The sequence below is a fragment of the Oculina patagonica genome, chromosome 7 (genome assembly GCF_052425735.1).
Source record: "Oculina patagonica isolate OP01 chromosome 7, crgOcupat, whole genome shotgun sequence".
Lineage (NCBI taxonomy): Eukaryota > Metazoa > Cnidaria > Anthozoa > Scleractinia > Oculinidae > Oculina > Oculina patagonica.
Genome location: NC_135764.1, coordinates 12,699,940 through 12,988,297, shown reverse-complemented (window position 1 = coordinate 12,988,297; position 288,358 = coordinate 12,699,940). Strand labels below are relative to the sequence as shown.

Sequence of the window (288,358 nt, the reverse complement as noted above, 5' to 3'; positions counted from 1 at the left end):
AGCTCACAGCGAGTCTCACGTAACTCAGTTGGTTAGAGCGCCCTACCGGTATCTGGGAGGCCATGGGTTCGATTCCCGTCGGGGACTCAGATTTTTCCCCCGTCCCACGCTCGTGTCATGTAGAATAATTTCTTCACTATTTATCACCGAGCTTAAAATCTACCATCTTTATTATTTACCAACAAGGCAGTTTTTGTAACTTCTGTGGAGGAATTACACGAGGTATTAAGATGTGCATTTGCGCTGTCGTAACATGACCCGAGAATCAGTAATAAAGGAAAAATAAACCACACGTGCTTGTCCATGTTGTGTTGTTTTTTTTGTGTTTTGATTAAGACTAATCTTCTTTTTGGGAATAGAAGCTAATAGACCTCAGCCGTCCCTTGACTAGCAGCAACTAATTTGGCGTAACAGTATATACTTTGTACAGTAACTGTTTCACGGTCCGAGGAAAATCGCTCTATATGATTTCATATAACACTGGTCTTTCTTTATTATTATAATTATTACTTGGTGGTGATGACGTTAATTCATCTATAGCTACTGAGGTTAAACATGACTTATTCGAGACCTTGAGATTTTCGTTTACTGTTGATCGCAATCTGCGGTTTGAGGTTTGGCTTTTGGCGTTAGTGGTTGTGACCGTTTCTGCTTTTAGACTGAAGCAAATAAAAACAAAAGAACTCTGGAATCGCGAAATTCGCAAAATTAACGTGTCACGAAAATTTCATGTAATAAGGTAACTAGTAATAGTAATTGGACTGAGTGGAGTACAATTCAGGGAGTAATTGGGCGAGTAATTTCGAAATCGTCATTTCGAAATCGGTCGAGCGCGCAACGCGAGGACGATTTGAAATTACGAGCACGAATACTCTCTGAATTGTACGACAGGAAGTCCAATTACTAATTAATCCTATCAATAACAAAATTCGAGGTTAGGAAGTCTTTGGAAGTCGGTTTGGAAGTCTTTTAAGTGTGAAAACGTCAATGGTAAATTCAACTGGTTGTACAAACAGTGGGAAAACAGCAAGAAAGAACCCATTTATATGGGCGTGATTGACGCGGGAATGGCGTAGGTGTCCAATTACAGGTATCCAATTTGACGTGATCTCGCGCCGATTACGCGACAAATAGGCGCGCGCAGAACCAATCAAAATCGAGAATTTTGTTATAGATATGATTAGTAATAGTAATTGGACTGAGTGGAGTACAATTTAGGGAGTATTCGGTCGAGTAATTTTCAAAATTGGATACCTGTAATTGGACACCTACGCCATTTCCGCGTCAATCACGCGCATTTCAATAGGGTTTTTCTTGTTGTTTTCTAATTCTCGATTTTGATTGGTTCTGCACGCGCCTATTTGTCACGTAATCGGCGCGCGATCACGTGGGTGTCCAATTACAGGTATCCAATTTGAGCAACTTCAAATTGGATACCTGTAATTGGACACCTGCGCCATTCGCGCGTCAATCACGCGCATTTCAATAGGGTTTTTCTTGTTGTTTTCTAACTTTTTGAGCAACCAATTGAATTAACCTTTGACTTTTTCTTACAGAAAAGGTTCTCAAAGACTTCCTAATCTCGCATTTTGTTATTGACACGATTAATTAGTAATTGGACCTCGTCTCGTACAATTCAGAGAGTATTCGTGCTCGTAATTTCAAATCGGCCTCGCGTTGCGCGCTCGACCGATTTCGAAATGACGATTTTGAAATTACTCGCCCGATTACTCTCTGAATTGTACTCCACTCAGTCCAATTACTATTACTAATTCCACTTAAAAATAGGGGAAAAATCTCAAATTCGCAACAAACACAAAACTACTAATTTCCGCGTACGGGCGCCAAACAGCAGACGGCAAAAGTTAAATTTTTCCCTTTACGGGAAAAAAACCGTCATGCTTAATTTCTCTATTGACAAATATCCTTAAACATGGTGGCAAGCGCTTGTCACGTGACTGCTAGCGGTTTGCAGTTCTTTGGTCTTCTTGGTAACGGTGGATCTGAAGGTGTCCATTCGTCTCAAAAATGACCCATCCTGGGTTAAAAAAGACTTTTTATTAAATAAAATCACCTTTTAGAATTACTTATAATTATATTAAGTTCAAAATAAAAGCAAAATAAACTGGTGAAATAAATGCTTTCTATAGACTGCTTGCTCGTTCCCTCAGTGGAAGGGCACGTTACAAACTCTTTCATCACTTCTTGTCCAGCTCGATTTTCTTGGGGAAGACACAGTGCCCTTACTGTGCCTCGCTACCCAGGTGTTTTATTGGGTATCGGCGGGTAAGTGACTCAGTTGGCAGAAGGAAAATGACGTGGGGGGGGGGGGGGGGGTGGTGGGAGTACTCATGCTGGATTTGGCCAGCATTTTGTAGTCAGAACTAAGGTTTAAACAGTAACTCAAAAAATGACCCTATAAAATTTTGACAACGATGATACACAATAATAATCAACCAGCAGAGAAAGCAGGGAAGGGTGGGAGGGAAATTTTGGTTCTGTGATTAAGGAAAGCTTAAGAAGTGTGTTGTGCACGGCTGAGCATGTGATTATACAGTGGAAGATTTTACGTGCAAGGTAGATGTTGATTGGCTGAGCGGGATCATCCAACATGATAAACTCAAGTGATCCACGACCGGAAGTGACCTGAATTATTCTCTATTGGGGTGTATGGTTAGACATTATTTATAATTTATATTTTAGTATAAATTGGTTAAACCGCTTCTTTTACAAAATACTCTCGCTTTTCTCGATTAACAGCAATCGGTGTCCTTCGCTAGAACAGTCTGCGGTATATTCGCTACTGTAGACTAACGATCAAAAAGAAAGTGACAGGATTTTTTTTGTTCGTTGTTAAACAAACGAAAACAAAAAATCCGGAATAGTATGATTGAACAGGAATGGTATCATTCAAAGATTGCTAAGCGTAAGTGATCGTAGGTACATGTTGGAAAAGACTTTGGGAAAAAATAAAAAGTGCTTTTCTCTTCATGGAAAGATAGCTACATGTATTGTCATAAATTGAGCAATAAATTAAGCTCCCAAAACATAAGGACATGGCCTCTGTCAGGATCCTGCCTCTGTATACATAAACCTCAAATTACCTGTAAAGATGCTTTTAACTATTAAGAGTTTGAAAACAGGCTTTGTTTATTTACCTGATCTTACACTGTGTGTAGTTTTCAATACGAGGGACAAGTTTATAATCCTGGATAAGGTATCTATCGCAAAAATTGGGTTATTTTTATTCTAGTAACCAAGTTAACCCACTAATTTAAGTAGCTTGGTATGTTCTTTAAGGTATCACGGAGGGAAAATTGGTGTCTTCGTTCCAAGTGAAATTGTGTGAAAACCATCATTGGTAACCCCAATAAAGTATATATTTTCTGAAAGCTTATCGAATGAAGATTGTAGTTTTAAATTTTGCTTTGACCATATAGACCATAATAAGCAACGTCAGCATTTTGTTTGTAATTATGGCATTGCGCAACATTAGGTTTATTTGACAACACATTTACGTGAGAGCCTAAACTTTTAAGTGGAATTTGATCTACATATGATGGTCTAAAAAACTGTGTTTCAGATTTTTCCTTTCTTGCTACCTTATATTTTTACTAAATTTTTAAACTTTAAAATGGCTTTTTTAGGGGTTCTTTAGGATTAAAAATTCATAAAAAATTAATGAAGCAAGAAAAGAAAAATCTGAGACATCGCTTTTTAGACCAACATATGTAGATCAAAATCCTACATAAAAGTTTTGGCTCTAAGTAAATGTATTCTCAAATAAACATCATGATTGCAAACAAAATGCTGACGTTGCTTATTATGGTCTATATGATTAAAACAAAATCAAAAATTAAAATCTCTATCCCATAAGCTTTCAGGAAATATATACTTTATTGGGGTTACCATTGATGGTTTGCACACAATTTCACTTGGAACAAAAACGCCAATTTTCCTTCCGTGATACCTTAATTTATTATTTCGATTTTTCATTTTAATTGTATGAGAGGGGTTTCTGGATAAAGTATCTATCGCAAAAATTGGGTTAGTTTTATTCTAGTAACCGAGTTAACCCCTAATTTAAGTAGCTTGGTATGTTCTTTAATTCATTGTTTCGATTTTTTCATTTTAATTATATGAAAGGGGTTTCTGGCAAGCCTTGGCCCAACAGCCTTTTCTGTCACTTTAAATAAACATGATTTTTTGAGTTCTGTTTGATCAGCGTGTTTATTTCTCACTTCAATGCAAATATCCTCTAAGTGGTTTTCTTTATCTTCTGTTTGTTGTGAATATTGCCTTTCTTGATGTGTTTTAACAAGGAACAGCTAAAATTAAAAACAAATTAAGTAAGGAAAAACAAAAAAATCTGATACCTTCTATTATTTAGTCCACAATTTTGACGGTTTATGATAGATCTTTAATTTTTATGCCAACTGCGTCTAAGCCATTTAATTAGTAGTGCTTGATTTCTGGATGATTCAGGTGCTTCCAATTGTTTGCAGCATCGTCAAAAAACTATCTAAATTGTCTTTCATTTTGTGTTTTTTATTGGCGTTCAAAGAAACCGTTGATATCGGTTTGTTCATTTTTTCGTGTACAAACGTAGCAGTTTTGCGAGGCTTTTTGCCCGCCAGCTGCATTTGATCAAGAATTAATGGTGGTTAATGCGTTTGTCATATCAATGCAAATAAACTCTAAGTGGTCCTTTAACTTAATTTGTTTAATTTTACCACCCTTTATTATTAAATGTTTTAAAATAAAACATAAATAGAAAAAAATGGTCAAATTTTTCGTGCAATTAATGGCGAACCCCCACTCCAACTCACAGTGCGAAAACAAAAGAGACTGGCAATCCAATATACTTTGTCTGAAGTTGTTTTGTAGTGCTAGTTCTTAGGATTGACTTTGGTTTTAGAAGCTTGTTAAACAATTCATTAAATACCCAAACAAATGTGAAAACAAAAAGCTTGTTTAGTTTTCTCGTGATTGTCTTTATGCAACACATCGTGTTAAAAGGGTTTAATACTCTTTGTTCTTTCTCTTGGTTTACTTTAGTTTTGATGTTCTAATTATTATTTTAACTATGTTTAAAAACGTCGACAGTTGTTTTTAGTCAATATTGGACATGCTAATTGACCAATCAGGCTGAAGAATACGTGCACTTTAGCATTAGTGAGGAATATTAACTCAATCAGTCTCTTCAGAGTTCTTGAGCAGTTCAAGCAGGCATATATATATATATATATATATATATATATATAACTTTGAGGTAAAGTTGAATTTTTGCATTCTCGACGTTAAGTGGCTTTTCTTTCTCAAATTGTTTCTTTGTTTCGCAACAAAGCCATTTCTCCGCTTGTCTTTTCTTCGGCTTTTGTTACTCAAATAGGTTTTTTCGTTTCGTTATAAAGCCATGTTTGTGTGTCTTTCTGAGTGTACCGTATTTACTCGAATAAGCGCCGCCCCCGAATAAGCGCCGCCCTCAAATAAGCGCCGCATTTGGGACAAAAAGGTTAATAAGCGCCGCCCCCGAATAAGCGCCGCAGTCCTGATGCGGCGCTTATTCGAGGAATTCCATTTAACTTGAAACAGCACTACAAAGTAACTCTATAACAAACTTGGACATTCCTTTTTCATCAAAAGCTATGTTTTGCAGTTCAAAGTGGTTGTTTTACCGCTTGCCCATTAGTTTTTCTATCCAACATTTTTACAATACGTAGTTCTGGAAATGTTGTGAAGGCCACGAACATTGCCAGGACAGCTAGCGCCACTTCTCTCTTCAGCAAGAGATGAATACTGACAATCAAAAGACACTATTTTCAGTTACTATTAAAGATAAGATTCTTTGTTGTGTCCAAATTTTAAATAAGCGCCGCCCTCAAATAAGCGCCGCCCTCGAATAAGCGCCGCACTTGAGGCGCGAAAAATTTAATAAGCGCCGCGGCGCTTATTCGAGTAAATACGGTAAACTATAACAATTGGTTTTGTTGGGGTAAACTACATTAGTCCACATCAGAGAAACTCGCTCAGATTTAACTCAAAGATGCAATAAAAAATATCAGGGAATACGATGTAAAAACGCAATAAAGGCATTCAATGAAGTCTTTTACTCTTGATCCTATTAAATTTCTTGTGCCGAGAAGTTTACTATTGAACTCATAGCTGATGAAGTGAGACTGTTATTTCACACTGCGGAAATTTCCAAAGGCTTTAAAAACTGTTTTTTAATAGTTATAGCCCAAAACCGGGTAGAATTAAAACGGCCAAAAATTTTCAAAGCTATTTGAGGATATCAAAGTTGAAGTCAGTGAATTGCAAGGGACTTGAAGAACTTTGTCTACACAGGAGACGCGCTAAATACTTGTCGACTGCGAGCGAGCGCAGACATGTTAAGGTGATTCCACGGAATTGCATTGCGCATCCTTGCTGCGCATAAGTTTTCGCGTCATTTAGCGCGTGCACGAGCGCGCGCGCACACAGAACACTACGAGATTCTCTTCAGGCTAAGCTTGGTAGGGAAATAAATGGTCTTTTTCTCTTAAACGAGCACGGTGACCCCCATTTTTTAATGCATTAATTTAAATGTCATACGGTTGTCTACAATATATCGCGATTTAAAGAAAAGTTTAAAATTCTACATTGAGATATTTTAATTTTAATACCGTAAAAACACGTTTTTAGGTAGTGCCGTTAACGTGCGCACAAAGCAAAATCTTTAATTTCTTTCATTATCTTAATTCCTGTACAATAAGATTAGTTTTTAATATAAGATCAAAGTCTATTTTGTTGAACTAGACTAATACTTTAATGCAAAAATGATTTTTTTTCCTAGAAACAATAGTTCCCCATTCGATTATTAGGGTTCCTAATATAAACCTCGCGGGTCGTATATTTACTATAATGCCCATCCATTTTACACAAAAACTAGCGCGGGGACCCCCATTTTTTATTTCATTTTTTTAATGCTCATAACATAGTTGTAACCTGGACCAAGTTTCAGAAAATTTTTAATACTCCTTCTATTTCAGTGGAATCACCTTAAGGAAGCTCGATCTAGAATTTTTAATCTTGAGATGTAAGTTTTGAAAAATAAAATTCCATCGGAGGATTATCTTCCCTATTTTTTCCGGGTAACACCATAATGGTCGACGACCATGCACGCAAATCGGACGTACTCACGCCAAAGAAAATTGTTTTGTCGTCTACCGAAATCATAGCTATTGTTACCGTTGTCGCTAAAGAAAAAAGAAAGGAATTAAAAAATGATCATGCGAACAATATGGTAAAAAAAGCATTTTTTATATTTATCATTGCAGTTTTTCAGACATGGTTCTTCAGAATTGGATTGTGTTTTTCACATTTCTTGTGCTGTTTAATTTCATGGAGGAAACCAAACTCACCATGGCTAGCGCTTGTACAGGTGGGTAGTGTTAAAACACTTTTTGGCCCTATTCAAGCGGAACGCGGCTCTAATTACTTTTTAATCGCAGTTTATGCTATTTTTAATACAGCGTAAAACTAGCTACGCGATATGTGGACAGAAACACTCGCACATAAGTATCGTTTTCTGTTTAAATTTTAGCAAAGTGCACTTTTAAAATTTTTCTCAGGAGAGAGCCTAGTAATTATTACTTTTAATTTCGCTAGAATGAAATAACAAAAATTGCTTGTTGTTTAATTCAATTTCACAAGTAACATATCAAAACATTTTCCCTGGGTTTGGTCTCAAATTGAGAAGAATGCTAATTTTGTTGTCTTGCAGCAAGGAAGAGCTGTGCTGAGCATTACAGCTACGGGGAAAGAATCAGCGGTGTTTATACAATCGACCCTGATGGTGCAGGTGCCATGGCTGTTTACTGTGACTTTACAACCCCCGGTGGGGGGTGGACAGTGATTCAGAAGAGATTTGACGGTTCCGTCGACTTCTACCGCGGTTGCGCCGACTACAAGACTGGTTTTGGTGACCTGAATGGCGAGTTTTGGCTGGGTTTGGACAAAATACACCGCCTGACGAAATATAGGAGGTACATGCTTCGAGTAGATCTGGAAGACACTTCTGGCAATAAGGCTTTTGCGAAGTATGACATGTTTGCAGTTTCGAGCGAGAGGACTAAGTACCAGCTAAGTCTTGGAAGTTACTCGGGTAAATATTTAGTTGCTTCGTTAGATTGCAATGTTTCAACTATTTGGATTGCCCTGTGTTAAAACACTGCTTAACCATGAGACGTACAAGGGCTGGGGGGGGGGGGGGGGTGCTATCCCCATGAGGTTTTTTCGAAATTTTGAAAGGGGATTTGGCCTACAATGCTAAAACTTTAAATACTTTAAAACTGTCCATGGAATTTGACGTTGCCAATAATTACATGCAGGTTTTGCCAAAAGTCGTCATTAAAAATAAATAAATAAAAAAAAATTTCCAAATTTTTTGAAACAAAATTATACGGTTTGTTAATATTACATTTCATAATCATTACTTGATTTTGCAAGAATTTCTGTTATTTTCTGATTTTTAAGGAAACGGTGAAATCCAGGGGGGCGTATCAAAATTTATATGTCATCTTATTAGTATGCCACAGGCTTTCTACACAGTGCAAAATAATTTCGCTATGACTTAATAGAACAAAAACCCTGGGTAAGGGTTCCATTCACCACCACCTCACCCCCCCCACCCCATGTACGACGGATGGGGTATAAATGTGCTTGTACGACCGAGGGTTAATAAAATTGCCTTCCCTTATCTTTGACGGGCCCCTTTTTAAACATGAACATTTATTTACGTGATTTGTCTACAGGCACAGCAGGGGATTCCCTCTCTGGGCATCGTGGTCATCCCTTTACAACCAAGGATCAGGATAATGACAGTTGGGGCAGTAACTGCGCTGTGGCCTTTAAAGGAGCCTGGTGGTACACTGCTTGTCATGCTTCCAACCTGAACGGTAGATATCACCATGGCGCGCACTCATCTTACGCTGATGGTGTCAACTGGTATACCTGGAAAGGATATCACTACTCCGCCAAGAGATCCGAGATGAAAATCAGACCAGCGTAATTTGTTAATTTTATTCACCATGCATTTTTCTTGTTTGCCTGCTTACCAGTGCAAATAAGAGTTTTGGAAAATGAAATGTAAACATGGTATGAATGATTAAAAATGAACCAAAAGTGTTTCACCAAAAGTGTTTCATATGACTATTTTTTTCAAAAAATAGGTGTTTCTAGATGACCTTAATTTCACTCATTCCATCTTTTTGTAACGTTTGACGGCAATTGAAGATATTTTATGACTTGCCGAAGCTTCGTCCTTGCACCTCACGTTATTTCGGGCGTTTGATCGAAAGGAAAACCGCACTTTGACCGCGTTTTCAAATTTTCGTAAATTTCTGAACAATAAAAAAAGCGCTGGAATTGTTTAAAATTATGATTTTTAAAAATATATCACCAAAGGTTATCTTTAGGCAAAATATAAGCGATTTGCCAAATGGGTCCATAACGGTGCGTTCTCGGTCCTTACGGTCAGCCGTTCTCAAATGACATTTTTCTCTTACCCTTTTAATTTTTTCAACCCGTAAAATACCAACGCTTCTATAAACCTTCGGCCTGAAAATGGCTTCCCTTCAGTCACCTTGAGGTCCCCCTTTCTCCGCCCCATAAAAGGCAGCACAATTTTCACGTTCTCCCGGAACATTATACATCTTTAAAGGGACACTGTCACCAGTTTCAGTTCAAAAATTCAAGAGCCTAAAGACATATGAAAACTGCGAAAAGTTGTCCAATTTTGTTAAAAATCACCATGTAAATGTACTAAAGCGATAAACAAGTGATATTATTGTGATGCCATCAGGAACTTTAGATCTCAACCTGAAAATTCAGGCCGAATTTTTCAAGTTTTGTCCTTGTGGACTGGAAAGACGCCTTAAAACTATTTTGACTCGCTTCTTCCTTCAACAACAATTTACTTTATTTTTCCATCCTGATGTACTAGGTGCATTTCATGCATGAAAAGATCTATTCGCCCATTTCAGTACTTTTTACCGAAAAGCATTAAAATCCCCGTTCCGGTTGGAAATAATAATTCAAGCCCGCATGAAAATAATCCCCGACCCTCACTGAATTACCCCGTTTCTCGGCTTTGGCCCTACCCAAAGCCCTTTACGAAGTTGTGTAAGCCCAGCGCGCGTTTCCTTGCCAGTTATTTTGCTCGATTGAGGTTCTTTCCTATTCTTTGTACGATTTTCCTATACAAAATGATTCAAGCATGAATTAAATTTGAGGTTTTCGTTTTATTTCACGGCGGAAAAAAAACGCAAATGACGAATGATGCAGTAGGTTGATTGTAATGAGCAGAAATCACGCCAAAATTCAAAAATTGATACCGGATGCAATGGCTATTAAAACAGTATTATGCTGCACTTACAATTTGATAAGTACCAGAGATAACACTGCCCAATTCGCACGTAAATGCGGCACGCACGTATTTAACTTCTTTCCACAGATAGGCTAAGATAGCTTTTCAATAAGTAAACAGTTACTTGAGTTCTTTCTTTGGACGTTTCACTAAAACCATCAGATTTATAATCAAACTAGCCCTGGATTTTGAAGTTAAGTGGTTTTGTATCTTATATTAAAAGAAAAAGATTACAAGATTATAATTCATCATTTTAACCACGTCATCTCGTTTATGATCAGCTCGCAGATTTCTGCATCTAAATTCTTGTATATCATCACACTTAGACTTAAAGGTTTTTTTCATTTTGCAAGAAATTTGGGTGTGCCCAGACAAACAGCTCACACTGTGAACGAAAATGTTATTTCCCTCACGTTTTAAACACACACACAGTGCAATATCATAGGTTATTTGCACACACGTCCTTTACGATGGAATCTTGTCGTTAATTTCATTGGACGTATCACCAAGTTTTTATATTGACATATGATTGCTAAATGCTGATAAAGATTAAATGGGCCATGATAACAAGCCATTTAATTTACAAAGACAGAACTGAACAATATAGACGATCCGTTATCAAAAGAATGTTTGACGTTGACTTCGCCTTGAATGCTTCGATGCTAAGAGGCCGAAGATAGCTCCACTCTGCCTTATATATAAAGAAGGGTAATGTTGCAAGATCTTATAACTATATACCACCTAACCAGAGGCCCGAACAGATTCATTGTTTATAAGGGATCATTAAACCATATATTTGCTGCATACATTTCCTGTTAAACCACAGGCTTACCGTCCAATGTTTGTGAGGTCACAGCTTACCCATATGAATATTCAAATTTCTTCACTAATTGAAACATTTTCGCATTGTTTAGGTTTGCTTTTATGCCGTTTTCTTGGCGATTTGTAGCGCGCGAGTGCTGTTTTGGGGGTTTAAATTTTCGACTCGTGTACTGAATACAAATATTAATTTTACACAAGGCGTGCAACTTGGACATCGAAGAATCCGGTACCACCTCTGGAATGTAGCCGAAAAATCAAATTTCCTCGACTCGCTTTTATCGGAGATCCCGGTCCTCGGAAGAACAGTCTTCGAACTATAGTCTGGTCTAATTTGAGTGCGATCGGTTCGCCCCGTTGCTCTTTTAAACTAGCTGGAATATCAAATTATGTCGTAAATTTGCCGATTTACAATGATCTGTACCACCTCTTTGGACAATTTATGCAATATTCGCTGAAATTGGTCAAAATTACTACCTATGCTCTCATCAGAAAGCAAAACGTGTTTCACTGCAAAAGTCTTCTGGGGTACCCCAAAGAAATATTGCTCGGAAATCACGTCGGCGAAGCCGAAGACAACGCGAACTGGAAATTTAATTTGCACCTAGATTTCTTATTTTTTGTATTATATAAAATTTTTCTGACAAAATTCACGTTATAGCGAGTACACATAAGTTTCCCAGTTCACGTTGTCTTCAGCTTTGCCGTCGTGATTTCCGAGCAATATTTTTTTCGATAAAAGCGAGTAGGCCTAGACAGATTGTGCTCGCAAAATCATGAAAAGTTGCTCTTTTTTTAAAGTCAAAAAGTTGCTAAAATGTTGCCCAAAAACCCAAAAAGTTGCTACTAAAACTTCAAAAGTTGCTACTTTAATATATCAATATTTCATACAAATATTATTAAATATCATCAATCATTGTTCTTTTTGGATAATTGGAACTTAAGAAAGTTCAATATATTAATCTGAAGTGTATATCTTGGGCACATGTATATTATAAAAGGTTTGCACAGTTGAAGAACACGCTGCCGACGCTGGGTAACCAGGCCAAGAAAGCTTGGGCGACCAGGCAGTGGTAGTGAACCGAAAATAACTGGGGACGAGGTGGCCTCAACACCCGTTCCCTGCTAGTATGCAAAGTATCAATGTTTTTACAGAAATAGATGTTTCCTTTTCAAAATTGTAACCACATGTTAATTTTTGTGATTCTTATTAGGCATATCAATACAAAGTTGCTCAAAAGTTGCTCAGAAAGCCAAAAGTTGCTCAAGGTTGCTAAAATTGGAAAAAGTTGCTCCAAACGCCAAAAGTTGCTCAAAAGTTGCCGAGCACAATCTGTCTGGGCCTAAAAGCGAGTCGAGGAAATTTGATTTTTCGGCTACATTCCAGAAGCGGTACCGGATTCTTCGATGTCCAAGTTGCACGCCTTGTGTAAATATTTGTATTCAGTACACGAGTCGAAAACTTAAACCCCCAAAACAGCACTCGCGCGCTACAAATCGCCAAGAAAATGGCATAAAAACAAACCTTAACAATGCGAAAATGTTTCTACTTAATTTTATTACAAATACGAGTCGTAAAAGCCGATTTTAGAAAGCTTAAGTATTTACAATAGCAATTAGTGAAGAAATTTGAATATTCATATGGGCATGCTGTGACCTCACAAACAGGCCTCACAAGCCTGTGGTTAAACTCATTAGAAGCACACGGAATATAAGTCGATCCTAGATTTAACAACTTTATATTCCATTGAAGGTGTTTTATTTCTTGCTATAAAGAAAGTAATCAGTATTCTTCCTTTAAAACAGATACTAATACAAAGTTAATAGTCCGATACGGAAGTTTTTATTTTGATATTAGTGGAGACAGTTTTTGTTTGTTTTGTGATATGTTTTTTTTTTTTACACGAAGGTACAAATTGCAGTGGTATTTTGAAAGATAAGCATGTGAAGAGACTCGCGATTAGCGGATCCGATCTGACTTCTTGAGAGCAGGGACGTGGCATTCTAGAAGCAGCTTTTTAGTCTAATATTATTCGCATACTCGATCGATGATAAAAATCTTGATAACGTTGATAAAACACTTTAATTTTGCATAGCAATTTCTTGATTTATCGGCAAGTGCCGTAAAACGACTCAATTAATGCTGGTACGTAGAGGACCCATAAAAGAAAAGTTAATTGTTACAAATTACAATTCAATGCGACAAGGTTGAACGACAGATTTTAAGGCCCCACAAGAAATTCGAAATCAAGGTTTTATAAGAATTGAATAATACAAAAAGTCGATTGTAAAGTGCAGAAATCATTCGCAATTCAAAAATTGATATATCAAGTACAATGGTAATCAATACAGTATTATGCGGCACTTATATCTCGATACTTTGGTAAAATACATATTGCATCAATAGCCATACAATTTGATAAGTACCAGAGATAAATATTTCCCATTCCGCAGCGCACATGCGACACGCACTGTTATGTCTTTTTTCCACAGATAGTTTTTCAGTAAGCAAACAGTTAAATCCCGAGTCTTTTTCTTTGAATTTGGGTGTGCCCAAACAAACAGCTCACACTGTGAACGAAAACGTTATTTCCCTCACGTTTTAAACACACACGCAGTGCAATATCATAAGCTATTTGAAGACACTTCCATTACGATGGAATCTTATCGTTAATTTCGTAGGACGTCTCGGCAAGTTTTTATATTGACAAATGATTTCTTAAATGCTGATAACAATAAATGGGCAATAATAACAAGCCGTTATCAAAGACAGAACTGAACGATACAGACGACCCGTTATCAAGAAAATAATGAATCAAACTCATCAGGAGCATAAAAAATACAAGCCAATCCTAGATATTTTCTTTGTTTCCTTCCCCCCGGTGGGGGATAGGGCCGGATCCTAGATATTTACCAAACCTATATTGTATTATTTTAAAGTTTTTTATCCCTTTTTGCTAATAATTAAATTATTTTTTCTTTCAAGAAAGATATTGATTTAGATTGCAGTACAAATTGAAAGTTGGTTATTTGATTAAAGTGGTGACAGTTTTCGTTTGTCTTGTAATATGTTTTTCAAAAAAGACTTTTTAAGGTTCAAATTGCAGTTGTACTTGTCCGATAAACATGTAAAGAGACTTGCGATTAGGTGTACGGATCCGATCTGACTTTTTAAGAGCCGGTACGTGACTGACGTGACGTTTTAGAAGCAGCCTTTTAGGCTTATTTTATTCGCATAGATGATAGAAATCTTGATAACGTTGATAAAACACTTTAATTCTCCAGAGCCATTACCTGACTAGATTTAAGTGCCATAAAATAACTCAATTATGCAGGTATAAAGGAAGAGTCGAAATGTCACAAATTACCATTTCAATGCGACAGTGTTGAACGATAGATTTGAGGCTCCCCAAAGAAGCAAAGTTTCAGAGTAAGTAACCCAGTGTCTCTACACACTAGTTTTTATGTAACGGCGTAATAGTAGATGTCAACTCACATTTTTGCAATCTGCTAAAAAGCAAACGTGTTCAATGTTTCAAAATGACTTATTTTCGAGCGCTTTGAATTCGCGATCCATTCAGAAACACGTTCTTCCACACAAGTTTTAAGTCCGTTAAGTGCTATAAGCTTACTTCTTTTGTGGCTTCCGCGGATGTTGCTTATAATTATCAAACAACAGTCTAAGCCTTTGTCGGTCAGAAATCCCGGGGGGGGGGACTCCTATATGAAAGGGCGGGGATGCTCGTCAGAAGTTTTGAAAAAGAGCCCCTAAAAGAGACCAATCTGGGTGTGGCTCAAGATTTTCTTGACCCCTTAAAGATACCGGTCGCCTGCTGAAAGCGCATTTCGCAATTTAATCTCGTCTCTGTATTTCTAGCGAAAATTCGAGGCTTTGTTGTTGACCGCAAAATACTATTGCTGTTCTTAGACAGTTTGAACATCGTACCTTTTAAAAGACGATATATTTTGTTCGAATCGCTTCGTGTGCAATAGATTTTGGGTATCAACAAACTCGAGTAAAAGATAGACCGCGAAGGGCAGAGTATTTGAGAGTTATTCACTTGAGGAGATCAGTCCAGTAGCAGTGTCGAAACAAAGAAGATGCACTTGGATTCACAATGTAAAGAAAAAACGCTCCCGTTTACGGCAGAATCGATTTATCTTCTTTCGCATTTCTATGGCGCGTTTATACTGACAAAATTCAACATCACAAATCGAGAGTCATCATTCCAAAATGACCACCATAGCTCCAATTCAATCAACAAACCTTTTCTAAATCGAATGGCATTTTCTCGTAACATCGTCACATTAAATCGATTAGGTTAATTCGATCAGATATTTTTCAAATTGATTAGATACCTTCCAAATCGTTCAGTTTCCTTCTAAATCGATCACCATATCCAAGATGCTTTGCTGGTATACTGTATCCGCTGACAAAACACTACCGCGGTATTGAGCTTGTTGCTGCTTGCGACCTCACGACGGGGGGTTCATGATTATTTCAAAATGCTGTAAATCTTTACCAAATGACCACATAAGCAAACCTTTTATACCTGTTAGAAGGCCAAATGCCCCAAATCTTTTTATTTTCAAACGCTTTTCTTTGTCGACAGAATAAAAACAAACCAAACGCTCGCAATGCATACTTTTAGACAGAGAGTCTTTAAGGCGGCTCCATGTACAGTAGATTTTGAAACCTTGAGATGCGAGTTTTGAAAATAAAATTCCATCGGAGTATTATCTTCCCTACTTTTTCCAAGTTACACCACAAATATCATCGACCTTGTACATATATCGACGAACTCACGCTAAAAAACACTTACCGTTTTGTCATTCACAAAAATCATCACTATTGTTACTGTTGTTGCTAAGAAAAAAGAGTTAGAATTAAACTATAGTCATGCGAACATTATGATAAAAAGACCATTTTTACCTTATGGTATCATAAGGTATAGTGAGGGTTGAATGTCACTCCATTAACAATTATTATTATACATTAGTGTCACCAGCTTGATTTTGATTGGCTATAAGCACGCAGCTAATTCTTGCTTGCTGTTTCTCTTACGTCATACCTACAGACATTAGATTTTACATATGTAGAAGTGACGTCATACCTACAGACAATAGTTTTATGCATGCAGAAGGGCGGTTGTGCATAGTTCTGTGTGCCCTCTGTCTTCGTGCTCTCATTCATATATTCGGGCTTCGTTTCCCTCACCCCCCGGCTCGCCCGTCTCCTCTCATCCATTCATGTGTCCTTGTGTGGCTGCGCAGCTATTGCTGCTGTTTCTCTTACGTCATACCTACAGACATTAGATTTTACATATGTAGAAGTGACGTCATACCTACAGACAATAGTTTTATGCATTCAGATTTTGCAGATTTTGTGCAGATTTTGTGCGCGCTCTTGTCTTTACAAGTGCAGCTCAGGAATGTGCATAATAAAACAATTATTGGATTCGGTTTTCGCATGATAGCGATAATTATCAAGGCCTCAGTTTCTGTTATCCGCCTCAGCCTTCGGCTTCGGCAGATAACAGAAACTTTGGCCTTGATAATTATCGCTATCATGCTCAACCTCATCCAATAATTGTTAAAATATATGCATTAAATCCGCATTAAAAGTGAATTAAACACAGTTTCCCCTCTCTCCCGTACTAGGTCTTGTTTTGTCTACATAGTCGTGCCATTGTCTAATGTTCATATATGTGGGTGGAGGGGGTGGAGCAAAAGCGGCAATACAGTGTACATGGTTTTCAAAATGGCGCCTGTTGTGTCGAGCCCGACGGTAAAATTGCCAAAGCGGATTTTTGTTCCTTTCGCTAATCTTTGATCAAAATACACTTTTGAAGACCTCAAGAACCAACAGAAAATGTGCTCAAGAATGCTCGAGTGAAAAAATGCGACTTTCCCAATGCGAACGAAGCATAATGGCAAAGATTGCGGCTGCCGAAGAAGATGGACAAAATGTTACATTAAGCTTATTGATTAGGAAGGATGTGTTGACGACAATCGGAATCCTTGATGGTGGTATTAACTCAATTGGAGAAGGTGAGAGTACTAAGAAACTGCTTATGATTGTAGAACTACTTTAACGAAGATAAGTTTATAATTTCAACTCGTGCCGAAAGAAACTATCATTATCAATTGCATTGTCTGAAGTCGATAGTTTTGTTATGAGGAGTTTGTTACCTAGCTGTTCCAGTTCGAAGTACGATGTGCGATGACAGATTGTTTCTGAACTTATTAAAGTTTTAGCAGAATTTCATGTAGAAGTAATTCAGTCAAGCTAAGTTTGTAGTTTCACCTTGGAACCGAAAGAAACTAACATTGTCAATTAAATTGACTGATGTCGATAGTTTTGTCGTCAGGAGTTGAGTTGCCCAGCTGTTCTAGTTCAATGTGCAATGACAGATTGTTTCTGAAATTAACTTTTAGCAAAATTTCGAGTAGAACTACTTTAACGAAGTTAAGTTTATAGTTTCGCCTCGGGACTGAAAAAAATAACAATGTTAATTCTGTTGACTTCTTAGAAGTTAAGTTGCCTAGCTGTTCCAGTTCGATGATAGATTGTTTCTAAAATTCAGTTTAGCAGAATTCAAGTAAAAAAACTAATTCACTTAAACTTAGTCAGTTAATGAGTTCAACCTTGAGACCGAAAGGCACTAAATAACATTGTCAATTGTATTGAAATCCATTGTTTTGTAATGAGGAGCTGTTCCATTTTTGCTTAAAATGTTACTTTTTGTAATTCATGTTACGTTAATAATTAGTTATCAAATCCTGTAATAGAAGAAATCATGTCAAGTAAAAATAGCAACTGCAACATGTTTGTAATTCACAATAAAGGTTAGAAGAAATTTATTCCTGTCATCTCTCTCAACAACTCAACAACCATACCTTTATTAGTCTACCGGCCCTCTATCATGTTGTTAATGTCACATTGCCATGTAACAACAAAAGCAGTTTCAATCAGGTTTATATTATTTTATAAGTTCACTTTACCCCTTTTGTTTCTGGACCAAATTCTTCTAAAAATAACAGTGATGATAATTTCAAATAATAATGTTGGAAATAGTAGTCTTCTTCAATAGTGTGTTTAGTGTGGTAGAAAGAAAAACCAGTGTGAAAAGAAATGTATTTTTTAGCACTCGCCATTCTGCGCGCTGCACCCCACTCTATGTAAACGCCAAGGACAGGCTATGGACTATGGTACACTTAGGACAGACTTTTGTAGTTTTCATATAGGTGACACTTTGCACAGACTTGTAACTTCGAAAAATGATTAATCTTCTTCCATGATCAAAAAGCTAGACTATGATTAATCCCTCATTTCTCTCCGCGACATGATTCTCTCACACGATGGCTATATACTATAACCTCGTTCCCAAGGTCTCCCCCCCGGGCAAGACCTGGGGGATGGGAACGAGGTGGGCTCTGCTAATCAGTCACAAATGAGCAACTACTTACTGTATATATCTGAACAGAAAGTTAATTAGCGCGGTCCCCAAATCATTGCAGAATAACTAAAACACCTTACAAATGGAACAATTTTTAGTTCGAAAAAAGGGCAAATGTTCATCGAATAATAATTATTACCACATACCATAAGGTGGCTCGAAGGAGACTTTGATTATTTGTTTATCATTGCAGTTATTCAGACATGGTTCTTCAAAAGGGAATTTTGGTTTTCACGTTTCTTGTGCTGTTTAATTTCATGGAGGAAACCAAACTCGCCATGGCTAGCGCTTGTACAGGTGGGTAGTATTTACCCCTTCTCTGGTCTATTCTCTTGGTAACGTACAAAGTCCTCCATGGCCTTGCACCAGGCTATTTAAATGACCTGCTTTTGAACTACACGCCTCATCGTTTACTACGATCAAGTAGCTTAAACCTACTGTCTATTCCTAAGACTAAAACGGTTACCTATGGTGACAGATCGTTCTCAGTGATTGCACCAAAGCTATGGAATGACTTGCCCATTGTAGTCAAACAGTGCCCCACAGTTGACTCTTTTAAATCGAGACTTAAAACTTTTCTTTTTAACAGCGTTTATATTTGATTATATTTGATTAATTGTAAAAAGCATTGAGACTCCGTCAGGCTGTAAAATGCGTTTTTAAGTACCTTTATTATTATTATTATTATTATTGTTATGTTCCTTACGTAATGTTTGCTTAAAGTCCTTAGCGCCGAGACCAAACCATGGTCCTGGGGCACTAAAGGGTAGCCAGTTTTTAGCTTGACAACACCCTCCTCAAAATATGCGCTGTACCCAGCAAGGTTATCTTCTGTAGCTCACTGATGCTTATTTGGCCGGGGATTCTTCCAATATAACTCTCTAGTCCCTTTTTGATAGCTCCAAGTGCTCCAATGATAACTGGTATCGTTTCCGTTCTCATGCCCCACATTCGGCTTGTTTCGATTTCCAAGTCCTTATATTTAGATAGTTTTTCAGTGACTTTCACGGATGTGTATCTGTCTGATGGTACTGCCATGTCAATAAATTCACAGGTTTTCGTTTTGTGGTCTTTAATCACTATATCTGGTCTGTTGGCTGTTATTTTCCTGTCCGTGTGTATGTATGTATGTATGTATTATGTATGTATGTATGTATGTATGTATATATATATATATATATATATGTATATATGTATGTATGTATGTATGTATGTATGTATGTATGTATGTATGTATGTATGTATGTATGTATGTATGTATGTATGTATGTATGTATGTATGTATTATTATTATTATTATTATTATTATTATTCAAGCGAATAAACGAATACGTCGATCGTTTTTTTAATCGACATTTATGCTACTTTTTTGGAGAAGCGCTACACTACGCAATATGTGAGCTGAAAAAATTGAACAAAAAAATCCTTTTTGTTGACATTTTAGCAAAGAAAGTCTCTCACATTTTTTTCACGAGAGAGCCTCCTTATTATTTTTAATTTCGCTAGTAAGTATAAAATTACCTACATTTGTTGTTAATTAATTCAATTAACAAAGGAATGTTTCACCGTTTTTTTCTTGGGTTTGGTCTCAAATTAAAAATACTAATTTCGGCGTTGTTTTAAAGCAAGGAAGAGCTGTGCTGAGCATTACAGCTACGGAGAAAGAATCAGCGGTGTTTATACAATCAACCCTGATGGGGCAGGTGCCATGGCTGTTTACTGCGACTTTACAACACCCGGTGGGGGGTGGACAGTGATTCAGAAGAGATTTGACGGTTCCGTGGACTTCTACCGTGGCTGGGCCGACTACAAGACTGGCTTTGGTGACCTAAATGGCGAGTTTTGGCTTGGTTTGGACAAGATACACCGCCTGACGAAATATAAGAGATACATGCTTCGAGTAGATCTGGAAGACACTTCTGGCAATAAGGCTTATGCGCAGTACAACATGTTTGCAGTTTCGAGCGAGAGGACTAAGTACCAGTTGAGTCTTGGAAGTTACTCGGGTAAATTTTCCAGCTTTTTTCCCCTTAAATCTTAAGTACAGTTATTTAGACTACTATGTTAAAACTGACTTAATAAACAGATAAAGACACTATCCTATGAACATTTTGTTATTGTGATTTTTCTCCAGGTACGGCAGGGGATTCCCTTTCATTGCATCGTGGCCACCCCTTTTCAACCAAGGATCGGGATAGTGACAGCTGGTCCGGTAACTGTGCCGTGACGTATAAAGGAGCCTGGTGGTACGCCGCTTGTCATCGTTCCAACCTGAACGGTAAATATCACCATGGCGCGCACTCATCCTATGCTGATGGTGTCAACTGGTATACCTGGAAAGGATATTACTACTCCGCCAAGAGATCGGAGATGAAAATCAGACCAGCGTAATTTGTTAACTTTATTCACCATGCATTTTCCTTGTTTGCCTGTCTAAAGGCCGATTTACACGGTACGATTTTGTCGCATGCGACCTGCCTGCGACATGCTTACGACAGGATTACGACACGAATTGTTTCGTGTAAATCAAACCTACAACTCCTAAGTCGTGTCGAAGGCCTGTCGTAAGCATGTCGCATGCGACAAAATCTTACCGTGTAAATCGGCCTTAACAGTGCAAATGAGAGTTTTGGAAAATGTAATGTTAACGTGACTTGATTAAAAATGGCAACAAAAATGCTCTGTTATTAGTTGCGTTAGGTTTTGGGCACCAAAAGGCTTGGGCTTTTGGAAAAAAAACATGAAGTATCGTAGATGACCTTTATTTCACTCACTCCACCCTGTACGCCTGGTATCAGATCCTGTTAAACGTTTTGTGAATCCGCTGACCATCCTTGTTGAATTGCAACCAGATTACTTGCGTTACATTTGCTTTTGCGTGACCGACATAGGTTCGTAATCTTAAAGTGTCTTTTCAGAACAATCACTTTTGATTGCTTGTAGACCACAGTAGAGAAAACAATTTTATTCGTCCAGTATTTACAAATGTAGGCGTTTGCAACCATATCACGGCAACATCCCCTACAGGTCATAGCAAGCAGTGAACGGTTAGGGCGGGATTTCGCTTTTGACATTTTATAATAAAGAGACCACGGAGTTATATCATTATCACATAAATTAACGGATGGCTAAATATCATCGTAGCAATCCATGAAAAAAAAAAGATGTTGCAGCAATGACTTATTAGGCAAGTAGCAGATGGGACGCTTGGACTTTCGAAACTAGACACTTTTTTAAGTACAGGCAAGAAAAGCACGGAGTTCTAGCTACCTTTTAGGTAATGTAAACGACCCATTTCTTTTTTTAATGTATATTAAAGAAACATACAGACATTAGACAAGTACTCACTAATATTTCAACTTGCGAAATTTTATTTATGGAAGAGGAATTGTTGAGTGAATCCGAATTAGTGTTTTGTGCGCTCTAGCATAAATATATACTATTCCATGGGGGTATCGAAACGTTTTAAGGTAGTCACTTGTGGGTTTGAAGGTTTATTTTGTGCTACACTGGTTGTATGCTGTATTGAGAGCAAACCATGACTCGAAACCTTCGTTAAAGGTGCTTCGTTGCCGAACACCAAGTAATCAAGAATAATTCTCACCTATAAAACGTCCGATGTAGAGAAAAAGAGTAAACATTCCGAACAGATTTAACTGTAAACAAATCGATAACTGCAAACATTGTGTCCTCTGGTTAATTACTCCCAAGCCTTCTGTTTATTTCGTTTATTAACTGGGATTTACATTTTTTTTCAAAAGTCATCTGCAGCGAGTCAAAATCTGTACTTCATTTGAAAATTAACACAATGTTTCTGGCGAGGTTTTAAGAAAACCAGTCTTCTTCCAATTCAATAGTATTTTTGTTATGGTAATAAACATTGTTATTGCTACGATATGAGTAAAGTTAGTGCAAAACCAAATATGAAACCTTCGAACAAGAAGAAAAAAAATACTTTCAAAAAAAAAATCTTAGAATTTCAAAACAACTGTGTTTTCAATTAAAATGTCACACAGGAATTGAACCTTAGCAAACATTACGCCAATTAATTTTCCCAGATCAATAAGCTCTTTCCGGAGCAACGACGTGAGTGTTTTGATACCACGGTGGAGAACACAATTACATCGCTGCAGTAGACACAAATTAATGTTTTTGCGACCATATCGTTTGCAACATCCCCTGGCTACGCAACAGCAAGCAGTTAGGGATTGTGGCGTAATTTTGGCATTGCTGAATCGTAAAATAAAGAGACCATGCAACGTCATCATTGAAACTAAAACTTACCACATGGCTCAACATTATAATAACCAAACATACAAAAAAGGTTGCAACTAAAACTAATTAAACAACTGGCAGCTGGGATGCTTGAACTTTCAAAACTGAGACTAATTCAACTTCTGGAAAATTCAAAAAAGTTGTAAGCATCCATGTGGTAATTTACACGTCCTTTTTAATTTATTTTTTTTTCTTTATGTATGTAAAAAAACAAAACATATAAAAGGTAGATACTGACACTTGCTAATATACTGCACCTGTTGTTATATAAAGAAGAATCAAATGAATCAGATATATTGAATATGAATTATTGTCTTAAAAATAACTTTATTTATGCTCGAATTTAATATAGCTAAGACAAGCTAGTTTCTTCGAGAAACAAGTGAAATATATATAAAAAAAATAAAAATAAAATACGTAAAATAGAAATAACAATATTATTATATCCGTTAACTATTTACACATTAAAACTATATAAAAATACAAATTTACAAAGTTTGTTCTATTTACCCCCTCCCCAATGATAAAAAATCTTAGCTAAAAGTACATTGTCGGATTGCTGTAATGAAGTCATTTAGTGATGTCGCAGTTTTTATAATTTCTGGTAATGAGTTCCAAGTCTTTGCAGCAAAATAGCTGAATGATTTTAGTCCTTATGTTGTAGAAGACGGCTTCCTTAAATGAAGAATATCACTTCCCCTTAGGGATGTTGTTTATGTTTATGTTCTCCAATGTCATGGCAACCGACTTTATCCGCCATATTGGTGTTCCATGGAAGCAGAGTTTGAGTAGCGTCACACAACAGTTAGAGCATAATTTACAGTTTTTCGACTACTTTAATGCGCGAAACAATTCATTTACATTAAGATTCTTTGTATTCTCGTCGGCTGTGGCAATAATACAGGGAAAAAGAAGGCCCAGTGGTGAAAAACTGAGTTTTTTCCTGTTCTACGTGTTATTGTTAACCAAGGCAAGTACGTGGGATACCTGACTACGGAAAGAGGAAGATGTATTTCTGCCATAAGTAGAGACGATTTAGCTGATGCTATATGTTAGAAATTAAATGACCGAGTTAGCAGCAAGCATTTCGAAGATTGAAGATCTGACATAGTATGTCCCAAGAAAACAAACTGATTGATCTTGATCTTGAAACTATCGTTTTATGTCAGTAACTAGTGGTTTTATGGAAAACAAAACAAAAACACGATTCTTACTAAAAGCTCTAAAACGGCTCTTCTTTGTCAAACACGAGAATCAAGTATTTGTGATAATTTCCATATGAAAAGGTCAAACAAGACCAAAGTAGTGAACCGCGGCATAGGTCTGTTGCTCTATTGACTATGAACGCCTGTTTTTTTTTTTTTTTCAGCCTTATTTTTGTTTTTTCTTCACATAAACTGGTGTTGTGTTAGTCCCATTTTTTCTTTCATTATTCTTTTTACATGCAGAAATAGTGGTTCACAAGTGGAATTCCGTACCGCAATATGAGCCGAAAATTATTGTGCAACATAACAAATATTTTCCTGCTTTTCCTGTTAATGTGGAATAAGGGCAATGCTCTCGGTTCAAATTTACAAGGTGAGTACACATTTATCTTCTAACGTCACATCTACCAGCCGCTACAACTTTTGTACGGGGAGGCTCCGCCCCGAGGTCCAACCCCTTACCCTTTTATATACCATTTTTATAAAAAAGGCACCCCTTTCGTATACCTTTTACTGAAAAAAGGTACCTCTTTCATATACCTAAAGGACCTTGCATTTACCAAAAACTGGAAGTCCTGTTGTCATTTTTATGTAGCGTTTACTAAAGTAAAATGATACAGCAATAATGTGTGTATGTTCGAAATATTTTAGTTGTAGGTTCTTTTAAATACCTAAATTACCGATATCCCTACCCTTTCATATACCTAAACTTGTAAAATCCCTACCCTTTTATATACCCGAAACATAAAAAAAAAATCCCCTTTCGGGCGGATCCTCCCCGTATAGGCCATTATAGGGTGTACCCCCCGGGGTATTGGCACATACACTTGGGTTTCAAACCAAGTCCCCCTTAATGCATTGTACTTGACAGGTGTGACAGTCACTGTACCATCACGGCAACATCCGTGATTGGCAACACAACAATGGAAGGAGCGATGGATACGTCAAAAATCATGAACACATAGTTGAAATGGCAACATTTAGCAAGGGATGAGTAAACAACCACTGAATTTTTTAGCATCATAGAGTAAAGCCTTTTTCAAAATTACGAAAACAACGTCAAGGGGGAAGGGCATTCTTACCCCCACCCCGAGGGTTAATCTGTTTCAACCTGAATATAGTAATATGTCATTGCAAAAGTGCTATTTTGAAGTTGAGGCAGACTAATCTCGTTTGGAAACAGACCAGTTTAACCCACAACATCTTCCTTTCAACATGCTAAAGTAAAGAATCACTAGTATCGACCTGTTTAATCAAGGAAGGAAAGAAAATTTCAAGCCGATGCATTTTTTATAATCGTGTTGTTTTTTGATCTGTTTATGAACAGATTGAGAGGCAGATAGCAGAAAGAAGTAGTTACTATTTCTTTAATGGCACTGTCTTCAATTTTTTATTAAATAGAGTCGCCGAAAGTAAAGTTACCCGCCCCAGCTATGCGAGTGTTACCAGGTTACGTCTTGTCTTGTTCGGCCACTGGAACTCATCCCATATACACATCACTGATAAGGAATTCAACAGTACTTGTAAATACGACATCCATTGCAAAGATAACAGTAAAAGAACAAGGAAACTACACTTGCCTGGCCACTAACAAGTATGGAGCCCATGCGAGCGAAATTTCAGTTGCTTTTACTGGTAAGGAACCTGTCATTGGCATGGCCATGTTTCCTTATGCGATTAACTATTTAAACTATTTTCCGTTTGGAATACGGCCGTATTGGGCTTTCTATAAAAGTATGTCAGCGGAAATAGGTCAAACTTCTACTGATTGAAGACTTTATTTTCTAATCATCTTGGGAGGTCTTTTTATGCTGGACACCTCGGTCTCTGATTAAAGTAAAACATTTACTTAAAAGTATATCTTTACCTCGTGTATACATCCATTTTTTATATCTACCGAATTTCTCCCAGATAGTGGGCGCGCTGTGATTGGCTGGTCAATTTTACGGTTCGTTTGCAACGGTACAGCCTGCGAAGCTTGAAAATATTTCTAACGATTTCTGACTTAATAAACATTTCCCACGTAGAAGATTTTAAAAGTTACTGAAAATGTTTCCAGATTGACAAATATTTTGAGAAACAAAGAGAGTTTAAAGTTTAGAAGATTTCATTCGCATGATTGCGTTTCTCAAATATTTTGTCGTAGTTCCAATTTTTTTCTCTTTGAAACTTCAGCTTCTTCAAGAGACATCCTTAAAACTTAAACCAAACTTAGGGCTTTTAGTACAACACAGGATAGAAAAGTATACTGTTCCGTGAAAACCGGCAGTTTTATGGCCCACGTTAATTACCTGACGAGTTTCGCGAATCATTTACCACCATTTGATTCCAGGGAAGAACAATGAAAAAGATTCTTCAGGCTGTTCTTAATAAAAAAAGACAAGTAAAACTGATCGCAACGTCGTTTTGTAAAGTTTCTTAACCTCGGAAAATCCCCAAAACAGTTAAAGAATAGTTTAAACTAAATATTGTCCAGTGTTAAAATCTGTTTCCAATTTAAGTATAAAACATGAATTAAATACAGAAAAAAAATATTGATTGAAAAGCCAAAGGTGCAAATTTTGTAAAAGGTAGCCGTCAAAATCCGGTTGCCATGAAAACGTCAAAGTTGGTCGTCAAGTGGCACTTGAGCCAAAGTGTTGCTACAACAATTTTAGAAAAATATCGCCAAGTTTGGGTGTTATAGCTTTCATTTTTTTTGAAGTTTTACGTCATCAAAAACGGAATTAGCCTCAACAGCATCCCCCTTCCACGGTCTGAATATGGTTAAATGTCGTGCAACAGTTGTTGAAAATGCCATATTCAAACAATCACCCACCTTACCCGCGTGGGCAAAAACTGGTTCCCATGGCCAGTCCCTTGCGAGTCATCAAATTTAAGATTGTAACTCTGTTAATTTCGTATTTCCTAAATTTCCCTTACTGTAAAGGTAACAATACTTATAGAAGAGCTTTCGACTTCTAGAAAATTTTATTTTCTCTGACAGTGACTCTAAAGCTAAGCTATTATTGATTATTAATATTGATTGAGCTAGATTTGAAACCTTCCGTTGTTGTGGAACTGTTTTTGTTTTTGGCTTTACAATTATAAAATTAACATTTACTCTTTTTCCCGCCTTTCCTGTTTAATTTAGACTGCCTACCTAAGTGTTTTTATGGAGTGCGTCGTCTCTGGCCAGAGGACTGGGAAAATGTTCTAATATGCCGAAATATAACGTTAGTCGGAGTCATTGTTAAATGCGCAACAAGGATGACAGAAAAGTTGTAAGAAGAATTATAATTTGTTAATGTTAGTTTTTAATTGTCGTGTAACAATACCAGATTAGTACTGACGTACATGTTCAAAACACGTCAGACGACATAATGCCTCCGAAATTAACACTCAAAAACACGTCTGATAGGCGCTCAAAATGGCGCAAAATATCCACAAAATTAGCTCGCATACCAACGCTAAATATTAGAGCTCACACCGAAGCCAATTCTCCAAAATAACCCAAGATTGTAGCAAACTTCTTGAACTTACCTTGCTCACGATCGCCAAGCTTTGTTTAGCAGTCAGTGTCAAGTGGCACTGATTGTGGAAAATGAAAAGTTAATAAACAAAAAAAATGGTCATACCTGCATGCAATAATGAAGTTAAAAAACGTAGACACATGGTGAAAAGTAATGCAACGAAACATGAGATCCTTTAACAAACACGCGCGACCGTGTTTCACAGGGACATCCAAACACCGAGAAGAGAGTTGAAAATACGACGCGCAGCGAGTATTTTTTAAAAAAGTTAAGGTGTTTGGATAGCTGATGAAACACTGTCTTGAGTGGTTTGATCATGATGTCTTCTCCATCGAAACAAAAACTACGGAGAAAACGGAGAAATAATTAAAATCGTAAAAACCTACGCTAATTAAAACCGGATATCCAAACCTTCTTCACCGTTATGATTTTCTTTGTTTTATCTTGATGAATTATTAATGAGTTTGAAAAGAATAGCGAAAACTCGTCGAAATGGAAACTTAACTCTAGTGCTTATTCCTGAAAGAGTTCATCACTTAGACGGGAAAGTTCCAACTAAATTACACTAAACTAAAAACTTCCTTACGATACCTGCCGCAAGACCGCACCTTCTACAGATCAAGTAACTAGACATTCATTACAGAAACTGGATGTGTCAGCAAATGTATTCATACATTGTATGAGTGTGAATACATTCAAATTTATCGCGTATGGATGCCACCACCCCCCACCAGAAAAAAAGGATTCGAAATGTCATACGTCAACCATGCGTCCATGATATTTGACGTTGCCATGGCATTGTCATAGTTACAAGCGGGTATAGCAAAAAATCGCCATTTTTACATTTTTCTTTATTTTTCCAGTTCTTGGTCGCCTTAATAGAACAATACTCTGGGGAAGGGTTGCATCCAGAATAAATATCGCGAATATATAAAGCGAATAATTAAAAAAAAGAAAAAAATACTGCATATTAGTCCCCAGCGAGTTATCGAGCGGCTGACTTCAGGTAAATAAAACTATATTTAATGATCTCCAAAAATCTTCCTAACATTACGAAGGTCGGATAAAATATGATGGGCCACAATTCAGGCATAATAAGGAGCATCATTAACGTTCATCATCATCATCGTCGTCATCGTCGTGATCACGATCCTCTTAATTTGTACAATATATCTTTGCAGAGATTTGTCTTCAAACGCTATTAAATATCTACCTGATGGAGTGTTTGCCAATCTGACAAATTTACGATTACTGTAAGTGAAGAAGGACACTTTTTGCTAGCGAAACGTGGTAACTTATCATCGGTTAACTCATTGCATAGTATTTTTTTCACAGAGATTTGTATTCAAACGCCATTACAATTTTACCTGACAGCGTGTTTGCCACTCTCATAAATCTGGAAGAGCTGTAAGTAAAACTAAGAAACCTAGTAAATAATAAAGATGGTAAATTTTGAGACCAAACCGTTATCTGAGAGGCCATGGGTTGATTCCCGTTAGGGAATCAGTATTTTTTTTTGTCCCATGCTCGTGTCATTGTTGAAAAATTTTAAAATCTTCATTATTTATCACCGCGCCCAAAATTTACCATCTTTATTATTTAGTACACAATTGATGATTTCGACATTGCTGATCCAAGCAGTATACAGGACGCGTGTCACATATCAACCTAGTAAATGGCCCAGCTCACCAATAGTCTCTCGTAGCTCAGTTGGTTAGAGGACCCAACCGGTATCTGGGAGGCCGTGGGTTCGATTCCCGTCGTGGACTCAGAATTTTTCTTTGTTCCATACTCGTATCATTGTTGAAAAACTAAGAAACCTGTTTTGCAAATCTTCCATGGGTTGATGCCAACAAAATGTGCAATAATTAAATCCAAAAAGTTGTTTTAATCCTACAATTTATTGCATCAGGTATTTTCTTTCTTTCCCAATTTTTAACACACCTTTTTTTAAACGCTATTAAAATGCTAACCGGAGAAGTGTTCGCGAATCTGACAAATGTGGAACGCCTGTAAGAGAAAGAAATAAAGCCGCGTTTTGTATAATTTCTTTTATTATACTAATGAAAAAATAAATATCATGAAATTATTAGGAATTATATCATTTTACATAATGCGCTACGTTTTTCTTAGAGATGCTTCGTCCAACAGTCAAAATTCCGGAATTACCCGTGAAAACTAGTTTTTGATCGTTTTTTTGCCCCCGCTTATAATTTTCCCCGGGGGGGGGGGTTTTTTTTTTTAATAACTGGGGCCCCAAAAAAAACCCAAGGGGAAACTAAAAAAAACGCCCGAGAGTTCTATATGTGAGCCCGCGATATGGTCATGTGAAACTAGTCAGCGGATACCTTTTTTGACAGCTGTCAGTTGACCATGACATGGAAGTCCAATATCAAAGATGTAAGCTGGCGTTAACCATAACCTTAAACCGATTTCTGGAATATGGCTGCCATGCTGGGGCAACCACGTCGTCGTCGTCGTCGTCGTCGTCGCACGCGCCCGCGAGCCATGCCGCTAGCCATGATGACCATGAAAAACCAAAAGCATGGGTCTGTTAATTTTCTATGGGTATGGGGCTCTGCTCTGCGGCCCTTCGGGCCGCTGGGAGCTCCGCTAAAAAGCAGGTTTCCTCTATGATGCTGGGACTTTAAGTGGCTGTTCATTCATCTTTGGTGGACATTTTGATATGTTCATAATGGGGTCATGATTTGGAACGATGCCATGGTTACGTCATAATTACATGCCGGTGTGGAAAAAAATCTCATTTTTTGACATTCTTTAAATTTTTGTTCTCCATTTCTAAGCAAAATTGTACGATTGGTATTTTTTTAACATTCCATTTGCTTTGAGGCTTTTACTTTCCAATAAAGTGACGAAATCGGAGATGGTGGATACAACATGGCGGGTTTAGTGACGTCATATGAAGTCACAGCCAACAAAAATGATGTTATCTTGTAGAGAAGGCGTGGCTTTCTACTCAGTGCAATATAATTCTTGTTATGCAATAACAGAACGAAAATCTTAGGGCAGGGGGGTGGGGTGGTACATACATACATACATATCTACCTTGATTTGATAAAAGGTGGCTATCGGGCTGTTAAGGAATGTATGGGGTTTCATTTTTTTTTTGAGGATACGGAGCATTGTTCGGCTTTCTTCCAATGAAATGTCGCCCTGTCTAATGTAGTAAATTCAATCTTACTTTTTTTTCTCCCTCACTGTCTCTTCCCCCCCCCCCCTCCCCGTCTCCCTCCCCCTAGATTTACTTGTGGTTAGTCTAGCCCAGTCTCTAACTCCAACCCCTCTCTATCATTTGAATTCTAGTTGCGCGCGCTAAGTAGTAGAACAGTTGTGATCTATAGCTTTCCATTCTGCTGTCTAAAGGAAGTTTGCCGGAGGACATCATTAAGTCCCGTGAAGGTGAAAGTCTTACGATTTGCAAGTTGTGCGTCGGCTGTTATCGTACCTCAAACCGAGCTTTAGGCGGTTAAACACAGATAACCGGTCGGCTCGTTTTGCCAGGTACAGATAATGTTGAGCTTGCTTTAGACAGCAAAGGTCTTTAGCCACATCAATTAGGACTCGGAACTAGGCTATACGGGCTGATTTGAAGGAGGTCGTAACGATATTTGGCTTGAACTTTACCGTGGCTAAAGACTTAGTTTTTTACTGTTGAAGTTTGAGGGTCTCAATGGGGTGGTGGCTTTTACGGTTTACGCTTAAAATTTTGGATTTTTTACGGCTAACGTTTAATTTATTTTCATATTAAAAGTGTAAAATAGCGTTCTCTGGTTTAAAAAGTTAAGAAAAAATATGAGCTTTCCGCTATTTTACTATAGCCTTTGACGAATGTAAAAAATTTTTACATTTTACATTAAATTAATTTTAATTTATTTTCATTATGGTTTACAGAAGTTAAAAATTAATTTCCATTATTGAAAAACATATTTTATGTCTCAGGGCCATTCTGGTACGATGAAGTGAACTATTCTCTATTATTTAAAATTCCTGACCGATTTTTACGGTTGACATATTGTACGGCTAACGGTTAGAATTATCCAATTTTTACGCCTAACGGCTAAATTTTCGGGCGTTTTACGGCTAACGGTTAACCCCATTGAGAACTTCAAGTTTGGGGAGCGGGCGTTACGCGCTCGACGACATTCAAATACATCCGGGACATTGTCGGTTATTTCTAAAAGAAACATGTCGGAGTGGATAGCCAAGGAATCGCTTCAAGCGCTGATGTGAGTACATAGTTTTCTTTTTTCCTCAATTTTAGGCGTTCTCCGCCTAGCTAACACTCATAGTTCATAGTTCTCTGTGATTCGCTAGTGGGAGGCAATGCGATCGTGTGCATTTCCGGCCGCGACAATGGAGTTGACAATTGAGATAACACATGCCCGCTTCCTCAGATATTTCGCCTGATTTGCTTAAAGTTGAATCGAACGTCGATGTAGAATGCTTTAGTTCAGTTTATTTGAGACGTGCATGCTTTAAGAAAGCTACAGTTCAGCTCTCCGCCGAGTGTTTTCTTATGTCTATCTTGGTATTAACTTTGACTCACATTTCAAGTTGTAAACACTCTTAATTAAATTGATAGAATTCTTGATTTAAACAAAATGCCGTATATATATGCAGTCTTTTTGGTTAAAAACACATAAACTAGAGTACCTTACGTTAAACTTGAGCTAAAATTAGCCCTCATTCAGCGTTCGTTACAAAAATAGGGCTTCAGAACTACGGTGTCATGTCAAATTTCGGGAGACACCTTTTATCAAATCAAGTCGGACATATACATACATACATATACTTTATTGACGCTCCCTAAAAAGGGTTTTTCAGCTCAATATAATAAAATTACAAAAACAGATTAAAAATTCAAAAATTTAGATTAATTAAGAATATAGTATAATTATAATTACAATAAATATATCAAAAATATTCTAAATATAAAAAATTAACCTAATAATACATTTGCGAAATGGCGCCTAAAATTCCTCGGACATTTTAAAGACTTGATGTTACTATTTAAAGAATTCCAGAGTTTAGCTCCTCTGTAGGTAAAAGAGCGTTGTCCTGTGGGCAGGCGGCATAAGGGTGTATCCAAGGCACTAGACGATCGAGTTTGTCTATTATGGACATGGGAACGTAGTTTAAACATATCGACAAGATAGTCTGGAACAAGTTTGTTAATGCATTTGTGCATCATGGTTGCATCGTTTAGAATGAGTCTCTCTTTAATAGGAAGCCAGTTCAGTGATCGCAGCCCATCCGAAATATGATCATACTTTCTTAGTCCCAAAATGATTCGTCCAGCGAAATTTTGGACTTTTTGTAACTTGGCAATATTGCTGTTACTGGTATTACTCCAAACAGTTGAACAATACAGTAGTTTACTAAAAACAAAGGAATTCATTACTAACAAAAGCGTTTTTCTGTCCAGCAGATGCTTGATTCTTTTAATTTGTTTCAGTTTAAGAAGACAATTCGAAACGGTTTTAGTGATATGTTCGTTGTAACTGAGGCATGCGTCGAGATGAACACCTAAGTCTTTAACAACAGGCACAGGTGTTAATTCTTTATCAAGCAGTTTTATACTGAATGATGTTGTACCACGTCGCGGTAACGAATTTGCTTGTACGTCCTAGGGTTAACAGATAAAAATAAGCGTCTAGACACAAAATATGATATTCAGCAAGGCACTGATAAGTAAATTTAGAAAATACACATTACTATTCAGGAATTCCAAATAAGTATGCAAGCGGAAATCCAAATTAAGATGCGGAAATTTAAAATTAGTATGAGGAAATCCGGAAAAAGGGCCTAACGGGAACGTGCTGTACTGCTTGTTTACGGCAGAACAGATCCAAATAGCGTAAGTGGCCAAAAATAGACAACTGTCGAAAAACAACTGAAATACGTGGCGTTCGCTTCATTTTCAAGGAATTGGGGGAATAAAATAACTAAACAATTCATGACTCAGCGAGACAATTCGATATGTTTCATGTCAGTTCACGGCCGGAAACCACGCATATCGAATTGCTTCTCGCTGACAAATAACAAAACGCGCTGATCGCTAACTGAGCCTAACGGCAAAATAATCATCAAATGAAGAGAATTCTACTCACATAAGGGTTTCAAGTGATTTCCTTTCGACCATCAGCTGCGCTCTTTGCAACCTTTCCATCTTATTCGCAATGTAATACCCCGGATGTGGAAAAAAAAAATCGTTTAAAAGCGAACCAATACCTCCGGACATTACAACAGAATCTCTCCAGCCAAGGAAGAGTTCAAGCCCAATATCGCCATGACCGCCTTCAAATCAGCCCTAAAGTCTAGTTCCGAGTCCTAGTTGATGTGGCTGAAGACCTTTGCTGTCTAAAGGAAGCACAACGTTATTTGTACCAAGCAAAACGTACCGAGTCAAGAGTTCAACCCGTTAAAGCTTTGTTCTAAGGTACAATAACAGCCGACGCAAAACTTGCAAATCGTTAGACTTCCACCTTCATAGGACTTAATGATGTCCTCCGGCAAACTTCCTTTAGACAGCAGAATGGAAAGCTAGATCACAACTGTTGTTCAGGAATACTAAACAATGCGCTAAAGGCTCCAATGTAGCAAAACATGCCTGGACTCTTGATCACGCCATCGACTTTGAAAACGACTTCGAAGCCTTTAGCTTCGACTTTGAAGATTTGACGACTTTGAAGCCTTTAGCGCATTTTTTAGTATTCCTGATATGTTCAGGAATACTAAACAATGCGCTAAAGGCTCCAATGTAGCAAAACATGCCTGGACTCTTGATCACGCCATCGACTTTGAAAACGCGGAGATAATTGACAAGGGCAACAATCGCATTAGAAAGACACTTGAATCGTGGCACACGGCAAAAATGGTCGAGGCCGACAACAATTCGTGCCCTCTGCCAGGACAATATAACATTCTTTTAAACAAACAGTAATTTATACACTTTTAGCATTCCGTTTAACATTCTTTTACACATACTTTTAACTTTTTAATTTATGCTATTCGCTAGTCATATTCAAATTTTTAGGTCCATTTTATCACTTCATTTTTATCCGTCGAAGACAGCAGTCTGGCTGTCGAGAGCTAATATTTTTTTACAATATTTTACCAGAGAACGCTTTTTTATCTTCTTACATTGTCAAGCAGTTTATTTATATATTAAGCAAAACTATAACAAAATTCTGGAACTTGATTGGCTATCAGCAGCCCGATTTGAGCACTAATAGGACAGTGTACGCACCATGCTTGTAATTGGACAGTGTAGTAGGACAGTTTACGCGCCATGCCTGTGTAATTGGACAGTACGCGTCATCTTGCGCTCGCTGTTGTTATACACTTGTTGAGTTGACTGTTACGTTTTTCAGTATTCATTAAGACTATACAACTGAATGGTAATTTCTTTCTCAAATTTTGTTTTAGTTTAAATTAAGAGTGTGTCCATAAGAGGACCAGGCAACAGGTGATACAGCTCATATCACCGATTTCGCCCAAACTTAGCATAAATGCTGGGTATGGTGAGCTATTTACTGTGACAAAACATCAGCTTAAAATATTTTATTCCCTTCAAGTTATGGCACCTTTTGCAAAAATGGCCATTTTTCACTAATTTATGCATATTTAATTAGCTGACTTTGATTGACCAGTTCCACAAGAAAAAAAGACTTCTGAAAATAAAATTCACTGCATTATATTCTGTGGTTATTAGGCTTTAAGTACAATAATTCACTTCAACCGCCTGATTTGATTTCTTCTCCTCAAACGGTCTTTTGGAAGGTACACATTTCGTACTGTTGGAAATAGCCTTTAACTAGTGCCCAATATCTCCCATGAGCAACAACTTATATACATTATTCTTACATGGGTAATGAAATCCATCTCTAAACTTCACAAAAATGCCACAAAATGTCTGGGGACTTCAATATTTTATTAGTATTGAGGAACTAAACACACGTGACTTAACGATTTCTTGCTATTTCATCAAAATTCACCGAAACACAGAAGCCATTTATTTGCCTCAATTTGGCATAAAATCGGTACGAAATAGCTAATCAAGCATAAATCTATAGATAACAATCAAAATATTGGCGAAGAAAAGGCAGTTAGGACATTTTTCGGAGCGTTTTCAGAGCCGATATAATTCGGCAATGTTGTGATAGCAAATGTAAAAATAGCAGCGAAAGATTTTCTTCAAAAGCTCGCTCAATTCAACATTTAGGCACATCAAAGTTAAGAAACAAGAAAGTAATACTACATACATGCCACTTATCGACACACAGATGCTTTCTTTTGAAGAATTTGTTCTTCCTCGCTGCACTTCGATCCTTCGATCGATCTCAATTGACATGTACTGTTGCTTTGAGGCGCGATGAACTTAGCCAATACATCGTGGTTCATTCTTCGTGAAAGGTGTAAACAGGTTGTCAATAAAGTCATTCAAAGAGCTGTTCAAAGTTTACGGAAGGACACTTCTCTCAGCCAGTTTGAATGAAATAAATTTAACTGGAAAATAAACAGCCGCCATGTTGTATTTCTACCTTTGAGCCTGCCGTTTCAGTCAGCGGTACGGCCGTTCACTGGGGCAAGTACGTAGTGTAGTCATCATATAGTTGTTTGACTAAATCCTATATAGGGATATTCATAGAGGGGATACATAGCCTAGCCCTACACAGCTATACACACCTATACATAGCTTAACACAGCTATACACAGCTATACACACGCGTGTTCATTTGCTTTTCCTCCGCAAATGTTTGTTTTCGTTGGAATAAGTAGCGGATGGCGTTATCTACCCTCTGAACAACCGGGGCTTGATCTTAGCCTTATAAGTAGTGTGCGTTTCTTGTAAAAGTGAGAATTTTTTTCAAATTCTCCATTGAATTTTTTTGATAAATAGTTGATGAGAAATACACTGGATGCAGTGTAATGTATGCGATGCAATCGGTTTTGATGCTCTGAAATTGAGCTCTGAAATGTCGGAAACCATTAAATAATCAGAGCAAGTTTTTTCCATCTTATATCAGGTTAAAACTAGTATGTTTATTGTTTTTTTGTTGTTTCTGTCTTTTTGGGAGGTGGGGGAGGGGGTGAATATGGACATTCGAAGAAATGGCGGTCAGGTTGTCAGCCTGGCCTGTGTACATCTATTCCTTCTGTTCAAATCGTCGTGGCTATGTGAGTTACAAAGACGCGAATGCAGACTTTTGTAAAGAGCTTAAACCCCGCATTAACACTAAACAAATTTATTGCAAGACTAGGACTACGCAAGACGGCAAAACTTATTAGCTAATGTTTCAACCAACACAGGTAGTCTTCTGTCTTCTTCGAGGTCAACGCGAGGGAAACCCGTTTTATTTTTTGCTGTTTTCTTTCTCTACATTCACACCTTTATAGATATATGTATATATTTGCTGCGCCATATAGACTGCGTCGCTAAAGGCATTTCGTACGTGAATACTTTGTTCAGTTCAGCACAGACGCTCCCCCAACTAAAGCACTTGCGCAAGAAAGACCACCTGCTACGATTACAAAACCTACCTCGCTATCCACCGGATAGTGATTTATCCCGTGGTAAACGTTATTCTCCAATTTTGCTGAGTTATTCATTTTTTCCCATTTATGCCCCGGGGGTAGGGGAATTTGGTCAAAACATGTAATCGTTATGCGCGGTATTAATCACTATTTCCGCCAGGGGAGGGGAATTTGAGCAAGCAATAAAAAATACAAATGTCTGGAAAGTAACTGGGAGACGTCGACATTTTGATTTGTTTAACTGTGTAGCGTCTTTTATGCTAAAAATAATTGTTTATGTTCCAAAATGACGCTAAATAGCGGTATAAAACTGCTCCGACGTTTCGGCAATACTGCCTTCTTCAGGGTGCCACCCCAAAAAAGGCAGTATTGCCGAGACGTCGGAGCAGTTTTATACCGCCATTTAGCGTCATTTTGGAACATTAACAATTATTTTGATTTGGTTGCCGTGCATTCCGACCGTTGAACATAAAAATCAAGAACTCTGTTTCGGTGAAAGTCAAATGGAACAGCATTTTTTCTGGAAAATCTCTTCGGAAATTGACGGAACGTCAGAAATTTTCTTACCATTTGTAAGGTTTCCCAGTTTTAGTCTCCCATCCTTCGGAAAGAAATAACAGGAAACTGAGCTACAAATGGTAAGCGACATCTATTTCGGTTAGTTTGCTAATTTTGGAAAGAAGCCTTTCAATTCCAACCCTGTTCTCTCCAACAAATGGTAAGCACCCTAGAGTTTGTTCAGCATCACATTGCGGTAAACACGTCAAGCTGTAGCGGAGGAAATAGTTTTCCCTACGACAATTTGAAAATATTCTCATTTTCATCACAAACGCATCCAACGAACACTCGCAGAGGAAAAGCAAATGATCGCGCGTGTGGTCACGCGTGATGGACGCGTGATGCCCAGTGAACGACCGTACCGCTGACTGAAACCGCAGGCTCAAAGGTAGAAATTCAACATGGCGGCTGTTTATTTTCCAGTTAAATTTATTTCATGCAAACTGGCTGAGAAAAGTGTCCTTCCGTGAACTTTGAACAGCTCTTTGAATGACTTTATTGACAACCTGTTTACACCTTTCACGAAGAATGAACCACGATGTATTGGCTAAGTTCATCGCGCCTCAAAGCAACAGTACATGTCAATTGAGATCGATCGAAGGATCGAAGTGCAGCGAGGAAGAACAAATTCTTCAAAAGAAAGCATCTGTGTGTCGATAAGTGGCATGTATGTAGTATTACTTTCTTGTTTCTTAACTTTGATGTGCCTAAATGTTGAATTGAGCGAGCTTTTGAAGAAAATCTTTCGCTGCTATTTTTACATTTGCTATCACAACATTGCCGAATTATATCGGCTCTGAAAACGCTCCGAAAAATGTCCTAACTGCCTTTTCTTCGCCAATATTTTGATTGTTATCTATAGATTTATGCTTGATTAGCTATTTCGTACCGATTTTATGCCAAATTGAGGCAAATAAATGGCTTCTGTGTTTCGGTGAATTTTGATGAAATAGCAAGAAATCGTTAAGTCACGTGTGTTTAGTTCCTCAATACTAATAAAATATTGAAGTCCCCAGACATTTTGTGGCATTTTTGTGAAGTTTAGAGATGGATTTCATTACCCATGTAAGAATAATGTATATAAGTTGTTGCTCATGGGAGATATTGGGCACTAGTTAAAGGCTATTTCCAACAGTACGAAATGTGTACCTTCCAAAAGACCGTTTGAGGAGAAGAAATCAAATCAGGCGGTTGAAGTGAATTATTGTACTTAAAGCCTAATAACCACAGAATATAATGCAGTGAATTTTATTTTCAGAAGTCTTTTTTTCTTGTGGAACTGGTCAATCAAAGTCAGCTAATTAAATATGCATAAATTAGTGAAAAATGGCCATTTTTGCAAAAGGTGCCATAACTTGAAGGGAATAAAATATTTTAAGCTGATGTTTTGTCACAGTAAATAGCTCACCATACCCAGCATTTATGCTAAGTTTGGGCGAAATCGGTGATATGAGCTGTATCACCTGTTACCTGGTTCTGCCCTGTTCTCTCACGGGCACACTCTTAATTGGTAACAGGACTACGTGTCGTCCAATTCTGTCTGTAACATACTCGTGATTAAACAAATCGGATTTTGTTAATCACTCGTATATATGATTAAAGACCGAATTGGACTCCACTTAGTCCTATTACCATTATATATATTTTTTCTTCTAAGGTTAGTACTTATACGGCAAACCAAGTGGAATAATTTCATTTAAAATGTTGTTTGAAGTAGCTCTTACTACTTCACTGATTGCGTGATGAATATTTCTACAGAGATTTGTCTTCCAACGGTCTTACATTTCTACCTGACACAGTGTTTGCCAATCTGACAAATCTGCGGATTCTGTAAGTCAAAAATCACTTTGACCAACAAACCTTGCTTAGGTAAATACTTATAAAAATAACATGTAAAAGTTTAATGTTCAACTTTATTAGAATTGGCTTTTACTATTTCATGGATGTATGATATATTTCTACAGTCGATTATCTTCAAACGTTATTACTTCTCTACCTGACAGAGTGTTTACCGGTCTGACAAATCTGTGGTACCTGTAAGTAAAAATAGCGCTCAGGTCAACAAACCTTGCTTGAAAAAAACAAATGTAATAATCTAGACATATGTGCCTATTAATGGCGCGGCCCTAGGACTGCGCGGTTTTTCCTCTGCGTGGAATTTATGTATTTATTTTATTTAATTTTTTTTTTCATCTTCTCATTGACAAGACCTATTCCCCCAATCGGCCAACTGGTCGGTTGTTCGACAAGAGAATCTTTGACACACAACACTCTACTCTATATTCAGTTTAAAGAATATCGAAAATTGAATGTTTTAACTTGCATAATTGTTAATTAAATAAAGATCATTAAGACTTTAATGGTATACACGTTGCTACTTCCTCTTTGACAGCATAATGAAAATAAAGATTTCTTATTAAATGTTATTTTGCCAGGAGAGATCTTACTGGAAATGTTCGAGTATTTTTCATATTTTTAGACTAGTAAAATTAATTTATCTTGCTGTTTCATTTAAGCGAGTCTAGAGATCTGAACGAGAATAAAATATTTACAAAAAACAAAACAAAACAAACAAACAAACAAAAGCGTGGCAAAGATTATGACATTGGTAAGGAAATAAATACCGTGAATTAGATATCTGTGGATTACGTAAAGCCCAGATTACGTGAGTACTTTGCTAGTTCTTCACTCATTGTACAAATCAATAAAATTTAATCGTGCCTTCTAAGGAAGAAAGCTGTTATTAATAGCGTTATCCATGGCGTGATCATAGTTTCATTCTCGTATCATTTATGCCCATTCAAATGGAGTCCCAGATTAAGACCATAATGAGGGTCCTGAAGGGGGGGGGGGGGGGGGGGGTACCAAATCCCATTTCCCAGCCCAAATTTTGCCCAAATCCCATTTCCCAGCCTATTTTTTGTCTAAATCCCAGTCCCAGCAGTGAAATTCCCAGTGTGCGGAAAATCTAGTCTCAAGCACATTATATCTTTGTTGTTTTTTATTGTCCTAAATGTGCCCTATATAGGGATTGATCATGAACCCAGGCGCAGGAAAAGCGAGTCCAGAGCAACTTGCACTGAAATCCGTCCTCCTACCCCCCTCCCCCCTTACAAAAAAGGGGGGTAAACCAAAACATATTACACAGCACCTTTGGACACGCACGCGTACAGATGATAAATTCAAAACTTTAGTATTTGTGGATTTAGTACCTATTCTTTTGATTACGGCTTGAGACAAAGGTTACAATACTTTTTCTTGCAGATCGCGCGCTTTAGTCGAATAGTTGAATTTTTCATTTTAGCGAACTATTTTTACCCTAACGCACACGTTACATGTAAAAAACGCTACACGTCTCTGTGCTTTTCATTGGTTTGTTTTTAAAAGCATGTACATGCAAGTTATCCTGGACTTTCTTTTTGCACCTGGGTCGCAGAAGGGAAAGTTCAAGGACTGGACCACCCAAAATCATGTTCTGCTGGTTATTATCATTTGTCTTGTATAGAATAATAGAAATTTTTTGTAGCTTTAACTAAAGCTATCAAGTTTTTATTCCATACCTACCACTACCCTGACTGACACAACTTGCTGTCACTTCTTTTTAATATTCCATTTGTGCCAATCCTCAGTCATAGCTGTTCCGCTAAGTAACTTCATCACTTACACGAAAATTGATCGAGACTTGATGGACACTCGTGCAGTGTGGTCGTTTTGTTTCAGAGTTTTCAGCGTTTTAACTATTCAGTGCCGTACTTTAAGAACATAACATTATAGAGCGCAAAATATGCAGGTTTAGTCATGTACTGACACGCTTCCCATTCCCATTTTTTGTTTCAGAATCCCAGTCCCAGTGACCTAAATCCCATTTTCCCAGTGAAAATATAGGCAAATCCCAGTCGAAATAGGCAAATCCCAGTTCCCATTTTACCCCTTCAGGACCCTCCATAATGTCATCAAAGGTTTCACAAACGGCTTTATGCAATGGTGCAGAACACAGTTCCGGTTGATCGAGTGATTTGGTGTCTTCAAACAAAATTTATTGGAAACAGGACTTACAGGCTCAGCCTGTCGAGGTGCTTCGCGCGTTTTCTAATTGTTTTCTCGCCCAGCTCCATAATTAAGATTTTATCACATGATGCGGCAGTCCATATTGTCGCGTGCATTTTTTAAAAGAGCAAATTTACAAGTGTTTTTATTTGGAAACCACTGAGGTGCGCACAAATGCCTGCTAAAATTGCAGCCAAATCGTCAAGCTTTAACTTACTGTCAAGTAAATATTAATCAAAATTCCTTGTACTTAATAAAACTACTAGAGTTTGAAAATACAAGCTTTTGGTGGATTTGCATGATGTTTGGGCTCGCTCAGCTCTACAAAATTTAATCGTTTGAATGGCACATTTGCACGATGTCGTCATTTGACTACAGATATCAGAATTCATTTCGCCTTTCCTTTGTTATTCAAATTTTGAATTCCCAGTGGGATTTGAAAAACAATTGCTCTAATTAGAATGACAAAAAGACAAAGCGGAGGATTCTGGTAGTTGTAGTCAAGTGACACCATCATGCAAATCGCCTATTGCCGACGCCACCTCGGAGGCAAGATGCATACCTAGTCCGAAGTAGATACTTTGGATGAAAAATATGGATGTTTAAAATAGTTAAAATGGGATCATACAGATAGATTAAGGTTTTTCTTCACTTCGTTTGCCGTCGGCTTTGGGTTGTTTTCCTTGACACTGAGTACTTTAGACGTATGCCTGCTGCTGCTACCTAGCCCTAAAATTCGTTGGTTTCTCGACAATGTTAAACATTGCTGTTGTCGTCCAGACACGCTCTTATAATGTTTCATTATAGTCAGGTTAGCATACTCAAACGTCTCGCCATTTCTGTGAAATTACTGTTTTATTTGTTGTGATATTTAAGTTACGTAACAGAATTATTGAATTAACATGAGAAACTGTCATGGTATTTTTCTTCACAAATGTTCCATTTAAAATGAGATTCGCTTGCGTCCGGGTATGCATTTTTCAGTGGGTTTTCTTAGGTTTTACTTATCAAAACATAATAAAAACTCAAAATGAAGCTTTAACTATTTCACTACACTGATTGTATGATACATTTTTACAGAGATTTGTTTTCAAATGCTATTACACTCTTACCTGACAGAGTGTTTGCCGATCAGACAAATCTCTGGTTTCTGTAAGTCAAAAAATGGATCGACCAAACGTTTTCAGGAACGACCAGCCTTATTAATCTGTATGTGTTATAACCGATGTTTAGTATATACACACTCAGTGATCTTGGTGTTTCAAGCAAACTGATTAGCTCTGATTGGTTCGCTATCTCGGGCTCAGTGTTCGCGTCTCGGTAAATATCCACCACAAGCCACCGCCATTTTGGTGAATAGTTGTTAAGACGTAATCCACTAGGAAGTCGAGTAATATTTATTAAAGTTGGACAAAAATCAAGTACCAGAATAATTTAAATCCTATTGCGTTATTTCCTACCCTTAATAAAAGGTAAAGATGTAAGTAATTATCCGTGATAACACCAACAACAATTTCTTATCAGAGTCTGAGAAAATGAATTTCAAAGTTCACAAGGTATAGGCAAAATCTCACGTGTAGCCATTTTGTAAATTCGTCTCAAGCGATTCAGTGGAATTCAGCGGAACTTCGAAATTTGTTTTCGATGTTTGGTGTTGTTAGAAAAGATTTCTTTCGATAAGATATTTGAAGCAGTAACACAAAAGCTTGCAATCAGGTGTTAATAGTTTTGGTACATAATTTTGTCCAATAACTACTCGAAGTCCTGGCGGATTTTCTCTTAATTATTTCACTACACTGATTGCATGATACCTTTCTACAGAAGTTTGTCTTCAAATGCTATTACACTCTTACCTGACAGAGTGTTTGCCGATCAGGAAAATCTCTGGTTTCTGTAAGTCAAAAAAAGGTCACTGGCCAACAAGCCTTGCTTATAGGTTAATACTAGAAAAACCCTAAAAATCCAATAATCAAACCTCGCGTGCTTAAATAATAAATAAAATAATAAATAAATATGTTTATAGTGGTCATGCACTTAGCTTCATATCTCAACGAGATAGCTAGTTTACAGGCATGCCACTAAAACAGAGGAAACAATAATTTTAACTGTTTCAACTGGTTTGCCTCCTGGCAGGAGGCAAACCAGTTGGCTATATACAAAGCGTGGTCGAGGATTTGAACTCGGGACTACCGAGAAACAAATCCAGCTAGTGGCAGGGGCAGGTCTTGAAACGGGGACCTCCGGATAACAACACCAGCGCCCTAAACCACTCGGCCACGCTTGCCTGACTGAGTGGGACGTACGTTCAAAAGAGAAAATATTTCGCTTGGGTTCAGGGCTTACAGACAACTTTGCGAGGTGGTCCGAGTGTTTTCTAATCGTTTTCGATTCTAGTCCAGCTCTTCAATTGCAGCATTTTATCATATGGCTACTGAGCGTTTCTATGTTTTCTTCCCTGGATGCAGACAACGCGGCAGTTATCCGGTAATTTAAAAAGTGACTTTGAATCGCGAGGTGCGCACAAAGTAATCGAACGTTAAATTGGAACCACATCTTTGAGCTTTATCTAATTGCCAAACAAATCCAGTGCACCCCATAAATCACAAATCATAATGTGATATTTATTGTTATTTTTACCTAACATTGTGTATTTTTTACAGCTATTTGTCTTCAAACGCTATCAAATCCCTTCCTGACAGAGTATTTGCCAATCTGAGAAGTTTAAGGCAAATGTAAGTATAACGAAAGGCATTGTAAAAGAAAAATGGAAAGGGATATGCATGTACGATTGCATCTAACAAAACGTTTTACTAACTAAGCCGAAATAACAACAATATTGCAACTTAACTGTTCCGTTAAGCCACTGTAAAGCTATCGTGAAAGGTGTCTCAAGACAACTCTTTTTTAGACCAAACCTGACATTTTCAGTTGGCCATCTACCAGTCTTTTCAGACTTGGATAGATTTTTAATTGGTCTTGAATTGAGGTTTGTAAAATCGATAATTTTGTGCAGCGATAACAAGAAAACCAGTAAAACGTACTAATATTGAGAGTGTTAGTTTTAACATACGTATTCCAATGAATGCCATAAATTATTTCAAAGCGTACTTTTGCATGATAATGATAAATTGGCCGTGATACGGGTACTGCGTTACTGCGTTCCCTCTTGATGAAATTACTTAGTTTATGTTTTGCGTCATAAAAGTTTTGTTGATTTTTGTTATCATGATTCCAAGAAATGGATCTTTTCACTCCATTAGATTGTTTAGTTAATTTTCTATTTTAAGCCTGTTTGTTAAAAATTCCAATGTTTTATTAAAACTGATTTACTGGAACATTTCCAAGGTTAATGCTAAAAAAGTTGTTTGAACCCACGCAAAAGTTGCTTTAAATTTTGACCCGTTTAAAACATTATGTTTAAATATTAAATGCATTTTTGTACCTACTTTCATGCAAATTTCGCCTTTATTTTCTTGTGTTTTGATAAAGCATTTTTAAAGGAGAAACGCCATGCACATTGATTTTGAATATTTGTTTTACATTCCACTAGCCTTTTGATTTGAATTTGCATCAACATCCGTTTTTTGCCGAAAACCAAGATGGCGGATCCATGATAATGACTTTATATGACATGACAGCCGACAGAAATTATGCGTTTAGTAAATTAGGACAAGGGCTTTCTTCTCGATGCGAAATGATCTGAAAAGGCTTAAGTTTGGGAGACACTACTACGAAGAGGGTTGTGAATTTTCGTGTGTGTTCTAGGGTTTAAAAAAGGTTGTTTCATTTTTCGAAAATAATTGTTACCCTTGTTTTCTACGACTTTCAGGTTTTTGCAAAATAACAGGATAACCTTTATATCAGACCAGACGTTTTCAGGAACGACCAGCCTTTTAAACCTGTATGTGTTATAACCGATGTATATCACATTTTGATATCTTCTTTTTAAACTTGAAAAAAAAAAGAATCTCTTTTTACGATTTTATGATTTGCCAGTGTGATATGATGCCGTGCATTTCTAATATTAGAATAAAAAGAAAGCATTTAATCTAAACACTGTCTGTTGAATTAGTGTTGGATTTTCCACTTGATATACAATACCTCCTTTTTTTTAAACCTGGAGGCTGCAGAGTCTAAAGTCCTGACAGATGTTTTGTTTTCTTTCTGAAAATTGTTGTTTCAGGTATTTGCAAGATAACCAAATAACCTTTATATCAGACCGGGCGTTTGAAAGAATGACCCACCTTATATATTTGTATGTACTACAAATGATGTGTTTGATGTTGATCTTTTCTGCACGGATGTGCATAAAAATAATTATTTTGTAAGATTTTGTGATTTACCAGTATAGTTTAATGACTTACATTTCTAATATCAATAGTACTTTTCCCGTAAAACAAGCGACGACCCAAAACCGTTACTGTATTGAATGTCCACCTTACAGCGATCAGCGAATTTGGGGTCGAGAGTAAGCCTTGCCTTTACTTTTTGAGTAAAAAAAGAGATCCATACAGGACAAAACTGACAGAGTTTCAGGCTAATTTGAGGCAGATCGGAGTTTGGTGCTTTTAAAGGCCGTGCTTCTTCTTCAAGATTGATTACTTTACGGTATTTAACATTCAGCTGCAGAAGAATAGTCTCATGACAGAATACGTAGTAATTTAATGAAAATTACCTTAACAAGCTCAAGGACAACCCACTTTGCGCCCGGCTTTGCGGCAAGTTTTTTCGCTTGACAGAATTACCCAAAGTAGCCGGAAGCTTAAATCTCTAAAGCGGTAGCAGAATTAAACGTAAAATGTACGTACCTCGAACAATGCAAAGGCCTAACCCATTTTGATAGAAAATAACTTGGAAGATGCGGTATCGTTTGTCGTTAGAAGCGAACAGGGGCGGGAGGAGTTGGGGGAAAGTCAGCACTTTTCTTTGACGACATAGCGGTGCCGGGAAACGGTGCAAGTCTGTGTCAATCAAGCCGTTTCTAAGAAAGACGTCACCCAAAGTTTTGGTTTTCTCAGAAATATTTAAATATCAATGATTACATGCGTATGAAAAGGGGATAGTGGCGTTTTTTTCGTTTGATTTTGCACGCTGCTGAGATGTTTTTTACATTTGTTGCAAGATTTCTCACCTGATGTTACATGTCACTGAAAATGTTTTGGCAAGCGGAAAATGTGTCACGGTTGATATTAAACAACCAAAAGATGGAAAATCATTTCAGAATCATTGGAGTTATTTTAAACAATATAAATCCTAAGCCTTACTTTGCCAGAATGGTCACCGTTATTACTGTTTGTTGTTTTGATGTCCGGCAAACTCCAAAAGAGCAAACAAATTGCAAATAGCTTTTGTGTTTTAGCACGGTCAAGACCAAAACATGCAAACTAAACAATGAACTATGCCAAGCTATTCACTATGCCCTAAGCAACCATTCGATAGCTACTGCGCAGTCTCAGTTGCCCGGCCCCGCTATGACCATATTTTGAGTCGTGTAAGAAAGGAACTTTCCCCCCCCCCCCTGCCCCGGAGGCGAACAAGACCTTTCGTCAATACATATATAAAATTGCCTATATGACTGTTCATGCTCAGCACATATGATAGTTTTTATTCCATCAGCGCATAATCGCGTCATGCACGGTAGGAATAACAGCACTTTGTTGTTATTTTCGCCTTTTTTAAGTTTACATTAGCTGAAATCGATGTCGAAAGCAGAGATCCTTGATCTTCTTGTTGACATCCAAATTGTGATTATTTTATACAGAGATCTTTCCTACAACAATATTTCATTTTTGGCAAAAGACGTGTTCTGTTGTTTTCAGCAACTGGAGTTTTTGTAAGTATCTATCCCTAATGGCTTTTAATGGCTTAATTTCATTGCTGGGTGCTTAGCTAATATTTAAATCACGTTGCCTAAAATGGCTTGATTATTTCGTAATAATTGTTTGTTATACTGCTTTTTTAACCTAACAGTTAATGAACGTAAAATATCAAAAAACGGTAGTAACATAAATTACTGCAAAAGACGGGATTATTTTCAAAAGCAGATCCGATTGAACCCCCTTGACATTTAGTAGAGGAATGTTTCAACTATGGAAGGGAAATACTGAAATTATAACGACTGCTTATTTTAGAATGTTTATTTCATTTTCTCTAATAACACATTTAAATATAACTGCTATGCCAAAAAAATAAATGTCCAATAGCGCTTTATAGCAACTACCTTATAACTTTTAAGTTACATAGCTTTATTACAAGCAATCATTTCCAATAAAAGATAAACTTATGTTAAAGTAAAAACATGATATAATAATTGAATCAGTAATTAATTTCCCTGTCCTCTTTTGAACACATAACATTTATGAATTGATTTTACTATTAAAACTGAAGACTGGAGGCGAAAACATTTCCCCCGAGGTATAAACTTCCATAGCAAATGGATAGCATTCGAGAACGGTCTTGAACTATAAATGTTTGTAATAGTTAAGTCGGCTTAGCTTAACTGGCTCTAGCAGTTTTCAGGTCGCAAATTGCGGCTACATAAAAACTAATATTTACATAGATGTCTTAATTCTATTTTTATCTGGAAAATCGCGATTCTTCATATTTTGAGAAGAAAGTAGATCCCATTTAGTAGAACATTGAGCGACGTGTAAAGAAGATCCACCAAAAAAAGAACTGACTTCCATTAACATTCTCAGGTTTTTGCAAAATAACATGATAGCCTCGATATCAAACCTGACGTTTGCAAGAACGACCAGACTAATGCATCTGTATGTATTGAAAATGTATTATGTTAAGTTTTGACCTGTTCTATGGAAATTTAGATGAAATGGATCTTTTTGTACGAATATGATTTGCCAATCTAGTGTGGTGCCGTGAAGTTCTAATCGAATCGATCCAGTGAAACAACGGCCTCAAAACGTTACAAAACTTTGATCGGAAAACATAAGTTCATTTCGACGGATTAAAAGGAGAAGCTCATTCACAAATTGCTTTTTTCCGTTACGCCAACGAAAAAGTAATACAAAGATATGTTAGTCACCAAAATGTTATCTTCTAAAGAGCATTCAACCTTTTAAAAATACTTATTTAAATATGTCCGAAAATCGAGAACCGGCCCCAAGAATGATAAAAAAAACCTAGCCCGTGGTCAGTATGATTTCCTCAGACCAATGTAAGATGCATAAGAAACTCACCAACCAAAAAAGACAGAATAACCCAGCACGAGGTCAATATGATGTTCTCAGATAACATGAGCTCCATAAGAACATCACCAACCAAGAAAGACAGAATAACCAAGCACGAGGTGGATATGATGTTCTCAGATAACGTGAGTTCCATAAGGAACTCACGCCACAACCAACCAAGAAAGACAGAATAGCCTAGCACGAGGTCAATATGATGTCCTCAGAGAACGTGAATTCCATAAGGAACTCACCAAACGAGAAAGACAGAATAACGTAGCACGGGGTCAATATGATTTTCTCAGATAACGTGAGTTCCATAAGGAACTCACCCACCAGGAAAGAAAGAATAACCTAGCACGAGGTCAATATGATTTCTTCAGATAACATGAGATCCATCTGGAATTCACCACACAGGAAAAACTGAATAACCAAGCACGGGCTAAATATGATGTCCTCAGAGAACGTGAATTCCATAAGGAACTCACCAAACGAGAAAGACAGAATAACGTAGCACGAGGTCAATATGATTTCCTCAGATAACGTGAGTTCCATAAGGAGCTTATCAACCAAGAAAGACAGAATAGCCTAGCACGAGGTCAATATGATGTACTCAGAGAACGTGATTCCATAAGGAACTCACCAAACGTGAAAGACAGAATAACGTAGCACGAGGTCAAAATGATTTCCTCAGATAACGTGAGTTCCATAAGGAACTCACCCACCAGGAAAGAAAGAATAACCTAGCACGAGGTCAATATGATTTCTTCAGATAACATGAGATCCATCTGGAATTCACCACACAGGAAAAACTGAATAACCAAGCACGGGCTAAATATGATGTCCTCAGAGAACGTGAATTCCATAAGGAACTCACCAAACGAGAAAGACAGAATAACGTAGCACGAGGTCAATATGATTTCCTCAAATAACGTGAGTTCCATAAGGAACTTACCCACCAGGAAAGAAAGAAAGAATAACCTAGCACGAGGTCAATATGTTTTCCTCAGATAACGTAATTTCTACAAGGAACTTACTAACGAAGAAAGACAGGATATTCCAGCACGAAGTCAATATGATGTCCTCAGATTAACTGACTTCCTTAAGGAACTCACCAACGGAGAAAGTTAGAAAAATCTTGCACGAGGTCAATATGATGCCCTCAGATAAAGTGAGTTCCATTAGAAACTCGCCAACTAAAAAAACAGAATAATTTAGAACGAGGTCAATATGATTTTCTCAGATAACGTGCGTTCCATAAGAAACACACCAATTAAGAAAAGACAGAATTTCTTAGAAACTCACCAACTAAAAAAAAAACGAATAAGCTAGCACGAGGTCAATTTGATGTCCTAAGTTAACGTGACTTCCATAAAGAACTCGCGAACCCAAAAAAGACAGAATAACCTAGCACGAGGTTAATTTGATGACCTCAGGTAACGTGAGTTCCATATCTTAAAATATAAAAATGGTTTAAACAGATCTAAAAATATAAAAGGATACTCTAAATTTTCGATCGCCTTCTGCGGTCTTCTTTAGAGAATGATGGATTTTGCAAGGTTCGCAGAATTCTAATAAGTTTGCATTGACGTTATTGTTCGTCGCCCCCCCCCCCCCCCCCTCCCCTGAAGAGCAAGAGCAACTAGCGGTGCGTAAACCCTTGGGAAGGGCGCTCTTTCGTTTATAGTGTTTTTGTCGAGGAAAGAATGTAAAGACTCCAGAAACAGTCTTTTGTTCTTGCTGCTTACACCTGTTTCAAGAATTTCGGCGTAACTTGGATGTATGTCGTGGCCGATTTCTGCATGATGTTTAATCGCGGAGTTGATATTTCCGTTTATTCCGGGCTTGTGTTCGGCTCCTCGCGATTTCAAGCTTCTTTTGCTTTCCACAACGTATGCAAATGAGCATGTCCTGCAAGTCACTTTGTATACAATTCCTTTCAACCGCTCTTTATTCGGTCGGCCCTTGGGCTTTTTGAAGATATTTCCTAACGTTCGTACTGGTTTAAACGCTGTCTTAATGTTTTCGCGGCTCGAAATCCGTCGAACGCGCTCCGACACTCCTTTCACAAACGGGATGGACGTGTATGCCTTCGGATTCTCCTGGGTTCTTGGTTGCGTGTTTGTTTTGTTTGATTCGCCAGCTGACTTGATGAAGCTCTCGGGATAACCGTTACCTTTTAAGTCATTAATAACGCGTTGTTTCTCGTTTTGTTTTTGCGCGGTTGTTAATGGAATGCACTTAGCTCGGTCCATTAGAGTCTTAACGACAGTTCTTTTGCTTTGCGCTGGGCTGTGTGGATGGAAGTCTAAATACTTGCTCGTATGTGTGGTCTTGCGGTATAAACGCATCTCGATCCTACCATCCTCATTAACGGTGTTGTTGGTGTCCAGGAAGGCTATGCTGTTCTTGCCCATAGTTGTTGTAGGCATCTCCACTGTAAACTGAATGTTGGCGTTTATCGAGTTTAAGTGGCTGTGAAAAGCTTCAACACCGTCCCTCTTTAATGCACGCATTCGAATCATCGACATAGCAGCCACCACTTTGGTTGAACGGGCGAAGTTTCTAACGCTTTCTCCTCAACTTCTTGCATTACAAGCTCTGCGTTCACCGCATTGACTGGTGATCCCATGGCACATCCCGATACCTGGTGGTATTGGGTTCCCTCGAATACAAAATAACTGCTGTGCAGCAAAAAGGAAAGTAGATCCAGGACCTGGGCTTTAGTCAGCTGTGTATGACTTCTCCAATCGTCCGATCCCTCGAGTTTTCGCTGAACGATATCTATAGTCATGTCGATTGGTATGGAGGTGAATAGTGAAACCACGTCAAACGATACGACCAGCTCGTCATCAGCCACTTTCTGGTCACTTTTTAGCACAAGGTCAGTATGACATCCGCAGATAACATGAGTTCCATAGGGAGCTAACCAACCAAGAAAGAATGATGTCCACAGGTAACGTGAGTTCCATAAGGAATTACCAACCAAGAAAGACCAAAAAAAAACTAGCACGAGCTCAATATGATTTCCTCAGATAACGTGACTTCCATAAATAACCCACAAACCAACAAACATAGAAATACCTAACCCGAGGTCGATATGATGTCCTCAGATAACATGAGTTCCATAAGGAAGTCACAAACCAAAAAAAAAACAAAACAGAATAACCATAGCACGAGGTCAATATGATGTCCTCATGTAACTTGACTTCTTTAAGGAACTTACAAAGGATGAAAAACAAAATAGCCTAGCACGAGGTCAATATGATGCCCTAAGAACGTGAGTTCCAAAAGGAACTCACCAACCGAAAAAGACAGAATAAACCAGCACGAGGTCAATATGATTTCCTCAGACGACGTGAGTTTCATAAGGAACTCACCAACCTTGTGAGTTCCCTATAGAAATTATATTGACCTCGTGGTAGGTTTTTTGTTTTTCTTGGTTAGTGAGGTTGTCCAATATTTACATCGCATCGGAATTAGAACGATAATTTCAGATTTACATCTTCTAAGTCACACATTTTCACGTTCTGTTGCTACTACCTGTCTTAGCTTGCATTTTTTGTCTGACTTATTATTCAACTATCTGTGCTTTGTAAACCATTCAACTGAAGATGACAGATGCTCTGTCGAAACATGTCTTTCAAACGTAAAGAAAATTGTCGTTTTTCTTAAAATATTTATGTGTCTGCTGTTCTCAAGACCTTTTCGAACCTAATTGCAATTAAGTTCGGCACGGCAGAAGCACGAAGTATGAACTAGGCCTAAAAAGTTCCAAACCTTGCGTTATTTTGATAACGTGGAAGCGTTTGATTTTCTTACTTTTGCGCTAAGGTAACTCCTCTCTTCATCGAGTTTAAACTTCATTTTCTCAGCTTTTATGGCTGACCGTTTTTCTTCCGTACTTAATTTGTCAGTTACCGTTCACTTCAGGAGTGGTGGCAGAGTTTTATCTGGTCGTCTGAGTTAGACTAGATTAGAGAAGTCGACTATCTTCAGCAACTTATGTTTGCTAATGACTTCTAGGTTTTTGAATGCCAACCAACTCGATAAGATTCCACATCGCACATTCTCTAATATCAATCCAGTTAACTCCATCATGGAGGCGGAACATATACTGTGAGTAAACGCAGTATGAATTTACATTGCGACTACTCGAACCGGGCCAATTGAAGGAAAGTTGACCAATTGAAACGTTAATCGAGAACAAAAAATGGTGACCATTTTCCCAAGCGAACCAATAACGTGGAAGAAACACAAACAATAGTTGAACAGCAAAATTAGAAACCCTCGAAAGGTGAGGAAGATGCGGACCTCTCAGTAAACTTTGTAATTTTTTATTGGTTTATTTCAATGGTAACTTTTGAGCGGTTACGTTTTCAAGGGCTATGGTTTTTCAGTCACAACACGAGGTGTTAAGCAAAATGTTTAGTGACTTTGACTCTTTGCCGCAAAGGATGCGATTTGGTGATTGCAAGCAAAAACAGGTAAAACAGTCTTACGTTTGCTTTCACTTGCACAAAAGTAAAAAAAAGATATTGCAGAGCTGTTGTCTTGATGCTTTAACGTTTTTAGTCTGTTTGAGTAAAAGATATCCATCCTCTGTTCTCAATAACTATTTGATTGGTCAACTTCCTTTCCAGCGGCCTGCCTCAAGTAGGCGCAGTAAAGCTTACCAGAAAAAAGATAAGGCTATCCATGTAACGAGACCAAAAGAGTTAAATCTGAGCCCCTAACTGTTTACCAAACTCCCTTTTGACAACGGACAGAACTCAACCGCTGTGGCATTGAGTTAGGATTACAGGGTCTTTATCGGCTTATGCCTTCTCCAAGATCTTTATCTTTACTAGGAATGTTGAAGTATAACAGGACCTATAATTTTTAGCATTAGCTGTTCAAGAAGCTAATTTACAAGCTTTGTAAAAAGTGTAAATGTTGATGGGGATTAGATTGGAGTCCTTTAAGGGCTGCTGTATTCTCAAAGCATCGAGAACTGGGGCTTCTTTTAGTCCCTGTGATGTGGCAATGATCTTCGAAATGATCTCTTCTGGCAAAAGTTTCATATTCTTTCTTTTAAGCAAGACTCGAGTCTCTGTCCTTCAGTGGACCTCATCTAGCTCATCTGTTGCTAATAACTTAATGCCAGAATCTAGCTTCTGTAACACGATTGCATTCAGCACAATGAATTTTCAAATTTATTCAGCAACCGGCGGAGGTTACGTTTGGCCTGTCACGTATACAGACAAAATGGCCCGAAACCTCCGTTTCCTATCCACTTCTTTTCTACATTTGCTTTTTCAAGTTGAACGTTTTCAAGGCACCTCATAATAACAGCTTTGTTTTCTGTAATCCAAACAACATACCGGGGTACGTATCAGATACGTACAAACATAGATAAATTTTCTTCTAAGGAAGCCCACATTTATTTGTTTACTTTGCAACGCATTTATCCAAAATGTTATCAGCGCTTAGCTCAGGTCGCTTGCGAGTATGAAATTCAGTGGTTTCGAAGAACAACGCACGATAGCGACATATATCTTTCACTATTTTTAAGCCTTCGAAGCCATTTACAAAAAGCAGTTAAATCGTGAGAGCTGTGTGATTTTTTTGGTAAACAAGAGTACAAAATCGAAGATGTCGAGGTGAACGAAATACAGTTTTTTCAATGAGTTCTTTCAGACAGAGGTTAAAAAAGAATCAGAAAACCTAACTCACCGAATATGCCATCTATTCTTAGTAGACAGGGACCAAAAGTTGTAAGATTGATCAAAATAAAATCAGCCGTAACGAGAAAGACGATAATAATGGCATTATACTATCATGAGAACTATGTAGCCTCGGATATTCCTCAACGGCTAAGCGATGTCAAGCAACTCAACACATTGGAGGATACTATAATGCAGATTGAAAGATCAAGTACATCAAGAAAGGCAATATATCAATTAACATCTTCAAAAACAGGAGATATGTCGAGGAACTACTTGCGAGGGAGTAACTTAGCGGACAATGGATTGAATAAACAGCGTAAAACAGTATTTCGCCAATGAATTGGCTCCATTGTTGACAAAAATCTGCCAAAAACGTTTCGTGAAAGTTATCAACAAAACGGAAAAGGTCAGATGAGGAGAGCGAGCGAAATTGTTGGTTATAGACAAGATCATGTCTTAGTCCTGGAATGGTTCTGAGACATAAAATATGATTTTAACTATAATTATTATGTGTTCTTTTTTACATTTAAAAAACAGTAGAAAAACCTTTTTTCAAATAAGCACTTCTTAACTGGAAAATTAAGAGGGGAGCCGGAGAAACACTAAATCAGGACCTAAACCTTTTGTTGCTTAGGTTATACAAAACTTAACCGTCATGGAAAAGAAATAGGAAATTAAAAGCCAAAATTTTAACCGCCATGCCATTAAGAACGTCTATGGTATCGTTTTATAAAGGCACAGCAAAATTTAATTTTATTGACAATAAAACGCCCTGAGTTTGCTCTATGAGATGACACAACTTCGTTTGTTTAAAACGTTTTATGACGCCATTGTATCTGCCATCTTGAATCCACTACGTGGATTTCACTATTTTCTTATGAAGTCTGAGATTGACGGAAATAAATACAAAGTCAAGCTGAAATTGTATTGATAAGTAGCAAATATATTGATTTTGCAAGTTAGCTTAAGAAAACTGAAACAATATAAATGGAGAAATATGTCAAAAAAGACAATAATTGGCCAAATATGAATGTAATTGTGCGGTTATCATGAACACCTTGAACACATTAAATTTTGAATTTCCCTCCATTTTAAATAAAGATAAGATGTTCTACATGACACGAGCATGGGACAAAGAAAAACTGGTCCCCGACGGATCGACCCATGGCCTCCCAGATACCGGTTGGGCGCTCTAACCAACTGAGCTACGAGAGACTCCTTGTGAGCTGGGCCATTTTACTAGGTTGATATGTGACACGCGTCCTGCATACTGCTAGGATCAGCAATGTCGAATTCATCAAGTTTTGTAGTAAATAATAAAGATCTTTATTATTTACTCCCTCCATTTTGTTGCTAAAATAAAACAAATTAAAAATTTAGAGCACCGTAACTTTTGATTGGCTCGACATGTTTTGGAAATCTTTTCTCTTCTGAGATCCTCGTTACACGTTCTTTTAGGAACTGTCATTGGATAGACCATAATGCTAAAAGATTTTTTGGCGCTAAATGAATGACGTCATTTCCATGCAAAAAATGCTAAAATTTGATAAAAAAGGAAAGGTTATTTTTTAAAGAATAATGGGTTCTATATTGATGTGAAATTTCCATCATTGCATCAAAACCATGGAAGTAGATTGAACGTGTCCGGGACTCGGAACAGTGAAAAAAATCCCCAGCGTGAATTCTACTTGCTAAAACAATGACATTTAATATTTGCTGTCGATTTCTATGGGATAATAGTTCAATCGGCCTTCGGCCCCATAACCTATCATCTCATAGAAATCTTGAGCTCATATTCTACTTCAAAACTTCAAAGAAAACCTTGCTTTGCTAATACTTATATATATTTTTTGGTATTTTCCTTTAAGAATGTTCTCGGATAATCCTATCAAGACAATTGAGTCAGAGGCATTCAGATGGCGCACGTTTAAACCTGGAATGCACGTGTAAGTAACGAATGCTTTTTCCTCAATTTGTTATCAATAGAAACAGAGACCTGGAAACAACGGTCTTCTTTTTTTTAAATACAAAAGAATTACATCATACCGAAGAGGTTATGGTTATGGTTATAAAATACTCTTGGGCAGTAATTTTTGTGATTATGTTTAATGGCATTTTGGGGCTTTGGGGATTTGCTCACTTTGCTTTTAAGCCTGTAAAAACAGTATAGTCTATACATAGTTTTGGAAAGCACGATGAACTAATGGTTAGCGTGCTGGACTCTGGATCGAGCAGTAGGGTTCATACCCTAGTAAAGGTCATTTGCTCTGTTTTTGGGTAAAATGCTGTTTTAACATTCCCAGAGTCTCTAGGCCTTTTTCGCGCTGGTGTACAGAACTCTGGTTTGAAATGAGATAAAACGTATAAACCTCAGCTCTGTCCCTTTTAATTGGAATCTCGGTTTACAAAATGGAAGGGGGTGATTTCTTTCACAAGAAAATTTAAGAGGGAGTTCATAGGGCACATTTTTCTTTCAGGTATTTACTACGGACTAAGCTTAAGATGTTGAGCCTTGATTCCTTCTTTGGTTACAGCGCCCAGGAGTCTCGGATGTGACGTATTCTTTTAAGCGCATGCATGAAATTTATTTGTACAAATGGCCTCAAAATGTCTCATAATACGAATAAAGCAATTTATCTTGTTACAAATATAGGATCTCAAAGTGTACAAATAAAAACTCGTGAGTTTTCCGTAAATGCTATCAGTTATGGAACTACGCTAATTAGTTTCTGTTTACCATTTATTTCCACGACAACGCTATTGCAATTAGGTTACACTAAAAATGAAATTTAATTACTTAGCATTGTTTTTATTCATATAAACGAAGTTGGAAATTCAGTCGCTGATGGATTTAATTTCATTTTGTTTTCTACATAGTGTATTATCAAACAGAACGCTTTCAAAAGTGACATATGTAACAGCATCGATGAAGATAAATATATCGGTCTATTTGTGAGTGCATTTTAAATACAGCTATTTTTTTTTCTCTCTTTGAAAAAAAAAAAAGGGGGTATTTGACCTTATTTCCCTCTTTTCTGGCCCCCAACTCCAAAATAATTTTTAACCCCCCCCCCCTTTCCCCCCTCTTTCAAACCCCCCAACAATTTCTCTTGTTTTTTCTGTCTGTCTGTCTGTCTGTCGGCCAGTCGATCGGTCAGTCAGTCGGTCAGTCGCGTCGTTGGTCCGTTCCTGACTGTGGTGCTTCCTAAATACAAGACCAAGACTTTTCTCATGGTTCAAGACTACGAGCTAAATAAGAATGTTAATAAGCAGTGATTTTTAAATCTTAAAGAAAAATTAGGGTTAACCACTTTTTTTCAGTGATAATAAACACAAGGCCAAGGGAGCAAAACTGATTCGTTATTTAAAGACCAATAACCTCAAAAATTATTCTTTATCCTTTGGCACATACCTGGGGGAATGGGCGTACTCCCACATGGAACAACGTCATTTTTTAAAAGAACGAATTATTTTTCTCCTAGGAAACCTATCCAGTCGACAACAGAGGCTATTCACGTTGTATACCCCCATTTTCTTCAATCTCAAGGCCTTATTTCCGCTCTCTTGGCCTCGGGGTACAGAAGGATCCCTGACAGTAACCCGAACTTGGCTACATTGTTACCATGTTCCCTGGGGACATTTTCTAACTCAACCTCCAAAGGAGCTGATGGATGCACAATATGTCCTCCAGGTACATGCTTGTCATTTTTACAACCGGTTTCATAGTGTGAAGCGCACGAAATTAATGTTTTATAACTTTTTAATATTTAAAGTGGCGTTTTAGGACTTCTTTAGGAAAAAATAAAGGGAGCAAGAAAAGAAAAGTCTTAGACACCCGTAATTAGACCAATATAAAAGTTTAGGCTATCGCGTAAATGTGTTCTCAAATAAACCTAATGTTGCGCAACATCATAATTGCAAACAAAATGCTGACATTGCTTATTATGATCTATACGATGAGCTTTTAGAAAATATATACTTAATTGGGGTTCCCATTTATGGTTTACACCCAATTTCACTTCGAATGAAAACGCCAATTTTCCTTTCGTGATATCTTAAATGGGAAAATTGTTTTAAACAACACAGTCGTTTCCAAGGCTGTCTATAAGGGAATTCAAAATAGCATCATCACCCCACCAGCTGCTCAACTGAATTTTTTCAACGCTTCACTTATTAACGAAGCTTTAAAATAAAGAGACTTACAGCTTGCAATTTCGCGTTGCTTTGACTGCTTCAGATGTAAAATTGCGTGATGTTGAGTATAAAGAGTTACTTAACAAGTGACCTGTAACAAATTAATTTTTATACAGAATTAATATTATACCATCTCCAGCGTGTTCCTTTTGCGGCGAAATGGAAAAATCCCCATTTTTCTTCTCCTTTTCCTTTTTTAACGTCCTCTCATTATTCCAAGAATTCCTAGGCTGAGGTTATAAAACAACTTGATAATCAAGAAGTCAAGATTTAACACCTTTCCAACAACAATACTAAACAACAAATGTATAAAAATACCCAAAACGCGAGGTAAAACTATTCTGTGACAGCATGAGAATCAACAATAATTAACTCGAAAATGGGTAACATAACATGATTACAACCACACAGTAATTTTCAAAGAGTTATTTTAACTCCTGTAAAGGGGTTAAACTAACTCCTCAAGGTGGAGTTATTTTTTATGGAGTTATTTTAACTCCTAAAGGAGTAATTTTAACTCCAAAAAAAGAGTAATTCGCCCCAATAGAGGAGTTGATTAACTCCTAAATTGGAGTTACACTGTGGGGAGTTATTACAACTCTGATTACGGAGTTAAATGTAACTCCTTCATGGAGTTAAATTCCAATTTAACTCTGCAAGAGGAGTTAAATGAACTCCTCTTTTGGAGTCATTTTTAAGGTGTTATTATAACTCCACTTAGGGAGTAATTGTGGAGTGATTTTAACTCTCTAGGAAGAGTTAAAACTCTAGTTTAAGAATTATTTTCGTGGAGTTACTTCAACTCCGCTTGCAGGGAGACTTTATTTATAAACCCCAAAGCCTCTACTCATTTAGTTGCATCACTGACACGCAAATGTCGTCGGTATACCTAACTCCACACGAGTCCTGAACAAGCTTAGAACATGCCCGGCGAGTCGCGCGCTGCACGCATAAATTTAATGGAATCTAAAGAGCCTTCTGTTTGGAATCCCAGTGTTTTGTCTAAAGGAACCTTTTGCTTGCAATCCAAGAATTTTTCAACCGTGGGAATGCTTCGTTCATAAGCGAAACCCGATAGAATTGCAGAAAGTCGGGCGCGACCTGGCGCGACCGGAAGTCTGCTTTCAATTATTAATTTTTACAGACCACGTGATTCGTTCCGGGCCTACTCGGCAACGGATTTGAAATATTCGGCCGCCATTTTCAGGTAACGTTTCATCGACGCACGGTTGAGTCATCGTAAGGTAGTTTTTAATCGATAAGTCACCTTCAAAAAGATGCATTTTACAGCCTTATGGAATGATAACTTCGTGAAAGGTAAGCTTAATTGATTTTAGCGCTTAAAAGATCTAAAACGAGGCGGTTGTATTATCAAGTCAATCCAGTAGAATCCCTTACTCGAACCTCCCGAAGGAACTAAAATTGCGTTAAATAATCGAGGGTTAAATAACAGAGATGTACTATACAAGGGAAAGAAAATAGGTTCGGAAAGTTGGGAATTTCGATAGACCAAGGGTTCAAGAAATCGGGATTGTATGCTACGGACCAAAATCTTACTACAGTTGTATACAGGCGAAAGTTAGTTGTATATGCGTTAGTTGTATATGGCAAAATTTAGAGTGATGGATTCTGCTGATTCTGATTATCTGATATGCAATAATTTTTGTCAGTTTGCATATTTAGTAAATTGTTAACTGAAGATATGCAAAGGATTTGTTACTGACTAAATTTAAGGGCTAATAGAAAAATCAAAGAAATCACTGGATGGAAAACATATAAACCTTACATGTTAGCTGAGTATGCGAATTGAAATGCCTTATCATCTACATTGACTGTTGCACTAATAAATAGTTTTTTTTGGTGGCACTGATAAATAGTTTGCAATTTTATGTTTTGCATTGATACATGTATCTCTGAATCCCAACACAAAATTTAGATAGCTTCTCTTCCATAATTTGCAGTTTCATGTGCATACATGTAAACACCTTGCACCACTTGAGCTGTAATATTAAGTTTCTTTATGTGAATAGTAGCTCACAGAACTGAGACCCCATTTTAATTTAAAAGAGGATGTTCCTACATGAAGGTAGCACCAGAACCATCCTCTTGCTATGTAAAAATAAGATTATCCTAGTACATGGACTCGAATCATCTGAGCACAATATTATGCAATGTGTTTTTAGCTTTTAGTTTACAACCACTGGTAAAAGGTTGCATTTGGCCCTGGTGCTAGGATCATCCTTGCACACGTATCAACCTGTCTGAGAGGTAGGATGATCCTAGCACTTCGAACATCCGCTCTGATGATCCTAGTGCTAGGGTCATCCTCTTTCCATGTCAGTGGGGCCTGAGTGGACCATCAATAATATTGTTCTGTAACCCAAAAACTTTATTTTTAATCTTTTTTCAGATACTCATTGTATTGGAGGGTAATGCAAGCAATCCTCGTATTTATTTACCTGTTAGGGTAAGTTTCAACCTTCATCTAAAAATTAATTAACAGTTTGGTTTTAAAATGGTAGCTACAGGTATGGATGAATGAATGAAGCTTTTTTTAACATTCAAATCTTTTCAGACTGGAAGCTGCTCTGTTTTAATGAAAGCAGCATTCACCTTTTAACTAGAGGGCCTTCAGCCATTTTGACTATGCAATGTAACATTAAAAATCCACACTTACAGTGGGTGAGATGACATGTATATTAGAATTTATTCAGGGCTCCACGATGTGAGATCTTGATATTTGGTACACTAAGCGAGTGGTGGCATTTTTGCCAGATCTTAAAGCTTGTGTCCAAATGAGTGACCACATTGTTTTAAATGTTCAAATATTATGGACTTCATTACTTAGGCTTCTGTTCTGTCAGACCTTGATGGCTGGTACATAACTGCAATTTATGTTAACTTTCTACAACTCTAAAAGTTCTGTTTTATCTTTACAGAAAAATACCAACACAAGCTGGCCAACAAGGGAAAAGCTGCAGATAAATAAGTTAGGAATGATAATTTTATGTTATGCCAATTTTATACTTTTTATTGATTGTGTTTTTAAAATTTACTTTAGATTTTGATTGCCAGTGGGTCTGATTTAGATGGAAGAGTTTGCTTCCTGAAAAATAAATGCATATAATATTTTCCTGTTAACTGTGGTTTATGCAATCTTGTTCCTGTTCATGAAAATTAAATTGTAAACCTGTGGCAGTTCAAATGAACAGATTGAATTTTGATGTATTATCATACATGTTGTATGAGCTCAAATTTCAAGAGAATTGTTAGTATTTAATAAAATGTTTTAATTATACATACTTGTAGATTCTTTATTTATTGATATCAATAGTAGAAATTCACATTATTGTCATTTTTAATACAAATTATGTACAGTGTATTAAACTCATGTCCAAATAAGAAAATGAACTATGACTGAATTAAAGATGTAAAAGTTAACAGTCAATTTGTGTGATGTTGCTTTACTAAATAGGGCGAATGCACCTGAGTTACTTTAACTCTGGTAACAGAGTATTTGTAACCCTGATTATGGAGTCAAAATAACTCTTTTCTTTGATGAAGTAGAGTTGAAGTGACTCCCTTGTTGGAGCTATTACAACTCCAAAATTGGAGTAAAATTTGGGAGTTAAAATGACCCTTAAAAAGGAGTTATTTTTAACCTAAATGTTTAACTCCACTTTTGGAGTTACAGTAACTCCCATATAGAGTTCAAATAACTCTTTTTGTAGAGTTAAAGTGACTCCCCACTAGAGTTAATTTAACCCCAAAATTAGAGTTAAAATAACCCCAAAAATGAGTTATTTTTAACTCCACTTTTAGAGTTACATTAACTCCCATATAGAGTTAAAATAACTCCTTTTGTAGAGTTAAACAAACTCCTCTAGTAGAGTTATTTTAACACCAAAATGGGAGTTAAATAAAGGAGTTAAAATAACCCTTAAAAAGGAGTTATTTTTAACCTAAAATTTTAACTCCACTTTTGGAGTTGAAACAACTCTCTGAAAATTACTGTGCACTTAACAATTATTGGATGAGGTTGAGCATGATAGCGATAGTTACCAAGGCCAAAGTTTCTATTATCTGCCGAAGCCGAAGGCTGAGGCGGATAACAGAAACTGAGGCCTTGATAATTATCATGCGAAAACCGAATCCAATAATTGTTTTATTATGCACATTCCTGAGCTGCACCTGTAAAGACAAGAGCGCGCACAAAATATACTTTTATAAGCTTACAACCTTTCGTCACTTCTGAATGCATAAAACTATTGTCTGTAGGTATGACGTCACTTCTACATATGTAAAATCTAATGTCTGTAGGTATGACGTAAGAGAAACAGCAAGCAAGAATTAGTTGCGTGCTTATAGCCAATCAAAATCAAGCTGGTGACACCAATGTATAATAATGGTTGTTATTGGTCTTCCTTTATGCAATGAGTGCTAGTGGAATAATTGTTTAGTACTCGCTACTGCCAAACAAACGGGCAACCTTCGTTTCCGGTTTGTTGGTATTTTGTTACTAAGGAATCATATAAAGTAAGCAAGTATCAAACAAAAAAATCATGCAATCAAGCATAACATTAAAGGGTCCTTAGTTGGTTAAAAGACTCCTTTGAAGGCTTTAACCAAGAACAGCCATTGCGTTCTCCGTGATTTGTCTATTGTTTAAGTCTAAAGAGTTTGTGTTTGCTTCTTTCTCAGGAGGATTTTACTCTGATGATGTTGGCTATGTGGCCACAAGCTGCAAGAAATGTCCCAATGGATCTTTTGTCCCATTTGACAAAACACCAGGCACAAGAAAGCAAGATTGCAAGTCATGTCCCGAAGGTAGCAAGTGATGTGGATCACAATTGGCTAAAACAAATTCCAGAATTTACAGTCAAACCGGTTGTTCTTTTGATGGGAGCTTTGCAATGTTGCAGCGCAATGTTCCAATATTGATTGTCAGTTTGCTCGTAGCAACTTGCAGCTTTCAATTCAAATTTGCTCGAACAAGTTGTCAAGTTCCAGTTTTCATTCTTCCCGTATGAAACATAATAATGCCACTTCTGTTTCAAAGAAGGATGAAATAATTGCCCGATGGTCGACTGCTTATCAGCAGACTGCGAGTAATTTGCGACAGGCTTAGTTGAAATCGCCAAACTTGGAATTGCACTTCAAAGTTCAAATTTGCTCCGCAAGTTACTACTTAAGTTTTTAATTTTGACGAGTAATTTCTAGCTTAGCAATGTATACTAAGCCCATTGCTTATTTCTCGATTTCTGTCGATACACAGTCGAATAAGGGGTCATTATTTTCTGTTTCATTGAAACAAAGGTGGTATTACCTCGTTTTATACGGCAAAATGAAAACTCTTGACGGATAGTGATTAGTGTTTCTGGCCGTTAGCCTTTAGCAGATATTGTCAAGCAAGGCTTTTTAAAGTTATTATGGTGTTTCTGCTTTAATTTAGTATACGGTCGCGTAGTTGAACTTGAAAATTAACTTGAAATATCTGTGCGCATGCGTTTGCAAAAGTGCTGCTAGACATGGTTTTTCCCGATTTCAGGGGAAAATCTGGTGCATACGCATGCAAGTTATCCTGGACTCTCTCTTCTCGCGTCTGGGTTCAATCCCTATATAGGTTGCGCGGAAGATAGACTTCAGGGTCTGGACTAGGTCAACAGGTGCGCCCAAATGCAAATAAGTGATATATTGACATATTGTACAAGGCAACTAATTCGTTGCCTGAAGCAACAGACGCGAAAGAGAAACAAAAAAATTAAAGACTAACAGAATTGAAATAACAAGGAAAATGAACATTTGATTATGATTGAAAATTGTAAAACAGTTTCCCTAAACTTTTTTTCACATGTTCAACAGGAACAGAAACTGATTTCTTCGCTGGATACCGTGCTTGTAAATGCTTGGAAGGATTTCATAGAACGCATATGTTTAAAAAATGTCACAAATGCACGGGTGGACTGAGATGCAAAGACGATTATGTTTCTCTGAAGCCTGGTTATTGGTGGAAATGGCGAAACAAGACACGTAAAGATTGCTATAGAGATTTCATGAAAAATCTCCTGGCATCTTTGCCAAAACTAGACGCTGCCAGCGTAGAGTACCCTTTTTCGATACCAACACCTTACAGGTGTCCAAGAGCAGAGTCCTGCAAAGGTGGCTTAGATTCTACGTGTGAAAACGGATACGAAGGTCCACTCTGTGGAGTTTGCAGTTCAGGATACCATAAACAGTTGCAAACATGTACACAATGTCCATCAAAAAAGTGGATCGTTGGACAGCTGTCCACCATTGCGGCCATTGTCCTGATCACCATTATTGTTTCTGTGCTAATAATAAGAAGAATGAAAAAAGGCTCAGAAAAACACCCCCTTGTAGACATGTTGCTTTCCAAACTTAAGATCGTAATTGGCTTTTACCAGGTCACCTATGGCTTGCTTCAAGCTTTCTCGTACATAAAATGGCCAGGATCCTTGCAAGTAATAGCAAAATATTCAGAAATACTCCAGATGGACGTACTTCAGATAGCACCCATTCACTGCCTTTTCTCGAGATTTCGTGTGGATGCGTTTGGAAGTTTGCTTGCGATAATGACAATAAATGCTGCCGTTATTGGTTTTTCTGCTATCGCTTACGGAGTACGCAAAGTAATAATCTTACAAAGTCAAAGCCTGCAGGATGATGACAAGGCAAGGTGCATCGCACAGACAAAAGGGATGGTATCCAGAAATTTGTTTTTCTTCTTGTATGTGACTTACCTCAGCACCTGTGCCAAGACAGCTAATGTCCTGCCTCTGGCCTGTCAGAAGCTTTGCCGTGATGAAAAAGAAGTGTCTTGTAGCAGTTACATGAAAGCTGATTACAGCATACAATGCCAAGGTACAAAGTACAATCATTGGCTTATCGTGGCGTACATTTCCACTGCCTACATATATGCCCTGCCTATTTCCACGTTTATCGCCCTTTGGAGGCAAAGAAGGGTATTACAAAAGACATCAGACCTTGACGTCTTTCAGGATCCAGCCTCTGGCATGGAAATGATTTCAGGATTGAGTTTTCTTTTTGAAAACTACAACTCTTATTCCTGGTATTGGGAATTGGTTGAAATGTCTCGCAAAGTAATCCTTACATCTGGACTGATTCTCGTGGGGCAAGAGAGCAGGTCCTACATTGGCTTGGCATGGGTCATCGCTGGAATGTATGGAATGCTGTTCTCTTGGATGAAACCTATAAACGACGCGACTGAGAACAGGTTAATGGCGACGTCCCTTGCTGTTACTGTTGTCAACCTGGGTATTGGAGCTGTCAGTAGAATTCCAGCAGAGAACCTACCAGCCTCGGTAGACGCATACACGGATGCAGTTTTATTCAAGTTATTGGTACTTGGAGCAAATACTTTGGTGATTGGGCTACTTGCTGGTAAGACAAAAGTGTCTGTTTTGCTGATAGGTACTATCTATTAAGAAACAACCGCTCCTTTCGCAGTTGTTATACGTTATCAGAGTGTTGGGAATCTGCACTCTTTATTTAGAACATAATGTTTGACTTCTGTAGAGAAAATGAAAAAAATTGTTTTCCGCCAAAAACGGACCGTTCGGTTTTTTACACGGAATGCCTCTAAAATTTGGTTTTACCTGGATTACGGCCATTTTAAATACAGGCGTTTTTATTATACTAAAATCGGATAAAGAGAAAGTAAAAAGTAAACTCTGCTAGTAAGCCTAGTGGCTCATTAGGCCGGAGCTTTTACCGGTTTCCGTAGCAGGAAGCGATGGTACCAAAGATTGTCAAGGTTTCGCCTGGATCATGCCTATTTTAATCAGTCCAGGCCTCTATGTTACTTTTATCGGATAACGAGTAAGAGTTTATAAAAACAGGAGTAGCGTTATAGAGTGGTTTTCACTTGAGTGTCGAAAGTAAATTGCGTTTGCTTTGGTTTTGCATCACTACGCTTAGTGATTGGCTTAAAAATCTCGCGCCACGTTCTCAGCCAATCAGAACTAAAACCAAAACCAACCGTGACCTCCTCGCGCAGGTTTTCCCGTGCTTCGTTCCAGCTACATGTATTTGCTTCGAGTTTTGCTTGGTTCACTGAATTTTCTGTGTCCTTTGTGATTCATCATCATCATTGTTCCTTGTCACCCCTTTGGAAGCATAGGGCGTCCGCCAGTTTCCTCCAGCGCACACGGTTCTTTGGCCCTTCCCCAGGAGTAGCCTACTCCTTCCAACTTCTGCAGCACAGATCGCTTCCAATTGTTCCTTGGTCGTCCAACTTTCCTCTTTTCCTGTGGGTGGTAGTGCAAGGCTTGTCTTGCCACATTGTTACTTTCCCTTCTGAGAGTGTGGCCAATCCAGCGTCATTTCCTTCGCATAATTGATGTTACAATGGATTCCATGTTGGTCCTTCTTAGCAGCTCTTTATTGCTAATTACGTTCGGCCACCGGACTCCCGAGATGTATCTGAGACGTTTGTTGACAAAAACTTGCAGTTTATTGTGAAGGGCATTAGTTGAACGCCAGGTCTCACATCCATATAGAGAACGGACTTGACATTGGTGGAAAATATCCTGAGCTTGGTGTTAAAAGAGAGCTGCCTTGAGAGCCAAACTGGTTGTAAGGTCCTAAATGCATACCTGGCCTCACCGATCCTAACACTAATATCCTTATCTGTTCCACCATCTATGCTGATGACCCTGCCCAGATAACAAAACTAATCTACTGATTCACCGCGAGACGGACTGTTCCTTTACCATTTACCTTTAATACTTAGGTATTTGGGATGTTGACACTCATTCCTAATTTACTAGCATTTACACTGAGCTTTTCTGTTTTCCTTCGCATTTGGTTGTGCGTTGCAGATATTAAACACACATCATCAGCAAAATCTAAATCCTCGAGTTGTTCAGTAAGGATCCACTGAATCCCAGTTCTTTCATTCTTCACAGCTTCTCGTGTTATCCAATCAATTACCACCAAAAAAAGAAGTGGAGATAATAAACATCCTTGCCGTACTCCAGTTCGAATTTCAAATGGATTGGCCAGGGTTATTACTTTGGCTTTAGTTTTACAACAAAAAAAAATATATATTATACTCAATTGAAATCTGCTCAAGTGATGTTGTAACAATTTACAATTGCACGGTGCAGAACCAATATGCATCGACTCAAGAAGGCGTTGTTTGCACTCTTAACTGTGTTTCTTAGTTGTTGTCGAGTTCCCCAACAATAATTCACTGGTACCCAAGCTACGCTCGACCAGAAGAGAAGCACGAAGAGTTAAGTGCCTTGACTAGGGCACATAACGAAGCAGATACCGTAGCTGGGTTTCGAACTATTTTAAGTATTTTCCGAGTGTTTAAAAAATCAAGGAAATTGTAGAAATAGACATCTCTATTCGTGTTTTCCCTAAAAGAGATTAATAAACATAACTATTTATCATGTTTAACAGGACATTTTAGTTTGTGGCGCTATTCCATTTGTTTGTTTCTTATTTTTTTTTTTGGTTTTCAGTTCAATACGCAGTGTTCCTATATCGCTTCCTCGAGGAATGGCGGAAAAATCCACATTGGTCCTATTCCTGTTGTCTGGCTTTACTTCTGCCACTCAACGATCTACAGGGAGAAATACGTGGCTTAGTGGACACAAACGTTCTTAAAAACCAGTTGCAAACAGGGAAAGTTGAGAAACCCACTCTTCTCTCTGCCGTGAAAGACAGTGGGGCTATCGATGTCACTTTTGAAGGTGAGCAAGCAGACGACAACATTATAGAGAGAAATGCTGAAAATTGTCAACACGTCATGTACAGCGGCACAAAATGTCACCAAGGAACACAAACAGAGCTGTTTTTACTCTCAGCCACTGATTTGGTGGTACAAAAATCAATTAAAGAGCAACACAAGGATCGTCTGTGAGTACAATGCACAAACACGTATCTGGCATACACTTAACAAAATGGATTTGTGGAATGAAAACAGTCATGATAAGAAAGCCAAAAAAAGAATACAGTATATAGTTTATCTTTCTCTAGCACTTCATGGAAACTTCAAGCTCCGAATTCAGTAGTATGTAAACGAAAAAAATTCGAAGGGAACAATAACCAAATTTAAATACTCTTACAAGTAATATTGTGTTTGGGTTTTCCTTTCGTCGGATGCTCTGATGTTTTCATTCATGACAATCATATTTAGCAGCCGTATGTTTAATCGTTCTTTTAAGTTCCTTGGGCTATGGTTTTAGTTTACTCGGTATGCCCATATTATTTCCGAGACCAGGATAAACAAGGTTAGTCAAGTAGTTAAAAGGTTTCGAGGAGAAAATTTAAAACTTTGACTTTGACTTAAAGTAGTTGAGTTTATTGCAACCACGAGATCTGCATTCTAGCCTGACGGGCAATCAGGCAGCCGCATTTCTCTGGTTTCAATATCATGAATTGAGTTCCCCCCCCCCCCCCCAAAAAAAAAAAAAAATTCCTCCGCCACCTGCTGGATGTAATACTAGTTTGGGTGGAGAGGCACAGCTAGAGTACTGTGTCTTGTCCAAGACAACAACAACATGAACCAGACCAGGGCTGGAACCAGGAACTCTTAAAATGAAGTTCTTCCCACCAGGCATTAGGGAACGCCACTCGCACGTCGCGTAACAACAACGTCAACTGATGGCCAAATAATTTATGTCAAAGGTATTTTTCTTAAAGCGCATTTCAAGGGCTGAACTGAAATTCCATTTACTTGATGAACACCCAAGAACGATGTTGTAAACGCGCTCGTTTGTTGAGTTTCCTTAGATACTGACTGTTACTCAATCACTATTATCTCATCTTCTGAAATCTCATTATTTTTCTACCAGATCTGAAAACTCGGTAACAGATGCGACGATTGGGACTCCTCCAAAGAAAGAAGTCAAACAGAAATTGAAGGTTTGCAATTAACAACGTGCCCTTTCGTTGGTGACAAAGGGGGCGAGTGAGCAAACTTTAAAACTTTTGTGGAGAATATAAAAGTGGCGTTTAACCTCAGTAGCTATAGCTCAATTAACGTCCATCACCACCAAGTAATTATTAAAATAATAAAGAAAGAGGTATATGAAACATTATTGCCTTAACCCTATTCAGACCGGGCTTTTTTTCGGAAGCCCCCCCCCCCCCCCTATGTAACTTCTAGAATATGTAAATCACAGGATGTATAGTATGTCCGAACATCTTTCTTTTGGTATACGTCACGTGGGACGATGACGTCACATCACGTGTCATGACATCATGATGTCATAACAGCCGCCATCTTGGATCCGCCATCTTGGATTTCAAATTTTTTCCAAAATGCTGGAAAACCGCCCAAAATTACTGCAAAGTACACAAAATCAATAAAATGTGAAAAATAATTCAATTTAAATTAATTTTCATTGATAGAAACACGAAAATGACAAATTTGGGAAAACATGCCTGTCAAAATGCCGTTGCCATGGTGATCTCAACACATCATCCAACGCTACCAAATTATTGCCAGATAAATTTTAGGAAGCGTTCCTTTGAATCTTGAAAAAGTTATTAGCGTTCAAAGTCAGCGCGGTCCTCAAAAGCCCCCCCCCCCCCCCCCTCCTTCCCGGTCTGAAATGGGTGACAATAGGGTTAATGTATAGAGACTGAAATTACTCATAGTTATTACTCCACAAATTGGATCGATCACCAGCCTTGTCAAGAGAAACGATTTGGCGATTAAAAAGCCCAGAAGTGCGACTGGACTCGAAAACGTGGTATTGTTAGTTTACACCAATCGGAATCATTTATTTACAAATGTACATGCTTTTGGCGGTCTCATTTGATGCATGAGTAAATAGGGAAACTGATATGCCGTAATGGTTGCCATTTGTGCAACACGTATTTCAAGTACTGTTAGAAAATGACGGTACTACCCGTTACTTACGAAGGCGAGTGTATAGATAAGGTTCCCAAGTTTGGCTTGGATCCGTTTATCATGCATTATTTATTAGTTGTTAGCATAAACCAAACATTTACTAAGACGTATTTAACACTGGTACAGCTATTAGGCCATCCCAATAAAATGTTTCGTTTCCCATCGCCCGACCGACCCTTTTTTTCGCAAAAAAAAAAAAAACCGAGATTCACCAGTCAAACACGATCGTGTTTTATTAACAACAATTAACTGGTATGATGTGATGTCTTTGTCTTTAATAAACATCGATACTACGTTATTTAAAGACTGTCAAGGAATAACGAACGAAAAGACCACGTTTTCGAGTTGACTTTGAAATCAGGCCTTCTAACTTAGCAGCCCGGCCTTTTCTGGAACCCAGAACCCTTCAAGTGTTTAGACTTCATGTATGTACTACGTAGCATGTGGCGTATTCTATCCATAATCTGATAATCTATTTGTAACATCAGCTTTATTCTGTGAGCCAAATTTTCAACGTTCGAATGCGGTCAATAAAGCTATGTTAATGTGAAAGAGTACGTATCTATTTCCCATTTATTAAACCGCGTTATTCGAGCTCTAAATTTAGGTTCATCGGCATGACAGATGACATATAACAGACGCTGAGCTGAAAGTTAAAACGGGGTGACCTGATCTGAAATCGAAACCTTTGTTTCGTTTTTGAAATGTTTTGTTAAAATATTACGACACACGCCAGCGCAAGACCATTAAGAGTGAGTCCGCACGAGAACCATGCAGGCGAGTCTACAGCGCATCTCACCGATTTCCCTCAAATTTGGCACACTTGTGTAACTTCACTAGTACATTAACCATGTGCAATATTTTGGTTCAATTGTTTATTGTTTTGGAGAAATGTCAATCAAACTGTCAGACAGTGGAAAGTACTTAAATTTGACCTAAAAATATTCACCATGTTTGATCCCCTGCTACATGCTAAATATAAAAAGAAATGATACGAAACTTTTACATAAGACAAATCAAGTCCCGAACAATAGAAAAACGTTCAGTAAACTTGTGTCATTTGCTGCGTTTGGCTGAAAGCAAAATTCCAAATCTCCTTATTCAATTCGTATCAAAAAAGTGGGGTTTCAAAAGTCGTTGTTTGTAGACATGCGGCGTTTCTTCAATCGAATTTGAAAGTATCAATAGATTGCCAAGGAAATGGTGTTCCTATTTATCAAATAAAATCTCTGTTAAGTTTAAGAGGAATTACAGGTTCGCATCAATTAATGGTGTTAACTTCGTGACAATATGCAAATGACACACATGAGAGTTACCGGTTGTGGCACAACTTGCAAAAAAACCGCTCGGGCTCGCCTGGCTCGCTGGCTCGCCAGTCTCGCCTCGCTATTTTTTGCAAGTTGTGTCCACAACCGGTAACTCTCATGTGTGTGGGGGTCGCAATGCCAAAACTCTCATGTGTGTGGGGCCCGCAAGGCCAGCCCTTTTGTGTGAAAGGAGGAAAATGTGAGTGGCTTTCACATTCCTAACTTCCTGAAGCAGATTCGCCGGACCCGACAGTGTACCAATCGTTGTATGGCGCCATTGTATTAAATTACAACCAACCTTTAATTGCTGTGCCAGAAATAATTCCTATTGAACAAATGCTCTTATTGAGTAAACGAAGATGGGAAGAGGGAGAACTGGAGAAATTAACTTGAATGTAAAGAAAAACTTGAAAAGATCTCGTGGAAAAGCGTTTACAACCTACAAAAAAACTAAAGAAAATGAAAAACAAATAACAATCTTTTTAACAGACGAGGTGATTGAAAAATTAAAAAAATTAGACAGCAGTGTTGTCGCAAACGTTTTAACAAGCTAAACAAGACTTGCACGCTCCGGTGAGTGCATAAATTATTGCAGCAACACAGAAAGTCACAACAATGACTTTGATTGCGTGGGTGTATTGCTGTCAAGAAACGGAAAACCCCCTTGACGTAATCTAGTTGTTTTTTTTTAGGAGTTTTTAGAGGACAGAGCTCAGTTATAGAAATGCCGTCATGGGTGCATTTTTAGAATATAAACCGATAAATAGAAATGGCGTCAGGGATGTATTTTTTAAGCAAACACCATAACCAAATTTTGGAACCTAAAAGCCAAAAAATAATATTTTATAAGATAGATCAGATTCAATTGAACTGTTTCAACAACCAGAGAAGTGAAAAAAAAAAATCCTGCGTAAAATTATTTTTGCTTATACAGCACATTCCAAATCGCACAATAGAAAGGACATTCCAAATCGCACCACACATTCCTGTTCGCTTGTGATTTTTTTTTTCACGAAAAAAAAATTTTTAAAAAACGCTGAAAATCAATGGCGAATCGGCATGTTTGGCATGTGTGTGTGACGTACCGGAAGTCCAGAATATTCTAAAGCGACATGATTGTAAACAAGCCGATGTGTTAATCAAGCTTTAAACGGCTAAAGCAAAAAAATTGAGAATCAACTGGCAAAAGATTAAAAATTGGTAGAAAAGACTCTTGATTGAAACAGTAGTACAGAGAGTATTTGACAAAAACCACAGCCGGTGTTTGTCATTGGCGATGAGTCATGATATTACACCGTCTAAAAATATCATTCGGGTAATACCCCGACTTTGTACACCCACGCACGCAAACACAAAAAAAAAATTTGCATGCCGCTGTGGGTCACGCAATTTCTCGCTGTTCGCTTCAACTTAATTGTATTTTTTGCACACTCAGATTTAATCCTTTCGACTCGGCTGAAAGTCACTTTAAGCACGCTTTAACCTTTTATTTTGCCTCGTTCAGGCAAACAACAACCTCTCTTGTGATGTCTCGAACATTTTTTTGCAACTCGAACGACAATGCTTCCATCACAAAGTAAACGACAAGATGAGCGCAGACAATCATTCTTTTATAAAATGAAAAAATGTTTTATTGGACTGAAATTTTATTTCGAAATGTCGGTGGCACTTTCGAGAAGTTTTTTTTCCAATCTTTTGCGTTCTTCTCTCTTGATTTCTTCCCGAATTTTTCCGATGTCTGGCTGGAGTGAATTTGTTTGTTTTTTTGCAAAGTTTGAGCGTAAAGTATCTTTAAGTTGGCGATATTTTTGCATTTCTCGTGTGATCAGTTGAAACTCTTTGTCAGAAACAAGATTATCATTCAGAGCTTGTGAGACAGAGCTGTTTATCGAGTCATGTTTTGCAACAGCCAGAGCGAGGATTCTTGAGTGCTTATTAACTTTACGTTCAAGCTTTTTGTTGATAACTGACAGGCCAGTGGAAGCTGCGCCAGATACAGCTGCTACTGCTGCAACAGGCGCGCCGATAACAATTCCAACACCAGTAAGTGAAGTGGCAACAGCTCCAGAAGACAGAGCTGCCGTCACGGCGCCAAGACAGACCACGGAATAGTGAATAACTTTCCGGACTTTTTTATATTTTTTTAACACAAGCCTGTAATGCTCAGCTTCAGCGGATATTTCTTTTTCAATTTTACTTATTTCAGTCAGCCGAAAATTCTCGGCATTTGTTGGGAGGCTTGGATAAAGTTGTGTTTCTTCGCGATCACCATAAGCAGGGGCACTCGGGAGAACATTAGCAGATGACATGGTCGTATACAATAAAAAAATATTAATTTAATTCTAATTCAAAATGCAGCGGAGCTCCAACAAAGTCAAACTTACTGCCAGTTTTGTCTTTGACGGTCAATGTGACACTGTTCACACTCTGAACAGCGTCGATTCGACGTGAATTATTGATAAAATTTTGAGGGTAATGAACCAAATCATAAGGTTTTCCGGTTATTGGTACACAAGCGAGAATGTCACTTGGCTTTCCATTATACAAGTTATTTTCTTTGGAAAGTAAATCGCAGTGAATGTAATAAAAGTCTGGTATAGTAAAATCTTCAATTCTTGCGTTAGCAGCATCAACAATTGTGTTCTTAAAAAGTTTAGAAAGATTTTTATCAAAAGAAAAGCTTTCAATATTTTTTGTTTTTGTTATTGAAAAGCCTCTTTTTAAATCATCCCTTTTTACTGTTAGCTTTTGTTGATCTTTGAACTTATTAGTCAGGTAAGTTGTAATTTCATCAAAATTGTAGTTGCCTGGAAAAAAATCAGCAACATTGTTGCTCACATTGTTTTGTTTAATGCTTATGGAGCCAATTCCTTCCAGATTATGCCAGCTGTTTTGTAACGAGCATGACAGCAGGCTGATAAACCTTGGTTTTTCAATTGGCTGGTCAAAGTAAACAGCTTCCCCGTTGGAACTCGCGTCGATTGTGAGCACAACCATCTTTATAATTATCTTTTGAAAAATAAATCTTTAATATAAAATGGCGCCGCCTATTCCGAGAGCTGATGACATTTCTCAATCAATTTTTCTTGATTCCAAAGAAAGAGATTTTATGAAGTGGATGAAAACCCCAGAAGCAACTAAAATTTCTGAAGCGGCAAAAGACAATGCATGGAAACCTTTTCTTGCAAAATATCCAAACGCTGACCGAACAAAATTTGTTGCACAGGTTGAGTTCGCGTACAACCACACAGCAACGGCAGACATTTATTTCAAGGCAGGGCAAGGCCATTTGATAAATGTTTTTGGCTCTGACAGCAAATATTGGAGCCCAGAGATGAAAAAAGCACTGGGGGTGAATCAAATTTCAGGCGGTTTTCCACAACAGCTGTCACCAAGCGGCGCAAAAGGCTCATCTTTGCCAATTCCCGCGGTTGGATTTCACGAAGCCGCACCAAGTTTGAAAAAAATATTTAACAGCCAAATAAACATCTACGTCACACCAGACCAATATTTCACAACGAAATTAAGAGAGATTTTTCAAAAAACAAAACTGAAGCATACATCAGGAAAAGAGTCAAAAAGGTGGCTTGCTAGCCAAAATATGGCCTATTGGCCACAGCAACTTAACTTTGCTGTTTGGTGTGCGACAACAGGCAGTGGGGTAAGCCGAGAAATTTTCGATGAAGAACACTCATCTCTTAGCTTGCCACCGATTGTGCGAAATTTTTACCTTTTTCACGTTTATTTCACGATAAGGCGAATATTGTTTCAGATGGGGGGGATTCAGAGCGTAAGCGCCTTGCCTGGCGACCCAACGTTTAGCCAGTTTGACAACAAGTACGACGTGGCTTCTTACAAAAGAATATGCGCTGAGTTCGGTGTCGACCCGTCAAGCGATTTCCGTTTCACAACAGGCGCAAACCACGGACTTGGTAACGTTTATATCTGGATATCAGGGCATGGTATACAAAAAACTGGAGCAAAATACCCCGATTACGATAAATTTTCGGATGAAGGTGGAACTGCAAGCAAAGGTAACTTGATTCAATACATCGAGCCAGACGACGCTGCATATGCACAGGCAGACTGGTTTTGTCCTAACGGCACTGAAGGGCTTACTCAGGCAGGTTTGTCGAGAGTAAACCAGTCGATAGAGGCTTTTGTCTACTGTATTCTCGGTTCGCAGGTGAACGTTCGAAGTAGCATACTTGGAACAGGCGGCCGTGCAAAGGAAGCGCAAAGTGAGTTCCTCGTGTTGGTTGAAGACGCTATAAGGCAACCTGATCTGGCAAAGTCGGTCCAAAGATACCAACTAGCCATCGACGAAGCTAAGGTTCGGCTTAACCTTGCAGTCTGCCCAGGCGCCTGGCTGATGCCCGCTCGAATGGTGATAAACACAGAAAGCGTTGATGGCTACAATAACCAGCTTAAGCAGGCTGTTGTTGGGATGAAATTAGGAGTGAATGATGAGGTTAATAAAGCTACAAAAAAAGTGGGCGCAACAAGTATGAGCGGTGGGCCATCAAAAGTTAATAGACCAACAAGTCATTCGTCAAACCCGATTCACAAAGCTGCAAAAAAAGAGCCGGCGCCACATACGCCTTCAGCGGGTACTGTGACAAAAACAGACGAAAAGCAGAAGCCAGACACTGAAGATACAGCACACGAAAAAAACAAGACCTACCTTATTGCTGGTGCCGTTATTGTTGCGTTTGCAGTCAGCCGAGCTCTTTGAGGGTGCCCAAGGGGCACCGGAAACCCTTCGGGTTTTCCCTCTAGCGCTTAGCGCTCGCTTCGTTTTGTAACTCGCTCGATAAGAAAGATAGCAACACCGACAATCAAAAGCCAAGCATTCTTGCCGAGGAAGCTGATCACCTGGCCGGCCGTTCGAAACACCAAAATGGCGATCGAGCCAAGGAGGCCCGGCAGAATACTTGCAATTTTTTTTCCAAGTGTCTGAAGACCGTCACCAACACCTTTTGCTAAACCTTTTAAACCGTTTGAGAGAGAACTCAGAATTACGCCAATAGTCGTGCCAACGGCAAGCAAAACTGCTGTGGCGGTGAAGCCATATTTTTTGAAAATCGCTTTTACCTTTTCTCTTAATTTGTCTGTTAAAGACAATCTTTCGATCTCTTCTTCTCTTTCATTTTCTATTTCATTAAATTCTTGATTCAAGTTATCAACTCTTTCGCGAGCTTGTTGTCTTTCTGCTTGTGGCCTGTTTTCGTCGTTTGCAATATTTTCTTGTTCTTGTCTCTCTTGTTGTATTTCCACTTCCCTTTCTTGCCTTTCTGTTTCGTGTTGCTGGAATTCTTGTAAAGGTATTGTTACCCCAATCACAGGCTCGTACTCTACTTTTTTCAACCGATCTAATTCTTTCTGTAGATCAGTGCGCCTTTCAATTTGTAGTTTTGCTCTTTCTTTAGCTTTTTTTCTTTCCTCCGGGCTTTCATTGTTATCTTCTGCTGTTTTTTTGTTGTTATTGATGCCTTCTGAAAGACCTCTTATTTCATTTTCAAGAGTTAATCGACGACTTGGACCAAGGGCTTTTAAAACTTCTTTGGGAAGTCTTATATTTATCTGGTATTCTTCCTTGCCTTGAATTTTGGTTGTTAAATTATAATAAGGCTTACCTGGTTTAATTAACCCGACTTGCAGCCTTCCATTTCCATCTATTTTGTATTTAATCTTTGATTTGTCAGCTGATGGAAACTCTTTGTCAAGATAACTCGAAGCAGTGAAGGTTGTTGTCGCACTATCGTCGGGGATTTCAGGAAACATCGTTGTTGTTTCGTCCGGCCTATTCATTGTGGTTCTTCTCCCAGGTATTCCTTCACTAGGTCCGGGCGTTGATGCCCCTCCAGGTTGGAATGGGCCTGTTGTATCGCTGTCATCGTTGTCATTACGGTCGTCACGGTCGCCTGTATGTTCCAAAAGAGGATCTCTGTCACCAAAGCCACCTTCTGCCGCCATGTTATATTAAATAAATACATTTTTTAATTTAAATATACAATGGCTGTCAGCGAAAGACACCGACCAACGTTCGAAGAGAAAACACCAAACGCGCTCAAGGCAGACAGAGTGCGACATCGCATTACATTTAACCCGAATAAAGCGTCTCCAGAAGAAATTCTGAGAGTTGCTGTGCCAAAGCTTGAAGAAGGCGTCGTTCTCGTTCCAGGCTCCCTGGCTCTTGTGTTCAACTTGACGGTGAGCGGCGAGCCCAACAACTTTCTCGTAAACAACGTCACCCGGGCGCTTGTCTCAAGGATGGTGGTCAAGTTTGCTGGAGAAACGCTGCAGGATACGAACGCTTACGACGTCTACAAACTTTTCGAGGACCTTTTTCTGCCGGTAGAAAAGCGCAGCAACATGTTTCTTGAAGGTATCCAGTCCGAGGATTTATGCAAAATCCGTTCAAACGCTGGTGACAAAAAAAAATCAGGAGTTGACGCGGAAAAGAAGCTGGCAGAAGTTTATGGAAGCAAGTATCGTATCCCGCTTGATCACGAGATTTTGAGAGACCATGGCGTGTTCTATCCGCGCGCACTCGCAGACGAGCTTGTCTTCGAGATAAAACTGAACAGTCCAAATGTGGTTGTAAGAGGAACAGATCCATCAAAACTTGGGTATGAGCTAACTGACATCCAACTCGAATACGAGGCTATTTATCACAAAGAACTTGCAAGAGAAGTAGAAAGCACTTACATTAACGGCAAAAGTTTCTTTTACGAGCATGTGCATAATTACAAAACGATCACAGTAAAAAAAGCTACTGACACGATAATAAACGAAAGCATTAACGTCCCAAAGCGCTCCTTGAAGGGACTTCTACTTCTTTTTCCTGAACCCCACGCCGCAGGTGCAAGAGATACAGAATCTTTCTTTAACCCTGACATAACAAATGTAAAAATCAGCGTGAACGGCGTTCCAAATAAGGTGTACAGTCAGGGCGTTGAAGGAAGAGACATGTGGGAGGAAGTTCTCAGGTTCTTTGGCAAAAACGCAGACCAAAAAATCTTTAATAACGCCACAAAGTTTTATGCAGAAAAAAAGTTCGGGCTTTTCATTGACCTTCGCTCCATGAGCGACAACAACATGCACGGCAGCGGGCTCCGCTTGGTGAACACAAAGGATGGCGTTAATTTAGAGATACAGAGAACAGCCACAGGATCAGGGAATGTCAAATGCTACATTTTCGCTATCGCTGATGCACAATTTTCTATTGTAAATAAAGAATTAGAAGGTGTTGAGTATTGATATAGCTTTCGCAAAGCGAAGCATGGATCCTGCCAATATACCCTTCAACGCCCTCATTGTGGGACCAACGAACTCAGGAAAAACAAGATACGTGGTCAATCAGCTTTGTGGCCCTTTCCGAGGCAAGTTTGACTACATCGTGCTCATCTGCCCGACTTTCGAGCACAACAAGACTTATTATCGCTTTGCTGAGGAAGATATTCGATTTTTTGTTTTCATTTGCGAGCAGCACGAGGTGGAATCTTGGTTAAGGCTTTCAAGATTTCTTTTTGAGGGTACGAACACGCTTATCATCCTCGACGACTGTGCTGCTTCGAAAGATGTAAAAGGAAGAACAGGGGAGTTGGTGAATCTTGCTTTCTCTGCTCGCCACGCAGGCTTGAGCATATGGGTGTTAACTCAAAAATTGACAAGCATAACATCCTCATTCCGCGAAAATGTTGCGGCAATCGTTTTCTTTTACACCCCCTCTGCCAAGACCACGAAGGCAATCTTTGAGGATTACGCTGGCGAACTTGCCCATGAGGATTACAAAGAAATCATTTTAAAGCTAAAAAAAAATAAGTTTTCGCATCTTGTCATTTCTCATCGCCACCCTTACGGCACAAAATTTTCTTATTGAACATATTTTTTAGAGTAATAAATGGCTGACCCGTTCGCAACTTCTCTTCCCGAGAGCGTCAAGGGCGCTGCATGTGAACAAGAATTAGCTTCCGTAATGGAACTGCTAGGAGCTGAACCAGAAAGTACAGAAAGCGCAATGGCACTCATTCAAGGCCCTGACATTCCTGCTTTGCGTGAACAGCTTGCAATCCTTGTTTCAACAGGAAAAGCCAAAGAAGCAATCGGTGTGCAACTGACACACGAGCAGGTGAAGCGCTTGACAGATAAAGAAGTTGAAAAGTACTTAAAGAGATATGAGGCATACGTTGGATCCAAAACAACCGACAGCTTGATTGACAGCTTTATTTTTCTTGTTACTAAAGTCGTTGGTATGGCCGTAAATATCAAGGACGCCAATGATTATCAGAAGGAACTCAAAAACGACTACATTATCAGTAAAGAGCTGTCCACTTTGGCAGGCGGTCTGGCTTTGAAATGCGGCCGATTTCTTGCCGTTGCAAATGCTGCGCTCATCACAACAAAGCACGTTGATTTAAACGAAGCCGCGCCTGGCGCGGGGACCCAAGGGGTCCCTACAAAGTCGCACACTTCGCTGTGCGAAACCAAAGGTGCTTCCAAAGATGCGGACACAAACACTACTGAAGATTTTTCTGAGCAATGCTAAGAAAATGCTAAGTAATTACTGAACAATGCTTAGCAATTGCTTAGCAAAAAATCTTGCTGAGCAATTTTCTATTTAAATATGATTTTTTTTTATTATAAATGGCCGAGCTCGAACAAACTCCGATCGCTCAAGAAGAACAGAAACAAATTACTTCAACAACTCCAGCAACAAAGCCTGCCAAAAATCCAAAGCGAGTTGCTGCTGGCAAGCTTGCAGCTGAAAAAACAAAACAGGCTCGTGAAGCACAGAAAAAAGCTGCTGTCGAGGCTGCTGCAATAATTGCAAAAGAAAAGGAAAAGAAATCTGCTGCTGCAAAGCGAAATGTAACACCACCGGCCGTAACGGAACCAGCTCCGCCCGAGGCTCAGCCGCAATCAAGCGGTCTCACCACAAATCAATGGATATCTTTGCTTGGTATCGGCGTTGCAATCGTTACAACTTATGTGAAACGCGAAGACATAAAAGCCTTTATAAAGGAAAAAAGAAGTCCAACAATTAAAGCTCCGCCAACTCTTATAACTGATGACACACCAGTTACAGCAGAAAGTATTGGAAGGGTTGCAACGCGTTCTTCAGACACGCGCCAAACGGGCTCTAGAATTCCGCAACCAACAAACGAAAATGGCTCAAAAAGAGGAATCCGTCCGATGGATTAAAAAAATTATTAAATAATTTTCATTTAAACATTTGATTTTTTAAAGTATACAAAACACGATGACCGACACGAGGACATACACTATGCCTGACCCAATGGATTTTGGAAGCTTTGTTTTGTTGAGTCATTGTGCCAAATGCTTTGAAAAATGCTTTGAAGAAGATGAGGTACGAGTAACAGCTGCTATGGAATGGATAAAAGCCTTTTTGAACAGGCTGAAACCAGAAGGATTAAAAATTTTAAATGCTATTGCTGAAAAATCTGTGCAAAGTTTAAACAGGCAGTATGAGGATTTAATTGGTAAAGTTAGCCAACTTGAAAAAGAGTATGAAAAAATAGAAAATGAAGAAAAAAGAAAAGAGAAGATTGAAGAAGCAAAAAGTTTGGTGTGTGCTGAAATGGAAAAAATCTTTAATTCCATGTGCCATGATGTGTTTGACCATCTAAAGTTTTTATGCAAGTAATTTTTGTGTTACTGGCTAACTTTAACAATTAAAGCTTTTTTTTTCTTTATTATAACGATGAAGCTACCGCGAACTTTTGATGAATTTTCATCTTTATTTTTTAAAATCGGTGCTACGTCGATTTCTATTAGTGTATTATGTTTTGTTATAGGCTCTTTAAGAGACGATTTTATTGAAACATCAAGTGGAGTTGAGGAATATGAAGAGGACAACCAACAAGAAGAAGCGCGCGAGCGCCAACGAGTCTATAATGAAGGGTACAACGCAGGTATCGAAAGCACAAAAAAAGTTGCAGCCGGCGCTGCATGAAAAAAAATTTTCAATTGAATACTTTTTTATTATTTTATACTGAACTGTCATGTCCGACAACAAGCTCGTGAAAACGCTCATGGATGCCGCCACCATTACAGGTCTCGCCGCCGGAATCGGCTGGGCTGCCAAAAAAGTTGTAAAAGAAAACTTCACATCCGACCCAAGCAGCAGTTTTATGAACTATGTAAAGTTCACAGCCGTCATGGCTGGCAGCGTTGCACTTAAACAGTATCTCGAGGACCAGAAAATTCTCCCCACCAATTAAAAAAAAATATCATAATATAAGAACAAAAACACACAATGGCAAGCGTAGCGATTATGGCTGGCGGAGCTATCTTGAACGCTGCTGCTTTCATTGGCGGCAACTATCTTGCTCGAGCTTTGGGTGGCGGAGATGACGCCGCTTTGAAAGAAAAAGAAAGACACGACAAAGCTCTCGAGGCTTACCAGGCAGCTTACGCGAAGTACTCTCGCGACCGCACGAAGCTTCTCGACTGGATCGAAACCAACAATGAGATCAAACAGCAAGCGAAACAAAACTTTACGAACACAGACTACGCTTTCAAACTCTACAACCAGGCACATCCTGACAAACAAATGATTCCTCCGAAAGAACCCAAGTTCTCTGATTTTTATCAGCCAAGCGAGCAGCAGAAACAAGGTGAACTGATGTTTGTTGGCGCAGGCGCTCTTGCTCTTGGGTACGCTGCCTTTCGGTTTCTTTAAACGTTTCTTTTTTTTCTTGTATACGCATGGATGCAAAGATCTCGAAAGTCTACTATAGCCCCCAGGGCTACTGGAAGGGAATTGCTGCGATAAAAAAATTAGCCGAGGCTGCCAAGGTTTCCGAAGATGCCGCAAAAAAGTGGCTAGTTAAGCAGGCCCTTTGGCAGATCTACCTTCCGGCACCACGATACGTTCCTCGCCCAAAATTCGATGTTTCTTCTCCTAACGCGGTCCACCAGGCGGACCTTCTTTTTCTGCCACACGACAAACTGCCGCGAGGGCGAAAAGTTTACAAATACGCTCTGACTGTTGTCGACGTTGCCAGCCGTTTCAAAGAGGCCGAGCCTTTGGCCTCCAAAGATTCAACTGAGGTTGCAAAAGGTTTTCAGACAATTTACAGGCGAAGTGCACTAAAATGGCCACAGATGCTGCAAGTTGACCCTGGTCGCGAATTCATGGGAGCTGTTACCAAAGAAATGGAAAATCATAAAACCTATATTAGACGCGGGCGTGTTAATATCCACAGAGATCAAGCTATTGTTGAACGTTTTAATCAAACACTGGCAGGGCGCCTGTTTGGTTATCAGTACGGTGTCGAGATGAACCTGCCATCTGGCCAGCGGTCGACAGCGTGGGTAAAAAGGCTACCCGAAGTTGTTACCGCTCTGAACAACGAAGTAACCAGTCTTACTGGTAAGAAACCTGCTGCTGCAATTAAAGAAAAGGCTGTTTCGTCAAAACCGTCCTCAAAATATACAAGACCTGTTGGCAAGAAAGAAAAAAACTCCCCTCTCTCGTTAATGTGCGCTTTCTCTACCAACCTGGCGAGCTGGAAGGCGGCGTAAAAAGGGCTACAGATCCGATTTGGTCATTAAAAGTCTACAGCATTGAAAGGTCTGTTACTAAACCTAATCAGCCAGTTCTTTATTACTTGCACGATGGTCCAAAGCGCGGCTTCGTGCGTGAAGAATTGCTTGTTATTCCTCCAAATACACAGTTACCACCAAGCACTTAGTGCTTGAGCCCCTTGGGCTCAGAAAAGCTCTAAACGTTATGTTTATGTAGGCTTTGTTTCGCAAAACTTATACCCGTAAGCATTTGTATGTATCCCATCATCCGCTATCCATCGCTTTGAGTCAAAGGAGGATAGCGATTTTTTGTTCACCACTATCGAACACAACTCATGCTTAAAGCTTCTTAGCATGTGCATTTCGTGAAAGCTTTCCTTGGTTTGGAAAAGTGTTTCTTTGAAATTTTCGTGATTTATCTTTTTCTTTGTCACACACTCTTTTACCCCCTTTGCCTTTTTTATATTTATTTCGTCCACTTTTAGCATTTTGCAACATTTTAGCACACTTGCTTTCGGATGTTTCTTTATTATTTTTTTGACCAATTCTTCATCGTTTGCCATTATTGCCTGCATTCTTTTCCCGGCCCCTGCGCACGCGCACTCTTTTATTTCCACCTCAGGGAAGCCTTTCTTTATTTTTTCAATTTCATTTTTGCTTTCACCTTCTGTCATTATTGAATACATTTTTGGCCTCAAACAAACGCACTCTGAAATTTGTTTTCCTGCGCATTCGTCTTTCATTTTTCCCAAAACTTTTTTGTTTTTTGTTGAAAACAGCGAATGATCTTTCGGGTAGTCGCTTGTGTCGTACTTGTCAATGTTTTCTGCCATGTCCGCGTAAACGTCTTCTGTTTCTATCTCAAGCAAAAGGCTGTCTGTGTCTGTATACAAAAGCTCGCAACGCTCCCCGTACTCTTTTTTCAGGTGGTTGTAATAAAAATCGTACATACATAACTTGCTTACGTCAAGGATGGTCATGCCTGTGTAGACCGGTTTATTAAGAAAAAGCTTACTTTTTCGCATGTCTATTCCAACCAGATCGTTTGAAAACATTACATGTCTTGAATACAATGGGCTTGCAACTAATTTTCTTATTTTCTTTGTTTCGTCGCTGCGCACTATTCTTATGTCTACACGGTTTCTCAGGTTTTCCATTGTTTTTCCAAAAACTGAGTTATTCATCAGCTTGTAAAAGTTCTTTTCAAAGTCGCTTTTCGCTTCTTTTCGGAATTCTGTGTTCATCCGGATGTACGGCTCCATCCACGCCTCTTGTTCAAACTCTAAGGCCCTGTGCACTTTTTTGAGTTTCATTCCCTGTTTTAGATAAAACTGCAAGTTTCGGTAATGCACGACGTAATTGGTTTTGTCTTCAAGAGTTAAAACAAGCTTTTCGGTGTCTGGCGGGTGCAAATCAAGATTTTTTATTGTTTTGTTTTGGTGAGGCGAAAACATTTCTTTGTTTATTTTCTTTTTCTCTGGTGCTAATGGATAGCTGTTGTGGGCGTCATGCAGCTCTTTTGGGTATTCCAAGTCCACCTCTAAAATCCATCCAGCTTTTGCATACTCTTTTTTTGTCGTTATTTCTTTTTCTGTTGGCATAACCTTTTTCCATCTAAATCCACTTTTTGGAAGCGGCTTGCTCATTGCCCACCCGTAAAGGTTATTCGCATCGAGGTACGTTATGTATTTTTTTGGCTGGCTCGGGTCAAATCCCTCAACATAAGGGTTGTTCGCCTTTGCATACCTCTTGCTTACCATCGAAATCCCGCCTCTTATTCCCCTTTCGACAAAAAGATGCATTTCATAGTCTGTAAGTAACTCAAGCTCCACGCCTGTTTTTTTCAAGAGTGCGTCCCAAGCAAGGCCTGGCGTCGTGTAATAATTCGCGGGATCCAACCCGTACTTCTCAAGACAGAGTTTTCGGAAGCTTTCAAAGACGTCGGCTAACAGGGTCACGTCAGTCTTAACGTACAAATCGTGGTAGTCGCCCAGGGTCTGGCAGCCAAAGGTTTCCCACACGTTTTGCGCGTGTTCGTACTCTTTATCCGTTATGTTCTCATCATTAAGTTTGCTGTAAAACTTTTCTTTTTCAGGCAAACTTGTTTCGCTAAATCTTTCCCATGAGTCCATGTATTCGTAAGGATAGATTCCCTTTTTGCAAAGAAGTTCAAAACTTTCATCAGACGACTGTGTTGAATTAGATTTTGTTATATTTAATTCCTCCTTCGGCATCGCTTTTACAAGTGAATCAAGACTTCCTTTAAGAAAGTTTAAGCTGTCTATAAAACGCAGTTTGCCAAGTGAAAATGTGATGTATTTTTCCATGTTGTTTGCAACACATTTTACTTCTTTCTGTGCCTCTTTTGAAATCTTTGAAATTGACTGCATTAAATGGTGCGCATCATAACCCCTCAGGTTGTGAAATGCAACTGGTATTTGGACCTTTTTCGGATCTAATCGCATCATAAAGTTACAAATGTTGTGTGCGGCTCCTCGAAACTTGCCTGTTATGTGGCAATGGTCTTTTACCACATCCTTGTAGTTCGGCTGGATAAGCGGCTTGTGGCACGCTAAGCAGTTTTTTTGGTTTTTCGCTGCTAATTTGTGTGTTTCTTTTTCAAGCTTTTTTAGCTTATAGTGGGTTTCGGTATCCAGGTTTTTTGCCTCTTTTTCCTTTCTGTAATAACATTTTTTGTGCATCTGTCCAAAGTAATTAAGCTCCTTTTTATTTCCAATCCAAACTGGCAAAGAGTCCAAAAAGTTTTGTTTTATTAGCGTTTCTTCGCAAATGTGGCAATTGGTTGCATTTTTGAAGTTTACCCAGTCTTTTGCCGTCATCACAAGGGGTTTTTGCTTTGACAATTCATATCTTATTTTCTTTTCTTCACTTAAAAGACAGTTCAAGAATACTTCAACGGAGTTTTCTCCTCTGTACACAAATGTTTTTTCGTGTTTACCATCACTTCTTACAACTGTGTAAGCAAATCCGCATGCCTCGTGCTGTTCTGTTTTGTCTGTGTAACTCGGCTTCATGTCTTTTACTTCTTCACCAAGGTCTTTTCTTATCTGGCGCTCCTCGGGCGTTTCGCGTTTACACCCTTCTATCGGCCTTAGCAATGCCTCAAAGTCGGCGTAAATCGTATAAGGCGCTTTCATTTGTTTTTGGTAGTTTTTAAAAGAAAGAGTGTTTTTCCCCTTCTCCGGCATTTCAATCCTTGTTGGCCTGCCTTTAGCGCCATTGCAATATTTTTTGTGCTTTTCGAGCAAGTCTTCTCTTGTAAAACCTGTCAAGCACATCATGCAAAAGTGTTTTTTATGCTGATCTCCAGTTTGGTCATGTAACAAAGCACTTACTCTTTTTATAAAACAGTAGTGCTGTGTTAATCCTGACTCAATCAACATAAGGAATATACGGGGAATGCTATTTTCTTTTTCGCTTAATCTTAAAGGTATCACACATTCGTCTTCTGAGTCCCACCCAAGCACATTTATTGCAAGGTCCCTGTTTTGCGCCTCAAGCCTGTCAATCTGCTTTAGTGGAGTTGGAAAATCGATTCCATTGTAGTTAATGCCGTCGTCAACTGGGTATCTGCTTGTTCTTTGTGGATTTTTCCCATCTCTTGGAGGAAATAATGCAGCTCTCAAAGCCCATTTTAGGCATTGGTTATCTCTGTTTTGCACGTTAATAATTGCTTTCTTGTTTGCCAACTTTGGGGGCAAAGGCAAATAAGTTCCTCCTCTCAATGGCTGATAACGCGAAACGTTGATGTACGCATTTGTTATTCTTTCAATGGCCCACCCAGAGCCGTTCTCTGACCAACCCTCAATTTCTCCCTTTGCTTTGTCAATAAATTTGTCAAACTCTTTTTTTATTTGGTCTTTGTCGTTTTTTAAAAAAAGGTGTGGTTCACTTTCTCTAAAATAGTGTTCCATGTATTGCTTCTCACCGTCTCTTTGTTTCGAAAATTTGACTTCAAGTCCAAAGCTTGCTTTTAAATTTTGTAAGTCATCAATTTCGCTTACCAAAAGCTCATAAAACTTTTTTTTGTTTTTTCTTGCAAAAGTGTAAAGATCTTTGTTGTTTTCGTTAGCTTCCGGTATGTTCATTTTCCATACACGGAGCCATTCGTTAAAATCGGTGTGGGCCAATAAAAAAGTTAAATTTCTTTGGGGGTTTTCTTGAAATTCACGGAGGTTTTCCTCCATCATAGCTTGCAAAACTTCTGACGAATATCTTGCGGCAGCCATTTTTCGGTGTATATACCTTAAAAATATTTGTTCAATTGATATTTATTCCTAGCACAGGGTTGGCCTTGCGAGCCCCGCACACAAGAGGGCTGGCCTTGCGGGCCCCACACACATGAGAGTTTTGGCATTGCGACCCCCACACACATGAGAGTTACCGGTTGTGGACACAACTTGCAAAAAATAGCGAGGCGAGACTGGCGAGCCAGCGAGCCAGGCGAGCCCGAGCGGTTTTTTTGCAAGTTGTGCCACAACCGGTAACTCTCATGTGTGTAAATGAGCTCAACACGGAAATCGTGATAAGTTCAGAGTTTGTAAAATATAAACTAAATAGAATGTTGCTATAAGATCCTATAAGAAGTAAAACATCGTTATGAAGCTTTTTGCATAAAAATACTTTTAAATCGTTTGTAGTTTTAACTACTGGAAGTCGTTGGCTGGTAATAAGCAAATTAAACAAATTCAAACGAACACAAAGGTCATACCGACCTGCTGGTCGTACTGCACCAATTTGAAAGATATCCCCACAAGCAAGCATCATTGCATAAAAGTCATTTCCTTCAAGGGTTTTTGGCATCGCCCTCTTGGTGTGTAAGCTGCATTTTGCCGTATTTGCCAGCACCATAGTAATTTAAGAACAGATGTTATCAAAACAAGTTGGTGGCGAGGCATCAAATATAATATCCACCGATCATGAAAACCGACTTGTTTTAGAATTCGGTCGCGTGTTTTGTTCACATATAAAAAACATGTTTCCACTGCAAAGAAATTATGTGGTCATCGTTTCCATCCAGTAAGAATCTGCGGCACAAGTGGTTTTTGGTGCTGTCGTTCTTCGAAGAACACCGACAATAGTTGATTGCGTGACAGACCGACTTGTGAATTTTATCTCAAATTTCATGTCTCAAATTTCACTCTGACTCAGATCATATTGCGATCGTCATGGCTTCGTTTATGTGCTTTCAAGAAGGACCTAACATTCAGGGGACATGGGATATGTATTGAGTCATCTATAAATGATCCAATACGCCACAAATCGCAATGGCTTTAATTTTCCACCTTTTTTAATTTTAAAAATCTGAAATCGAAAAATTAGCCTTTAATACCGACTTACGTAAATGATCTTATAAAGACCTATAAACGCCAGGGCTTTTTAATTTAAGGGGTACATGCGGGAGTGTTAAATAAATATGAGGCGTTTAGTAGAAAAGGGGCATTCATTTCACCAGGAGCCCATGGTTTCACTCTAACTGTAACGAAACAAATAGACAAACAAGTATGTAAATATGACGCGTAGTTTGCTCCCGGATAAAGATAGGAAACAGATTTTGTGAGTAGGAGACTACTCTAATCTTTTCTAATGCAAAGCCTAAAGATGTCGTTCACAGATTGTTCGATATCGATGTCTTCATTGTCATAGCATCGGGGTTAACCATGTTGGCTAGCTAGCTCCTTTGGTCCCTTCGATGTCCGAGTGAATCAATTAACTAACTAAAGAAAATTGCGTGTTTTTTACTCCATGAAACGTTTACTTGAATTTTGAGGCGAATATATTTTTTCTTTTTTTATTGAGGAGGGGGTTGGGGGGGGGGGTGATTGGGGGGAGCAGGGGTGTCTATTAGACACGGGACGTTTATTAGTAGAGGCCTCTAATACAAGTTTTACACCTCAGGTGGAGGCGTTTATTTGAGAGTGGGGCATTTATTAAATCATTTACAGTATTTCACTCATTTACATTTATTCTAAGGATTGCCTACAGGAAAGATAAAATAGAACAAAAGAGTATGATTATGAGTGTCATTGAAAACGAACTTTCAACAACCTGGTCAAGGCAAAGACGAATCATGAGTTGTAAAAAGGCACGCTGATCTACACTTATTTAATTCCGTCGATACATCGGTCCGTCATTCTAGCTTTAAATTAGGAAATCAGTAGGAGCACTATCAGAGATACAGGTGATTCCAAATTTGTTGAAATTGTTCTGGATCCTTGTTCCCAGGGTCTTCGTTCCCCTAAACCAGCGGTTGATAAACGAGTTTAGATATTAAATTTCGTTCCAAGAAATTGCGCATTTTTCGTCAGCCTTGACCGAACTGGGCCGTCCTCTGCCCTCTGGGCCATTTATGGTTCCGGTGTAATTGTGCGCAAGCACCGGAGACTTGAGATGGAATGATCCGTTCTCGCTCCCAGAGTCTACGGTCCTTCTGTTCTGCGCCAGGGATCGAGACCTCTGCCGTTAATGTCTGTTAAGCTACGCAACGAATTGAAGGCGGGGTTTGGCCGGGAATGAAAAGGGATGAGGCACCAGCGGAGTGGCCCCAAGACGAAAGCGGAAACCCGACTGAGAGGTAAGTGCTTGGACGGTTGCTATAGAAAACGGCTCCACATCGAGGCCCTTTGAGTCGCACTAGGGCTTTCCACAAGTTGCTCGGCAACTTTTTGGCATTTTTTCATGTTTCGAGCAACTTTTTCCCCTTGGAGCAACTTTTTTCCTCTCGAGCAACTTGTTGCATTTTGAGCAATTTCCAGACCGAAGATTTCCGAAGATTATACGAATGCTGTTCTAAGGCAAAATGAACGTTTCCGAAGACTTACGACGTTTGCCGAAGATTTTCGAGGGACATCTGAAGACGTTTCAACATTCGGCTCATTCTGTATAAAACATTACAAAACTCGTCAGCAAACATGACGTCATCGATATCTTCAGAATTTTTCCCAGTTAAAGGAATCCTTGTTACTTGACAAAATAATATTCCCTTTAATATGTTATTTAGATACTTTTGCTGTAAAATTGCTTAAAACTGCTTTGAAGATCTTACTCTCAAAGGGAAATTAGCATATATTTAGAAAAAAATATTTTGGTTAGAAGTAGCGTTTTGGATTTTTTGGAGCACCTTCGAGCAACCTTTATTATATGAAGCAACGTTTTTGGATTTTTGGAGCAACTTTTTGGGAAATCTCGAGCAACTTGTGGAAAGCCCTAAGTCGCACTGCCCGAAGCCAGTGGATAGCACGGATGAAAGAAAGAAGGATATATTGAAGGCTAGAGCAACGAAAAAGAAACTACTTGCAGCAAGCGAGCAGAATGCAAATATACGCGTCAGCATGACGACATGTCGACAGCGCACGAAAGACATGATCCACGAGGGCGACAAAATGAGTGAAAGCAGCCTTGTCGCAGCGTGTGTGCACTTCTGCGACAAAATATAAACTAACCAATGAGAGAGCTTCATGTATTGAATTCAAAAACTAGTTTTTTCTCCCTCTTCCAAATTCGCTGCAGGTGCACCGAATAAACGCTTTGTTGCAGGGACTTTTTGAAGTAGTACACACGAAGTGATTTGTCGCAGAGAACCTTAAGGTTTATTAGTACTTCATTAGTGTTTTCATCTACTGTTTTCAGCTACTTTAACTTTTTCATATATCACATTGATCTGCAATATGGCACGAACAGGAGCTAGAGAGATGGTGGATATAACCCCAGTGTATAAAGATTGAGTGAAGTCCAATTGGGTATGTAATTATACGCGTTATTAACAAAATCGAACTGCGCGGTCGTTCGATTTTGTTAATAAGGCCTTTGAAAGACCTTTCAATAGGCCTTATTCGTATTCCCCGACGGCCCTGGGACGAGAGCCTTCTGAACATGAATGCGAGGCTAATGCGGGGTACTTTGCACAAATTGCAAAGAAACATATGCAAAATTGCGACTGGGTTGCCGAAAAACCTTAAAAATTATAAACGCTTTGAGGATCTAGAGCTAGTCGGTGATCTGCAGGCTAGAGGGATACCAGTGTCAATCAGAAAAAATTAGAAGATCTGGTAGAACTTACCGAGAAGGCTAACAAATTTACACTGAATCGTCGGGAACGGTTTCGAGTCAGCAGTACTTGCGAAGTAAACTTCAACACCAGGTTATGTTTCCAGCTAATCTCTTATTTTTATTTTCAGTGTACATCCGACTTAAGTGAGGGATTAAACTTTCCTTGAGGATATTTATATTGCTATTTAAGAAAGGGGTTCAGAAGAGGGAACTTGCTATATTAAATTTGATCACGCACACAATCTCAGTTGTTTATTTTTTTAAACAATAGCTACTGTAGCGCTGTGATAACTATTTTCACTGCAAGAGCATGAAATGAGCGTGAAAAGATTAACAGCATCACTTGAGCCAAATGAAAATCTAGCCTGTTAATCAAAAATTGTGTGTAGTTAGCTTCAAAACGAACCTGTAAATTGCTTTGTAATTTAGTGAGTTTGCCGATCTTGATGTGCGTGCGAGATTTTAATCTGAAACATCCAGTTCTGTTTCAGACCATTTTCGTGAAAGAATATTAAATGATCATTAAACTATCGACATTCTCACTTAACTGAAATAAGAAAGTTATCTTTTATTCGAACATTCGATGATTTAGGGGCAAAATGAATTTGGAAGTTTAGATCTTGTGATTTTTAGGTCTTTCTAGCCAGTTTGCATGTACCGGCGTGCGAGAACATTAATTAAATTTACTAGTTCTCAAGACGTTTTGGCAGCAGCACAGAAATATAGCAGTCAAACTGTGAAAGAAATCAGTTCAGTGGAATTAAAAGCTATTCTTTTAACTAAACAGTGAGAGCATTTAACAGCAAACGAATTTGTAAATAATTAATGCACCATTTCGTTCAGTTGTTTTTGTCCATATGCCGATCAAAATATGTAGTCAATACGCAGCATCTCTCAGACATTTATTCTTATTTTTTTAAAATAATAGCAATACAAATCTCTCCAAGTTAAGTATATTGCCTCTGGTAAGTCGGATGTACAATCAAAACAAATATTAACAGATTGGGGTCATTACCTTGCGACTCGATGACTGACTTGCACTCCCCCGATTCGACTACTTCAAGGAAAATTTGTTAGCCTTCTCGGTCAGTTCTACCAGATCTTCTAATTTTTTCTGATTGACACTGGTATCCCTCTAGCCTGCAGATCACCTCCTAGCTCTAGATCCTCAAAGCGTTTATTATTTTTAAGGTTTTTCGGCAACCCAGTCGCAATTTTCCATACGTTTCTTTTCAATTTCGAGCAAAGTATCCCGCATTAGCCTCGCATTCATGTTTAGAAGGCTCTCGCCCCAGGGCCGTCGGGGAATACGAATAAGGCCTATTGGCATTAATGGTTTTGACATCCACACTATAAATCAAACATTCAGTTAGGGACGCAACATTATTTTTTTGGAGGAGTGGCCAAGTGGGATCAAAAATCCTGAAAAAAAATTGTTTGCAATAGCAAAATGCCCACATAAATTGTTTGAAGACATCAAAAAACATTGTCTGCAGAAAGATGCAGCTGGAAAAATTGTTTGGACAGAGAGCGCCACGGAAAGAAATCGTCTGTACTGTACTATACTACGCTTCGAGTAAAACAATGGTCCATTCCAGCGTTTCGATCGAGCACTGAGGCAAGTCTTGAGAGACTGGGTACTAGTCCAAAACAACATGGCGCCCGGGTGAAAAGTAACTTACCAGGCTTATGAAAATGTGAAGTACTGAGGCCATCGCTTACGAGAAAAGTGGAAACTAAATCCTTGCAGAATTGTTTGTGAACATTATAACTACCAGGTAGACAGGAGTGAGCGACGTTTTCTCTTTCCAATCTGCACGTGAAGATACGCTTGAATTCGATCGATGATGAACATGTCAAGTGGCTTGTTTACCTTTTCTCACGCCGTAAGTCTGTATTTATGGGCACTAAATAGCCGGATAATTAACATCACGAACCACTTTAGATGCTTAAAGGTTTATTGGATTTATGTAAGCGGTATTTCTCACGTCCTCAGCCGACCTATCCATCATGTATGAAACTCGTTCTAAAACTTTCAGAACTTTGTTTTTGTTTTGCTCACATGTACCACATTTTTGTACGCTAAAATCATACGTGCCGATTGAACTTAACATACTTTTTTTAAATTTTATTTATTATTTGGTAAATGTTTTACAAAATAATGGCTAATGGAAGCATCAGAATAACGCCGCATCGGCGATATTCAAACGTAATTTTACCCTAAAATCTCTAGTGTCACGCATTGCCCGAAATACCTTATTTTTAAAATAGGTTTACTACCAAACGTGAAAGCGATGAAAAATCTTGTTGATGTCATTTAAATTGTACTAGGTGATACTAATTACAGTGGTATTTTTATATGGAAAGCTTTAATTCTTGCAGAGATATTTTGGTCGAAAGATGGGTCAAAATTTGGGTATTTTTTGGCTCAAAACCGACCATGGGTACGTTGACCACGATATCTTCCACACGTTAAAGAATTTTGCGATAATATTCTACCTACAGCATTATCTTCTCAATATGTAACCCCATGCAAAATATAAAGGAAATCTGAGAGGGTCGATGTAGACTCAAATTTTAATATTGCATGGATTTCATATGGACCCTCTCTTAATTTTGCAAGTGCACCGTAAATTATTAAGTTGCTCTTAATTTAGCGATCATGTCTTCGATTGTAACAGCCGTGTTAAATGCCACTATTGGCTTGCTTGGCATCGACTATTATCGACTGGTATCGATTATCATCGATTATCGGTTTCATCGATTGGTCAGGCCGGGATGTATGTACCTAGCTGAGCACATGTTACGCCTGCTGTTCACTCGGCTGTTGACTCGGTACATTGTTTAGAGTGCAGGTCGCATCCATTATACATAAAAGACAATGAAACTTCGAAATATTAAAACCTATCAACTTCTTGGTTTTTCTTCTTGACTATAAGCATTGACCGTGACAGTGTATTTCCTCGTACGGCGGCGTTTTCTTTGCTCTATATTTAGATCCATGGCATGACAGATACATGTCATAAGAGACGCTGAGTGTTAAAGGACCAAAATGACCAAAATTTTTGTTTTTCTTTTCGTCTTTTTCTAAAGTCAATTTGTTCAATAAGTCTATATTTAACTAGCGCGCTAGAATTTAGAACGTTGCGAGCAATATAAGCCTTGAAATAGCTTGCCGAAAATCGTGGAAAACCCGTCCGCCATTGCCTGATTTCAAACCGAGAGAACCTGGGATCGAAAATGTATTCATCCGGACGCGCGAGAATCAAAATGGCGGCTCTGTAAGGTCTGTTTCGATCTGTTCTTTGGCTTCTTTCACTGTCTGTTTTCGGGGATCGATGGTTTGGCACTGGAATTGCGCCAGCGCTTTGTGCCAAAACAGTTGGCGGACCAAGGGTGTTTGGTACTACAATTTGCCAGTGGATCCCGAACTCAGGAGAAAATATCAAGCTGTTTTAAAGAACGAAAATGTCAACTGGTCAAAGCAAGTCATCTGTTCAGCTCATTGAAGTAAAGGTGAGAGGCTATCTCTTGACGATATTCCTGATGTTATTTGTTCCAAAGAACAGCAAGAGAAATTGAAATCGTTGATGGAGAAAACACCCAGTAAGAGTCTAAAGAAGAAGGTTGCATGCGCCCGCAGAGTTCTCGTGGAAGCAAATCACGATACAAGAGGTGAGCCCAAATCAACGCGGAAAAGAAAAGCTCCTAAGGAAAGGTTGTTTGAATGTAAGGACAAGACGCCAGTCAAAAAGAGAAAGAAAACAAGAAGTGCGCTGGAAAAGGAAAACCTTTCGCTCCAAGCCCAAATTAAAACACTGATTTCTGAAAATAAAGCTTTATCTGAAAGGGTTTTAGAAATGGATCGGCTCCAACAAGAAATGACAGCCTTACAAGACAAAATGAAGTTTGAGAAAGATTCTTTCGAACAGAAAATAAAAGAAATGAAATTCGAACTTAATAAGAGAAGATTTACCTATGACTGCTTGAAGAACAGGGATAAGGAATTCTTTGACATGTGTGGACTCACTGTAAATGAATTTGACTGTCTTTTTGCATGTGTGATTCCTTTCTTACATCTGATTGTGTATCCGGACTGTGTTCAAAGTTTGGAAAAATTAGATTCACATAATAAACTGCTTGACAGCAGAACAGAACTCCTTGTCACACTGACTGTGGCAAGACATGCAGTGGATCTTGTCATTATGGTCAAGTTAGTAGGTGGAAGTTCCTCAACTATTTCAAGAGTGTTTGTTGCTTGGATGGTTTTCCTTCGCTGTATTCTAGACGAAGTTAATCTGAAGCCATTGCCTGGCTTTATTGAAGCTTCCCTCCCTAGAGTTTTTGTTGATGCAGGGTATGCTGACTGTGGAATTCTTGGGGACAACACAGAGACCTGGATTGCTCAATCAGAGAATTTTGAGTTGAATAACCTCACCTTCAGCCATTACAAAAATCACACAACTGGTAAAGTATCTGTGTGGATTTTTCCTCATGGTGCTTTATGTAAATGCTCTGATGCTTTTCCTGGGTCAATCTCAGATGAACAACTCACTGAACAAATTGGAGTTATAGACTACTGCCCTAAGGGAAAGGTGGTTATGACTGATAAGGGCTTTGCAATTAGTGATTTGTGTCATGAAATGGGAGTACATCACAACAGGCCACCATTGAAGAACAACTGTCAGTATGATGAAAATGACATAAATCTAAATTTTGATATTGCAACCCTTCGCATTTATAATGAAAATGCAATTGGCAGAATTCGTGACTGGTCAATCTTGAACAAATGCTGGCCTTCAGGGAGAGTTGACCTTCTTGGAATTTGTTGGATTGCACTGGCACACATTGTTAACTTGACTAAGAAACCTGTTGGTCCCAAGGAAACACAAGACAGCAAAGTGCAGTAAAATAACCTTTTTAATACAACTCGATATCCTGCTAACAGGCATTGTTTACAAGATATGCTATCTTCGTAAACAGAAAACACTTTACAGTTTTTAATATTTGATTACTTAAATAACATTTTGTCCAAGTATTATATCTGTAGCATAAATTATGCAAATGAACTGCAGATGGTCAGAGAAGAAAATATGCTCATGTTTGTAACCCAACAATAATCTCTGTTTGCTTGCTTATGTCATTCATAGCTGTTTTTAAGACAAAATTGAGATAATTAATCTGAAGAGTTGATGTTGATTTTCATTACTTTTTTGGCTTCTTCTTTTACCCATGATCTCAATGGTTTTGTGCTTTGAAAGGTTGGCACCCTGCCAACATTCAGTTCACCCAGCTTTTTAAGGAGTTTGTTCTCTTCATGAGGCCATTCACAGATAATACTTCCAGTGATCATGTGATCAATGATGGTTTTTGTAACAGTGAGAAGCAAGTTGTTTTTCTGTATTAAAAATAGATTGAACCTTTTTGTTTCAGGATGATAGGATTGCAAAAACACAATAGTTGCTCCAGTGATTGCCATCTGGTAATTTGTCTGGAGAAGATGGTTAGCTGTTACAGCGATAAGTGGTCCATCACTCCCTGCCACCCTTGTTTTAACTTCCAATAAAAAACCCAGGCCAACACCATCTGGGCTTCCCCCATACTTAATATCACTTGGGTGGGTAAAAAAACCACATGAAGTGACTGGCAGTTTTGTTGCTGTTACAAAAGCTTCAACAGCTTCACCCTCAAACTGTCTACCTCTGGTAAAACTAGCAAATTTCTTTGGCTTAACTTTATTAGGATCAATTTTGTTTTTGACACATAATAAATAATGCAAGTGCTCTTTCTCTCCAGCAAGTCCAATCAGATTACCTATTATACTGCAGGTTACTTTTCCAATACGGAGATCAAACCATTCTTGGGTATTTTGTTTGACTTCATGGTAATTAAAGCCAAATGCATAAACTGGTTTCAAGGGAGGAACTGATATGGACAGAACTTTGGTATTTTTGTCCCCCTTACTTACAAGATTACCCTTAGCAGCCTCAACAATACCTTCTAATTGCTTAACATACAAATTTACTGTTTCACGTTCATACATAGTTTGATTCTTTGCCACTGAAGCACCAGGGGCATGTTGATCCTCAGCTGGGGCTAACATTCCTGTGACAAGCTGATCATCTTCAGTGTTTGGATCTTCAGCAATGTTATCAGTCAATAGCAAAGGTGCATGCCAAACATCACAATCATTCGCAGAAAATCTTGGCTTTAGCAATTGCTCATCATGAAAGCAGTCCTTTGCATAGTTGTGATCTTGAAGGGCTTGTTTTAATCTGTAATTATAATTATAATGCAGCTGCTCAAAAAGCCCAGATTTCACATCATATTTCTTTAGCTGGTCATAGATATGGCTCTCAATGTTAACCTTAGTTTCTTGAATCCCATTTCTGATTCTAGAAACCATTCCATCGATATCACGTTTCGACCAATCATTTTTCTCCAATGACTCATCAGACAAGGCTTGGGCATTTGAAACATTCAACTTTCTTTTTGGGCGTGAACTGTCCAGTGTCTTCCTGGATGATCGCACATTTCGGAGTTGGGACAGAGGTACATGGCACAGCTCAGTTTGCTTTGTTACACCCTTTCTGTGCCACTTTTGAATTTTCTGAGTGCAAGTAAGAGCAAGAAATTTAACTCCATGGCTGGTGTAATGTTGCAGATATATCAGTAAGCAAACAACATGACAGCATAACCCTGAAAGTCCCACTGCACATTCACAGTGGCCCTTAATAGGTGTACCATCCTGGAACAGAACAACTGCAGGTCTTGTTACTCCATTGTTTGTAGGTGTAAAACTTTTAAATATATGTGCTTTTACGAAAATAGAACTTCCTTCTTTGCAGACTTTAACGGTTTTAACTTTCCTGCTGTTGAACATGCGAAGAGCTTTCCGGTACTGACCCAGGCTACCTTGGCGCTTGAGAGCTTGATAATTTTTGATCATGGCACTTGTAACCTAAAACAAAAATTCTACCCATTATACATTGAACAGCTATACTTAAAATAAACTTCATTGAGTCACAGCTCGCAAATTACCAGTCTAAATAGAACTTACAACAGTTTATTTTTAATGGGAAACGGGTAAGACTCGATCATTTGTTCACGCAAACATTAAAAGTGAAAAAAACAAAAATGAGTTACCTTTGGATAATCACTTGAATCTGCCGTCCAGGTTGCTTCTGGTGGCGGAATGTTCCGTACTAAGAGCCTTGATTTAAAATTGAAGGACTTCTTTCTCCTTAATATAATTTTGTCCAAAATCAGCGGGTGTTTTTTTAAGTTAACGATTCTTTTGACTAAGAGTTCCTTCGATCCAGACACACTTTGCCCAAGTTTAAGTAAGCACTTCTGAAGGCATTCTACGCTCCACTTCGATGGATCCTCGGAAATAACCTTCGCTTTAACTTCTTCAAGGGAAATTTCGGGCTGGCTTTCCTTTTTCGCCGACTTTTTCGCCATGATGTCGAGAAAAGGCAAGTCATAAGGTCACAAACGAAAAGCCAAAAGGCCACTTCCGTCCGGATAAAACTAATTTAGTGCCAGTCTCTCTCGGTTTGAAATTTGGCAATTACTCGGACGTCTAAAGTGAGCCAGCGGATTTACGCATGAGTTGGTCCGTGACGTCATATACGCATCGTCGCTTTGAGCTTCGAGTGTTCCAAGAGAGATATACTGAGCATTAACAGGGTTATAAAAGATATTTCTTCGACAAATTCTTCGTCTAGTTTGCCCGGTGGCGAAACCCAAGAGAGCTGCAACGAAGAGACATTGCAATTTAGCGGTATCGTTTCTTATAATGAGAATTTAAAGCCGTTTGACGTCGGTCTAAAGGCAGTAAAGGGCAATGTTTGTATGCAAATACTTCAATATTTATTTCATTCGATGAGGTTTTGGCGCTGTATGCCTACAACGAAGCTGCCGTCTTCTTGTCCAATCGAAGCACCGATCGAAGAAGCCTCGAAGAACGAAGAGGAACGGCGATTCATGGACTACATACGTTTGAATACATGGTATGATGAGAACGACATTGAATAGTTAGGATAAAATGTCTGCAATGTTTGAATTAATAGAGAGCTCTGCATATATATACATGTAGGTTGCTATTGCCGTTTGCGAAGGATTGAAATGATCTTTACTGTTGTTTTCATTCTTGTAATCTATCATACACGCCATGGGCATAAAATCTATCTCAGCTGTTTATTCCGAAAAAAGCTTTATAAACATGAAATAATGTAAAATTTATACAGAAAAATTAAAGTCAACAAGATGGTGCAGGTGATCAATGGATTTAGCTCCTTGAGTTTTATACAGTTTTACCTTCCTTGACTACAATACAGGTAATAAACCTTTTTAAAACTAAGTGTTTTAATGGGTAATAACACTTCAGACATCTAGCTTCAGCCAGCATTCAGTATTCCTGTTTCTTAAAATAAGAAAACCATTTGAATGCTGTATAGAGTCCTTCACTCTATTTACTGATGTTATGAAACTGTCCCACAAGTAGCAGCAAAACTGGGTAGGAGTAGTTTTTCTTATTCATTTCATCCATTTGTTTTCCTCTTGGCCCCGTGATTTTTTGATGATAAAAATAACTGAAACAATATATGCACAACATGGGAACAAGTAAAATAATATTAAGGGTATAAAGTTTTAAGTTCATAAACGGGAACACCTGGACCTCAAACAAACACTGGGACCTTGATCAAACGTTTCCAGTTTTGAACCGGCATTTAAATGAAGCCTGCGGTGAGTCGGGGTCTGGCATCTACTCAAGAAAATATTTTTTTATGGTATCATATGCAATATGACAGTGGCTCTTTCTAGAGAATATCACTGGTAGTACATTGTGCATCTGCAGTATGTGTATGTAATTGAGAGTTCAATTTTGGGACTAATCTTGTGTCAACTTAACGTGACTGTAAACAAGCCAGCTCCGTGTACCACCCTAAATAAATTGCTCCCTTGATGCAAAAAGGCAAAGTCTGCATGCAATCCTGCTTGCCCATCAGGCCAAAGCATATCTTGGTTTAAGTAGGATTAAGCAACCTGGATGAGATGGAAGTACAATTGCATCACAGGTTTAACCTCCCCACTCCCCCCACATACATGTAATGACACTGGTCTGGGCTCACACCTGAACTGCTTGATTCAGAGTCTTGCGCACTGACCATTAGGTCACCGCACCTAAATCAAAACAACTACCCCATTGCTATGCAACATTTTTATTTATGGTACAGGTTTGACTGTATTTGTTGTCGGCTTCGCAGTCCGTGTGTACTCTATAAATAAATACATATATAATGGTTGCAAGGGTTCTGTGTGACCTCAAAATTGCCCCCTTGTTACAAAAAGGCAAGGTCTGCATGCAAGTCTAGTTGCCCACCAAGCAACTAGACTTGCATGCCCTCGTCACACCATCAATTTGCCAGTTCCCATTCTACACTTGGAGAGGAGGCACCATGAGAGTAGTCTTGCCCAAGAACACAGCACAATGACACCAGTAAGAGTCCACACCTGAACCGCTTGATCCGGAGTCCGACAACTTACACTTAGGCCACCTCACCTCAATCAATACAACATTTTTATTTATGGTACAGATTTGACTGTACTTGTGTTAGAAATTATGATGGATCAGCAGCTCAGGGGTTCTCTGGCACATTCACATGATTTATTGTTGGCTACTACATTCTCAACTTATGAACAAAAAGAGCATGCCAAAAAAAAAAAAAAAAAAAAAACTTAAAATAAAGAGTAGCTAGGATTTCAACGGTGCTCTGTTGCACACAGCATGAGTGATTGGCACAGGTCATAATTATAGCTCATGGCCCCTGTTGTACTTAAATATAATAAAGATATACTGAGTATATCCGGATAGCATGTATGTCTCTGAGACAGGCTAAAACTGTTCTATCCTGAGATTACTTCTCAAAAAATGTTTATGAATACTATAAGTGCACAATGAAGTACAGTCCTACTGTAGTGTTTTATATTGCATGGCAGAAATAAACAAGTGACCAACACTGAAGACGTGCTGGTGAGTTTATTAAGACTACAGTGTATACAGAGGACTACAATGGAAACATTTTCAGTACATAATCAGTAAAAAGATATTGCTAAGCTTTGCATCCTCTGTATGTACTTTCACATAATGTACCGACTCGTGCGAATTTATTTAAGTTTATTTGTACAATAGAGGATATAATTCAGGAACATACACTCCGATTTGCCCAAAAATTACCTTTTTGACATGAAGTATTTACAATAAATTTAAAAATGACTGTTCTAGAACACGAGAGCTTGAGCAACAGAAGTAAATTACGCCACTCACCCAATGTTTTGCTTCTAAAAAGGAGCGAATACAGTAAACTCACTGTAGATAATTCGAAGCGTTTTATTCTATTCACTTCCCTTGCGGATAGTTGAAGAAGTTAACCTCACAAAGGTTGCAGGGAGAAATTTCTGCCACTATGTTGTGCAAAAGTGACCTGGAGATGCCCTGAAGTATGTTTAAAAAACATTTGCACAGTAGATACGGCTTCTACATCACTACAGATTAAAAAGAAAACCAATGTTTTTCCAGATCGGTCACTCCAGCCTTCGAAGTGATTTTGTTGATGCGCATATGACGTCAGCATGCTCTCGCCCCAACTAGTTCCAGATCTCTATTTGGTCCTCGGACATTTTTGAATCTAGTAATGGCGGCAAGCCAAAGCCGAAGTTTACGCGTGAAATAAATGGTCTTCCAATTCGAATTTGAACTTAAAATTTGGCAAGGTTACTATTTAATGTAAGTACTTTCAAAAACCGAAGAGAAAAGGGAAGGTAAAATTTTGATCATAGTACCACTTTAAAGCGCAGTGACCTGAACTGAAATCTCTGAAATCTTAGCATTTTTAAAATGTTTTGCTATTATTAAAATAATACGACAAAAGCCACAAAGACTGTTTGTACGTGCAACGTAGATTATTAAGTTGCTCTTAATTTAGCAATCATGTCTTCGATTGTAGCAGCCGTGTTAAATGCCACTATTGGCTTGCTTGTGAATAAAGGCAGAGATAAGGCAGCGGAGAAGTTGAAAGAGGGCGATGTAACAGACCAGAGAATTCGAGACTTGATCGTGCGTGAAATAGACGACATCAAATCTAAATTGGACGGGTTGGCAAGGAAAGATCTTTCTACAAGTATGAGCTACTTCAGGCAAGGGGTCGGCTACCTTTTTGAGCTCCTCGACAAGACAGAAAGAGGCAAAGAGGGCTTAGTTTCAGCACACGCTACAATGGGACTGGAAAGGAAGAATTTTGTGGACGGCTTACGATTATCAACTACTGCTGCCGCGAGTGAATCGATTTCTTTGGCGGAGGGTTTGAAACACTTGAAACTCTCTGACCTGGATGATGCTGATAAAAGGGCGCTATCGCATGCAAAAGAAGAGTTCAAGGTAGCCCGTTTAAAAGCAACAGAAGCCTTTAACAATGAAGCTCTGAGCACGTCTGATCGCATTCAGGCAATGGTTATTCGTGTTGCGGCGACACTGCTTGAGAAGGTAGATTTTCCCGAGGACGCTCTAACAGCATGCAGATTGTGCCTTAAAGAGCTTCATTCCATGCCTGCTGTAAAGAGTAGTTTTGCTGTCGAGTTCAAGAGCGGTTTCTGGGCCCGGTTTAGTAAGTCTGAACGAAGCGAAATTATCTTTATTGTGTATCGCTTAAATCGCGTCATTTACGATGTCACGCAAACGGTCTGCTGTTACGACGACAAGCGGCTCTTAAATTGGCCTTGTGTTATTCACGGAAAAGATCAAGTTGATGTATTACGTGACCTCAGAGTGGCGGAAAGTCTGCGAAAACAGGGCATGGATTGCTACTGGTTACCACTTCCATGGTCTTTTGGTCAAGAGGGGGAAAAGTGGGAAAAGTTAGTGGCTCCGGTGGGTATCGCTACAAACACAGAAGGACAATTCATTGTTGCAGACCGGCTGAAGGGCGTAATGGTGTTCGATAGCGCATGTGGATATGTGAATTCTCTTGATACTCCTTCCGAAATCATTGTACGACATCATTGTGTTTATTATATAGCCACAGATAAGAATGATAACATCTATGTACTTATGGATTTACAATTAAAACAACCGATATCGGATCTGTTTGAGTTAGAGGAATTTGAAGGTAAAATGGATCGTGTTTGGCTGTTCTGTTTTACAAAGACTGGTAACCTACGCTTCCATTTTCCTTTGAGAGAAGGCGCCTTCAGATCATTGGCAGTTAGCGACAACAACAAAGTGCTGGTGTTGAGGCGTGGTCTGGTTGATGTGTTCACTTCTGATGGACAGTTTGTTCGCAGTTTTGGAAAAGACGTTCTGAGTAATGCACTGGATATCACTGCTGCTAATGATGGCCGTGTTATGGTTCTTGACGACGGTGGCACCCTTGTCTTAGTGTTCAGTGAAAATGGTGACTATCTTTTCATGTTTCAACTGGAAACATCTTGCAAATGTTCTGTGATTGCGTTCAGCCGATTTAAAGAACATGTCCTCGTCGCTGATGATAAAAACGTGTTATTTTACACCGAAAGAGGCGACTTTGTAGGCAGTATTAAACACTACGCGAAAGAGATTCATGGGATTATAGTGTCCAATGGCCGCATTGTTGTCGCTTGCACTGATCACAATGGCAAATCCAAAATACAAATTTTATGAATTTTGCAAACTAATTGTCTTTTTTGAAACTCTCAATATCAGGCCGATGTAATTGCTAAAAACAATTGAAGTTAAATCCGATTCTTCAGTGGAATTAAGAATGTTGATTCGCCATGCAACGCTGAACGTCGTTTGTGCGGAGGATTCTTCAGGACACAAGGCTCAAATTGATGAACAAAGAAGGTCAGAGTCCAACGCAAACTTCTTACGCGCCTTGATTTTTGTGGCACAAACGTTTCGCCGTCCGAATTTTTTATGTGTATCAGGCGCGTAGCTGAGGTTTTTGGAAGGGTGTTCGTATTGACAGGAATATTTATTTGGGGGTTATTAAATACGAGCGCCGAAGGCGCGAGCCACTAGGGGGGTCTGGGGGCATGTCCCCCAGAATCATTTGAAATCTAGAGGCCCGGAAATGCTATTTTCAGCATTGTGCACGTCAATATTTGAAACTCGATGGAGTTCAAAATAGGTATTTTTAGTCATAACAACAATATTTCCGGCATTTTGTTAACTTGATACATTCATACTTACATACCGGCTTAGTACACTAAACGTTTAACAAAAGCTTGACGTGTGCTGCAAAGTCATCTATCCACCCCCTAGCCTCCCACGCAGTCCTTCTTAGGGGCGATCAACACGAATCGATCGCCCCTAAGAACGACTGCGTGGGAGGCTATCCACCCCCCGGCTCTACCGTCAATGTACTAAAAGCAGCGTCAAAGCGTCAATATGCACGTATCACCTGGGTCCCCCGAAATTGCATTCCCCTCCTTTTGTCTATTGATACTCCATTTACATTGTATCACATCTCGAACGCCCGTTTAGGAAATGTTTTTGAACGACGGGATTATTTTGACTACATTTAATACTAGGTCACTAGGATATATTGAGGCCACTTATTTACTAATTCACTACAGGACTATTCGTAAAGCAAACTTGACAATTGCATCATCCTCGTTTGGAGGCCTTGAAATAGATTGACAATTTCGTCCAGATCGACAGGCATATCATACTTGATATGCATGAGAGCCAGTGAGGAGAGCCCATTCTCCTAACAATTTAATACTTTCCCGATACTTTTAGCGTTTTCTTTAAAAGCTGCAACACTCAAAGTTTGTTTTCCATTCCCCCACTATTTGCTAAAAGCTGAAAATCAACAGTTTGTGTTTTCAGTCCTCTATTATTGACCTCCAAAGGGGGTTCGTTCGAACCCCTCAAACCCCCCTCCTACGCGCCTGTGTATAACGTAATGATTCGAACGTCGACTAGATAAACTCATAAACATTCACTGTACCGTACATGTATATGTTTACTGCTAAAATGACCATTTTTTTAAAAAAAGAACTGAAATTTCAACAATACTGTGACAGTTTCTGTTTTTGTTAGTTATTTTAATATTTATTAAAATTTTGTTTTGAACATTTGGTTATTTCTCAAAAAATTAAATAAGCACCCTGTCCCGAATAAGCGCCCTGTCTCGAATAAGCGCCCTCCCTTGAGGTGCCAAAAGTAAATAAGCGCCCCGGGTGCAAAATCGAATCATTGCGGTAGTTATTTATTCCTTTTATAATTTTTCTATGTTTGTTTGTTTTAACTAGAAACGAATCATGCGTCTGGGACAGGGCAAATAGACGTATCATCCATTCAGTTGCACTATAAGGGAATCCGGAATCCGGAATCCAACATATTTTGGCTCTTGGAATCCGGAATCCAGGGCTTTGGAATCTGGAATCCAGCCTCCTGTGGAATCCGAAATCCAACCTGCTATGGTATCCGGAATCTACCATCAGAGCACTACTAAAGTTACGAAGCTAACCAGAAAGCTAACGTAAAATGTTTGATATTTGGTCACTAAATTCAAATCAACCACGGCGATGTAGTGGTCTTTGATCCTCCTGGTAGGGCGCATGCTTTATTTTGTTAAAGATTACCATTTTATCATGCTGGGTTTTTACCTTTATAAATTGAAATTTACTGACAAGTGTAACGCAATGTCTCTTAACTGTCAACAATGCTCGCAGGAGGTGTTTATCTTTTTCGGTCCCATGCGGGGCTCACCATTCTTGAAACACAGCTTGTAAACAAATTAGGGGTATCAAATGGTCTTTGCAAGCATTTGCGAGCATGCGAGCACAGTGTTTTTCTTTGCGAGCACGAGCATTGACAAAAATAAGCCTTGCGAGCAACGAGCATTTTTCAAAAACCTACCTCCACTAAAAACCGCGCATGCGAGCACTTGTAAAAATATGCGAGCACGAGCAAACGAGCACCCACTAAAATTTTGCGAGCATTGCGAGCACTGCTACATTTTGAGGGACCATTCTTGACTCCTCAAATTGTTATCACGGATTCGTGGATGTATAAAAATCCCTGTAAATTTTCCGAAAATTCGGTGACAGTTAAAGCGCTAAAAGGTGAGGCTGCCTGACGGTGAAATCTGGCGAAATTAAACCATTGAGAATTTTTGTCCAGGAAGTTCCCCTGTGGAAGTAACACGACTCCCAGGTGCCCTTTCGATTCGACGATCGAGAAATTCGAGCTGGTTCTTCAGTACGGTTCATTCACTTTATACTTTGTCGTTTGAGGAGTTTGAACAACGTACGGAATTCGAGATGGGGAAGCATCACAAAATACTTCAAGCCCAAGGAAAAAGGTATATTTAGAGTCACCTTTTTTTAGAGTGCATTTGAATTCATGTGTCGGATGCAAGCATAATATTCGAGTCGAATTGGGGCCAACAGCTACTTGTTGATCCGCGAAATCGAAGTCCTTGCGATATTTTAAACTATCGCTTTATAACTATCGCTCTTAGGAGTTCAAGAAAGAAGAAAGATATGGGAGAGAAAGAGAGGTCACTTATTATCGATATAAGACCATAAAACGTACTCCCGGTGTACTCTTCGTTATTTGTCTCCCTCGTACAATTACAGGAAACGCACAGGGAAGATAGAGAGGCTGGGGTGATGAACCCCCTACCACTTTTTTACCGTGACAAAAATTATATTTATATATTTCTAAAATTGTATCATGTTTGAGACATTATCGAATTTAGATGCTAAAAGTACAATTACTATTTTTTTTTCCATTATTGTAACAATGAGAGTGCAATAGTCCGTATGCGTGATGATGCCATATGCTCCAAATTCACCACCAAGCTTCGTTTACGCAAATTATTCGCAACCTTTCGCCACCTTCATGCAGTTTTCACGTGGATATTCCTTTTATCTTTGCTGCTTTGGGAATTCGTTCACGATAAAATTTGCAAGTTTGCACTTCGAAAGCGAGGCTTGGTGGTTAAACTAGCCAGTCTGACGTAAACATGCATAAGGGCTATTGTCTTTTCTCTGTTTGTTAGGTCTGGTATCATCTTAGTTACCGGTACTACAACATGATGAGAGACGTTCGTGTCTTGATGTGAGGTTTAAAGTTCTGTTTGAAGGGTCAGATAGAGGTTTTATCACAAGCCTTTCTTTATTGCAACATTTTGTCGTTTTAAGCAATATTTTTACAGCAATATTTCAAGCGCTAAACGTTTATTTTCTTTTAATTTTAAATGCATTTTCCGGTATCTGAAAGAAATTAAAATCCAAATTTTCCGGGTGGAGCATGCCCCCGGATAGGACCCCCTAGCTGCCTCACGCTTCTCCACTTAAATTCTTGGTGCGCGGGACTGCGAACTAAGTTAGCGTATAGAACTGTGATAAAGCTTTTTGCATGGAACTATTTAAATGTTAAGTTCAGTTGTTCTTTGTTGTATAGAAATACGTGCGTAATTTCGAAGTAATGAATATTGTACGTATAAGCTTATTTAATTAAATTATTTTCTCGCTTTAGGGACCGTTCATTTTTTATGAGGTAGGGGGCTAGTGGGATTTTAGGGGGGTCATGAAAAAATAGGGCTTCAAAGGGGGGGGGGAGACAAACAATTATGGTCTGTAAGGGGGTCACTGAAAATAATTAAAAATCTTGCCAGAATGCCCAAAATAACATTTCTGAGGATCTGAAAATTCAAAAATTCCCGTGGGAGCATGCCCCCGGACCCCCCCCCCTTCTTTGTTATTAACTCAACCCAGTTCAGCTTATTGGTTTCAAATGCATTCAGCCCATACCAACAAACGGCATCTACAATAAACAGATTGTTTATTTAGTCCAGGCAATGTGAGCTATTTGGGGAGATGTAGTTTGTCTATTATCATGACTGAACAACTGATACATTCTTTGTCATAAAGCTTGATATTTTTCAATTTCAGTTGACCATTTGTTGTTGGGGTCCATTATATTATAACAGTGACTGTCTATCAAATCCCACCAGCCCCTCTTACCCCATAAAAAATGAACAGGCCCTTATATGTTTACGGTTTTTACATATGTTTAAATTTAGTATACTAAAAAAAAGAAAATAGACGACATTACATCTTAACAGCAGAATGTGCTATAAAAATGACGTAATCTGCTGTTGACGTAGCAATTAAAAACAAATTTAAAGGTGTGGAATCCGACATCTCGCACCTTTTGGAATCCGGAATCCACAGGCATGGAATCCGGAATCCAATCGCCGGAATCCGGAATCCAGGGTGCGGAATCCGGAATCCAAGACTCTCTTGGATTCCTTTACATGGAAACTATCAGCGTAGTGCGTCTTGATAGACGGACTACGGAGATAATTATAATTCGTCTGAAAGCAGAATTGATCACGAAAATGCAGAAATTATTCGCCGAGTTACAGTATTTGAGCGTCGCTTATCCATTTCCGTGGCTCGCAGTAATCGTTGTGGGAATTTCATGGTTGTCGTTTGATATTAACTTCATAACGATATCCAGATGACATTTTCAACCGTCATTAGCTGTTGTAAAACGTCAGTTACCTGCATGAACTATTTGTCCAAAATTCAGCTGCTACCATTGACTAGCACGAACATGTTGTCATGTTAAATTGTAAATAACGTAACATTCTACAATGGAACGGAATTATCACGTACGCCGACTTTTTTCAAGTACATTTCAATGATGCAATATTAAGGCGTTCTCATATGATCGCCCGATCGTTTCTATCGCTTCTGTCGCTTCAAAAAGTTTGCTTGCGATCGGGGCGATTATAATTATGAGAACATTACAGAGACGATCGCTAACGTCTGCGACGATCGGGGTGATCACGATCGCTTCGATCGCCCGTGTTCTATCCGGGCGGTCGGTCGCAGACGGCGGCAATCGCGAACGATTATATGAGAACTACTTTCACAGCGGGAGACGATCGAAGCGATCCAAACTGTCCCATGGTGCATCAATATTAATGTCACCCAGAACTACGTTTCCGTTTGGCCTCCCTATCCCTCCTTCGCCGTAAAACGGCAATAACGAAAAGATAGGAGGCTACGAGGTTTGCTCTTGCATCGAAGACTCCATAAGCGATATCGGAGTTCCGAAAAAACAAACGTGCATCTCGAAATAAAATCGAATATTCATATGCGGAAACAAAGAAAACACCATGAATTATTATTATCTCGTTTGATTAACCGTACATGCATTTTTACCTTTCATGAATACAATATTATATTTTATTTGAACGCACGCACGAGGTTCTTTGTAACTCGTTTCATTATGTTGAGTTTGGCGCCAAAATAATTGTTTCGGACCAAGGCTCTGACCGGGTACTTTGCATATACTAGACGATCGGGGCAATCATATGAGAACCCCCTCAACGCTTCCAATCGCTTCGATCGCCTACGATCGACTCAGTATTTGAAAACGATCGATGCGATAGAAACGATCGGCGCGATCATATGAGAACCAGCCTTTAGAATTTTTATAGTGTACGTATAAGGCCAAGGGGAAGTTACCAGGTCACCAAGTTAGTGTCAAGAGAGAGAATAAAGTTTTAGTTTAAAGATTTTTTTTTACAAATAATTCCATTGCCTCCTCTTGTTTAGTAGGTCGCAAGTACGGTTCTTTAAATGTGCCAATGTAATTGTGACTGTTCCATCGGTGGGAGTCGCTACCAGAACATACAGCCGAGATATCGCACCTGATTGGTGTCTCCTTCGAAGAGGTTATTTGGATCGAGATGCTTTGCGTGGAGACCTAAATAGAGCCAGTACACACCAACCTCGTCCTCAAAGTCTTTCGTCTTTCTGCCCCTCTCTCGCTGCGAGGGAGGAGGTGGGGAGAGACCCTCGAACAATTAGGAGTACATACCAAAATAATCTAACAGGCCTAGGGTCCCACATGGGTGGTTTCAGTTTTCGGGGCAAAATAATACTAGGGCTCCACCGGTAAAATAATGGGACACCAGGCTTCATAAACAAATTTTTCGGGCTCCGGGTCGAAAGTGACAATAGTACTAACAGGAGCCCACTAACACAGAGGTCAGTAAGAATTGGAAATCGCACGAATGCGAGTGCAATAAAGGGTTTACACTACGCTACGAGTAATATTTAAATATTCCCTTAAAAACTGCACGAGCCTTGAGCGGGTGCAATTTGAAATACTTTTCAAATGTCACGAGTGCTGATTGTAAAGCCTTTTTTACTCAAGCTTTAAAATGTCTTCAATTGTCTAGAAATTTACGTAATCGCATGCATTTAAAATTTTTACTGCAGTGCAAATTAAAATTTCATGATAATATTGCCTACTTTAATCCAATTACTGAAGCAAATAAAGACTTTTTTAAGACCAAATCGAATGGCATTCAGTCAGCTTTTTCCACTAGGATTCCTTGATGCCAATTCTCGGTAAAAGAGTCCTGATTTCTAAGAACTAGCACTGTGGAATGTGAAATGGGTCACCGGCAGGTCAGGCTTTCATACAACCTCACTCCCAGGGACTACTCCGCTTTCAAGATTCCGGCGTTACGACGGAAAATTCGTCGCCGATCGTGTTGGCTTTTATAACAACCGCTTTTTCGTTGAAGTTGTTAGCATGATGCCGCATACGACCGGATTATCCTATAGTTTTTTCGAATATACATTAAAAACTCGTTGACAAAAAACGCTTTCTGTTTATTTCAACTACCATTAAATTGTAAATTAAAAAAAAGAAGAATTAACCCTATTCAGACCGGGCTTTCTTTGACCTTCTCAGACCGGGGGGGGGGGGCTTCGGAAGCCCCCCCCCCCCTATGTAACTTCCAGAATAATTAAGCAACCACAATGAAACTTATAGGATGTCTTGTATGTCCGAATATCTTTCTTTTGGTATACGTCACGTGGGATGATGACGTCACATCACGTGACAATTACATCATGGTGTCAAAACAGCCGCCATCTTGGATCCGCCATCTTGGATTTCAATTTTTTTTTAAATGCCAGAAAACCACCCAAAATTACTGCAAAGTACTCAAAATCAATAAAAATGTGCTTAAAAACCGTAAAAATGTAAAAATAATTTCTTTAAGGTTAATTTTTATTAACAGAAACACGCAAAATTACAAATTTGGGAAAACATGCCTGTCAAAATGCCGTTGCCATGGCGATGTCAAGTTTCTGACACATCATGCAACCCTACCAAATTATTGCCAGATAAATTTCAGGAAAAGTCAGAAAGTTTGGCAGCGTTTGGTTTAATTTTAAAAAAGTTATAAGAGTTCAAAGTCACCGCGGGCCTCAAAAGCCCCCCCCCCCGGTCTGAATAGGGTTAAAAGAAAAGGAAAATTCATTGCACATTGCTGCGTTCAAACCAAAGTTGTATCATACAGAGAAAGAGTGCATATTTAAAATGCTTTCGAACAAAAAAGAAAAATTGATTACTCCATAGCCAGTAAATATTTTCAACAGAAGAACTTTTGAAAACTGGAAAAAGCTTCGGTCTTGAATACTTCACAGCTAGGATCGTGCCATGGAGCTTCCAGCCGGCATACGGGATGCAAGTTCCTGATATAAAAAGGAGAATAGCTTATTGCAAACAAAGAAACCCTGACGCAACGTTATAAATTTATAACAATTCGTATTGGGGGGGGGAGGGGGGGGGGACTGAATTCATGAGCAGGTTTTGTGTGGTTCCATCATAAGAAAGAAAAAATAATGAAACATCATCATCATCATCATCATCATCATCATCATCATCATCAACAACAACAACAGTAGCAGCAGAAACAACACTGCCAACAACAAACTCAATTCGAAATAATAACCTGTTACGCCAGCGCAAGCTGATGCCATATTAGTAGCACGAGCAAAGAAATTTTACGTTTTTCCAATTGATATTCACAAAAACGTGATTTATTCCCCGAGCTTGTAGTGTTATAAACTCAGCATCCGATAAACTCAGTGAACACCGTAACACGTAACACCATAAAATTCAAGGGGGGCTGCTTGATAACATCGCTTCATACGGGGGCGTTTTTCGCAGTATCTGTTTCCGCTTATGTTTTCCCGCGTCTACAAAACAACAGAAAAGGAAAAACGCTGTACTGAAGTATTGCATGTATGGCAAAACGTTATCACATGTGATCAAGAGTGCCTTGTAAACTTACCCTGGCTTCTTGAGCGTAGGCACAGACAGGACAGCACCAGTGAACAAGACAATCCTTACCAAACGATCCCTACAGATAGATCACAACACGAACCGATTGAAGTAGTATTACTAATTACAATTCTCGTTATAGCGGACACGCTCGGGGCGTCGTTTAGTGTCCGTTATAGCGAGAGTCCGTATTAGTGGGAGTCATTTCCAGTCAAACCTCTTTTGCCGGGAATCTGGACTTTGTCCGTAATAGGGAGTGTCTGCAGTAGCGGGGTGTCCGCAAGGCGAGAGTTGACTGTAACGCAAACTTGCTCTCCTGTTTTGGTGGAACCTTATAAAACTTTTTAATCCTTTTTCTACTTCAGCGAGCTTTTACATTGAGGGTAACTGAAAGGTAATTTTGTGCTTCGTTAAATACATTTGACGAGACAGTCACCGACTACACAGTCGAACCCACCATAAGTGACCACCAAAAATGTGAAACTCATGTGTGTTCGTTTACTGGAGGTGGTCCATTCTGTGAGCGTTTAACTCAAGTTTGAGTCAAAGCTTGTAGTCCTTTCAAGTTACTAGCAACCCAGGCCGTAAATCACAAAATGCTTTATTAAACAGCCCGTCTAGTCAGCAATTCGAAGATATTTCGATTCAGTTCGTCCAGTGTAATTTCCAAGATGCGTTGTTAGCCGTGACGCGATGAAACAAAAGTGACTCAAAAAATATGAGAAATAGAATGTTCTAGCTATATGTGAAAACAAACTCTATCGTCATGTCAGGGTTTTAAGGACTCGTACCCCAATTGCAACTGAACCCGTAGTGAGTTTGGATTAAATGAAGTTTAAAACAAAAGAAAAGCTAAAAATTATCAGCACAAAAAGCGTTCTTGTTCGCTAACCAGAGGAGGTCGTTTTTGCGAAGTTTTCCGACTGAAGTGATCTGATATAAAAAATTTAAAATTTTGGCAAAGTGTGCCTTACATTAAAAGCCGGGGCTAAACCTAAAGTTTCCGCTCAAATGTAAATTTTTGCGTAACCTAAATCCTGTAGCCGCCAACATATCGTCAAATTTGTTTGCTCGTCAGGGGTCGAATCTAGTTTCCATGGCAAAGCGATAAAACACTGCCAGTTCTAACTCGAAGAAAACTAATTAATTTTCTCAACAGATTAGAATTTGAAATTGCTTTCTTCATAAGCTCCTTGTTTAATTACTCTGTGACCTAAAACTCTGAAGCTTCATTAACGCGTCTTGCATTGTGTCTTAATTTGTGTCGTTCGAGAGTTGAAAAAAGGAGGTTAAGATGAAAAAAAAAAAAAAAAAAAGAAACGAAAAAAATAAAATAATAATAATAGGAAGAAAGCAACAAAAAAAGGTCCAAAGCGGCAGTGACTAAAGGAAGAATGATTCATACCAGCAGGTGGCGTTTCTTGAATCTATTATGTTTTATATACTGTTTCAATCTTGTCAAGCTATCCATGCCTTTTTTAACCCTTTTTCTTTTTCTTTTCGGTTATATTTGTTTTTATTGTTTGAGTATCTGAGTCATAAATACTGAGAGTTTGCCATGATTCGGTGACAATTTAGCATTTTTTTTAACGTAAAGACAAACGACTATGGATATCGTGACATTTTTTGTTTGTTTAAGGAAAACGTTGTTTACTCAAGCGGCGTCTTAATTAATTCATATAAATTCGTTTCACCAGAAAGCCAGCTTTCTATCGATCGTTACACACAACGCTTACGATCGTTTGGTCAATTTTTGCTTTTCACTAAATACTAGACGTCCACTTTCGTCTTGAACCAGGACAAGCAAAAATAATGCTTGAAAAATGACATATTAAGAAAAGTGTGCTCGATGCAATGGAAAATTAAATCGATATACCGTCAGTTGCTTTTCTCTTCTTTATAAATAACAATAATCCGCAATTAAATATTTCACACCTTTTTACAAGGGAAAGACTGGTCTCGCGTGAATTATAATGTTATATAATGCTTGGCAATTATAAAAGTACCAGAGAAGAGCGCTTGTTATAATTATCTCATATTTTCTGCGCTCCAAAAATGGCAAATTGTAAACTAAGGTCAAGCGAGCCGGGGTAGTTTCAATAAAATTCTGTAGGAATAGTGCAAAGAAAAGTGACTAACTTACCGGGATTTGGTATTTTTCTCGGAGCTTTACGCGGTTCTGGGCCCCGCAGTAGATCCCAATTGGTCCCATCAGAGAGCAAAACCCGTGGTAACAGCAACCTTCGCCGAGAGCCTCGCCGATTTGCCCTGCAACTATGCACGGGCAAAAGTAAGCCTTGATGCAAATGCCAACATTTTCAAAACAGCCGCAAAGGCCACTTGACCAATCACTCATTTTGTTAAGTGAGTATGATTCAGAACTTGGAAAATACTTTGGGCTCTTTTAGAAATACGTTCACGACTTTTGACTTCTCTACTGTCGCCTCGAGTTTCCGAGCACCAAGAAACAGCGATTTGAATGTTGTTTGCGCGCGTTACCTCGCGACGGCGACATAAACAGTTTGCTCATTGGCGAACAAAAGTAAACGACCTTACACCCAAGTGGATTTTGCAATAATTTTTATTGTTTGTTTTACGATTTTATGAATATAACAAACATCGAAACATAAACAAACGAGCTTTTGTCATGCAAAAGTCACAGTTCACTACGAAGTTTATAATATATCTGACGTTTGTACATTCAGTTGCTGAGCAGTATTGGTGGAAAGTATAGTTTTTGCAGTTGATACTTTTATGGGGAGTTTTTTTGGCGTGTTTCTTAATAATACCGAGGCGTTTTCATCGATTTCTTAAGTTACTTATCAAATTCTTAGCAAACTCTTTTTTTTTATCTTAGCTGTGTTTTGTTCTTCACGGGGGATGTGGTTGGTGAAAATAAACATAATTTGTTTATTAATCTAAAGTTTATATTTTCCAGTCTGTTAAACAAGCCGCTTTGTAATTCTAAAGCTTAAGGGTGCATGTTACTGACCGAATACGCCTTTGTCAAGTTTAGCATATCTAAGTAAAAAAGAAAAAGAAATAAAGAACGGTGGCCGGGCTGGCTTAGAAAATACAAGCAAACCAAGAAACAAACAAAAACCAGGTTTATAATCCGAGTGCTAATTAGCCTAACGTTCAAACGAAACATAAAGCCCAGTGGGTGAGCCATGCATGCGAGCCAGAAAATTAAATCTCATCGCCATTGGAAAGATAATCATAAGTTACATAAGCTAAGGGTTAGGGCTAGGGTTAACGCGTATCGGCTACCATATTTGTGGTCAACATAAATTTGGTATATGAGCTCACATACCATTGCCTCTTAACCAATCAAATCTCAAGAGTATATACTATTGCTAGATTTTAATAAAAATATATAGTATTACCCTTGTACGAACAATTGAAGCTAACCATCCTCAGGCTAATTAGGCTAACGTATATAACGTTCAAGCGAACCGTGTAGACCAGAAGGCTAGCCATGCGAGCCAGAAATCTCTGCTCCCATTGTTAAGGCAATGTGTTATTTAGGCTAAGGCTAATCTGAATGGCTCGCGTGACTCGCTCGCTCGCGCTTTGTCGAGACCGCTTGCGCGCGCGGAAGCAATTAAAAGCCGAGCAGCCTTTAGACCATATGTTAAAGGGAAAAAGCCGGTTCTCAATGTCAGCACTATCTAGAAACGTAATAATTGTTAACTCCCTTACAGGGCGCTTCAGTACAAATTCTTCTCCCTGAACTCTTGCTCGCCGCTTTTGTCGGAAGTATTCGCATTACGTGCGTTCTATGATTGTGACGTAATTAATAAAGCAAGACCTCGTTAACTATAAGAACGTTATGACGTGCGCCTGTAATTGCCAATTAGTAAGAACATTGATGTCCTTCCCTGAAGGAGACTAAATCACCATCATCTCCTGAATCTACGTCTGTGATGATAGGTTTGTTTGGAAAATGGATGTACGCACAGGAGGACGACGTAAATTCACTCCAGGAATGTCTCATCGTGGAAGCGGAGGAAGGAGGCTGGCTGCTGGTTGATGTGGAATTGACTGAAGAAGACGCATTACTCTTAAAAGATTACATTGTAGTTGACGAGCGCAACTTCGGGCGCGGGCACGGTGGAGAAAAACGATTGCCGATTAAGAATACGGATGACAAGAATATAGAGAAGACCCAAAAATATTTTCACGGAAAAATGATCTCTCGTGTGCTTCCAAGAAAGATGGCTCAACCTTACAAGATTCTGCGGCCCTTGAAATGTAAAATGTCTGCAAGCGAGATGTGGAATACCGAGCGATTACAGGAGATGAATTGCTGGTCGGAAATGCTGTTGACGAAAGTCCCTCGACCCTTTGGCACGGTGGGAAAAATTCCAGCTTTGCGCGTGAATGTTAAGAGGTAAGTACTTCTTTTTTCGATACGAATTCATTTTATAAGAATATCGAGGCTAAAATTTTAAGAATATTTTAAGAATAAACCCGTCTCTAAGATTTAAAAAAATATAATCTTAAGTGTTAAAAATTTAAGTGTTGTAAATAGAATACAATCATACATGTATGTTCGTAACTAATCCAAACCGTATAAAATTCTTTCTTTCTCTAAACGGCGAAACAAGCCAATGAAACGACAAAAGCCGTGACCTGCACTAGCTAGATGTTTGATGCGGTAAATGTAATGTATGGTATACAGCACAAACTGAAATGCCATAGACTATAATCTATAAGAATATTCACAAGAATATTCAGTTTTCAGTCTAACATTTGCAGCAAAATAAGAATATTCTGCCTGGGCCGGAAAAAATGTTCTTATAGAAAAAAAAGAGTGTAAGTTAATGATGCTTAATAAATCAATCGTTTGCCTCTTGTGGGGACTTCGGAACATTCAACGTCATCTTTCTTTGAAGTTGGAAATACCGAAAAAAAATGTTTGAGCCCCCTGGTTCCCGATAAAACCCCTTCTAGCTCGTTCCTGTTGGGTAATTATCTACCCGTGATCCTGATCTCTCAGAAAACAAACTAAGCATAGACTACCTGACATAAGCCTTCCACGTTACATTGAATTAATTTTACGTTATCTTTCAATACTTTACAAATTTTCGTTCAGGAAAAAAAAACGGAAGCCAAGTTAGTAGGAGCGAGGCAAATGCAAATGCAGGCGCAAATGCAAGCGAAACAAGTATGAACTAGCCAAACGCAAACGTGAATGCAAAACGTATGCAAACGCAAGGAATGGGACATTTTAGGCTTTGGTAGATTGTGTTAGCATAATTTTTGGCATATTGGAGCTGCATAATTTGTGAACGAGCACTGCCACGGCATTAGCAATTTTAGCACTTTTTGGAGCATAATTCATAATTAGTGATATGGTGTACTTTCTCAGAAATATGAATTTAGGTAGTTTGTTCTTGCTGCGTGTTTGCTCAGTGTGATTGTTGTCGTGGGGCATCGTTCAGGTCGAGCAGCTTGGCGCTGCGGCGGCACTTCACATTTCCACAGCTTTTTGCATCATATTTGGTGTCGTTTTGCGCACCTCTTGTAGTCTCGTCATTTTGTGGCATATTGGATCAGAAGCATATGGTTCGGCATATTGCATATTGGCAAATGCACTGCTAGTAGCATAATATGCCACTTTTAGGAGCACAATCTACAAAGCCTAGGACATTTTCCCTTTTCTTGTACCACGCGGGCGCGGGCATGAATACAAAATGTCGGAGGTTCCCCGATTTAGTATTTATTCAGTGTGCTTCGTGCATTACGCAAGAACAAGTAAATTTTGAGTGGTACTCGCGCGCGTATGAAGGCAATCTACTCAAGTAACACGAAAAGGGCCACTTGGGGCAAGTCTACATTGCAAACGTAAATACAAGCGCATGCGTAAGCAATTAGCGAATCCTGAACTGTTAGAGCTTGCGGGCTACCATATAGCAAAAACACAAATCCATAATAATAACATTAAGTTCTCTTGGTGGCCCTACTTACTAACTGTCGCTTAACTGAAGTGTGAAAATTTTTTGCGTTTAAGCTTACGTTCGTGTTTGCGTTACACGTCTAAACCGACTAAGCTCTAGCTTCATTTTAAACAGATCATGGGCTTATAACCAACGCGTTATAATGTATAGAGGTAGCTTCGTTTGCTTCCTCGGGAGATATAAGCATTTTTATTGTTACGCCACGCGACCGAAATTTCTTTGCTATACAATAATCAAGATATATATGATGAAGGATTTTGATGTCATTTCTTTTCCCGCAGTCTCAAGTTACCAGACATGCAAGGGACACAAATGATTAGCCGTGAGCAGGTCGTCAAGCCAATAAAATTGCAACCTAGCCACGTGTTCGTTGAGGATCTCAGCACATCTGTCGTCCCCTTTGAGCCGTCACCGGTCAAGAAACTGCTGTGGGACCTTGATAACATCAAACGCAAACGAACCTTTGAATTTGTGGCGGGAATCGATGACGACTCGGGCAAGCTCCCACTGCGCATGACTGTAAGCCAGGATTACGTGTACGACTTGCTCAAGTTGACAGTCAGAAAACGACGCAAGTTTAACCCGGTCGCAAATACCGCTGAGTCGCTTGAGCCGATTGTTGTAAGTCGTGTTGGTCTTGAGCCCGTACACACTCCTAGACCTCTGCTGGCGTTGGAATGGCGAGCAGAACAACCAGACGAATGGACAGCGGACTTTCCAGTGGATGAATCGGACGAAGTCGAGGACATGTGGTTTACGAAGCCCGCGATATCTGCGTTCAGCGACATCTGTGAAAGGACCTCACAGCTGACAACGCAGCTGAGACACCAGGTCCCAAGAGCCGCAATGTTCCTTTGGGCTCAAATGCTTCAGCTATTGTCCTGCAGTAAAAAGCTCCTTTCCTTCGAAAGTGCCGAAGAACAGGGACGTCGAGGCGCGTTATTTCGTGAGCCCCCAAGGGGGTGTTATTTGAGTGTCTACTGCAAGGACTTTAGCGAGGAAAGGAGCCGCGCTTTGGCAGAGAAAAAGACAAAGCAACAAGACACTAAGAAAAACCTGAGGCGAGCTCACGGGGCTCTCACTCAAAAGTACTACGAAAACACCAACAGAAAGAGAGCCATGGATTCGAAGCGATTCCAGCGGGGTTGCGGAAGAAGAGGGTGCTAGTTTTTGCGGTCTGTTTCGAGAAACGACATCAAATGCAATGGCCACGCCGAGAACTCGCTCGCTACCACTGAGTATGCGCAAGTTTTTGCTGCTCAACGTTTGCTTTCTCCTCACCTAACGTTAGACTCGCGCGTTCGTTCAACAATTCATTACGAAACTGACGTTTAACACTATTCTCACTTTCAAATTCCGTTTTATTTTTATGATCACTTTTACCTCAAACTCTGAATAGCTTAAAATGAGTCCTTCTAAAAAATCACTGCCTAGTACGTTAGCTATTAATGCCACTCCTGATACAAGGAAATGTAAACATCGATCTTTTTTTATCACAGAGGCAAGTACACTCAACTCTTCATACAAACTACTTTGCATATAATTGAACAGCACAAACATTTCCAACGTCTACAAAGCTAGCCGCCTACTTCTCTTAAACGACAAAAAGTTCTCTACTCATACTACCAACCTCAGCGAACACTGACGAATGCTCGGGAATGGGCAATAAAGACCTCAACCACAATACGTTATCGACGTCTCTTTTTATTAAAAAACTCGCAATATTTCTTCGAATCTATTACAAATTAAACACAGCCGTGGAAAGTTTGCACTATGCAGTGGAACTTCGATTAAACGAACCTCGATATAACAAAGTCTTCCAGAAATAGTAAAATATATGGAAAAAAGACTTGATATAGCGAAATCTCGTCATAGCGAACATATTTTGCCATTCCCCTGGCTCTTCGTGGTATCGAGGTTCCGCTGTATCATTGCCTTTTAGTAACTTGGTGCAAGTTCAAAAACGGTACTCGATAAAGTAAAGTAATTTTCCTCGATCTTCTACAATGTTAACCATCCTCGTTTCATCCCAGTTTATCAGTTATTTATTTTTTTTTTATAGTACACACTCATTTTTTGAGGTTTCCTTCATTTTGAAGATAATTTTGTACGTTGCAAAAATGGCGCGCGTGTTTGCATACATGTGGACTTATGCTAAAACAGTTAGACTGCACACTCGGTTTCCATATCGCCTTTGAGTTTGCAGAAAATTGTAATTTAGTAGAAACACTGGACATATCATTTTGTTCATTTTATTTTCAGAGTTAATTTGAAACACGTCTAATTTGATTTCCTTATGCCTTCCCCCAATCTCGCCTAACTGCCGACTAGCGTGGTACGACTGTGATAAACAACCAAAATGGCGTGAACAAGCGTCTGACTAAAAAAAGTTACTTGTAGTCAGAGGGCTGTCGGTGTCGTAATCCTTCATTTGTCCGTCACAAACGGTCTCTGAAACGCTGTGTGAATTCTTACACTAAAATTTACGTTTTATCCTTGCTTTTCTTGCTCTTCTTTCAACCGAAGCAATCTTTCTTCCTCCTCTTGGAGAAGCTCCAGTTGTATTTCATAGCTTTGTAGTTTTTCGTCGATAATTGAGCTGTAACTCCTGCTGGTCAGCAGCCGATAAGCCCACTCCTGCCAGCCCTGCACAGAAAAGAAACAGTAAGGCTGAAGCGAGTGTTAGGTGATCTTTTTTGCAGTCGTTATTGTAGTCGCATGGGTGACGCACGCGTTATTGAGGACGTCGTGAAATGCTTCTAAAGGGGAACGGTTGCGTGACGCACACGTAATTAAGGGCGTCATGCAACGCTTCTAAAGGGAGAGAAGCGTTGTGTGACGCAAGTGTTAAATAATTAAGGTCGTCAACAAAGTCCAGGAAAGTAAACGCGATTTGATACCGTAAGGTCAAAATGCTCGCAACATAATTTTTATTATCAGTGACGTTTCCGTCAAGGACTCTAGAAAAACATATTAAAAGTCAACAAAAATCAACCCAGGCGAAATACGCAAAAAATAAAAGTTTTGACCTCTCTCATTTTGCCCTTTAGACGCCACGTTTTATGCAAATTAGCCTTATCACAGATAAGTTTTAAAAGTGTTTTAAAAGTGTTTTTATAGGGCAAAAAATGCTTTGGTTTGCTAATCGAAGATTCTTGCTACGAAATAATACTATCACTTTTACAACTTTTGCTACTACCAGTGTTACGAAGTTTTAAAATCATTTTTTTAGCTCTACAGAGCAATTTGATATTTCACATCTGCAAAGTATAGTGTAAACTAAATGGCATAACTATAACCCGTTCAATCACGTTCTAAAGTTGGGTAAAACAAAAAAAAAACAAATATTAATAAATGTTAGCATATACTTTATAATGTTAGCTCGCTCAAGTTTTGCGTTGAAGCTGACGATAGAGTATAAGGTCGAAACCGGTTTCCTAGAAGATAAGTAGGACAGAGTTTATGTATGACAGATCACGAGCAAGTCCCGCCAGTGTCTTTATCCAAACTTCAGATAAAGGTATTTATTTCAAGTAATGCTTTTTGATAACGCCTGATAACATTATTAAAGAAGGAAGAGTAAACTGAATATCACAGTACAACTATCCCAAGGTCCAGCGGCCTCTAACTGACCTTAGAGCTTGAAAAGCAATTACTCCCAAAGGTGAACCAAAATTACCGACAGACACCTTCTGGAAAGTCTCTCCTTTTTTAAAGTGGCCACGGCCTGGTTGGTCAAATGGTACATAAGGGAAATCATCCAGGGAAAGCAACTGTAGTATTCCTGCCTATTATTGACTTAGATCCGTCCAACATGCCCGGCCTGTACATATTCCACCCTATTCTTTCCATCTGATCAAGCAAGAAAACAGCACATGCCATAACATTTGATCAGCCCTTGTAGTGAAAGGCTTGGACTTTCATTACAAATGAGCCACTAATTAAGCAGATATTTGTCTGTGGTGTTACGAACTACATGTAGAAGTCTAAACACAGAAATGAACTAGTTTGGCTGCATAGGTCAATTTATGGAGAATATGCTAAGTGGAAAGACACAAGCGAGAGCTTGCAGGTGTCATTTTTTTGGTTTGACGAAGCGCTCAATATTGTTCTTATTGCAGACGCGCTTCAGGTTTGTTGCCCAAAATTTTTATATGCCACAAAGTGACAATTTAGGAGTATATATTGAGGAAGACCAGGATTCAGAACAGGAAGTGTTTAGTGTCTCTTATAGTCGATTACATCTGGATTTTCGACAGTGGACACGCTGCGGCCCTAGGAAGCTGCACTGATAACATGTCGTCTAGACTACGGATTCAAGTAGTTTATTACACATAACGAGACACATAAGGCAAGCAGCTTTTTTATGTCAGAATCGACGAAGAGTCAAGGGATTCATTAGAGGATGTTGATGTATGACTTACGAAAGAGATGAAAAAAAAGAAAATTGGAGGCCTTGCGATATCGAAGTTTTTGCTAAAAGACGGATAGAAGTACAACCGCAGTTAAAGCGAAGTCCTTGCCTCCGATGTCGTCTGCTGCAAAATTTCTTTACCTTCGCGTGAACTACCAGGTGCAACTTTGGACTGGAAATCAAGAGCTTCCACTGTGTGACTGGAGATGGAAAAAACTGATGGCATTTTAATTCAGGTAAGGGACCGATCGTTTATTACGTCCCAAGGGGGGGGGGGGGGGCGGTTCAATTTTAAAACAAGCCCCTTTTTTTTGGGGGGGGGGGTAAGTTTTTCACTTATGAGAAACGTGAGATGGGTCAAATTTTATGACACAGCAACGGCAGTCTAACAGGTTTTATAACTGAAACCAAAAAAAGGAAAAATTCTCGCTGGCGGTTCTTGTTGTTGTTTACTCATAATCGTTAAAAAAGGCTCATAACTATACTATAAACCAAGCATGAAAGTGACTCATAATGCAAGAACTGGCATTTCTGATAGCTCAGATTTTCAAAATTTCTCGGGGAGCATGCCTCCAGACCCCCTTAACAAAATTCACATTCACCTTCATCAAACTTTTTACAAACTGAGTCTCATTGGAGTCCCGTACTCAATCCTGTGACAAAACAGTTTCTCCTAAAAAAAATAACCGATGGTGATAATACACTACCAACGAAAAACGTCAGCAACATCTGCAACTGTTGTTCATGCGGCATTGGTCTTCAGAAACAAGCGACATCGCGACACAGTGCTGCCGGTGTTTTACAGTATGGATTGAGCCGGGGGTTTGACTGTGGTGGAAATAAATTAATTTGCTGGAGTAGTCAGTGAAGTTCATTGAGAATGGCTACAAATGATATTAAACCTCGATCAGTTAAATACGTAGCAGCAATGTTGATTGGCTATATCAACAAAATAAAAAATCTGCAAGGAAGAAAAGAGAGAATTATTGCCTGGTCGAGGGGGGGGGGGTACATTTTTAAAATAAGAATTACGAAGGGGGGGGGGTATAATTTTTATATGAAAATAATTTTGGGGTGTTCAGTTTTGAAACACTACACCTTTTGAAAAACCACCCCCCCTGGGACGTAATAAACGATCGGTCCCTAAGGACCGACATACCACCTGCACTGGAAACTTTCCTCTGAGTTATCAGATGTAACTGCAAGATGAATTGTAACACAACTTCATAAAGTTCCAAAAAGTACGGACTTGACTGTTCACCTGCCTGTGGAGAGTGTCATGGAAGTGCTTGTTTCCGACAGATCGAGCTAGTGATACAGAGGACATCGGGGAAGTAGTCGATGCCTTATGACTTAATTTTCACAGCTGAGGCGGCGGAGCGTTTTTAAACGCGCGCGCGCGCGCGTGTGTGTGGGGACGGGAGGTAGTTGTACACCAAGGCAGACGCCACCCCCAAGGCATACATGTAACACCCCCAGGGGGCTAGGGGACTACAGATCCACCTACCCCCTCTGCTCCGCCGCTGTTACTGTACAGTTAGACAGGTATTGATAGAAAATCAGGTGATGGTATATAATAGTCCAGTTACTGGCTAGCAAGGGTTGAGAAATTACCATTTTAATGAAATTAAAATGTTAATTTTAGAAAATAACACTTTTTTGTTGAATATTTGTTGGAAAATGGTCCATGATAGAATTTAAATGTACACTGTACTTAACAGTCCTTGTTTTTACATGTTAAGTGGAACTTAAAGTGGTAAATGCCTTGACAGAACAGTTTAGAATGGCTAATTAGCATAAAAACATGGCAGTCGTCAATACGTGGATTTTTTACGTATTTCCCATGAGTTGATTTTTGTTGACTTTTAGTATGTTCACATACATGCCTCAAAAGCACACAATGTAAAAAGAAAAATTCTGTTGCAAGCATTTTGACCTCCTGGCATAACTTTACTGGGCTAACACTTCTAACAAAGAGAAACGTAAATCAGCGTTGTGTGACGCGCGCGTTATAAAGGTCGTCAAGTAACGCTTCTAGAGGGAATGAAGCGTTGTGTGATGCACGAGTTATTTAGGTCGTCAAGCAACGTTAAGTGTTTCTAAAAGGAGTGAATTATTGTGTGGCGCACGCGTAATAAAGTGCGTCAAGCAACGCTTATAAAAGGAGTGACGCACGCGTTAATAAGGTCGTCATGCAAGGCGTGTTAAGGGAGTGAAGCGTTGTGTGACGCACGCGTTATTAAGATCGTCATGCAACGCATCTAGAGGGAGAGGAGTATCAGGGGAAGACCTAAATAGAAGCTGTGTAAAAGGGGAAATAAGAAAACAGAAAGCGTAAGCAACAAGAGGTAACCATATTAGCAACCCAATCATAAAATTTATGAAAACATTTTGCGTCTTTCTTCTATCATTTCGTTAAATACAGTACACACATGACGTGGAATGCATTGTTGTATGAACAATTGATGTTCAATAAATATTTCCCCAAACAATGATTATAGCACTATAGCACCTTTTACTGACCTCTTCACATGCTTTAGCATTAGCTACCAGTTCAGGGTAATGATACCTAATGGCTTCGTCTAAAATCCATTGTCGACATTTGTTAACAGACCACTGTCCTGAAAATCAAACAGTTTTGAAATAGTCAAAATTACTAAATACCATATGCACTCCAGCATGTTCTTTATTCCAAAATGATCCCTTTTTGCCACACGTCACACTGTCCAGGCACGTGACACAGGGACATGAGGGGACATTCTGCAATCCCGTGTAAGAATTCTTCGATTTCCTAAATGTAAGATTCCTGTGTAAGGATTCTTTGTATACATGGATGCAAGATAAACAAAATTAAATTCCTGTGGTTCTTGCGAGTTTATCAAGGGACAGACTTCACGTTTGGCAACAAATGACAAGCTGAAAACAATGATGGTGATTCTGGCTATTGAACATACACTGTAGATGTATTTAAGTAGTAGATAAAATATGAGCGGGAGATCTGTATGGGCGGTTACAATGGCGAGCCATTGTAACCGCCCATACAGATCTCCCACTCATATTTTATTCTACTCGTAAAATGAAAACAATAAATTGAATGCAAAGTATTGTTATGTGAATCAGTAGAGATCTGTATCAAAAGTTAATGAATACTAATTAGCGGAGCAGGAGTTTGTATCAAAAGATAATTCTATTGTTTGATTTGAATTGGGGTTTACAGTTGTGTACATGTAATCTGAATACTGTGCTGGGATTGGTTTGCACCCTCATGAATAATTAATGAATTTTACAATAAAAAGAATTAATACAGACCGCCTTAACGTTCTTACAATAACACTTATTATAAAAATAAGAACTTCTGTGTGGTTCCTTTAGTTAAGAGGTGATAACTTTTGTACATCTATCAGAAAAATGACTTAAAATATATTGTGATATATATTTGTGCACATAGCTTCTTTAACTGATCCTTTTGGAACTTAAAGCATCCATTAACTTTCATTCCTTAATTACGTGTACTACTCTCTTGGCAATTTATTGCTTTACTTAATGCCTTACATTTTTTTAGGGGGGGGGGGGTGATGTACAGGTAACTTCAGTGACTTTGCAAACGGACTCCACCTTATCAGTTGGGTGTCAAATGGTAAATGCGAGACTTTGCGAGACGGCGAGACTGTTATCTTTACTGCGAGCCCAAGACGTTTTTAGCCTTTCAAAAGAAATTGAGACTCCGAGAAGGCGTTAAAGAAAAATTTGAAACGATGAGACCCCTGAAATTTGGCTAAAATTTTGCAAAACGCCTTTTTTGAAGGACCATTCACCACCCCTCATCATGTTTCTGAAAATCAGACAATTAAATTTTAGTTAACTGACAATACTCACCAACTACTCCCAACACTGCACCCTGAAGTGATGTACTAATCACCACACTGAAACCTCTCCCTGGATAATGAAATTAAAAAAAAAGAAAAGAAAAAAGAAAAAACAGTTAGCCTGTGAGAAGGCTTTTCAGGGAGGTTTTGTTTGAGCAACAAAGCCACAAATCATGTCCATTTAGCTTGACTCCAGGAAACCTCCACTTGAGAGCTTTGCAGCATTCAAAACAGTAAAATTGATTAAGGGAATCTCATTTTAAGCAGCTAGGAGCCTCTATAAAACACTTCTTTTATGTGTCTGAGACCAGCATCAGTGATTGCATGTGCCACATTAAAACAAAAGGCCCAAATAGTTTTTTTTAAAAAGTCAACAACAACAAACTACAAAATACAGCTCCAGATTGTTATCTTACATGTACTGTACAATGCTGTACCCAAGAACACCTTCAAATTGACTTTGTGCATGAGACTGGGACAAGTAATCTGAATCAGAAATCAGTTTAAGGTATCACGGAAGGAAAATTGGCGTTTTCATTCCAAGTCAAAATGTGTGCAAACCATCAATCGTAACCCCAATGAAGTATTATATATATTTTCTGAAAGCTTATTGAATAAAGATTGTAATTGTGGATTTTTGTTTACATGATATAGACCATAATAAGCAACGTCAGCATTTTGTTTGCCATTATGATGTTCACATTTACATGAGAGCCAAAATTTTTATGTGGAATGTGATCTACATATGTTGGTCTAGAAAACGGTGTCTCAGTTTTTTCTTTTCTGTCTTCATTAATTTTTTTATGAATTTTTAATCCTAAAGAAGCCCTAAAAACGCCACTTTGATGTTTAAAAATTCATAAAAAAATTATGGAGCAAGAAAAGAAAAATCTGAAACACCATTTTTTAGACCAATATACATGTATGTAGATCAAATTCCAAATAAAAGTTTTGGCTCTCATGTAAATGTGTTCTCAAATAAACCTAAAGTTGCACAACATCATAATTGCAGACAAAATGCTGACATTGCTTATTATGGTCTTTATGATAAAAAAAAAAAATCGAAAAATGCAATCTTTATTCAATAAGCTTTCAGAAAATATATACTTTATTGGGGTTACCACTGATAGCACACAATTTGACCTGGAACGAAAATGCTAATTTTCCTTCCGTAATACCTTAAGCATGATATTTTAAGCTTCAGGAACCTGTACATGATATTAGCAGTTCATCACTTTAAACTTACATAAGGCACAGCCCAGCAGGAACCCAGAAGTTGCACCACTAACAGCACTTGCTTGTGTGGCAGTCATTGCTTCTTGTCGAGTTGTTATGATAAAGTTCCCTTGAAGCTCGTCAAGTTTTCTTCTCCATCTATGAGCCTTTGATGACACCAGTAGATTTTCCCTCATAACTGTTGATTTGTAACAACTCAATTTCAACAATTCATGTATGTTCGAAACAATACAATATGTTCTGCATACCCTTCAAACTACAACACTACACTGCACACACAAAAGCTTGGATTTACCGGTAAGAAACAACAATGTACTTTTATTATATTTTTTTGCAAATTACATGTTTATACAATACAGCCCGATGCACATGAGAGTACAATGTAAGTTTGAAAGGCTTAAAAAACCTTTCTGTAACTTTGAGCTCTCTCCAAGGATTTCCAAGTGCTCCTAAACTAAACTGCTTCCCACCCCTAGCCCCCAACCCATTTAGATGCCATCAATTGCAGTTCCTTCTGCCTCTTAGAAAAAATAGTTTGCCAGTAACCATTTATATTTCTGGGAAGAAATCTGGGCACTGCAAAGGTAACACATGTAAGAGTCTGTTCCAATAATAAATGCAATCACATGTAAATGACCCAACTTTTTCAATCTTCTACCCACTTACAGTGTCATGTCAACCCTCCAAGTCAAAACCATTTTAGTTGTCATGGCGACTAAAATTTTGGAGCTCCTGGCAACTAAAATTGAGAAGAAGGATTGAAAGCATGAGCTTAATTTGACAACTGAAATTTTTCACTGGTGGTGACCGAACTCGAGGAGCCGGTGGCCAAATGGCACACTAAGGAAAAAAATAAACTTGGAGGGTTACATGTAAATGTGTGTAACTGTAATACATAAACCGGTAATTATTCAGTACCATGCTTTACAGTATATGTACAATATTTATAAACAAAAAATTAGACTTACCGTAAAATAAGCCAGAAATGGCAAAAACACCTGAACCAGTGGAAAGAGAAAGAGCAACTGGGTGCTGTTTTCTGATCACCCCAAAAGTGAAGCCAATACTTGCACCAGTGATACCTGATAAAGAAATGTTGTAAAAAGGTGATTCCAAAATTTATCCACACCAAAACCACATTTGAGAGCTTGAAATCTAAAGGGATAGAAGTGGACTCCACCAAGGTATAGGGAGGTCACACCTCAGGTGTTAAGGACTGGAATGCTGAATGAGGAGGGGTGGGGGTGGGGGGAGGGGTTTGGAGGGATTAGAGTGAGAGAGAAGTGTGGTTAGATTTGAATTTCCAGAGAAGAAAATAGGGATCTTTTTGCATTGAAAATACTAACCACTGACTATTGACTTTTCTCATTTGTAAATCAAACATGAACTCATGACTGCAAAAGCAGGATATCATTTGATCCAACAGATGTTTGCACATTAATGGAGAGGAAATAAGTTCAAACATTGGAAGAACTGACAAGCTTCAATCAGTTAAAGCTCATGAACTTCTTTTTTCAGTTACCGAAATGATTCAATTTAGCACCCGGGGCGCTTATTTACTTTTGGCACTCAAGGGAGGTCGCTTATTCGAGAAAGGGCGCTTAATTGGGACAGGGTACTTATTCAATTTTTCGAGAAACAACCAAATACAAAACTTTAATAAATATTTTAAAAAAACTAAACAGTGAAACCTTTCCCGAGAGAATAATTGTTTTCTAGTAAGATAATTGCCGTAATTTATTCCAGAAACGAGACGAGTGGTGGTAACTTACTTTTGGGCGGTACTGACAGTAACAATAACAGAAACTGTAATAGTAACAAATTGTTGTACGTTCCAGTTACTTTTAAAATTGTTCATTTTAGCATTTAATATACATGGACAGTACGGTGAATGTTCATGAGTTTATCTATTCAACGTTGATGATTTCATGCACCAGAAGAATAGAATAGAATAGAACAGAGGTGCTTATAAGAATTGGGGCGCTTATGAGAATGGGGGTGCTTATTGGAATAGGGGTGCTAAATCGAATCATTACGGTATTAGCTGTCTACAGAATTATTTGGGGGTGGGGGTGAATCATAAAATTCCCATTCATTGAAGGTGTTGGAAGGCAGACAGGGAATTTTAAAGAACATTAAGGATATAATAAAAATTCAGAAAAAGGAAGGGGCGATGTAATGGTGATAGCATTCTGAGGGCACGAGGACTGGTAGAATTGACTCACTTTATGTATTCATAACAGTATAAGGAAGTAAATTTGTCTTTTGTAATTCTCTCAAGTTATCAACACAGGGGCGGATCCAGGATTTTCTTAGAAGGGGGTATACACCACTGAGGAATGGCCTTTTTTGCAGAATACTAGTTATATTACAAAACAACAGGTCGTCTCGGGGGGGGGGGGGTGCACCCCCTTCAGCCTCCCCCTAGATCTGCTCCTGCAACATCAAGTAGACGTACATGTATCGACATGTACATGTACACTGTAGAGTATGTATACAGTCAACTCTCTCTAAGACGGACACCTTCGGGACCGGCCGCAACTGTCCGTCTTAGGGGGGGTGTCCGTCTTGTAGAGAGTCGAGGAAACATGACACCAGTTATTTTGAGATAATAAAGCTAAACCTATGCACAATGAATACACTTCTGTTTTGAGTCTGTTTAAAGTCGCTTTCTTTAACAAAACCTACAAACTGGGACAACAATAATATCAGAAAATTGACTCGCTTGTTCATTACGATCGATAATTCACTGCTTTACGTAAGCAGAGAAGCTTCATTATTTTTGGTTAGTAAGCTTGGTATACGCGTATCCTTAGGGTACCGACTAACTTTGCTCAGGACCTGAACAATCGATGAAAATCGATGATCGGAAAATCAATCGATCAATCGATGACAATCGATTAATTACTGTTGATTGGCATCGATTGGCATCGGCCAATCGATGATCAATCGATAATCACACTTTGGTGGTCGCGAACTTCATCGATTGCCATCGATTGGCATTAAACACACAATCAATCCGAAGCATGAAGTAAATACTTACATACGTTGTTTTGTAAAAAAATAATAAAGCTCCTTTCCATTGAGATGAGGTTTACACAGGGTTTACATCATAAGCTTTAATGTTTCTGTTTTTCATTTGAGTTTCCTACTTTTTGCTAGCGCTAGAATTCCAAAGACACTTCGTTCTTCGTGACCGAGTCAAAATGGCGGACGTGACAGGCGAAACTCATCCCCAGACTCCCACTGTTGTCTCGTTTTCGTTCCGACGTACGGAAGACGTATTTTTGAGTTCTCTCTGCTACTGTTTGATTTGAAATATTTCGGACTAGCGAGAAGATGTTTATGACATCGAAGGCGGCCGTTTAGTGGACTACAAGACAGAATTTTAGAAAAATTAGTACTTTGACAGCGAGGAATTCTGTAAGTTGCGATTTCTATTTACTTTGCCAGGAGTTGGTTCGAAAGCAAACCAGACCTAAAAGCGTACACTTCGTTGATGGAGGCGAATAAGACTTAAGCTCAAAACGTTTGTATTAAATAATTATTGCCTTATTACTGTTAAGTTAGTAAGCTTATGTTTCTCGTTGTATTGACATTTTTTGGAAAGGTTATCGTTGTTGTTGCTAATAAAATATAACATACAAGAGAGACCATGTGTTTTAAAGTGAACGTATTTAACAAATACTAGTCGAATGAAAAACGATGGCAGTAAAATGATCGATTGAATTGGTAATCGGTGATATTGATAATCGATGAAAATCGATGTTAGTTAATTGATCGATTGTCATCGATTATCGATGAAATGGATAATCGATGACAATCGATAATCACAAAAATTTTAGCGATCGATTGTTCATCGATTATCAATATCAATCGATTAATTGATATCGATTGTCATCGATTGTTATCGATTGCCATCGATTATCGATTTCATCGATTGTTCAGGTCCTGCTTTGCTTTAGCGATATAAAGTTTGGAAGTATTTTCACCAATAAAACATGATAAAAAACACTTCTTAAGTGTCCGTTGATGATTTCATAGTGTCCGTTGTCCGTCTTAGAGAGGTGTCTATCTTATAGGGAGTTTGGTTACAGTAAAATGACTGAAAAACGGCAGGGACCATCACCAGGTGTCCGTCTTATGGAGGTGTCCGTCTTATAGAGGTGTCCGTTAAGAGAGAGTTGACTGTACCTGATACAGCAGCATAACCAAGCAATCGTTTAGCTCTTTCTGAATCACGGCGCACTGTGTTCACCAGAAGACTTCCCCCAGATCCAATGGCAACTTAGAAAAGAAAATCGATCGATCACAAACTGAGGCTAATGTGGGAAGTTTCGAATGCATGCATGCTAGTGAAATTGATTTCACAATACTCTCAATAAGTCTTCCTACCTGCCCAAGCCACATTCTTGCCGAGGTGCGCTATTCGTTGACCGTTGAAAGTCATGACAATTCCTCGACATTCATCATTTAAAGACCACTATAACCTATAAAATGTACAGCAAACAACCTTATTGCCGCCATCTTGTTATTGCGCCTTCATAATCCTGTACAGCGGAGTATGCAATTCGTCACGTAGATACGTCATGTAGTTAACATATAGTGGTTTGACTAAATCCCATATAAGGAATACATAGGAGAAGATACACAGCACTAAACAGCTGTACATGGCCATACAAAAGCTATACATGTCCCTACCTAGCCGTACATATCTATACGCCGCTATACAAGGCCGTAAATAGTTCTACATAGCCCTACATAGCTCTACATAACCGTACATAGCCGTACATAGCCGTAAATAGTTCTACATAGCCCTACATAGCTCTACATAACCGTACATAGCCGTACATAACCCTACATAGCCCTACATAGCTATACATAGCCCTACATAGCCCTACATAGCCCTACATAACCGTACATAGCCCTACATAGCCCTACATAGCCGTACATAGCCGTACATAGCCGTACATAGCCGTACATAACCCTACATAGCCCTACATAGCCCTACATAGCCCTACATAGCCCTACATAGCCCTACATAGCCCTACATAGCCCTACATAGCCGTACATAGCCCTACACAGCCCTACATAGCCGTACATAGCCGTACATAGCCGTACCTAGCCGTACATAGCCGTACATAACCCTACATAGCCCTACATAGCCCTACATAGCCCTTCATAGCCCTACATAGCCCTACATAGCCGTACATAGCCGTACATAGCCCTACACAGCCCTACATAGCCGTACATAGCCGTACATAGCCGTACATAGCCGTACATAACCCTACATAGCCCTACATAGCCCTACATAGCCGTACATAACCCTACATAGCCCTACATAGCCCTACATAGCCCTACATAGCCGTACATAACCCTACATAGCCCTACACAGCCCTACATAGCCCTACACAGCCCTACATAGCCCTACATAGCCCTACATAGCCCTACATAGCCCTACATAGCCGTACATAGCCGTACATAACCCTACATAGCCCTACATAGCCCTACATAGCCCTTCATAGCCCTACATAGCCCTACATAGCCTTACATAGCCCTACATAGCCCTACATAGCCCTACATAGCCCTACATAGCCCTACATAGCCGTACATAGCCGTACATAGCCGTACATAGCCGTACATAGCCGTACATAACCCTACATAGCCCTACATAGCCCTACATAGCCGTACATAGCCCTTCACAGCCCTACATAGCCCTACATAGCCCTACATAGCCCTACATAGCCGTACATAGCTATACATAGCCCTACATAGCCCTACATAGCCCTACATAGCCCTACATAGCCGTACATAGCCCTACATAGCCCTACATAGCCGTACATAGCTATACATAGCCCTACATAGCCCTACATAGCCCTACATAGCCGTACATAGCCGTACATAGCCCTACATAGCCCTACATAGCCCTACATAGCCCTACATAGCCGTACATAACCCTACATAGCCCTACACAGCCCTACATAGCCCTACACAGCCCTACATAGCCCTACATAGCCCTACATAGCCCTACATAGCCCTACATAGCCGTACATAGCCGTACATAACCCTACATAGCCCTACATAGCCCTACATAGCCCTTCATAGCCCTACATAGCCCTACATAGCCTTACATAGCCCTACATAGCCCTACATAGCCCTACATAGCCCTACATAGCCCTACATAGCCCTACATAGCCGTACATAGCCGTACATAGCCGTACATAGCCGTACATAACCCTACATAGCCCTACATAGCCCTACATAGCCGTACATAGCCCTTCACAGCCCTACATAGCCCTACATAGCCCTACATAGCCCTACATAGCCGTACATAGCTATACATAGCCCTACATAGCCCTACATAGCCCTACATAGCCCTACATAGCCGTACATAGCCCTACATAGCCCTACACAGCCCTACATAGCCCTACATAGCCCTACATAGCCGTACATAGCCGTACATAGCCGTACATAGCCGTACATAGCCGTACATAACCCTACATAGCCCTACATAGCCCTACATAGCCCTTCATAGCCCTACATAGCCCTACATAGCCCTACATAGCCGTACATAGCCGTACATAGCCCTACACAGCCCTACATAGCCGTACATAGCCGTACATAGCCGTACATAGCCGTACATAGCCGTACATAACCCTACATAGCCCTACATAGCCCTACATAGCCGTACATAACCCTACATAGCCCTACACAGCCCTACATAGCCCTACACAGCCCTACATAGCCCTACATAGCCCTACATAGCCCTACATAGCCCTACATAGCCCTACATAGCCGTACATAGCCGTACATAACCCTACATAGCCCTACATAGCCCTACATAGCCCTTCATAGCCCTACATAGCCCTACATAGCCCTACATAGCCGTACATAGCCGTACATAACCCTACATAGCCCTACATAGCCCTACATAGCCCTTCATAGCCCTACATAGCCCTACATAGCCTTACATAGCCCTACATAGCCCTACATAGCCCTACATAGCCGTACATAGCCCTACATAGCCCTACATAGCCGTACATAGCCGTACATAACCCTACATAGCCCTACATAGCCCTACACAGCCCTACATAGCCCTACATAGCCCTACATAGCCCTACATAGCCGTACATAACCCTACATAGCCCTACATAGCCCTACATAGCCGTACATAGCCGTACATTGCTCTACATAGCCCTACATAGCCGTACATAGCCCTACATAGCCCTACATAGCCGTACATAGCCGTACATAGCCGTACATAACCCTACATAGCCTTACATAGCTATACATAGCCCTACATAGCCCTACATGGTCCTTTATAACCCTACATAGCCCTACATAGCCCTACATAGCCCTACATAGTCCTACATAGCCCTACATAGCCCTACATAGCCCTACATGGTCCTACATAACCCTACATAGCCCTACATAGCCCTACATAGCCCTACATAGCTGTGCATAGCCCTACATAGCCCTAGATAGCTATACATAGCCCTACATATCCCTACATAGCCCTACATAGCCCTACATAGCTATACATAGCCCTACATAGCCCTACATAGCTGTATATGGTCCTACATAACCCTACATAAGCCTACATAGCTGTACATAGCCGTACTTAGCCGTACATAGCCGTACATAGCCCTACATAGCTATACATAGCCGTACATAGCCGTACATAGCTATACATAGCTAACCGTTCCATTAAAGTTACGACCCAAATTTTAACTTTAATTTTCATAATACGTTTTGACTTAACATACATTCACTTGATTGAGCATCCGCTGTTTACCGCTGTTTGTTTCATATTTTTAATGAAGTTACGATGGCCTAAAACCAAGAGTCCTTGGCTTATGAGCATCCCCGATAAGTGTTTCTCAGCATCAATATTAAAATAACAAAATAAAACATAATATATGTAATAAAAAATACTAAGAAAAAGTACAAATTGTGTCTGTCATTTTCTTCATATCCTTGTTTAAATTATTCCATACGGTCCACAAGTGGTAAAACAGCTCTGCGCCAGTACTGCTTGGGCGTGTCTGCTGATACTCCCCCATTGACGCGGCATTTTTTGTTTTATCCACATTCGGCTGCCATTCCCTTTGCGCGCTCGTAAAGTTCCTACCAAATCATCGGTCAGAAAAAGTTTAGAGAAAAAACACCATAACGGGTAGAAAAATTACACTACTTTTAAACCCTTTGCATTTCTTCTTTAATGTAAAAAAATCTGGGAAATTCTGATAAGCAGTTGCGTACTTTGCATGTAGGCAGATACGCCCATGTTTTTACACCACGATATTTAAAGGAGCGCTGACTGGCAGCAATTCTGCAAGATGGAGTCATTTAAGGCTGCCTCTTTGTCTTCTTCGCTGTCAGGGATAGTAGACCAAGTACATTAATTGTCTCAAAAATAGCACGACCCGGATCATTGACCAGCAGTCTTTGATTTACATCTAGCCATCAATGTGATCTTGAAACTGCACAAATATGATCATATGATCAAAACAAACCTGGCTGCAAATTGTGAACAGGCTGAAGCTTACATGTGGTAGTCGCTAACGTATTACTCCAATAATGACTGGATAGTTGCAAGGGGAAACTTCTTGAGCATTCAATTTATTTGTACAGTGGAACCCCGCTTTACGGACACCCGCTTAATACGGTGCACCTCGGTATTACGGACAGTTTCGTTGGTCCCGACGAAAACCTAATACATTTTTTTTAAAATTAACCCGCTTAATACGGACACACGGACACTTTTCCGTGTCCCCAATGACAAACTGTCATACATTGTCAACCCCACTTTACGGACACTGTTTATCTATGAACTCTTCTGTGAACTGTCAATTTTCATTGTCGCAATTATTTTCTTACTTTACCCTGGTCAAAAAATGACAGAATGCGATGAGTTAAAACGATTTTAAGACTATAAGTAACCTAATAGTGTGACTTGCAAAGGTTTTAGTCGGCCTGGTTGTGCCTCAAGCTGAAAGCTTCCTTTTAAAGTAACGTTACCGACTTGAGTTTGTTCAGTTTAATAACGGTTACGGTCAGATCTGGAGTTTAAGTTACAAAGGAAACTTTATAGAAAACGTTCGGTTGCTTTGATGCGTTTTTTTCTTGTATATAGTAAAGTTGCGACATTTTCAAATAATTCAATTGTTGAGTTTAATAAAGTTTAGTTCGAAGTATGACTAGATCGTAAGGTTTTCGTAAAAACTATTCATTTCTGTCAGGGTTCACAGTTTGCATCTGTTACGGTAACAGTACAATTAAACAACGTTTTGTTGCTGTAAAAACGCATGATGGTTTGCCTTCGTCTTTGTGTCGATAAAACATGTATCCGTGACTTTTTCCTGAGACCCCGCTTAATATAGTCTCCCTCGCAGCCGTTCTTAGTGTCGTCACGCAAAATGAGGAATTTTGCGTGACGACACTAAGAACGGCTGCGAGGGAGACTAGGCTTTTATAGATTGTGCTAGCATAATTTTTGGCATAATTGGAGCTAAAAAGCATAATTTGTGAAACGAGCACTGCCACGGCATAATTAGCAATTTTTAGCACTTTTTGGAGCATAAATTCATAAAATGTAGTAAATATGGTGTACTTTCTACAGAAATAAATGAAATTTAGGTAGTTTGTTCTTGCAATGCGTGTTTTAGCTATACAATTGTGATTGTTAAGTCGTTGGAGGCATTTTACAAACGGTTTAGAGATGCGAGCAGCTAATTTGGACAGCTGACGGCCGTGATAAACTGCCATAAACACAAATAAATTTACAACAACAGTTTATTTAAAAAACATCATAATTTGGTGTCGTTATTGCGCACCTCTATGTATAGAATCTACGTCATATTGTGAGCATAATTTCGAAAATCAGAAGCATAATTTGGGAATTCTGGCATAATTTTTGCATAATTTGGCAAAATTTTGAGCACTGCTAGTAGCATAATATGCCACTTTTAGGAGCACAATCTATAAAAGCCTAAGGGAGACTACGCTTAATACGGACAGCCCCGTTAATACGGACAATTTGGCCTGTCCCCTTGGTGTCCGTATTAACGGGGTTCTACTGTACTCCGATCATATATGGTAAAATACAAAACGAGAATTAATCCTTGTTCTGAGACCCTCGTTTAATCCTCGTTGCTGACAGAATACGATATGAGTTCAAGTCGTTAAATTAATGGTTAATACACGAGTATTTAAAACAGCTTTTTTTAATTTCATTATCAAAAATGCAGCTGAGAAACAAAAGGATGTTTCGGGAATTGCTCAAAATACAGATTCGGATATTTGCAATTCGTTTTGATAAGAAGAAAACTAACGCAGAAAGAAATATTTAATTTAGCTTTATGGGTCCTTTATCAAAAAGCTAGATAGAATGAACTCGCCAATGGACGCAACCCCAGAAGATTAATAAGTGAGGCCAGGAAACTGAAAATCGAATGAAATGAATTTGCCTTGTAGAAATCCAAATGCTCCATCGTTCGGCATATAGTTATATGAGGGTCCCTAAGGGTTAAACTAGGAACTAGGATTTGCCTATTTTGACTGGCATTTGCCTTTATTTTCACTGGACAAAAAATGGGAATGGGAAGCGTGTCAGTACATAACTAAACCAGCATATTTTGCGCTCTATAATGTTATGTTCTTAAGTCCGGCACTGAATAGTTAAAACGCTGAAAACTCTGAAACAAAACGACCGCACCGCACGAGTGTCCATCAAGTCTCGATAAATTTTCTTGTAATTGATAAAGTTACTCAGCAGAACAGCTATGACTGAGGATCGGCAAAAATGGAATATTTAAAAGAAGTGACAGCAAGTTGTTGTCAGTCAGGGTAGTGGTAGGTATGGGATTAATACTTGATAGCTTTAGTTAAAGCTACAAAAAATTTCTATTATTTTCTTCTCTACAAGACAAATGATAATAACTAGCAGAACATGTATCATATATACTCTTGGTTTTAGGCCATCGTAACTTGATTAAAAATATAACACAAACAGCGGTGATAAACATTATGAAAAATCACATATTGCTAAACTTGACGTTTAGTATGCTAAGCTATATACATTTTCAAAAGTATGACCGTTAAAATTTTGGCAATTATTTATATTGTTATGAAAGGGTTCTGGAACCTAGACTGAGACAATTGATATTCAGCAGTAACTTAATATTTACATTTCAGTTAATAAAGTAACAACCTTTCACTGCCGACATTGGCATTAAAAGAAGGTTGTAGTTCTTGAATGTGTAAGGTCTCTTTAATTTTGCAGTGGAGGTCAGTTTTGCCTGACGCAAGGATTTCAAAATGATCCCATTTGATGTTATGGCCTGTTGTTTTTATGTGGTCAGCAATAGGTGATGGGTGGTCGCATTTAGTGAGGGCCTTAAAGTCAATATTTTGCTGGGAATAAATAAAATAAATTAATGTGGACTTGTTAAATTGTTTTTTTTTTTTTTTGAAGTGTGTTTCATATCACTGAGTAGTTCCGGTCCTCAAATTTCGAACGCATAAAGTAACACAGGCTTAAAAAGGGCATTGAAAAGTTTGTTCTAAATCCTTGCCACAAGAGCCCGTACTTCGTATGAATTGACCATATATATTTGATTATATTCTTCCATTCCCCTCCCCTTTCTGCTTTCTTGTCTCTCCCGTCAGTCTTTTACTGATCAGTGAATTTTGAATCTGGATATGACGTGCAAGCCAAACATTAGTTGATCGCATCAGTGGAGGCCTGGTGTGTACTGTCGTGAATTGTAATAAACGTCGTGAATTGTAATACCTGTCGTAAATTGTAATAACAGTTGTCGTGAATTGTAATAGCTGTCGTAAATTGTAATAACAATTGTCGTGATTTGTAATAACGCACCTATCGCAAATTGTAATAACACATTGCCGTATTTTGTAATACTCCGAGCTGTCGTAAATTGTAATAACACATTGTCGTGTTTTGTAATAATCCTTTAATATGAGAATTAGCAATCATACAGAAATCTGGTTTTCGTTTTCTATAACTGGGGAAAAACAGTTAAAGATTTCGTGGTGTAAATTTATTCCTGCTTTGTATCGTCATAGTTATTCAACATTATTAGCTAACTACTCACCAGAACTGCGACAAATTTGCAGCAAAGCACGTTGTAAGGAAACGTGAAGTTACATTTGTTATTCCTCTAGTCGGTTTTTAACAAGTCATTGGTCTTCATTATTGTGAGGGAAAAACCATCTAAACATATTTTCATGATATTTAGCTTGTCTTTTAAGTGTTGAGCCACTCCACCCTTTATCTCCCTTCGGTGTCGTCTGACCGACTTAAATTTTCACGTTAAAAAAAGTAAAACGAGCTATGAGGAAGATAATGACGTAGTCAAACACAACAGATTAACGACATTTCTTAACACTCAATAGCAGTAATGGCGGTTCTTCTTTCTTTTCTCCGTGTTTTCGTTTGATTTTTACAACCATATCGACCTTGTCTTCCTCAATATTTATTGCCATCATATTGATTTTGTTTCCAGGCTCCACGGCAATGATGTTGTGGTATCAGACCACCCATTGTAATTCCGAACTCCTCCTATTTTCACATGTTCAATTAAATAATTTTGTTTGGATGGCTTTTTTATTTTATTTTGGCTGAAAGAATTGTCCGGTGAATAACCCTTTTAGTAATATCATCGGCGGAGAAAGGTTGAAGCCAGATAACTGAAAAATAAATGTTAAAAAGGTAAAAACTAAGAAACAGCGAAGTTAATTTTTCACACTCCGTGCCAACACTCCTGAGAGTAAGGGGCTGGGCAATGCAATTAAGTACTAATGAGGTACCATTTCTACCCTTTGACCCTTTTATTTAGAAAAAAACAAACAAGCTGTGAACTTGAATTTTGTTTTGTATTTTCTCTCTTTTATCAAAATAATGCACATTTTTTTTTAAAAAAATAATAATAATTGCCGGAGCCTCTCACTAATTCCCTTCGACGTACGTCGCCAGAGTTTAGGGGGGTCCTTCTTGGACTGGCACTAGTTACGAGCGCGAAATATTATGTTTTCAATGTAGTTTTTCTCGTTCCATGCAACAAATTCACCATAAAGCATTACCAAACGATGAAAAATGGCCTGCCAGGCTGCCATTAGAAACTGCTCTAGATCTGAAGTTAAGAATAGAGTGTGATAATACTGCTTATTACAAAACACGACAATGTGTTATTACAATTTACGACAGCTCGCAGTATTACAAATTACGGCAATGTGTTATTACAATTTGCGATAGGTGCATTATTACAATTTACGACAACTGTTATTACAATTTACGACAGGTATTACAATTCACGACAACTGTTATTACGATTTACGACAGGTATTACAATTCACGACGTTATTACAATTTACGACAGTACACTGGTGACCCATCGACGCCCGGTGCTTTTTCCCAGGCTTTCACGGTCGATTCGTTACTTTCACTCGTAGTTGTCGCGACAGTTGTCGCAGTGCAAAGATGCATTTTTCTGTTTCATTTTGTCTCGTTCTGTTGGTTCTATGTTCCTCGTTTTCATTTGGGCGAGGAGTTTGGTTCTCGGAAGAGGAACAAAAGCTGTCGGATAAGCTATTAGAAGAATATTCAACCTGTTCGGATCATTATCGTTACGATTCTGTAATCAACACCGGCTCGGAGAATTCAAGATGCCTGCCAAAAGTTTTCATTTGGTGCCCTCTACAGCACAAAGGTGGAAGGATACTATGTCCTGTTCATCGTTTTCATCTAGCATTTTACAGATGGACGTCTCATGTCGTTGGTGATAATAATTACAACCCGCGTCTTGTGTATGATTTGGACGGCAACATAATTTTAATTCAAGCTTCCTATGTTTGTCCGCGCGGCGATAGGTTCCTGTCTGCCTCTAAAGAAATTTTGGACGTGCTACCAAGTTCAGTAAAGGATTCCTTTCCCTTGAGGATGTCTTACAAATCTGCTTGTTCGAACCGTCTACTCGATTACTTAATAACGTCCTTGACCATGGGACACAGCTTCCTCGATATTACAGAATCTATACTTGACATGAACTATCGCGCCTTTTATCGCATTCATGGCACTGACTCGACGGCCTCGTTTCATGCTACTTGCTTAAAATGGTGAAAATTTAATAAGCGCCCAGCCTCGAATAAGCGCCCACCTCGAATAAGCGCCCACCCTAAAGGTCCAAAAATTTAATAAGCGCCCAGGGCGGTAAATCGAATAAATACGGTAACCAATTGGGCCAAAATCGCTAAATTTAGTACTCGCTAAAATTTGTCTCAATTTAATTTAATAAGCGTTTATTTAATACCCCCGCCCGCGGGAGGAACACAAAATTAAATACACTGGCCCTTTTCAACTATATAACAACGTCAGAAGGTAGGGCAACAATTAAGAAGGGTTGGGAGAGAGCTGGGATCGCCAGCATCATAGAAAATATGACGAGGACGACTTTCTAACATTTGCAATTCACTTTGTCCTTTCTGACAGTGGTAATGTTCGTTCAATTTTAAGAGACTTTGTTCTATTACTGAACATATATTTCCATCTTAGCTATATATTAAAATTGTTTTATTTTAGTTTTCGGAAAATCGCTAAATTTAATAGTCGCAAAATCTTGCTCATAAAAATAGCTAAAATTAGTAGGTAGATGCCAAGTCTAACGCTGTTGGCGTGAGACTCGCTCTTTTTTTTGACCAAATCTCATGCAACCACGCCATTCAGACAAAAAATCACGCTTTTTTTAAATACTACAACTTGATGAAAAAGTCTTAGAGTGATTTCAGTTAACCCGTGAAATAGTTATTACACTTTTAGATACTATTAGAGACTAGTTCCATTGTTTTCTTTTGTTTAGTTTTGACTATTACATACAAACTGGTAAATATTGTTTCACGGGTTAATTGAAATCACTCTATTAATTTAAATAAAGTTATTCTTTCAGCTGTGCTTTGGTAGAGATGAACGCTATTCGAGTAGGGAAGAGTTGCAGAAAACAACAAACGCTTGCCCATAATGAAGGAAATTGCTTCTCTGCAAACTTACATTTTTAATATTATTTCTTTTTTTTTGGGGGGGGGGGAATATACCCCCAGACACCTCTAGAAGTTACTTCTCTGGGTCTCACTAATGCTCCTTCAATTTCTCACTCCATACCAGCTAAAAAACTTGGCATCTAACAGGCTACGCAATATGTGTAGCTATGTGTAGTTGTACACAACTACACATAGCTACACATAGCCGTACATTGCGTAGCCTGTTGTGAATCAACGCAAAGAACGGCGAGAGGAAAAAAAAATGACCAGTGGTTCCTTTCCTTTATCTTTCGCTCGCCGCTATGGCCATGTATCATGATGTACAGCTGAGTGCTGCTATCGTTACGGCTATGTGTAGCTGTGTAGCTGTGCAAAGCTTCTATCCGTGTAAAATATAGTTATCAATCTATGTAGAGCCTCCCATTGTACAACACATCTTTCTGCTCACTGTACAACTACACAGTCTTTACAAAGGAACGGGCTGTCAACAGCAATACTCAAACTGGCTTACTTCCTTTATTTTGCTTTTCTAAAAAACAACGTGAGCTGTTTTCGCTGAAAGTTACATGGGACTGTTATTGACTAATTTGTTTACAATATATACTCTGCTTAGCCTAAAGCTATGTTTTCCAAACTCGCATAGTTACTACTCAAATAGATACTATTAGACACTCATTCCATTGTTTTCTTTTGTTTAGTTTTCACTATTTAGCACTAATTGTTAGATGTTGTTTCACGGGTTAAATAAAATCACTCTAAGATACTCCGTGAGATCAAGTGACAGACTGTTACATGCACCACCCAGTCATCAGCTATGTAAGGCTATGTATAGCTGTGTAGGGCTATGTAGGGCTATGTAGGGCTGTGTAGGGCTGTGTACGGCTATGTAGGGCTATGTAGGGCTATTTAGGGCTATGTAGGGCTATGTAGGGCTATGTAGGGCTATGTAGGACTATGTAGGACTATGTAGGGCTATGTAGGGCTATGTAGGGCTATGTACGGTTATGTAGGGCTATGTAGGGCTATGTAGGGCTATGTAGGACTATGTACGGTTATGTAGGGCTATGTAGGGCTATGTAGGGCTATGTAGGGCTATGTAGGGTTATGTAGGGCTATGTACGGCTATGTAGGCTATGTAGGGCTATGTAGGGCTATGTAGGGCTATGTAGGGCTATGTACGGCTATGTAGGGCTATGTAGGGCTATGTACGGCTATGTAGGACTATGTAGGGCTATGTAGGGCTATGTACGGCTATGTAGGGCTATGTACGGTTATGTAGGGCTATGTAGGGCTATGTAGGGCTATGTACGGCTATGTAGGGCTATGTACGGCTATGTAGGGCTATGTAGGGCTATGTAGGGCTATGTCCGGTTATGTAGGGCTATGTAGGGCTATGTACCGCTATGTAGGGCTATGTAGGGCTATGTAGGGCTATGTAGAGCTATGTAGGGCTATGTAGGGCTATGTAGGGCTATGTAGGGCTATGTACGCTTATGTAGGGCTATGTAGGGCTATGTACGGCTATGTAGGGCTATGTAGGGCTATGTAGGGCTATGTAGAGCTATGTAGGGCTATGTAGGGCTATGTACGGCTATGTAGGGCTATGTACGGTTATGTAGGGCTATGTACGGCTATGTAGGGCTATGTAGGGCTATGTAGGGCTATGTAGGGCTATGTACGGTTATGTAGGGTTATGTAGGGCTATGTAGGGCTATGTAGGGCTATGTATAGCTATGTAGGGCTTTGTAGGGCTGTGTAGGGCTGTGTACGGCTATGTAGGGCTATGTAGGGCTATTTAGGGCTATGTAGGGCTATGTAGGGCTATGTAGGACTATGTAGGACTATGTAGGGCTATGTAGGGCTATGTAGGGCTATGTACGGTTATGTAGGGCTATGTAGGGCTATGTAGGGCTATGTAGGACTATGTACGGTTATGTAGGGCTATGTAGGGCTATGTAGGGCTATGTAGGGCTATGTAGGGTTATGTAGGGCTATGTACGGCTATGTAGGCTATGTAGGGCTATGTAGGGCTATGTAGGGCTATGTAGGGCTATGTAGGGCTATGTAGGGCTATGTAGGGCTATGTACGGCTATGTAGGACTATGTAGGGCTATGTAGGGCTATGTACGGCTATGTAGGGCTATGTACGGTTATGTAGGGCTATGTAGGGCTATGTAGGGCTATGTACGGCTATGTAGGGCTATGTACGGCTATGTAGGGCTATGTAGGGCTATGTAGGGCTATGTCCGGTTATGTAGGGCTATGTAGGGCTATGTACCGCTATGTAGGGCTATGTAGGGCTATGTAGGGCTATGTAGAGCTATGTAGGGCTATGTAGGGCTATGTAGGGCTATGTAGGGCTATGTACGCTTATGTAGGGCTATGTAGGGCTATGTACGGCTATGTAGGGCTATGTAAGGCTATGTACGGCTATGTAGAGCTATGTAGGGCTATGTAGGGCTATGTACGGCTATGTAGGGCTATGTACGGTTATGTAGGGCTATGTACGGCTATGTAGGGCTATGTAGGGCTATGTAGGGCTATGTAGGGCTATGTACGGTTATGTAGGGTTATGTAGGGCTATGTAGGGCTATGTAGGGCTATGTATAGCTATGTAAGGCTTTGTAGGGCTATGTACGGTTATGTAGGGCTATGTAGGGCTATGTAGGGCTATGTAGGGCTATGTAGGGCTATGTACGGCTATGTAGGGCTATGTACGGTTATGTAGGGCTATGTACGGCTAAGTACGGCTATGTACGGCTATGTAGGGCTATGTAGGGCTATGTAGGGCTATGTAGGGCTATGTATAGCTATGTAGGGCTTTGTAGGGCTATGTACGGTTATGTAGGGCTATGTAGGGCTATGTAGGGCTATGTACGGCTATGTAGGGCTATGTACGGCTATGTAGGGCTATGTACGGTTATGTAGGGCTATGTACGGCTATGTAGGGCTATGTAGGGCTATGTAGGGCTATGTAGGGCTATGTACGGTTATGTAGGGCTATGTAGGGCTATGTAGGGCTATGTAGGGCTATGTATAGCTATGTAGGGCTATGTAGGGCTATGTACGGCTATGTAGGGCTATGTAGGGCTATGTACGGCTATGTAGGACTATGTAGGGCTATGTAGGGCTATGTACGGCTATGTAGGGCTATGTACGGTTATGTAGGGCTATGTAGGGCTATGTAGGGCTATGTACGGCTATGTAGGGCTATGTACGGCTATGTAGGGCTATGTAGGGCTATGTAGGGCTATGTAGGGCTATGTAGGGCTATGTAGGGCTATGTACGGTTTTGTAGGGCTATGTAGGGCTATGTAGGGCTATGTAGGGCTATGTACGGTTATGTAGGGCTATGTAGGGCTATGTAGGGCTATGTAGGACTATGTACGGTTATGTAGGGCTATGTAGGGCTATGTAGGGCTATGTAGGGCTATGTAGGGTTATGTAGGGCTATGTACGGCTATGTAGGCTATGTAGGGCTATGTAGGGCTATGTAGGGCTATGTAGGGCTATGTACGGCTATGTAGGGCTATGTAGGGCTATGTACGGCTATGTAGGACTATGTAGGGCTATGTAGGGCTATGTACGGCTATGTAGGGCTATGTACGGTTATGTAGGGCTATGTAGGGCTATGTAGGGCTATGTACGGCTATGTAGGGCTATGTACGGCTATGTAGGGCTATGTAGGGCTATGTAGGGCTATGTCCGGTTATGTAGGGCTATGTAGGGCTATGTACCGCTATGTAGGGCTATGTAGGGCTATGTAGGGCTATGTAGAGCTATGTAGGGCTATGTAGGGCTATGTAGGGCTATGTAGGGCTATGTACGCTTATGTAGGGCTATGTAGGGCTATGTACGGCTATGTAGGGCTATGTAGGGCTATGTACGGCTATGTAGAGCTATGTAGGGCTATGTAGGGCTATGTACGGCTATGTAGGGCTATGTACGGTTATGTAGGGCTATGTACGGCTATGTAGGGCTATGTAGGGCTATGTTGGGCTATGTAGGGCTATGTACGGTTATGTAGGGCTATGTAGGGCTATGTAGGGCTATGTAGGGCTATGTATAGCTATGTAGGGCTATGTACGGCTATGTAGGGCTATGTACGGCTATGTAGGGCTATGTACGGCTATGTAGGGCTAAGTAGGGCTATGTCCGGTTATGTAGGGCTATGTAGGGCTATGTATAGCTATGTAGGACTAAGTAGGGCTATGTCCGGTTATGTAGGGCTATGTAGGGCTATGTACAGCTATGTAGGGCTAAGTAGGGCTATGTCCGGTTATGTAGGGCTATGTAGGGCTATGTAGGGCTATGTATAGCTATGTAGGGCTATGTAGGGCTATGTACGGCTATGTAGGGCTATGTACGGCTATGTAGGGCTATGTAGGGCTATGTAGGGCTATGTAGTGCTATGTAGGGCTATGTAGGGCTATGTAGGGCTATGTGGGGCTATGTAGGGCTATGTAGGACTATGTACGGTTATGTAGGGCTATGTAGGGCTATGTAGGGTTATGTAGGGCTATATACGGCTATGTAGGGCTATGTAGGGCTATGTAGGGCTATGTAGGGCTATGTAGGGCTATGTAGGGCTATGTACGGTTATGTACGGCTATGTAGAGCTATGTAGGGCTATGTAGGGCTATGTACGGCTATGTTGGGCTATGTACGGTTATGTAGGGCTATGTTGGGCTATGTAGGGCTATGTACGGCTATGTAGGGCTATGTACGGCTATGTAGGGCTATGTAGGGCTATGTACGGCTATGTAGGGCTATGTAGGGCTATGTAGGGCTATGTAGGACTATGTAGGGCTATGTAGGGCTATGTACGGCTATGTAGGGCTATGTACGGCTATGTAGGGCTATGTACGGTTATGTAGGGCTATGTTGGGCTATGTAGGGCTATGTACGGCTATGTAGGGCTATGTACGGCTATGTAGGGCTATGTAGGGCTATGTACGGCTATGCAGGGCTATGTAGGGCTGTGTAGGGCTATGTAGGGCTTTGTACGGTTATGTAGAGCTATGTAGGGCTATGTAGGGCTATGTATTGCTATGTAGGGCTATGTACGGTTATGTAGGGCTATGTAGGGCTATGTAGGGCTATGTAGGACTATGTACGGTTATGTAGGGCTATGTAGGGCTATGTAGGGCTATGTAGGGCTATGTAGGGCTATGTAGGGTTATGTAGGGCTATGTACGGCTATGTACGGCTATGTAGGGCTATGTAGGGCTATGTAGGGCTATGTAGGGCTATGTAGGGCTATGTACGGTTATGTAGGGCTATGTAGGGCTATGTACCGCTATGTAGGGCTATGTAGGGCTATGTACGGCTATGAACAGCTATGTAGGGCTATGTAGGGCTATGTAGGGCTATGTAGGGCTATGTAGGGCTATGTAGGGCTATGTACGGTTATGTAGGGCTATGTAGGGCTATGTAGGGCTATGTAGGGCTATGTAGGGCTATGTACGGCTATGTAGAGCTATGTAGGGCTATGTACGGCTATGTAGGGCTATGTACGGTTATGTAGGGCTATGTAGGGCTATGTAGGGCTATGTAGGGCTATGTACGGCTATGTAGGGCTATGTAGGGCTATGTACGGCTATTTATAGCCGTATATAGCTTTGTATAGCCGTGTATTGCTACGTAGGGCTCTGTATCCCCTCTATTAATATCCCTATATAGAATTTAGTCAAACCACTATATGATGACTACACTACGTACTTACCATTCGTCATGTACCGTACATTGACATATCCACTTACATACGAGGCAATATGGCGGCAGTTTCTGATGGGAATGAAAAGTCGTTGGAAGATGTCGATTATGACTTGCAAAGAAATTTAAAGGGAGTCAACACAAGAACACCCGACCTTTCTACATTGGCGCAAAAAGGAGATGAAAAGGTAAAGTTACATAGTTGTGAAAAATTATTATCTTGACTGGTACTCGCTTTTTGTCCAACTAAACTTAAAGTTACTTGATCCCATGGCCTCGGTTGTTTGAAAGCTGGATAATTTGCTATCCACAGGATAAAACGCTATCCAGTAGATAGCGTAGTATGTTTTGCTTACGCTTATTCGGTGGATAGTGATTTATCCTGTCGATAGCATTATCCAGGCAGCTTTCGAACAACCGGGGCCTGATGAATTACGTCTTAAACATCATTTTTTTTAAAGCTTGTTGAGCAGTTTTTGACTGAGGATGTTCAGATTGGCGGAGGAGCAGATGAAAAACTTCAAAGTCAACTTTACATTGGTTAGTTCAGCCCCATAGATCTCATTAACTTCAGACAATATTGATGGCACAGCGGCCAAATGCAGACCTCTCAAGTCTCACGATTTTGTCCTGAGACTCACGGTTTTCACTTCAATCTCACGATGAGAAACAGAAATCTCACGGTAAACAGAGTAACAAGACATTTGATTAGCGCCTGGTTTTAGGACTCTTTTAGTTATTTTTGTTCGTCAGTTGATCAATCTCCCGGTTTTTACTGAAATCTCCAGAATTTTTGACCTCAATCTCCAGATTTCCAGTGCTTTGAGGTTGAGAGGTCTGCAAATGTTTTAAAATATCTAATTGTAACCAGACACTGGGGTTAAGGGGGGGGGGGGGGGGTGGGGGTACTCAGCAGAAAATGTTAAATTGACACCCTTTGTTCAGAGCAGGCCCTGTTGGCCATGAAAGTACATGTAAATCTGAGCAGACACTCTCTTGTAGTCCCAGGACCATGCATTCCAGTTTTCCACACACATCCTATGCCAAAGATACGTTGATACAACAAGGTTTTCATTGTTTTTCTAACTTAAAGTAAGTCATCTAAATGCCAGTTAAGGAAGGTCATCGCCAGATGGTAAGATAATGCACTTTTGAAATCCACGTTGAAAATCTTCGGCAAAACCCACATTAAATAATTATGCAGCATGGTTGTTGTCCCAACCACATACAAACACTGCATGTTTAAGACGGATTCCGCTGAAAGTTTGAGCAATGAGTGTGAAAATTAAGTACCAAATATCTACTCATTGCACGGCAACATTTTGTATACTATTTAAAAGATCTCATCAAAATTCATTTGTCTTAGTGACCCCGCAATTAAATTCTAAAGCATTCTCGAGAAAATAAAAGTTAACCTCGAAAAAATGTATTAAATGGCCATTTTGTTTTGAACTGGCGCAAGACGTCCGTTTTAATTGAAATAAAGACAACTTCAAATCCATTTTTCTCTCGCGGGGTCAGCTTGAGTGCTAAATTTTTGGCAGGTTTTTGTTAGCTGTACTAAAACTGTTGCATTGCTAAGAGGTCTTTTTGGTAACTTTATTTTTGCCTGTATTGCTCTCAAATTGTGCGGAATCCATCTTAACCTCTCATAAGTAGACACATCTCCTGTTAAGTGAACCCTTTTTGTCTGGTCACAAGAGTGCCACACATGGAATGACATGCACTTTTATGCAACTGCCACAAACCTAGTAAAGCTAAATGGTGCAGTAATGGACAGTAATGTGCTCATGCTGGGTAAATTCACTAAAGCCTATAATCTCCCGTGATTAGCTGTTTTTTTTTTCTTCATACAGTACATGAAGCTACCGTAATTGGAATTGCAGATTATCTTAAACAAATATATACAGTATTATCTAGATGACTTGCAAATGTTTACTTACAAATCAAGCCATCTACCATCTTTCCTGTTTTACCCCATACTCACTGATCAAGTTTAATTGACTTGTTCGTTGACATGATACCTATTATGCATTGTTTACAGCATGTTTCTGGGGCTTTCATGACGTAGTGAAAACTCTTTTGGACAAAGGAGCAGGTATACGATTGCAGTACACTTAATGCCAAGTTTTTGTATAATATTTTTTAAAATGTAATAATACTATCCATAAGCAACACCACAAAAACTGAAATCAAAATCTTGCACAAGCTTCTCAGAAAAAAAGGAGCTTTGAGTTTTCTTAGCAGGAGTCAATCCAATCCAACATTGCATAAACAAATAAAATTATCCATACCCACCCCTTGGAAGGTCATCGGAAATTCTGAGGTGTAGGCAGTCTCAAAATAAATTATTTTTATTAAAAGGATAGTATTCCAAAGGGGTGGGGGATTCAAACCAAAAAATACCTTCCATGGGAGGGGTATGGGTATGCTGCAGTTAATTTTTGATCTCAGTTAATTTAATTTATATTTTAACAAGTTATTTTTTTTTCTTACTAGTTGATTTTTTTTTTTTATACAGTACTACACTGTAGGTAAATTAAAATAAAAGGGTTAGGGTTAGGGTATGGGTAGGAGTCATATATTTAAAAAAAAAAGTAGTGGTTCCCCCAACATTTCCTACGTAGCAAAGTGGATAAAGGGATAGAGAGCAAATCCAGAGGTTGAGAGTTCACATCCAGTGCTGGTTAGCGAAAAGAAAAAAAAAAACTTAATAGATAATAATACTTTGGGGAGGAGGATAATAGCAGATAGCAGGGGAAGTAAAGTAAGGATGGGGGGGGGGGGGTAGGACATCAAGTGAGGGGAGGTGTTTTACTTTTTTTAACTTTAACTAGTAAAAAAAGAACTAGTTAGAAAAAAAACTACCGGTAGTTAAAGTAAAATTATAATAATTTACTGAGATAAAAATAACTGCAACATATATTTTCTTGCACCACCATGTATACTATTAGGACTTTATAATTTAAGTAGACTTTATACCCCCCTGATTTGATTGCTTGTGTTTTAGATATCAATGCACAGAACAAAGATACTCTTTGGACACCACTGCATGCTGCAACCTTTCAGGAACATGGAAAGGTACAGCTACATTTATGGTTATGCTCTCCAGCCAACCAATTCTGGCTTTTAATATACATACAGTAGCATGATGCATCAAAAAGTGACTGCTGATGTATTGTTATCCCTGATCTCCCTCCCTCACCATCCCACAGGGGTGTGTGTTGGGGGGGGGGGGGGTGGATTGCTTATATATATAAAGATATAAAAAAAATATACTTAATTGACCACTCCCTGAATGGGGCTTTTCAGGGCCAATGTGAAACAAATATTGTAAATAAACCTAACATGGTTAAAAATCCCAACTGGCAGGAGGCAGACCAGTTGGCTATTTACAAGCGTAGCTGAGGAGTTGAACTCGGGTGACCGAGGACAAATCCAGCTAGTGGTCAGAACAGGACTTGAACCCGCGACGTCCGGATTTCAAGTCCGGCGCTCTAACCACTCGGCCACGCTGCCTCCAACATGTATATTATATACATGTATAACCTTTCAGTCGCATGTATATTAAGTAGGCAGAATATGCATTTGATTAAGGTTGCCTCCAAAACATTGGTTCCCATGCATTTTGTATTGTATACCAGTGGTTAGCACATTGAAAGTTCCAGATTTAATTAAGGCAGCATTGCCGAAACGTCGGGAATAGTTTTTTTGACTACAGCGTAGTATTTACATTTTTTTTCATTTATACATTCAGCACCTACGCTGCGCAGGGTTTCAAATTTTTATCACTGTTGTCTGACATGCATTGGCAGTGTATAGCATCTTTGTGTTGGGTTCTTGGCCGAAGGGGGGGGGGGGGGTTGGGTTGTGGGGGACTCCCATACTAAAGGGATGGGGATGCTCATTGGAAATTTTGAAAATAACCCCTACAAGAGACCAATCTGGGCGTGGCTGAAGCTACTTTAGACCGCTAAAAGATACCAAAATTCTGAAAAGAGAATTTATATTTGTATTATTAATTTCTTCGTGTGTAACCCTAAACGAGACCCTGACTGCTAAAAATATTGTCATTTTGCCCAAAACACCCTAAGCGAGACCCAAAGTCCGACATTTATACCCCTAAGCGAGACGATGAGCATCCCCGTCCCTTTCATATGGTAGTCCCCTGCCACCCCAGGTTCTAATTAAATAACATAACAGTGTAATTTAAGGTTACACATGTGCATCAAATGGATAGTGGTTACTTGGAATAGTATTGGAGAAACCTGATAAAATCACAGTCACTGGGATTAAAACAGATTTCAATTTTAAACAACAAGCATTGGTGAGTGCTATGAGCATAACCATTAACAAGATTTAACTACATGTTGTAAATTCTGCAGATTGTGATGCTTCTTTTGGAAAGAAATGCACAACCAGAGCTCCCTGACAGTGAAGGAAGGTGATTAGTTTTAATATGAAAACTACACGTATTAAGCTCTGAAGTGATTCACTGATTCTTAATGCCGGGCTGTACAGAGCTTTACAGTCAGACTTGTATTATTTTGTATGGTAAATTTGTTTATTTGAATGACTTGTGACAATTTAAGTCATGTAAATACACTTATAAATACCATTAGTACATTATACATGTACTGTCAGTTATAAAAAAAATTATGATTGTTTCTTTTGGTTTCTCTGTAGAAGTGCAAAGGACTTTGCCTCAGCTTCTGACAAAGTTTGGCCACATTTTGCAGGTACATTGTATGTTCATGTGAGACTGGAGCACTTTCCTTGCACAACTGCAGCTTGGTTTAATTAAAACCCAAAATCTGGCATCCTGTGTGGATCAAGTTTGATGTTGATTCTTATGTTTCTTCTCAGCATTCTCCAGTTTTCCTCCCTCTCCAAAAAAACATTGTTTTGATGTATTTAAACTCCAATTTAATCCCCAGTTGAACAAGATTGATTTTTCTGAAGAAATCCCTTATCATGATAAATGCTGCAAAAAAGCGTTGAGAGGTTCATGATTCCAAAAAAAAGTTCTGCTCAGGGGGGGTGGGGGGGGGGGGGTTGATGCCCCTGGCAGACCCCAATAAGTGCCTTGCACCTACCATGGTCGCCTTGTTTATGTTTTAATGTCGGGCTTCAGCCCTGAATACATGGAATATAAATTATTAGTAAAGTCAGTATATAATAAGTAAAATTAAAACAAAAAATGCCTAAGTGTTATCCCACAATCTCCCAGTAGGGACTATGCTGGTTACTATAGAATGATATACAGTTTTTCAGTTAAGAACAAGACAGTAACATTGTATTAAATAAATGGTCCTTCAATGTATTGTTATGATTTCAGCTCTTAACTGCCCCAGGACATCCAAACAGGAGCTTATAGAAAAAGGAATAATCAAAAAGGTAAAATTCGGGAAAAACAAACGAACAAACAAAATCTTAAGAAGGCATTCTGTCTGATTCATTCTCCCAGCTTCAACAACAGACCCTGGTAAGCTATTCCAATCACGAACAATTTAGATAAAAAACGAGAACTTAAAAGAGTTACATTTAGCAGTCTTAGCAAACAATTTGCAAGGGTAGAGCTACACGTGTTAGTCTCGAAAAAATCTTTAAAAATAGATTTCAGACAATTATTTGCCATGTTTTGTAGTACTAAATAAATTCCTTGTTGTGCATGATGGTGTTGATGTTATTGTATAATTATACTGTACATTTAGCTTCCCAACCAAAGCAAACAGCAATAGAACTAATCATTCCATGCTGCTACAGAAGCCAAAGCTAAGCAGTAGCACTTTTGTAGCTGTCTCAGGCTGCCTTTCCATCTTTTGGATTAAAGTTAATGGAGTTTTAATGATTAGTTTGCGAATTTTAGTTGGATGATCTTTCCAGAGCTGGTTCGGCGGGGAGACCAGGATCAGGTCCCAAAGCAAGAATGGTAAGCATACTTCCAGTAATTTTTCAATTAAATGACACTATTTCTCTTTCTTTTTGGGAAAGCAGAGATGAGAGCACTCGACTCCCACCAATGTGGCCTGGGTTCGATTCCCAGACTCGGTGTCTTATGTGAGTTGAGTTTGTTGTTGGTTCTCCTCCTTGCACTGAGGGTTGATTGCTGAGGGTTGATTTCTCCGGGTTCTCCGGTTTTTCTACCTCCACAAAAATGAACACTTCCATTTCCAATTCGATCGGAAATTACATGGCGCCACAAGCTTACAGCTTTAAACCTCCCGTGTCTATATAAAGGTAATTTAATTTTTTTTCCAATCAGCCCCCTCCCCCTCGGCCCCTTATGAAAGGCATTTTTTGTAATAAGCGTCCCTACGCTGGACACGTATTATTATTAAAAACAACCTTTTTTCGATATTATGCACTTTACGACTTTCCCTGGTGGTTATGTTTTGCATTATCACTTTTCACACCAATGTTTTAAGAAAACGTACATGTATATTAAAATGGTAAACTTAATTGCTATGCTATATGCTTAAAAGGGACTCGAGTTTAGTGTTTCGAGGTGTTGTTTTGTTTGTGTTTTTTTTAATTTCTCTTGTTTTTATTTGTCCTGTAGGCAGCCTTCTCTCGGCCAGGCTCAGCTTATGTATTGCAGTCAGACCCATTTTCTAAGCGCCGCAGTAACCAAGAGAGTTCTGACTTTCCTCTCGGTAGGTCGCTTGTTTTGTTTACTCGATTTCTTTAGCGAGCATCAAGGTAAAAAGAAAACGATTTTTTTCCTCTAACCAAATTTGCGAAAATGATAAAAACGAGGGTCATTTTCTCGAAATCTCTAATAGAACGTTCACATCTTTTCTTCTTTTTGCTTCCAAAAAAAGGAGTGCTAGCTGCTATTTTGTGACATGGCTTCCCTATGTACTGTACAGTACATGTAATTAAATTGACTGGTTTACATGGAAGTTGTTTGAGTAGTTCTCAGGAATGGACAATTCTTCTTCGGAACATAATCAGTTTACTCGAAATCATTGCTAAACAAACAAGAGTCGAGCCACCATCCGCCATTTTTGGCGTGATCGGTTCAATCAAGTGCATAATGCCGTTCCATTCAAAACACAAACTTCCGAAAATTTAAACAGTCCTGAATGTTCAATCGATTCAGTCGCGCCAAATAAATCTCCCCAAAGACCCAATTCGGTAGTCAGAAGAATTTTTTAAATTCGGTTATTCTTCAAGCATGACGTTGACCTATTTACTGTCTTATTTTTAGGAAAGAATTTCTGAATCGATTATACAGTTTGTAATTATTTGCTTAGTAGCAAGGCTTTCGAGGAACTGGATTATTTTTTTTATTTTTACGATTATTTTTTATTCCCCTTTGCCAGGTGGTCCTGTTGGCGGCGACATTTTGGCGGGAACGACAAGCACACCAGGTCAAGATGAGCATGGGGGAAAGCCAGGATTCTCTGTGTGGCGTACATGAAATAGTTTTTTAAATGCAGGGTTGTGGGGTTTCGTAACAGTGTGTTTATATGTGAGATTTATTTATAGAATTGAAATGCTTTACTCCACACAACGTTTGTGTCTACATTTATTTTATCTTCATGAAAAGATGGCGACACAAATCGATACTTGTCATGCAGTTTTTGGATTTTCATAACACTGACTCGATTTTTGTGTTACAGTACTTGTACAAATATCTCTCTTTATAATAAACAATTGGTTGGAACAAATACCCATAAATTGTTTCTTTTATGTAACACCTTTGCCTTTTATTTTCCTTTTTTTTCGATTTGTGCCTCTTTTCTTAATCCGTTTTCTGCTGTATTTCTTTTTCTCTCTTTGATCATTCCCCCGGCTAAACGATCAAACATAGTCGTCCAACGTCGCGTGTGTCGTACACAACATGATGGAGCGGCTAAACGAGTAAACTGGTTTGATCAAACATCGAACAAAGTGATCCCACGTGATACTTTGGGCGTTTTACTGCTGAAACATCACATAGGTTCGGTATCTGATTGGTTGCTTTTTCCCGCTTGGGCTTGCTTTGTTTGCAGAGGTGGCTAAACGATAAAATAAAACATTTGCTCGGGAAGAAAAATGTTGCATGAAAACAAAAATAAACAAAAAACATTTAAGATGACTCCACAGAAATGAAAGTTGTCCAACAATTTTTTTTTAACTATTCCTGAATGTCCCAAACTTAGCACTCATTCGAAAAATGAAAAAAAATAAGATTGATCACCATGCTCGCAAACGATATATGATAAGCCAATCTTACCCCATTTATGCTGTTCTTGTACCAATCAATCACATTGTAGCTGGAAGCAAAGTTTATAAAAGCATTACTTAAAACTTAATAGGTAGAAAGTTCCTAATATAAGGAACAATGAAATGCATAACTTATGGGAAAACATCACACAAACGACATGGATTCAAAACGTTCCTCTAGTCATTATTTTCAAGATCATAATTTGCATCTCAAGTGACGTTTTTTGTTCACGCTTTCAGCGTTATTTTTTTCCTTCGAACAATATTTCCTTTTTTTGAAAGAAAATCGTACCATTTGTTTAATTTCCAAGCATCCTGGCTTGATTTTGCATCAATTTCCGTTATTTGCCGACTTTCTAAGAAAATAGTGAAATCCAAGATGGCGCTTATAATATGACGTCACAGCCAAAAAAAAAAAAATGTCATTTTGTAATTGTAGAGTGAGCGAGGGGCTTTCTACTCAGTGCAAAATAATTTTACTAGGCATTTATAGAACGGAAACCCGAGGGTTAAAGTTTTTTTTTTTTTTTTTTTTTTTTTTTTTTTTAAATATTTTTAATTTCTTGCCATACAAACATACAGTACAAAATTACAAAGAAAAAAAGAAACACTACTTACAATTTAAACATTACTTACAGTCCTAACGCTACTTACTTACACTAATACAATACTTACTTACACTACAACAATAAATTATTACAAGCTTAACATTACTTACTACAAACAAAGCACGTTAAAAAATAAACAAGGTATATTATGCTATGGAGAGCAGAAGAAAAAAGAGACATGCAAAGCAAACACCAGCTTTCTAAACAAAAGGTCAAAAGGCAGGTTTCGAAAAAATAGAGTGACCTAAAATATTTTCGGTGGAGTTTTTTTAAAAGGTAGAGTGGAAAAAGGAAATAGTCTAACTTAATACAGGAATAAAGATATTCCATTTTCTGTAATGTTGAGCAAGTGTACCTTTTTTCCTGGCAATGTAAAATTCTAATTTAAGAGTAGCTCTTAATTTAGCCTTAAAAACTGGTAAAGAGGGTTTAATCTTATCAAGCTTACACCTATAAATAAAATATTTTCCAAGAAGAAGAATATGGTTAACTACCATAGAGTCTGTATCGATATCAAACTTACCAAACAAAACATCGGTGAGAGAAAAATTTAAAACTTCATTCTTATGGATGGCCAACCACGACAATTGGCATCAAGTTATTTGTAGCTTGAGCAGTAATCTTTCTTTATTTATCCCTTGACGTTTAGAGGCGGCATTTAGTGTCAGCTGGCCATTTGTTTGAAATTCGATTCGCTTTTACCCGCGGACTTGAAATATTGAAAAGCGATTCAACTTTCGAAACGCGTCCTGTACCGATCGACAACAACAATAACAATAACAATACAACACAATAACAATAAAAACAAGTATATAAGCCACGATAATGAGGCGGAAAATAGAAATGGCAAACTCATTGCCATTATATAATTTTAAAAACTAGAAAATCATAGACAAAGAATTGGGGGCTTATTAAACTGCTATAAAATTGTTATATAACGAAAAAACACCTAATGCTTTTTTAAACAGCAGAAAGGAAGTCGTAGAGAGCTCGAGGAAGTGATTTCGAATTGCCTGCAGGCGTTGTTTCAATAATCCATGGAATAAACGAAACGAGGCTTGTAGCGCGGAGTTGGGTTGACAAGCTTGTGCCTTGCGTCAGATAAATGAACGGATCTTTAAGTAAGAAGACAAAAGCTTCGAATTAGCTCATTTGAAATATGAGCTCGAGTAGTTAAGTCTTAAAATCAAGTGAGGTTTGAGTGTTACTAAGAAGAGCAGTGTACATTCACTCAGCTGTACTAGAATTTCAGTCAAAAATGAGTCTTGGAAGCTGCATGAGTTTGCGAGGTTCAGCTCATTTTATATTTGAACACAAGACTGACTATTACTCCTATTTACGAAAACTTCAAGTAAAGCATGTGTTAAAGAGTCCATAAAAATGTTCTAAAACGCAACAGGAATAAAATACTTTGTCCTTTTGTTCATTGGTAAGAAACAATTCGTTTTTATGCATCTGTTCTTTATTAAAATGGTAACAAAAACACTCGATTTTGTATATTGGAGGAATCGAAAATGAAATTTTAATTTGCTTCTCTCGATCTACGTTTTCATATTCATAGGTCTTCCTTTTTACTGTGTAAACTAATGTTTATCAAATAATGGCTGCTTTTCAAACAACTGGCCTGAAGCTTTAATTAGTGTTTGTCATCGACAATTCACGACATGGAATTCTACCGCTTAATTAAAAAAAAAAGAGCATATATATTTTTAAATAAGATTTAAATAGCATCGAACTCGGAAAAAAATCCGAGTTCCAGATGGGATTTGAACCCACGAGCCTCCGTGTTCTAGGACGGATGCTCTACCACTGTCGCTAATTTGTATTTTTAAATTCGGTGCACGTACGAAAGCGACGGCTTGTCATCACGTTCTGACTCATAGTTGGACTGTTTTGCTGTTGTGTTGATTCTCTATCAAAAGTAAGAGACCTACCCGACGAAACTGAAATAATACTAGTATTACCCGCCACGATAATAAGGCAGTAGAATCGACAAGCCTCGCGCCAATATAGGGAAAAGTATACTGAACGTACGGTGAATGAATTCTTTGACTAACGCGAAATTTAGGCTTACAATTGATCAATACACGGGGTGATTTTTTTTTGAGGCAGCTGGAAGGAAGTCGTAGAGAAGAAAACAATTTCGAATTGTACGTGTGCGCTAAACAAACAGCTGATTCTAGCAAAATGGTCATGAAAATTAGCGTTGGCGTAGGTTTTGACTTGATTTTGAAATTACAAACTTCAAGTATCCTGGCTTAGAATCAGCGAGTTATGCTTCATTCTCGGCGAATATTTACATGGCACCTTGGTACAGTTTCACAAAAGGAGGACAAAAACTAATGTAGGAATTTCGAACCTGGCGTTTCTCCTCAGCTAAACGAGCTGGTCTTTTGATTGAACGGCAAAAGCTTTAGGAAGATAAGGTAATTTGATCGATTTAACGTGGGTGTAGTTCAGCAACTATAGTGTCGTATTATTTCTGAGATGTCAGGCAACAGAAAAAATGAAATTTGTTCGGGTTAAGAGGAATATTGCTTCATTCTCGGTGAATAATTAAATGGATCCCTAGTGCAATTTCCAACCAAAAACTATCTATAGCGTTTAGTTAGAGTACTGTTCTCGAACCTCGTTTCGAAGAAACAGAAAATAATTGCCCTTTAGTTGACTGTTTATCAACAGAATGAGAGCAATTAGCGACAGGCTTTGTATAAATCGGCAAAAAAGGAATCACTATTCAAAATTAAAACATGCATTAAAACCGTAACTTGCAGAGCGAATTTCAATTTTTAGTCAGAGCAATTCCCAATTTGGCGATTTCAACTGAGCCTGTCGCTAATTTCTCGCGTCTGTTGATAAACAGTCGACCATAGAGTAAATAGTTTTCGTCTTCTTTATACGGGAAAAATGAAAACCGAAACTTGGCAACCTGCTCGAGCAAATGTCAATGAAAGTTAGTTTGAAAGTTGCGACGAGCAAACTGTCAATCAATATTTGAACATTGCGCCACAACATTGCAGAGTTCCCATCAAAATAACGCAGATAATCACTACATTTTTGTAGGCGTTGGAGCATTATATTTTTGGATTTTTTTTTAAGTAACTTTTTTGATTTACTTAAAAAAAATATTCTACAGAAAAGATAAAAAGTTCTTTGCGTTTTGTTCTTTCGAAGTTCTTTTGCGCTTTGCGTTTCAAAATAGCCCAGGTCAGCAGAAAAAAAATAATGAGGCGAAATCCCATTGAACTTAAAAAAGAACTAAATATTTTGGCCGAGTTTTTTTTTCTTTAATTTTAATTAGTCATAGCATGTTGACACTGTATTTACATTTTATGTTTCCATTAAACACATCACATATCTCTTTGCAGTGTGACTGTTTTCCATTGCGACTGGAACACGCGCCACGAACTCAAGTTGCCTATATTGACAAGGTATGTTCAAGGTTTTTCTCGAGTTTTATTGTTATCTTTTTTACCTGATAATGTTTCCCATATTGATATCGTCATCTGCCTAGGGGAGGCCATTGTTCTTGCTATGTTTTTACTTTCTAATTTTACAATAGTCGGTCATTTAGAAAGCACCATAATATCTGTTTTCCCAGTTCTTCGTGCGCGAAAATCTATGTTTAGCTATTAATTGTTGTGGTAAAAAAAGGTGGACCAACCTGCGTTCTCTTGTTCTCTTTGGACTGGTTAAAATCTTCTTGTTTTCAAAGAATTTTATGATGTTAACTAAGTGTATGGTGATAATAAAAACGGTCTATAGCTGATCTTAAAATTCTAAAACCGGTTTAAAAGATGTTGAAAAACGTATAAAAAACTAAAGTTTCGACAACTCTTTGTTGCCTGACATAACGTAACAACATATGTTTTTCTTCGAACCACTTCATTCCTTTTTCTCTTCTCTTAGGGTGATTTGTTTCCTAAAAACTGCAGGGAGAGCTTGTTGTCACCTTTTTTCCCTTTTTTTTCCGATTGGGGCGCTTTAGAGAGCCGATAGTTATCCAGAAGCGTTTGATTTTTGAAGCGCTGCATAAAAAAAACTGTGCAAACAAATCGGTTTAATAAACCTTTATAAGAACCCCGCTAATGATCGCAGTACTGCTTGCAGTATTTTTGGTTAAGCTTAAATGTTTGCTTAAATAACAGTTTGAATATGTAGATAAAATGAATTTGACATACGACAATAAGAAAGTCACCATTATGGCACATTAGAGGAAACAATGCAATATACTGGATCGAATGTATTAATTGGTTATTGAGACTTTATATTAACTGTAGCTGTATAGTCCATTTTTCTTTATATTCCTATCTTTAATTGTCATCAAGGTGTGACTGCATTGTTAAAAAAATAGAATTATTGATGGTGTCTGACAAAAGTAGACAGCACATTAAATATGCTGACTTCCTCTCCGGTTAGCCTGAATAGAGCCCCGGCTTGCTTCAATAACACTCCGGATAGCCTTTTTAGTTTGCAGTCTGCAATTGTGGGACACCGAATTATTAATTCCACATTGACACGAATCTCTTGTGTGATTTTAATTTAAACTCGTACTCGATATGCAATTGGTCCAGGATCAAATTGGAATGTCTAGATCATATCTATGTTTTTTAAATTGTCGTTTGAACCTGTTATACAGATATCTCCAATACGTGGCTTCACGATCGATTAAATGATAATCTTTGATCATCGACACCCACACTCGACCTATTTCGGAAAAGAAACTAATCAAAGGAAACTTTCCAATTAACAATTTTTATGCTAGGATGGCTTGTTCAAAGAAAAGGCGGCACTTAGCAACTATGTCTAATGCAGCTGTCACTGTAATTATGTGTGTTTTTGCTTCTGAATTCCTATTTATTCCTGCTGGGAACATTTTCATAATATTTGTCTTTGAAAGAAACTTAATGAACTGATGCAAAATTTCTTTCTGTTTGTAAACTTAGCCGTTGCTGATATGCTGCATTGTTGGATTGACAGAAGCAAATAGCGATTGTGGTGTTTAAATTTAATTCTTGAAGGAGGCAGAATCAACAGCACGTCCAGAGTAAGAGCAATTTTTACGCATTTTAAAGAACGTTTTCTAGCTCATAAGAAATTTTCCATGTATACTAATTTCTCTGATCTAGGCTTTGATATGGCCGCTTCGCTTGCATTCACAGTGTGTTTTGTGTCGGGGTGGCTGGCATTTCTTGTCCTGGCCTGCATGGAGCTTTCTCCTATTTCCTCACGCGGTGGCGCGAGGAAAATTTTGTCATTTGTTGCTTTGCGCGATTGTTGTGACCGTTTGCCTTTGCCCTCTTGTCGCAGCTGCTTGGCCTTCTCCCTTAAGACTTGTTTTGACTCCGCAAATTCTCTTTCTCGCAATGAGGAAAAATGTCTAGCCATTTTTCTACAACTTGCGGTCGAGTGTTAGAACCATGACTCGTGCATTGTCGGGCTTGCAGTCCCGGTCGTCTTGGTTACGTACCGTCGCGTAAAATTGGTCGAGGACGGTCCGTGCGACTCAATGTTTTCGACGCAGCCTTTTATTTTTGCCTAGATCTACTTCTTAACTCTTAGCTAGATGGTTGTACTTAATTTTGTGTTTTGGGTTTTGGCGTTACTCTCGATTAAAACAGAGTTACAATCTCAAAAATGTTCGCTTTGTTTTCGTTGTGACGGGCAACTACTGCCAATAGTTTATAATTTCAGTTCTTTTTCACTTTACCAATTTCACATTTTGCGCTGCCATTTTCTCCTTTAAAACTGAATACATCGAATGGCTTTTAGCCAATAATAAAGAAAATGGAGAAATTATTGTATGTATAGTGTTAATGCCAAAAATACGGCTTTCGACGATGGGCCATAAACGATCAATAAGAATTCATCATGTAAGGAGTGCCATGAAACGTTCAACTTTACTAAGAGGGGATACTCCATTGTTAAGAATACAAAATCAAAGTCTCTTCGAGATACCGACTTTTTGCAGGAAGTATGAGTCGAAGGTTTATCCTGTGCATTGTTCTTCGAACTTATCATTACAGTTGCTTTGTAGTTTAGTTTAACAATTTCCTATCTTCGCGGAGGAAATGCAGCCATATAATTTTGTCAAAAATGGCTCGTCCGCGCCGGGTATTTATACACATATTCCTCAACATTACACAAATAAACAGTGCAAATTTCAACGAGATCTGACAATTCTATACTTTAACATTGCAAGGAGCTTTCGAGGCAGTCGATTACGGCAGCGAAATTAGCAAATGAAACAGCAAAATATGCGTTCGACGCTTTGTTTTCGCGACGCCATATTTGAATTGTTATAGGTAGACCGCTGTTTAATGTGTTCAAACCCTTTAGTTTCGGCGGTATCGTTACGATTGCTCCACGAAAAAGCACGAAAAAATACGGATATTTCCGACTACTGTCGGAGGAAACATTTCGGCGTAAACAAATCGATACACTCATGCTGCGTTTTGTCTGGGTTCTGCGAGGGTCGGATATCAAGACAGCTTCTTCGTATGGCGTACGATCCCCGCCAAAATTCATTGTTTGGATTTTAACTTCATCATTTAAATTTTCAACTTCAACAATTGAATTTTACATCTCAATTAAAAAAATTTTTACACCCTTCTTTCAGATTTCACATTATTGGAGATGTGTTGTACACGTATCTTTCCGTTTTCTAACTCAACGTTTGCACTTGACCTTGCTCGCTGTACATTTTTAACAAACGTAAAAAAATTTCAACTCGACTTTTTAATTTTTGTTTACGCTTCAGTGATCATTGGTCTAGACAATAAGCCTTTGTAGGGGAGGGAGGGGGAGGGGATAGACCTCCTCCCCAAGCTCTTTCGGTTAGATTCCTGCCAGGACGGTGATAAAAGTGGAATGTTGCTTCGATTGGAGCATTTAAATCGTACTCTTATAAATTGTGGGGAATTGCCTGATTCCTGATCAGGATATCAGGTGAGCTATTAGGTTCTTGGTCTTGTCACAGTTTTCACTAGTTTGACAGAAAAAAAATTGTTTTTTTTTTTGTGATATTTGTAGCCTCCAAAGACTTTAAATACTCTGTTCCAGCAGGTTTACCTTTGACATCTTTAACATAAAGACTACATCACAATTTATTTCTTTGTTATGGTATGAAAGCGTAATAAATGATGATCAAATTAGTCTTTTTTTATGAATAGAGTGCACTAACAACTACAACATCTTGCACCATGGATGTTTATCACATATACATGTACCTTATAGTAATTTTTCTGGATTCAATTGTTTCCAATGAGTTTTTCTACTACATTTTAATTTACACTTTGATGTCCACCATGCTGGTCTTGCAAAGGTACGACAGCGACGGATATAAAATGGCCGCTGCAAAAACATATTTAACAAACTACAGACGCCACAAGTCGCTAGTTGGGGAACAAACAAATTAAACAACTGAGGAGCGGAAACATAGACTAACGGAATCAACCTAGTGAAAACTGTGACAAGACCAAGAACCTAATAGCTCACCTAAAATCATGATTCCAGACATAGGTATCCTCCTTTCCACCGTCCATTTTTAAAATTTCCAATAGCTCACTGATTTTAGGTACTGTAAACCCATTATCTACTAGGAATATCAGTTGATCCTCTGATACATTAAAAGGAGGGCGACCTTTGCGCCCAGTGAATGAACGGTCTGTCCTGTATGTTGGAACGCTCGATTGCTGTGCACTCGATAAACATGCTATGGCGGATCCTATACCAGCCACGATGGAATCAGGCAATTCCCAGAATTTATAGGAGTACGATTTAAATGCTCCAATCGAAGCAACATTCTACTATAATCACCGTCTTGGCAGGAATCTAACCGAACGAGCCTGGGGAGGAGGTCTATCCCCTCCCCTCCCTCCCCGAGAAAGACTTATTGTCTCGACCAATGATCACTGAAGCGTAAACAAAAAATTAAAAAGTCGAGTTGAAATTTTTTTACGTGAGTTAAAAATGTACAGTGAGCAAGGTCAAATACAAACGTTGAGTTAGAAAAAGATAAGTGTACAACCGATAAGCGTGCAACACATCTCCAACAATGTGAAAGAAGGGTGTAAAATTTTGAATTGTGATGTAAAATTTAATTGTTGAAGTTGAAAATTTAAATGATGAAGTTAAAATCCAAACAATGAATTTTGGCGGGGATCGTACGCCATATCTTCGTGGGCTTACGAAGGATTAAACAAAAGCCATATATACAGTGAATGCTTTCGAATTATATTTGAAGATGAAATACGAAAGAATTTTGCTGTCTTTGACTGAAATTCCACTCGAATTGCGTAGATACGATCGCATGTTGTAAAGCCGATTCAACATTGCTGTCAACGCCAGGTCACATCGACTCGGATTGCAAAGCACTAATCATTAACATTGCAAAATGGCGCTTGTAGCAACCGAATTTGGCCTAATTTTTAACCGCTTCTAAGCTAAGCCCCCATATCTCTTGCATTTGTTTTAACTTCAATAATATCTTTGAAAAGAGCGAGTATTTTAGTATGGATACTTTTGACGTTTGTAATTTTTAAACGATGTAAGTGCTAGTGATTATTTATTCGTGTTTTAGCGTTAGTTACGCAATCCATTGTTAGTACGACGCTTTTTATAGATCGCCTTTGAGACACACGTACGTTGAGATAAGAAAGCTGACATGTCACTTTTAAAATTGTTATGTAACGTTTGTAAATTTGACAAGTCACGTTTTTTCTACGAGATCGCAAGTGATCACCCACAGCGGAAAGTAATCCCTTGAGAAATTAAAATATTCCCTTGAGAAATTAAAACAGTCCCTTGAGAATTTAGAAGAATGTGGTTCGAGATGGAAAGACTTAACCGCTATTCTCCTTCCTTTTGCTTGTAAACAAGGAAAAAAGTCGAAAAAAAGAAATGGTCAATGTCAATCTTCAAAGAATAACAGGGAAGTAGAGTTAAAAGCAGTTGAATAATCTGAAATGAGATTAAAAACTCTACGTTTTGGCTGGAGAAATTTATTTGCGAAGCCGTCAGCAAATTAAAAGCAAATAAATAGTATCCTTCGAAAAGTTTTGTTCCAACAGCCAAAGTAGCGAAAGACCCCCGAAGCTGTCACTACTAGCTCAAACGTTTTTGATCGCTTCTCAGAGGAGAGGTTCCAGTACACATGTTCTAAAGGATTTAACTTTATTATATTTTCAAGCAGGCATCACTACAACCACTTGCAGTATGACTTAGGAACATTCACTGGGCTTTTCTTACATCATCTGGCGAGATTGGAGATGGTGCGTTATTTCTAGTGATAGGAGATTAAGGACGAATTTTAATGTTTTATTGTTTGTTTGCTTTATTTTTCAGGGCGCTTAACTTGATAATCTTAGCATTACCAATCAGTCATGCTACAATCAGCTGGTATTGCCATAGCAACGGTGCACGTCATACTCATCCTTATAGATATCGCTGGAAACAGTCTTGTCTGCGCGATAATAAAGAAAAATCGAGATATGAGGTAAAAAAAAAAAAAAACAGCAGTATATTTTTTAAGAAAACTGGATTGAGACAAACAGTAAGTTAAACACAAACATTAGAAACGAGACTGAGACAAACAAGATAAGCACAATCGTTCGGAATAAGATTGATGTATACAGCATCTCCAGTGTGTTATTCTAGATTTGTCTATCATATAAAGCGGCCAAATTATCGAAATTTCAGAACGCACGACCAACAATAAGCGAGTAAGTTAAAGAGAGAAGTTGTACATGGCTGGGCCTAATGGACCAACACTCTCTTCAACGCACACCTTCGACGTGGGTACCAGAGGGTAAAAGGGGCAACTTAGAGGGGGACTGTCGAAAAGTGGGAGACGTTTTACTTTCGAAAACGATCGATGCCATTTAAGCAGAAGAAAAAAGGGCATGCCGCCATTCAGGATCTAATACGGAACCTCTAGCATGTTAACATCCCTGTTACCTCACCGAACAGTTTTTCCCTAGCTTGTCCAGGCCTAGACTACAGCAGATATGGCATCAACCATTCCGTAAAGCTAGATTACCAATTAATGACATCTACCATTATAAACGGCATCAGCCGTTTACAAAAGGGAAATCAGCCAAGGCGAGAGGTCTAACAACCTGGGCTTCGACAGCAGCACAAAGAAGATAAGCCTAGAAAAAGGGGTCGGGGAAGACGAAGTACAATTTTATTTCAGTAGAAAATGGACAAATGATGATGATGCTGTTGTTGATGACGACGACGACGTCGACGTCGCCACTGCCGACCACCACCACGGCAGTGATGATGACGAGAGGACACAAGCAATGATGTCGAAATCGTAAATAGTAAATTTAAAAATTTAAACCAGCAGAGTTAGAAATTGGCAGAACACCATTTGCTCCACGATCATGAGATTAATCTGGAAAATCTTGACATTATAGACCGCTCGTCAACATGGAGACAAAGACTCTTCCACGAAGCCTGGCATTCAGTCCGAGATGTATACTCTATTTATGAACACAATTCTTCTTCAGAAAGAATTACAAGAACTTGACTTTAAAATTTGCAACGGCGATGTGCTAGATGAGGTCATACTTGACAGATACGAAACCGCTAAAGAAGAATTGAAAAAAATTCACGAATCCAGAGGAAAAGAGGCTATGTTTAGATCAAAAACAAAATGGTTGGAACATGGTGAAAAACCAACCAAATATTTTTATAATTTAGAGAAGACTAATTATGATAAAAGATGTATCCGCGAGATTAAATTAGAAAATGAGGAGATCACTTCGAATTTCACGATGATAAACAAGGAAATCGAAAACTTCTATAAAAATATGTATACTTCAAAGGTTGATAATATACAAACATCGCAGCCAAGTAAAGGTTTCAGTGATTACATCAAGGATATCAATACACCCCGATTGAGCAAGGAAGAACAAGAGGATCTGGATCAAAGTTTATCATGTCAAGAACTAAAAGATGCACTGAACTGTTTTGCTGAAAACAAAACTCCAGGTGAAGATGGCTTCACAAAAGAATTTTACGTCGCTTTCTTTGACCTTCTATGGGGCGACCTTCTTAATTCGTATAACGAAGCTTTCAGTAAAGGCATACTATCCATCTCCCAGAGAAGAGAGACAATAACACTCCTTCCTAAAGGTGATACTTACCTGACAGATCTGACAAACTGGCGACCTATATCTCTTCTAAACATCGACTACAAAATTCTGACTAAGATTCTGGCATTGAGACTAGAAAAATATTTACCCAAGTTGATTCATGGCGACCAAACGGGATTCGTTAAAGGGAGATACATAGGTCAAAATATAAGACTCATGAGTGACTTAATGGAAGACCTAGATCAAAAGAATCTATCTGGAATTTTTCTATTTATCGATTTTGAAAAGGCTTTCGACACTTTAGAATGGAGTTTTATTCTGGATACTCTTAAAGTTTTTAACTTCGGTTCAAACTTCATCAAATGGTTCTCTACTATTTATAATGGCTCTCAAAGCGCCGTATTGAATGGTGGCTACCTGACAAATTACTTTGAAATATCTAGGGGGGTAAGACAGGGCTGTCCTCTTAGTCCTTTTCTTTTTATTCTTGCGGTTGAGTTACTAGGTTTAAAGATCCGTCAAGACCCAACTTGCACAGGCATACTACTTCCAAATAATACGGTTGCAAAAATTTCACAGTTTGCGGATGACACAACTATTATTGCCGACAATACGACTTCTCTTAAGTCTTGCTTACAAATTTTAAATTGGTTCGGGTCCCTCTCTGGACTTAAATTAAATAAAAAGAAAACTCAAGCAATGTGGCTAGGATCTATGAAACAAAGTAACTTAAAGATTCTTGATTTTAGAACTACCAAGGATCCGATTAAAGTTCTCGGAGCCTTTTTATCGTACAATCAAGGAAAGAACATCGAAGCTAATTTTTTCGCAAAAATCCGGAAAATGAAAACCAAATTGAACTTGTGGCTATCAAGAGATCTTACCCTTTATGGAAAGTCGCTTCTAGCTAAATCGCTAAGTGTCTCTCAACTTATATATGCAGCATCTATGCTTTCTGTCCCAGGGAACGTTATCAAAATGGTTCAGTCTCAGTTATTCTCTTTTTTGTGGAACAACAAAAAAGATAAAATCAAGAGAGCTGTCATGTACCAACCGCTTAAGCATGGAGGTGTAAATTTTGTCAACTTTGAAACTGTTGTTAAATCTTTACGCCTGGCCTGGATTAGCAGACTATTGAGTAACTCTGAAGATGTATGGAAAGCAATCCCAAATCACTACCTTTCACAATATGGGGGTTTGTCATTTCTTCTCCGGTGTAATTTTAATCCTGTCTCCATAGACAAAAAAATGCCTCTCTTTTACAGAGAACTTCTGTTTTACTTTCAGGAATTAAAACAAGGTAAAGGCCTTTTCCCGTATGGCGAATATATACTTTGGAATAACGAGACTATAACTATAGAAAATAAACCTTTATTTTGGAAAACCTGGTTTGACCAAGGGATTTACTTTGTACAAGACCTCTTAGACTCAAGCGGAAACTTTCTGTCTTTTAGCGAATTTCAAAATAAATTTCAGATTAAGACAAACTATTTACACTATTTTCAGTTAATTGCAGCAATTCCTTCAAATTTAAAAAAGAAAGCTAAAGACTATAAGCCGTCCTCAGATAGTCTGTATTCGACCATCATAGCTCTTTCTCCAGCTAGGTCGGAAATAACTTTAGATTTAGCAAACATGCGCTGCAAACACTACTATAAACTCTTCAATGAAAACTGCAACATTGTACCTACCGGTATCAAAAAATGGAAAGATAAGTTCCCTGAAGACTTTTCTGAATGGAAGAACAAATTTTCCTTCATCTATAGATCTTCACGAGATAACAAGCTAAGGCAGTTTTCCTTCAAACTACTACATAGAATAATCGTTACAAAGAAAGAACTTAAAAACTATGGTCTAGCTGATAACGCAACATGCATTTTTTGTCAAAATCCGGATTCGATTGAACACGCTTTTTTAGATTGTAACATTACAACATCCTTTTGGTCGGACGCTTTTGCTTGGTTTAATCAAGCTCATAGCTCTGCTTTCTTTTTTTCGAGTAAACAGATAACTTTCAATGATATTACCGCTACTGCCGCATATCAGGTGTCTGATCCCCCAACAAAACACAGATTACACCTGTTCATCATTTACCTTAAACAGTATTTATATAACTGTAAAAGGCTTGAAAGAAAACCCCATCTTCAAGAGTTCAGAAGAAAAATGTTGCTGCAATGGAAAATAGAAAAATGCGCTCCTCCTTAACGTCTTTCCAGTGTGTCTGTTAACATGTACTGAATAATCAATATCCGTCAGAAAACTTAAATGTAAAGTCAAATTGTAATTAACGTCCCTTTCTTTTCAACTGTAACTTTTATCTTGACCTAGCCTGTAAACCTTGCTGTAATTTCTTTTTATTTAAGAAAGTAGTATTAGTTTCCTGTTAATCATCAGTGGTCACTACTGACGGCTTTTGTTTCATATGTATCCTCACTAGTTATACATGTAAACAGTGTGTTATTATTAGTTTAATTTTTTTTTTCTGTTTTCCCTTTTGCATGTAACTTTCTTTTCATTTTGTATTACATTGTTTGAATAAATGAATTAAAAAAAAAAAAAAAAAAAAAAAAAAAAAAAAATGAACACAATTTTAAATCACATGCCATCCCCTATTTTTAAGCTTTTTTATTCTCGTTTTAGAATTTCCACCCCCTTTTTAATTCAACACATTCTCTATCACCGTTTCCTGCATTTTTTTAGTTTTTATCTCAATAACATCAGGGACGCCGTTTTTAAACTTACATATTGCTGAAAAAGGCTGCAGCAGTAGCCGAAACTTCCTTTACATTATCTTTTAAGTCAGTGTCAGTTTGTTTATATAATATTTTTCAACTTTTTCATGCCTGGCTACAAACCAGATATTTCCAACAGCGATACTTCTGATAGGGATTTTTTTTTTTAAATTGTGCGCTCAAAAATCACGCCACTGTGTGTCGACGTAAATTTTCCATTTTATGTGTGTATATTCTTTTTATTGTATTACACAGGACTCCCATGAATTACCTACTTGTAAATCTAGCTGTAGCAGATATCACGTACGCGGCGTTCATTGCACCAGACGTTTACTTTTGGCTCACTTCATCCCACCCAGCGGGGATGACTGGTACTATTTTATGCAAGTTTCTAACGGGTGGAAACGTCGCCTGGATTGGAGCAGCCTCCTCTTTTGTCACTTTGGTTGCAATCGCCATGGAACGATATTATGTAGTAGTTTATCCTCTTGGCTCCAAGGGAAACTTTACCGAGCGTAAACTGAAGGTTTGTCACTAGCAATTTAGTTATGCTGGTAGCTGCAGCGTGTTGTGTTGATTCAAACAATTTTGTTCGTACTTTTACCGATTCCGGTAATTACGGCATAATGGTTAGCAAATTTGGCCCCAAGAAAAGCCGGCTCAGGGTGGAAATAGCGTTGTTTTGCATTCCTGTGCAACTAGAGGTACTCTCGGGTCGCCTATCTGCACTATTATACAACATGTAATTTTAACTTTTTTTCAAGCACTCCTGAGCAGGACAAGTTACTCTCATGTCACCTTTTTGTACTCAAGTCCGTCTTAATTCTTAATAGTATTTTACCATGTAAATGTAACATTATTTGAACATCTCAATATTTAATTAAAATATTTCATTCATGAGTGCCAGGGTCTAATACAATCTAAAAAAATTAGGGAATAAAAAAAAAAAACGATGACCCAACTTGCCATTAAGGGGGATAGCAAGTCTTTTTACTCAAATAGCCAAAGAGCCAGAATATATTTCGACAACCGAGTACTGCGATATTAAATTTTATTGCTACAGTTACAATGCGTGTGAGTGTCGCCAATGTTACTTTATACTACACAGATAGACCAGTACATCAATTAGTTTCATTTACTGCGTTATAAAAGCCCGGCGCAATTTTAGCGCACGATCATCTTTCACAAAAACTATCACAAAAAGGAACGTTGTTTACTATTTTAGGTGATCGTTATAGGCTCTTGGATCTTTTCATTGATATTCTGTGTGCCATCGTTCCTGATCAGCGACGTGAAGAGAAGAGTCTGCGAGAACACGTGGCCTCAGAAGTGGCTGATTAAGACTTACAACTGGATGTGGTTTGTCTTGGTAAATATTTCCTTGGCATTGATGGTCGGACTCTACTCTAGGGTTGTGTGTACTCTCTGGGTAAAGTGTAATGACGACAACCAACTCACCAACCATCAAAGGGTAAGGATTAACGAAGAAGTTCTTTAGGTATATAATGATTATGCATTTATATATCGATAAAGCATTTATATAGCGCATTTTCTATATGTATACGTTCAAATGCGCTGTACACATGCTGTAATGTACTACACACAAAGGCCAGACCACAACACCGGGAGCTTCTGCCCTACTCTTTGCGAATAGTGTGCGGGGTCTTTAAGTCCCCTGCTATAAGACTGAGTATACAGGACATGGGACCTTCGGTTTATCGTCCTTCCTGAGACGACTAGAATGTCTAACCATTTGCAAATTACAAAAGTAGCACAGTATCTTCTGTTATTTTAAAACCCTGAGTGTTTTTCCGGTCTGGCCTGGGCTTCAAACCCTCAACCTCCCACAACACAGCAGTCCGGCGCTTTACGAACTGAGCTAACCAGGCGACGGTTACCATAAACAACTCACAGATTTGTCTTCCGGCTCATTGTTTAACCCTCGGACGTACAAGGGGGGGGGGGGATGGATGCCACCCCCCCGTAAAGTTTTTTCCCAATTTTGAAAAAAACATTTACCCTACAATGCTGAAACTTTCGGTAGCTGTTCATTCATCCTTTGCGGAAATTTTGATATGTCAACCATGTGTCCATGGTATATGACGTTGCCATGGCAACGTCATAAATACAAGCAGGTCTTGCCAAAAATCGTCATTTTTAACATTTTTCTTGATTTTTTCCAGTTTTTTAAAACAGAAGTGTAAGATTTGTTTATTTTTACATTCCATAAGCATTCTAGTTTGATTTTGCATCAATTTGCGTTTTTTTGTGACTTTCTAAGAAAATGTTGAAATCCAAGATGGCGGATCCAAGATGGCGGCTCTTATGACGTCACGTGACGTCATATGACGTCACAGCCAATTAAAATTATGTCATCTTGTAGAGTAAGCCAAGGGCTTTCTTCTCAGGGCAAAATAATTCCGCTACGCCTTAATATAACGAAAACTCCGGGGAGGGGTTCCATCCCCCCCCCCCCCCCCCCCTTGTACGATGATGGGGGTATGAGTTTGCTTGAACGTCCGAGGGTTAAAGCTTGACAGCTGTTCTGGTCTCTTACTTAGCTAGTCCCATAGCTAACATGGCCATTATACTCTTAATTGCCAGTGTATAGTTATCTACTATTATGAAAAAAAAAAAACTACTATGCATCGTATGAAAGGTTGGGATAAATTCTGCTGGCCGAATTTGAGTATAATTCATGTACTTCGTGCAGCATTTTAAACAAAAATCTCATAACATATCGAAAATAAAAATAATAATAAAAAATCACCTGGCTTAAATTTCTGCATGCCGTGTCCTTCCAATATTCAAAGGTGTAACTTTTGTGCCTCGCTCGGAAACTAAAGCGCATATGTTTACACGACAAATATTATAACCAAAGATTCGCCTTATATGAATTTGGAGTTGTAAATATAACATTGCGAATATTACAACTTGATGACAGAATATTCTATTATTTTGACATTTGTATTTCCCACAGATTTGTTGATCCTTAAAAAACTCATTAATAATTCATAAAGAAAATACAAAAGAAATTAATGTTTAATGAGTGTCTTTATATCTGATAAAGACACGGCTAAACTTTACGTCCAAATTTTTAGGCCAAAATAACCCCAAATCTAAATATTAGTCCAAGAATGAGTTGATCTACATCAGAAGATTTTTAAGCCGTTCAATAAATTCGCAGTTCGTGTTTTATCAAGTCTAAAACACTTCTGTTCATTTATTAAACGTTGCATAAATGCCATTATCTTATTTTGTCAACTCCTTTTATACAGGGTGTCTTGAGGGTGCGAAAGCGAGTTACCTTGATGGTTGTGACTGTCACTGCGTTGTTTGGTGTCTGTTGGCTGACTGACATGATGGTTCACGTGGCCGAATACAATGCATCTTACAACATTGATAGTAACGTATACACCGTTATTCACACCATGATCTTGTTCAGTTCTGCTGTCAACCCGTTTCTATACGCTCTGATAAACCAAAAATTCAGAGCGAAGATAAAGCGGATGATGTGCTGTGCTGACCAGGCTGCAGTCATTCATTCTGTAACACGTGAAACTCATTTTATCGAGGTTGCCAACGCCACACATCCGACCCACACAGCAGAACCATGTCTCAGGGACTGATATGTGCTCCAGAGCAATTCTGTGTTTTTTTTTTCAGTCTGTACATTGTTAAAGAAAGTCCTTGAGAATGATAACTGTTAATTCATATTGGGAATATAGAACCATCTATTAACCCCGGCTCTGATGTACAGGTGGGGGATTTTTCAATCGCTGTGTTTTTTTTTAATCCGCGAATATATTTTGACGTGTCAGCGTGTTGATGATTGTTGTCATCGCCATGGCCACTGTACCATGCAGGTTTTGACCAATATAAAGAACTTGATTGATATACCCTATTGAGCCAATCTCTGATATCTAAAATTTTAAGGTACAATGTACGGTCATATCAGCAGATTTTGCGAAAAATGTCATGGAAAATGTTGACACAAGTACTTTGTTGGGCACTTAGTCCGACGTTATGTTAACTAGCGTTTCAATGTTATGATAGTTGTAGACGATGAAGATGTTGTAAGCTGTAACAAACAGTAATTGCAGAAAACAAATCATGCTCTTAAAATTAATTTTACAAACGATTTCGAGATTGCTCCAGGGATCGGGACCTCTGGGCTATTCCGAAAGCCCGCCACAAAGGCGGATTGGCTGTTGAAAACCTGTTCGTTTCACCACAATCTCCGGCGCATGCGCACAATCAAACCGGAACCAGGAACCAGGTTCAAGTTTTGGATTCGTCCAGAGCTGTTGAGTTTGCCAACCGCTGGTCAAGGGGAACGCAGGTTTCGGGAACGAGATTGCACTGAATCCGCCTCCTTAGTATTGCATCCTCACTGCGCATCCTCACTGCGCGTTATTTCACGCGTAGTTTAGCCTGATCGTTGCCCATTCACGTTCGTGAGTTAAGCACAAGCATAAGTGTAAGCATGACCCAAAGAATGTTCACACATGCGATAAGAACAAGACGACATACGCAAGCACAGCGCGCTAGAAAATCTGATGAGCATTGCATGATGAGAGTCACGTCAACAGCCAAATTCTGTGCTTGTCCTTATCTCACGCCGGTTTACACGCAATCTTTCTTAAACTCCTGCTTGTGCTTATAGGGCCAGTTTAAACCAGCCTAAAGCGCTAAAAGCTTTTTCTCAAAAGCACATCTAGTATATCGAAGAGATTTAAGTAGGTCCATTACACTGTCTCGGTGCACCAAAAGTCACTCGCGAACATCCGTATGAGGAATGCAGTGTTTTATTAGAGTACGAACGAGCTTTATGGTCACAATTGGGTAGACCGTAAGCAGCGAGATCGGACCATGCGAAGTCTCGAGAAGTCACGTGAAGTGGTCGCTTGCCAGAGGTTACTAAGAAGAACAATGGACAATTTCAAACCTTCATCCCTAAATGTGGTCGCGGTCGTCTACGCGCGGTTACGATTATAGTGACGTGCCAGACACTTTATTTGGCTTTGCCATACAAAAGAAACTATCCCCCACATAGATGGTTTTCGGCGATATCTTAAACTTGCATATGAAACAGAACAGATAACAGAAACCACTACTCCAAAGAAATGGGAACTTTTGAACAATTTCATTTAAATAGGTCAAATAACCAAAGAAAACTCTTGTATCCCCTGACATTCCACTTTCTATCCCCGCTTGCCTTGGCAATGCCACCAACAGCCCTGCATTTTTCTGCCACCATATTGATTTCTTCCTTTTTTTTTTTTCCTGCCCTTTACCGTTTTTGTGCTTATTATTTTCTTATGGCTAAGTAGTGTAGAGATTTGTAATACGTCGTTTCGTTCTGTTTTTATTTATTTATTACCTTGTAAATTTTTTCCTTCCTTGTGTGTATTGTATTGTTGTAAGCATTGTTGTAAGCATTAATAAAAAAAAAAAAAAATAAAAAAAAGCAAGACTTGGGTATTAGAAAAGTTGACAAGTGGTGGTCGCACAGAAATGTTCGATTGTCATCGTACTAAGGCTTTCAGGTGTTTTGTTCACATAATGTCACATTTTCGTCTTTAATTTTTGTCAGGACGCAAGGCATCGTTTCCTTGTACACTTCGCACGTTTTAGACATCATATTGGTGAAGTGACATTGTAGGTTGACTCCACCGGCAATGATAATTTGTCCGTGTGCAGCAACTCCATAAGCACACTCTCTTGCCTCTTGTAGGTTGGCTATCTTGTCCCACTTTTTTTTTCAGGGTCCCAAAGGGGTTAAGGGCCCCAGGGCTCCGGCTCAGGATCAGGATCAGGGCTCAGGATCGACTGATATACTACTGTTTTACAGTTCTCCTGAGTTGGTTATCAATTAATACGTTTTACATTTGACACAGCCAATGACGTAGTTATAGTTTACAGCTGCGCTTTGTGGCTGTTTTTATTTTCTCCCTAACGTATATTATGTTTCGAAGTCAACTTGTAAACAGGCAACCTGGCATTTTTGACCTGATGGCTTAATATATGGATAACCAGTGCCCTTTTGTTTCCTTTTTTTAAACTTTACTTTTCAATCTGAGTACTGTAGCTACAAAAAGGGTAAATAAAGGTGTTGTTGTCTTTGCATTTTTAAAACTTTATAAATGAGACAGGCAAAAAAAAAAACACCGTATGACGCTATCTATGTGTAAGAATGTCCGAATTCAGTTTCGGGGCTCCAGGTTCCAAACTAGAATAACATTAGGGCTCCAAGCAAGGAAACTATAGGGCTCCGGGATCCGCGGCAAAAGTTTTAGGGCTCTGGGGCTCAACTTACATGTGAAAACATTTTTTGGCACATTTTTGATAGTTGCCCCCTGTAATTTTCTATTTCATCTATATTCAAATTCACGATGTGATAAAATTCAGATCAGATCAAGCTATGTCAAGAGCTAAATCCCGTACAAGAGGCACGCAAAACAGGGAGATGGATTAGCTTCTTTGTCCATTCTAAAGAAGAAAACGAGCTGCGTTTTTAATGCTCCTGACAATTTAATGCCCGATAGATTTCGTCACCTTAAAGCACGACGTTCTTTTTGACCAATTGTCAATGTATACGAACATAGGTATAGGTATAGGGATTTTATTTAGAGTCGGAAACGTTGGGAGTTGTTGCCCAATCTCCCGAGCCAGGGGCTCATGTTAAAAACGCACGACTACAGTCGAAGCTCTCTTAACGGACACTCTCGTAAGCGGACAGCTCTACTTACGGCCACCTTGTTAGAAACCCCGTTTTTACTCCCATACAAACTCTGTATTTTTACATTCTCGTAAGCGGACATTCCCGTAAGCGGCCGCGGACACTTTCCGAGATTACGACTTAGACTTTTTCTTTGTTTTTAAGCTCCCGTTAGCGGACACCGCAAAGAAAATCATATAAAAAACCTCTGTATCTTGTATTAATCAATCAACTTCACATCGCCGTTCGTCACAATAATTTTACTGCAATTACAGTACCATATTTCAGTGTTTGTTTTGTCGTCATCCACGTCCGGTTACATTTCGAAACACCACTAACATGCATATTACCATTATGTTAGCTGGGCAAGCTCCCGTAAGCGGCCATCTATCCCCTACACCTCTAGTGGCCGCTTACAAGAACCATTCTCGTAAGCGGCCAGCTCCAGTTGCGGACATTTTTTTTCGCGTCCCGAGGGTGTCCGCTTATGAGAGCTTCGACTGTATTTACAATAAAATTAATTACAGAAACAATGACAGAAACATTAATTTTTACTTTACAAAAGGTCAAGGTAAGGTTATCTTTGAAGTTCAGTTTTATTGTTTAAGAACTACGAATGTCTCTAATGGCGGCCTCTGACTATTGTTTTATGTAAATCATAAACGAGCTTGGGAATCAAAGTACGGTGTCACTTTTTGTTCGTCTCGTGCCTTCGTTGTGTCCGTGTTCAAGACGCGCTATCAATAAGGTTTTGCTGCAATTTTTGTCGAAACGTTCCTAAATCCACCGTCAGCTATACATGGAAAACGACTTAAACTGTAAAATATAAAGATGATGAATTGTTTATGGGACGACAAATATGAATTAGTGTTTAATGAAATTTTTTTCCAAGACACAAACGCAGACTTTGAAAACGTACGATTGACGTTATCAATTTGGGAACGAAAACTTGGGTTTGCGTAACTCAAGTTAACGCCCTTTTTAACAGCTTCCATGCACTCGTAAAGTAGTTTCATAACAAACTAGTTTATTAATTTAGGTTGTCACTTTATTGATGCATATGTGTCTTTTGGCTTTCGAATTTTCAAAGTCATGTTAATAATAGTCGGTTGAAGGTTATCTCCTCTCGATGGACAGGATTTTACAGGGAATAATTTTCTTATAGGTATTCTAGCTGCAGTGTCATTCCATACATTCTCGTCACGGTCATAGCATTCGATATCTCGGCTTTCCGAGTCGGTAGTGTCCCACAGACCGCCCACTACTGAGACTCTGTCATCGGCATGAATTTAGCCCTCCCCCCCCCCAATATTTCCGAAAAAATAAAGACTTACTGAGAGAAGAAACTCTTAACTTTCTTAAGCCCCCCACTTCATGTCACTAGTCGGCCTCCCCAATTAAAAAAATGTTCCATCGTCCATGAATACACCGAGGGCATCCCCACCCGCTCAGTCTAGCAATAAATTGACATACATTTGTTGTTTCGTTGTACACTTCAAAAGTTTAATCGTATCCACCAGCCTCAGTCTCATCTGAGCTAATATCTACTTTGTCAACTTGTTTAAAAAATTTACACTGATATTTTCAAATTCCTTGCTTTGGTTGCAGTTACAGAGAGGTTCAACCACATATACATTAATAAAGGCGAAACATTAATTTGAGCCGTTAACATAAGCTGACTCGATTTCGTTTGTAATTTGCACTAGCTATAACATATAAAATTTCATGCTTGATCAACTGTTTTCTGTATTAACATGTATAATTTAATAATATGAATGACTTTAAAAACTCGGAAACTTGTAGAAAAGGTTTTCACTTCAATCAAATATTATTAATCCCTCAAATTTTGTTGTCACTTTTGTTCATACATAATTCTTACTCAATTGTATTCGCATTGTAATTTTACAAAAAATTATTAAGTATTTTAATAACAGTTATTGTCATTGAAAGCCCTTTTCAGGGAGCTGTTAATAAAGTTTGTATTGGATTGTATGATAGTGCACTAAATTACACATAATTAGCAATTATTGGATGAGGTAGAGCATGATATCGTGAATGGTCTGTGGTATCTGCCGAAGCCGACGGCTGAGGCAGATAACACAGACACGAGGTTTTGATAATTCACGATATCATGCGAAAACCGAATTCAATAATTGTTTTATTATACGTTTTCAAACAATTTGCCATCACTTTTTCTAGCGCCGGCGTAAAACTTTGTCAGAACATTGGCCAAAGCGGTTTTATCTTGTGGTTCCTCCAGGTTCTTCTCCCTCAAATAAGCATTCTCTCTCCCTACCTATTCATCATCGCGCTTGAAACTTTAGCTTTACAAATAAGAAGTGATAGCCAAGCAGGTAGACTTTGCAAAGCACAATGTGTGTGAGATTATTAAGATTTTAGGGGTGCATTTTGGATATGACTTAAAACAAAGGGACACTTTGAACTATAGACAAACCTTGAAGGATATAAAGAAATCAATTAACATGTGGAAATGGAGGGGTTTGTCCCTAATAGGAAGGATTCAAGTTATTAAAACCTTTGCCATCCCCAAACTTATGTACAGGGCATCTGTCATTACGATTTCCAAAGAACTAATTAAGGAGGCGAACTCAATTTTTTATAGTTTCATTTGGAATGGGAAGGATAAAGTGAAACGCCATGCTTTGATTTCAGATTTTAAAAAAGGAGGATTGAAAATGTTGGATGTTGAATCTATGATTAAAGCGAAGCGAGTGATTTGTCTAAAAAAATTTATGGAAGACTATCAAAGTCCTTGGAAGGCAATTTTCGCCAAGCTCCTTTCGCCGATTGGGGGACGCTTTGTCCTGTACTGTCACTTTGACACCTCTTATCTCAAGATCCATTTACCAGCTTGTTATAAGGAATGTCTTGATGCGTGGTCGGAGCTAAATGGGAAGAAACCAAGCTCATCTCAGGATGCTTTAAACGAGATTATTTGGAACAATAAGTTTTTATGTATTGGAAAAATGTCCCTGTATAGAAAGGATTTAATTGAACTTGGCTTTTTAAAAATAGGTGATGTGATTTTTATAAATAATTTCTTTTCACGTGATGTTATTTGGCCTTTAGTATCCCCAGAACAGAGATTTTTTCTTATGAGCATTGTTAATTCAATCCCTACCGAATGGCGTGCTCTTGCTAAAGTTTCTGGCGATGAGTCATTAGTTGTACCTTTGCCAAACTCACCAACTATTAGGCTGGATAATGATAACTCTGTGCCAATCTTGGATGTCTCTTCGAAGCAAGTCTATCAATCCTTCATTGAGAAAAAACAGATTTCGCCCTCTGCTAAAATGAAATTAGCAGACAAGTATCCTGACACAATTGTTGATTGGGAGAAAGTTTATTCCTTAGCCTTCTGTACTACATTATAATAAAAAATCAGGGAATTTCAATACAAAGTTTTGAATTGTAGCGGAGCTCCTTAGCGGCCCGTAAGGGCCGCAGAGCGGAGCACCATACCCATAAAAAAAAAACACATGAAAAAAAAAAAAAAACACATGAAATAAAATAGGAAACCTCTGCATCCGAGTTTTCATGGTCATCATGGCTAGCGGCATGCCTCGCGGGCGCGTACGGCGGCGTACAAACGTACGTACGGTGTTGCGCACATCCGGGATCTTGAAAGGTCTTGACAACTCGCGCAGTACTGGCGCGAAATAATTTTGCAGTGTGAGGGAAAAAAAGTGTGAGGTCTAAACAGCTAGTCTGAAAGTTAGAACTTGAGACAAACACATTTATTTTGGCTCCTTGTTATGCCGATGACTACAAACGAGAGCAGGGTAAACTTAACTTCGAGGAAACAGGGTTTAAGCGATTTGCGACGGGAAAGAGATCGCGAGAGATCCAGAAAACCCGGACAGAAAGCAGGCGAAAAAGTATAGCAAAGCGCCTGTCGAACCTGGTAGCAAAGTAGCGAAGAAAAGCGACTAAAATAGCAAGAGAGGTGCCGAGGAAACAGGCAAAGAAATAGCGGAGAACAAGGGAACGGAGATAAAACGAGCAGACGAGTGTACCTACTGCGGCCAACTGGTGAGTACAAAACTGCAGTGTTTCCGTCATTTAATATCTCTACGTTTTGTCTTAAGCTTACTTTATACGCAAAGTAAGCTTATATTGACGGCACATTTTACTTGCTTTCGCCACTAAGCATTTGCTTGTGACATGAACAATGTTGAAAAATACTATTCCTTAAAATTCAGTTTTACCAGGTTTTACTGATCAAATAGGAGGATTTGATTATGTAAACAAATAATTGTTGGGCCTTCGAGGAACGAATTCACAAAGAATATCACTTCAACACATCTCGAAGAAAATTAAGCTTACGATTTTTAAATGCTTGTGATATGATTATTTTGTTTTACAGTGCTGGAAGAGCAGCTGAGATGAGAATGAAAGTGATGTCAGTTTGCACGAAGCACCTGGAATTTCGTTAACTCCGAGTGAAATAGATCGATTCAGTGTATGCAGTTTATTGATATTCATGATGGAGGTAAAATTACTGTTCATTTAGTCAGAGTAAATAAACTTCAGCTTCATTACTTAGCTCTTTCGTTCCCAAATATATTAAATAATCCACTTGTCATGTAGTTCTGTTCACTATTGAGCGTTCATGTGGATTACATAACAATGTCAACAATTTTGAGATTTTGAGGTCTGTTTTGCTGGTTTCATTCAGAATGTCAACAGTAAATGTTATATTTGTCATAAAAAAATCACAATCTTGTTGTGGAATTTGGAAAATGCACACAACAAAGGTTAATGACTACTGGAAAACTGGAATCTTTGTGAGTAAATTCATGCCATTTTAGACACTGTATGCAGCTGTGCATGCAAACTTATTATTAATTAAATGTGTATCTTTAAAAATCTTAGTATTACTGTTAAGAAAAAAGCTTTTAAGATGTGGCAATGTTTTTCCTATGCATGTACACATGTATATATAGGGGTAGAGGGGAGGGGGAGTATTTAAAGGTCAAACCTTTTAAAGAGGGAGTGTAAGGGTTTGCAGTGATGCTTTGAGTTTATTAAAATATCAGGACCTGAACAATCGATGGAATCGATAATCGATGGCAATCGATAACAATCGATGACAATCGATATCAATTAATCGATTGATATTGATAATCGATGAACAATCGATCGCTAAAGTTTTTGTGATTATCGATTGTCATCGATTATCAATTTCATCGATAATCGATGACAATCGATCAATTAACTAACATCGATTTTCATCGATTATCAATATCATCGATTTCCAATTCAATCGATCATTTAACTGCCATCGTTTTTTATTTGACTAGTATTTGATAATTATGTTTACTTTAAAACACACGGTCTCTCTTGTATGTTATATTTTATTAGCAACAACAATGATAACCTTTCCAAAAAATGTCAATACAACGAGAAACTTACTTACTTAACAGTAATAAGGCAATAATTATTTAAAACAAACGTTTTGAGCTTAAGTCTTATTCGCCACCATCAACGAAGCGTACGCTTTTCGGTCTGGTTTGCTTTCGAACCAACTCCTGGCAAAGTAAATAGAAATCGCAACTTACAGAATTCCTCGCTGTCTAAGTACAATGTAATTTTTCTAAAACTCTGTCTTGTAGTCCATAAACATTTTCTCGCTCGTCCGAAATATTTCAAATCAAACAGTAGCAGAGAGAACTCAAAAATACGTCGTCCGTACGTCGGAACGAAAATGAGACAACAGTGGGAGTCTGGTGATGAGTTTCGCCTGTCACGTCCGCCATTTTTGACTCGGTCACGAATAACGAAGTGTCTTTGGAATTCTAGCGCTAGCAAACAGTAGGAAACTCGAATGAAAAACAGAAACATTAAAGCTTATGATGTAAACTTCATCTCAATGGAAAGGAGCTTTATTATTTTTTTTTACAAAACAACATATGTAAGTATTTACTTCATGCTTCGGATTGATTGTGTGTTTAATGCCAATCGATGGCAATCGATGAAGTTCGCGACCACCAAAGTGTGATTATCGATTGATCATCGATTGGCCGATGCCAATCGATGCCAATCAACAGTAATTAATCGATTGTCATCGATTGATCGATTGATTTTCCGATCATCGATTTTCATCGATTGTTCAGGTCCTGAAATATTTACAGTAGAACCCTGCTAACTCGAACTCTGAAGGGAAACGAAAATGAGTTCGAGTTAGCGGGGTTTTTCGAGTTAGCGGGGTTGATTGAATATTTTATTTGCCAAGTTAATAATTGATAGTTTACTGATTTTTAAGCACTTCAGTATACAGTACTGTGCAAATTGAACTTATCTTGCCAGAAACTCTAAAGCGACCACACATTCTTTTGTTAAGAGTGGAAAATGACTGTCAAATACATGATCTGTTCATTGCTATAATCAATGGGCAACCGTTGCGAGTTGCAAGTTCTGGAATTCGAGTTATCAGCGTAAAAAGTTTGACCCAAATTTTGTTCAAGGGAAACAAAATTTAGTTCGAGTTAGCGGGGTTTTCAAGTTATCCGAGTTCGAATTTAACCGAGTAAAAATGACTGAAAAGTGGGGTCAAATCCAAGGGAAATGGAAGTGAGTTTGAGTTAGCAAGGTTGTTCGAGTTATCCGAGTTCGAGTTACCGGTTTTTTTTTCTGTAGTTGACTTCGCAGTTATCAGTAAAAAAAATAGTCTGTGCTGATACATCTCTGTTAAATATATAAGGTATCCTTTCGCATCCAGTAGTTTTGCTTCACTTTATACAAGCTTGCGTTAAGTGTTTTGTTTTATAAATTATTGATTTTCATACCAATTAATCAATTTTAATTTAATCTGTGGCATTTGACTTTTTTCAGGGTTAACATGAATTTCAGAATTTGCAGAGCCACAGACACAAAAACAGAATGTGGACAAGGACATCAAAAAAAAACAGGAAGGATTAAGATTATCCAGCTTGATGTTTGGGTGTCTTCATGATGCCATTTTCAAGAGACTAGTAAATTACATGTAAATTGAAATCAAGAAAAGCTGCAAATGAGCAAAGTTTATATTTTAAATGTTAACGTATTTACAGTGTACTTCAGAAAACAACTTCTTGATTGACCTGTCTCTTTCACATCTTTTTAGATGTAACAAGGGCATTATGAAGTGATCTTTTTAAGAATAATTTATGCAGCCAAAACAGTAACAGCAGAAATGAATGGGAGTTTAAAATTGCTATTTTCAATGTTTTGGCTGGTAAGAAACCACATGTGACCAAGCTAAAATCTCTTTGGCCGGTTAACATGACCTGTAAGTGTCCAAATATTTTGAGCCCTCGACTACACAGGACTTACATGTAGTTGTCTAATTACTGTATATCATAAGATCTTTGGTTGACCTTGGGGGAGGTAGTGGAGGTAAAAAGCAATGTAATAATTTGAATTTGGATTGGTAATGCTGAAACTGGTGTAATTCTTAAGTATAGAGGTTAAAATCGTGATTGCAAGCAATATGCAATACCAATTTCATTCTTATGTGTTGTATGCTGCGTACAATTTATAAGAACAGCTATAATGTTAAAATTAGTGAAATATTCTAAAGCCAGATTAAATTTGCAGTATCCATTAGGTACCATGAAGCAACCAAATTGTGACTCATTTGCTTACTTTGTGAACTTCATGACGAATGGGCAACATGACTCCACAAAAATGTGTACAATAAAGCATACAAATTTTTAAAAGAGCAGTCAAAGTATTGATGCTTTTTTTCTTGCATAGTTTTATACACAAGCAAACATGATTCTATTTTTTCTGCGTAATCAAAGAACAAAACTGAGTTTGAGACACACAAACAATATTCTATCTTCCCAGAATTTTTGTTTTTTTTTTTATTTCTGTAAGTGAAGTGAAACCCCTTAAGAGGAAGGGGACTCAAAAAGACATGTAAAAGTAAAAAAGGTGCTATCATCCTTTTTTTGGGGGGGGGGGGGCGAGGGGGGTGGGATGGGGTTACAGAATGTCCCTTCTTTGCTTCCAGTTAGTTTCACTCCGGTTTGCTTGTAGTTAGGTTCACCCCTGTTTGCTCGCAGTTAGCTTTATTCATCCGGTGTGCTTGGGATTAGCTTTCACTCTAGTTTGCTTGTGGTTAGCTTTCACTCCGGTTTGCTTGGCATTAGCTTATGGCAATATGCTGTAAACCCTTTGCTACATGTATGACCTCTGCCATTTCCATTCAAAATTAAAATATAGGCAAATAGTGAAAATAAAAACAAATGAATGAATGAAAAAAAGAAAATTAACCATATTCTTAATGTAGATGAATATTATTTCCTATATACTCTAAATGTTAAGTGCGTTGCTAATTTACCACGTGATATGCCTATCTACCCCAACATGCAGCCCTACTACCCCCTCCTTATCTTCGAAGGTTACATAATTACCCGTTTTGCAGCATAATTTCCCATCCAGACTTCTGGATCATAATGCTGTCGGTGGAATTAAAACGTTTTGATTGATTTTGTTTGTTCTCGGCTTATTTGGTGTTGCTGTATACGGTACTCCCATATAAGGGCTATACGGGTATGTGCTGCTCAACAGGGTGTGCCTTTTGCCTCTCTGACTCTGAAACAGGGTATACAAATCACTCTTTTGACTGTGGAACACTATCAAGTTTAGCTATGAAAATCCGCTCCTCTCATTGGTTTTTCTCCAAGCCACAGACAAAGTCAAGTGAGCGCTTTGTGATGTACGCTAGTGTTTTTATATCTATCTTCATATATTTTTCATTGTGGATATTGTCTGGAACAGGGTACCTATTTTGCACTGTTTGTCTGGAACAGGGTCGCAAATTGAGCCGTTTTTCTCTGGAACAGGTCCAGAGTCTCAGCGACTCAGTGGCACACCCCTTGAGTAAATTTTAGGGAGTACCTCTCCCCCCCCCCCCCCCCCCCCGGGACACGGTAAAAAAAAGTAAGTAACAATATTAAAATTTATAAAAAAAAAATAAAACGAATATTATATTCTTAGCCTTAAAATTGTACAATGGCTTGAATTCAGGTTTCAATAAAGTGCAAAATAATTAACTGGGGAGCTCCGCTTTTAGGCTTGCCTAAATCTATATATTATTGTTTACACAAATGAAAAGCTTTTTCGCCTTGGCATAGTGGACTCATCTAAGTGTACTTTTTGCCAAAAGGAAGCAGAATCTTTCGAGCATTTACTTTTCTTCTGTGCAAAATCTTCCGAATTCTGGAAATCTGTGTTGTCCTGGCTAAGAGATAATGGCATCCGCATTGATACAATGAAAGAGACAGACTTAATTTTTGGGAAATTTAACAGTGTAGATGACTTTACTATAATTAACCATATGTTATTGTTGGGCAAACATTATATCTATTCTATGAGGTGCCAAATTAAAAGAACTTGCCAAATCTCTCAGGTTTTGTTGCAAGAGCCCGACGTATATATAGTATTGAGCTTCATATTGCTAGGGAGAACAACAAATTAGACAAACATCTTAAGAAATGGGAGAAACTAATTAAAATACTTACGTTAACGTAGTGTGATATTTTAAATATATGGTTACGAGAGTGGGTGTACGCATTGTGATATATGTAAATCTAGGATTTGTTATTTAGTTGTTACAATTTTCTTTTAGTTTTCAGTATTTTGTTATTCTCTTTTGTTTCTTTTCTTTCTCTCCTTTTTTTTGTTTTTTGCTTTTAACTTATTTTCCTTGTCTATAAGCACATTGTTATTAATTACACTAGCACAATGTAATTTTCGTATTTTGTAATCTTTATATCTTGTAACTTAAATCAATAAAAAAATAAAAAAATAAAAAAAAACTTGATCATCCTTACGACATTACGCTGGTGGCCGAGAATGGCAAAGAATTCAAAGCTCATCTACAAGTTCTTTTAGAGGCGAGTTCCTTTTTCGAAAAACTGCTAAACAGTGACATGAGGGAGTCTAAAGAAGGAATTATTCGGTTGGAAATGCTGACCGAGGCCGGTTGAGAAGCTGTATTCGAGTTCATCTTCACTGGCAGCGTTCATATATCGACTGAAGACAATGCCCGAGACCTGGTCGTAATGGCTGACTATTTGTTTCTTCCGCATTTACAAACTCTCGCTGGGCGATTTTTAGCGCAGAATTTGGGTACTTCAAATTGTATTTCAACTTACTATTTCGCGGAAAGATATTACTGCCAAGAACTTCTTTCTCGCAGCCAAAATATCATCCTTGCAAATTTTACTACCGTAGCGAAAATGGAGGATTTTCGAAACTTGTCGAGCGATGAAGTTAAAAGGTGGATTTCAAGTGATGAAATAAATGTTAGCGCAGAGGAAGATGTGTTTGAGATCATTCTTACTTGGATTGATCACAACAAAAGCGACCGGAAGCAGTATTTCGCCGAATTACTTCGCGAAGTTCGGCTTCTTTATGTAGTATCACGCGATCGAATATCTTTTAAAATGATGTCGTGAAAAATGACCTTGTGAACGATCATGAATGCTGCCTTGAACTTGTGAAGGACGCTATGAAGTTAATTGAATCTAAAAATTCCGGAAACATCTCGGTCAGGCCGCTTAGAAAATCACTTGAGGCTCCTGTTATAGTTTTATGTCCACTACAGAAGAAGGAAGAGCAACTCTTGTGTTATGTTCCTCGTGAGAATATCTGGTACAAGTTATGTGGCACTTCACCGCTGTGTGACCAAGTGGTATCTTATCGCGGTAAGTTGTACTTCATATCCAAGGGCGACCATAAACTACTTTGCTATGATCCATTCTTTGATCGATGGACGCCCTTGCCGTACGGAGGAGACAGGGCTTTACATCAAATATTTGTCAATGATAAAAATGAGGATGGAATTCACGCACTGGAATCAGAAAATGCAAAATGTTGTCCCGATTATGTTATAGGACCTGACGGAGTGTCCGAGAATTTTTCATGTGTCGAACAACGTATTTTCTACATCACGAAGTACAAGGCCGCATCTAACGTCTGGGAAGACATATCGTCATTTGATTTAAGTTCAAGGGAAGGAACTTGCATTGTCGCGAAAGACGACCTGATTTTTTTTATTGGTGGTCGTATTCAAGGGACGGAAAAGGTCTTGACCAATGTTGACAGGTATGACGTTAGCAAAAGGAAGTGGGAGAAACTGGCTCATATTCGAGAATCTAGAGAGGGAGCTTACGGAACAGCGCAAGGGAGAATTTTCATCACTGGTGGATTTTCGAGAGTACCATAAACTGGCCAGTGTCAGGACTTGTGAAGTGTACAGCGAGACAACAAATGAATGGCAATTTATAGGAAGCCTAAGTAGGCCAAGCACTTTTGGCAACATGATGTGTGTCGATGACAAGGTTTATATACTGGATGATTTGTTCATCACGAGCGAGATAGGTACCGAAATTAAATGCTATGAGGATAAATGGAATGTCACAACTAAAATACCCCTGGTGTATGATTTTTCTGACGCTTTTAGGGTGAAATACTGTCCAGTACTACTGAAAATTTTTAAAGAGGCTATCCTTTAATGGACACAGGTCATACCATGACCTCAACAATTAGCCATTGGGTACGAGCTTTTTATCCGCCGAATTTTCTGTAGTACAGGATTTTCGGTTATCCTATTATATCTTAAGGCAGAAACGATTTAGTCTTAGTCTTAGTTTTATAGTTTTCTTTATGTTTAATTTGTACGTAGCAGACCTTCAGGATCACCTTCCATGTCGATGTTCCCAGTATGCGGACGATACTACACTTTACCTTCATTCAAAAGTCTGCGACCTGCAAAGTTCTATCTCTGAGATGAACAATGTCGTGCAACAGCTTGGTTCCTATTCTAGTGATTGCAACCTCTCACTGAATAAAGCCAAAACAAATTGGATGTTGGTGTCTACTGCACAGATGAGTCGTGTACATTCATTGGATGAAAGGCCACTGCATCTTACTTGTGACGGAGCTACATTAGATCGTACTCGTCAAACTAAACTGTTAGGGGTTTACTTAGATGATCACTTATCGTGGAGTGAACACGTAACAAAGACTTTATCTTCTTGTTATGGCAGTCTAGTAGTCTTAAGGAAATTAAAACATTTAGCTCCTTTCTCATTAAGAAAACAGCTGGCTGAAATTCTGGTTTTATCAAAACTTGACTACTGTGATATCGTATATAACCCTATACCAGAGTACGTGCTAAAGCGCCTGCAACGTGTGCAGAATGCATGCGCCGCTTTTTTGTTGGGGAAATTCGCAACTGTTAACGATGTAATTAGTTTGAAATGGCTACCGGTGCGTGAAATAAAGGAGTTAAGTTTGCTAAAAATGACTTTCAAAGCACAACATAGCATTCACTGGCCAGACTATCTACGTTTGGATGTACACTCAGTTACAGCTTATAACCTGCGATCATCTGTGGCACCCAAACTATCAGTTCCAAAAGAGGCGGACACTTTCCAACACATGGCCGCAACTAGTATTAATGGCCTACCAGCGAACGTACGAAATATACCCACATATACCCTTTTTATCAAGGCCGTTAAAGACATTTTATTCAAAAATGCAAAGTCTCGCATAGGTTAATTTTCCCCTCAGTTTTATTGTTTTCTTTTTACAAATCGAATGACTTTTTAGTGATCCATTTTTATAGTATTCGTGTAATTTTATGAGAAGTTTCAGATTTCATAGTTTTTATTTTTTATTGTAAATATTGTAAATAATAATCTTTTATATATTTTAATAACTCTTTGTAAATTTAGTTTATTTGGAAGACGAAGAGCCACTCTGTGGAAGCTCTTCCAATAAAGCCGTTATTATTATTATTATTATTATTATTATTATTATTATTATTATTATTATTCGTTGGTTTACGTGGTTGTTTGAATGTTATTGTCGTGTTACCGCGAATAATGCAATTTAGTGCTAGGACTTTTTAAGCCATTTTGGTAACTATGACACACACTCAGCCCGAGGATTACGTCATCGTCACTGGAAGTAACGTGCACAATTGTTTACATCTCAGAGAATACGGGTGAATACATCTCGCCTGAGAAGACATTTTCTTTGTACCTTTGGATAGCTGTTATATTTTTCTATTACACCAATTATGAAATGCTATGGCATGTAACCCTTCTTTTAATATGAGTGTCAAAAAGCTGAATCTTTGTTCTGTAACATTTGTTCTGTAGCCATTTGAACAGAGTAAAATTAAGTTTTCTAGACGAAATAGACATTTTTCTTCTGACAGAATAAACCATTGTCTTGCTCTCTTCCATGTTTTGATATCATCATCTATATTGCATGATTACAATTTTAATCTATAAAATAATAAGTATGTATATCAGTTTATCTCTGTTTCGTCCATAAACTGAGATAGTACTATAGCGAAGGCTCACGAGGGAGAACTTTCCTACCCACTTTTTTAAACTTTTATTATTTGGCATAAGCTTCAAAGGCTTTGGGTGAAAACGCGTTAATACAAACGTTCGATTCGGGTATCGTGATACCTTAAGTAGAAAAGAAATCATTTAACACTGGGTATTTCCTATTTCATAGTAAACCTCAGAATCTTGTTCACTGTTGGCATTAATAAATGCCACATTATAATATGCAGAAGATATGTTTGTGCGCTGTAATGACTGACACCCTGAAGTTACATGTGACTGACAATCCATAGGACTGGGTTGAGCAAATCCCACATTATAATACGTCGAAGATGTGTTAGTTCCCTGTAATGACTGGTACTCTGAAGGTGCATGTGACTGTCTTTCCAAAGGTCTGGGTTGGGCAAATCCTACATTATAGTATTCAGAAGATACGTCAGTACTCTGTAATGACTGGTACTCTGAAGGTGCATTAGACTGCCTCTGGAATGGTCTGGGTTCGAGCTCCATATACGAGTCTCCTTCAGGTTCATGCGGATCACGCGGTGGTGAGTCATGCTCGTTAACGTCATTAGCGGTGTCCCTATCTGCAGTCGTTGTACTTTTGATAAGCTCAGCTCGTTTTAGTCGGCATGCCAGCAGGCCAATTACAATAAGAAGCATAAAAACAGTACAGGACAAAGCGATGACAGTAATACCATAGATTTGGGATAGGTCTGTTGAAAAAGAAAAGCAAAAAGTGGCTTTATATTACAAATTACAGTGTGACTACTCCAACCAAGGCCACCCAAGCAAAATCTTCACAAACTGACTAATAGTGTTTGCACTGTTAAAACAATAAAAATGGTTACAAATTTGGTGCTTCCGTAGCAGGCAGCTGGTGAAGATTCACAATTTGCAGAAAATTTATTATTTACAAACAAGGTTTTCATTCCCTATTTTGCACACTCAGATTATCTGAGGTGGCCTTGGTTTGAGTAGACGCACTGTAATGTTGCTTCCGCTAACCTGAAATTTCTCCAACGATTTTTTTATATAATTTACAACAGTTTTTACTGACGAGATAAATATAAACTCTTTTGAGACGCTAGTTATTCTGGTCTTGGTGAACAGAATGATAATTCAGAGCCAAGAATTACTTAATAAAGATATCTATGAATTTCCATTCAACCTTTTGATATTCTTTTAAAAACTATGTTAAAGAATGATGGAAATCATTACTAAGCAAGAATCTGCCCGATCAAGTTAACGTGATACATCTACAACGCTGGCGTACCATGGCATTAAAATGCAAACAAAAGAACAAAAAAACATAGAAAATGTACTCACTGTCACCTCTCTTGTTCATAGCTACTCCAGCTGATAACTTGCGGCCCTCTATTAAGGTTATCTCATTAGACGCGGTACCGAAGCTGTTTGTAGCGTTGCACACGTACACCCCATAATCCTGTGCACCACGAGGAGTGACAACAATACTCTTGTTCATAAACTTGACGTCATCACTTACTGAACCCTGGCCAACCTTTGTCCAAGTGTAGTTAACTGGAGTATCGCTGGTAGCATAACAAGAGAGTAAACATGGGGTTTGCTTTTCACATATGACTGAAGTAGGAAACACGTCTTCTATTATGGTGGGTGGCACTGTAGGTAGAAAAACAAGAATTTACTTTTAGTTGACTAGTGCAGTTAACGGTATATTAGATTTTGTGTAGAATTCATTTTTCTAATTACGCTTTGCCAATTATGGAGTCACTCTATACCAGAATATTAGTTGTAATGAAAAGAAACCCAAGTAGATGCAATAAGGAAATTGTGCCGATTTCAAAACTATACCATCTTACTAGTACTAGTGGTGTACCATTATACCTTTAGAAGAACTATTTCCAAAACGAGAACACTAAGGAAAAGCAAAGTATGCACTAATACAGTCATATTTAGGCATACAACACTGTATCTTCAATTTTGCCAGTCTATATACCATATACTTAAAATCCCCTGGTCAATCCTGGTTATTAGTGATACCTCGTGAAGATATGAATTTGTATGTGTGTTCAAGCTATAACGAATGATCAAATAAAATAAAATGAATATAGTTATCACACCAAAAAGAGAAACAAAGCTTAAAGGCAACATTATTAAGGAAGGAGAGAAAACGGACAAATTACCTTTGGTTTCAACCTTCACGAAATTGGTCGAGATATACACATTCTGCAAAAAGTAACAAATAAGCACAACGTTATGGTTTTATCTTTAGCAATAATGATGATTCAAAATTATTGTCCAACTGCACTTTCCAGAGCACATTAGCGCGCAAAACTAGAAAAATTATTCCGCAGCGTTTGTGCCGGCACATGGAGAAAAGATGAATGGTTTTCTTGCAGTACCTCTTACTCGCTCTCCGCGCGGCAGCAGCAAACTCATTTGAAAGCCAGGATTTCGGGACAGAAAATGTTAGATAATAATCTCTAATTAGAAAAATTTTAGTTTGTTAAAGGATCTCTGTACATCTCTATTTCGTTCTTTGCATTTTAACTCGCCCTATGGGCTCCCAAATATAAAGTGCAATACACTCAATATTTAATGGCATATAGAACGTTTTTCGCTGGAGTGACGAAAGTAATTCGTGTTTCCTTTGGTTTTGCACTACAATGCTTAGTGATTGATAAAAACACAAATTAAAAAAAAAAAAAAAAAACAATCGTGTCGCATTCAATTCACGTACGTTTTCCCGTGATCGCACCGAATACATGTATTTAAAGTTATTATTTGCTACTAGTTTTGATTAGCTCACTGCATTGTCGGTGTTTTCTCTGATTGGCTAGAGTGGTTACTTTGATTTTGGTTTTACGGCACTCAATCGAAAATCGCTATAGAAATACACAGGGATGCTACGCTTTGCGTTAAATGTCTATTTAACGAAATCTGCGCATGGGATACGAGATGCCAAAGAGGCGCGTAGCGCCAAGTTGGCTATATTCACTACGATCTCATATCCAACAAGCGCGAGTGGAAGAATTGTTTTAATGAGGAACAACCATGAAATATCGGTTCATCTTATTAATTTACTTTGTCCAAAAATACGTACGAAATTACGTAGAAATCGTAAAAATGTAATAAATTTAATTTAATTTGTGGTCAGTTGTAATACCTTTTTGACAAAGGCCCTCAGAAACACTCTATAGTTGGTACTCGGCTGTAGTGGTTTGTTGTGGTACTCCTTTTCGCTACCATTATTATTTGACAGCGCTCCATTCCCAATAACAAATTCCTGGTACATGTCAAAATCATTTCCTCCAAACTGGAAAGTCACATAGGCTGTGGAAATTGGAGAGGCATGAGCATCTTCGTATGTCAGCAAATCTTGCGGTGTAAAATTTCCCGGTGTTTCTACAACGCCGTTGTAGTCTGAGCTAAGCCTTAAAACGATGATTTGAAAAAACCTAGCAAAAAGTTAAAAAAAAAAGAAACAAAAGAGAAATTTACCACATGTAAGAGATTAACACACTGGGGTTGTCTGCGCCGATTTCAATCTTCAATGAAAGCATAACTTATCGTTGTGTCACTTTACGTCGTTTTTATGCCAACCATGTTCTCGACGGCTGCTTTGCGGAAATTAGTTTTCTGTTTAGGTGATATTTTGATTTTTTATGTTGTCGAATGAACTTTGGATATTTTCTAAGATGTTAAGCTATTTGTCGAAAGAGAAAAAAAACAAAGCCAAAAAAAAGAATGTATCACGTCATTTCTGCGCCCACACTGAATAGGGTTAAGGCAAGCCAAAGCTACTAAATACATACAGTTATAAAAATTATAATACAGTAATTAAATTGTCACATCCATTTCGTCAGTGAAGCACAAAAAATTGAAATAAACATAGTACCTTGCATGCCCTGGAAAACGAGGTAACGTTATTTTTGCCATTACTCCTCCTTGACGTAAATTTGGTGCAAATGTCGGCGAAGACGGCTTTTGATTGGACCATTCTAGAGCTATGAAAGCAAAGTAAAAGTTGAAAGCCTATGCACTACGGCGATGGGAAGAACTTAGCAGGTACATGAAGTTAACGAAAACAGTCTTTAAAAAACTGTCAAAAAAGAAAGAAAACGAATAGCATGTTAAGGAACATAAAACGTTACCATCTCCCATTGTTCTTTCGACCTTTACAGAACTCTTGGGTCCGTCACCAGCAGAAGTGAAAGCCAACACTTGAAATTCATATTCTGTGTACATTTCAAGCTCAGTAACATATTTAGAACTGATTGCTCCTCCGTTAATTGTTAACGTGGTTGACATGCCAATAGCGTCTTTCTTTTTGTAAAACAGTTTAAATCCTGTGATGATTCCACGTCTGGAGTTTGCTGGTGGTAACTGCCAGGATGCTTTCATACTTGTGGTATTCCAGGCAACCACAGTAAAATTACTGGGCGCTTGTGAAGGAACTGGAATTGGTTAAATAAGTAACAATAATTTAACTTATATTTTATACAGACCTGCTGTTCATAAAAAACAATTTGATACCAATTTATTGACCAGGGATAAAAGGTTTTGCAGTTCTTATAGGCATTTTGTAAAACTGGTTGCATTGTACAAAAGCTACGATGGTCGATGGCAAGCTCATTTTATTGGAACATCTACAACAAGGAAAAGTCAAGCGTTACTGGTTAAGTCGCTCATTTTTTCTGGATTGGAAGCTTTTGCATCCAATTACCATCAATCGTAGCGAGTTTTATAACATTCGACCGCTTGCTGTATGAGAAAAATGCCTATTGTAAACGTGGCTATTAGTTAGGATCGGATTTTGACTTAAATCATAGGTTTTTCGCCCAATAACTTTTAATAATTCCGCCGGTCAAAAGAAATAAATAAAAACAATAGAATACAAACAAAAAATACCGCCAGTACAATTCCGAGAAATCAGGGACAAAATCACGGAGAAGAACTATCGAAGGGAAAGGTGACATGTGATCGAAAAATGCGAGAAATCGGGAGCTTCGAGAAACCGAGAGTTCGGGAAATCGGGATTCTAGTGTAAAAATAAGAAAGCAAACGACTGGACGCCAGTATTTTATAGCGTATTTAAATGTAAGTGTGAAAGCTACATGTACTAGAAATACTACCATACCTGCCGGTTTAAGTACTCCAAACACTTCTATCCTCAAAGCCTTGCGGGTTGAGAAAAGCGTTGGTTGGAACCTGATAAATCTTGCACTTGTGATTTCTTTAAGATTGTGTTTCACTATGTCGTTTCTTCCAGAATTGCCATTGAAGACCTAAAATCCAAAGCAGTTGTTATTACAATTTTGTCGTTTCGCCCAAAATTACCATACTGAGGATCGAGTATCCAAAGCTCTTACAGAATCATCACTTTGCTACGGTTGACTTATCTACACTTTAACCCTTCCTTTATTTCATTACTCACTCGCTATTCCTATCGACTTTTATAGTTCACCACTAAATTTTCTCCGATTCTGATCGGTTTAAATTGATCACGTGACGCGATAGTGTTCATCCACGGAGGGCACTTTCAGTCCATAGTGCCCGTCCGAGAAAAATGCCCGGATGGATAGTGCTCGCCCGTTAAATGTTTTTTAAACAAGCGTGCCTGCAGACAAAAAACCCCAACCAAATTCACTGCTTTTAGTGTTTTTTTTTTCTGGTTTTGTTTTGCTTGTCAAAGTTCGGATTCAATTGAGTTTTTTATCCTGAAAAGTAGAAAATAATTCACGATGCTCGTTTTTGAATGGGCCTGCGGAAGAAAATTTAGTGGTGAACAATAAAAAACATAGAGTGTTTCTTTCTCGGAAATAATTATCGGTCTGATAGTTGCCCCTTGGAAATTTGATGTTCTTAAAACTAACATATTTGCCCACGAAGCTTCGCTTCTCGGGCTAATATTTGTTTAAAGAACATCAAATTTTCGCAGGACAACTATCGGCCGATAGTTCCTCCCCAGAAACACTCTATTGTTTAAATAGTAACGAGCTTATAATGCTCCATGATAGATATTGGTTCGTACATGAATGTATGAATACCTTGGTGTTGTTATAACTAACACGATTTTATCTCGGAGCTCCCCAGCTGCTATGCTAAATAACATGTTTTTAGACTTAAATAAGACAAACCTTATCCTGGCTGTTTTCTTGGTAGGTAACCCAGTAACGAGCTTTAAAATGCTCTATGATAGATTTTGGTTCGTACATGAATGTATGAATACCTTGGTGTTGTTATAACTAACACGATTTTAGCTCGTAGCTCCCCAGCGGCTATGCTAAATAACATGTTTTTAGATTTAAATACCGTAAAGTTCCGTGTATAAGCCGCACCTTTTTCCTCTAAATTCAAGTCAAAAATCGGGGGTGCGGCTTATCTACGGAAACATCTCTGGTTGGAGTTCTCAAAGGCCTAATTAATATTCATAAAAACTTCTCAAGACGTCATTGAATAAACATATAACAACCTGAAAACGTTGTTGTTGTTCACTACCTTTTAGTTCTTCTGCAAAGATGTTTGCAGTGAAGCGTGCCAGTCACTTCGAATCATGTCTTTCCACCGCGTGCGAAAAGGCACATAGATAAACGCAAATACTCACAAGGCAAATGGCCGACCGCTTCGGTTTTTTTATTGACCTTCACAATAAATACATCTGCTGGATTAACAAACTCTTATTCTGCATGAAGTTTTTATCCTGTTGTGGGTAGCAGTTTCCAAGAATCTTGAAATAAAAACGTGGTTTCTTCCGAAGAAAATGCCGCCATGTTTGTTTTTAATGCCCAGACTCCTCTCTACAATTCAGAGCTTGGCTACTAAGCATTCATCATTCGCGAACGATTCGAACGAATGTAACAAGTGTTTCAGGAGTGTTTAGAAGTGATAATCTCGAAAAAATGATATCAAGAGAGCATCCAAGTTTAAGATATTGTGAACTCAAACTAAAAAGGAGGTATGACAAGTGAAATGTAGCTTTCGTAAGACTTAATTTATATTAAACATTGCAACAACCACCGTGTCAGTGTTTCGAAACCGTGCTTGTTTGCTTTTGATTGTTTACCAATAGAACTTCACTTGAACTTCAAACTTTATGGTCTGTATATTTTTTTCCCAAAATTTGAGCTTCCAAATCGGGGGTGCGGCTTATCTACGGGTGCGGCTTATACACGGAACTTTACGGTAAGACAAACCTTATCCTGTCTGTTTTCTTGGTAGGTAACCCAGTCCTTATCGTTAAGCGACGAATGTAACTTGTACTTTGTTGTCCAGTGATCAGCTGTTGACTTTCCTTGGGTAGCCACAGCACAGATAAAGAACTCGTATTGCAAGTCAATTTGTAGATAGTCATCAACATTATTGTCGTTGCTAGGTGACCAGGCGCCACGTCCGTTCAGTCGACCTTTAGAAGGTGCGTCAAAGCCAGTTGTTGACGAGGCTGAAAAACTGTCGTGTGGTAATGTCTTACTGCTGGCCGCACCGATAGCCTGGATTTGACATGCTGAAACAAAATCAAAGCCATTTTATAATATAGTAAATAGTAGAATGTTGCTAAATTAAAATGTTCAGTCCTGGGTATGAGTACATTGCTACGCCTATTTCAGCGAAACTCGAGTTACATTACACTTATCTTACAGTACATTAGAAGTTAACAAGGGTAGCCACGAGAAAACATGAGAGGAATTTTAAGACAGTGACAGAAAATGATTGAGACAAAACAACGGATAGGCAGGATAGCGCCAGGAATAAGGCAGTTGGGCACTCAGTTCTCCTAGGTTGACAGAGAGTGGTAATCGACTGTTTCGCTAAGTGTTCCAAGATGTCTTTTCTTCGGTTTCAAACAAGTCCTGTTACACAACACGGAACACGTTAACTTTTGTTTTGCATATAATCCCTCGGATTTACAAGCAAATTCAAACCCCAACCGGTATGCAAGTGGGGGGGGGGGGGGGGATGAAGCCCGCATAAAAACTTCATTCTATTAATAAAGAGGGAAACAATTTTGAACTGTTTCACGTAAGCGTTACAGTGCGACGCGCCTTACCGTGGCCACCCAACAAACTTTTTTACAAGTGTCATCTTGTAATATTTTACGTTTTCTCTAGATTTTGTTGATAAATATGATGTAATAAGTATCTATTTGATCGTATTCCACTTTGCAATGAATGAGTCGTGTTCGTCAAACAAATAACAATATCGAGAGCGCACACTTGTAAAAAGGTTTGTTGGGTGGCCACAGTAAGGCGCGTTGTATTGTAACATTTATCTCATAGGAAGAAGTTGGTCAAATGGTTGACCTAAAGATTCTAACGGAATTTTTAATATGTGTATGTTGATCTTGAGAGCAGAATACATCAAGTCTTCTGCAGGCTACATTCATGTCAAAACGCTCTTGCTATCGCAAAGTGTACTCAAGTGTCAGTTAAAAAGGGACGTAACTAAATAAACAAACACCTCTTCTAGCAGAATACACCTCGACTTCACACAGCGTCAGTGGCTCATTGTTTCTTAGACTTCTGACGGTCACATATCTCCCGTACAAGTAAGGACGACAGTAGAAAGATAAACCTTTTCCTTGAGGAACAGTGTGAATATCACCACACTTTGGATTAGTCACACCTCCATCTCTGGACATTGGTCCTTAAAGAAGAAAAAAGCATTCCAAGACATTTTATACGATTATGAAACAGTGACACTTTAAGATATTTTGATGCGAGCATTTTAAAGCTACATAGTAAATTTGCTGTTGTTTCTACACTGTTGTTTGCAGTGCAGTATGCAAATACTATATATATATGCATGGATTTCCGAGTCACTTTTACACTGCCTTATTTTGTAGGCAAGAATTTCAGATGACGTTTAGAATTTTTCGGTACGACGTTTGGAAGATAATTTTCGTTCGTTGATATATTCTGAATATGACTACTCTGAAACTATGAAAATGAAAATAATTTCGCTAGAGGCAGATATTTTACATTGAATAAGCGATGAAAGTTAACGTGGCTTGTAATGGTTTAGTTTTTCCGGTCTTAAGCATTCTGTTGTAGCTATAGCAATAATGTTGAGGTTTACCTTTAAGTACAACGTTGTAAAGGTTTTACCAATGAGCAAGTTGAAGTCACCGTAATGTCAAAGATACCTTATTTTTACCGTTTGTGGCTAATAACTAAAAAAACTAGACGGTGAAAGTTTTTGTTTTTCATACATTTTTGTCTAATGGACAAAACAAACAATCTAACAATTTTTAAAAAATTCTGTAGGTGGAGTTCAGAGCCACCTTAATTTTTTTTAAATAATAACGTAGCCCCAAAACCTACCTACAGAATTAAAAAAATGCAAATTGTTCGCTTTGTTGATGAGATGAAAATATGTGAAAAGCAAGAAAATTCACCAAGTAGTTTTTGAGTTATTAGCCTCAAAATGTCCAAAGTATGGTATCTTTGATCTCATATGGCGTTGCCATGGTAACAATTTTTGACGTCAAAATAACATTGATGTGCTCGTTGGTAAAGTAAGTATAGGTTTGTACCAAACGAATTTCCTTAACATTATTTTTTTAGGGATGATTGAACACCAGAAATGGGCATATATAATTCTGACATTGAAATTCCTCATGCCGTACTCGCAATTCAGCGAATGAGTGATATAGTGATAAATGTCCCGTATATCCTAACCTACCTACTCTGATCTCGAACCTATACAACCTAGCTCCGCAACAGTCTCCTCTATTAACTATGTACAATTCAGACACCGGCTCCTCTCGGCCCAGGTCTACTCTCCACCAGGGCTTAGTTGCTCTCCTTGTGCTTGCACATGTGGATCCAGCATAAAGGCTCGTGTTGCTGTTACCATCCACTGCTCTGCTACTAACGCAGTCTCTGTAAGTGCTTATCTGATCCGTTTGCTTCCCAAATGCGAGGTTTTCTTACAAATAAAATAGCAATAAAAACTATTTCAAAAGCATAGGGCAAGAAGAAAAGACAGTAGAGCCTCAAGTGTTTGATATTTGACCAAAGAGAATTGATACATTCTTATTCGAGGTCTCATTTCCATTTTCTGGGACCTTGTGAATATTTTGCATTCAATGCCGAATACATTTGCACAAAATCACGATTTCTGCACCTTAAAAATGAATATCATTCTAGCGAGTCAGGCAATAAGACATCGTGTATCGTTTCCCGTTTTGGTTTTAGTTCAATCAGATTTTTTACCCCTGGACGTTTCTTTGAGGATGTTTTATGCCAAAATAGAAGAAAAGCAGAAGTGTATCATCATAAATTTTGTTCAAAGAGGAGGACTTGCAATTAAATTAAATACCTAAAGGTCTCTAAGGGAAATGCAAATACCTCGTAAGTAGATTTCTACTTCACAAAGGGTAAGGAACGAATTCTTGGTCACAATACCGACGTATCTGCCAGTCGTCAATGGATTCGTGAAACATACAGCTGATGCTTTAAATTGAATAAAACTGTACAATCCCATGCATTGTGGATTATCGGTCACATTTGGGTTGCTACCTGCCATTAAAAGACAACGTTAGATTGTGCGGTAGGTTAAGTCTGTGTTTAAGCCCAGTGGCTCATAAGGCCGGAGCTTATCCCATCCCTCCCCTCGATGGGATGCTAGCCAATCGCATGGTTACACCCAGCAATAAATTCGTTGGTATCCATTGATACACCGGGGTGGGGAGATGCACTGTCGCGTGAAGTGTCGCGTATTGACCATTGGGCCACCGCGCCTCCCACTAAGAATAAGCTACGGAAGCATCCAATTTGCCACATATATTCGATAGAATTGGACAATGAAAAATAGTGTGAAATTCCGCCAAAAATGTGAAGCCAAGAATGCTTTTATTTATTTTTACTAATTTGTCAAAACAAGGTCGAGACAAATCATGCACGTGGGTGATAAATGAACAATACTAGTACACTCAGGTGAGCTTTGTGTGATGAATCCGAAGAGTTTCTTTGCGACGAAGCTTTCTTTTTTTCAGAAATGGCGCTTTATATTTGCTCTAGTGATCACCATACGTTCTGAGTAAATGTATTCCTTTTAAAACCTCCTTCAATACGAAGTAGAGTAAAATTGTCCTACCTACTGTCTCTAATGGTAAACAAGTAGCTTATTAGTTCAGTATTTAGGAAGAATAAGAACATTGGTATATTAAAAAGCTAGCTTGAAAAAAAGATTGTTCCCACACATTATCGGTTACTTTGGAGGTAGTAATTGGCTAAAGATGTCGAATGCCAGCATTACCACTTTACTATTTCTGCAAAATGACTCACCTATTGTTATTTTATAGTCTTTATTTCGTTGCCTTATAAGTTCGTTCGTCGAAAACCTGTTGGCAATATATACTTCAGAGACTGGCACGGGATCTAGACCCAGGTCTACTCGCCACCAGCTAGGGCTGTTTAGTAAAGTATGTGAACAATGTCCATGATGAAAGTCGGTATCAGAAGTTCCATCCACTGCTTTCCCTGCTACACCTGATGCTGCGGCATCACTGTAAGTTGAAGACTGAGCTGCAGGTTTACCAAGAGCAAGGTTCTCTGTTCAGGTGCAAATACAAAACAAAAAAACAAAACAACAGTACATTTCCTGTTAAAATCAGTTCAAGAAGTTACGGGAAAGCAATATGTGTAATTGAGATAATGTGGCGTGGGCAGCCCTGGGTAGTCACTTGTAAAATGTTTATAAAACAGCATCAGTTTGGCACCAGCTATATCTAGTTTAGGGCCAAAGACAACATTTTTGGGGACAAGGGATAAGTGTTTTCGACGTGTATCCCTGAACTAAAGTGCACAGACATACGTGGAGTGTTTTGAAAAAGGCTGAATTTTGTCTACTCGGGTACAAAGTTCTAAGAAATGGAGCAACGTATTAAAAAGCGATGGCTCTTAAAACAAGCAAGCAAACAAACAAAAAACTACCAACGAAAAAACAAAGAGAAAACATTATGATAGTGTCATGTAAGTCTCACATTACTTTTTACCTGGTTTACGTTTCACTCCAAAGACCTCTGTCCTCATACAGACACTGTTATGGTGCGTCTTTGGCAAGAATCGCAGATACTTTGCAAAGATCCCATCAAAAAGAACGTGCTTAACTTCAGAGTTTCTGTCTTCATTGCCCTTAAAAAGCTGAAATTTGTAAAGTATAAATTCAACAAAAAAGAACATAGTGGTTAAGAGGATATCAAAGTGTACCACTAATAATCGCCTTTCCCAAACAACAACGACAACAACGTTGTCGCTAGTATGGGGAAAAAAAAAATTTTGGGCCCGAGGGAAATCAAACCCGTAACCTAGCTCGCCACGAGCCTCCTGCTTCCTGTAATTCAGTGTTTAGAGCGCCTGGCCGGTGTGCCGAATGTCATTGGGTCGATCGATTCTTATATGTACAAAAATTTTATAAATCAGGTAATGAATGACTCAGAGTTTGCCCCTCGGCACTATCACCAGATAGAAACCCCGAGTCCACAGCTTAATTGTAAAAAAACAGTTACATTTCGTGCTTTTAAGGTTGCATTAGGTCCAATCGGCGTTCATGAACAGCAGCAGTGAATTTTTCAACATTTACCATCATTTTTTATAAACACTATTCTAAAAAAAAATTTTAAGGTGGCTTTTAATAGGTTAGCCAGAATTAAACATGCCCGTCTTTGGTATTATTATGGCGCGTTAACCCTATTCAGACCGGGCTTTTTTGGACCTTCTCAGACCAGGGGGGGGGGGGGGGGAGCCTCCCTATGTAACTTCAGAATATTTAAGCAATCAACATGAAACTTATAGGATGTATTGTATGTCCGAATCTTTCTTTTGGTATAAGTCACGTGGGATGGTGACGTCACATCACGTGACAATTACATCATGATGTCAAAACAGCAGCCATCTTAGATCCGCCATCTTGGATTTCAAAATTTTTCCAAAATGCCAGAAAACCGCCCAAAATCACTGCAAAGTACTCAAAATAAATTAAAATGTGCTTTACACCCGTAAATATGTAAAAATAATCCCATTTAAGTTGATTTTTATTAACAGAAACACGCAAAATTACAAATTTGGGAAACAATGCCTGTCAAAATGCCGTTGCCATGGTGATGTCAAGTTCCTGACACATCATCTAACCCTACCAACTTGTTGCTAGATAAATTTTAAGAAAACTCAGAAAGTTTGGCTGCGTTTGGTCAAATCTTAAAAAAAGTTATAAAAAATCAAAGTCAGCGCGGGCCTCAAAAGCCCCCCCCCCCCCCCCATCTGAATAGGGTTAACGTGCCATATATCACAGCTATTTCAATAACGTTAAGGAACATCTTTTAGCACAAACGTAAACTAGATTTACCACTGAACAATTTGAGGCTATGGTGACGTCAAAATCTATTTCCATGGCCACGCCATATGAGGTTAAAGATACACTATTTTTTACCTTTCGACGCTAATAACTCAAAAACTACTAGGTAAAAGTTTTTATTTTCCACATATTTTTATCCAACTGACAAAATAAACATTAAACCTCAACATTACAAGTGTAGCAGCAAAAGATTGCGCATGGCAAAGACGGGAATATCTAACTTATTACGAGCCACCTTAAGACAATCCTATTACGATCTGCTTGATATGTTACGATATAAATAAAAAATCTCTGTTTTACCTTCAGTTGACCAGTTTCGTTATAATTTGTCCAATTTGACCCATCTGTAGATGATTGTATTATGTATGTCTTTACCCACTGATCTCCTCGAGAATTTCCCTGAGTGGACACAGCACAGATGATATGAAGTGTTTGTAGATCAATCTGTAGATATGGATTGGTGTCACTCGTTCCTGCACACCATGGTGATCCCGCTGTATGGTTCAATCGGTCATTTTTGGCTGGTGTGCTGGCGCTTTGAACAGATGAAGCAGTTATCTTGCTGTCAGCAATTGATCCACTTCCAACTCCAAGATCAAAATCGTTACAGCTTCCTGGTGTTAAGAAAACGGACAGTGATTGCGATAGCTATAGCAACTTTCATATTGATCTGTGAGATTTGCCTTCGAGTATGATAATAGCTAAACTGCGTGACTACTGGTGTAATCTGCTTCGTGACTACTGGTGTAATCTGCTTCATGATTGTGTGTGTAGTTTGAATTACATATTGCATTTTGTTAGCTTTGTCCTTTTTTTTTATAAAATAAACAGAAAACGGCTGCCTACACTGGCTGTTTACAAGACTTGATGCAACCACTCGCGAAACTTTTGGAAAATTTGAACGTAATTAATAAGTAAGCTGACATTGCCCTGCGGTTCGGTGCAAAACTCTTTCGAAAATTTCCAAACTGTCTTTTTTGTTTTTATCATATAGGTCATGAAAACAAGCGCCATTTTCTATCGCTTAAAGGCTGTATACCTTGTAACTACGGTTAAAAAACTAGACTAGCACAGCAAACAAGCGTAAGTAACCCCGACCACACGTACGTTAGACGACAAATCCCAGATAAGAATGATGTAACAAGAGCAATTGTTGGTGAGTTTTAAAAGTCATCTACTACGTCATTTGACCAAACAAGATCGCAAGAGGACGCACAATATTGAACAGTATTGCAACAACGCATTCTATAATCCCGTAGAGCCCCGATTTGGAGGTGAATAAAGAAGAAAAATAAGGTGTGATGAAGTATCCTTTGTTCCGTGTTTTTTACACAGATAATATTCGCGGGTATTTGAGCCGTTCAACGGATAAGAAAAACACTACAAAAACTTGTAGTATATCTATATATCGTGTTAGATTTATTAACTTTAACTGCAAAAGAATATGTTCATTTTTAGACCGTTTTAAAAACCTTTAATTACTTGTGATTACATTTGAGTCAAGCTAAGTTTGGCGGTTTTCTGGCGTCACGTGAAAGAAGAGCAGGCTCTGCAGATCCATGATGGCGGCTGTTTGGAAATCATGATGTAATTCCCCACCGCACTTTAATAAAACTATGTAAGCAACAAAACACAGTTATTTTTAACGATGCAATATCTTTAACGATCACTTCTTCAAGTTATTCTCGGTTTTCACGTGACGTCATCAAAATTCTTAAACCCAGAATCGCAAGACCCCTGAGTTTTTATCCTTCACTGTCTATTGGACGTCCTCAATATATATCTTGTTGAAGGTTTTTAGCTCGATAGCATTCGCCGTCTGTAAGTTAGAGCATTTTGAATTTCGGAGTTTCACACCACACGAGATCAAAGATGGCCGCCACGAGATCAAAGATGGCCACCAGAAGACTGTCAAGATTTCTTTAAAAAATGCCTCATCCTGCGACTTTAACAATCTGGACAATTGAGGTTTTGTGAGAGGTGTTTATGTGAACGTTTACTTGTTCATAAGGGTGATTTGACCGATTTTGTAGCAGAATGTGGGCATAAACATGGCGTTTCCATACCGTGCTCTACAAATTCGGGAAAACCATTTTGAAGGATAACTCGAGTACGGAATACCGTTCAGACCTGAGACTTTGACAAGTAGTTTATAAAGTAATTTTCTACGACCTGTAATATTCTTGATTATTTTGACTCAATAGTTTTGGATTTATTTTTTCGCGGCGTGACAGTGAAAACCAACTATAGGAATATGTAAAAACACCGACGTATAATTAGCAGTTAGAAGACCCATATAGGCAATCAATTTGTAACCACAAATACAAATATTTCAATAACACAATATCCCTTTTTTGCAGAAAAAGATTGCCAAAGCGATGTCTAATAACGTATTTCCGATAACCTAAATCGCAGAAACACAATATCATAATGATATATAGGCAACCACAAAGGCTATATCCACAAAAGATGGTTGGGCAGTGTGTTCTTGTACAAAAATATACGTATAAAATTCTCACTAAATGAGTTTTAAGTGCCTAAAAAAATTTTTGTGCTTTTACAAGTGCCAGGCAGCACAAGGAAATTTATTTTTCCTTTTACATTGATTAGTGTGTTCTTGTAACTGCTTAAGTGCATGAGAAGTGTATTGGTCTTAGTTTGAGTAAATAACTAGATAAAAAAGAAAGTATGAATTAAAGCATATATTTATTAACTGGCTGTTTAGTCGATTCAACGCCGCTGGCGTTTATTTCAAAACTTGCCTGGTGGACCGGGCACTTTCTTTGACTACTGTAGTTTACTCTAGCCCGCTGTTTCTTAGGCAATAGTTTTTATTCGTTACTTTTGACAGACATAAATTCTCAGTTGTTACATCTACAGCTTTTAGTACCCCCAAATAAAAGCTCGAGAGGCTAATTCACAGCTCCACCTTGGACAACCGGCGTTAAATCGAGAACAATATGTTATGAAGCTTTAAGGAAGACTGTATATATATATATATATTAATAATATTAAACGAACACAGACATCAACGACAACAACAAGAAGTAAATTTAATTTGTTTGACATAGATGGCGTTCAAATTCATTCAGGAGGAAAGTGTTACAAGATTCCGAGCTACCTGGCAAGTTGCGTTAGTTAACAGGCACGTTTCAATAACAGTAGTAAAACAATCTTTAACTAATACGGTTCGTATTTGCAACTGATTGCAAGATCCCGCATATAGAGCGGAAGTCGAAAGGTATGTTTATACGACGTTGGGAAGTTTCAAGCAAACATATTTTTACTCCAGGCTATATTGGAAAGGAAATAATACTCACCCGAGGCCACGTTAAGAAATGTTGCGAAGAAGGTGAAAAGTAAATAGAGGGTCGGATTGAGATGTAACTCCATGTCGGCAAACTTCTGTTGTAGTCGTAACCCGCAGTTCAGACGTACTTCCCTGTCCAGTATTGGCAATGAATATATAAACATTCGCACACCGATTTCAAATATAGCATATTAGGGATGCAAGCAATATTCCAGAATAAGGAACACTTTTTTTTTTCATTCGTAAAACATTTCGATGATGGAAAACACTAGACCTTATGATAAATATAAGTATTCATAGCTGAGGGGAAAAAATATGGTTTGGGCTAAATTCTTTTTTGTTGGGCTTTGCATGGTCCATTTCTGGCTCGGATATAGAGGGCAACCTCATTCCGCGCATGACATAAATAAATTGATTGATTGATTGATTGATTGGTTGATTGATTTCCGGCCCCTAAGCGGAGTCCATATTTAGTAATGGCGTAGGCAGTATAAAGGCCCATCCAAGTAAAAGCCGGTATACATCGAGTCCTGAAATCAGGCATAAAGCGACGCCAAGTAACGGGAGAAAAAAAAGTGGATTTTTCCCCGTTTTCAAAAAGTTAGCTGCATTATAAGATTGAATTTTCAGGTAAACGTGACATATAAACTTAACCGAAAGTTTTGAGCTGGACGTAGGTATCAGCCGTTTTTTCTTTCCATAACAGTAAACTCTATTAACTTTCTCAAATAAACTGGAAGATTTTCTTTTTTTCAGTTTATTCTTAATACTTTTTACACTTGTTGATAACAGCACGTTTACCAAGCATAGCTTAAAATAATAAAATGTGGTAAATGTTATTTACAAGAATATCCGGAAGTCAAAAACATTTGTTGTTTTTTAAGGAAAAAAAGAAATATTTAACCTTCTGTAACGATATAATATCTTCAATTACTTTATTTGATATCTGCGTGTCAATTGCATTTCTTATAATTATATATTGTTTTACCTATTATATACAATACTTACAACTATTTACATTTGTTTCCTGTATTTGAGCATTACATTTCTTGCAATTGATTTATTTCATTTAACGCACTATGTCACTTATACTTGTCTCTTATAATATCTTTGTGTTAATTCAAAGGTGCCACAGCTACAGGGGAAATGCGAAAAACAAACTGTCTCATCTCTTTCTGTCGCCCACAGTAAATCAGCGGATTCAGAAGAGAGTTGAGCATGATGACGGTACGGATCCATGGCAACTGATATATAACAACGTGTAGTCCAGCTGCGTAATTGAAAAATATAAACGTGATGGGTAGAAAGCATAGAAAAACAGCACCCACTACATAAACCGTTGTCTTCAGTGCTTTGCTCTCTTTAGCAAATCTTTCCGCCTCTTCTCTAGGAAGCTGTTGAGTTTTGATCATCTTTTGGTGGCGAACTGTTTCACGATACAAAATCAAGTAAGACGAAGCTATGAAAACAATGCACGAAATCAGAACAAGGGTCATTAACACCTCGCCAATTTTCATTGTCGGTTTTTGCGAAAGAATTGTCACACAGCATAGTGAGAAAACCCATAGCACTGTTACAGCCAGCTTAATGTTTTGAGTTGTAACAATATTGTAGTAGTGCATCGTGTACTTAATTGCTATAAGTCTCTCGCAAGTGACCAACGCCAGATGAAGCAACGAAGAATAAATAAGTACGATAAAAATAAAGCGGTGAAAAAAGAATAAACTGTGCGTGTTTGTTTCGCCCAGTAGCTCTAAGATTCGCAACGCAATGAAGGTTGGCTGGACAAGGAAGCCAGTGAGTGCGTCTGATACCGCTAGACAAGCCAACAATATGTTGGTTTTGGTCCGGAGTCGTGGTCTTTTCTTCACAGCTGCTATCACAAACACGTTGAGCAAAATGGTAAATGGACAGGTTATGCAGTTAATGATGACCACAATAATAACATTTACCACGAGAGGGACATTTTTTTCGTCGCCACCCATGGAGGGCACTGTCGACTCTCTGAAGACGTCTGTAACATTTGATCCGGAGAGGTTCGCCATTTCAAGGGAAAAACAAACCTCTGAAGTAAACATCCACAGTATGCTTGTCAGTCGAACGTATTCCCCATTTATGTTTTTTTTTGTGTTGCGTAACACGAAAATTAACGTTTTATTAATACAATAATTTTTTTCCAAGATAATCCTGAAAGACGTCGAAATTAATTTCAACAGAAGGAAATTCAAAACGGTAAGAAATGCATTTTCTCATGATGATTATTAAAAAAAAACCGGATAATTTCTTCGGAGTGAACAGTTTAACGATCTGCACGTGTGCCTCTTCGTGTTGTGTTCATGGGAAGAAAACACAATTCATCAGTAGAGAATTCCTTTAAATATCTAGTAAATAATGTCTTATGCACCGTAATTAGTTTTTTTTTTACTTCGCCCAAGGCTAATATCTCGACAGGGGACTAAGCGTGCTCTGCTTCTTCTGTTACCCGAGAAACAAAATTATACGGAACCACGTTATTTTATATTTAGTGGTAATGGCAATTGTTGCAAATTGCAATTGATAAATACAACTTATTAACAAAAAAGGCATTTCATTTCATAGAATGATGTTTGCCAAATCAAGTGGACACAAATTATTTTTTAATTTATATTTCGTAATAGAAACTTCTCAAATTTACAGCTGTTTTGGATTACTCCCGAAGGACTCATTCCCAAGTGCTCGGCTCTGAATCATTAATAATACGTTTTTTTAAAAAGCCGCTGACAATTAACTAGAACATCTTGAATTCCTGGTGTTTAAAATGAAGAAAAAAGGTTAACAACTTTTTCACGTTGGTTGATTGGATGTGTTTTGCTATAAAACAATATCAGAAAGACTTTTGCGGATGAAAATAAGAGAAATGCGCATTCGCAAGATAAATAAAAAACTAAGCTGGGTGTTACGACTCGTTTTTAAAACGGATCATGTCTTCAACGTGAATAGTAAAAATCTGCATATCTGCTTTTTTTTTGACATTAGGCGAAAACATCTGTTAATAATCGTTTAGAAAATTATCGACCACGGAACTACAAAACGTGTATTTTATTATCATTTTGCCTTACGTTTAAGAGTATAATTTAAATGAATGTAATAAAAAAGGAAATTAATCAATTGCCAGAAATTAAAATTTTTTTTCCGTTTGCGAAGTTGTTTGAAATCACGCAATTGTATGGTGCTAGAAATTAATAAAAAGTTGTTAATCCTTTCCCTTACGTAACATACACAGCAAGATGCTAGATGGATTAATAATATTCTAATTCACACACCCATGTCGTTGATATTTTGAAATTTTCTGTAAACAAAATGATGAAGACCACATTTCAAATAATTATCATCAAATTCGGATTCCACTCAATGTAACACTATTTCAGCTTGTGCAAATTATTATGAAACTAATCAGTTTCAAATGTATCTGCTACGTGAGGAAAGGATTATGAATATTTCTTTAATTTCTGTCACTGCGATATTCTGGGCCAAGGAATTCATTTTCTTTTAATAAAAATTCGGCATTTCGAAGCCCGCAAAACATCATTTCCATCACCAAAAAAAGTTAAGTTTGGCGGTTCTGATCAAATATAATTTCTGCTTGATTACTCAACTGATAGTATAAAATAAGCGAAATCGTAAGCTATTTAACATTATAATTATATGTTAACCGCTCGTTACGACTTTTACAAAATCTCAATTAAAAACATTTCCCTTTTTGTGTGTGAATTTGACCAAGAGATCTAATTGGTTTTATTGGTATTCCAAAAAAATAAAATAGGCTAAAAGTGAAACACTTCACCCTTTACAGATTTATTGACAACACTACACATACATGTAAACCTCTCGTTTTTTAGTATTATTATATTTCTTTTGGTGAGTACGTAAAAGAAATACTCACGATGATCTCATTAAACAGAAGGAAAAATAATAAAGTTTGTATAAGCCCCTTCCTGATGAAAATTAAACTTTTTTTCGGCATTTAACGATTCGTATTTTCCAATGCGCAGAAACGAGTGCATTATATTAATGACTTGGCACGCCTTAATTCTAAGTTTTGTTTTTTAATCAGCTTTTGAAATGTCTTCACAATTTGCATCTACTTATCGTTATGGACAAAAACTCGCCCTGTAATTTTAGAGTTTCGTCAAAAGACTCGGTTCGATGTTTTTTTTTTTCCATTGCGTCAAACTTGTCGACAACATTATCTATGTCAACCACTTACAAATAGGGTCTTGTCATTATTTTGCTCTTGGTTAGTACATAAATATAGTGATCGCCATGTGAGAAAATGGTCATTTATTGTTAAGAAGGGAGGGGTGACGAGCAAATAAAATCCAAATAAAATATAAACAATTAACTTTGTTGATACGTTTACGCTGGTCTTTTCTACAGTTGCTAAGACGTCTTGATTTTCAGTGGGGTCAATCAATAGACGTTTCATGGAAGGCAAAGAATTACTACAATTCTGTTTACTGGCGAACAATCGTCCTCTTTAAGAATAATTATGCAAGAAAAGAAACGTACTTTGCATTCCCAAGGTGCAATGATTCATTTATCCCCCATAATAGTAACTTTATTAACTTGCTCAAATAAACTAGAAGCTTTTCGTTAGTATTTTGTTCAGTTTATTCTTAATAGTGTTACATTTGTTGATACGAGCACGCCCTAGCTAAACTTGCCAAGCAAACGTCGCTTAAAATAATTAAATGTGGATAAATGTTACAAGAGTAAATAGCGTAAAAGCAATAATGACTTTATTTGTTATCTACATGTCAATTACATTTCTCATAATTATATATTGTTTAACCTGTTACATACATTAATTACAACTATTTACATTTGTTTCATGTATTACAGGATTATATTTGTTGGTAATTTCTCTGTCGCTGTTAATTCAACGGTGCCACAGCTACAGGGGTAATGCGAAAAACAAACTGTCTCATCTCTTTCTGTCGCCCACAGTAAATCAGCGGATTGAGAAGAGAGTTTAGCATGACGAACGTACGGATCCATGGCGCCGGATAAGCAATGTTCAGTCCGGCTGCGAAAGTAAAAAATATAAACGCCATGGGTAGAAAGCATAGCAAAACAGCACCCACCACATAAACCGTTGTTTTTAGTGCTTTGCTCTCTTTAGCGAATCTCTCCACTTCTTCTTGGGGGAGCTGTTGAGTTTTGATCATCTTTTGGTGGCGAACTGTTTCACGATACAAAATCAAGTAAGACGCAGCTATGAAAACAATGCACGAAATCATAGCAAAAGTCATTATCACCTCGCCTATTCGTCTAGTCGCGTCTTGCGATCGAAGTACAATGCAGCAAATCGTGAAAACCCATATCGCTATTACAGCCAGCTTCATTTTTTGAGTTGTAACAATATTGTAGTAGTGCATTGTATATTTAATCGCTAGAAGTCTCTCGCAAGTGACCAACGCCAGATGAAGCAACGAAGAAAAAGAAACTGTGGTTAGTATGGCGATGTGAGGAATATAGAAAATGTAAGTATTTTTTACGCCCAGAACCACTAATATTTTCCACGCAATAAACGACGGCTGAACAAGAAAACCAGTTAAGGCGTCTGTTATTGCTAGACAGGCCAACAAGATGTTGGTGTTGGTCTGAAGTCGTGGTCTTCTCTTCACGGCTGTGATCACCAACACGTTGAGCAAAACGGTAAATGGACATGTGATGCAGTTAAAGATGACAACGATAAGATCATTTGGGTCGAGAGGGACATGTCCTTTCTCACCATTCATGGTAGCCATTTTAAACTCCTTTAAAATGTCTGTGGCATTTGATCCGGAGAGGTTTGCCATGTCAATATAAAAACGAGTCTATGAAGCTAACAGCCACTGTGTTTAACAGTCGAGTGTATTCCCAATTTATTTCTCATCTTTCTGTTGTGTAACAAGAGGATTAACTTTTTATTAATTTCCAAGTTTATATATATTCTTTCTGAGCTTTTATCCATGCTAAAAACCACCGACATTAATTCCATCATAATCCATTTAAAAAGAGAAACGAGTTTTCTCATTATCTTGAAAAACTCATTAAAATAAAAAAAGAATAGATTCTTCAAAGTAAACGGTGAATTGATCTGCACATATGCCACTTCAACTGAGGTATTCTGTACACGAGACGAAAACGTTTTTGCTTTTATTCATCTTTCACGCCATCGACATTAAATTCATCAGGAGGTAGTTTGATATCTCGTAAATATATAATTTCTTATGCACCGTTAGTCCGATCATTCTTCAGCCTAAAACTAATATCTAGTCAAAATTATAAGCATGTGTGGCCTCTTTTATCACCTGAAAAACGAAATCATACGGAGGCACGTTTTTATATTTAAAGGTAATGGCAATATTGTAATTAATCAATGAAACTTCTAAACAAAACAAACGGTCTTTTTTTTTCAAAGAATGATTTTTGCCAAATCAAACAGACACATATTAAAAACAAGTTTCTACAACATGTTTTTTTATTATTATTTACATGTCGTAATTAATTTTTTTTTCAAATTTCGAAAAGTTTTGGAATACTCCCGTAGGATTCATTCCCTTGAATTAAGCCTATTCACAAGCGCAGTTCTAAAATCATTGAGAGTGTTTTTTTTTTCTTCGGATGTGACTCGCGACTAAAAAATCATCGCAAACAGTTTTTCTGACTGAAAGAAGAGAAATGCATTTTCACAAGACAATTAAAAACTAATCGGGGTGTTGCGACTCGTTATTTAAAAAGGATCTTTACTACCAAATGAAGAGTAAAAATTAAAAATCTCCATATGTGCTACTTGATCTTCGTTACATGAGAAGGAAACATCTGTTAATGATCGTTTAGAAAATTATTGAGCACGGAACTAAAAATATATATATATATATTTGCCCTTCAGTCATTTACTATGGGTTATGCCGAACTCCAGCTATTTTGAACTATTTTTTTGTTTTCTCTGACGGTTGGAAGTAACGGAGATCAACTGTATTTATTATTTTTCTTTAGATATAAGTGTATAATTAAAATGGAAGCAATACGTCTGTTAATAAATGGAATTGAAAATACAAATAAGGTTTACAAATGAATATTTTTGTCGAAATTTGTTTTCCGACGGTGAAATTGTTTTAACTTACAGAATATTTATTCCATGGCGGTGGAAATTAATGAAATGTTGCTAATCCTTTCTTCACGTAACATACGCAGCAAGATAGTTCAATTAAGAGTGTGTCCATAAGAGGACCAGGCAACATGTGATACAGCTCATATCACCGATTTCGTCCAAACTTAGCATAAATGTTGGGTATGGTGAGATATTTACTGTGACAAAACATCAGCTTAAAATATTTTATTCCCTTCAAGTTATGGCACCTTTTGCAAAAATGGCCATTTTTCACTAATTTATGCATATTTAATTAGCTGACTTTGATTGACCAGTTCCACAAGAAAAAAAGACTTCTGAAAATAAAATTCACTGCACTATATTCTGTGGTTATTAGGCTTTAAGTACAATAATTCACTTCAACCGTCTGATTTGATCTCTTCTCCTCAAACGGTCTTTTGGAAGGTACAAATTTCGTACTGTTGGAAATAGCCTTTAACTAGTGCCCAATATCTCCCATGAGCAACAACTTATATACATTATTCTTACATGGGTAATGAAATCCATCTCTAAACTTCACAAAAATGCCACAAAATGTCTGGGGACTTCAATATTTTATTAGTATTGAGGAACTAAACACACGTAACTTAACGATTTCTTGCTATTTCATCAAAATTCACCGAAACACAGAAGCCATTTATTTGCCTCAATTTGGCATAAAATCGGTACGAAATAGCTAATCAAGCATAAATCTATAGATAACAATCAAAATATTGGCGAAGAAAAGGCAGTTAGGACATTTTTCGGAGCGTTTTCAGAGCCGATATAATTCGGCAATGTTGTGATAGCAAATGTAAAAATAGCAGCGAAAGATTTTCTTCAAAAGCTCGCTCAATTCAACATTTAGGCACATCAAAGTTAAGAAACAAGAAATTAATACTACATACATGCCACTTATCGACACACAGATGCTTTCTTTTGAAGGATTTGTTCTTCCTCGCTGCACTTCGATCCTTCGATCGATCTCAATTGACATGTATCTTTGCTTTGAGGCGCGATGAACTTAGTCAATACATCGTGGTTCATTCTTCGTGAAAGGTGTAAACAGGTTGTCAATAAAGTCATTCAAAGAGCTGTTCAAAGTTCACGGAAGGACACTTCTCTCAGCCAGTTTGAATGAAATAAATTTAACTGGAAAATAAACAGCCGCCATGTTGTATTTCTACCTTTGAGCCTGCGGTTTCAGTCAGCGGTACGGCCGTTCACTGGGGCAAGTACGTAGTGTAGTCATCATATAGTTGTTTGACTAAATCCTATATAGGGATATTCATAGAGGGGATACATAGCCTAGCCCTACACAGCTATACACACCTATACATAGCTTAACACAGCTATACACACGCGTGTTCATTTGCTTTTCCTCCGCAAATGTTTGTTTTCGTTGGAATAAGTAGCGGATGGCGTTATCTACCCTCTGAACAACCGGGGCTTGGTCTTAGCCTTATAAGTAGTGTGCGTTTCTTGTAAAAGTGAGAATTTTTTTCAACTTCTCCATTGAATTTTTTTGATAAATAGTTGATGAGAAATACACTGGATGCAGTGTAATGTATGCGATGCAATCGGTTTTGATGCTCTGAAATTGAGCTCTGAAATGTCGGAAACCATTAAATAATCAGAGCAAGTTTTTTCCATCTTATATCAGGTTAAAACTAGTATGTTTATTGTTTTTTTGTTGTTTCTGTCTTTTTGGGAGGTGGGGGAGGGGGTGAATATGGACATTCGAAGAAATGGCGGTCAGGTTGTCAGCCTGGCCTGTGTACATCTATTCCTTCTGTTCAAATCGTCTATATTATATTACACTTTGGCAGCTAGGAGACTGAATTTGTACCCACTCTCTTTTTCGGGATCCCACAAAGTTCACCATCTGTCCATTTACCGATAAACGTCATAACTGCAGTTTTGTTTTAGAAAAGGGCTTTTATGGGGACAAATTTTTCCTCCTGAATGCCCACATTGCAAGTGACGAATTGCGGCTTCAAATGATAATTTTCTTCATCACCGACTCAATTTAAGTGGCCATGTGAGTTACAAAGACGCGAATGCAGACTTTTGTAAAGAGCTTAAACTCCGCATTAACACTAAACAAATTTATTACAAGACTAGGACTACGCAAGACGGCAAAACTTATTAGCTAATGTTTCAACCAGCACAGGTAGTCTTCTGTCTTCTTCGAGGTCAACGCGAGGGAAACCCGTTTTATTTTTTGTTGTTTTCTCTCTCTACATTCACACCTTTATAGATATATGTATATATTTGCTGCGCCATATAGACTGCGTCGCTAAAGGCATTTCGTACGTGAATACTTTGTTCAGTTCAGCACAGACGCTCCCCCAACTAAAGCACTTGCGCAAGAAAGACCACCTGCTACGACTACAAAACCTACCTCGCTATCCACCGGATAGTGATTTATCCCGTGGTAAACGTTATTCTCCAATTTTGCTGAGTTATTCATTTTTTTCCCATTTATGCCCCGGGGGTAGGGGAATTTGGTCAAAAAATGTAATCGTTATGCGCGGTATTAATCACTATTTCCGCCAGGGGAGGGGAATTTGAGCAAGCAATAAAAAATACAAATGTCTGGAAAGTAACTGGGAGACGTTGACATTTTGATTTGTTTAACTGTGTAGCGTCTTTTATGCTAAAAATAATTGTTTATGTTCCAAAATGACGCTAAATGGCGGTATAAAACTGCTCCGACGTTTCGGCAATACTGCCTTCTTCAGGGTGCCACCCCAAAAAAGGCAGTATTGCCGAGACGTCGGAGCAGTTTTATACCGCCATTTAGCGTCATTTTGGAACATTAACAATTATTTTGATTTGGTTGCCGTGCATGCCGAACATGCCGTGCATGTTGAACATTTCGGTTAGTTTGCTAATTTTGGAAAGAAGCCTTTCAATTCCAACCGGTTCTCTCCAACAAATGGTAAGCACCCTAGAGTTTGTTCAGCATCACATTGCGGTAAACACGTCGAGCTGTAGCGGAGGAAATAGTTTTCCCTACGACAATTTGAAAATATTCTCATTTTCATCACAAACGCATCCAACGAACACTCGCAGAGGAAAAGCAAATGATCGCGCGTGTGGTCACGCGTGATGGACGCGTGATGCCCAGTGAACGACCGTACCGCTGACTGAAACCGCAGGCTCAAAGGTAGAAATTCAACATGGCGGCTGTTTATTTTCCAGTTAAATTTATTTCATGCAAACTGGCTGAGAAAAGTGTCCTTCCGTGAACTTTGAACAGCTCTTTGAATGACTTTATTGACAACCTGTTTACACCTTTCATGAAGAATGAACCACGATGTATTGGCTAAGTTCATCGCGCCTCAAAGCAACAGTACATGTCAATTGAGATCGATCGAAGGATCGAAGTGCAGCGAGGAAGAACAAATTCTTCAAAAGAAAGCATCTGTGTGTCGATAAGTGGCATGTATGTAGTATTACTTTCTTGTTTCTTAACTTTGATGTGCCTAAATGTTGAATTGAGCGAGCTTTTGAAGAAAATCTTTCGCTGCTATTTTTACATTTGGTATCACAACATTGCTGAATTATATCGGCTCTGAAAACGCTCCGAAAAATGTCCTAACTGCCTTTTCTTCGCCAATATTTTGATTGTTATCTATAGATTTATGCTTGATTAGCTATTTCGTACCGATTTTATGCCAAATTGAGGCAAATAAATGGCTTCTGTGTTTCGGTGAATTTTGATGAAATAGCAAGAAATCGTTAAGTTACGTGTGTTTAGTTCCTCAATACTAATAAAATATTGAAGTCCCCAGACATTTTGTGGCATTTTTGTGAAGTTTAGAGATGGATTTCATTATCCATGTAAGAATAATGTATATAAGTTGTTGCTCATGGGAGATATTGGGCACTAGTTAAAGGCTATTTCCAACAGTACGAAATGTGTACCTTCCAGAAGACCGTTTGAGGAGAAGAGATCAAATCAGACGGTTGAAGTGAATTATTGTACTTAAAGCCTAATAACCACAGAATATAGTGCAGTGAATTTTATTTTCAGAAGTCTTTTTTTCTTGTGGAACTGGTCAATCAAAGTCATCTAATTAAATATGCATAAATTAGTGAAAAATGGCCATTTTTGCAAAAGGTGCCATAACTTGAAGGGAATAAAATATTTTGAGCTGATGTTTTGTCACAGTAAATAGCTCACCATACCCAACATTTATGCTAAGTTTGGACGAAATCGGTGATATGAGCTGTATCACCTGTTACCTGGTTCTGCCCTGTTCTCTCACGGGCACACTCTTAATTTTATTTTAATTCACACAGGGTAAAATGTTTGGTAAAACCGTGTTTCACATTTATGTTCGATCTATGTGTTGCTTGAAAAAGGGATTAGTGAAGTTTCATAATTTGTTTAAGATTAACTTCGACCTAAAATTAATTTTGCTTAACCAAAAATTTCCTTCTCTTGTATGTAATGAATCATTCAGCTTTATTAGTTGTCCATATTCTCACACACAATTTGTAAACGGATATTTGTGCATTGTGCTTATTTTATGATCACGGAAACCAAGATATAAAATATCATTTCAATTATAATTAATTTTTTGGCAAATTGCGGTTTGTAAATGAAAACTTCAAAGCGAAAATGATTTTTTGTACGTACCAGAGGAAAATAGTAAATGTACATTTTATTCAGTCACGCTGTAATTGTACAGTAATAATCTAAACAACTATTCAGTGAGATTTTTTTTAAAACTTCTCAGGCCAAACTGGCACCTATGTATATAACTTTTATAATTTTGGCAGAAGTGATCCGCTCTCGATAAACAGATCTAAATATGGCGATTAGTTTTATTTAATGGTTCACTTTATTATATAACCATGAAAGGTTTTTTCACGCAGACATCGCGAAGTTTAAATGTCTCCGCACACGTGGGGACATGTCGCAGGTACATGTTGCAGCAACATGTAGCAGCGACAAAATCATGTGTTGTTCATACTGAGGGGACATGTAGCAGGGACGATTTTGCGGCAGTTTTGTCCCTGCGACATGTTGCACGGATTTCAACTCGTTGGTGTTGCAGGGACAAAATGTTGCAAGAATTCATGTTGCACGCGCCAAAATGTATCAACACACACGAAGGGACATGTCGCTGGGACATGCCCCCCCCCTCCCCCCACCTCCGAAAAGAGGAGGTCCAAAAAAGCCCGGTCTTGTGGAAGACTATTACTAATAAAAAATCTGCTTAACTTTTTTCGCTTGTTTTTTTTTTTTTTAAACAAGTCTTTTTTTTTACAAAAAAGTGGCAGCTTTTCACCCCATTTTTTTTTCACATCAGAAATTTAAGGTCTTCTAGGTAGTCAAGTGCACGTTAGCATGATCCAGAGCTGAAAATGATTGGCTTTAAAAACAGTGGAATTCTTCTTCACGCCAGCATTGTACAATATTGAAATAAATAATAATTATAACAAAACAACACAGATAGACATGCCATGCGCAATGATTCCGGTTCAAAGCTAAAAATATTGAAAGATTTTAAAGACGACACGAATTCCGCGAATGAGGTCGAAAACTGCTTGAAATTCTAGTTCCGTTTTATTTTGGATGCCACATCACAAATAAGTAACTTGCTTATCTGTGTGAATTTGTTTTAAATAATAGAATGAATATTTAATTTGTCTGATGTTTTACCTGTCAGTTTTTTCGATTATAAAATGAGCGAATCGCATAAATATTACTGTTTACAAATTTGGTGTCAGTATTTTTTCTAGTTAACCGTTTAGTTTGAGAATAAAGCTGCATTAAAGTATTTTCTGTAAATTAAATAGGGAGAAAGTAATGTTGGTGTCCTAAAAAGCAGTAAAAGCAGTAAAAACAAAAAGATCTTAAGTTCAAGCTATCGCGAGAACTGTTGCTTTTAATTAAAAGGTGCTACAGCAGCAGGAGAAATGCGAAAAATAAACTGTCTCATTTCTTTCTGTCGCCCACGGTAAATCAGTGGATTGAGAAGAGAGTTTAGCATGACGAACGTACGGATCCATGGCGCCGGATAAGCAATGTTCAGTTCGGCTGCGAAAATTAAAAATATAAAAGCCATGGGTAGAAAGCATAGAAAAACAGCGCCCACTACATAAACCGTTGTCTTCAGTGCTTTGCTCTCTTTAGCAAATCTTTCCACTTCTTCTTGGGGGAGCTGTTGAGTTTTGATCATCTTTTGGTGGCGAACTGTTTCACGATACAAAATCAAGTAAGACGCAGCTATGAAAACAATGCACGAAATCATAGCAAAAGTCATTATCACCTCGCCTATTCGTCTAGTCGCGTCTTGCGATCGAAGTACAATGCAGCAAATCGTGAAAACCCATATCGCTATTACAGCCAGCTTCATTTTTTGAGTTGTAACAATATTGTAATAGTGCATCGTATATTTGATCGCTAGAAGTCTCTCGCAAGTGACCAACGCCAGATGAAGCAACGAAGAAAAAGAAACTGTGGTTAGTATGGCGATGTGAGGAATATAGAAAATGTAAGTATTTTTTACGCCCAGAACCACTAACATTTTCCACGCAATAAACGACGGCTGAACAAGAAAACCAGTTAAGGCGTCTGTTATCGCTAGACAGGCCAACAAGATGTTGGTGTTGGTCTGAAGTCGTGGTCTTCTCTTCACGGCTGTGATCACCAACACGTTGATCAAAATGGTAAATGGACAGGTTATGCAGTTAATGATGACCACAATGAGAACATTTAGGTCGAGAGGGACATGTCCTTTCTCACCATTCATGGTAGCCATTGTAAACTCTCTGAAAATGTCTGTGGCATTTGATCCGGAGAAGTTCGCCATGTCAAGATAAAAACAAGTCTATGAAGCTAACAATCACTGTGTTTAACAGTCGAGTGTATCCCCAATTTATGTCTCGTCTTTCTGTAACGTAACAAGAGGATTAACTTTTTAACTCAACCTTTTAGGTTGCGAAGTTGTATTAATAAACTATCTATCTATCTATCTATCTATCTATCTATCTATCTATCTATCTATCTATCTATCTATCTATCTATCTATCTATCTATCTATCTATCTATCTATCTATCTATCTATCTTAATAATTTCCAAGTTTATATATACTTTCTGAGCTTTTATCCATGCTAAAAACCACCGACATTAATTCCATCATAATCCATTTAAAAAGAGAAATGAGTTTTCTCATTATCTTGAGAAACTCATTAAAATAAAAAAAGAATAGATTCTTCAAAGTAAACGGTGAAATGATCTGCACATATGCCACTTCAACTGAGGTATTCAGTACACGAGACCAAAACGTTTTTGCTTTTATTCATCTTTCACGCCATCGACATTAAATTCATCAGGAGGAAGTTTGATGTCTAGTTAATATATAATTTCTTATGCACCATTTGTCCGATCTTTCTTCAGCCTAAAACTAATATCTAGTCAAAATTATAAGCATGTGTGGCCTCTTTTATCACCTGAAAAACGAAATCATACGGAAGCACGTTTTTATATTTAACGGCAATGGCTACATTGTAATTAATTAATGAAACTTCTTAACAAAACAAACGGTCTTTTTTTTTTTCAAAGAATGATTTTTGCCAAATTAAACAGAAACATATTAAAAACAAGTTTCTACAACATGTTTTTTTATTATTATTTACATGTCGTAATTAATTTGTTTTCAAATTTCGAAAAGTTTTGGAATACTTCCGTAGGATTCATTCCCTTGAATTAAGCCTCTTTACAAGCGCAGATTTAAAATCACTGAGAATGTGTTTTTTTTTTCTCGCGAGCTAACAGTTGACTAGAATATGTTGTATTCCAGATGTGAAAAAAGAAGAATTTTCCACCTTATTTGATTCGGATGTGACTCGCTACTAAAAATCGTTAACAGTTTTTCTGACTGAAAGAAGAGAAATGCATTTTCACAAGATAATTAAAAACTAATTGGGGTGTTGCGACTTGTTATTAAAAGGGATCTTTACTACCAAATGAAGAGTAAAAAATCTGCATATGTGCTACTTGGTTTTCGATAAATGAGAAGGAAACATCTGTTAATGATCGTTTACAAAATTATTGAGCACGGAACTAAAAAAATATATATATATATTTGCCCTTCAGTCATTTACTATGGGTTATGTCGAACTCCTGCTATTTTGAACTATTTTTTGTTTTCTCTGACGGTTCGAAGTAACGGAGATCAACTATATTTATTATTTTGCTTTAGATATAAGTGTATAATTAAAATGGAAGCAATACGTCTGTTAATAAATGAAATTGAAAATACAAATAAAGTTTACAAATGAATATTTTTGTCGAAATTTGTTTTCCGACGGTGAAATTGTTTTAACTTACAGAATAATTATTCCATGGCGCTGGAAATTAATGAAATGTTGCTAATCCTTTCTTCACGTAACATACGCAGCAGGATAGTTCAATTAATTTTATTTTAATTCACACACGGTAAAATGTTTGGTAAGACCGTGTTTCAAATTTATGTTCGATCTATGTGTTGCTTGAAAAAGGGATTAGTGAAGTTTCATAATTTGTTTAAGATTAACTTCGACCTAAAATTAATTTTACACACATGAGAGTTACCGGTTGTGGCACAACTTGCAAAAAAAAACCGCTCGGGCTCGCCTGGCTCGCTGGCTCGCCAGTCTCGCCTCGCTATTTTTTGCAAGTTGTGTCCACAACCGGTAACTCTCATGTGTGTGGGGGTCGCAATGCCAAAACTCTCATGTGTGTGGGGCCCGCAAGGCCAGCCCTTTTGTGTGCGGGGCTCGCAAGGCCAACCCTGTGCTAGGAATAAATATCAATTGAACAAATATTTTTAAGGTATATACACCGAAAAATGGCTGCAGCAAGATATTCGTCAGAAGTTTTGCAAGCTATGATGGAGGAAAACCTCCGTGAATTTCAAGAAAACCCCCAAAGAAATTTAACTTTTTTATTGGCCCACACCGATTTTAACGAATGGCTCCGTGTATGGAAAATGAACATACCGGAAGCTAACGAAAACAACAAAGATCTTTACACTTTTGCAAGAAAAAACAAAAAAAAGTTTTATGAGCTTTTGGTAAGCGAAATTGATGACTTACAAAATTTAAAAGCAAGCTTTGGACTTGAAGTCAAATTTTCAAAAAAAATAGACGGTGAGACGCAACACATGGAACACTATTTCAGAGAAAGTGAACCACACCTTTTTTTAAAAAACGACAAAGACCAAATAAAAAAAGAGTTTGACAAATTTATTGACAAAGCAAAGGGAGAAATTGAGGGTTGGTCAGAGAACGGCTCTGGGTGGGCCATTGAAAGAATAACAAATGCGTACATCAACGTTGCGCGTTATCAGCCATTGAGAGGAGGAACTTATTTGCCTTTGCCCCCAAAGTTGGCAAACAAGAAAGCAATTATTAACGTGCAAAACAGAGATAACCAATGCCTAAAATGGGCTTTGAGAGCTGCATTATTTCCTCCAAGAGATGGGAAAAATCCACAAAGAACAAGCAGATACCCAGTTGACGACGGCATTAACTACAATGGAATCAATTTTCCAACTCCACTAAAGCAGATTGACAGGCTTGAGGCGCAAAATAAAAACCTTGCAATAAATGTGCTTGGGTGGGACACAGAAGACGAATGTGTGATACCTTTAAGATTAAGCGAAAAAGAAAATAGCATTCCCCGTATATTTCTTATGTTGATTGAGTCAGGATTAACACAGCACTACTGTTTTATAAAAAGAGTAAGTGCTTTGTTACATGACCAAACCGGAGATCAGCATAAAAAACACTTTTGCATGATGTGCTTGACAGGTTTTACAAGAGAAGACTTGCTCGAAAAGCACAAAAAATATTGCAATGGCGCTAAAGGCAGACCAACAAGAATCGAAATGCCGGAGAAGGGGAAAAACACTCTTTCTTTTAAAAACTACCACAAACAAATGAAAGCGCCTTACCAAATTTACGCCGACTTGGAGGCACTGCTAAGGCCAATAGAAGGGTGTAAACGCGAAACGGCCGAGGAGCGCCAGAAAAGAAAAGACCTTGGTGAAGAAGTGAAAGACATGAAGCCGAGTTACACAGACAAAACAGAACAGCACGAGGCATGCGGATTTGCTTACACAGTTGTAAGGAGTGATGGTGAACACGAAAAAACATTTGTGTACAGAGGACAAAACGCCGTTGAAGTATTTTTGAACTGTCTTTTAAGTGAAGAAAGAAAAATAAGATATGAATTGTCAAAGCCAAAACCTCTTGTGATGACGGCAAAAGACTGGGTAAACTTCAAAAATGCAACCAATTGCCACATTTGCGAAGAAACGCTAATGAAACAAAACTTTTTGGACTCTTTGCCAGTTTGGATTGGAAACAAAAAGGAGCTTAATTACTTTGGGCAGATGCACAAAAAATGTTATTACAGAAAGGAAAAAGAGGTAAAAAACCTGGATACCGAAACCCACTATAAGCTAAAAAAGCTTGAAAAAGAAACACACAAATTAGCAGCGAAAAACCAAAAAAACTGCTTAGCGTGCCACAAGCCGCTTATCCAGCCGAACTACAAGGATGTGGTAAAAGACCATTGCCACATAACAGGCAAGTTTCGAGGAGCCGCACACAACATTTGTAACTTTATGATGCGATTAGATCCGAAAAAGGTCCAAATACCAGTTGCATTTCACAACCTGAGGGGTTATGATGCGCACCATTTAATGCAGTCAATTTCAAAGATTTCAAAAGAGGCACAGAAAGAAGTAAAATGTGTTGCAAACAACATGGAAAAATACATCACATTTTCACTTGGCAAACTGCGTTTTATAGACAGCTTAAACTTTCTTAAAGGAAGTCTTGATTCACTTGTAAAAGCGATGCCGAAGGAGGAATTAAATATAACAAAATCTAATTCAACACAGTCGTCTGATGAAAGTTTTGAACTTCTTTGCAAAAAGGGAATCTATCCTTACGAATACATGGACTCATGGGAAAGATTTAGCGAAACAAGTTTGCCTGAAAAAGAAAAGTTTTACAGCAAACTTAATGATGAGAACATAACGGATAAAGAGTACGAACACGCGCAAAACGTGTGGGAAACCTTTGGCTGCCAGACCCTGGGCGACTACCACGATTTGTACGTTAAGACTGACGTGACCCTGTTAGCCGACGTCTTTGAAAGCTTCCGAAAACTCTGTCTTGAGAAGTACGGGTTGGATCCCGCGAATTATTACACGACGCCAGGCCTTGCTTGGGACGCACTCTTGAAAAAGACAGGCGTGGAGCTTGAGTTACTTACAGACTATGAAATGCATCTTTTTGTCGAAAGGGGAATAAGAGGCGGGATTTCGATGGTAAGCAAGAGGTATGCAAAGGCGAACAACCCTTATGTTGAGGGATTTGACCCGAGCCAGCCAAAAAAATACATAACGTACCTCGATGCGAATAACCTTTACGGGTGGGCAATGAGCAAGCCGCTTCCAAAAAGTGGATTTAGATGGAAAAAGGTTATGCCAACAGAAAAAGAAATAACGACAAAAAAAGAGTATGCAAAAGCTGGATGGATTTTAGAGGTTGACTTGGAATACCCGAAAGAGCTGCATGACGCCCACAACAGCTATCCATTAGCACCAGAGAAAAAGAAAATAAACAAAGAAATGTTTTCGCCTTACCAAAACAAAACAATAAAAAATCTTGATTTGCACCCGCCAGACACCGAAAAGCTTGTTTTAACTCTTGAAGACAAAACCAATTACGTCGTGCATTACCGAAACTTGCAGTTTTATCTAAAACAGGGAATGAAACTCAAAAAAGTGCACAGGGTCTTAGAGTTTGAACAAGAGGCGTGGATGGAGCCGTACATCCGGATGAACACAGAATTCCGAAAAGAAGCGAAAAGCGACTTTGAAAAGAACTTTTACAAGCTGATGAATAACTCAGTTTTTGGAAAAACAATGGAAAACCTGAGAAACCGTGTAGACATAAGAATAGTGCGCAGCGACGAAACAAAGAAAATAAGAAAATTAGTTGCAAGCCCATTGTATTCAAGACATGTAATGTTTTCAAACGATCTGGTTGGAATAGACATGCGAAAAAGTAAGCTTTTTCTTAATAAACCGGTCTACACAGGCATGACCATCCTTGACGTAAGCAAGTTATGTATGTACGATTTTTATTACAACCACCTGAAAAAAGAGTACGGGGAGCGTTGCGAGCTTTTGTATACAGACACAGACAGCCTTTTGCTTGAGATAGAAACAGAAGACGTTTACGCGGACATGGCAGAAAACATTGACAAGTACGACACAAGCGACTACCCGAAAGATCATTCGCTGTTTTCAACAAAAAACAAAAAAGTTTTGGGAAAAATGAAAGACGAATGCGCAGGAAAACAAATTTCAGAGTGCGTTTGTTTGAGGCCAAAAATGTATTCAATAATGACAGAAGGTGAAAGCAAAAATGAAATTGAAAAAATAAAGAAAGGCTTCCCTGAGGTGGAAATAAAAGAGTGCGCGTGCGCAGGGGCCGGGAAAAGAATGCAGGCAATAATGGCAAACGATGAAGAATTGGTCAAAAAAATAATAAAGAAACATCCGAAAGCAAGTGTGCTAAAATGTTGCAAAATGCTAAAAGTGGACGAAATAAATATAAAAAAGGCAAAGGGGGTAAAAGAGTGTGTGACAAAGAAAAAGATAAATCACGAAAATTTCAAAGAAACACTTTTCCAAACCAAGGAAAGCTTTCACGAAATGCACATGCTAAGAAGCTTTAAGCATGAGTTGTGTTCGATAGTGGTGAACAAAAAATCGCTGTCCTCCTTTGACTCAAAGCGATGGATAGCGGATGATGGGATACATACAAATGCTTACGGGTATAAGTTTTGCGAAACAAAGCCTACATAAACATAACGTTTAGAGCTTTTCTGAGCCCAAGGGGCTCAAGCACTAAGTGCTTGGTGGTAACTGTGTATTTGGAGGAATAACAAGCAATTCTTCACGCACGAAGCCGCGCTTTGGACCATCGTGCAAGTAATAAAGAACTGGCTGATTAGGTTTAGTAACAGACCTTTCAATGCTGTAGACTTTTAATGACCAAATCGGATCTGTAGCCCTTTTTACGCCGCCTTCCAGCTCGCCAGGTTGGTAGAGAAAGCGCACATTAACGAGAGAGGGGAGTTTTTTTTCTTTCTTGCCAACAGGTCTTGTATATTTTGAGGACGGTTTTGACGAAACAGCCTTTTCTTTAATTGCAGCAGCAGGTTTCTTACCAGTAAGACTGGTTACTTCGTTGTTTAGAGCGGCAACAACTTCTGGAAGCCTTTTTACCCACGCTGTCGACCGCTGGCCAGATGGCAGGTTCATCTCGACACCGTACTGATAACCAAACAGGCGCCCTGCCAGTGTTTGATTAAAACGTTCAACAATAGCTTGATCTCTGTGAATGTTAACACGCCCGCGTCTAATATAGGTTTTGTGATTTTCCATTTCTTTAGTAACAGCTCCCATGAATTCGCGACCAGGGTCAACTTGCAGCATCTGTGGCCATTTTAGTGCACTTCGCCTGTAAATTGTCTGAAAACCTTTTGCAACCTCAGTTGAATCTTTGGAGGTCAAAGGCTCGGCCTCTTTGAAACGGCTGGCAACGTCAACAACAGTCAGCGCGTATTTGTAAACTTTTCGCCCTCGCGGCAGTTTGTCGTGTGGCAGAAAAAGAAGGTCCGCCTGGTGGACCGCGTTAGGAGAAGAAACATCGAATTTTGGGCGAGGAACGTATCGTGGTGCCGGAAGGTAGATCTGCCAAAGGGCCTGCTTAACGAGCCACTTTTTAGCAGCATCTTCGGAAACCTTGGCCGCCTCGGCTAATTTTTTTATCGCTGCAATTCCCTTCCAGTAGCCCTGGGGGCTATAGTAGACTTTCGAGATCTTTGCATCCATGCGTATACAAGAAAAAAAAGAAACGTTTAAAGAAACCGAAAGGCAGCGTACCCAAGAGCAAGAGCGCCTGCGCCAACAAACATCAGTTCACCTTGTTTCTGCTGCTCGCTTGGCTGATAAAAATCAGAGAACTTGGGTTCTTTCGGAGGAATCATTTGTTTGTCAGGATGTGCCTGGTTGTAGAGTTTGAAAGCGTAGTCTGTGTTCGTAAAGTTTTGTTTCGCTTGCTGTTTGATCTCATTGTTGGTTTCGATCCAGTCGAGAAGCTTCGTGCGGTCGCGAGAGTACTTCGCGTAAGCTGCCTGGTAAGCCTCGAGAGCTTTGTCGTGTCTTTCTTTTTCTTTCAAAGCGGCGTCATCTCCGCCACCCAAAGCTCGAGCAAGATAGTTGCCGCCAATGAAAGCAGCAGCGTTCAAGATAGCTCCGCCAGCCATAATCGCTACGCTTGCCATTGTGTGTTTTTGTTCTTATATTATGATATTTTTTTTTAATTGGTGGGGAGAATTTTCTGGTCCTCGAGATACTGTTTAAGTGCAACGCTGCCAGCCATGACGGCTGTGAACTTTACATAGTTCATAAAACTGCTGCTTGGGTCGGATGTGAAGTTTTCTTTTACAACTTTTTTGGCAGCCCAGCCGATTCCGGCGGCGAGACCTGTAATGGTGGCGGCATCCATGAGCGTTTTCACGAGCTTGTTGTCGGACATGGCGGTTCAGTATAAAATAATAAAAAATATTCAATTGAAAAATTTTTTTGTTTATTCTTCACCGTTTTGCGAAGCAAAGTTTGCAACTTCTTCACCAGATTCAACTTCTTTTGTTTTTTTTATACCTCTTTTAAAAATTGTATCCTCATCCTTTTGCACCCGAATAGTGGTTTTAACGCAAGTTTTGGAAAATTCAAACCAAAGTAATGCAATACCAGCCATAGCTGCACCTTTAACAAGGTTGTCAAGAATAAAACCAAGGGACATTGTCGGTATAATAAATGAAAAATAAATGTTCAAAAGAAATTTTTTAATCCATCGGACGGATTCCTCTTTGTTTGCGAGGTCTAATGGCATTTTGGATTGTCGAAGGCGTGTCTGAAGAACGCGTTGCAACCCTTCCAATACTTTCTGCTGTAACTGGTGTGTCATCAGTTATAAGAGTTGGCGGAGCTTTAAATGTTGGACTTCTTTTTTCGTTTATAAAGCCTTTTATGTCTTCGCGTTTCACATAAGTTGTAACGATTGCACCGCCGATACCAAGCAAAGATATCCATTGATTTGTGGTGAGACCGCTTGATTGCGGCTGAGCCTCGGGCGGAGCTGGTTCCGTTACGTCCGGTGGTGTTGCATTTCGCTTTGCAGCAGCAGATTTCTTTTCCTTTTCTTTTGCAATTATTGCAGCAGCCTCGACAGCAGCTTTTTTCTGTGCTTCACGAGCCTGTTTTGTTTTTTCAGCTGCAAGCTTGCCAGCAGCAACTCGCTTTGGATTTTTGGCAGGCTTTGTTGCTGGAGTTGTTGAAGTAACTTGTTTCTGTTCTTCTTGAGCGATCGGAGTTTGTTCGAGCTCGGCCATTTATAATAAAAAAAAATAATATTTAAATAGAAAATTGCTCAGCAAGATTTTTTGCTAAGCAATTGCTAAGCATTGTTCAGTAATTACTTAGCATTTTCTTAGCATTGCTCAGAAAAATCTTCAGTAGTGTTTGTGTCCGCATCTTTGGAAGCACCTTTGGTTTCGCACAGCGAAGTGTGCGACTTTGTAGCTTCGTTTAAAACAATGTGCTTTGTTGTGATGAGCGCAGCATTTGCAACGGCAAGAAAGCGGCCGCATTTCAAAGCCAGACCGCCTGCCAAAGTGGACAGCTCTTTGCTGATGATGTAGTCGTTTTTGAGTTCCTTCTGATAATCATTGACGTCCTTGATATTTACGGCCATACCAACGACTTTAGTAACAAGAAAAATAAAGCTGTCAATCAAGCTGTCGGTTGTTTTGGATCCAACGTATGCCTCATATCTCTTTAAGTACTTTTCAACTTCTTTATCTGTCAAGCGCTTCACCTGCTCGTGTGTCAGTTGCACACCGATTGCTTCTTTGGCTTTTCCTGTTGAAACAAGGATTGCAAGCTGTTCACGCAAAGCAGGAATGTCAGGGCCTTGAATGAGTGCCATAGCGCTTTCTGTACTTTCTGGTTCAGCTCCTAGCAGTTCCATTACGGAAGCTAATTCTTGTTCACTTGCAGCGCCCTTGACGCTCTCGGGAGGAGAAGTTGCGAACGGGTCAGCCATTTATTACTCTAAAAAATATGTTCAATAAGAAAATTTTGTGCCGTAAGGGTGGCGATGAGAAATGACAAGATGCGAAAACTTATTTTTTTTTAGCTTTAAAATGATTTCTTTGTAATCCTCATTGGCAAGTTCGCCAGCGTAATCCTCAAAGATTGCCTTCGTGGTCTTGGCAGAGGGGGTGTAAAAGAAAACGATTGCCGCAACATTTTCGCGGAATGAGGATGTTATGCTTGTCAATTTTTGAGTTAACACCCATATGCTCAAGCCTGCGTGGCGAGCAGAGAAAGCAAGATTCACCAACTCCCCTGTTCTTCCTTTTACATCTTTCGAAGCAGCACAGTCGTCGAGGATGATAAGCGTGTTCGTACCCTCAAAAAGAAATCTTGAAAGCCTTAACCAAGATTCCACCTCGTGCTGCTCGCAAATGAAAACAAAAAATCGAATATCTTCCTCAGCAAAGCGATAATAAGTCTTGTTGTGCTCGAAAGTCGGGCAGATGAGCACGATGTAGTCAAACTTGCCTCGGAAAGGGCCACAAAGCTGATTGACCACGTATCTTGTTTTTCCTGAGTTCGTTGGTCCCACAATGAGGGCGTTGAAGGGTATATTGGCAGGATCCATCTTCGTTCGTATATGTACCTAAGGTACACTTTTTCAAAGAAAAAATTATAAAAGCACAGATTCTAACTGCCTGCCAAGTATATTCATTTGGGCGTCGCTGATTACGTAAATGTGGCAGTTCAAATTACCTGAGCCGCTTGCTTTCCTCTCTAGCTCAAGCTGGACACCGTCCTTTGTGTTCACAAGGCGCGTGCCGCTTCCGTGCATCGAGTGGTCAGCCATGGAACGCAGATCAATAAGAAGGCCAAACTTGTCTTCTGTGTAAAACTTTTGCAGAGTCATGTGCTGCGTTTTATTTTTTTCTTTCATGTAGAATCTTTTAACTTCTCCCCAAATGTCCATTCCTTCGATGCCGTTGTTGTACAGCATGTTTGGCGAGCCGTTGACAGTGATGCTTACTTTTGTAAGGTCCGGGTTAATGTACTTTTCCGAGCTCCTTGCACCTTTGTTATATTGCTCAATAAATAGGAGCAAGATACCTTTCATGGACCTCCTCTGCGGGTTGACCCTTAGATTCAGACGTGTGTCGGAGCCTTTTGCAAAAGTCACCACTTTAACACGCTGGATGTGGTCGTAAGCGAACTCTTTGCCGCCCGAATAAGCGCTGAACGCTTCATCTGCAATTTCCTCGCTTCTTATCATCTCGTACTCCAGCTGGATGTTTGTCAACTTGTATTTTAGTTTTGTTGTATCTGAGCCTCTGACCACATGTTCGGCTGCCGCGAGCTTCAGTTCGAACACAAGATCGTTGTATAGTGCCTGAGGATAAAATGCCCCATGGTCAGTTAAAATCTGGTGATCCAGGCGGATGCGGTATTTATTTCCATATATCTCATTCAGCTTTTTTTCTGCGTCCACACCTGAAGTTTTCTTATCGCCAGCATTTGAGCGAATTTTGTTAAGGTCCTCGCTCTGAATGCCCTCTGGCACCCTGTCGTCGCGCTCCTCCTGCGAAAGGAAAAAATCCTCAAATATTTTGTAGATGTCATAGCCAACCGTGTCCTGCACGACGGTGCCTTCGTACTTTACAACAAAATCGTCGACCAGAGCTCGGCTGACGTTGTCAACCAGAAAGTTGTTGGCATGGCCTCCGCTCAAGTCGATGTTGAAGCGCAGCGCCAGCGAGCCGGGCACAATGACCTCGTTTTCGTTCAGCTTGGGCACTGAAACATACAACGTTTCCTCTGGATTGGCTTCTGTGCGGTCAAAAGTGATTCGTTTTACCGCGCGCTCGGCTTTCAGTGCGCCGAGTATTTTCTCTGTGCGTCCCGGTCGAAGGTTTTCTTGAACAGCAGCCATCTCTCGATTGGTTTTATTGTTAAATTGAAAAGTTTAATTTAAAAATATATATATATAAATTAAGCGATGGCAACAGGTGGTGGTGATTTTGGATTCGAGGACCCTGATTTGGACCAAGATCTTGACCACAACAGTGATAACGATGATGAAGAGGAACAAGAGGTCGACACAACCCGACCATTTCAGCCCGGGGAGGCATCCACACCCTACCATGGGGGTGAACAACATGAAATGCAAACGATGCAGCACGAACAGAGCGGGCTGCCAGACACATCCTACGAAGAAACACCTTTTTTGGGAAGCTTTATTCATCAAGATGACAAACCGGCAATGATTGACAGAGCTAAAGATTTTATCAAAAGAAAATTCCCCAAAGTGAACTTCGCAAAATTAGGCCCAATAGGTTTTAGCAAAAAGAGTGGCAATGAAACTACAATTGTATCCTTTGGATCAAAAGGTGGCGAGACCGAAATTTTCAAAAAAGACGGAACTGGCCTTCTCAAAAAATTCACAAACAAGTTTAAAGCCCCCCTTGGGCCAGAAGCGGAATCTCTGATTGCTCAAGACAATGAAGAAATAAGAGAAATGAGACCAAGATTAAGAGAAGCTGAAAGTCAAATACAACAGGCAGAAACAATTGACATGCAGAAAGAAAAAGCCACCCAAGAAGTAGAAGATTTCAGAATAAGAATCGAGCGAATAGATGCCAAGATGGAACAACTTGGGTCAAATGTTGAAAATGAATCAGAATTGCGCAGACTTAAGCAACTGAAAAAAAATCTTGAAAAGGATTTTGAAAACAAAAAAAAAGAAGTTGCTGCTCTTGAAAAACAAGCTAAGCAGAAGGCAGAAGAACAAACACGAGTCGACCAACTAAGGGCAAGCCTCGCTGCCATAGAGAGCAGAAGAAACACTTTGCAAGAAAGGCTCAACGACACAAGAGCGTTGGATGATCTAAAAGAGAAAGAAGCCGAGCTGAAGCAACAAAACGAGGAAGATCAAGCTGTTATAGAGGATGAGAATGCCTCCCCCACTGACAAACAAGCCGCGGAAGAAAGAGTTGCGGAAAGAACCGAGGAGCTCGGGCGTTTACAAACGCAGATTGCAGAAAGAGAAAGGGCGCTTCCACTTCGTGAGAGGATCAAAGAGATCTTCAAAAAACACGGCGTGACATTAACAGCAATACTTCTGGCTGCTGGTGTCACGATTGGTTCTGTTATTGGAGCCATTACAAACGCGTTGAAGGCAACCGGCAAAGCGTTGGGGAAAGGCCTAAGTGATATTGGCTCAAAGGTAGCATCAGCTCTGCCTGGTCTCATTGGCTCGATTGCGAAATTTCTTTTCAAAACCGCTGGTCAAGTAATTGGATTTCTTGCAGAGCACACCTGGCTGCTTATCCTTGCTGTGGTTGCTTTTCTTGTTGAAAAATACATCAAAAAGAGACGTTAGCGCATAAGGGTGTAGAGCAAAGCTGCTGCTCCAACCGCGCCAACAGCGACAGTTGCTTTGTTTATTTCGTGTGAATCATTGGCTACGGCCTTCGTAGGTTTAGCGCTTTGCGCGTTGCCGTCCTTTGGACGGGGACCGTAAAGGTCCCTAGCTTGTGTTTCAGCAGCGCTTGCTGCAGGTGCCTGATTTTTTTTTGCTGTGGCGCTCTTGTGTATAGGATTTGAAGGGTGGCTGTTTGGTGGGTTGATTTTTGATTTTCCTCCCGCCATCAGTTTAAGAGCTGCTTTTTTTGTAGCTTTATTAACCTCATCATTCACTCCTAATTTCATCCCAACAACAGCCTGCTTAAGCTGGTTATTGTAACCAACAACGCTTTCTGTGTTTATCACCATACGAGCGGGCATCAGCCAGGCACCTGGGCAGACTGCAAGGTTAAGCCGAACCTTAGCTTCGTCGATGGCTAATTGGTATCTTTGGACCGACTTTGCCAGATCAGGTTGCCTTATAGCGTCTTCAACCAACACGAGGAACTCACTTTGCGCTTCCTTTGCACGGCCGCCTGTTCCAAGTATGCTACTTCGAACGTTGACCTGCGAACCGAGAATACAGTAGACAAAAGCCTCTATCGACTGGTTTACTCTCGACAAACCTGCCTGAGTAAGCCCTTCAGTGCCGTTAGGACAAAACCAGTCTGCCTGTGCATATGCAGCGTCGTCTGGCTCGATGTATTGAATCAAGTTACCTTTGCTTGCAGCTCCCCCTTCGTCCGAAAATTTATCGTAATCGGGGTATTTTGCTCCAGTTTTGTTTGGTCCAATGTTAGTAATCCAGATATAAACGTTACCAAGTCCGTGGTTTGCGCCTGTTGTGAAACGGAAATCGCTTGACGGGTCGACACCGAACTCAGCGCATATTCTTTTGTAAGAAGCCACGTCGTACTTGTTGTCGAACTGGCTAAAAGTGGGGTCGCCTGGCAAGGCGCTTACGCTCTGAATTCCCCCCATCTGAAACAATATTCGCCTTATCGTGAAATAAACGTGAAAAAGATAAAAATTACGCACAATCGGTGGCAAGCTAAGAGCTGAGTGCTCTTCATCGAAAATATCTCGACTTATACCGCAGCCTGTTGTCGCGCACCATACCGCAAAGTTAAGTTGCTGTGGCCAATAGCCCATATTTTGGCTAGCAAGCCACCTTTTTGACTCTTTTCCTGATGTATGCTTCAGTTTTGTTTTTTGAAAAATCTCTCTTAATTTCGTTGTGAAATATTGATCTGGTGTGACGTAGATGTTGATTTGGCTGTTAAATATTTTTTTCAAACTCGGTGCGGCTTCGTGAAATCCAACCGCGGGAATTGGCAAAGATGAGCCTTTTGCGCCGCTTGGTGACAGCTGTTGTGGAAAACCGCCTGAAATTTGATTCACCCCCAGTGCTTTTTTCATCTCTGGGCTCCAATATTTGCTGTCAGAGCCAAAAACATTTATCAAATGGCCTTGCCCTGCCTTGTAATAAATGTCTGCCGTTGCTGTGTGGTTGTACGCGAACTCAACCTGTGCAACAAATTTTGTTCGGTCAGCGTTTGGATATTTTGCAAGAAAAGGTTTCCATGCATTGTCTTTTGCCGCTTCAGAAATTGTAGTTGCTTCTGGGGTTTTCATCCACTTCATAAAACCTCTTGTTTTTGCATCCATGGTCCTCTTTTATATTAAACATTTTTTATTTTTATTTAATATAAAAATGGTTGTGCTGACTGTTACCACAAAAGAAAATCCGAACACTGTTTATTTTGACCAGCCTATTCCAAAACCAAGCTATATCCGGCTTTTAAGTTGTTCTCTTTACAACAGCTGGAATAGTTTGGAAAAGGATGGAATAGTTTTTTATAAACAAGTGAACAAGGAAGAGAAGGCGCGTTATATACGGCAAGGAAACTTCTCACTCGATGACATTGGGAGTATTTTTGAAAAAGGATTTCCAGAGAAAAACATGTTTTCTGTAACAAAAGGCATTGCAGGTCGTTCATTGATAATAAAAGCAAAAGAGCCCAATTTAAAAGCTTTTGGACTGAATGAAAGTCTTATTAAGTTCTTTAATTTGCCTGGGTTTGAGAATTACGCAAGTATTGAAAAGGAATTTTTTGAAACAATTGAGGTAAATAATGTTTCAAATCCTAAAAATTACTTCATCAACTGTGACCTTATCGACAAGCAACAAAGCTTGCTAAATGGTAAGCCATCAAGCCTTTTAGCGTTTTTTGACATACGTGGAAAACCGTATGAAAAAGTTTATTACCAAAATACACATTTTAACGTCTTGCGCGACGTTTCTGCTGAAGAAAATGTATCATCTCTGACTCTTTCGATTAGAGATGAGAATGGAAAGCCATTCGATTTTAACGGCACAAATCTTACATATGAGTTGGAATTGAATTAAATTAAATACAAAAATAACTTTTATGTATACGAGACCATGTCATCTGCTAATGTTCTCCCGAGTGCCCCTGCTTATGGTGATCGCGAAGAAACACAACTTTATCCAAGCCTCCCAACAAATGCCGAGAATTTTCGGCTGACTGAAATAAGTAAAATTGAAAAAGAAATATCCGCTGAAGCTGAGCATTACAGGCTTGTGTTAAAAAAATATAAAAAAGTCCGGAAAGTTATTCACTATTCCGTGGTCTGTCTTGGCGCCGTGACGGCAGCTCTGTCTTCTGGAGCTGTTGCCACTTCACTTACTGGTGTTGGAATTGTTATCGGCGTTCCTGTTGCAGCAGTAGCAGGTATATCTGGCGCAGCTTCCACTGGCCTGTCAGTTATCAACAAAAAGCTTGAACGTAAAGTTAATAAGCACTCAAGAATCCTCGCTCTGGCTGTTGCAAAACATGACTCGATAAACAGCTCTGTCTCACAAGCTCTGAATGATAATCTTGTTTCTGACAAAGAGTTTCAACTGATCACACGAGAAATGCAAAAATATCGCCAACTTAAAGATACTTTACGCTCAAACTTTGCAAAAAAACAAACAAATTCACTTCAGCCAGACATCGGAAAAATTCGGGAAGAAATCAAGAGAGAAGAACGCAAAAGATTGGAAAAAAAACTTCTCGAAAGTGCCACCGACATTTCGAAATAAAATTTCAGTCCAATAAAACATTTTTTCATTTTATAAAAGAATGATTGTCTGCGCTCATCTTGTCGTTTACTTTGTGTTTGAATATTTCACGCCCGAGTGTCAAAAAAATATTCGATACATAACCCGCGATGTTGTTAATTGCCTGAACGAGGCAAAATAAAAGGTTACAGCGCACTTAAAGTGACTTTCAGCCGAGTCGAAAGGATTAAATCTGAGTGTGCAAAAAATACAATTAAGTTGAAGCGAACAGCGAGAATTTGCGTGACCCACAGCGGCATGCAAATTTTTTTGTGTGTTTGCGTGCGTGGGTGTACAAAGTCGGGGTATTACCCGAATGATATTTTTAGACGGTGTAATATCATGACTCATCGCCAATGACAAACACCGGCTGTGGTGTTTGTCAAATTCCCTCTCTACGACTGTTTTAATCAGGAGTCTTTTCTTTCAATTTCTGATCTTTTGCAAGTTGATTATCGAATTTTTTGCTTTAGCCGTTTAAAGCTTGATTAACACATCGGCTTGTTTACAATCATGTCGCTTTAGAATATTCTGGACTTCCGGTACGTCACACACACATGCCAAACATGCCGATTCGCCATTGATTTTCAGCGTTTTTAAAAAAAATTTTTTTTCGTGAAAAAAAAAATCACAAGCGAACAGGAATGTGTGGTGCGATTTGGAATGTCCTTTCTATTGTGCGATTTGGAATGTGCTGTATAAGCAAAAATAATTTTACACAGGATTTTTTTTTCAATTGTCTGGTTGTTAAAACAGTTCAATTTAATATGATCTATCTTATAAAATATTATTTTTTTGGCTTTTAGGTTCCAAAATTTGGTTATGGTGTTTGCTTAAAAAATACATCCCTGACGCCATTTCTATTTATCGGTTTATATTCTAAAAATGCACCCATGACGGCATTTCTATAACTGAGCTCTGTCCTCTAAAAACTCCTAAAAAAAAAACAATTAGATTACGTCAAGGGGGTTTTCCGTTTCTTGACAGCAATACACCCACGCAATCAAAGTCATTGTTGTGACTTTCTGTGTTGCTGCAATAATTTATGCACTCACCGGAGCGTGCAAGTCTTGTTTAGCTTGTTAAAACGTTTGCGACAACACTGCTGTCTAATTTTTTTAATTTTTCAATCAGCTCGTCTGTTAAAAAGATTGTTATTTGTTTTTCATTTTCTTTAGTTTTTTTGTAGGTTGTAAACGCTTTTCCATGAGATCTTTTCAAGTTTTTCTTTACACTCAAGTTAATTTCTCCAGTTCTCCCTCTTCCCATCTTCGTTTACTCAATAAGAGCATTTGTTCAATAGGAATTGTTTCTGGCACAGCAATTAAAGGTTGGTTGTAATTTAATACAATGGCGCCATACAACGATTGGTACACTGTCGGGTCCGGCGAATCTGCTTCAGGAAGTTAGGAATGTGAAAGCCACTCACATTTTCCTCCTTTCACACAAAAGGGCTGGCCTTGCGGGCCCCACACACATGAGAGTTACCGGTTGTGGACACAACTTGCAAAAAATAGCGAGGCGAGACTGGCGAGCCAGCGAGCCAGGCGAGCCGAGCGGTTTTTTTTGCAAGTTGTGCCACAACCGGTAACTCTCATGTGTGTATTTTGCTTAACCAAAAATCTCCTTATCTTGTATATAATAAATCATTCAGCTTTATTAGTTTTCCATATTCTCACACACAATTTGTAAACGGATATTTGTGCATTGTGCTTATTTTATGATCACGGAAACCAAGATACAAAATATCATTTCAATTATAATTAATTTTTTGGCAAATTGCGGTTTGTAAATGAAAACTTCAAAGCAAGAATGATTTTTTTTGTACGTACCAGAGAAAAATAGTAAATGTACATTTTATTCAGTCACGCTGTAATTCTACAGTAATAATCTAAACAACTATTCAGTGAGATTTTTTTTAAAACTTCTCAGGCCAAACTGGCACCTATGTATATAATTTTTGGGGATGCCTAGGGGCATCCCTAGTTGTTTTCAGGGTGGGTGTGTATTTACTTTGGGAGTGAGGATAATTCGATTAACAACCGAAATAACCAATAACAGCATCATATATTGGTCTCTTGGGTGTTGGGCAAACCGGTTTTGGCAAAGTTGGGTTAAATTGTGAGGAATTGAGGAAAACAGTTTTTGATGCAGAAGACAAGAAAATAAGTCAAATGCATGAACTCGAGGATAACTGGTTTTGCTAGGTGATTTATCGATTGTTTCTATTTTCGTGTTCAGCTATCTGTGTGTGTAAATAAAATCGCTTTAGTTGCTTTCACAAAACCCGGAAATAAACCGCCCAAACTAGCTAACATCTCAGTTTTTCAGTTACGGTTGGACTCTAATTCCTCATATCGTTGAAGCGACTGGCGGAAATACGTCTACGTTCGCAGACTATGACAATACCATAAGCAAAAGCGAATTATTTTGGTATTTTCGTTCGTGAAAGCTAAAATTCCTTATGCCGTCTCACTTTCAGTGCGTTGCTAATTAAATTAGCTCAATCAGTTACATGCGGCTGACTTTTCCCAATAATATTTTATCAATACTGTATGTACCTTAAGTGTTTATTTGTCTTAAGTGGTAAAAAAATACACGTGAATTTAAATGTTCTTCGCCACTTTTGTGTCGTACGTGATGTCTGTTAAAATTTATTTTGTTCCTAGAATGTTTACTTAACAATTTAACACGGAAAGAGCTCACTTTATATTTTTCGCCAATAAATCGCTTTATTCGAGCTTAAAAGCATTTTAGTCGTCAAAAATGTTAATATTTTTTGGTGTTGCTGAGGATTATCTTTCCGATATTTAAAGAACATGGAAAACGAGTTTGTTTGCCTACAGTGCAACGTGTCAACGTTTTTGGATAGAAGACCATGCTGTGTGAATAGCTCACATCGAATCCAAAACAATACCGTTTCGTTTCTGAGGAAACGTACCAAAAAAGGCAATGCTACGTTTCTCTCGAGCCATTTTTATAAGTACTTTTTTATAACGCGCAGTTCTTTCTCTCAGAATGATGCCCGGAAATATCAAAGGAAAAACATTCTGCGGAATAGTTTCAATAATAACATCCAATGTTACTTAAACTTTCAAAATACTTCCCGAGAAATAATTGGTTTTCCATTGGAGGAGGTTGTCACTCGCCCACTGGTCGCCACATATAAATATAGTGGACAACCAATTCCAAGAAATTTCCCCGAGTTTAAGTCTTTTGTCGTTCTTTTTTTTTCGCTCCTAGCGAGGTGCGTCGAGATAGAAACATGCACTCCTCGCGAGGAACTATATCAGTGACGGGAACATTTTGGCGGGTAACGTCTTCCGCTGCTGCCCTTATCATAAAAAAAAAACTATAACGGAACTCTTTCGAACAATGCAGGCTACGGTTTATCATATAAACCATAAAAAAGTCTTAAGCATCCCCATTTGTTGCTACTTTTCCAGCAACAAATCTACTTGTTATAAAGGTCTCCGCACACGTGGGGGCATGTCGCAGGTACATGTTACAGCAAAGTCATGAGTTGTTCACACTGAGGGGACATGTAGCAGGGACGATTTTGCGGCAGTTTTGTCCCTGCGACATGTTGCACGGATTTCAACTCGTTGGTGTTGCAGGGACAAAATGTTGCAATAATTCGTGTTGCACGCGCCAAAAATTACCAGCACACACGCAGGGACATGTCGCTGCGACATGTCCCCGCTACATTTTCTTGCGTGTACACACATTATGATTTTGTTGCTGCTACATGTCCCCGCTACACGTCCCTGCGACATCGATAAACAGCTAAAGATGATCGATGTTTGTTGTTTTACTATGACCATGTCCGTTTCTGGAAGAACTCTGTGCTCTTTCCTCTGGCAGAGTTTCATGTTATTACCCACATTTGATAGAAGTGAAACGAAGAAGTCAGTTGGCCGCCTTGCATGAATTTCGTCGCGATTAAACTCACCAAGTGTTTTGTTGATGTAAGTTTTCTACTTTTCAATGCAAGTCATTACCTGTTTCCTAAGGTTTCAAGCTTTCACACCGTTTTTATTCCTTCATCATCAAATAACTCTGAAAACTGAAGTCAAATTCTGAAGCGACGTACAGGCGAGCGTTGTGTTTGAAAATTCTGCTCAAAATCCCGCCATCAAGAAGCCATGCAAGTGTAGCGCGCTTGGCCAACTAAAAACGAACATTTTTTCTGCTCATCCAATCAGGATCAAGTAATTTTGCGCCGGGCTATTACTAAAATGAAGAAAAATGCCCTCTGTCTCAGCCAATTATATAATTCAGTAATTTTGCCCTATTTGTTATAACAGGAAAAAAATTAACCTACTGTCACATAATGCGAAAAGTGTCATGAGTTTAAGCAATGACAACAAATGTCAATGTTAGTTCAAAGCCCGCCGGAGAAAAACAAAAACAAACTGTCTCATTTCTTTCTGTCGCCAACAGTAAATCAGCGGATTGAGAAGAGAGTTCAGCATGATGAAGGTATTGATCCATGGCCGCGGCGCCAAGAAAACAACGTTCAGTGTGGCTGCAAAATTCAAAAATATAAACGTCATGGGTAGAAAGCATAGCAAAACAGCACCCACTATATAAACCACTGTTTTTAGTGCTTTGCTCTCTTTAGCGAATCTCTCTACTTCTTCTTGGGGGAGCTGTTGAGTTTTGATCATTTTTTGGTGGCGAACTGTTTCACGATACAAAATCAAGTAAGACGCAGCTATGAAAACAATGCACAATATCAGAACAAGAGTCATTATCACCGTGCCAACTTTCAATGTCACATTTTGCAAAAGAAGCACCACACAGCATATCGTGAAAACCCATATCCCAAATACAGTTCGCTTAATGTTTTGAGTTGTAGCAATGTGGAGGTAGTGCATGGTGTATTTGATTGCCATGAGCCTTTCGCACGTAACCAACACCAGGTGAAGCAACGAAGAAAAAGAAACTGCGATTTTAATGGCGAGGTGAAGAACATAGATAATGTCAGTGTTTGTTTCGCCCAGTAGCTCTAATATTTTCCAAACGATAAACGTTGGTTGAACAAGGAAACCAGTTAAGGCGTCAGTTATCGCTAGACAGGCCAACAAGATGTTGGTGTTGGTCTGGAGTCGTGGTCTTTTCTTCACCGCCTTTATCACCAACACGTTGAGCAAAATCGTCATTGGACAGGTTATGCAGTTAATGATGACAACAACGATAACATTTACAACGAGAGGGACATTCCTTTTCTCGCCTTCCACGGTAGCCTCTGTAAACTCTATGAATTTCTTTGGAACATTTGTCAGTTCGGAGAGACTTGCCATGTCAAGTCTATGAAGTTAACAACCACTGCGTATTAAATATTCGAACGTTTTCTCGTTTCATGTCTCATCTTTCGGTCGCTTAACAAGAGGATTAACTTTTTATTAATTTTCACCATTATATAAACTTTCTGTGTCTTTATTTGCTCTTAGAACCACCGACGTTAATTCCATCAGCAGGAAATTTAAAAATCATAACAAGAGAAATGAATTTTCTCTAAATATTTGTTAAAAACCGATAAAACGATCTGCACATGTGCTACTTCGTATTCGGTACATTAGACGAAAACATCTGTGTTTTCATTTATCTTTCACGCCGTCAGCATTGAATTTATCAGGAGGTAGTGTAATATCTAGTAAATATATAATTTCTTATGCACTGTTTTTAGTCTTTTTCAGCCTAAAACTAGACAAATCTGGACAAATCATACGAAAGATAATGTTAATGGCAATATTGCAATTAATAATGAAACTTCTTAACAAAACAAACGATCGTACAATTCAAAGAATGATATTTGCCAAATCAAATTGTCAAAAATGACAAAAATAAATAAGTTTTTAGAACTTTTTTTTTATTTAAATGTGTCGTTATTTAAACTTCTCAAATTTCGACCAGTTTTGGACTTCTCCCAAAAGGATTCATTTCGCAGAATTCAGCTACTTCACGAGCTCTGATCTAGAGTCATTGAGAATGGGTCGTTTTATTTTTTCCATGGGACTGACAGTTAACTTTAATATGTTGAATTGCCCATGTGAAAAATAAAACAAAAATGTTAAAGAATTTTCCAATTTGTTTGTTTCTGATGCGTCTTGCTGCTAGTAAAAATCATCAGAAAGAGTTTTGTTTATGAAAAAAAGAAAAAATAGGCTTTCACAAGATAATTAAAACTAAGCGGGGTGTTACGACTTGTTATTAAAGCGGATCATTTCTTGCAAGTGAACAGTAAAAAATCTGCATATGTGCTACTACGTTTTCGGTACATCAGACAAAAACATCTGTTAGTAATCGTTAAGAAAATTATCGAGCACGGAACGAAAAATATGTATTGAAATGTTTGTTCACCCTTTAATTTATGTAACATACACAGTAAGAAAGTCAATTTATTACATTATTATTCACACACGGAAAAATGCTTAGTAAAACGGTTTCCAAATTTATGTTCGATCTATGTGTTGCGTAAGAAGAGGATTAGTGAAGTTTCATTATTATCTCTTTTTTTAATTATACGTTTCTTTTGTGCTTTCATCCACCAATACTAATTTCGCAAAACCGAAAATTATATTTTCCTGTCAATGATTAATCATGCAGCTTTATCAGTTCGTTTTTTATATCCTGAAATTCAGCCTGAGGATGACATAATAAACATATATCAACACAATTTGTAGACAAACTAAAAAACGTGCGTTTGGCACAGCATTCGTTTCTTTTTTTAAAACTTTTCTAATCTTTTGAGTGGGACTTTAAATTTATTTCGCTATACACAAACATTTTGTAAACTCATTCGGAATATAAATCTGCAATGACTGGACTGAGATGATTAGTTATGTCAAAATAAATTGATTTTTCATGCGTCTGTTACGAGAAAAGAGGATTACGAATTTTTCGTTCATTTCTTTAACTGTTATATTCATTTAATTTCATTTTAATCCCGATCAAAAACTTTAATTACAACAGCGTGAAAATATCCCTAATGAAACCTTTTTTAAACTTTATTAATTTTTCCTCCCTTGTCTATTTTGTTGTTATCTCGAAGGGTAGGGAGCCATTCATAAGAGACATTTTGAGAGCTCTACCCGACAATTTTAAATTCCATCGACGCATTGGATAACATTTCCTTTTCTTATTATGCAATGGGCAAGTACATAAACAAATAAAAACGGTATGAGCGCATTAAATAGAAGGACGTATAAATTATCGTTATGTATCTTGCTCCTTCTTAATTAACGAAAACATACTTATTGGTAAGGCATGTGTGCTGCTTTGGCTGAGCTCCGTTTGCTGGGACAAAAACAAGCATTCCCATTTGGGATATTTTGGCCACAGGTGTGGCCGTTTTCTTTCAAAACAATCCGTTAAAGATTACATTAGAAAAACAAACAAGGAAATATCCCAGCAAAGGTGGGGGAAAACCCGCCTCACGTTCGATAAGATATAATACAGGCAGCAGAGGGAGGACAAATGGAATACGCCATGTTGTGATAATGCTTCAACGACGATCGAATTAGTCCCCAGGTTGCCTCACTTTCATGTAAGAAGCAATAATGTAATCCCCGACCGGAAGCTTGGAACGATTGCGTCACAATGTACATAAAACATTTATTTTACTGCGTGTAATAAATATCCTTTGTAACAGGACTGTCTTACGAAGAAGTTGTAATATTTGGTAGGTGTAATTACTGCTTGCAGCTTTCAAATGAATTTAAAGAATAGGTATGAAATCAACGAAATAATGTTAATCCTCTCCTTCCGTAACATCAGATACACTCTTTAACGTGACCTATCGCCGGCGTCATTGTATATCGAGTCTTCGTTTTAGTCGCATTCTGGAATTCTTAGGCTTCGCCTTAATCTATAGCTCGTATTGTACCTCAACACTGTCTCCATTTTATACACCAGCCCATGTTTTGCACCCACATCTGTAGTCGACTGTGCACATACCGTACTACGCAGTTTGAAGCCTCTAGTACCTAGTCCGTAATCCCTTGTCTAGGTTTTTTTTTCACACTGACCAATTCAATTTTTGTCGTTCTTTTCTCCAATTTATTTGCTTCATATTAAGCTGAGTTTCTGTACTCAGTGATAACAACAAAGTTAACAGAGATGTTTGTACTTAACTGTAGCTATGGGTTATCTGAGTGTTGATTTTTCAAGACACTTACATATATCCCCATAAAAGAAAGTTTATTGACTTGCTCAAATAAACTAGAGGCTTTTCGCTAGTGTGTTGCTCAGTTTATTCGTAATAGTTTTACACCTGTTGATTACAGTACGACCAGCAAAACTTACCAAGCAAACAATTCGCTTAAAATTATTAAACATGGATAAACGTTACAGGAATCTTCGGGAATCAGAAACGTTTATTGCTATTTTTTGGAAAAAAAACCGAAACTACCGGTACGTAAAAGGAATAAAATAAAAAAAAAAGTCTTAAGTTCAAGCTATAACCGGAGAAATGTCGCTGTTAATTCAAAGGTGCTACAGCTGCGGAAGAAATGCGAAAAACAAACTGTCTCATTTCTTTCTGTCGCCCACAGTAAATCAGCGGATTTAGAAGAGAGTTGAGCATGATGAATGTACGGACCCATGGCGCCGGATAAGCAACGTTCAGTCCGGCTGCGAAAGTAAAAAATATAAACGCCATGGGTAGAAAGCATAGAAAAACAGCACCCACTACATAAACCGTTGTCTTCAGTGCTTTGCTCTCTTTAGCAAATCTTTCCACTTCTTCTTGAGGGAGCTGTTGAGTTTTGATCATGTTTTGGTGGCGAACTGTTTCACGATACAAAATCAAGTAAGACGTCGCTATGAAAACAATGCACGAAATCAGAACAAGAACTATTATTAACTCGCCAATTTTTCTTGTCGCTTTTTGCGATCGAAGTGCCATACAGCAAATCGTGAAAACCCATAGCGCTATTACAGACAGTTTAATTTTTTGAGTTGTAACAAAATTGTAGTAGTGCATCGTATATTTGATTGCTATAAGTCTCTCAAAAGTAACCAACATCAGATGGAGCAACGAAGAAAAAGAAACTGTGGTTATTATAGCACGGTGAAGAAAATAGATAATGTCAGTGTTTGTTTCGCCCAGTACCTCTAATATTTTCCACGCAATAAACGACGGCTGAACAAGAAAACCAGTTAAGACGTCTGTTATCGCTAGACAGGCCAACAAGATGTTGGTTTTGGTCTAAAGTCGTGGTCTTTTCTTCACCGCTCTTATTACCAACACGTTGAGCAAAATAGTAAATGGACATGTGATGCAGTTAATGATGACCACAATGAGAACATTTAGGTCGAGAGGGATATTTCCTTTCTCGCCATTCATGGTAGTCTCTCTGAAAATGTTTGTAACATTTGATCCGGAGAGGTTCGCCATGTCGAGGTAAAAACGAGTCTATGAAGCTAACAACCACTGTGATAACAGTCGAGTGTATTTTCAATTTATGTCTCATCTTTCTGTTGCATAACAAAAGGATTAACTTTTTATTAATTTTCAAGTTTATATATACTTTCAGTGTGCTTTTATCCATCCTTAAAACCACCGACATTAATTCCATAAGCAGGAAATTTAAACAATTTAATAAGAAAAAATGAATTTTCTCAAGATAATAAATAAAAAACGGATAAATTTTCCCAAGTGAACATATAGATTACTTCATGGAAAGTGCGCGCGTACGGTGTTTACGCACGAGTTGTTGACGTATCAGAAATCGAACGAGTGAGCGGAGCGAACGAGTGAGATTTCTGATACAAAACAACGAGTGCGTAAACACCGTACAAAGCACTTTCCATGCTGTAATTTGTTTATTTTATAAATACAGAGATTTTTCCACGCTGAACTGTTTTTTTATTGTTATAATACCCTGGTACAAGCACACAAAATGAAAGTACGCTAATTTACAAAATGATAATAACAACAAAATCGTTGAAAAAAGACATTTCATGAGATTATTCTCGTGTCTTAAAATTGTTCTAATTGTATAAGAAATCGAATATCAAGAGTTTTTCACTCAACAAGTACAATAATGAAATATAGAAATAAGAACTAAGAATACGTAACCGTGCTATTGCAAGGGAGGGCTATCTTCATCCGAAGAATCTAAAATACGTTTAACACGCTTGAAGGTGTGCTTTCTTGTTGCTGAGTACGCATTAGGCGACTGACTTACTGTGTTGATAGAAATGTTGAAGTGTCCTCCATGAAACACGGCTCCGCTAAATACACTTGCTCCAGGCAATGTTGGACTGCTTGACGACTGAAAACTACAAGACAGAGTTTCAGCTTCACTCTCTGTAGCCAATGCTCGATGAACTTTTGCAGAAGATTCAGTCGAGGTCGCACTCAGTATCCTTGACATGTTTTTTTGCTGTTGTTGGGAAATGTGGCTATAATATTGTTAATGCTTTGGACATTTCTGTGGCCTGAGAGCTGCATAATGTGACTGGGAGGTATGTCGCTGTCGTTTAGTTTTTGTACCATGCGTTTTCGAGCGCTGTGATTAGTCAGTCGTTTACTTGAAAGGCCTCCTTTTTCCGCCATGGTTTTCATCAGACTATTCAATTTGTTCTGACCCATTGCACTTGATTTAAACCACAGTTTTTTCGACGAAGGACTTTTTGTGTAATTTATTCCGAGATAGAATGGCGCATCAGGTTTATTCATCGCGTCAGGTCTCTTTTCGGAATAAATTTTGTAAACGGCAACTGGATCTCTTTCAGGTGGACCGTTTGGTGCTGCGAAAGCCTTCGGTTTAACAGCTCTGACATTTCGAGGTTCAGCTCCCATTCTAGTTTTCGTTTGACGTTCAGAATACTCTAGGTATTCAGTTCCGTCGGCTTCCATGTGAAGTTCCACGTCGCCCCAAGTCATCTGCCGATGTTCTTCACAGCCTCTCAAACCAAAATGCACTGAATTGAAAAGCCAGAGTGTGTTTAGCAAAGCTTCGGCATTTGAGATTCCCAGTAAATTCTTTTCGAAAAGAATGTTTTCCTCCACATCAGTCAAAGTTTCGGCTGCGTTGGGTTTGTTCCCTTTGCCTTCTTTTTTCAGTTGTTTGCTGCGAGCTTCCAGACATTTTCTTGCTTGATCAAACACAGTGTCTTCGATAATACTCGCTGAGTACTTGCGTTCTCTTAAATACCGGTTAAAACTTGAGAACAACCCTCGAAGGCTCGATGGTTCATAGTCTTGGTCATCTTTTCTTTCACACTAAGAATGAATTCACTAAGGTAACGGCTGAGCTCTTCTGGTTGGATGTCTTCAATTTTTCTTTGTTCGTTTTTCTCCAGCAGAAATGTAGAAAGCAGATTCACATCCCGCTGCGTTTTCGCTCGAGTGTTTTTGTTTTCCTGCTCTGTAATATATTCTTCGATGGGTTTACTTAATGGTTTAAACCTACTGCCAGAAGATTCAGCCATAGTTGTTAATGAGAACGTTTTAAACCGTCCACAAGTGTACTGCGAAAGGCCAAAAACTTTCCAGCAGTGAAAAAGCTAGCGCCATCGACAAAGCTACCACGTTCGCTTCACGTTCATTGAAAATGTTGATGCGTTTTGACAGCCGCTTTCTGATTGGACGAAACGGGTTTCTCACGTGTGAGAAAGTCGTTTCGCCGTTGTCATTGGCTGCGAGAATTTCCGAACCGTGTTTTCAACAGATCAATTCTAACTGTAAATCTCAGTATGTATGAAATAAAGTAAAATGCCCTGCACATGTGCTATTTCGTATTCGGTACACGAGAGGAAATATCAGTGCTTTCCTTCATCTTTCACGCCATCGAAATTAAACTTATCAGGACCAAATTTCATAGCTAGTAAATATATAATTTTATATCTACAGTCTTTTTTAGCCTAAATCTAATATCTGGACAGAATTATGAACGCGTTTTGATTCTTTTTTATTTCAAAAAACAATATCGAATGATACAAGCGACGTTTTTGCATTGTTAATGGTATTATCAATATAGCAATAGGTAAATGAAACTTCTTAACAAAAGAAACGATCTTTTATTTCATAGAATGATATTTATCAAACCAGTTTGACACAAATAGTAATTTTACAGCATGTTTTCTTTTTCTCAATGTCGTGATTGAAATTTCTCCAATTCGAGAAAGTTTGGAATTTTCCCAAAGGATTCATTTCCCACAGTGAAGCCTCTTCAGGAGCTAAGATCTAAAATAATCGAGAATGTTTTGTTTTATTTTATTTTATTTTATGTTATTTTCATGCAGCTGGCAGTTAACTAGAATATGTTGAATTCCTGATGTGAAAAGGAAAAAAAAAAGGTTAAAGAATGTTCCACCTTGTCTGATTCGGATGCGCTTTCCTCTAAAAAACATCGCAAAGAGTTGTGGATAAAAATGAGAAAATTGCATTTTCACAAGATAATTGAAAAACAACTTAGAGGGATGTTACGACTTGATATTAAAAAGCGGATCATTTCTACCAAGTGAACGGTAATTAAAAAATCTTCATATGTGCTTCTTCGTATCTGGAACATGGGACAGAAACATATGTTGATAATCGGTTAAAAAATTGTCGAGCAGTCGGAACTAAAAAAAATATATATTTTATTATTATGTTGCCTTACGTTTAAGAGTATAATTTAAATAAACGCAAAAGGTCAGTTAATAAACGGAATTGAAAATACGAATAAAGTTTACAGAAAAAATATTTTTGCCGATAATTTTTAATTCCGTTTGTAAAATTATTTTAAATCACGGAACCCGGGGTGCTAGAAATTAATAAAATGTTGTTTATCCTTTAATTCACGTATCACACACAGTTCAATTACTTTCATTCTAATTCACACACGTTAACATGTTTAATAAAACATGTTAACGTGTTCCAAATTAATGTTCGATCTGATTGCATACTTAAAATTATCTACTCGATTTGAAAACGAAAATATCCGTGCGTTGGGCTTATTTTATGTTCACGGAAACTAAAACATTAAATATCATCTAAATTTTAAATTCTTGTTAATTATTTGGCAAAATTGCAGTTCGTAAATAAAAACTTGTAATAAAAAAAATCGTCATCCAATTTTAATATTGTTTCAGTATTTGGAATTTATTGTCAAATGCGGCATTTAAAACAAAGTCGGTGTAAAATTTCGATTTTTGGACTTACTTTGTGGAATTTCATTTCGTCTTCCAGATATTTAAATTTTTTTACAAAATTCGAATCAAAATCTTTGGGCATATCATGCTTTTCTTGTTTTATATTTATGTGGCGAAATGCACTCGTGACTACTATTTTCGCATGTATATGCTTTACCAAGTCTCTCTTTAATAAATATCTTTATAGAAAATTTCATTTCTCGTATTAACTTTATTAAATTTCCTGCTAATGGAATTAGTTGCAGTGGTTTTAACCCTATTCAGACCGGGGGGGAGGGGGGGGGGGCAGGGGGGCTTTTGAGACCCGCGCTGACTTTGAACTTTTATACCTTTTTTAAGATTTAACCATTTGACATCACCATGGCAACGGCATTTTGACAGGCATGTTTTCCCAAATTTGTAATTTTGCGTGTTTCTTTTAATAGAAATCTTAAATGGAATTATTTTTACATTTTTACGAGTTTAAAGCACATTTTTATTTATTTTGAGTACTTTGCAGTGATTTTGGGTGGTTTTCTGGCATTTTGGAAAAAATTTGAAATCCAAGATGGCGGATCAAAGATGGCGGCTGTTTTGACATCATGATGTAATTGCCACGTGATGTGACGTCACCATCCCACGTGACGTGTACCTTCCGAAGCCCCTCCCCCCCCCCGCCCGGTCTGAGAAGGTCCAAAAAAAGCCCGGTCTGAATAGGGTTAAGGATGAATAAAACTACGGAAAGTATATAATCGCAAAAATTAATAAATTGTTAATCCTCTTGTAACACAAAAGAAAAATGAGGCATAAATTGGGAATACTTTCGGCTATTTGTAAAAACACGCAATGGTTGTTAGCTTCATAGCATCGTTTTTAACTTGACATGGCGAAAATCTCCGGATCAAATGTTACAAACATTTTCAGAGAGTTTACAATGGCTACCGAAGATGGCGAGAAAGGAAATGTCCCTCTCGACCTAAATGTTTTCATCGTGGCCATCATTAACTGCATCACATAATAGTTAAATAGTGTGAATTAGCTTAATTTCACACAAATGTACGTTGGCTATAATTTTAAAACTATTTTTTTTGTTATTATTATTTATGAGAAAAAATAAAATGTGGTTCATTTGTTAAGAAAATCCTTAAAACTCGAATTCTTGTCAAAGAGAAAAGGTATGGCACCTTTCAAATGTACTCTTCGAAAAAAAAATAAAATGCTTTACAGTTCTATTACCTTATTAATAATTCACGCGATGGAAATCAGAACCTATATTCTAAGCTTCAGTCTGCTACTTTCTGCTCGTCCAGAAAATTTTGTTCTTTCTCATGGCACATATGCGAAGGTTATATCTTATGACTAGGAGATCGATATGTTTACACAGCTAACCAGAGAAATTTCCGAGGCCTTTTTAGTTAACCAGACATGTATGATCCATTTAAAATAACGCATATCAAGACTGCGCATAACTGAGCTTCAAAGAGCAGCTCACTTTTAAGGGACTATATCACAGGTATTTCGCAAATTTTTGGTCTAAACTTTTTTGACATATGTAAGTGGTAGGCAATCACCCATGACAAAAAAATTAAAAAAAAAATTGAAAATTTAGCTTAATATAATCTTTATTTGAGGATAGAAATCAAACTTCGGCTATAAATATCGATTGTTTTGAAGACACGCGGAAACTATTTGAAAACGTTCACTAACAATTTCAAATTACAAACCATTTCCATCCGAGCCATCCGCAGCCAAACGCGCTTTTAAACAGTTTTAGTGCTCTTAAATATCAATTATTACTAAAAATGGACCATTATTTTTAAGTTTAATACGACACAAATATTTATTTTGGCTGTTCAAAAATCTGTTAAAATCCGTGACATAGTCCCTTTGAAGTGCGTCCATGTACATTTCTTGTAACCAAATCTTGCCGCAATGTCTAACTGGTCTGGGTTGAAATATTGTCATGCACTTTATTCCAAGCTCTTCAAGTGATTTACAATAATTTTTATCTTACATACAAAAAAAATGAGGCGAGTTGTACTTTAGCTATCTGATTTACTATCTCGGAGGAAATCGAGAACGAAACACATTCGCTCTATTTACACTAAATTGAGATCACAAATGTAAACTTAATGAACTGCTAGAGAAAAAAAAAACTTTAATATTATGTTTACCAGAACTTTCAGCGTTCACAAGATTCATTCACTGTTAATTCACAGCTGCTACAGCTGGATGTGAAATTCGAAAAACAAACTGTCTCATTTCTTTACGTCGCCAACAGTAAATTAATGGATTGAGAAGAGAGTTTAACATGGCACATGTACGGATCCATTCTTGCTTATAAAAAATGCCCAGTTTCATAACGAAAAACAAAAAAGCAAGGACAATGGGTAGAAACAATAACCAATGACGACAGTACCTACAACAATGACAGATGTTTTTAGTGCTTTGCTGTCCTTAACGAATCTTTCCACTTCTTCTTGGGGTAGCTGGTTGGCTTTGATCATCCTTTGGTGCTTTTGAGGTGCGCGCTGACTTTGGACGCTTATAACTTTTTCAAGATTCAACCAAACGCTGCCAAACTTTGCGCGTTCATCTAAAATTTATCTCGCAATAATTTGGTGGGATTAGTTATTGTGCCAGTAACTTGAAATCACCATGGCAACGTCATTTTGACAGGCTTGTTTTCCCAAATTTGAATTTTTCGTGCTTCTATTTAATAATGAAAATCTGGAATGTTTTCAAGATTGCATTATTACTTAATGACATAATGGTCTCAATTTATGAAAATATATTTCGCACAATACAAATAAACGATTGAACTAGACGTCTAGAAAATATAAATTTGTAACACTTAGCAAACTGCAGCCTTTTCGCAATACTTAATAAAGGCGGGGTTTTTTACCTGAAGACCAATTTTTCCAACGCTTTAGGTGGCTGACGCATTTCAGTATTTTCCAGCCCTTACACTTTAATGGAACAGTATACAACTCCTAATCAGGTAACTACTATTGTCAAGAAAATGATCACAACTTATTGACCAATGATTAGGTATTTGTTTCATACCATTACTGTAATAGCAACTGGTGAAGAATAGTAGTACTGACCCAAAGTATAAGGGCTGGAAAACACTGAAAACCATTTCAGCCGCGTTTCAAGGAATCAAAAAAAGCTTTACTTATCCCATATATATATTTGTTTTGCAGTATTTTGTTAATTTTTGGACGATTTTGGGGGATGTCTGGGAGGGGATAGTTTTTCTCAAAGGATTAGTAAAATTTAGACAAATAAGAAATATTGGAGATTTAATGTGATTTTAAAATTTGAATTTGAAGTTAAAAATTGGTGGACGGACACCAAACAGACTCCTGACAACCCGGAGTGCTCTTGCGAGGGGTCAACTGTTCGGAGGTGTTTCCATTCTTTTCTTCAATTCCTTCTTTAAATCTCTTAAAGTTCCATTCAAATTCAGGTAGAACCCCACCTTAAGTTTTGTTCTTGTGAGAAAACAACAGAAGTCAAAGGTTGCGTGATATAACCAAGCATGGATTTTAATTCTCCCTCCCCCTCCATCTCCTTAGCCTTTCACCCCCACCTGTCCCTCCCTTTCTACTCTCATTCAATTTAATGTTTGTTTACATTTCCTAACCAATTCAGTATCGTACTAATCTGTGCCAAGCAATCAGATAATAACAGAAATTTGCCTTAATTTTGATCTCCCATACCAAGACCTTAGAGTATAAACCACTAATAAAACAAAACACACTTGATAATAATTCTCTGGGGTTATACACCTTGCAGTATTAACGTACTAACGAACTTGATAACAAACCCCATGTCGTACTATTAAGGATTTTTACTGATCAACATCGAAAATAAGTTCACAATGGTTTGTTCCCAAACCGTTTTTTACTGTACAGAGGATCTGTATATTGACCTGTAACTTGTATACCGTATTGAAAAATTCAGAACGAACCGACTTCTGCCCGCTACCATGATATCACGTTGAAAAATTAGCTCGTTCGAAACCGTAGCAAAATCGACAGACAAGATACAGCCGTTTACTGGCAGTCTTTGAAAATCCTGAATTTCGTCAAAATGAGCCAAAATAAAGTTTTAAAATTTCCTTTATCAATATGGTTCTTATCTTTTTATTCAATTCTATGAACTGCTTTTATGCAGTACTGTCCACAAAGATTTCAATTTCCTCAAAGTTTCGGGACAAATGGATACAAAATATTTCGTGCAGAATGTAATTTGATTAAGCGAATGTTTTCACGTCTATAAATACTTCAAGCAGTGAATGAAAAACCGTTTTGTTTTCATCGATGAGAACCACTTTCAAATAGTTAATGCATAAAAAATAACAATCAGATCAGAATACAATAATTATTAATGTAATGTCTCGCTATTATGTCTCGGCAGAGATACTTCTTTTTTGCAAGTTCAAATGTATGCAAAATTTCGTGTGAATTCGATTCCATTGTCTTGTTTACAAACTCTTTCTTAAGAAAGTTGTATTTTCGTGAATAAAACCCATTGGCCTGTTTTGTTTTCCTGATCATGTTTGTCTGTGATTTTTACAAAACATGTGGTCTTTTTTTTTCGGAACTTTAAGTTGTACAAAAATTCCTATTTTGAACACAGATGTCACTTCCGGAATTTCTCATCTAAAATTCAATTGGTATTTAATTATAATTATTCGAAGTTTTCATTTTCAAGTCATCTTTTCATTCGATAGCTTTACTGATCTCGTAAAAAATTCCATTCAAGTTCACACCAATACTGTACATTGCCAATGTTTTGCTGACGTCTTGAGAAGTGTCTTACTAACGTCACTAGTCAAATCTAAAATATATCAAAACCATGTTGTGCAAACATTCTACTCTTTGTGACAGGCGACTTTGACGCCCAACTGTGCGGAAATGAAAATCGACATACTTCTTGCTAAATATATAAAAAATAGTTTTAAAGTGGAGTCCGCCTCAAAAAAAAAATGTACCGCCAGATCACACTGCCATTTTTAGAAACCAGCAAAGCGTCTAGTTTCAAAGTTTCCCACAAAAACATTGCGTGACATGAATGACGTTACCCCTTTTATTTACAAAAATAGCTTCAACTTGTCAAAGCAACTACAGTTTCACAATGGTGATTATTAGTACTTTACCCCTTAAGCTTTTTTCTCTGTCCTCCCGCCGAAGCAAAGAAGAGAACCAGATTGCAGATTAGCCCAAAAGTCGGTCCAGTGTTCCTACAACGATTTACTGTCAAAACTGAAATGAAACCGATTGGCCCAGGCTATTTCCGTCATTTTTAGCCGACAGGAGACTATCGTCTAGGACGACCAAAGGGTAAACTATAAATCGGTCACGCCCGATTAATAAAAAAACGCGATAGTTCCATTACATGAAATAAAAAAAAAATAAAAATAAGTCTAAAGTTTTTTTTTTCTACATAAATTTTCGCCACGATGAGAGGCTGCCTTACTAAACTGTTTTGGATCAGTCGTTTCAATAAGATGAATTTCAAGTCTCAAACGTCATAGTGAAATATATCAATTATGAAATTTCGTAATCTTCTCCTCGCGCATCAGATTAAACATTTATAAGTTTTATGATAATTTGCAAAAGCTGAAATGGCTTTCAGCTTCTTTTAGCTTTCGTAATAAGGTAGCTTATCTTTCCAGAACAAATTTGCAAATGTTTTCAATAATATAAGTTTACAAAAGTTGCTTTTGAAAGCGAATTATTAAATAAATATATATAAATATCTCGAGTTATGTTCGATAATCATCAACGTTAACAATATCACCTAAACTGAAAGTACAACATATTTTAGCCGAAGCGCAGACGATTTCTGGTGAAGGCAGTATCTAAGTGAACCACTCACAATTTTTTTTTTTTAAGGGAAACAAATAAAATCAACCAAAATTACACAAGTCATATTCACATGGATAAAATAGACGATTCCAAACGTCGCAATTCTATCACAATCCAAAGTTTGAAGCAGTTGTCATTTATGTCGACTTTCTGGGCTTAAATGTTTAATTTTTAATTTTTATTTATAAGAAACACAACATACAATCAAATCAGTCAGCGGTCGATACATTTCAAACTAATGGCAGTCAAAACGATCGTACGGGTTTTGTTGAGAATCGAAGCATTGTAACGTCGCAAATGAGTGCGGTTTGGGTCGCATGATGGGCTGGTCACGGATAAAGTATACGCAAGAGTGCATTTCAAAGAGGTAAGACGTATTTAAATGCTGCCCTCAGAGAACATGAGTTCCATACGGAACTCACCATCCAAGTAAGACAATAATTTAGTACGAGGTCAATATGATTCACTCAGATAACATGAGTTCAATAAGGAACTCACCATCAAAGTAAAACAATAATCTAGCACGAGGAATTATGCTGACCTCAGATAACATGAGTTCCATAACGAACTCACCACCCAAGTCAGACGTAATATTTCAAAAACGAGTGCGATTGTTTCATCGGGGTTTCCAAAAACGAGAAAACTGATGAAAGCACGAGGCCGTAGGCCGAAACCGCCACAATTTGCATGCAGTGGCGTCCCGCTAGTTTTGAAACGTGGACGGGTTAGCTGAGGATGAATATCGCCGGTTTCGGCCGCCCAAAAATGTGCAAGAAAATTCCTTGCTAGCACAGTCAAAGCATAGTGGACAAGTGAGCCGTTGAGGTTTTGAGAATCGAACTTGCCAAACAGCGCGCGAGCAAAACTTTCTTTAAGCTTCTTTACTTGACCCGGAAAGTGTGTTCAAGAATTATGATGTTCACCGCGTGCAAAGTCTTGAAGAGAAGTTGGAGGACCTGGATGGTCTGTCTTTAAAATATTGGCTCACAAAATTCGTTCACCAAAAACTCGGTTTGGAATAAGAACGGTGGTCGATCGCTACGAGATGTTCAGGAATGTTTCTGAATTGCACTAGCACTGTACACGTAATTTTAGAGTGATTCTACTTAACCCGTGAAACAGAAGCTTGTCTATTCAGTCGGTGTTTGTGTCATTAATATTTAAATTAGGATAACCCCGCATCACAAGGGTTTGACGTTTTATCAAACTCTAGAGTTTGATATTTCATCAAACTATCGTGGAAAGGCCTCTGTCCAGTGCTTCATCGGGTTTTCAAACCACACGCACCTGACCAAATTGGCATATCCTGATTGGCTTGTCAATTCATGAATTATTAATGAGTTTGAGAAATAATAATCCAGCACGAGATCAATATGCTGCACTCAGATAACATGAGTTCCACAAGGAAGTCACCACCAAGTAAGACAATTATCTAGCACGAGGTCATTATGCTGACCTCAGATAACATGAGTTCCATAAGGAACTCATGATCAAGTAAGACAATAATATAGCACGAGGTCATTATGTTGACCTCAGATAACATGAGTTCCATAAGGAACTCATCACCCAGGTTAGACAGAATAATCTAGCATGAGGTCAATATGATGCACTCAGTTATAAACATGAGTTCCATAAGAAACTCACCACCCAAGTAAGACAGAATAATCTAGCACGAGGACAATATGCTTCCCTCAGCTATTAGACATGAGTTCCAAAAGGAACTCACCACCTAGCACAAGGTCAATATGCTAACCTAAGATAATATGTTATTAAACATGAGTTCCTTATGGACCTCATGTTGAATATGTTTAATTCCTCAGATATATTTGTTTTATACCAAAAGAATTTCGAACAAGTATTTATCAACAGCGAATCATGCCTGACCGTAAAGAAACTTTGCCGTCGGACGTAAGGATTTCTGAAACGTAAAAACGAGAATGAAACAAAAGTATATGAACAAGAATTCAAATAATAACAGTGTGCCTATCGCTAGATGCGAGCAACACGATTTTTCTGTAGATCTTGTCAGCGCCCGTTCACTGAACGTCGACAGTTCGCTGAGTCCCCTGCCGGTTCATTAGCACTGTTCTTCTCATCAATTCTCAGCCTGGCAAGTTTTCTTTCGACAGATCACCTGAGAAAAAGTCCAATCCTGAATATCCGAAAACAAATGCGTACTTGATTCAAACAAAACAAGATGAAATCCGCTTTCATTCATGGAGACAAAACTTACACATTTCTATCGCGCGCGTTTTCGTGGCGTGGTCTGACGTCACTTTCGTGGTCTACACTCTCATCGACCATAACTTTGGACCAATCAGCGCGCGAGAATTCTCCCGGTTATAGTTAAAAGAAATAACATTTTTACTAGATATCAAATTTCTTTCTGATGAATTTTATGTCGATGGCATGAAAGAAGAATAAAAGCACAGATGTTTTTCTCTCATCATAAACTGCTCGTGTTAAAGCCCCAACATACCCCTTTCAAGAAAGCTTTTTACTCTCTCTGTCCTCTTCATGCCCTTTTTATTTGGATATGTGAATTAAATCAATAAAATAGTGTCTTCACGGTAGTTTTAGCTGCCTTTTACTGTCAGTTTAGTCAGTGGAGTAGCCTTTGGAAATGAGCGGAACATCCTATACCTATAAGAAAAGACAGGAAGGATTTTTACTTACAGATAAATTACTTATATCGGTGTGAATTTGACTTCGTGATCTTGTCTGGTTAATTTTCGCACTAGCCAGTGAACAATTAAAATTTCTCGGTCCTAAGCGCTTACTAAATTTTTGGACCTTGAGAGTAAGCGCTTAAATATTCGAGGCGGGGCTTATTCGAGGCTGGGAATTGTCTCCATTTTAAGCTAGTCTTATATTTATTTTGCAACAAAACAATGAATAATTATAAAACGTGAAGATATATTAAAGCAAACCTTTCTCTGTTCATCAAAAGTTGTTGGAAAATACTGAGAAATTCGGTCTTGGCGAAAGTCTCTTTGTAGTACTAAGTCAATTTCAATCGCAATTTCAATAATTATCAATACTCCTCTTGTGCACTTCAGGGATCTTAATGGGGGAGGCGGGGGATGGCGCTTATTCAAGGCTGGGCGCTTATTAACTTTTCCTACTTTCAGGATGGGCGCTTATTTGAGGTGGGCGCTTTATAGAGGTTTGGCGCTTAATCGAATAAATACGGAACGCAAAGCGCAGTTTTTGTTTGTTAAATCTCAGATTTACCGAATTTCGTACCACCAAAAAAATACTCGAGTTCCTTGCTCATCTGAAACGAATTGGTGAAACAAAGCAATTTCTATTTCTATTGATAATTTTACAAGACATCGATCACTCAAAGCCCACGCATTTATGATCGTCAGACGCAGCTCACTTACAAGGCCTAGAGCTCGTCTGTTCCTCCTAAACACTGAAATTCAAAAGAGTAACCTGAATAAAGAGAAATAAAGGGTCACTAAAAGTTTATCCGAGAAATACATCAGTCGCTCAGAGCATAACACTTCCATGATCTAATGACAAAGCTGGCGGAACAAGGCAATTTCTAGTTCTTTTGATAATTTTTTAAGACATATCACTCAAAGCTCACGCATTCATGATCGTCAGACGCAGCTCGCCTACAAAGCTCATCAGTTCCTCCTAAATACTGAAATTCAATAGAGTAATAAGAAAAAGAAATATAGGGTAACTTAAAGTTTATTCGAGAAACACGTCAATCGCTCAGAGCATATACACTTCCATGATCTAATGAAAAAGCTGGCGACGAAAGGCACAGCAGAAACTGTCGAAAATTTAAAGTGAAGAAAATGTTGATCTCATAAACAAACAGAAGACAAGTAGACATTAAGATTCCGTTAAATTTAATATGACATGCAAACACATCAGTCATCCATTTGGAAAACATCTATGATCATGCCACGCAGCTGTCGAGCAGAAAGACTAAGCAGAAATTGTATTAATAACTATCTTCCGAGAAGCTCTGGGTTATGTCGTTCGTGGTACTCTGTTTCCAGAATTAGATATACACAAGGGTAGCAAAGCCAGGGTTTATGCGCGACACCTGAAAACAGTGTGAAAAGGGAAAAAATTATACAGTGCGCGTGCAAATAGGGCAAACATTACACCACGATGCAAGAAAACAACTAGATCGTGAATTTGGTTAAAATATGTGCGTGAAATGGGATCAAAACCTCTCTTTGCTACCCTCATGATCATACACTATACCCCGTTTGCAATACGTTCGATACAATCTTAAATATATAGGCACAATCGAGGCTCGTGTTATACGACTCAGTTCCTAGTTTCGTGAAATCCACGTGTGGTTAAAAGCAATTATACAGGTCTAATTTGGGCGTATATACTTAAGTTCCTAATGTTGTCAAAGCTACCAAAATTATTAAAACAGGAATCTCTTGAAATCTTTGTGCTGTAAATCCAAACTCCGTTCTATTTATATTTCAATGAATATTTTTCTACATAATTTTTTAAGATAACAAATTAAACCTCGCAAAAAACTGTGATAGAGGAGGTAATATGAAAACAAGACACTTATTACTACATGTTGGATCTGAAGTGTCTGTCCTTTTTATTTATTCAGGTGAAAACACATGCTTTCAGGAGTTATAATATTGTTAGCGAAGGGTTGGAAAACCTCACTTACAAATAACCGTTCAATTGAATAACATTGAACGCTGTTCAGTAAGAAGCTCATTCGGTTTTGAAAAGCGAGAATTCAGACGTAAGTAATGTAGAACTAGTCGACCTTTGTAGTTGATGTTCTTTACTAGTTTATAATCTTAAAGTGACTAGTTATAATTTCTGTGTACTGCTCGTCTTGAGCTAAAAGTATACATGGATCGATCATGAAAGCCAGTTCTATACAGTTCTTCACCTGAAAATTCTCAACAATTCAAATATAATACTAATACGAACTGGAAATTTTTACGAGACGTCCAGTATTGTTTATTGCCGAGAGTCCTTCGAGAAGAAGGAGGTAATTTACACAACATACCGCGAAGGCAAGCCATTCTTTTGATGCAACACTTGAATGTTAAATGCTCTAATTTCACGTTTAAGTCGAACAAACTTCCTTACATTCTAGCGTTATTCTTGCTATGCAGGATTCGGTATCTAACAAAGATGTCTAATTTTTTTATGAATTATTTCAGTTATCTGCAAAATGGAACTGAAGTTAGTCTGGAGGATTTTAGGATTTGTCGCAATTTTCCTTATCGCGACTTGCTCACTGGCACAAGGTAGTGGAATTTGTAATTTTTTTTGCTGTAGATTTTGTTATGTGCCATTAGCCTCCTATAAGAAAAGTCTGCTCCAATCATGTGAGCCGATAGAACCAGATGACTCAATACTTCTAAAGTTTAATAACGGCTATTTTAGCATGAAACCCCAAGCCCGATATTGTTATATTGTCCTTACAAGCGCCAACGAACATTATCACAGAAATTGTTAATAATGATTATTATTGATAAATGATAATAATAACGATGACGACGACGATGATGATGATGATGATGATGATCATGATGATGGTGATGATGATGATCATCATCATCACAACCTTGGCACCTTGCTGTGCATCCACAAAACCAGGCTAGCGTTTTTTTTGCTATGAACAAGCATCCCAGCCATATAAAATAGCTGTTAATGATACGCCCCGTCGAGTTTACATCCGATAAAAACAGTTTTACGTCAAAATTACAAATACAATTCTTCGACGATGATCCGTTTTTAAACCTTCTGTAATTACAGGTAACAACGCGCCAAGAAATCTACTACGTCGTGCGGTATGTGGCTCAAGAACGTACAACCCCCGGTTCTACATGTGCTGCAGAGGCAAAATTGTCCGGCGATCAGGTATCAGTCCTTCGTGCTGTGGAACACGCGGGTACGACGCCAGGTTTCGAATGTGCTGTGGTGGCAACATTGTCAGGCGATCAGGCATCAGTCCCTCGTGCTGTGGAACACGCGGGTACGACGCCAGGTTTCGAATGTGCTGTGGTGGCAACATTGTCAGGCGATCGGGAATCAGTCCCTCGTGCTGTGGAACACGCGGGTACGACGCCAGGTTTCGAATGTGCTGTGGTGGCAACATTGTCAGGCGATCGGGAATCAGTCCCTCGTGCTGTGGAACACGCGGGTACGACGCCAGATTCTACAAATGTTGCTCGGGTCAAGTACGGCGACGGTGCTAATTGTGCCAACAATGCCAAATTAAAGAGGCAGACAATGGGATGTTTAGATTTTAAATAATTAATAGAACTGTGATTGTCATAGTAAGTTTAAATTAAGTTTAAAATATTGTTTCATCAATATTTTGCTCTGCGTTCTGAATTTAATTAAAATATTGATATTTCTGTTACTTGTGCAGGCGCCCATTGTCAGATATTTCCATGATATAAGTGGTGTGGTTGAGTAAAGAATGATTGATCATGAGTGGTTGATTGGTTGATTTGTAATGTAGGAAAAGGTTATAAAATGCGCGTTTCATTATGCGCGCGCTTTTCTTAATTTAGTGAACGTGTGCGCTTAGCTCTTACTTTAACGGTCTAGAGTTTTGCTTTGCTTCTTTTCACTTTTAAGCGACTGAAAATTGGGAAGAAACAGAGGCTCTGTATAAATCATGTGAGAACAAGCTAGCGCTGATGCGGCTAGGACGAAAATTAACATTTCGTTTGCCCATATGAAATGACTGACATGGTGGAATCAAAACAATAAAACAACATTTATGATGGTTTAACCAATACAAGAAAAGCAAGAACAAACATGATATAAAGGATCACTTGGATTTTGTTTCCGTTCACGTGAGAATCAAACACACTAACCACTCGAACATTAATGATCGAATGATGCAGCTAGCGTCAGAAGCCTAGATGTTGTCTGTTCCTCTCAAATACCGAATTTCAAAACAGGCCACAACAAACAGATGTAAAGGACCACTTAGAGTTTATGTGGGTGGATGTGGCAAACAATTAATCACCGAAAGTGCAATTAAACATTCATTATCGCATAAGGGTTTGATCACAAGACTAGCTAAGGAACCCTTCGGTTTAAAATGTCAAGATTCTAGATTGAAAACAAGAATATGTGAATATCATAAACACCCCATATATAAGCACGATTTACTCATTTCTAGGAACATCGATATCACCAATCAATATATGCATTTTAAACCTGTTATTTAGGTATATAATGAAAACAACTTCGACTTTACCCTTAGCTAAGTTTCTCCTTTCTTGTTTGTAAATGCACTCTAGGTCTATATTTATCAGAACTTTTTCTGCTTTGTCTTTGCTTGCCAGCTGTGTTTCTTGTTGATTTATTTTCGCTGACACACTTTACTTAGCCAGTGAGGACTTGATTGTTTACAATTGCAAATACAATTCAAGGAAAAGATTGTGATGATTTATATCTGAGTTCGTGCCTAACATCAGAGCGAGGAACTGAATTGTATTTGGAGGTATGTTACTTAATACTGAAAAATTTAGATTCCAAAGTGAAAAAAAATAACAAAGCAAGCAAATTAAGTCTTTTGGTTTGAAAACGTTGACGTTGTGGCGTCATTATTATAATTTAACTGCTTTCGTGATATTTACTCGTGGTTAAAGCCATTATACAGGTTTAATGAAGGCTTATATTCACAGGCGTTAAGTTTCCAGCGTTGTCAACAATCTCCGACTAATGATTTTTACTCTTACTCTATCTTTTTCGTATACTTTTTGGCGGAAGTTATTCTTAAATCTTAAAAAACAAACTTCACTCAAAACCTTTTTCTGGAGAAGAGTGTATGATGTGTATAGGCATCACTTTATGTAAGAAGTAAAGTGTGCAGTCGTTTTTATTTATCCAGTTAAAAGCACACGACTTCAGGGGTAATTATTCCTGAGAAAACAAAATGCGACAGATTAATTTAAAAAGGATTGGACAAATTCACTAATAAATAAACAAGCCAGCGTTTAACATTGAACGCTGTTCAGTACGTGAAAAGCTCATTCAGTTTTGAAAGTGACAACTGAGGCGTTTTCAGTTCAGTGTTGAATTCAAAACACTCATTTTTTTCTCAAAAAATATATGGAATGCCAGCAAAACGCACAACAACGATAGCTTATTGGACTAATCATATACAGCTTTACTTCCATTAGTAAATTCTTATATATTATTTTTAATATAATTCATACCAATACTCATTTCTGTTGCTAAAAGAGCCTAGAAAGAAAATAAATCTAAATGTCTAACTGGACAGCAACGACATGCGATGTCCTGTACTGTTTTTTCCCCTAGTGTTCTTTGAAGAAAAATGAGTTCGCTGTGTAGCTAACTTGTATTTATATTCCTGCTGCCATATTTTAGCTAATTTTATACTTCCAATCTTCGCTTAATCGCGAAGGCTAGCCATTCTTTTGCAGTGCGACTTTAATGTGCAGTGCTTTAATTTCACGCTTAAGTCGAATAATCTTCCTTGAATTCTTAGTCTTTATTCTTGTCACACTGGAATCTATATCAATTCAAAATTGTCTTTCAGAATTGATTTCAGATTTTCTGCCAAATGGAATTGAAGGCAGTTTGGACGACTTTGGGATTTGTCGCAGTTTTCCTCACCGTGACCTACTCACAGGCACAAGGTAGTGGAATTTGTTGTTTCTTTTCATTTCAAGTTGTTGTTCGTTGTCATTAGCCGCCTAACGAAGACGTCGAAGTCTGTTCCAATTCAGCAGCCTGTTACACGGGCCATACACTATTTTCAAATGTTAAATAGTGATTTAAAATAAACATATGAATGTATCAACGATGCTTTTTGTGTCTGCGTATTTTTCTCTTAATTTTACTTTTTCCGCTGACGATTTAATAAGACCGTAAACATCATGTTTTGCACTGCATGGCAAACACAGCAAAAAAAAAGAAAAAAAAATTAGTAACACACCGATATCATCTTTGTAAGTGATACTGATGACAAGCGAAGATAGACCACACAGACATGAAGTGTACTGAAAACAGTGGACCAATAGTGTAGATCGAAACAAGAAAGACGAAAGCTAGCCAATAATTAAGTCGTACTTTGTTTCCAAAACGAAACATATACTATACCCTGTTTTTAATCTGTATTCGTTTATCAAGGTTTATAAACAAGTCCAACAAGACGGGACGAATCAGTTATTGAGGAAATTATGTTTATTTTGTAAACGGACTTTAATACAGCTAACGGCAAACTACCATGCTTCGGTCTTATAAAAAGCACAATACTCGAAGCTCACTTCGTCCCGAAGAAACCTTCATATCATCTTTGCCTTCAGCATACGAACAGCTTTCCAACAGCAATTAGCAACTGGCTAATGCGGACGTGCTGATGGACAATCGCAAATACAAACAAAGGAATAAAATGTCATGGCTTACTGCCGAGGTCGTGCCTAGCACAAAAGGGACTGAATTTACTTTGCAAGCAAGTTAATGATTTAGTACTTGAGAATTGAAAAAGCAAGCAAATTGTGTCTTATGGATAAAAGAAATTCGGACAGTGTGGCGTCATTTTTATAAACTACCGGTTTTTGCGATTTTCAGATATTCGCTTGTGGTTAAAAACAATTATAGAGCTTTGATTTGGGCTTATAAACACAGGCGTCAAGTTCCCAACGTTGTCAAAAGCTGTCTAAATTAACAAAAGACCAATCTTCTTTAATTTATATTTTCTCTTAATGTACACTCTGCATATACTTTTGTTTACATATTTTATTGACAAACCTTAAACAACAACTTTTCTAGAGAAGAGAGTATGAAAACAAATAGCATCACTACACATCTCAAGTTTGTAGTCGTTTTCATTTATTCAGGTGGAAACACTCGTGTTAGGAGAAAACAGAAAGCGCAAATAAATTAAAAAAGGGTTGGACAACTCCACTTTCAAACAAACACTGAATAACACTGAGCGCTGTTCGATTCAGTTAAAAGCTAATTCAATTTGGAAAAGCGAGAATTAAGAGGTAAGTAATTGAGAGCTCGTTGGTAAATTGATATTAAATTTACTAGTTTTCATGCTAATTTGAACATATCCAATTTTCTGCTCCTTGTTGGTCTTTTTTTAGTATTTTAGATATCTAAACATAGTTCATTGTTTTCCATTTTTTTTTTTCGCTTAAAAATACGGAATGCCAGAAAAATGCCCGGCAGCGATAGCTTATGCGACCAGTTTTATTTCATATACGGTCGCCAAATCTTCTTTATTTTAAAAATAGGTCAAACTTATATTTATTTTTGATGCTTAAAAAGCCCACGAAAATGAACTCTTGACGTCGAATTGACAAAATAACGCTACGTCCAGTACTGTTTATTGTCGATTGTCGCGGTGTAGCTACCTAAACTTTCTATTGCCATATTTTTGTCAATTCTGTACTTCTAATCATTGCCTAATCGCAAAGGCTAGCCATATGTTTGGATGCATGGCTTCAATGTTCAACGCCTTCATTATAAGTCGCTTTTACTTCCGTGGTTGTACGTTTGTTCTTTTTTTTTATACAGGCACAAAATGGAACTGAAGGAAGTTTGGAAGAATTTGGGAATTGTCCTCATTTTCCTCAGCGTCACCTGCTCACAGGCACAAGGTAGCATATTTTGTAGTATTCTTTTAGTCTTCGTTAAATACCATTAGCTGCTTATGAAAGAAGTCAAAGTCTGTTCTAACCCAGTGAACCCAAAGAGCCAGTTGGCTCATTACTGCCAGAGTTTAACTACGGTTACCTAAGTATGAAACCCCTGGAACCCGATTTTGTTATAAGAGAGATTAAGCTTCGCGTTCTAACAGCAAAAGGCAAACGCCAAAATGCTGCTGATTCTGTCTAATTTTTCTTTAACTATCGAATTATCATACAAAAAATCTTATTTACACTAATAACGAAACTACTCAATTTAACGTATGAGTGGCAAACGGCAAACAGAGAAAGTTTCTTTTTTAAGCTTCACAAACATGAAGCTTAATCTCTCTTTTGTTGCCCTTACTGGCGCGAGTGCCACATGCACTCCTGGGGGATGGCAACATCACAGTAAAATGTTTTGCCTAAGGCTATATCCCAACACAAGGTGCCTGTCCTGAGCTCGCAGCAGAACCATTTATAGTTTTTTATATTTTCTGCAGTTACTTTATTTTCTGTCGTTTTTTACCTTTTTTGTAACTGACGAATTTCCTGAAGTTGCCTGCACGGTTCCCGCACTATATCGAGCTCTTTCTATAAACTGATTTCGTACGTAGTTGCTATATTTGTGCAGTTTGACTCCGAATTACCTCAGTTGTGATTTGCTGTAGTCTCTGTAGTTTACTGAGTCCACTCTTTACTGTGTATTGTTCTAGTAATGTTTCAATGTACATGTAGATGTTATAGTTGGTGTTGTTAGTGTGGTCAGTTCTGTAGTTTGCGTAATATAGTTGCTGCTTAGTTGATCTACGTGAAGTTGATCCTGACCAGTTTATGTAGTTTGTGGGTTGCATAGTAGCCTTATCACGGTCGCCTGTGTAGTCGGTGTAGTTTCGATCTGATGCCTGTAATTCATGCATTTTACTTATGTGGTTTGGATGTACTGAATTACTCTTTGTAGTTGAGTATTTGTCGGATCTGATTTATATAGCTACTCCTTATCGTTTTTTTAGTTGTTAGTAGTTACAAGGTTGCATCGTTGTAGCATTTTAGGAAGTTTATTTTGTTGGGTTGTTTGTGTAGTTACTAAAGAAAGTTTAGTTTGGGATTTGGGTGTGTACCAGGTCTGCGTAGTTTAAAATAGTTGATGTAGCTGTTGTCGCCAGCCTGTTACTACAGCAACTATTGCCAATTGTACGCGTCGGCACTAAGATTGAGAATCATCCAACATTTTTGGGCTTTCATCTTTAATATAATTAAATTGGAAAAAAATAATTAATTGCTTTTCTCCTCGGCGCTTGGAATAATTTGATTGGCTCTTGGAGTGACAGTGGATCATCATGGACAGGCAGTATTCCTTACAATGACGCTCAGTGGCACTTCGGCCCAGCAAGACTATGGACCACGCCTTTGAACACGGATAAATACGGTGAGTGGTAGAATCCCTTAAATAATACTATTTAAGAATAGGTTTGGTATTTAGTCAATCCAAGGATAGGGCAATTTTTTCAATTCTTGAGGCAAAAAACGTTTGACAAAAAACTAATAATAATAATATTGAAACGTTTTATTCATTTATTGATCTATGTATTTATTTGTTTGTTTAATTACTTATTTGTTTATTTATTTAGTTTTACATATTTTCTTCGACTAGCGTACGGAAGGCCGTGAGTTCAAATCCCATTTACATCTGTAAACTCAGATTTTTTTTTTTCTGAGTTCTTCTCTCCCAGATTCTTTTTAAACAATTTGGTCATGTGAATTGAACGGGATTACATTCACCTCCGTCCTTAATTTTCATGTCATTTACTAACATCGCCTAACTTTGTAATGCACTCCATAACAATGTGGATGATTGTTGCTAATAATATTATAATAATAATATCAATATATAATTATTGCTAATAATATTATTGCTAATAATATACAACTAAAAATAAAGGTGTCTGCTTAATTGACTATTTTATTAAACTGTTTTTTTTTTCAGTTATTACAAGTCGAATACAAGCGTTAGCTGGAAAAGGCTGTGGTCATATTTTTAAGTACAAAACGGAGAGTGTGTCAACGCGACAGTGAGTACATCACGGATTTCAACAGTTTTATTGAACAGCCAAAATATATGTTTGTATCGTAGGAAACCTACAAATAATGGTATATTTTATAAACAATTGCTATATTAGAGGACTGAAACTGTAAGCAAGCGTGTTTGGCTGAGAATGGCTAGGATGGAAGTGGATTACAACTTTAAAAATTAAGGCTAAACTTTTCAAGTTGTTTCCGCGCGTCTTCAAAAAATCGATATTTGTAGTCGTAGTTTGATTTCTCTCCGCGAACTAAGGATATATATGTAGGTATCAGTTGAAAACTCATAAATGTTGACAGTAACTTAGTAAGAAAGTAAGTTTGACTTTGCTTTCTTTTTACACTGCAATGAAATAAAACACAATAGCTGCCGAAAGGAAAGTTTTTTCTAGGGGGTTTGTACCACATAACTAAATTGGCACATCTCCGTATTCTTTATATAGGAAAGTAACGAAGGCATGGGGATATTTCTTGTGGGGTGGTAATTCCATGTACATAACAAGTTCTGGACCAGAAAGCAGCCCAAAAATCAGTTTTACAGTGACCACTAATGCCTGGTATAAACTCAAGTCGGTTGTCAGTGGTACAAACGTAAAAATATACGTTAACGATAACTTGGTAAAGGAAATCACAATGGTAGGCAGTGGAGCTGATACTAAAAGCGACAATTACGTGGGGCTATGGCGCCACAACCAGATTCCGATCAAAGGCGACAGTTTTCAAGGTACCGAAAAGAGCAAACTTATGTAATTTATTTCAGTACTGAAAGTGGGAATATCTCTGAATCAGAATACAAGAAGTATAAGTTTAAAGGAAGATTAGTTTCCATCAGTTTTGCAGCACTTTGAGTATTCCAAGGAACGGAGAAGTTTTGCCTTTTTCATGCGGACTGCTCATTGACAGGCATTTGAATGGGCAAGTCATGCTCGGTGGTTGTGCAACTGCTGTCGATTATTTTGTAGCGCAATCTCCAACCGGTTTGTAACAAATTAAGAAGTAGATAAAATATGAGCGGGAGATCTGTATGGGCGTTTACAATGGCGAGCCGATAGGTGAGCCATTGTAAACGCTCATACAGATCAAACGCGATATTTTATTCTACTTATGAAATGAAAAAATAAATTGAATGCAAAGTATTGTTATGCGATTTAGTAAAGATCTGTATCAAAATTTGGTCAATACTAATTAGCTAGCAGGAGTTTGCATCAAAAGTTAATTATATTGTTTGATTTGTATTGGGGTTTTCAGTTATGTACATGTGATTTGAATATTGTGCTGGGATTAGTTTGCACACTCATGTATAGTTAATGAATTTTACAAAATTCGATAAAACTTCTTTGTTTTAATAAAAACGAAGCAAAATTTGGAATTTTATTGTTCCCAAATTAAACCATTCACCAGAAAATCGCCACAAGCTTCAGAAAGAAACGAACAGTGATATTTTTGCTTAGTGCCAAATTGTTCTTGTTGTTGTCAATGGTGGTGGTAGTGGTGGTGGTAGTGGTGTTGTTTAATTATTAATCTATTTAAGTTTCAGTTCCAAAGTGCCCAGCCCTTACCGTTGGCCGCCTTGTTAAAACATCGCCGAACAGTTGCGTGACGTCACAGATGAAAACTAACACGAACTGCTCGTTTTCCTGTCCACCGGGATACAAACGTAAAGGCCCCTCATATAAACAGTGTAGAGCAAATGGTAACTGGACGGACAGCGATAACTAAAGTCAGTGTCATGCATTGGTGAGTAATATTGATGAATTATATCAGTCATAGTGATGATTACTTCTGAGTTATTTTTTTCTTATTCCCTTCTCTAAGTTCTTGTTATCTCTTTTAATCATTGTTATGATCAATCAGTTGTATTCGTGTTTTTTTTTTTGTTCCAGATATTGACGAGTGTGTTGTGTCAAATGGCGGTTGCAGTCACAAGTGTGTTAATACTGCAGGTGGTTACAAATGTGAATGTCCAGACCCGGAATTGAGCTTATCATTGGATAACAAGACATGTCACGGTAAATAGCGATTCTAGAACAGGCTCAAAACACACATATTGGTGCGAAATACTTGTCACGAAACTAACTTAGTAATGAAAACCACTTTTTTCACTTTAGATCTTATCCTTCAATGTGCCCGGCTCTTCACAAGTTGAACTCTCTTTCAGAAGTACCTACAAATAGCTTTTTTTTACCATGTTTTTTTTCCATATGCCCGTCGCTTTTGCTTTGCTTTTCATTTTACAAAGGCGCTTGATTCATTTAAAAAGCATTGTTTACAGTTTGCAGACTTGCACTAATCAGACTTGCGTTACAATACTGAAGCTACTAAATCCTATATTTTATAAGCCACTTTCAACTTGGTCTTAAAACCAAAAACAATACGAAACAACAATTAAGATACAATTTTTGAATTACCTGCAATTCGTACAGTTTGATTTTCCATTCCCTTGCATTTGAAACAAATTATATTAGAGACATAATATCGTGTTATAGTAACGTTTCTTTACTTTTTCTCTAATCAAAACTGCATATATTACATAACCTAAAACTTTTAGTTTCATTAACCTCGTTCAATTAATCACCTTAAACACGACATTACTTTATATGTACTTTATAATACATTCAACATATCTCATACCTTACATCACAAAGCAGTCTGTAATTTATTTCTGTGTCTCCAGCTCCAGGTGTGGATGTTCGGTGCAACGAGGACAACATGACCATAATCATTCCCAAGTCCCTCCTCCGTGGTATTGACCGTGAGCACCTTCGACTCCTGGACACCACATGCAAAGCTGAAGAAACTGGCTCTCACTTCTCGCTGACAACACCATTGACCGGCTGTAACACAACACGCAGATACACACCTACAGCTATAGTTTACTCCAACACAGTCTTTGAAATCCCTGTGGCCGCTGAGGATGTCGTGACTCGAGTGCGTGAAATAGAAATACAATTTAGCTGTTTCTTTTCCAAATATGGCGTAGTGTCATCGGTTGGTTGGAAGCCAAGTAACAGAAAACTTGTGTTTAGGGATGAAGGTAAAGGAAACTTTACACTCTCTCTAAACATGTTTCCTGACAAGAGATTCGTGAGTCCTTACACGAAGGATGATTTCCCTGTCGCTGTGGTGCTACGCAAACGTTTGTTCTTTGAGGTGTCAGTGACATCAAGCGACAAGCAGCTGTCAATCATAGCTGATCGATGCTACGCCACGCCCACTCAGGACAGGAAAAGTTCTTTGAAATACGAGTTTATTAGAAACAGGTATGTAAAGGATTATCTTTCACTTATTACCACGATTATCACTTACTTTGATTATCAGTGAGTCTAAAACTGGTGCCACAATATTTTTTTTTGTTTATTTCATTGAGCAGAAAATTGCTTGGCTTGAACTGCTTCTATCTTCAAGCTTTAAAAATTTAAAGAAAACATTTTACGGTAAAGAAAAGCAAAAATCATTTCATTCGAAAACAAAATCTGCGGCATATATCGGTTTTCTGTTTGTCTTTATACTGTAACATTGCATTAAAAACAGTGCTTAACATAAAAGTCGTCGGGTGTGAATGGAGTCTAATTCAAAAGTGGTAATTTTTAAGATGCCCAAATGACGAAACAGTAAAGAATCATTCCTCGCCATCAGTCAGTGCACAGCGGTTTAGCCTGGAAGCCTTCAAGTTCATTGCTGATCATCCATTTGTGTTCGTTCACTGTCTCGTGGTTGTATGCAACGCTACCGACTCAGACTCCCAGTGTGCCAAAACATGTCCATCAAAAGTCCGAGAAAGACGTGAAGTAAGGGATCACGTGTCTAACGTGTACTCTTTGGCCCAGGGCCCACTTCATCTTGCACGCAAGAATCGAGAGGAAAAGCGCGGGAAGGGCTCAAGTAGCGGTAAGCGGACAAAATGTAAAACTGCTAAAATTTGATAAAGCAAAATTAAGTAAAGGCTTTTTTACCACAACATTTCAAAATATTGCAAAATACCCCATGGCTCAAATAATCTTTTATTTCTGTGTTATGCATTTATGTGTTATCTTTTTGCTTTTATCTTTGGCCGTGGCGCCTCAACCAGAGTACAGGGACCAGGTGATGGCATATCACTTACCCTTTGTGATCTCGATCTCCCCAGGTTCCAGTCCTACCTTCCTGATGGCTCTGTTGGTAATGTCCGTAGCTTGCTTGGTGGGGACAGCGGTCATGATCTTCAAGAAGTCGCCCGACAAGCCTGCTGGGTATGCCTTGCTTGTAAGCGGTGAAAGGGAGTGAGATAATGCTCAGGGGCAACGACTGGAAATATGCACTGCTTATGTGCACTACGTGTTATTACGATGTAAAGCTTCTTATAACTAGTAGCTATATACTCGCTGAAATGAGGCGTCTCCGTACACTTCGTTTGTGTAGATTTATACGAGTCATTTAAAATAATGTAACGTGATAATTACATAGAATTAAAAATATCTGAGAACAACTTGCTTTATTTTTTGCAATTGATTGATAACAGATATCCCACCTACAATTTTCTTTTTTCAAAAGCTTCTCTTCGATTCTCTGATCAGGTGTAAAGAGATCTATATTTTTTTGGGCTAAACGAAAGCAATTCAATATCTCAAGCAAACCAAACCAAACTTGAGATAAACCCGAAAGATAGGTACCCTCCATAAACAATAAACGCAAACGTCCTTAAATGTTATGGAAAAGAGAAAAACAACATTTTTATGTCCTTTTGCTTCGCTTGCTTTGTTGGATGGACCTTGCTGTCTGTCTGTTTCCTGTGGACCTAGGGTCTTCTTCGTTGTTGAGACTTGCTTTTCCTGTCATCCGTCTGCCTTCCTGTCATCCGTCTGTAAGGAAAGCTTGCCAATCAGAAGCGCGATCTACTGTCCTGATATCCTACGATATCAAGTCACTGACCTGATATGCCACCATATCACGGTCACTTTGAATTAAAGTAGTGTTTCCGTACGATGAATTGAAAAGAGGTTTAACCAATAAAACAGAAACGAGTATTTTTAATTAGCTGGTGCTTACCGGTCGTAAAATGAGAAAAACTTTCTCGCCAAAACTAACATAGGGCAGAATGCAGGGACATCGTTAAATATTCATTATCAGCGAAGCGGCAAATTTGAATACGAGAGCGCTCACAATAAGAGAAGAAAGCGTCAAAATTGGCCCAGTAGCGTTGATTAAACTTGGTTTTCTGGCTTTAAAACTTGAGCGCGCTCGCCAATTGCGCGATGTTTGCCGACGAGTACTGAAACATTCACACTGAAACAATGGAGTCGGAATTTCCAAATTTTTCGCTAAATTCGGATTTTGAAAATTTAGGGAATGAAACTCCAAACAAACGAGTAAAAAAATATGAGAAGAGGACTTGATAAAAGTGTTGAAGACCACAAAAGTATTAATACAAGCAGGTCAACACATTTTGCACTACGTGTCTGGCAAGCATGGCTTCAACAGAGCGAATAATATCACCGGATTTTTGGCTTAATTTGGGTACGGTAAATACCTAATCGTACCTTTTTGGTACGCTTCGGCTGCATATCAGGCTCGTTTGGTCTCGCCATGGGTATTTTTGCTCGACTGCGTCTCGCCAAAATACGAACCATGGCTCGACCAAACTCGCCTGATATGCCGTCGAAGCGTACCAAAAAGGTACGATTAGGTATAAAAATACAACTATCTATATCTACCAACAGGAAGCCCAGGCTGTCGCGCGACGTGATTAGAGATGTACACTCTTTTTATTTTATAAGAATCTAGTTTATAAGAATATCGAGGCTGAAATTTTCGAATTTTTAAGAATCTTTTAAGAATAAACCCGAGACTGAGATTTTGAAAAGAATATAGTTTTTAGTTGAAACAAAATCAGGTATTTTCATTTCCGTCACTTTATCACTGCGAGGAATGCTTTGTTTAAAGCCAAAACGGCCAACGAAAAGCAATGGTACATGTGCACAATGTAACACGATACAGATCTGGACACCAAACACTTGTAATTGATTACCCAATACATGCTAAAACAGAAATGTCAAACGGTATTTTCTAAGAATGTTCATAAGAATATTTTCAGCCTAAAATCGGCAGGAAAATAAGAATATTCAGCCTGGGTCGGAAAAACTGTATTCTTATAAAAAAAAAAGAGTGTAGTGTAAATGATTACATTAAATCCTATGTAAAAATTACGGCTAACAGACCTGGCTACAGGGATGACATAATAATTTTAAATTCTAACGATTTAAAACATTTTGGCGTCTCACCCTCCATTCTGTTCTCTTGGTATAGTATGCTAAAATAATATCTTCTTACAACATCCCTTCCAGGTACAACTACCGTATTTTCTCAAATAAACGCCCCCGGTGTTTATTTCAAACTTGGCTTCGTGAGCCCGGCGTTTATTTGAAGCCGGCGTTTAATCGGGGCCCGGCGTTTATTAACGGACTGCAATTTTCTGCCAATTTTTTCAGATTGATTATTGTTACCGATCTTCGAGATCAAGGGGCAGTTTGTCAAGGCGGGACGATTTTTCTCTTCGTTCTGCCCCGAAAAAGTGTCCTTGGGTATCCAAAGGTGATTATTTCCCAAAGGTGCACTATTACGGATTGGATAGCTTATGTTGCAATCGAGATTTGTGACAAACAGAATATATTTACTTGTTAGCGTGACCTCAAATAAACGCCGGGACCTCAAACAAATTAATTGTCATAGTTTGTAAGATTCGAACTTTGGCCGGCCACCGTACCTCACCGTTTTCGCTGAAATTTGGCATGCACAGGAGGACAAAACGAAGCTGTTCCACAGAAAAGCTGTTCTTCATGCACTTTCCAGCTGGCTGAGAAAAAAATTCAACCCATCTGGCTGGCCGTGTTTTTTTGTAATCAGCAGTTTTCTTGCTTTCTAAAGTATAACCATGTAAAATTTCATAAAAATCTAATGACTGGTTCGTTAGAAATCGTGCGTTTTCTCGGCCAGCTGGGAAGTGCATGAAGAACAGCTTTTCTGTGGAACAGCTCCGTTTTGTCCTCCTGCATGCAGTCTTGTTTTAGGGTCCTAACTACCAAATGGATATTAAAAAGAGTCAAATCTTTTAATTTTGGAAAATATCGAGAAAGCTGATTTGAAGCGTCCGTGACGGCCCGCCAACATGGTGGATCGAAGGTGTTCTTGTTACTTCGACACTGAACCTGCCGTCACAGTTTCTCGATCATACTTGGTACAGTTATAAAGAGCTATCTTTCTTCTTTCAATTTATCAATATAGATTCAGCAAATGCTGAGTTTGAATGATCAACGGCCAAGAAGTTCGAAGGCATGTTAACGATGTTTTGAACAGCCTCAAATTTACTACAAAATGAAAGGCTTATAACTCCACTGTTTTCTCGATTTAGAACTAGCCAATTACCATGAACAAAGCTTGTTCATTGGTGAATTGATTCCATTAATAAAAATATTGGGGAAATGTAACAGTCTAGAATAAAAAATTATAGAACCTCTAGTAAATTGGCCATTTCAGCGCCATTTTAGCAAATCAGCTCATGTAACAGCACATAATCGGGAGAAACATGAAAGGGTTACGGTCGTTTAAAATAAGCAGTTTTCATGTATTCTTTGCTTATCTTAAACAAATACATGATCTTTGCCAAAGATATGGCGATTTTTGAGCGTAGGATTGTTTTTCCAAATTTTTATATCGGCGACTTTGTTGTCGAGATTAAAAGCTCACGGTTGTAATTCAATATTCGTTTCACAAGAACTTCTGTTGCTCAGTCGCATTTTCCAAATCACTGTTTAAGATGTTGCCCATTCCGTAACTTTTCTTTAAAAATTACTGGGAATGCAAGAATGTCATAGAACGGTTTTATACTAGTAAAAATACCTGTCAGACATAAACTTCAACTGTTCGTGTTACCCGGCTGTTTTCACAAATATGCAAATTAAGTAATTCTTAAAGTGTCTATCTTTAACTATTTTACGCTTAAAGATTCCTCTAAATCTTTTCGCCTACCTTTTGGCCAAACGAAGTTTTGTGTCTCCAGACAGAATGCGCGTTATCAGCAATGAAAGTCGAAGAGATACAGAAGCTCGAATAAAATTAAAACTGCTGTGAAATGACATCGTTTGAGCTTGACGCCTATTTATGGATTGCGCCCGTTAATTAAGTTTATTCATTTGAAGATCAGATAAAAATCAATGAATGATCAGAGTTAAAAAAGTCCATTTATAAGCACGAGAAACACGGATATCTGTTTCAGAAGCATTAATGCATAGAAGTACCGGTATATAATTGACTGTTGACGCGGTTAAAAAATACTCGGCTTCCAGTGGTAAATCTGCATTTATAATAGCTGGGAGTTTGGGTTATTTTTTGGGGGTTTTTGTTAGGGAGGGGGGGGGGGGAGGTGGAAGTGGTGCCTCCGTATCCTCCTTTTTCCTCTAACACAGTGGCCTGAATTTGAAAAAGAAAAAGAGCTCATCTGTTAATATGTATAATGCGATCTGATTTCGAAATAAACATGACTTTACGTCGGTTTATGTCATCAGTAATTATAGCATTCGAAGAAGGCGTGGCTTAGTCGCGGCAAAAAGAGCGTAATAACGGTGAAGCTAACAGATTTTCATCATTGAAATGAAGTGAATGTCGAATCAATTCTTTTTTTGGGCAAGTTAAAAGGAACAGATCATTTTCCAGATTTTTACAAAAATAGAGCGGGTGAGCACTTGGCTGTTTTTGTTATCTCGGACTTTTTTTAATTACAGTCGAACCCCTCCATAAAGACACCTCTCTAATAGGGCCACCTCTATTACGGACAACCTCCGATGCCCCGACAAAATTATCATTTTTTTTTCGTTAAAAAAATCTCCATTTATTCGAAAAAGGCGTGGCTGAGTCGTGGCAAGAACAACGCAATAGCAGTGGAGCTAACGCATTTTCCTCGTTGAGCTAAAGTGAGTGTCAAATCAATAAAATCAATTCTTTTTAGACCAAGTTAAAAGAAACAAATGTCATGTTTTTTGTCCGGATTTCTATAAAACAGAGCGGGTGAGCAGTGTTTTTGTTATCTCGGAGTTTTTAATTATTTCCAATTGAATGTATTTTTTACAATTTATCACCCTCCCCGAGGGAAAAGTTGGCGTTCTTCAGTCAAATATAAATTAATGAAAATTTGAATTATTTTGATACAATGTTTTGAAACAACGACGTGATGCGTCATGACTTACATCACGTATGTCCTTATCCCCGACCTAGGTGAAGAAAGGGACTATGAGAGTACAGAGGCTTTCCGAAGAACTCAACGCAATATCCATCCAAAAGCTCGAACCGGGATTTAAAAATCTCATAAAGGTGTTAATATGAATTGTAAATCCACTCATAGAGGTCTGGCTAAAACCTGGAGAGAGAAAAAGACAGTGGCCAGATAAATGAAAGCTGCTCGAGATGGCGTTGTTGAGCAGATCCTGTAAAATTCCCCTTATAACCCTTTTCTCTCATAAGCCCTCCCAATCAAAGGCCCATATATTTCTTCCAAGTCAACTGTCAAAGTTTAAGGCCACTTTTTTCATTTTATCTTACCCAAACCACGTTTTTTTTTTAAAAAAACAGGCTTTTTAAAGTACGTTTTAGTAAAGCCATACCTCTATGAGTGGATTTACTGCAATTCATACCAAAATCTTCTTGAGATTTTCAAATTTTATTAAATCTTGGTTCACTGCCCCTTTTATTCATTAATTTTATTCAAATCAGTTTAGAAAAACGTATTGTAGACAACACTACATTTCGAGAAGTTTTCGCATTTCGCTTTAAGCCACCGCACCCCCCCCCCCCCCCTCGCACCCCACCCACGGATGAAAAGACCTACCGGATTTAGAAGCCCACACTTCTTACCAAACTGTACAACTCCAGGGCTTATACGAGCGGATTTTTACATTTTCTTACATGGTTTGGAAGCTTGATGGCCTAAATGATTACTAGTCAATCTTTTGCTCTTCCGGAAGGGAGGTACCCTGCGATGGACTAGCATCCCATCCGAGAGGAGTAAAAAATACTCGTAGTCGCTTCACATTGTGGAAACGGGAATAAGCTCCGGCCTGATAGGCCACTAGGCTCGTAACCTACCTATTGAGAGACCTGGCGGACAACTACATAAATGGACCGGGCGGCCATAGATTTGTCCGACCTCGCGCAAAGACCTTACTTCCGGTAAAAGCTTTCGCATCACCCAAATACAGTTTTCCGTCAACATTTTTTTTATACACGGTTGGTGACGGTGCTACTAAATCTATTATCTCTCCAAGGTTGAGAAAACTAGATCGAATTTCCTTTCAGCTTTTACTCTTTTGAGCTGCTATTACCAGCCCATATTTTTAATCAGCCCACTCTTTCTTCCGAGAAAACAGTGGGTGAAGTTTTTACGCCCCCTCCATAAAAAAACATTGTCGAAATCTTTCCTTTCCTCCCATCTAAATAATTCACGCAAGCAACCGTGATTCTCTGCTGATATTTTGTTCAACATAGATTTCTTTACATAAAATTTAATTAGGAACACAACGTCAGTATTAATAGAAAGTTTGTTCTATTTAAGGTTATGTGGCTTCTTCGTACAAATATTTTTTTTTTACATATGAACCTAGTATTAGGGACCGTTAATTTTTTATGGGGTAGGGGGGGGGCTGGTGGTATTTGACGGACAGTCACTGGCCCCCCCTCGAAATCCAATTTTCTTTTCGATGACCCCCCCCCCCCAAAAAAAAAAAACAATTATCAAGTGAAATTAAAATTTATCAAGCGTTATGACTAAAGAATGTATTGTGTTCAGTCATAAAACCGACAAACTACATTCCTCTATAAAGCTGAAATTGCCTTGACTGTTTATTGTGGATGCCGTTTGAAAGAATAGTTTGACTGCATTTGTAACAAATATGCTGTTGGATTGAGTTAATATCAAAGTAGGGGTACATAACAAAGTAGGGGGGTCCAGGGGCATGCTCTCCCGGGAAAAATTGAATTTTCAGAGCCTCATGAATGTTATTTTTGGAATTCTGGCAAGATTTTTAACAATTACAGAAGCACTTATTACAACACTTAAAAGTATAATTATTTTCAGTGACCCCCCCTTACTGACCATATTTTTTTGCCTGCCCCCCCCCTTTGAAGCCATATTTTTTCGCATGACCCCCCCCCTAAAATTCCACCAGCGCAGCCCCCCTTCCTCATAAAAAATGAGAGTCTCTCCGTCGCTCAGTGGTTAGAGTGCCATACAGATATCTGGGAGGTCATGGGTTCGAATCCTCGGCGACTCGGATTTTTCGTTGTTCCAATCTCGTGACTAATGAACATTTCTTTTCAACCAATCGCTTTTAACTGAAATTAAACAAATACTCTGCACGGAAAACAACGGGTTACATTGAGCGACAGTTGGCAAAAATAAACATTCAGTCAGTTCCTATGCTACCAAAGTACGTACTTTGCTGTACGCATTTGACAATATTTTCTTGCAATCTATATCTTGGTGTATTGTAAAAAAAGTTGCTCGTAATTTTACTGAAAATATATGTGTAAATCAATAAATAAGAATACCTGTATGTATATAAAAGTAATTCTTCAATGCCCTTTTGCCAACTTCTCTGTGAAGTAGTTCTTTGAAAAATGAGTGCACGCGACAGTGGGTTTTGGTCGGATTCTTCGTAACTCTAAAACGAGTATTTGATGTTTGAGTTTGATCTAAGCAACAATGCAAAAGGGCAGTCAGACAAGAACTCGCAGCCCGTCACATTTGCGATTATGACGGCCATCATTCGCCCGTAGTGCATCATATTGGCAAATCCCTAAAGGCCTGTTTACACAGGCGATTTTTGTCGCGCAACTCAATGCAAATTTTGTCGCGCCGAAGTTGCAACTTCGGCGCGACAAAAATCGTCTCTGTAAACGGGCCTTAATAGAGCCTCCAGGATAATGTACTAACAAAAATAACGCGTAGAAAACTTTGACACCCGTGTGCCTTTACAACCACAACTACATCCCTTAAATTTTATAAGTATTTTTTTTTTCTCTCAAGCCCTCAATCCATGAATTTAATAAAATTCAAATTTGACGGAAACAATTTGATATCGCTGTTGGATTACTATTTTTTTTACAGGGTTTATCAATGCGTCCTCCTGTGTTTACGTTCCGGTTTTAGCACGTCGTAGTTACCACTCCGGGCCACTCCGTTCTGTAAGCTGAAAACAGAATTATATTCCTTATTTAGACACGGCAGATAAATTGCCATTGGTAAAAAAGAAACATCTACAAGCTACGGACCGATAAGAGCTGACAGCTTTGCACCTGAGCCGGGACAAAATGTTTAAGTTAGGATTCTCTTTGCTCTTTGCCGTATTGTTTACTTGCAACTGTTATCCTACATCTGAAGAGTTGAGTGAGGCGCCAACTGGAGACACTATTGAACACGAGATAGCGAATGTAAAAGATGTGGAAACTCCAAGCGAGGGCTCCATAGACAACCATGAAAATCACGAGGAGTACAGTATACAGAACAATATCGAGGCTAGCATGAACGAATACGAAAGTGAAGAAGGAGAGCCAATGTCAACAGATGACCCTGCTGAAACTGATACAGACAAGAAAGGTGACGAAGGAGGCGATTATACAGAAGTTAAAAAACTCATTAATAATTCATAAAGAAAATACAAAAGAAATTAATGTTTAATGAGTGTCTTTATATCTGATAAAGACACGGCTAAACTTTACGTCCAATTTTCTAGGCCAAAATAACCCCAAATCTAAATATTAGCGCAAGAATGAGTTGATCTACATCAGAAGATTTTTAAGCCGTTCAATAAATTCGCAGTTCGTGTTTTATAAAACACTGCTGCTTATTTATTAAACATTACGTAATAACGATTCCCTTTTGGTATCGTAATCATTGAAATTTAATGACAGTGTCCTTATGTCAGCATTTTGCAGGTCCTGTGGAACCTTTTATGCGAACGTGTGAAATATGGTAATATTGTTTATTTTTAAGTCAATATTTCAGCCAGTTGTGTGAGGTCTTATCAACGAGTAATTGTTCTCTTGTGCGTCATCGACTGATTGATTGATTGATTGTGCAAACTTCTCATTGAAACTGCTATTTGAAAAGTGCATTCAAGAGCTTGCAAGCAACCGTTGGTCTTTTGGTCTCGTTTGAGTATTTAAGCAAATGTCATATCGTTTTTATGATTTGATCAGAAAAAATTATACCCTCTTAACCCTTTGACACCCAAATTTCCCCCAAAAAACGCTTTTTTTAGCCGCAAAACTGAAATTTTGGTACTACGGTCTTGAATTTACCTCAACTTTGCTACAAAAGCACTTTTTTACACTTCAGCAACATTTTGATAAAGATTCTGTGTAAAAACGCACAATATTTTACTTTGGTGCATGCTCATAAGCCAAAATTTGGACTTTTTTTTTTTTTTTTTTTGCTGAACCGTTCCAAATTTTTTTTTTGCCCCTTTTGCTTCCTTTTTTTCCGCCTTCTTATTCTCCTTACTTTCTATTTTTCATATCCTTTCTTTTGGCCAAAAACGTTTGCGCGTTTAGGAGTGAAATGGTTAATTCTGGTTGTGATATTTGCTAGATATTGATTCAAGTGTCTGTACGTAAACTTATCGAAAGATGAACAATATAATTTTAATTGGTCGCCGGTCGCTTTTGCCTAACTATAAAACGCGATTTTTATATTGACGTTTCAGTTTGATCTAAAGGAAGTGATATTAGACGGTAGCAAAACGCGCTAGATTAAATAACAAGGAGCTGACGTCTTTGAAAAGGAGGCAAAATGTGTTGCGCGGTGTACACACGTACGGTGTAAATTGGATGAAACGCCTTTGATCATCGGGGTACAGTGCAACCTCGATTTAACGAAGTGCCAAGGGACTTAGGAGATTTGTTCGTTATATCGAGGGTTCGTTATATCGAAAACCTCGATATTACGAATTCGCGGAAAAACAACGAAAATGTTCGTTACATCGAGGTAAAGTTAATCAGTTTTTAAGATGTTACGCTGCACTACGTACCCAGCATTTCCCGCGATATTAACGATTTCTGAAAATAACATTTTCAATGTCTAATATATGCACATAGTTAAGGACATATGTACTTAAACGTGTTCTCTTGTTACAGGATTGATAGATTTTCATCCTTGTTGGTCTGTTCTACATTCATCTATTGTCGCGTGTTAACATTTTTTCGTTATATCGAGGTACATTTTACGTTTGGGTCTCTGGATTGTGTTCGTTATAACGAGGATTTCGTTATATCGAGGTCCTGTTCCATACATTTAACTGTAACTTTGGACGGGCTGAAGAAAATCGTTCGTTAAACCGAGGACTTCGTTATATAGAGGTTCGTGAAATGGAGGTTGCACTGTAGTTAGATGGTAGCTAAACGTGCTTGATCAAAACACAAGGAAGTGATTGTTCCTGTCACGTTGCAATTACGACGGCCATCATTTGTGCATTTTATTTAACAGAGACTCCAGGAAAATTTGCAAAAATTATGCAGAAAGCTTAAAAAAGCTGTCGATTCCTTTCAACAAAAGCTGCATCCCTTGAATTCAAAAGTCAGGGAAACAATATGATATTGCTCGTAGAGTACTAATGCGTCCTTTCAGTTTTATGTTCCGGTTTAACGAGGTTTAAGCGCGTTGTGGTTACCGCCGAGGACCTTTATCAACTTCCAGATATAGTAACGTAAAAATGGATTGTTATTCCTAATTTGGACACGGGAGATTGTGACCACCGGTATAAAAGGAGAAAGTTATTTTTGACAATAACTTAACTAGCTAACAGTTACAAGCCACAGACAGATCAGTAAGAGCTGAAGGCGAGCCTGTGTGCGAAATGTTCAAGTTGGGATTCGCTTTGCTCTTTGTCGTATTGTGTACTTGCAATTGTAATCCTTCATCTGAAGAATTGAACGAGGCGCAAATTGGAGACACTTTTGAACACGAGACAGTGAATGTAGAAGATGCCGAGATCCCGAGAGAGCCGAGCTTCTTAGAAAACCACAAAGACCGTGATGAATACAGTATGGAGGATAATATCGACGAATTCGGAGATGCTGGTGACAATGAAAACTACGCTAACATGAACGAATACGAAGGTAAAGAAGGAGAGACAATGTCAACAAATGATCCAGCTGAAACTGATACAGATGAGAAAGGCGATGAAACCGAAGAAGAGCATGGCAAAGAAGATGACCTCAAGGGAGAATATTATTATAGCAAAGGTAAAAACCTTTTCCTTTTATTGTTATTGCGCCCACTGAGAATAGTGGAAGAGTCCCGCAGTCAGCATTGTGCAGGGTGGTCCAGTCGAACGTGCACGTTCATGTCCCATCGTAGTACAGGGGAGGTGGTGATGGTTGTGATCACCGTGGTGGTGGTGGTAGGGTGGAGGGGGAGACGGCATCCATCCCACCCCCCCCCCCTCCCCCAACCTTGCACGTCCTAGGCTAGTTTAAATTGCATGCAAAACAGACTAGTACGTTGTGGGAGGCGGGGCCGCCAAATGTTTAGCGCGCTGGACTATTCCATTTTCCCGGATAGTGCATTCTCGGAACGGAAAGGAGAAAGGAAACTTGTCGCGCATCCTTAAAGAGATGCTAGGAATTGTTTGCTATGAACAAGCATCTCAACCATATGAAATAGTTGTTGGTGATACTCCCCGTTTAGTTTAAATTTGACTTTAAAGTTCGAGTCAAAATACAGATACAATTCTTCGAAGATGATCTTTTATAAACCTTCTGTTCTTTAAAATAATTACAGGAAACAACGCGCCAAGAAACCAACTACGTCGTGCGGTATGTGGTTCAAAAACGTACAACCCCTGGTTCTACATGTGCTGTGGCGGCAACATTGTCAATAAAGGAATCCGTTCAGCATGCTGTGGAACCCGCTCGTACAGCACCAGCTTCTACATGTGCTGTGGCGGCAAAATTGTCAATAAAGGAATCCGTTCAGCATGCTGTGGAACCCGCTCGTACAGCACCAGCTTCTACATGTGCTGTGGCGGCAAAATTGTCAATACAGGAATCCGTTCAGCATGCTGTGGAACCCGCTCGTACAGCACCAGCTTCTACATGTGCTGTGGCGGCAAAATTGTCAATAAAGGAATCCGTTCAGCATGCTGTGGAACCCGCTCGTACAGCACCAGCTTCTACATGTGCTGTGGCGGCAAAATTGTCAATAAAGGAATCCGTTCAGCATGCTGTGGAACCCGCTCGTACAGCACCAGCTTCTACAAATGTTGTTCGGGTCAAGTACGGTCAAGGTGCTAATTTTAACAACCATGTTAAAAGGCAAACATCGGCTTGTTTTGATTTTTTAATGATTGACAGAACTGTATTTGTTTTGACATCATTTCCCTTATGTTTGATTGTTTTTTTTTTTCGTCATTGTAAACTATCGTGATACTTTTTGTAATGCCACTGTGACGTCATAAAAGTTAAAGATGTTTCTTCAATTTTTTGCGCTAATTTTAAAATTTAATTACAATATCAATATTTCTGTTACTTTAAGAAGCGGTTATTGACTATAGTATTGTAATGCATTTAATGTGTGGTCGTTAAATAAATCATCGATTGAATGATTAATCATGACTGGTTTATTTATTGATTATTTTGACGATTTTTTTTTCTTCTTGAGTCTTGTCTTAATGTAAACGCGAAATTAGTTATGAGAGAACTAGAAATTAATTGACAGCCCAATTTTTTTGGCAATACAGTTCTCTGTTTAATCACGAACTTTATTGTCCTTTCGATCGCTTAAGACGTCTGATAGAATACGTAAAAAAAATCTACACATACACCGTAACTGTAAGGAGATTCTTGGTAATGCTGTAGGATTCTACTTGCTGTAATATTCATAGGAAATCGCACGACCTCTAATACAATTTCAGGAAAAAAGAAGGAGTAACGTTTGGAAAGTATCCTGAGGGTGGAGGTGTATAAATCCCATTTTCCAGCCCATCATTTGCTAAAATCCCAGTCCAAGTGACCCAAGTCCCATTTTCCCAGTGGAAATTTGCCAAAATCCTAGTTTCCATTTTACCCCTTCAGGCCTTTCTTTTGAATATGAGCAAACACATACCCTCATGGTGGCACAAAGGGGCAGGGGGGCGTTGATGGAAATCCCTCTAGGATAAGCGTTGAAATCCAATTAGCCTTAAGCCTTTTCTACAAGCTAACATATTTCTTTTTGTCGATTATGACGTCATAAACAGGTAGAAGGCTAATCGTCATAACACCTCACTGAGAGTGCATGCGTAAATTACGAAACCTTTTGTGTGAGGAAAATGTATCGAGTCAGGCTTCCTTTTGCTAACTAAATAGGGCGAAATAACTAAGATTTCTTTTCCAGGATTATATGATTTCTTTTTCAATTGTACTGAAGATATTTAGCTTAAAGGAGCTACTTAACGGACAACGCATCTTGAAAACATTGGCAAGATTTTTTTTATGTTTTTCATTCGAAATCCGTTTAATTTTTCGTCAGTCGAAAGCATCCTTGGTCATTTATTTTTTTATGACTCATTGGCTTTTTTCGACGTTGGAAAACTGCTCTTTTGAGGTTTCCTTCAATTTGAGGGAAATTAGAAAAATGACTAAACATACCGTGGCACTGCTCCTTTAAGGACCAATTTTTTTCATATTTAATTGCAACTTAACAAATTGACATATTCAGTGATTAGCAACCTTGGATAAGTTTAATAACAACCAGCCATTTTGTTAATCGTCAATAAGTAATAAGATCTTGTTATGTATGTCAATACATTATTAGAATTAAACAGGTGCATCATCATTCAAAGCTCGTGCTTCACGAGGCACGTATCACCTCGGCTGAAGGAAGACACATATGAAAGTGTGTTTTTAGGGGTAGCACCTAATTGAGTACATATCTTTTTCTCATGTTAAAACAGGCGCGTTCCAAAAATGAAACGCTCCGTTGGACTTATTGAAGGAATTTAGTTTAATATATAGAATCTTAATGTCAGACCAAAAACACAATTCGCTTAGCCAAAAAAAAAAAAACGTGCCATCTGACAAATAGAAGCGGTACAATTTCAAACACAATATTTGAATTGCATCTGAATTATGGAATAACTTTTGTCTACGTTAATTTAAAAGAATGTAGTTCGAT

At 38.4% G+C, this 288,358-nt stretch overlaps 17 protein-coding genes, 3 long non-coding RNA genes and 2 pseudogenes across 24 annotated transcripts in view; 13 read left to right on the top strand and 9 right to left on the bottom strand.

Moving 5' to 3' along the window:
* Nucleotides 1–16,800, bottom strand: part of LOC144661303 (uncharacterized) — a 45,617-nt gene extending 28,817 nt beyond the window's left edge. Inside the window, exons 1-2 of the long non-coding RNA XR_013572253.1 lie at nt 16,573–16,800; nt 16,209–16,341 (exon numbers count right to left, since the gene is read on the bottom strand). This is a non-coding gene — a long non-coding RNA (uncharacterized LOC144661303). The remainder of the gene's footprint in view (nt 1–16,208; nt 16,342–16,572) is intronic.
* Nucleotides 7,309–9,179, top strand: LOC144661277 (ficolin-2-like). The gene is made up of 3 exons (XM_078521983.1): nt 7,309–7,423; nt 7,766–8,146; nt 8,796–9,179. Exons 1-3 carry the CDS (start codon nt 7,330–7,332, stop codon nt 9,050–9,052), a joined length of 732 nt encoding a protein of 243 aa, XP_078378109.1. The 5' UTR covers nt 7,309–7,329; the 3' UTR covers nt 9,053–9,179.
* On the top strand, nt 14,527–21,364 carry LOC144661276 (ryncolin-1-like). The gene is made up of 4 exons (XM_078521981.1): nt 14,527–14,657; nt 18,881–18,984; nt 20,313–20,693; nt 20,822–21,364. Exons 2-4 carry the CDS (start codon nt 18,891–18,893, stop codon nt 21,076–21,078), a joined length of 732 nt encoding a protein of 243 aa, XP_078378107.1. The 5' UTR covers nt 14,527–14,657; nt 18,881–18,890; the 3' UTR covers nt 21,079–21,364.
* A 38,611-nt stretch (nt 21,365–59,975) lies between these two features.
* On the top strand, nt 59,976–62,226 carry LOC144661298 (uncharacterized). Its single transcript, XR_013572247.1, has 3 exons — nt 59,976–60,245; nt 61,339–61,395; nt 61,868–62,226. It is a non-coding gene; the product is annotated as an uncharacterized LOC144661298 (long non-coding RNA).
* Nucleotides 62,227–63,664: 1,438 nt separating this feature from the next.
* Nucleotides 63,665–68,841, top strand: LOC144661254 (uncharacterized). The gene is made up of 3 exons (XM_078521955.1): nt 63,665–63,755; nt 64,791–66,350; nt 68,441–68,841. Exons 2-3 carry the CDS (start codon nt 64,859–64,861, stop codon nt 68,839–68,841), a joined length of 1,893 nt encoding a protein of 630 aa, XP_078378081.1. The 5' UTR covers nt 63,665–63,755; nt 64,791–64,858.
* A 26,159-nt stretch (nt 68,842–95,000) lies between these two features.
* On the top strand, nt 95,001–96,847 carry LOC144661264 (uncharacterized; annotated as a pseudogene).
* A 49-nt stretch (nt 96,848–96,896) lies between these two features.
* LOC144661246 (uncharacterized) lies at nt 96,897–99,333 on the bottom strand. Its single transcript, XM_078521944.1, has one exon. It carries the CDS (start codon nt 98,719–98,721, stop codon nt 96,949–96,951), a length of 1,773 nt encoding a protein of 590 aa, XP_078378070.1. The 5' UTR covers nt 98,722–99,333; the 3' UTR covers nt 96,897–96,948.
* A 3,372-nt stretch (nt 99,334–102,705) lies between these two features.
* On the top strand, nt 102,706–105,056 carry LOC144661247 (uncharacterized). Its single transcript, XM_078521945.1, has one exon. The coding sequence runs from the start codon at nt 102,769–102,771 to the stop codon at nt 104,470–104,472; it is 1,704 nt and encodes a 567-aa protein (XP_078378071.1). The 5' UTR covers nt 102,706–102,768; the 3' UTR covers nt 104,473–105,056.
* Nucleotides 105,057–111,446: 6,390 nt separating this feature from the next.
* On the bottom strand, nt 111,447–115,404 carry LOC144661291 (uncharacterized). The gene is made up of 3 exons (XM_078521998.1): nt 115,073–115,404; nt 112,940–113,008; nt 111,447–112,337 (listed from the first exon to the last, which is right to left on the bottom strand). Exons 1-3 carry the CDS (start codon nt 115,283–115,285, stop codon nt 112,290–112,292), a joined length of 330 nt encoding a protein of 109 aa, XP_078378124.1. The 5' UTR covers nt 115,286–115,404; the 3' UTR covers nt 111,447–112,289.
* A 1,383-nt stretch (nt 115,405–116,787) lies between these two features.
* LOC144661267 (uncharacterized) lies at nt 116,788–120,414 on the top strand. Its single transcript, XM_078521966.1, has 2 exons — nt 116,788–117,322; nt 119,174–120,414. The coding sequence occupies exons 1-2, from the start codon at nt 116,856–116,858 to the stop codon at nt 120,057–120,059; spliced, it is 1,353 nt and encodes a 450-aa protein (XP_078378092.1). The 5' UTR covers nt 116,788–116,855; the 3' UTR covers nt 120,060–120,414.
* A 162-nt stretch (nt 120,415–120,576) lies between these two features.
* On the bottom strand, nt 120,577–132,938 carry LOC144661275 (uncharacterized). Its single transcript, XM_078521980.1, has 7 exons — nt 132,804–132,938; nt 132,603–132,695; nt 129,377–129,490; nt 128,419–128,586; nt 127,183–127,242; nt 125,830–125,927; nt 120,577–121,538 (listed from the first exon to the last, which is right to left on the bottom strand). The coding sequence occupies exons 1-7, from the start codon at nt 132,856–132,858 to the stop codon at nt 121,383–121,385; spliced, it is 744 nt and encodes a 247-aa protein (XP_078378106.1). The 5' UTR covers nt 132,859–132,938; the 3' UTR covers nt 120,577–121,382.
* Nucleotides 132,939–149,205: 16,267 nt separating this feature from the next.
* Nucleotides 149,206–156,855, top strand: LOC144661274 (uncharacterized). Its single transcript, XM_078521979.1, has 10 exons — nt 149,206–149,365; nt 149,639–149,717; nt 151,222–151,275; nt 152,188–152,258; nt 153,563–153,621; nt 153,864–153,916; nt 154,516–154,574; nt 155,047–155,109; nt 155,740–155,833; nt 156,506–156,855. Exons 1-10 carry the CDS (start codon nt 149,237–149,239, stop codon nt 156,601–156,603), a joined length of 759 nt encoding a protein of 252 aa, XP_078378105.1. The 5' UTR covers nt 149,206–149,236; the 3' UTR covers nt 156,604–156,855.
* A 2,664-nt stretch (nt 156,856–159,519) lies between these two features.
* Nucleotides 159,520–175,934, top strand: LOC144661269 (tachykinin-like peptides receptor 86C). 3 transcript variants are annotated; one of them, XM_078521974.1, is made up of 7 exons: nt 159,521–161,430; nt 162,765–162,822; nt 162,946–163,046; nt 167,345–167,495; nt 172,089–172,359; nt 173,059–173,304; nt 175,112–175,934. In XM_078521974.1, the coding sequence occupies exons 4-7, from the start codon at nt 167,383–167,385 to the stop codon at nt 175,460–175,462; spliced, it is 981 nt and encodes a 326-aa protein (XP_078378100.1). In that variant the 5' UTR covers nt 159,521–161,430; nt 162,765–162,822; nt 162,946–163,046; nt 167,345–167,382; the 3' UTR covers nt 175,463–175,934. The 3 variants fall into 3 exon arrangements, with proteins under 3 accessions (XP_078378101.1, XP_078378100.1, XP_078378099.1); XM_078521973.1 differs by lacking the exon at nt 162,765–162,822; XM_078521975.1 differs by lacking the exons at nt 162,765–162,822; nt 162,946–163,046 and having other exon boundaries at nt 159,520–161,430.
* Nucleotides 175,935–181,985: 6,051 nt separating this feature from the next.
* On the top strand, nt 181,986–186,280 carry LOC144661299 (uncharacterized). Its single transcript, XR_013572248.1, has 3 exons — nt 181,986–182,607; nt 182,942–183,067; nt 185,410–186,280. It is a non-coding gene; the product is annotated as an uncharacterized LOC144661299 (long non-coding RNA).
* Nucleotides 186,281–191,913: 5,633 nt separating this feature from the next.
* On the bottom strand, nt 191,914–208,700 carry LOC144661241 (uncharacterized). The gene is made up of 15 exons (XM_078521938.1): nt 208,589–208,700; nt 205,569–205,882; nt 203,911–204,058; nt 203,201–203,467; nt 202,262–202,432; nt 201,594–201,839; nt 200,370–200,555; nt 199,109–199,416; nt 197,053–197,200; nt 196,067–196,369; nt 195,811–195,919; nt 195,079–195,370; nt 194,096–194,138; nt 193,260–193,571; nt 191,914–192,646 (listed from the first exon to the last, which is right to left on the bottom strand). The coding sequence occupies exons 1-15, from the start codon at nt 208,659–208,661 to the stop codon at nt 192,075–192,077; spliced, it is 3,492 nt and encodes a 1,163-aa protein (XP_078378064.1). The 5' UTR covers nt 208,662–208,700; the 3' UTR covers nt 191,914–192,074.
* A 993-nt stretch (nt 208,701–209,693) lies between these two features.
* On the bottom strand, nt 209,694–210,623 carry LOC144659216 (melanocortin receptor 4-like). The gene has a single exon (XM_078519648.1). The coding sequence runs from the start codon at nt 210,621–210,623 to the stop codon at nt 209,694–209,696; it is 930 nt and encodes a 309-aa protein (XP_078375774.1).
* Nucleotides 210,624–213,449: 2,826 nt separating this feature from the next.
* Nucleotides 213,450–214,401, bottom strand: LOC144661272 (adenosine receptor A2a-like). The gene has a single exon (XM_078521978.1). The coding sequence runs from the start codon at nt 214,365–214,367 to the stop codon at nt 213,492–213,494; it is 876 nt and encodes a 291-aa protein (XP_078378104.1). The 5' UTR covers nt 214,368–214,401; the 3' UTR covers nt 213,450–213,491.
* Nucleotides 214,402–221,640: 7,239 nt separating this feature from the next.
* Nucleotides 221,641–222,567, bottom strand: LOC144659215 (trace amine-associated receptor 2-like). Its single transcript, XM_078519647.1, has one exon. The coding sequence runs from the start codon at nt 222,565–222,567 to the stop codon at nt 221,641–221,643; it is 927 nt and encodes a 308-aa protein (XP_078375773.1).
* A 20,266-nt stretch (nt 222,568–242,833) lies between these two features.
* Nucleotides 242,834–243,760, bottom strand: LOC144659214 (melanocyte-stimulating hormone receptor-like). Its single transcript, XM_078519646.1, has one exon. It carries the CDS (start codon nt 243,758–243,760, stop codon nt 242,834–242,836), a length of 927 nt encoding a protein of 308 aa, XP_078375772.1.
* Nucleotides 243,761–262,072: 18,312 nt separating this feature from the next.
* LOC144661289 (uncharacterized) lies at nt 262,073–263,910 on the top strand. Its single transcript, XM_078521995.1, has 3 exons — nt 262,073–262,205; nt 262,636–262,722; nt 263,234–263,910. Exons 2-3 carry the CDS (start codon nt 262,647–262,649, stop codon nt 263,674–263,676), a joined length of 519 nt encoding a protein of 172 aa, XP_078378121.1. The 5' UTR covers nt 262,073–262,205; nt 262,636–262,646; the 3' UTR covers nt 263,677–263,910.
* A 1,587-nt stretch (nt 263,911–265,497) lies between these two features.
* On the top strand, nt 265,498–274,640 carry LOC144661245 (uncharacterized; annotated as a pseudogene). Its single transcript, XR_013572242.1, has 10 exons — nt 265,498–266,103; nt 267,992–268,075; nt 269,397–269,530; nt 270,089–270,173; nt 270,627–270,907; nt 271,715–271,920; nt 272,067–272,192; nt 272,858–273,443; nt 273,776–274,071; nt 274,310–274,640. The product of XR_013572242.1 is annotated as an uncharacterized LOC144661245 (transcript).
* Nucleotides 274,641–282,468: 7,828 nt separating this feature from the next.
* On the top strand, nt 282,469–286,739 carry LOC144661271 (uncharacterized). 2 transcript variants are annotated; one of them, XM_078521977.1, is made up of 3 exons: nt 282,469–282,742; nt 285,322–285,447; nt 285,986–286,739. In XM_078521977.1, the coding sequence occupies exons 1-3, from the start codon at nt 282,517–282,519 to the stop codon at nt 286,495–286,497; spliced, it is 864 nt and encodes a 287-aa protein (XP_078378103.1). In that variant the 5' UTR covers nt 282,469–282,516; the 3' UTR covers nt 286,498–286,739. The 2 variants fall into 2 exon arrangements, with proteins under 2 accessions (XP_078378103.1, XP_078378102.1); XM_078521976.1 differs by lacking the exon at nt 282,469–282,742 and having other exon boundaries at nt 284,327–285,447.
* Nucleotides 286,740–288,358: the final 1,619 nt, after the last annotated feature.

Bases quoted from the DNA above. Each gene is read 5' to 3' on its own strand.
- LOC144661269 (XM_078521975.1), top strand. From the start codon at position 167,383: ATGCTACAATCAGCTGGTATTGCCATAGCAACGGTGCACGTCATACTC. The intron at 167,496-172,088 runs GTAAAAAAAAAA...TGTATTACACAG, and splicing joins AAGAAAAATCGAGATATGAG to GACTCCCATGAATTACCTAC. The intron at 172,360-173,058 runs GTTTGTCACTAG...TTACTATTTTAG, and splicing joins TTACCGAGCGTAAACTGAAG to GTGATCGTTATAGGCTCTTG.
- LOC144661241 (XM_078521938.1), bottom strand. From the start codon at position 208,661: ATGGAGTTACATCTCAATCCGACCCTCTATTTACTTTTCACCTTCTTC. The intron at 201,840-202,261 runs GTATTTGCATTT...TTTATTTGTAAG, and splicing joins AGTAGAAATCTACTTACGAG to AAAACCTCGCATTTGGGAAG. The intron at 195,920-196,066 runs GTAACGTTTTAT...TTGCTTTCATAG, and splicing joins CGAAAGAACAATGGGAGATG to CTCTAGAATGGTCCAATCAA.
- LOC144661277 (XM_078521983.1), top strand. From the start codon at position 7,330: ATGGTTCTTCAGAATTGGATTGTGTTTTTCACATTTCTTGTGCTGTTT. The intron at 7,424-7,765 runs GTGGGTAGTGTT...GTTGTCTTGCAG, and splicing joins CATGGCTAGCGCTTGTACAG to CAAGGAAGAGCTGTGCTGAG. The intron at 8,147-8,795 runs GTAAATATTTAG...ATTTGTCTACAG, and splicing joins AAGTCTTGGAAGTTACTCGG to GCACAGCAGGGGATTCCCTC.
- LOC144661291 (XM_078521998.1), bottom strand. From the start codon at position 115,285: ATGAGTGATTGGTCAAGTGGCCTTTGCGGCTGTTTTGAAAATGTTGGC. The intron at 113,009-115,072 runs GTAAGTTAGTCA...ATCTATCTGTAG, and splicing joins GAGAAAAATACCAAATCCCG to GGATCGTTTGGTAAGGATTG. The intron at 112,338-112,939 runs GTAAGTTTACAA...TTTTTATATCAG, and splicing joins CCTACGCTCAAGAAGCCAGG to GAACTTGCATCCCGTATGCC.
- LOC144659215 (XM_078519647.1), bottom strand. From the start codon at position 222,567: ATGGCGAACTTCTCCGGATCAAATGCCACAGACATTTTCAGAGAGTTT.
- LOC144661275 (XM_078521980.1), bottom strand. From the start codon at position 132,858: ATGACTTTCAACGGTCAACGAATAGCGCACCTCGGCAAGAATGTGGCT. The intron at 129,491-132,602 runs GTACAGTCAACT...TTTCTTTATCAG, and splicing joins TGGTTATGCTGCTGTATCAG to GTATCACTGGTGCAAGTATT. The intron at 125,928-127,182 runs GTGAGTATTGTC...TTTGATTTTCAG, and splicing joins TGCAGTGTTGGGAGTAGTTG to GACAGTGGTCTGTTAACAAA.
- LOC144661254 (XM_078521955.1), top strand. From the start codon at position 64,859: ATGTTTAAAAAATGTCACAAATGCACGGGTGGACTGAGATGCAAAGAC. The intron at 66,351-68,440 runs GTAAGACAAAAG...TTTGGTTTTCAG, and splicing joins GGTGATTGGGCTACTTGCTG to TTCAATACGCAGTGTTCCTA.
- LOC144659214 (XM_078519646.1), bottom strand. From the start codon at position 243,760: ATGGCAAGTCTCTCCGAACTGACAAATGTTCCAAAGAAATTCATAGAG.
- LOC144661246 (XM_078521944.1), bottom strand. From the start codon at position 98,721: ATGATCAAAAATTATCAAGCTCTCAAGCGCCAAGGTAGCCTGGGTCAG.
- LOC144661289 (XM_078521995.1), top strand. From the start codon at position 262,647: ATGGAACTGAAGTTAGTCTGGAGGATTTTAGGATTTGTCGCAATTTTC. The intron at 262,723-263,233 runs GTAGTGGAATTT...CTGTAATTACAG, and splicing joins GACTTGCTCACTGGCACAAG to GTAACAACGCGCCAAGAAAT.
- LOC144661271 (XM_078521976.1), top strand. From the start codon at position 285,060: ATGTTCAAGTTGGGATTCGCTTTGCTCTTTGTCGTATTGTGTACTTGC. The intron at 285,448-285,985 runs GTAAAAACCTTT...AAATAATTACAG, and splicing joins AGAATATTATTATAGCAAAG to GAAACAACGCGCCAAGAAAC.
- LOC144661247 (XM_078521945.1), top strand. From the start codon at position 102,769: ATGTCTTCGATTGTAGCAGCCGTGTTAAATGCCACTATTGGCTTGCTT.
- LOC144661267 (XM_078521966.1), top strand. From the start codon at position 116,856: ATGATAGGTTTGTTTGGAAAATGGATGTACGCACAGGAGGACGACGTA. The intron at 117,323-119,173 runs GTAAGTACTTCT...CTTTTCCCGCAG, and splicing joins TTGCGCGTGAATGTTAAGAG to TCTCAAGTTACCAGACATGC.
- LOC144661272 (XM_078521978.1), bottom strand. From the start codon at position 214,367: ATGGCTACCATGAATGGTGAGAAAGGACATGTCCCTCTCGACCCAAAT.
- LOC144661276 (XM_078521981.1), top strand. From the start codon at position 18,891: ATGGTTCTTCAAAAGGGAATTTTGGTTTTCACGTTTCTTGTGCTGTTT. The intron at 18,985-20,312 runs GTGGGTAGTATT...GTTGTTTTAAAG, and splicing joins CATGGCTAGCGCTTGTACAG to CAAGGAAGAGCTGTGCTGAG. The intron at 20,694-20,821 runs GTAAATTTTCCA...ATTTTTCTCCAG, and splicing joins GAGTCTTGGAAGTTACTCGG to GTACGGCAGGGGATTCCCTT.
- LOC144661274 (XM_078521979.1), top strand. From the start codon at position 149,237: ATGGCGGCAGTTTCTGATGGGAATGAAAAGTCGTTGGAAGATGTCGAT. The intron at 149,718-151,221 runs GTTAGTTCAGCC...CATTGTTTACAG, and splicing joins TCAAAGTCAACTTTACATTG to CATGTTTCTGGGGCTTTCAT. The intron at 154,575-155,046 runs GTAAAATTCGGG...TGCGAATTTTAG, and splicing joins AAAAAGGAATAATCAAAAAG to TTGGATGATCTTTCCAGAGC.
- LOC144659216 (XM_078519648.1), bottom strand. From the start codon at position 210,623: ATGGCGAACCTCTCCGGATCAAATGTTACAGACGTCTTCAGAGAGTCG.